We start from the raw sequence: 288,358 nt of genomic DNA, 5'->3' as shown, positions 1-288,358 counted from the left end.
CAGAGTGTAAAGGAGGTAACTGGAGAACTAACTTTCTTAAAATACTTTCAGCCAAAACTCTTCTTTTTAGTTCACATTCATTTCCACTTTTAGCAGTGTTTATATCAGCAATTCTCAAGCCTTTGGAGGTCCCATGGTATAAATCAGTTTGCATTTTTGCTTTCTCCCCTGTCTGACCTGGCTTTCTAGTATCTGCTAAGTCAGTTACCACTCTTCCATCTGTTCTTCAACTTCCAACATTTCATTATAGACATCTTGTCTTCTAATCTCTTTGTCCTCATGTATTTAAAACCTTAAAAAAAAAACTTTATTGTCATTTTATTATAATTTCAGGAGGGAGCAGAGGCTAATGCATGTCCAACTTTCACCATGTTTAAAATTTTAATTTGCATTTTATAATATACTATTATTATACCATTAAAAATTGATACTAAGCTAGTGATGTCTACTTTTTATTGTAAACACTAAATTTTCTAACAACAGAGCATCTTTAAAAAAAAACAAATATAATTGGATAACAGGCAATGTAAAATCACTGTAAAGTAATTTTGTTAAGATATTTAACTCAGCCTCTATCATGGAACTTAGGTAAATTGAGTTTGAAATACCCACTCTAATGAATGTTGAATGCTTGAATCCTAACTTTGGAATCAGTGTACTAATTTTACTTGCTGCTTTGATGTAAACAAAAGACTAAAAAATAAAACCAATATTTGGACATCTGTAAGACCCAAACATCTGGCAGTCACAAATTCTCATTGTATCCTCTATGTCTGAGGCACTTTAATTACTGGATACCCACAACCATATTTCTATAATTACTGTTAAGAGGTTTAAATTTCAAGAAGACATAAAGGTAGTTCTCTTTACAACTAAGAACCATACCTTCTATTTCAACACTGTAATTTCTTTTTCAACACATTAATTTGAGGAAATTTTAGAACAAGTTTTAGAATATCCTGGTTTGAGAAGAATTCCTATAGTTTTTTATATTTCAGTTGAAGGTGACATATGTTAGTGGTCCATGAATATTTACCAGACTATAAGATTTCACTAAACGTCTTGGACATCAAAGAAGCAGCTTTCCCTTGTTAACTGTTATCTGTGCCTTCCAAGCAGCGACCTCTCACTAGCTGGGTCATCAAAACAGCGGGGGTTAGAGAGGAAAAACAGTCTCTGCTTGGCCTGTGAAAGTGCATATCAGGAAGGTCCACTTATGAGAGGTTGGTCGTCAAAACCTAGGGATTTCCTCAGCAGTTCCCTCAACTGGTATTACATTATATTGACTGTTTGTACAACCATAAACATCAGGATTTATAACCAGTGCAAACCAGCACTGATAGAAGTAAAAAGGCAATTTTTATGAAACGTTCTCACATGCCAATGTTAAGATAAGCAAACATTCTTCAAGAGTTTCTTAACAAAAATACATTATATGTGCTAAAATCTGTTGGGCTACTTCTATCCTTATCATTTCAGGGGCATACAAAAATTTCTTGGGAAGAAAATGGCTTGCATAGTTTGGAATCATAGTCCAAAGCCATTTTGATATTCAAATAACTAACTGGTCCCAAGATTCTCCAAGTTACCCTCAGTAGTATTGTAATACCATGGCTCTGGAATCAGAGAACCTGTGTTCAAATCCCAGGCCTGCCTGCTACTAGCTGTACATGTTTGGTGAGGTCAGGTAATCTCTTGTATACAAAATAGGAAAGAGATATTAGTTAGAATTCTTTTGGTTGTAAATTTCAGAGACCCTACTAAAATTGGCTTAAGCCAAAAAGCAAAAAAACAGAAAACAGCAACAACAGCAACAAAAGAACGTGTGGACTAACATAATTTGTTGGCTCTGTTTAACTCTGGGTTGGCTTTATTTTCTGGAATATTCTTCCTATGGAGTAGCAAAGATGGGCCCTTGCCATTTCACGTATACATATCCTCAGTAGTAGAAAACCTAAAAGAAATGGCAAGATGTCTCTCCCTCAAGAGTCACAAGAATCTCCAAAATGAGTTCTGGATGGCTTTTCTTTAGCTCTGTTCCCACCTTTGGGATGATAACTTTGGCTGGTGGGATTAGATACAGATTGGTGGATCTGATCTATGTCACAAGGAGCTGAAGATACAAGTTATAGAACACACTACCAGAATTATTTGGAGGGGTGGTTTCAGATAGAAAAAAGTAAAGGCAATTCAAAAAGCAGCAGATATCCACAACGTGGTCTCCTTCCCTCTATTTTACAAAGTCACCATGACAAATAGATGATATAACTTCAGTAAAGTACCAGACACAGTTTCACAATAATTTCACAATAATTACTGTTGGTAATTATTTTTTAAGAAGCTTACTTACATAAGTAATTCATTAAGGTCCAGACATTTTACCTACTTACCTGAAAGTTAGATTTTTGCCTTTTGCTCAGCAACATCTCAAGCATCTAATCAGAAGCTGTTTGTTTTAATTTCTAAGTATACAATAAACATGATAAGTTGAAGCTAGAACTTTCAAAGAAATCATCAAAAGTTTTTCAGAAACAAAGTCTGAAAATCTTAGCAATCAAAGTACAGATTGCAAGCAATACACTGCAGTACTTAAAAAGTCACCCACTGCCAAAGAACGGAAAATTCTGTCCCCACTTCAGAACAGGAAGATCCATACAAGTATCAACTTTAACCTCCACTTGAAGTGGCTGAGAGAGTAGCCATAAACAGCCAGAGAAATGATTTCAGACTGGGTGCATTATAAAAATGCCTTATGGGCATCCTGACAATGAAATCTAGATGTTAAAATTGCTCTTTCAGCAAATATCTTAGGATCCAAAAATTAGAGACAGTGATATTTTTTCTTAGATCACCATTAGAATTATATGGGGATTTATATACCCACTATTTTAATAGAGATACATATACTTCAGAAGGCTCCTCTTTGCTATGTATAAGATGATGTTGCTGGGCGCGGTGGCTCACGCCTGTAATCCTAGCACTCTGGGAGGCCGAGGTGGGTGGATCGGCTCAAGGTCAGGAGTTCGAGACCAGCCTCAGCAAGAGCGAGACCCCCGTCTCTACTAAAAATAGAAAGAAATTATCTGGCCAACTAAAATATATATACAGAAAAAATTAGCTGGGCATGGTGGCGCATGCTTGTAGTCCCAGCTACTGGGGAGGCTGAAGGCAGTAGGATCGCTTAAGCCCAGGAGTTTGAGGTTGCTGTGAGCTAGGCTGACGCCCCGGCACTCACTCTAGCCAGGGCAACAAAGAGACACTGTGTCTCAAAAAAAAAAAAAAAAAAACAGTCTAAGATGATGTTTATCAAGTAACTGGAATAGAGTGTGTGCTAGGAGATTGTAATATAATTTGGGGGTGGACTTGAGTCCATATTTATCTGTTACAGAGAAGGATGTGGTTAATTATGTCTTAATTGACTTAAGATTGGATTGACTGTGTAAAGCAATCATCTGGGAAGAAATAGGGAAGAGGGGCATTTCTGTTGGAAAGACCATTGGAGCAGAGATTTGGAGGTGGATAATTATACCAAGTGAATACTCAGTAGTTCAGTTTAGCTGAAAAGGAGATGAAGACAATATGGGAAATGTGCATGAAATATCCTCACCAGTATCTGATGAAAGCAATTTATAGAAAATTGGATTCTAATATTTCTGCTTATAGATAAATCAATAACAATTATTTTATAGAGAGGATTCTATAGATCTTTACAACTCCAAGGTAGCTGTAACTCAATGCTGCTTTCAATATACAAAAATGTAAAAATTATTTCACAGTTAAATTCACAGGGATTTCTTTGTCGGTAACTGAATCATTTGCTGGTCATGTTCTTCTACACTTTTTTGCAAAAGAATAGTATAAGTACTGTCTATCACCTGAACTGATTTTTAGAACATGAATTCCATGTCTTCAAAAAAATTTGACTCCATGCTGAAAATTAAACAATGTGGCTTTTTTATTAAAGCAGTTTCTTCCATTCCGCTGGCTTTCTTGCTGCCAGTTTCCAACCCCTTCTTTCAAAGCTGAGAAGGAATCTGCTGTTAGTTTAGTTGTCAACACACATGACTTTGGCAGTTGAGGGGCATGGAGATCATTTCCTAGGCCCAAGATGACCACACTATCTTTCTGGGAAAAGTCTTTTCCTTAGTTACGTAGGACCCTGCCTTGGCTTTGTGTTACTTGTAATCTTGGAAATTTCTTTAAAGTTTTATGGATTATAACACAATAATCTTCTTATGGAGCAGACTCTGTCCTCAGATCTAGTTTAAATCTAGCAATTTTGCATGTGTTTATATAAGGAGGATATTTACTTTGCTGATTTTCTGAGGCTGAATTTTTTAAGCATGATGATATTATTTATGAAACATAAATAGAGCCCTATAACCCCAAGAGCCCCCCCAGGAGTGGAATAAAATTAATATTAAACTGCAACCTGCATCAGCATCCCAAGTGGGGGGGAAACTAAGTACATACATCATCAAGAAAAATTCAGTTCCTGTTATTTAGGTAGCTACATTGAATGATGACTTTCAGAATCACTCATTACTCCTGAAGAGAAGGGAGGTGAAAAATTATATAATAGAAGACAATCACCAGATAACAATCAGCCAACTAATATGGGGAACCCTCCTATTAACTGTTGAAAATATAAATAAACATCTTTCCCTCAAGTAGCTTATAATCTAAATAGAAGCAAAACATATTAAAATATACAAAAACAGTGAAGCATCTTAAAATTGATTACTAACAAAAACTGTTATAAAAACTTATTGTTGAATTTAAAAGGCAGCATATAGAATTTCAAACTGAGTGAAAAGGGGGAAAATTTAATTTGGGCCTTAAAGAATGGGTAGGATTGTGATAGAAAAATGTGTTAAGGTTCGCCGGAGGAAGGAGGAGTGAGTGAGCAAAGATGTGGAACAAGAACAACATTAAAGGAATAGCAATTAGTTAAGCTGGACTGGAATGGAAGGTTTGTGTGAGAAAAGTAGATTAGCTCGAAAGGTTTATAAAAGGTAAATTGCATGAGCCCTCAAATGCAGTATAAAGGAATTTAATCCCAAAGGTGAAGGAGATTAACCTTAAAGAAGATTGATGGATGCAGGGTGAACTGGAAGAGGGAGAGGCAGAAAGCACAGCAAGTATAAGCTAATCTCTGTGTGGCCCTTTCAGATTCATTGCAATTGATAGAGCTCACGGCGGATGGAGCTGGCGTGGTATCAGTGGGAATGCAAAGGAAAGGATGGATTCAGGAGACATGGCCAAGGAATGTCTGATTAAAGGAGAGGATATCAGACTTTCTGCGTCTGGGTGGCTGGAAAGTGGTGATACAGAGCAAACATTGGGACATCAAAGGGACGACTTGCATCAGGGGAAAGAGAATAAGTCTAATTTTAAAAACAAGGTTTAGCACTGATGTCCAGGGAGAAACCTGAAAGCCAGAGCTGAAGAAATATATTTGGTGTCTGCCTTCCGAGAGTTAATAGGTGACTCACCAGCACAAAAAGAGACCCCAGAGGAAGTGTGTATAAGGAAGAAAACTGAACTTCAGGAATGCTCACGTCTCAGGATAGCAAGCTAGAGGAAGAGGAGGCAGCAATGTGAAAAGGAACCAGATGGACAAGAGGTGTAGAAACAGAAACCAGGGCTGAGGGTGTTTTTAGAAGGGCAGAGCTCTCCTTTGGAGCTACCTTGTGCTCAAAGAGGCATTTTCTGCTCACCACTATAGCGTAAGCTTAACGGGAACAAACTCCTGAGAATTTCCTGCAGCCCAACACACTGTTTAACTTTGCAGATTTCATTTACTGTTACGACTGTCTTTAATTTATACCGCAAAATATGCCTCCACAGTAGACTAGCGAAAAATGTTACATGGGCTTCTGTAGCATCAATTTTCTTTAAATGGAGATTAAGGAAGCATTAATCAGTGTTTAAAAGAAAGTGTCCTATTATTAATTTGGAACTATTATATTAACTTGAGTGAGGCCAAAATTTTTCCCAGTGAAAATGAACAAGCACCAACAGCTTCCTAATTGACTAGGCACACTATGGTATTTTAAAATATTCACTGAAAATTTCTTGGGCTTGGAATGGAACTGTTCCGTATCTGTTTCCCTCATATATCCTATAATAATTAAAACTTCAACTCCTCTTTAAGGAATATTTAACACAGTCTTTGTCACATTCTTCAAATAATGAATGTGGCTGCTAAATCAGCCATAGACTCATAAAGCTAAAAGAAATCTCAGGATCATCGAGTCTTAGAATCAGAATAGAGGGTATTACCTAAGCCAGTTTAATCACAGACATATGTTCCAATAGTTTTAAAAATAACTTTAAGTTTCCAATATCTATTGGCTTTGCGATGAGCTGCCAAGTCAGTTATTACCATTTGGGCTCATTCTTTCAATTTCCCTAATAACATACTTTCTATGCTTACAATAAAGGCACTGGGAGGTTTCCTAAAACAATTTTTAAATATTAAATAAATGTATTCATATGTACATAAACCAGCAAGTATAACTATGCCAGTTAGAAATGGATTTTGCTGTAATAACAGAGTCCTAAAAGAATAGCGACTCACACAAGCATTTTCTTTTTCTCATATAAGATGTGGGGATGCAGACAATTAGGGCAGCTCTGATCCCAGGCTTCTTCCATCTTTGGATTCTTTTCATAAGGCCTTCATTTCCAAAGTCTCCTCGTCTTCACAGATGACAGCCTTAAATTACATTTGCCCAGATAAATGTGATTTCTAATATTCCACATTATAAATAACTCTGTAATGAATTCGTTTACATGTACACCTTTGTTTATATCTCCCATTTTTTCTCAGAATAAAGTCCCTGTGCCAAAATGTCATCCTGAAAGGTGTAACAAATTATAACTTTACCAGCAGTGTACGACACTACCCTTTTTGCCTACACATGCCCTTGACGAAATGGAGTGTATCATTCTCTCAATTATTTGATAGGTGAAAATGTTTTCCTGGTAATTTTAATTTATACCTCTCTGGTCATAAATGACCTTGAATAACTTTTGTGAATATTAACTACTTATATTTATTCTCCTGCAGATAGTCCTGATGCTTTGATAATTTGAAGCAGAAATAAGAAAATTACGTGAAAACATTTTGCATATTATAAAATGCCAAATAAATATGAGATGTCATTAGCATCTTATTAATATTAAGAATGTCTTTTCTTTCTACTTTTGAAAATAGTGTTCAGATCAAGTAAAATGTTATATGTGACATTTCTATGAAAACTTAATATACTTGATATGTAGAATGCGTTATTATTTTTGGAGATACTGAAAAGTTGCCTAATTTGTTGATTAATTGACAGATAGAAGATGAGGGAAAGAGATGTATAACATCAGTCTTTCTGTTACCACCTCACACATGTCATATCTCTACATTGACATGGGTCCAAGCATATGGCAAAATTAAGCTTTTCGTCTAAGTTTCCAAAATATGACCATTAACAGGAGGTAAAACAGATTTGAAAAAACTTAATATTTGAAAAAGAAATGGAGCTTCCTAGACTTCTAAGAAAATATCACTAAGGGTTTTAAAACCAACCTCATCTTTTTTTTTTTTTTAAGAGAAAACAAAAGTTATGATACAGGAATTCCCTTAATATACCTTGCCTCTTCTTAAGTTATCTAAGTTTAAACACGTTATTTGTTTTCCTCTTCACTTAGATGTTTCTCTATACATTTCTCTATGTAAACTCGTTCATACCAAGGCTATGACTAATTAGGATGCTTTTGTCCCTGAAATGTATACCTCTAGCTAAATCTTACTACATACCACACAACCCACAATCACTTAAAAAAAAACTAAATTCATCAATATTTTTCTGCAGTTCGGTGTCCTGTAAGCAAACAGATTCTATACCAATACTTTACCAAAAACAGACACCTTTTTTGTGTACTAATCGGCATTTCAAGTGCATATAATTTATGTTAACAGGATATGCAGATTTGGAACTCAAAGTGAAGAGGCAATGGGAATACTATCTTACTCTACCTTATTTCTAAATTTTATATATTCTGATTGTCTTGGTTATTTCAAAGTTGTATGAAGTATATTTGTTTAAATTATATGTGATTTTATCAGAATTTGAATTAATCTATTGGACTTAGGCAATTATTATTTTTATACACAGTTTATTTTCTTACAATAGTTGATTTGTCATGGTTGCTGGTTATCTTGTGGGCTAGGTGAGAAATTAATGAAAAATAAGTTAGAGGGAAAAAGACATTTACTAAACAATCCCAATATTAAATATACTTCGCAGAAAATGAAATGAATAAATATTTCTGGAAATGAATATTCTTACATAAATCATAATTATTTTTCCAGAGAAGAGTCCAACATAATTTAGCCCTTGGCTACTGAAAGTTGTACCTCCCTGTCTTGGAATGATGAGGTATTTCCTAAATGGCTTTAGAACTACAGAATGCAGAGCACAATATCTGCAGTGCAGGGTGGTCCTTTATGCAGTTGAGAAAAATAAGCATAAAGAGTCAAGTGCCATCTATAGTAAATGTTAAGGTATGGTAAGAAAATTTGCAGAGTTGATTGATATGTAACCTTTAGATAATATATTTCTTATGCAAAATAAGTTAAGCCTTTGGGCCTTAATTCTGAAATGATTAAAAACTCCTCACGCAATGTAAATCATGGACTTTAATTCTTACCTCTCATGCCTATCAGTGTTGGCTTTGCCTATAGATTGTCTAGACTCCGGTTCCAACATAGTGACTGAGTGTGGCTGAACATCTGATGCATTAGTTACAATCTTTTCATGCTGAGGATGTGTTATGAGTGCTGCTGTTAACAGCTGTGATTGTTGTTTGTAATTATCTCTATTTTCCTCATAGGTGGTCTCTTTGCTGCTACAGCTTCTAAGCAATCATCTGTAATGTTGACTTCTCTTAAAGCTATGAACTAAAAACTGAACTTCCTCCCACTTTATTCATCTCCATTAGGGAAAAAAAAAATACAAATGCTTAATGACTGCAAATGTCAAATGTATATTCCCTTAGTCTGCTGCCATATGATACATGAAATGGAGAAGTTTGATTATTGCTAGGTGTTTAAATAAAATAAATGTTTGATATTAAACTGAGGAAGGACTAAGGCAAGGATGAAAAGCTATATCTTGACTGGAAATTCTGATTGGTAGTGGCTGCATTTGCTGCTGAGGATTGTGAATCTATATTTAATCCTAGCAGATGGTGGGGTTCAGGACATGCTATCCCAAAATATTGCACCTTGGCATATTGAATATTTTAAGCTGAAGGAATTTGAGAAATGGTATGTGCATGAAGGACTTTCTGACCTTCCCTTTAAGCAGGCCATAAGACCCTCAGGTGGGAGGCACCCTCCCTGTACCTGGAAAAAAGGAGCATCCTTACTTTCAAAGACAAAGGGACATAGACACGAATGTGAACAAACAGGCCTTGCTAAGTTTCCCCTAGTTTATTATTACACTTAGCTCTTATCCCCTTTGTCTTATCATATTTCTCCACAACTCTTCACTACTCTTCAAAACTAGCACAAAAACACCTAGGTTTAACAACTTCTTTGGGTCTTCATTTCCTTACAAAGGCTTCCATGTCACATAAAGCTTACATTAGATAAATGTGTGTACTTTTTTCCTGTTAAACTGTCTTTTGTCACAGGGACCCCAGCCCAGGACTCAGAAGAATAGTAGGTAAAGATTTTTTCTTCCTCTATACAGAGAAGCAGTTAATTATTCACTAGCAATGACTAACCTCAGTGCGTGAGTAGTGATTCAAATCTACCCATTTGGGCAAAGAGATTCTAGACAAATCTGATTGTGAGTAAGAGTATTGTCTGTGTAATAAATTGCTTTTAAAATCCAGCATAATGTATATAAGCGCTGTGGTTTAAATGTGTCCCACAGAAGTTCATGTGTTAGAAACATAATCCTCCATAAAACAATGTTGGGAGGCAGGGCTTAATAAGAGGTGATTGGGTCATGAAGGTGGAGCCCTCATGAATGGATTAACATAATTATTGAGGGATTGGGTTAGTTATCAAAGGAGTGGGATGTTATAAAGCAAGTCTGGCCCCTGGTGCCTTTCTCCTTCCCAGGTGCTCACTTGCCCTTCTGCCCCTCTGCTTTTCTACCATGGGATGAGTAGGCCTGAAGGCCCTGCGTGGAAGCTAGCCCCTTGATATTGAACTCCCCAGCCTCCAGAAGCATGAGCTAAACAAAGTTCTATCATTATAAATTACCCAGTCTGTGCTATTCTGCTATAGCACCAGAAAGTGGATGTGAGCATAAATGAAGAAGGCATAAAAATTCAACACAACTAAATTAAAATCATTTGAGATTCAGGATTCCAAAGGCCTTGGGCCACTCCACTGCAAGGACAACTCTGTCATTTGACCCACCTCAGTGTTAGGTTACCCTGCCATCAACATATTGTTGCATAGACCTCAGGGTGAATCTTTCATGTACCATGCTTGTCAGAGGGGCAGAGAACAGAGATGGACAGAGGTAACAAGATCGTATGATTACATTTGTCTGTTTAAAATGTATATTAGGTAGAATTGGGTCTCAGGAAAGACTTGCTTTTATGATAAAATGTCAACTGGTAGCATGGAGATGAAAAAGGGGCATGTAACCCCCACCTACCTCTACTCACCTGAGATGACCAATATTGTTGGCCAGCTAAATTGGCTTAGATTAGTTCATTAAAGAGGTGGGTAGCTCATCTCCCTACTGTTCTTTTTCCTTATTCTCAGATACATATTATGTGTAATGTTTTGTTGAAAATGATCTTCTCTTCCACAATCCTTCTCTATACTTGTTTCTTGCTATTTTTTCTCCACAACATTTAATGATGCATATTAGTGAAACATAAATTTCAAATGAAGTAATGACAAATTTCCCTATGGTTTTAAACTCATAGGATTTACAATTATTATCTGTGTGAGTGTTCCAATACACTAAGGATACATCTATTATTTTTGAAGGCTAAAAGACCAATACTCTGCTATTTATAGGGTATCTGGGCTGCCTGAGAAAAAATAAAACCAATCTGCTCTGGAGCACAGTTTTGAAAAGCCAACTTTGGGCCACTGCCAACTCACAAACACTGCGGGTCACACAAATAAAAAACCAGTCTTTCTTTTGGTGCTAACATAGTTGTACTAGCAGACCAATAGCTTTGTGGGTAGCAAAATAGAATTTCAAACATTTTGCTTTATTGGTATGACACATGACAAGTACGAATTTTGCATTTTCAAGCCTTGCTTATCATTTATCCAGAAGTATCATTTGTTATTGGGTATTTATCTATGACATACTTAGCTTTACAGCCTTCATTTTGCAATCACTGAGCAGGTTAACAAATCCAGATCCTCTGGCTGAAAAGGTCCAGTTAGGGTAAAGACAAAGTAGCTGGTATCAGGCTAACCCTCCCACAAAACACAATTAAAAACTTTTGGACTCATGCCTTTCTGCCTGGCAGCAGCCGTCAGGTAAGTGCATAACCAGATGGCTGTTCCAAGCACATCCAGGAGCTATGGAGGAAGAAGCTGTCTGATGTAACATGCTTTCTTCTGAGGGTCCACTGCTGGTAGTACTGCAGCTCCCTGTGTTCCTCAGGTTCCCCCTCCCCCGCCACCCACGCACCCGGCCGGCCAAAGCACACACACTGGGATCCTAAACTGGACCTCTTAAACCAGAGGGTCTTGATTTGTTAACCTGCTCAGTGATTGCAAAGTAAAGGCCCAGCAAGGTTATGCCATATATAGGATTCTCGTGGCCATGGTGCAACCTATGGAAAGCCTGTCCATCATGGTATTAACAAGCTAAAGGTTGCTCCGGGTGTTCAGTCCATTGCCGAGGAATGAGCTGGATGCCACTGTGGGAACTCCAAGAGTCCCAAATTCTTATTGGGTTGGTGAAGGTTCCACATACAAATTTTTTGAGGTTATCCTTATTGATCCATTCCATAAAGCTATCAGAAGGAATCCTGACACCCAGTGGATCACCAAACTGCTCCACAAGCACAGGGAGATACGTGGGCTGACATCTGCAGGCCCCAAGAGCTGTGGCCTTGCAAGGGGCCATAAGTTCCACCACACTGTTGGGGGTTCTCTCCATGAAGCTTGGAGAAGGCACAGTACTCTCCAGCTCTACCATTATCGCTAATATAAGTAATGTTTGTAAAATTCATACTTAATGCACAATTTAGCACAGTCAAAAAAAGTCAGACTCATTAAAAAAAAACCAGCTATTTGGAAGTAATAGAGGCAGAAACTGAAGAGGGGAAATGCACTGGGCGGTATCTATATTTATGTGATGTTTCCCTCAGGGAAATGCTCAACAGCATAATGACAGCCAGCTGGAACCAAAGCAGAAAGCTGAAATCTCTTTGGATGAGATGTTAGAGGACAGAGTTTAATTAAAGTTATACTATTTGATATAAATAGTAGGTAAATTATAAGTATTTATATATTAGCCATATTAATTAGAATTATTAATATTTACTATGCAGGAAGATGATCTTTTTATTTTGAACATGTCTTTCCTTTTGAACAATGGAAATACTTAAGAATATTAAATATATTTAATTTATAAATCCAGCTAAATATAGTTGAAGGTGTATGTTAATTAACTAGATTGAAATGGTATCAAATATTGTTCCAAAAGGACTTTAAAATGATGGTTAAAAGTTGCTAGACTTAAAAATTCTAATCATAAGATTTGCAAGCTACAGATAAGAACTCACTGTTAAGGAAGAACTAAGTTTTTGAACTTGTAACTTTAATAAATTGAATTCTAATTACAAAACCCAAAATAAACCCTGGGTTAGTTTATTCTTTGAAAAAAAAAAAAGAAAAGAATTCTCAAGGACATCAAAGATCTTACACTGTCAGGGACAAGAGTGTGACGAATACAAAAGGGGGCAGAGAGGAGGTTCAAAGTTCAAGCAAATGGGCAAGTAGGGGGTCAAAAGGAGCTGAGGAGCCAAAGGGAACAAAGGAGGAAGAAGACAAATATAGCAAACACAGGAAGGATCTTGATGGCCACTGAAGTCAACCTTTGTTTTAACCAGGAAGCTTCAGAGAGAGAGAGAGAGAGAGAGAGAGAGAGAGAGAGACAGAGTGTGTGTGTGTGTGTGTAGAGAGGGAATGAGATTGAGTCATTCTATGTAGATTTATATACTAAGAAAAAAAAAAAAAAAAGAACAGTAGCCAGCCCTCTGTGTGGGATACTGCAATCATACAACTGTAAGGGAAAGTGAGAGGCCACAGGGAAAAACTACATGGGAGCAAATTGCTAAAACCCTACAGACCCATCATCATTCATTCTTAGAAACCAAATATTTCTGTTCAACAGCAGAACAGAGTTTGGACAATAAAATGTACTCCAAAGTGACAAAGTGAATAAAACCAACAAGGAAATCCATGCAATCTATTAGATTACTTTTTCCTTGAGAAACCAGGACTCCCACAGCCAATTTAATGTGCACTTGTACAAATCATCTCACCCCTAGTGAACAGAACAACCTTTATCTTTATCATTTCCAACTTCACTTTTGTCCTAATGTTCCTATGCATAGGAATATACATGGGAACCTATTGTAGTGATGTATATGTTTGTTTAAAAATTCACCTTAAATACTTTATGCAAGGGTAAAATCTACATTTAATATCAAATAATACAGGTAATTGGACAATAGATCATGCCTTAAATTATTTTCATCTCAGGCTTGAAATGTATTTTCTTTACTTTAAAATTTAATTGTTCTCCAAGGTGTATTAGACTTTTCTCACTAACTATGATGGAAACTCAAAGGAGGCAAATTTTGATTTACTTTTCCTGACTCCCTCATACTGTGTGGTAATGCTGGACATTTAAAAAAATTGATTTGTTCAAGTGATAGCGCTTCTGCAGATTCTACTGCAATTGTCATCAAGTAAGCAGGACTTCAGGGCAGGAGTTTCATTCAGGCCCCTCATTATTAACAAAACATCTAATGATGTTAACCAAGGGTTCTCAAACATCTTTTTTTCCTGCACCCTCAGAATATCTAACACATTACAGTCAGTAACAGGGGCTAGTTATGGCTAAACTTGAGCGGGAGGTCAGAAAAGATGAACTTTTAAGAAGTGTGGATGTAATTCTAGTATGAACCTTTACTCCCCATCCTCTTGAGAATAATGTGTATAAATGGTACTGTGGTCTGAATGTGTCCCCCCTCAAGGCAACAGTGTTGGGAAGTGGGAATTTTTGGAAGGTGTTCAGGTCTTGAGGGCTTTGCCCTCATGAATAGATTAATGCCATTATAGCAGGGCTTGACAGAAGGACTTTGGTTTCTTTTTTTACCCTTATGTCCTTCTTCCACGTGAAGGCACAGCATTTCTGCCCCCTGGAGGATACAGCATCAAAGCATCATCTTGGAAGCAGAGAGCAGCCCTCCCCAGAGAGCCAGACCTGCTGGTGCCTTGATCTTGGACTTCCCAGCTTCAAGAACTGTAAGAAATAAATTTCTGTTCTTTATGAATTGCCTAGTCTCAGGTATTTTGTTATAGCAGCACGAAATGGACTAAGACAGAATGGGTACCAGAGGAGTAGGGTGTTGCTATAATAAACACCTAAACATGTGGAAGTAGCTTTGGAACTGCTTAATGGATAGAGGCTGGAACAATTTTGAAGTGAATCCTAGAAAAAGCCTGTATTGCCATGAATGGAACATTAAGGGTAAGTCTGGTGAGGGCTCAGAAGAAGAAAAGAGCTGTAGGGAAAACCTTTCTTCTGAGAGATTAAGTGGTCATGACCTGAATGCTGGTAGAAATATGGGCAATGAAGGTCATGGCCATTCTGATGAGTACTTATTAATAGAAATGATCAAAAAGGTATTGGAAACTGAAGGAAAGGCCATCTGTGTTACAAAGGGGCAAATAACTCACCTGAATTATGTCAATGCCTTAGAACTTTGTGGAAGGCAGAACTTAAGAGTGATGGGGTAGGATATTTGATGGAAGAAACCTCTAAGCAACAAAGAATTCAGGATGCTGTGAGGCTTCTTTTAACTTCTTATAGTAAAATTCAAGAAGAGAGAAATGAGATAAGGATGAAATTTATAATTAAAAGAGAAGCAGAAGATGGAGAATTAGGAAATTCTCAGCCTGGCCATGTAAAGAATAAAAAGTGTATTTAGGAGAGAAAACCAAGGGTATGGCCAAGTGACCATTTGAGAAGGAAGTTAGTCTGGATAGAAGGAAGCCAGGTTCTATTTGTTAAGACAATGGGAGAATGAGCCAAAGGCATTTCAGAAATTTGGGGGACTGCAGTACCCATCTTAGGCCCAGAGTGCCAGGGCCTTAGGGGCAGAATACTTTCAGGAAAAGGCAGAGGGAACCTGGAGGATTTCAGGGCTCACTGCCCAGGGCCACTTCCTGTCTCTGCTCTCTCTGCATTCTGGCACAGCACTCCTTTACCACCCCAGCTGTGGCTCAAGCAGGCACAGGTGCAGCTGGGGCCACTGATCCAAAGGGTGCAAGCAGTAAGCCTTGGTGGCATCCATAGGGTGCTAATTCTACAGGCACGTAGAGAGCAAGAGCTGTGGAGGCATAGATATCTCCACCTAGATTTCATAGAATGTCTCAGATAGCCTTGGAGCCCAGGCAGAGACCTTTCACTGGGATATAGTTGCTGCAGAGAGGCCCCACTAGGGAAATACTTAGTAGAGTTGTGAGGGCAGAGCCACCCCCAAGACCTTAGAACTGTAGAGCTACAAGCGTGCAGCACCAGCCTGGGAGAGCCACGGGCACTCAACTCCAACTCATGGCAGCAGGGGCCCCTGGAGCCTTGAGGACCCAGGCCCTGTCCCCGTGTGTCCAGAAGGTGGGACATGGAGTCAAATAAGATTATTCTCCAGCCTTAGGACACCATGTGGTTTGCTCTGTTGGGTTTTGGACTAGTTTGGAATCTGTTACTCCTTTCTCTTTGCCTATTTCTCTCTTTTGAAATGAAATTATCCATTCTATGCCTGCCTCACCGCTGTATTTCAAAGGCACATAACGTGTTTGATTTTACAAACTCACAGCTGGAGAGAAATTTGCCTCAGAATGAATCGTGTTTTGATTATCACTCATATCTGATTTAGATGAGACTCTGGACTTTAAACTTTGAGTTGATGTTGGAATAAGTTAGCACTTTGGGGGCTACTGGGATGGAATAGATGTATTTTGCATATGAGAAAGGCGTGAATATTGAGGGCTGGGGCAGAACGCTATGGTCTGAATATGTTCCCTAAAATTTGTATGATGGAAACATAATCCTCAGTGCAACAGTGTTGGGAGGTGGGGCCTTTTGGAAGGTGTTTAGGTTTTAAGGGCTGTGGCTTCATGAATAGATTAATGTCATTATATAAGGGATTGACAGAGGGACTTTGGTCCCTTTGTTGACCTTCCACCTCCTGTCATGTGAGGATACAGCACTCCTCCCTTTCAGAGGCTATAGCATCAAGGCACCATCTTGAAAGTGGAGAGCAGCCCTCACCAGAGAGCAGAACCTGCTGGGGCCTTGATCTTGGACTTTCCAGCCTCCAGGAATATATGCAATAAATTTTTATTCTGTATGAATGACCCGTCTCAGGTATTTTTTTGTAGCAGCACAAAATGGACTAAGGCATATGGCAACTTTGTGGAGATGGATGAAAAGTAATTTAGGTAAAGAATTTGCATTTAGGAAACAAAACTTTATAGAAGCACAAAATAATTATATTTCATCATGAATTATTCTTATAACATAGCAAGAACTTGAAATCTTGAACAAGAATGATGGGTTCAAATCTGAGTGCCACCATTTCTGTGGTGTATGGCAGTGAGCAAATTCTTTAAACTCTTGTTTCCATTTCCTCATTCTGTAATACAGGGAGAACAATAATGCCACCAAATGAACAGCTTTGTAATGATTAAATGGGGTTCAATACACAGAAATTGAGATTATGCAGGACAAAAATAATTCACTAAGTGTAACTTGTTATTTTTATAGTGGTTGTTGTTAAAAGAATATGTAGCCCGTTTTTAATTATTTTATGTACTTGAAAGAAATAAAATGCATCTTTTTATAATATACATGTATTAGTCTGCCCAGTGTATTATAACTAAATACTGTAGACAGGGTGTCTTAAACAACAGAAATTTATTTTCTCATAGTTCTGAAGACTTTCCAAGATGAAAGTGCCAGCATGTTGGATTCTCGTGAGGACTTTCTTCCTGGTTTGCAGATGGCTACCTTCTCACTGTCCTTACATGGCCTTTCCTCTGTGCATATGCAGAGAGAGAGAGGGAGGGCGGGAGGGAGAGATGGAGAGAGAGAAAAAGAGTCATCACTTCTTTTTATAAGGTCACCAGTCCTATCATATTAGATTCCTCCCTTATAACCACATTTAACCTCAGTGACCTCCTTAAAGCCTCTGTCTCCCAATATATTCACATTGGGATTTCAACATATGAATTTTGGGGACACACAATCTGGTCCATAACAATATATAATCCAGATACTTAGCATTTTTAATCAGTATCACCACAATATCCTTCCCTACCAATTAGCCCACACTAGTTTAGCTGAATTACTCACTAGAAGAACAATTTAATGGCATTTTGAAAAATTAAATTCCTGATTCCTAACTTCCTCTAAAAATAACATTTTCTAGAAGAACCAAATGAATTGTAACTCCAATCCAGTGTGTTGCCTATATCCTAACAAAGTGCTTTCCATAAGAGGGTGAGATGGGCAGAGATGGGGCAGAGGCAGGGGAGCAGCTCACAGATGCTACGTGATAATTAAATCAGAATTATCATGGGAGTTTTCTCAAAATATACGTGTCTTTCTCACACTGTGCTTTCCAACTCTAAAAAGTAGCTTGTGGGTATCTTTGGGTACTATTTAAAAATCCCCCCAGATTTCTTCCATGCCTTTCCTCTCTTTTCAGAGGAAAATTATACAACTATTTCCCTGCCAGACCTATTGGCTGCCAGAGCAATCAGCTTCCACTTCTCAGTGAATAGCAAGCACAGTTATTTAGAGTTTTCTAGCAATTGAGCCAGACACCTCCTTATTCTCCAAGTCTACGAACCAAATTATTTTGCAAAAGAGAATTTAAAAAAAAATGGATCAGATGGTATCTGATACATTGATGCCATTTAGTTTTAGAAATATTTTTTTTAAAATAACTTTGACTAATTCCATCTTGTGGTTAATATTAGTTTTCCATTACTACTGTAAGGCCTCTTTGCTCCTTTTCAAAGCACATTAAGGAAGTGTAATTCTAGAAAAACAATTTGAATGAAAAGTCCATTGGCCATGTTAACATATCAAAATTACAATTATTCACAAAGAGCAGCAAAAGAGGAAAAAGGCACGGACATAGGAATGTTAATTGGTGCTGAGAGAATAAACTATGCACTGGTCAATATAATAAATGACAAAGTTAACTTTGAGAAAATAGGTGTAAACAACAGCATATATCTACATATAATTAGTGGAGCTGGTTGGTATTGGTTCACAAGAACTGATTACTGAAATTTTAGGATCTCTGCTAGCCAGTTATTAAACCATGGATAGCCTAAAATTAATCAATGTAGAAGTGTTTCACATCAGAGAAATTAGCAAATACTACAAATCGGGACTTTTCCCCAAAGAGCTGGTTGTTAAACGTTTACCAGCACACCACCATATTCAATGCAACTTGCTTATCCACATTTATGGCTTTAACTATAAACAGGATGCTATGTGAATTTTTCCCCGCTTCCTCCTTACTTAGTCACTCCCGGTTTGTTCCAGTTCATCTGTATAGAATTATTTAAATCTTTCTTAAAATGAGGAAAAATATAAATGAAAACTATATTATACTATATTAGCTTGGTAGGTATACTTTCATTTTGAAGAAGCAGTGTATTTCTGTATTCCTCCCATAAAGAGATGTATACATACCATGGAATTTTTATATCTTAAAATCTACATCTATAGCTCCTTTGCCTCAACAAACTTTAATATGTTTGCATGTCCGTGCTGCATATAGTACATAGTATTCTATAAGTCAATGATTCTTAAATGGTAATGGACCTAGGAATTACTCGAATGATTGTAAAAACAGATCCTCAAGTCTTAATCTCAGAGATACTGATGCTGTAAGTCCAGGGTAGAATGCAGGAATCTGACAGTTTAGAGTGTTCCAGGTGATTCTGATGCAAGTGGTTTTCAGCCTACTATGAAGCATTGTCACAAGGTAGTGTACAGGGTGATGGCAGAGTGTCTGCTTTTGATCATCTTACTGAAATTTATTTTGAACCTATCTGCTGTAAGGAGCATTATTTGATCAATCTTTTCAGGTCATGCTTATATCTCAATTTATACCTCTTCCAGGAACACTGATCAAATGAATTCATCCTCCAGTTTGTCGAGATATCTCTATCCCAGAACTTTTTCTCTCTGTAATGTATATTTTACTTGCCAACTAATAGCTGCTAAACAACTGCTGGTTTCCTTGGCAAAGGGTCAAAGTTTTGAGTTTGACTTCTCAGTAGTAGCAGGACTTTGATGGATTGAGAGTTCCCAAGCACAATTTCTGCTTAACATCATAATTCCCAGTTTGCAACCTTTTCTTTGGAGCTGCTCAGAAGTAAAATACCCAACCAGAAATTTAAAGCCTTTTGAATATACTTAGGAGCCTCCTCAAGTCTCATCCAGGGAGTAGAAAAAGAATTTAACCTGTTTACCCTCAACCCTTTATTATCTACGGGGTTAATATTTGCCTAACAACTCTTAAGATAGTGGGTAAATAAGCTAATCTCCTTGCTTATTTGACTTCAGATATCCTACTGGAAGACTGTCTTTTACCAGCACTAGACCAATATTTTTCAGAGATTTGTTTTATATGAATCCTTCATTCAATTAAACTAAGCGATTATATGTACCAGACACTATCCTAGGTGTTTCCAAAAAATTTTTTTGCAAGTGATTTCCAGTTCATATGGTAATATAATATTTTTAAATTTTTATCTTTGTTTTGGCCTATACACGAACCTTCTCTAAACTTAATGCACTCTTCCATTTGTGCCCTAGGGACCTCTTCTCTCAAGCCTGCACAGAGACAGGTAGATGTGAATCACCTACTGCAGAAACATAAGCAAAGCCTGAGAATAGTGCAAGAAAGAGAGAGAGAGACAGGGAGAGAGAAATATTTAGAGGCTTATGGCAGAAGATTTCAATTGGCAGAGTCTATAGAAACAACCAGTTGGGAGGAAGAAATGAAAAATATGGGGAGACACCACATGGAAAGAATATAGTGGAGAATGCACAAGCCCCTGGAGGCTAACTCAGTGTGCAGGCTTTCCCTTTGGAGGAGCACTCGCTTGAATGGCCAGCCAGTTGTCCATGATTTGTGTTGACTCTGGTCTAGACAGCAGAAAGACAGCCCAGAAGGAAACCTAGCTCTCCTGACCCACTTCTCAACCTGCCACCTGTTACCAACCCAGAAGCAAAATAATCAGAATATTTGAAAGCTTCAAGAAAAGAGAGTAAGGGGCTAGTAGATGCTTAGAAAACTTAGAATTAAAGATGACATGAAGAGGATTCCTCACCCTCTGATCAACAATATGAGACTAAAAGTACAGTGCCTTTGTATAAATTGCATAAAAGTGCCTCTCTGAGTTAACAAATGTAAAAAGGTACCAATTCTCAATAGAGAAATTATAGAAAAGTATTTCCTCTGGGCATTTGAATTATAAAAAGTATAAGTCAGAGCAGCACGGGCTGGACTTCAGAGCACAGCCTGCACAACCTCCGTGCTCAGCATACCAGCCACAGCCGGGCTAGACTCAGGCTGAAGTTGGTCGTGTCTTCCCAACTTCCTGAACTACCCTCTGCTTGGCTAACTTTTATCTTTGAAGATTCAGTTCAGGCATTACCTTAACCTTACTCAACTGGGTCAATACTCTGTTACCCAAAAAACCTTTCATGTTTCTGCCCTAATACTAATATAAAACTATTATCTTGAAATGACCTCTTTATTTATCTACTTCTCCCTCTAAACTGTAAGCTCATCAAAGACAGAAATCACATCATGTTGACCTTAGGGTCCCTGCCACCTAGCATAGTGCCTGCTACATAGTAGGATCTTAATAAATGTTTGTTTAACTGTCTATCCCTTGCAAAGCCATGGCATGTTTACAATAGCATTTGCTTCTCTGTTAAACACTTCTAAAGAGAAGAGAAAAGCTAATGGTCCAGATTTTCATAGCATACAGATTCTCCGCTCCACTCAACAGATTCTGTGAAGAGCCCTTTTTTAATTAGACAAGTATAAACGTAGCATTCTAAGTTATTAATGCACACTGCCTCTCATTTAACCTAAGCACATATTCAGGTCGCTTCTTAAAAATAAACTCCTCCAACCTTAATCCATTTTAATAAGTTGTGTGTTTTAATATATTGTTTGGAAATATTATAAAAGGTACTAGCTAAGTAGCTAACAGATTATTTTAACATCTATATTTACAATATACAGGCAGAGTCTCTGACAGTTTTACTCTTAGGTACACAAAATGCCATTGTTACAATCAGTAGGATGGCATTGCAATTATGGTTACAATAATCTGCATATTCCATTTTCAGATTTATCATTTAGAGTACAATAGTCAGTAAATGAAATATTTGATAAAGTCATTATCATTCATTGTTCCCAAAGGATATGTGTTAAGAATTCCTAATGATAGCGTACTGTGAAACTTCAAGATCTGCTAGAGTCTATAAAGCCAGGGATGTGTACAACCTAGGACTGTTCTGACATTTTCATAGTGTTTTCAGTTTTTGTAAGTAGTCATTTACGTCAAAAGGTAATAAAGCATAAAAGCTGTGCTGTGGTGGCAGTGGTTTCATAAAACCGCCTCAACAATGAAATTAGTAATATACTGCATTGTTTGATAGCATATCTTTTTCAGATGTTACCTAAATGCAACTTTTCAAAACCTTGGGGAAAAAGACATTACATTTTAATTTTACGGGTGAACTACAGTAGGTTCCATATACATTAATTGAAATTCCTATGTGCTTGGTCAACATGATAGCCAATGATTACCCAAATTTAGATTTTTTTTAAACTTGTCTTTGTTTTTCCTTCATAAATTGAGGGAATAAAAAGTGAAAAAAGTTAAGTATGGGAACAAAAACTTAGCTATAAGGATGATCATCAGATTATTACTTAAATAGAAAAAGTGAAAAATATCCTACATGTCCTATAATAGGACATAGAGTACATAAATTATGCTAAAGCCATATATGGGATATCCTATGCATTGATAAAGCAAATACATTTATCATCCTAAAGGGATGTAGTTATTTCGTTGCTCAGTTTAAAAGGCCAATTTAAGAATATGTGTATATTATAAACCTTGAAAATAAAAAAATAAAATAGTAATATGCTTAAGAAAAACAGGACAAAGTTGGCTGATAGGAAGTAAGAAAATGTATGTGCACTGACTTCCTAATCTTTTACAGCAGTATTTAACAGAAAATTTTTAAAGTTAAAGTTTTCTGAATGGCATTATTTAAAAGATATTTTACTTCTATTTTAGAAGATGTAGGAAACATTTTTTTAGGAACAAACTGCATAAAATTCGTTTTATTAATCCCACTCTGAAATATTGCTTATTGTTGTACTCAAATCTTTTTATATTGCCTTTTCTTCTGGTACTTTTAATTCAACTCAAGGTAACATCGTACTGATTGATACGCTGATATACAAGCTTTGCCAAAGCATTGGTCATAAAGCAATTAAAGAGACCAAAAGGTAAAATAATTAAATAAATTGACTGTAATAACATGCAAAAATAAACAGAATCTCAAACTGGCCATGAAGAGTTTAACAATGAGATGGGACTTGAAGTCCTGAAAGGTGTATAGTCTGGTTACAGAGAAGTTTGAAGGCTGTTTAATAAAGGGGTGGGGAACCCAGATTAAATAGCTCTGCTAGCAGAAGCCAAATGTTTCAGCCTTTCACTGCAGTAAAAAATGCCTTGATTCATTCAATCTGCTCTGGTATGGGCTGGAGGGATAAAAAAAATAGTCTTCAGAATACCAGTGAGAGAGCAGAGATGAGATGAAGGGAAGGCAAATCTAGGAAATAAACAGATAAATAAATGGACAGAAATCCTGCATCATTTGCAGTTCAAGGAAATGTGAATGAAACAGATTGGCTGAAACTAAGCATTAATGCCCATCTGGAGGGAGGACTATAAATGGAAAGGTAAATTAGGGTTAGATTATAAAAGAAACTAGAAGCTAAGTAGAGTGGTAGACTTAAACAACTATAAATAATCAGTGCTGATTTCTAAGCTAGACTTTGAAAAACTATAAGTGGTGTAAAATAAACTAGAAGTACAAAAGAGAGAGTGGAGAAACAACCTCTCTAAATAGCCTACTATATTCCAAGCACAGTGCTCAATAATTTCTTATTTAATGTTTCTAATAACCTCATGAAGCACATATTATAATTTCCATTTTACAGATGAGGAAATTAGGAATCAGAGATGTTAAGTAACATGCTTGCTCAAGGTAGTGAAGAATGGAGATCATTAAAATGCTGTTTGGGAGGGAGGATTCCTGAATGGTACAGTAAGGACTTTGAAAAATCCGTTTATCCATAAAAGCAATAAAAACACTGAAAAAATAGTCAAAATCAACTTTTTCAGAACTCTGGAAATTAACCAAAGCCTTGCAAGAATTTAAGAAATATGCCTAAATTTTGGTAAGGAGAACAAACTTCTGAAGTATTTTAGCTTGCCCTGTTTTCAACTCTTCCTCTCCAATTTTACAATAGCCGTGAAAAACAGCAGCATTATAATCATGGCTGTTGTGAACAATAGCAACCTCACCACAACTGCAGGAAGCAACCTGGGTTTGGAGCATCTCAAAATTCCCCATCTCTAGAGAATTGTTGCTATTTTCCTTGTCTTCTGGCTCCTCAGAAAATCTCCATTCACAAGGTTTGTCATACTTGCCTTGACTCAAAATTCCCCCAACTGGAAAATCTCTATCCAGAGTCTTTGTCAAAAATAATTAGCCACAATTGCTAATAGGGCAGCATCCTGAAGTGGTGATACCAGCTGGAGAAGAGAAGAAGCAAACCAAAACACTTTAAAGCAGTATCTGGGGAATCATATGTTGAAGGGGGCTTGGAAGACCTCCAACGTATTCTTTGGGCTCTAGACAGCCATGTGCAAGTGCAAAGATGGGTGCATACTGAGGAAACACACAGAAAGGCCCTTATCTCTCATTTATGACTAAACTTGAGGTCCTGAGTAAGAAGGAAGTGAAGACTAAGGCAGAGTTATAATATAAACTGTCAAAGCACTGAAGATGCCCCCCAACACATACAGAGCCCCTCAGCAAATAGTGGAAACTTATTGGTTAAAGGTAATTAAGGAAATTTCTGTATAATCATTAGCTGACCATTAAGCTAACTTGGCAATGACTTCAGTGGCTACAAATGATAGAGAATAGAGAAGAAGTCCAAGAAAACACACAAATAAGAACAAGAACAACAATAAATGGCAGCAACAAAAATCCGTGGGGCTGTGTAGACAATTGGTTTCCAGAGATGCTAAATTATATTGTTTAAAATGCCTATTTGTCAATGAAAATTACAGGACACACAAAGACACAACAAAGTATGGCCCATATATAGGAAAAAGCAGTCAATAGACTGTGCATAGAAAGCATAGATGTTAGGCTCGATAGACAAAGGCTTTAAATCAGCTGTTATAAATATGTACAAAATCCAAAGGAAACCATATCTAAAGAATTGAAAGAAATGTTGAGAGCAATACGTCACAAAATAGAGACTACCACTAAAGGGATAATAATTATTTAAAATAATCCAAAAGAAATTCTCGAGTTGAATAATACAACTACTAAAGTGAAAAATTCACTAGAGGGGCTTAATATTACATTTGAATTGGCAGAAAGAAGAATCAGTGACCTTGAAGATAAGTCAATTGAGATTATTTAGTCTAAGAAACAGAAACAAAAAAAAAATGGAGTCTTAGAAATTTGTGAGACTCATCCAGCACAACAACATATTCATAATGGGAATCCCCCCCACCCCCGCAAAAAAGGACGGAGAGATAGAGGAAGAAAGAATATTTGAAGAAGTAATGGCCAAAAACTTTATGGTCATAAGTTAGATTATAAAACAAATTTGATGAGAAACATTAATCAAAACATCCAAGAAGCTCAAAAACTCTAGAACCTAAACTCAAAAATATCCAAACAACATAGTCAAATTGTCAAAAATCACAGATAAAAGGATACTGAGAGCAATAAGAGGAAAATTAATCATCACCTACAAGGGATCTAAAATAAGTTTAACAACTCTTGTTAAACTTCTTGTCAGAAACTACAGAGATAAGAAGGAAGTGGGATGACATATTCAAAGTGCTAAAAGAAAAAACTGTCAGCCAAGAACTCCATGTCCCTTAAAAGTGACAGAGAAATTAAATATCTCTAAATAATCAAAAACTGAGAGAATTGTCACTAACACAGTTGGCCTACAAGAAATAATAAAGGGAGTGCTTCAAGTTGCAATGAAAGTATACTAGACAGTAACTCAAATCCAAATGAAAAAATAAAGAGAACTGGCAAAGTTAATTACATAGGTAAATATAAAGATAATTGTATTTTTGTCAATACATCTCTGTTTCACTTATCTGGCTTAAAATACAACTGCATAAAGTAATAATTACAAAGCCAGGTGATAAGTTGATAATGCATAAAGATGTATTGATAGGCATATGTTGATAATGCATAAAGATACAATTTGTATAACTATCAAGGCAAAAAAGATTGGAGAGGAAGTGAAGGAAAGTTTTTTTATACTATCAAAATTAAGTTAATATCAATCTAAACTAGATTTTTTAAGTTAAGGTGCTAATTTGTGAATATCTGGGAAATCTAAGAAAATAACTAAAAGAACATGTTTTAAAAATCAACAAGGAAATGAAAATGGTATACTAGAAAATAGCTATTTAACACAAAACAAGGAAGTAATAAAGGAGTAGAACAACAAACAAAAATAAGACACATAGCAAATAACAAAATGGCCAATATAAATCCTACTTTATCAGTAATTACATTGCACATAAATAGATTAAACACTTCAATCAAAAGGCAGAGATCAGAAGAATGGAGAAATGTCCTACCTATATAAAACATCTATAGAAACACACTTTATATTTAAAGACACAAATGGATTGAAGGAAAGAGGAAAGAAAAATATATACCATGCAAATAGAAACAATAAGAGAACTGGGACCTACACATATGGCTCCTCAGATCCCCAAGTGCAGGCCCCGAATCGAATCCAAACTTCACAGAACAAACCCTTTTAATAAAGGCAAAATTTGGATTCAGTCAAAAGGCTGCACTCAAGGATCCAGAAGGCCACATGTGGCCCCAAGGCCAAAGGTTCCCTACCCCCGGATCTGACAAAATAGATTTTAAGATAAAAATTGTTAAAAGAGTCAAGGAAGGACATTTTATAATGCTAAAATTCAATCCATTAAGAACACATAATAATTATATGTATATATGCATATAAAAATATTGTCCCAAAATAAACAGAGCAAAACTGACAGTATTAAAGAAATTCAATAATAATAATTGGAGACTTCAATAAACACTTTTATTGCATAGAATGAAAATCAACAAGGAAGTAAAGAAAACTTTAACAACTGTACGCTAACTAGACCTAACAGAATCTTTAAAATACTTCCCCAAACAACACATTCTTCTCAAGTGCACATGGAACAATCTCGAGGATAGGGCATATGGTGAACCATGAAACAAACCTCAATAAATTTCCTAGGATTGAAATTTTGAAATTATATTTTTTTAACCATACTAGAATTAAATTAGAAATCAATAACAGAATGAAATTTAGGAAATTCACAAATATGTGGAAATTAACAAAACAGTACCAAATAACTAATGAGTCAAAGATGAAATCACAAGAGAAATTTCATAAAAGATGAATAAAAACAAACAAATACTAAAATATATGTGGTGCTGATAAAGCAGTGCTCAGAAGGAAATTTAATGCTGTAAATACCTACATTAAAAAAGAAAAAGATCACCAATAAATAACCTAATCTTTCATCTTAAGAAATTACAAAAAGAAATGTAAACTAAACCCAAACTAAACAGAATAAAATAATAGAGAATAGAAAACATTAAAGAAAATAAAGAAAACCAAATGCTGATTCTTTGAAAAGATCAACAAAATTGATAAAACCTTTAGTTAGAATGACCAATAAGAAAAGAAAGAAGAATCAAATGATTAAAACAGGATGAAAGAGAAGATATCAGTACTAACCTTACATAAATAAAAAGGAATTATAAGGGAACACTGTGAATTACATGCCAAAACATTGGGATAACTTAGTTTAAACAGGTAAATTCCTGAAAGACACAAACTACTGAAACTGATTCAAGAAGAAATAGAAGTGGGTAAAGGACATGAACAGAAACTTTTCAAAAGAAGATAGACTAATGGCCAACAAACATATGAAAAAATGCTCAACATCTCTAATTATCAGGGAAATGCAAATCAAAACCACAATGAGATCTCACTTATCTCCAGTGAGAATGGTCTTTATAAAAAAGTCCCAAAACCATAAATGCTGGTGTGGATGCAGAGAGATAGGAACATTCATACACTGCTGGTGGGACTTCAAACTAATACAACCTCTGTGGAAAGTAACACAGAGATACCTCAAAGAGCTATAAGGAGAACTACCATTTGATCCAGCAATCTCATTCCTGGGCATCTACCCAAAAGAACAAAGGCATTCTATAAAAAAAGACACCTGCATTGGAATGTTTATAGCAGCACAATTCACAATGGCAAAGATGTGGAAACAACCCAAGTGCCCATCAATCCATGAGTAGATTAATAAAATGTGGTATATGTATACCATGGAGTTCTACTCAGCCACAAAAAACAATGGTGATATAGCACCTCTTGTATTATCCTGGATAGAGCTGCAACCCATTCTACTAAGTGAAGTATCACAAGAATGGAAAAACAAGCACCACATGTACTCATCATCAAACTGGTTTTAACTGATCAATACTTAAGTGCACATATAGTAATAACATTCATCGGGTGTTGGTCAGATGGGAGGGGAGGAGGGAATGGGTATATATACACCTAATGGGTGCAGTGTGCACCATCTGGGGGATGGAGATGCTTGAAGCTCTGACTCGGGTGGGGCAAAGGCAATATATGTAACCTAAACATTTGTACCCCCATAATATGCTGAAATAAGAAAAAAAGAAGAAAAAGATCAAAAGTGACCTATAACAAGTAAAGAATTTAAATGGCTAATTTAAAATTATTCCACAAAAAAATTCTAGAACTGAATGGCCCTGCTGTTAAACTCTACTAATCATGTGAAGAGGAATTAATAAAAATTTTTCAAAAACTTCCAAAAAATAGATAGGAGGAAAAACTTCCCAACTCATTCTATGAAGCCAGTATTATTTATCATCATACAAAAACCAAATAAAGACATCATAAGAAAAGAAACTGCAAGACAATATCCATTATAAACATAGACACAAAATTCTCAACATAATACTAGCAAACTGAATCCAACAACATATTCAAGGGATTATATACCATGACCAAGAAGGATTTATCCCAGGAACAAAAGGTAACCTTAACATCACAAAATCAATTACTGCAATACAATGTGTCAATAGATGTAATAACAAAACTACATGATCATTTCAATCAATTCAGAAAAATCATTTGACAAATTCCAACACCCTTTCATGATTAAACACTGAACAAACCAGGAATGGAAGGGAACATTCTTAACCTGTTAAAGGGTATCTACAAAAAAACCCCAAAGCTAACATTATATTTGATGGTGAAAGACTAAAGGGGTTCCCCCTAAGTTCAGGAAGGAAACAAGTTATGTCTACTTTTGTCACTTTCATTTAACACTGTAATGGAGGCTGTAGTCAGGGAAATTAGGCAATAAAAAGAAATAAAATGCATTTAGATTATAAAGGAAAAAGCATAACTATCTCTACTAACAGATGAAATGATCTTGTATTTAAAAGGTAGTTTCCGGGCTCACTCTTGTTAGCATAATACAGTTCCTTGCAGTTATAGGATGAGGTTCCTGTTTCCTTGCCAGCTTCCATCCAGGGTGGTTTCACCTCCCAGAGGCTCCCTCGTTCCTTGCCATGGGGCCCCTTCCATTTTTAAGCCAACAATAGCATATTGAATACTTCTCATGCTTTGGATTTCTTGAGTTCTTCTTCTGTGACAAGGTGAAAAAAATAAAAAAATAAAAAAACCTCTCTGCTTTTAAAAGGGCTCATGTGATTAGGTCAGATCTAACGAAATAATTTCCTTATTTTAAGGTCAACTGATTTGGGACTTCGATTGCATCGGCAAAATCTCTTCACTGTAGTACCTAGATTAGTGTTTGTTTGAATAGCTGGGAGAAGGTACATGCACACCAAAGGCCAGGAACCTGGGGACAGGATATCTTAGAATTTTTCCTGGCACGTTATGCTTTCAACAAACTGGCTAACCTGTTAGAGTATTTGCAAACTGTGTATTTATGAAATTTATCGGCCCAAGAACAAAGAAAACGAATGCCAAACTGCATAGCGGACATGCAAAGATAAAGAGCTGATCATTGCTATCATTTATTGTGTGCCTTGCTAGAGTATAGCATGAGCAGACTATGGTGTGAAGTGGAAGATAACCAGTGAGGCTGCAGAGACAGGGAGAGAACAGACTTTTATGCCATATTAAAGACATTAAGCTTTATTCTACTGGCAATGGGCAGCAGGAAAACAACACAGACAATTTCACTGTACACAGATTACTCTGATGAGAGTAGGGAAGGTGGACTCTGGAGCCGGACTGCCTAGGTTTACGTCTTTCCTCTATTCCTTCCTAGCTCTGTGATCTTTGACAAGTTATTTAACTTTTCTGGGCCTCCATTATCTTATCTGTAAAAAGCAGATAATATGATTACCTATTTTATGGGGTCATTTGGGGATTAAATAAGTTTATATGTAAAGCACTTGGAGACCAGCACAGAACTGCTACTTAAGGGTGGGCCATCATCATCATTACTGAAGGAGTAAGATTGGAGAATAGAGTGCATTTAGAAGGCTACTGAAATAATGAAGACACGATGAAGGCAATGGCAATAAAGACTCAAGCACATAGAACAAATTGAGAAATATTAACAGTAAGTTTAACTGGACTTTGTTTGATATGGGGGATGATGCAAGAGCAGTTGAGAATGATCCCTAGGCTCCCTGGTTTAGGTGAATGGGCAGATGGTGATTCCATAAGCCAAGGCAGAAAAAAAGAGGAAAGTGTTTGTGGTGGGACTGTTTCGGGTGGAGATGTTCCCACATGGACATATGATCAGATATATGTCTGAAAATAAGAGTCTGAAATATGGAAATGCAGATTTAGGAGTGATTGACATATTGATTGTAGATAAATGAGATCATCTAAGAAGACTATATAAAGAGATGGAGCAATGATTAAGGATAGAACCTTAGAAAATATTAAAGGGATGGCAAAAAGGGAAAAACCTTCAAACAGACAAAGAAGCAGTGGTCAGAGATTTATGAGAACAAGGAAAGAATAACCTCATGAAAGCTAAGGTAATAAATCATTTTAAAAACATGGCCCATGGGCAACAGTAGCAAAAAATAGAAAATATGGACTGAATAGTTGGTTTTAGTGCTGACCCTACAGATGTCATCAGTATCCCCGATGAAAACAGTAAAGCGGATGAGGGGGCAGCCAGGGTGCAGTGGTTGACCATTAAAAGGTTATTGCTGAAAGAAAGAAAGAAGGTAAGAAGATTCTAGAGCAAAATCTAAAAACAATGACAGAATTTAAACCAAAGGAAAAAACAGAAAGTTCTGTCCTAATGCGTAAGAAGGCAGTTCAAAAGGTGAGTATTTAATTAGTCTGCCCAGGCTAGCTAGTCTCTTAAGTAAATTATCTAGCATGCAGTACTGCAAATTCTCCACAATTACAGTTCAAAATATTTCTCTAATAAATTAACATTAACTTCATGTGAAACATAAGCTACCTATGTTTCAAATATTCTAGGAGGAAAGCAGGCTCAATCAAATACCATTTTTGTCACAGATCAAAGGTTTCCATTTCCAACATTTTTGTGCCAGTGAGACAGGTGTCTCTTGTTGTACTTGGGAGCCCTCAGGGATTTTACTTCTGTATAATTACCCACAATTTAACACCTAGAAGGTGTAAAACTGGTATCTCCAGATATATCTCAAGAATGTCTGGGTCATCTTTAAGTCCAAGATTATTTCTGCTTGATCACCCTTCAGGGAGAGGGCTGTTCCCCTGAGTAATAACAGCTGACATTTATTGAGCAGTTTGTCAACATGGTATGGGTTATTCTCTCTTCAGCCATTAGTTCATTTAACCCTCACATAACACAGCAGTAAGGAACAATTATTATCTTTCTTGGATGGCAGATAAAATTTCAATTTAGAGAGGTTAAATAACCTACCTAAGGATGCAATTAGGGAAGGGGAGTGCCCAGATTTGGATTTAAATAGTCACAACCTATACACTATGATTTGTTCACTCTGGATTCTCCTCCACATGTACACCATTCATTCATTCAGTGGAGGAAAAGTTTGGTTAAGAAAACAAACAGAGGGTGAGGGTCAAAGGGTACCAAGTTTCAGTTATACAAGATAAATAAATTCTGGAAATCTGCTATACAGCATAGTGCCTATAGCTAACAATATTGTATTGTCTACCTAAAATTTGCTAAAAGGGTAGATTTTAATAAAAATATTAGAAATTGACTCGGGTTCTTAATTATTCAGGAGGCTAAATACTTATGGGAATAACTCACGTCTGTTACTTTCCTTTTTTCCTTCATGATTTTGCCTTCTAGCCACTGCAAAACACATTGTTATCTTTACTAAAGAAAAAACAGAAAATAGAAAATATGAACGCAAAATGAGAAAGTCAGCCTTACATAAAATTATGAAACAGGGAAAATCTATGCCACACCCAGCCCCACTCTCCTTTGCTTCCCAGCTTATGTAAATGTGCAGATGGTAATTCCACAAGCCAAGGAATGCCTTCTTGACAAGGTCTCACTGTTTTGACGGCCTTTGAGTTGCTGAGCAGCTCAACCTCCTCACCCCCACATGTCCAACACTTAGCTGCTCATCAGACTCTGGCCCTGTCATCCTACTCATTCCATAATCAAAACACATAAATAATACATTAAATTTCCATGTTCCATGGGTTCTTCCATGTGTCGGGATTTTTTTTTTTGCTTAAATGTTGCACATATACTCTAATAGCTGATATTGTTTAATCTCTCACCTTCATACCATCCTTACAGGAGTCCCTTCTAATCTTTACCTAAAGCTTAACAGATCTTTCTTAGAGTTTTTAACATTTTTTCTCTCTCAAATTTTCAGGATAAAAAGCTCTGCCTATTCTACCAAATAATAACACATAATATGTCATGCCAGTAATCAAAAGGTTGTCTTTCATATAATAATCTCTAATCACAAATACTGCTCCATAAAGAAAATGGTAAGTCATTTTGTTTTTACAACTACCAGAATAGATAAGTTTAAAGTGGGCTTGCCGGAGTCACCTTTAATAACAACAACAACAAAACAACTATAGTGACAGGGATTTCAAGTGCTGTGGCAGCCAGTGGGAGCTATTTTTGAACAGACACATCTCTTGTAGTCGCTCAAATTATGCCACTGATGCTGCCTCCCACTCTGTTTATAGTAGGATCATCCCAGCTCAAACAAATTTAATATCATTTCTTTTTAATAGATCTGGAAGAACATTTGTGAGGAGAAATGTGTAAATTAGGGTAAGGAAATACTTTTCTCTCAAATGTCAATGCCATTCAAAGATCCAATTAAAGACACCCTGGACATGAAATCCAATTTTAGTTATGGAGTTTTTGCTTTCCTTTGTTTTTCACTTTTAAAATAAAACTTTATTTTGAAAAAAGTTTTACCAAATATCTGTCAAGAACTTATCACACCCCAGACACTAAAGACAAAGCAGTGAGTTAAATGGATTTAGTTTCTGCCCTAGAGTAGCTTAAACTCTACCAAGGAAGACAGATTATCAAACAAATTATAAAAATACAATGTAGAGTTCAGGATATTTAGGGATAAATGACAGAGAAACTGAAGCTATATTTCTTAGGAGGAAAAATTTAGATGTCATTTACTTCCACATATATGACAGTGTCCACAGTTTACCCTTCCTCATAAGGAAAATACCATAGGGGGAAAAAATGGTAATGAAAGAGAAATTAATTGAGAAACTTTTCTGATTCTTATTTATCGGTACCTATACTCTGAATTATTAAAAATAGAATTTGGTAGATAGTAATATTATATATTATAAATATAACAACTCAATCCAGTTTAAAATGTAATTTTATACAGATTGATATTCAAAGACAGCATAAGCAAAATTTTTCAGTATCTTGACAGATCCAGTGGATGATTTTTCCCAAAAGCTATTGCTTAAGTACAAATGAAAACACAAGGCATCCCAGCTCCTTTTGCCTGTGTGCTGGTAAACATTTCTTAGGAGGAGAGAATCAAATGATGTCTGAGAAAAACCAACTGAAGTGTATCTGGCAAGGCAATTAGGATTTTAAAATTACTGCCCTGTTGTAACTTTTCCAAGCATCAGAGATTCAGGGGTATAAACCTTTCCTTGAAAGGACATGTGCTGTCTTGAACAGGAGGCTACAAAGACCTCTATAGAGAATGATTTTACCAATGTATGAAAGCATATATAATACACATATAAACATATATATTTATTCCAATTATTTACATTGTCTCCAATGCATGATAAAGAATAAATAAAGCAAATAACCCCATACTAATTGATGTATATTTTGATACAGGAACACATGCTAGATGACTTAAAGTATCAAGAAGAGATGATTATCATTAATATTTGTTTTATTGATCCAACAATTGAAGCTGCCCAATCTATGATTTGGAGTAAAATGTGCTTTCATTTGGGATGAAAACAACGATAACCAAAACAGCCATCCCATTAAAGCAACAAACATGGATTGTATCAAGTTATTCCCTTTCCTGAAATTAAGTAATGAAAAGAAAGAAAGCACTACCAAGGGCCTATTATTTTTCTTATTCTTTGATAATATCACCATACAAAAAGAGTATAGGCCTGAAAATTAAGTATTTTATCATTTGTTTTCTTCTTTTTTCTCTAAACCCTAAGGAAAAAAAGATCTTTTGACAGCTAGAACTTTGAAGAATCAGTGTGACAGAATATGCTTCAAGCTCAATTATTTTTTAAAAAATGCTGTTGGAAAGACGTCATTTTCATAGTCCATTTTAAAAGGGTGATCACAATATGACTTGCATATTTTACATTGAAATGAAAATAACACCATAAACCTTAAAATCACTTTAAACAATTCATGATTTTAACACCAAAATTATAAAACAGAAAATAATACCACTATGAAAAAAGATCCAAAGAAGGTTAATGATTAAATGTCACTAGTAATGAAGCAGCCTGTGTGATAGTCCACTAAGGAGAAATAAAGGTTTACTTCATCAAAGGGCCAGGAATATACTCCTAATACCCTGGATTGTTTTAGCTCAAAATTGGTATTCATCCCCTTTCTCTCTCCTGAGTTATATAGAAGCTAGGGAATACATTAGAACATATTTTGAACTAAATAACATGTATTAAAAGCTCCCAAATGTGTGCTTTTTTGTGTTTTCTAAGTGGTTGCTAGGATTATAAATGTTCCTTCAGGATGGGATCTCATGGAAACGCACTGTTACCTTCTTAAATTATTTGGTGGCATTAAAAATGGAAACTCAATAAGGTAATGTACACTTTTTGGGTTTTTTTAAATAAAACTCCAGTTGAAGGAGGGAGTTTCTGAACTCTCTGTACACTATTCTAACAATAGTATTCAAATAATAAGAAATACTCAAATAAACACTAGGTCTAATAGCCATAAGAAAATCCACAAAGAAATCAAATCATAATACAAAGTTTCAAATATATTTTTTGCTCTACAAATATTTGTCTATCATTTTAGGAGTCTAGATACACAGGAATGAAGCATAGTGACTGTCTATGAAATTGAGGTACAAAATTCTATTCAGCAGAGACCTATTTATTTAAGAAAGTTCCATGCATAGTAATTTAGGTAATCAAAAAAATGTATTTTAGGAGTTGCCAGAGTCTGGTGAACTGTATTCAATCAACCTGATCCAACTTGATCTACTGCCTCCAAACAACTTAATTAATTCAAAGAGTAAAGAATGCCATTCTCAGACGAAATATAGTAAAGCAGTGTAGATTTTAACATCTAGGTCACAAAACCAAATATACATCTCAGGTTTTTTTAACTCAGGTCTCCAGGAACCCTTGTCAAAAAAAGTTTTTGGTGAAGAAATGCTATGTCCAGAGCTATGACAGAATGAAACAGCACTATAAGGATATAGCAGGAGACCCTGCCAAGGGAGGAAGAGTAAGGTAAGGCAACCAGGACGCAACTACAACAGAGTGGGGTTCTGATAATAACAGGGTATTTAAAATGAAAAAGAGGAGACAGATGTGAGAAACATTTCAGATTTCCTTCTAGAGAGAGAATCCTGACACGGTAATTTCCAAGTAATGGGAAAGAACAAGCATTTCCATGCTGAAGAGAGAAACTATGAGGGAAGAAAGAAGCATTAAAGGCCATAAAATGAGTCAAGCTGGGTCCCAAATCAAAACATATTGTTATTTATTATAAAAGATAAACCTGAAAATCTAACTCAAACTCACTTCCCAATTTCTTCCTGCTAATGTATGTGTATACTCTATGGTTTTAACATGATTCAATTCAACAAACTTTTCTCTAACCCTATATATATGAGACACTGTGCTTGGGGTGGGTTGGCAGACAGCATTGGATTTAAGAATGAATTAGACATGAATAAGCAATGTGCCCACAGTATAATGAGAGAGACAGATATATACCTAACTAATGAATTAAACTAAAACTACTTGCCTTGATAGAGATATAAGGTAATGAACACAGAGATAGAAAAAATTACTTCCCAGCTATATTCTAGAAAAAAAATACTTTAATTATAACTGCACTGTAAATATTCCAAGATGCAGAAACTGGTGACTAGAAAAATTTACAGACCTATAAGGATACGAAAGTAACTTTAGGACAATTCTTTAATCTCACTAGATTCAGTTTACTTAACCAAAAGTAAAGCAGTTAGTTAGATCATTTTAGCTTTTTTTTTTTTTTGAGACAGAGTCTCACTCTGTTGCCCGGGCTAGAGTGAGTGCCATGGCGTCAGCCTAGCTCACAGCAACCTCAAACTCCTAGGCTCAAGTGATCCTCCTACCTCAGCCTCCCGAGTAGCTGGGACTACAGGCATGCGCCACCATGCCCGGCTAATTTTTTTCTATATATATGTTTTTAGCTGTCCAGATAATTTCTTTTTATTTTTAGTAGAGATGGGGTCTCGCTCTTGCTCAGGCTGGTCTCGAACTCCTGATCTCAAACAATCCGCCCGCCTCGGCCTCCTAGAGTGCTAGGATTACAGGTGTGAGCCACCTCGCCCGGCCCATTTTAGCTTATTTTTAATTCTAAAAAATTTACATTTCCGTTTGAGTGTTGTTGGAAGGGAGAGAAGAACTTAGAGTAGAGAACATCAAGAGGGCAAAACTTCACAGAGATCTCAGATTGGAAAGTTACTAACAATTGTTTCCATGCATGAGCTGAGAGACAGTCACTCCAACTTTACATCATTTCACTATGTTTTATTTTCCTAAATTACCTGCTTCTAAACTCAAAAGAGATACAACAGCAGGTATTTGCACCAGCAAGCATTCTCTAATTGATATTTAGGTCAGTATTACAGGAGAATGATTGTGTATTCAGCAATGAGGCTACCAGTAATTAGGCAAAAATGGGGAAATACATCCTTTTTTCTTTTCTTTGGTTGCTGATAGAGCCTTTCATGCCTTAATTTAGCCATACGTTGGAACAACTAGATTGTGGTTAGAAAAGAACCACAGGTTTTCTATTCACAGTAGAATCAATTGGCTGGGCTACTCTGTGAAAGGAAGTGTTCAAGATAAATGTGTGTAAGGTTATTTCTACACGCGCTGTTCAAGGGCTCCTTCCAAATTCCTTCTACTGCATCAGTGCTTAAAATAAAACACAACTGAGCTTTCTAATGACCTTGATGCAAAAAAAAAAAAGAGTATATTATATGTATGTGTAATAGAGATAGAGATAGGTACTTTAGCTATTCTTTTGCAAACTACCTAGTTTCTGTCTAAAACTGGGATTGTAAGGAGAGAATTCTGTATTTATGGGGCTATTAGGACAAATTAGATTTTATGGATAAAGTTTAGTGTAGACTTATGAGTAAAATTTCAAAAGTATTCACGTTTATTCCAAACCATTTAAATCACAGTTTACTAAGAAGCATGTTGTTCTAAGTATTTATGTTAATATTCTCTTCTAGTCTTCTAGTAGAACTGTTTCAAAGCTTAGAACTTTACTAATCTCTCCCTTTCAGAATTCTTCTTCATGGCCTTCTGATACAGTATATCCCTGTCTTTCTCTCTATCTTTCTGACAACTCTAGACTATTTTCTTTCACTTCCAAATAATCAAAGGCCTACACTTCAGGCTTATCCTGAGTAGACTTGCCCTGTGCCAACCTTGATGCATTAGCTAATTCACCCCTTTCACCCCAAGAAGATCTACACATAAATCACTCCAGCCCAATTAGACTTGACAACCTTTTTCTCTGAAGGTTATAAGAAAAAAGAGCAAGAAGAAAATTCAGTGAGGACTACATTTACTGAGAGTTATAATTGGTTTAAATATAAAAGAACTATATAAATACAAGAGAAAAAAATCAGTATTTAAGTGACTGGTATTGTAATTCTAAGACAATAATCCTATTTTGTCACTAAACTAAATTTAGTATCTTAAGAGAGTAAAACATTTTACCTCTGTTGATTAACATTTATACAATCACTCATCAACCAAGCATGGAAGAAAAATATGTATTATGTTTCTTTTAATTCTACAAGATCAATAACAATGATAAAATTATTAATCAACCTTCAATGATTTATTATTTATGCCTTTGGCTATTAGATGCAAAATACTCCAAACTTGTTCATTCGATAATTAGCTATCCTCAATTATTTTTATTTTCTCTCCTGAATATAAAGAATATCATCATCTTCAAAATAGCAATAAACATTTTTTGATCAGCTTCTAACAGCAAGGCTGTGTGCTAGAAACTGAAAAAGGAAAGATAGAATATCTGCACTCAGAAAGTTTATGGTACACCTGATAAAGAATTAAATACATGAAAATATGAATAAAAATACAAGGCAGCATAAAGGCAGCAAATGAGTGCTCTTGTCAGTAATATGTAATTGTGATGGAGGAAGAAGATTCCTAATATTAGGGCAATCAAAGACAGCATGACAAAGTAGATGAGACTGAATCAAGGCCTCCTTGCAAAATGAGTAGAATCTAGATAATAATGAAACACCAATTTATTCAAAAGCAAAGTTAGAGTTTGGGCATTCTGGGCAAAAGAAACACACTGAGAGAACAACAGATTACAAGGAAGGTAATGGATGATGCTGTACAACCAAAACCAATCCAACAGACAAACATGGGGACAAGTAGGCGCTTACTTCTCAGGAGCTGAGGATATTTATCACTTGGTATGAGATTCATCTGGCCTCACTAGCGTCTGGAACAGCTCTGCTCTTAACATTTAAACAATTTATTGCCTAATTATTTAGTTTGCCCTTTTGAAGGGTCTGTCTGCAGGACACTCTCTGAGAATGAGCACAAAAAGTGGGCCCTTGGAAAATCATCCCCCCCATTGCATTAAAAGCAAAATAACCTTTTATCAAATGCTTTGTGGCTACTTAGAATATTGAATTTGTATTTTAATCACCGAGTTCAACAGGAATATAGCCAGTGGGAAGGACTTAATTACACATGATGTCTTTCTCATGGTTATGCTCACAATCCCAAGAGGTGCTTTAATGAAGTTCTGAGCCCTTAGACAGGAAAGGTCAAATGGCTTTCCTCCCCCCTGTACCTTAAACGTGCATGTACCTGCATCTTCATCCTAGCAGATGTTCGACCAGGTATAATATTAGCCTGAGGCAAAAATTCCAGGAAACAAGAGCTCATAGGGAAGCAATTTTCTGGAATTCAGTGGGTAATAGAGCAGCCTCTTTCTGAGTTTGAAGAGGAGATGAATTCAGATAATCTCCTTGTGAATATAAATGTATATTTCATTAGCAGTGTAATAGGCCAGGAGGAATACCATTCTGCTTGAGAATTTATTACATATTAAAGATTCATGATATTTTAGATCGATAATTTTAAATGTTGAAAATGTTCTTGCTATGTTTATACTATCCACATATTCAAATTTATATAATGTAAAACCACCTGAAATTGCTTTTTTGGTAGGTCAAAAAAGGTTGAATTTTCTATTTTATCTGGCTCAACGTAATGACTGCCTTACAATTAGCAAAAGAATATAAAGTTACATTTTTATAACATCATTTGACATATTTTTCATTCTTATAAGTTTTGTATTACACTAAAAAAATCTTTTCAAAATGTGCTGATATATATATATAAAACCATTAGCTCTAAATTTGTGCCTACTTTTCTAGATATAAATCATTTTAAAAATTAATATGGAAGAAAATCTTTGATTTTTCCTGAAACTTAAAAAAACTGGCCTCCCTGCCTCCTCAAATAAAAAACAAATCACACAAAACAAAACAAATTTTAATATGCAATGAAAGATATGAGTATCCATATGAATTACTAATGTTAATAAATGGAATCTTCAAATACAGAATACTTTTTTGACGTGATTGTCTTTGAAAAGATGTTTGGATCCTCTAATTTCTTTTTTACGATTTATACCTTTGTAAAATATTTAAAGTCATGAAAAAATTGTATTTATTTATTTACTTACCTGATTTGATATTTTTTTACCATAGCTTATTATAATGCCTGTGCTCTGATGAAAAATTATGATGGCTAATCAGAGTAATGTATACCTCTATGAAGCACTATTTAGCTGAACATTAATTAACTAAACACAAACATCTTTTAAAAGACCCTTAAGACTAATTCCAACGTAAATTTTAAACAATTAGTAAACCATGTGAACCCAAAAATGAATGGAAATGTACATGATGTCAATTAAATTAAGCCTGAATAATCCTTAAAACATGCACCAGTGACAGGTTAAACACTTGTAATTAAAAAAACTGGGGATCTTTTAACAAACACTAGATCTTTTAACTGGAAGGGGAAGTTGGAAATAGGTATGCAGAAGGAGTGATGACTTGACTCTTGTCAGGAGCAGCAGAGGTAAGTAGCTGTTATTATTTCTGAAAGTTTAGCTGGACGGTTGGGCTTATATCTGAAATTGAACAAAATTCTAGTGTAGCTCACCATGGTGTGGCTAAGTTGCAAAACAGGTTGTCTTGTGTGGTTAATAAACAATTTCTGTAGAGAATACATTAAACTCTCTTAATGCTGTGCTGGAATAAGTATATGGAGCAGACCACAAAATAAGGGAGCAAGAGCCATCCGCAGGACAGCTGATCCGATTTACTCCCCAGGCAACCGCCAGAAATTAGGTTTTTAAGCTGAGGGAACAAGATCAGTATTTAAACTGTCTTTATATGATTTCATAAGGACACACCACCAGCCTCAGCACCTTTATGGCACTTTAATATAAAAATTGTATATTTGTTTTGGTTTTAAGTCTAATTCCTTTATGTTCTCTTAAATACACACAACCCTAAACATTTAGAAGAAACAGCACAAAAACTCTTTTCATAGTTGAAAAGCAGAAATGTATCTTATTTTTATTGGCAGTAAATGTAGGGGCCTACATAACAGCTGTCTCAATAGCCACTAAATTAACGACATAAAATTGCAAAACCTTTAGCCCGTTCCGTGTTTGGAGAAACAGAAAAATATGAAAAGAGGCGCCTTGCCCAGGTTTGGGAATTCCAAAAAAGGTGTTGAATTGCCCGTTGAAGGATTCAGTCTTCATTATTTCATTTCGAATATAACTGTCTTCATTTAGCGAGGGGTTGGTTTGTCTTCGGAATAAAATCTTTCCAAGAGGCACGTGTTAATTTGGCAAAGGCCCAGCGGCGAGGGCGAGCCTGGAGGCAGGAGCCCGCGAGATGCATCATCCAAGAAAGGCGGGAAGAGCCGCCGGCCCCAGCCTTGCCCCGCCCGGTCTCCCTCCCGCCGGCGCCGCGGGGCGGCCGGGCTGCATCTCCAGGACAATAGCGCCGCTCGCCGCCAGCCCCGCGGCCCCGGTGCGCGCCCCTGCCCCGCCGGGCCTCACCAGCTCCCCGGCCTCGCCGGTCCTCCCATCCCCCCCGCACCCGAGCCCCACTGACCGCCCCACCCCCCGGCCCCACCAGCCCCTCTGCCCGCGGGTCCCTCCACCCCACCAGCGCCCCGGCCCGAGCGGTGGCGGCGGACCCGATGAGCCCGCAGTCCCGCCGGTGCCTCCCGGGGCCGCGGGCGAAAAGCGGCAGGGCCGCCTCGATTCCCCGGACGCCCCCGCGCCCCGCGCCTCGCTGGCGGGGCCGCCTGCGTCCCGCCGCCTCCCTGGCCTCGGGCCCCTGGGCTTGTTTGCTTGTCCTCGGTCCCCGGGCCAGCCCCGCTCCCTCCTCCCCGCGGCTTCAACAGCCGTTTGCTTCCTGCGGAGTGTTTCTCTTTTCCCCCTTCCTAGGCTCCATCAAAGGTGGCTCTGTTATTGAAATATGAAGCCATTTCCTCTCCAAAACCCTTGGTTACTCAAGGCGGGAATCAATGGACCTATATACTCTCCCCGGAGTTATAAATAAATGTCTATTTGTTCAGGAGGCGTTTTCCCGCGTGTCCCAGCATCTTCCCCAGTGGTTATTTTAGGGGTGTGTGTGTGTGTGTGTGTGTGTGTGTGTGTGTGTGTGTGAGAGAGAGAGAGAGAGAGAGAGAGAGAGAGGGAGAGAGGGAGAGATGTGTGGTGTGTGCGCGCCCTGTGCCCATCTGGTTCTAATCCTGGGTATGGATCCATATCCCAACCCCACCTATCCCGTCTCCCCCTCGCATTCCTCATTCTATAAATAAACCCAGGTTCTTTGAGCTCTGTCGTCTAGGGATACAATAGCAGTTGTTTGTTAAGGGAGATTTAAGCCCGGTGCGATTTGGGTGGAAGGGCACCTCCAGTTTGGGAAGCTGTATGTGCCCTGCTGTCTATCTAGTGTCCTGGGTCTCCTTGGAAGGGAAGAAGGCGGGAAAGGGAGAACCTCTCCTAGCCTTGGATTTTCCTCTTAAGCAGAGCCTCATAAAACCAGGCAAAAATGGACTGTCCTGGGGAGTTGGCCTCACGTCGCTGCCCCACAGATCATGTCGCAGACCCCTCGTCCCGTCCCCCCTGGACACACCCAGGAGTGGTGAGGGTGCAGGAGGTGTGGTGCGGGTGGGGGCTTGCAGTGGCAGCTGCCGGTGTTCCTGAACCCCAGGGCGGGATACTCACTCACTCGGGGATCTGAGCAGAGGGGAAAGTCATCTAAGAGGCTGCTGTTTTACAAGGTCTGGGCACAGACCTGCCCCTCCCTTCCTCCCTGGAGTTAGCATGAAGTGCACGTTAGGCTGTAATTAGGGGATCTGGGAGGAGAACTTTCCTGGTGACGCTTTGCTTTTCTTCTGCTCTTGGTGAGAAAGTGCCTCCTTCTTCCCAGGACCAGGACCTCTGCCATCCAGCGCCACAAAGAGACATTCTGCACACACACACACACACACACACACACTCGCCCAGAGACAAACTTAAGGTGAGGAGAAAGAGCGCTAGCTTCACTTGATCTCCAGCTTCCAACTTAAGCAGGACTTGAGAGCATCTGAATTTCTGGATTTCAGGACAAGGTAAAACTTCCGTAATTTTCTCCCCTCTTTCTGTCATACCTGGTGCCTTTAAGATTTGATATGCACATATATAATGCCTGTATACATTAAAAAACTTTTCTTATTCTTTTCTTCAGCTTTCATTTGAATTTAACATGACACCTCAACTTTTTTTTAAAGGTTCATATTGTCAGATAAAATATTGTATTGGAATAAACAGACTCAGTCTACAATTGGGGAAAGAATTAACTCCAGTATCCTGACTTTTGCTAACGCTCCTATAAATCTGGTAGGCTCATGGTTTCCAAGTGGTGACTTTTCCATCTGTATTTCAACAAGCATTTTTATGGCACCTGAGATGATAAAAGGATAGTATAAGCTGAAGGAAGAGCTGAGGAATGGGAATGTCCAACCAGATTTATGAGTTTTGTTTTAGGGAATATATAGGTTTATGTGGAAAAGACAGTTACTTTACTCATAGGGAATACCTGTTAGATCAATAATCTTTGAAATGTTACCATTTTTAGGTCCAGGCTTGTCCAGCTAATTATGAAATTAAGATGATAGAATTATGATGCATTTCATAAATAGAATGATGTTGATGGAAAAACTTTAAAGTCATAGTTTAGATTATTTTTAAAAGCTGCTTAAAGGAATTATTTATATAGGTTGAGACTGTTTACAACCGTAAGCAAACCTGAACTCTTTGGGGCTTAGATTAAGTAGTTTTCTTCCATTGAATATGACTGTTGTGTTCAAAATAAGATGGTTTATTAATTTGAAAATAAGTTGTTTTATTTTCGTTTATCACTGGAAAAATACACACAGTGGCCAGGACATTTGGGAATTTTTAGGGTGGAAAGTGTTCCTGTACATGTTCCAGCGTGATGTCATAAAATCAAACATACTTGCTGGCTTCTTGGAAGCTAACGGTTCTTAAGAAATGAAGCCTGTGAATTAATTTCTAAATGAATGTAATACTTATTCATTGCAAAGGTAGTTTCTGTAACCAGTTCTATTTGATTATTTGAGTGTACTAAATTTGCAGTAATTTCATACACATTTCAGTGACTTCAATATTTTAATGGAATCATAAAGTGGAAATATTGTTCTACGAAAAATATATCATAGTAGTTCTCTTTGGAACTTTTAACATGATATGTCTTAATTCTTACATCAGTTCTTAACTTCGATTCCATTTATATATATAAATGAAAGAAACTTTTCCTTCCATTCAGTAATATAGAATGTATACCAATTAACTAGTGACCATTTAAGCTTTAGGCTGTAGTCACTTTTATACTACCTGTTCTTAAAAATTTCAGTATTTCAGCTAAGAGAATGAGTTTTTATATTTTGGTGAACCCTTCACTAAATTGAAACAGCTTAAAAATAAGAAAACTACATAAGAAATAATTTGCTTAAAGCTAATTAAATGAGCAAGAGCAAACCAACAATCTCAATAGACCACTGGTCCAAAGGAGGAATGTACCCAGAGGCCAGTATTCCAAACAGGAGTGCCCTGGTGGGCCTGGGCTTTCTATGGGAAATAAGAAAGGGGCAGACATCGTGTTCTTATAAAGTGAGCCATTTATTTTCAGCAAGGGTCTGTCTCTCAAAGGAATGACTGACACTGTAATTTAGAAGTACTGAAGAGACTTTCACAGAGAAGAATCAATTCATTATATCCCTAGTGGTTTCACTTCCTTTTCCTGCCTTTGGGAACAAGTAACACATCCAGGATAAATACATTCGGAGAACGCAGAAAGATACTTTATGAGTAGACAGTGTACTAAACAATCCTGCCTTTTAGCATTTTGGGTGTGGAACATTGGTATTTTTTCAGCAGTTGAAGAATTCTTTTGAATCTTAAGGTAGCACTGCATTGCATCTTTGTAAAGATGAACAAGAGTTATATTCATAAAATTACTTTCTTTTCATTTCCTTTTGCCCCATGCACATTTTATTTTCCAGATTGCATTTTTAAGATAATAAAAAATTAAAATTCCAACAAAACGCAAGGCAAATTTGAAAATAACTTTTATATAATAGTCTCCTCCTGTTGCTTAAATTAATTTTATGACATCCTACAGCCATTATTAGTAACCTCAGTACTTAGTCTATGTCACTTAAATGTACTTAGCCTGTCATTTAAAGGTAACAAAATGCTGTTAGGGGAAGTAGGGAGGGATACAGACCTGAATATATTTAGGATTTTAATCAACAGCGTTTAAGGAGGATTAGAGGAAACAGCTGGTTAAACAATTATTAGGTGTGGAGAGGAGGAGATGGTATAAATTAATAATGCATCTCTTTATTATTACACTATGAATGGAAAGGTCTGTGGCAGCTAAATGTGTGAAGCATGGTCCCTGTGTGCCACCTAGTGGAGAAGTCAAAGAAGGCTTCTTCACCATTCTCTTAAAATATTGTGAGATTTCATTTGGTTGACATTTCCTGAACACAACATGCCAGACATTGGGGTAGGTGCTCAGAAGGGAAAATAAAGCAAGTGACTTTTATATAATTTAAAAATCAAGGCACGACTTAACAATTTATTAAATTCCCAGTGATTGTATTTAAAATCACTTTACTCTCTATTGGATAATTTACCATCAACTTTCTGCGTCGGTGAGGATATGCCTTAATCATCATAACTCGCTTATATATAGGATTTGTTTTTTACAGACATGCCACAATGTAGTTCAAGGAAAGGTGGGGAGAGTTTGACCATCCTGAATCACTGTTTCTTAAATATAAATAAATTTCTATAAAGTTTATTGTTACTGAGTTTAATTGAGTAAATACTAGCTTAAAAGGTTGGCACACAGACACTAACACATTTTATTACATATTCATATTTAAAATTTATTAAGCAGAAAAGATAGTAGTAAAAATTGCTTTGGGGTAATGAGATAGATTTTATAAAATATTGCCCTCAAACACTAATAACTAGCATGTAAAACTACTTCATCTATACCTGTTGTTTGTATGGAGTTTTGAAGCAGGAACTTTGCTTCTGTTAAGTTGATATAATGGGAAAAAAATCCTAGACAAGAACAATTACATGGAAAACTGCCATTTGAAAAAAGCATTAGGATATCATAGAAGATTAATCCATCTGAGTATTGCACTGAAAGTTTTAAAAAACTTTTCTCTAGGAGATATATGAATTATTGCTCCAATTGGCTCTTTGCAAGATATATGACTTCACGGCAGCGGTGTTCAGCACGTCAGCATTAATCAAGACAAGTTGTGAAATTCAGATACGAAGGTGAAACGCCTCAGTAGAAAAAAAAAATGATGAATTTGTTACTTGCTGAGCTCTAGAGGTGCAATCCACAAATTGAGTTAGGGAATGGAAGTTTCCTGTTCAGAAGACTTTGGTCTTTTGTATGGCAGCAAAACCTAACCAGTGAAAGGAGAGCTGCTTATTAAGTCCTTTCTCATTAATGCCACAAAATTACAGCCTGTATTGATCAGAGGAGGTGGCTGGAATCAACACCATCAATCATGCAAAATAAAGCGGATTATCTTAATCTTTGTTTCCAATAGATCATTATCTACCAGGAAAAAAACCCACATTCTGTTAATAATTTCATCTGATCATCCTTGTGATTTAGAATGAATCACACACTCATTCTAGTGAAAGAGCTAGTGAGAGACTGGCTAATAGCAGAGCCTCTGAAAGTAGAAGTTTAGTCATGGACTGGAAAACTGTGTTACAAGAAATTTTAATGATTTCAGATGACTTAATGATAGCAGACAAGAACAAACTCTACAAGAGAAAAACAGCCAAGCTCTCTGAAACAGTCTGATGCTGCTGGAATCTTGGTTATATTGTTGTAGGTCGACATAATGTCTTCTCACACTGATGAAGATCCAGAAGGAGATGGCTAGTATTAAGAAGCGCTCTTAGTTATCTTTCTCAGATACAGCCAGGATTTTTTTTTAAATATCAAATGTTTGCTGAACTCTTTTGAGAACCTATTCATTCATTGTTTTATAGTTTACCAGGGTGACACCTGAGATGAGAGTATTGCTAGAAGACCAGGAGGCTATTTACAAAACAAAACCAAAAATCCACAGAGTAAAAATAACTTAGAAAACTTACTAAAGTTCAAAGGCTGGTTCTTAGTCTGGTCAAAACAATAGAAATTTCCCCTTCTGTCCAACCTAATAATCCAAAGAGAAGGCAGTTTGTCTTGATTGGTTCTTAAACTTCAATTACTATTAGATCCAATTAAATTAAATAATATTCAAATTATGTTTATGGTAAGTATGAATTTTTCTATACTTTTTGCAAAGTTTTATGAATAACATCTTGGTTTAGTTTCCATCTATACTCTGAATTTTTTTCAACTTCACTCTGTTATTTTGAATTTTGGGGGATCATTTTATTTGATCATTCATTTGTTACTTTGTTCATTCTACAAAAATGTATTTATCACTGGCTATTTGCCAGGCACTGTGCTAGTGCTATGTGCTGGACCCTCCACTTTATACTATCAAAATCCAGTCTAAAAATCATCAGAAAGTCAAAATTAATGATAGTGAATCTAAAATATTGCAAGATCCTGGAGTATACTTTGAGTAATAGAAACAACCCAAAAAGTTCTGGCCTCATAGTCTTAGTATTACGAGAATTTTGAGCTTGCATTTTTAAGAATGATTTTCCCTTGTTTGCTGTCACCTCACTGAGTGGATAAGATCTTTGTTTCTCGGTTGGCCTGAGAAGACAGCTCTGACACTTCAGAGCCCCAGGAGGGGTAGGGTTCCAATAGTATGTCTGCTTGTATGTACAAGAAAAGAAAAAATGCATTTACACACAGTTGTCCACCAGTTTGTAACTAAAATTCTCATTGAGCAAGAATGATTTAGTGCTTACCATTTGCACCAGGCACCATGCTAGGTGTTGCATGGTAATTGGCTCAAGGAGTTCACAAGCTAGTGGAGGAGACAGATGGACACACATCATGAATCACTAGCAAAATTTGCCAGGTAGGTGAAATTTACCTTCCTAACCTCCTGGTCTCTTTCCTTTGCACTTATCCAAACTTTCTACCTCATAAACTGAGACTCTTGCTCTCCACCCTTGCCCCCCAGAGGGTCTGATACTTCTCTGGTTTATTGAGGGTGTCTTGACTACACTTAATTGGCAATGAGGTTTGCTCATGCATTACACCTAAGTGTGAATGAGTTTCACTCATGCATCTACATTTCAATCCTTTTATCTCTTTAAAGTAATTGTTTTGTTTTCTGTAAAAAGAATTTAAAACATCTGGAGGGGGGAGGCTTCCCATCCTGCCACCAAAGGCCGTTATTAAGCCTGATTAGGTCCTCCAAGGTCTTCAATCTCTCACTTATCCCCACTGCCTAAGTGAGAACAGAGGGATTCCCTCGAGGCCTGTTTCCAGAACCTTGGAGGTCCATGGGTCCTGTTAACTACCTGCTCCTTTTAGCTAAACCTGATCAACCTGATCTTCCACCTCCCCGGTACTTTAGCCAGATGGATCGCCCCTCCCTTTGCCCCAAGGGACATCCAAAACCCATCCTGTCTGAACATTCCTGTTCACTTCGCCATAACTCTACATCCTCTCAGCCCATCATTACAGTGCTTCAGTTGTGGCGCCTGAACAGATAGAACATCCATAGTTTCTTATGTTCTACAGTTTTGAGCCCTTATGGCACCCCAAACATCCAGGTCTAGCGAGTGGGACCAGTGAGAATGCTCATATTTGGTCCAAGAACACCTCCAAGTCATGGAGCTGAAACACTATAAATAGGGGAAGCACAGGGATTAGCCATCATGCTGAAAATATAGATCAAAGCCAACATGTTTTAAAAATATGTTCTCAGGTACTCAAGTGCAGTACACTTGGTTTCAGAGAAGTTTCATCTTTGAGGCTCATTATAGATTCTGGAAAACTGAAATGAAAAAGAAAACAGTGCTTTGGCCTTTTAAAAGTCACATTAATCAGAGATGTTTGTTTAAATTTCCTTCTCATTTTATGTTTAATTAACATACAGCACAATGATAGTTATATTTTATTCAGTGTTTCAATTAATTTATGTAAGTTTTTAAAAATTATGCTCCATTAGATTATGCCACCACAGTTTGGTGCTTTTGTGAGATACTATTGGGGTCTTATAACATAAGGATGTGCTCACCACTTTTTAGATTTCTAGGACTGATGACCCTGATTTAGAGAGTTGGTTTCCTTCCCTGTCTTTTCTGCAGCCTAGAGGAGAGGGATGATTCAGCTGCATTATTCACCTGGCTGGGGGATATGAATGCTTGACATTCAGTAGGTGCTCTATAAATGCTTACTGTTGTTGCTGTCAGTGCTCAGTGCAGGGCTGAACATGGGGCTTCAGGGGGCACCTGGCCCGAGTGCATGTATTTCAGATGTCTGAACACCTGACAACCCTAGGCCATTCCCTGGCCCTGTCTGGTTTCCTTATCAATCTTCTTCCTATCCATTGGTGGTGTTAAATTTACAAACTCCTAGGCCGGGCGCAGTGGCTCACGCCTGTAATCCTAGCCCTCTGGGAGGCCGAGGCGGGTGGATCGCTCAAGGTCAGGAGTTCGAGACCAGCCTGAGTGAGACCCCATCTCTACTAAAAATAGAAATAAAAAATTATCTGGCCAACTAAAAATATATATAGAAAAAATTAGCCGGGCATGGTGGCACATGCCTGTAGTCCCAGCTACTTGGGAGGCTGAGGCAGGAGGATCGCTTAAGCCCAGGAGTTTGAGGTTGCTGTGAGCTAGGCTGATGCCATGGCACTCACTCTAGCTCTGGCAACAAAGTGAGACTCTGTCTCAAAAAAAAAAAAAAAAATATATATATATATATTTACAAACTCCTGCCAGATTTCAGTGATAAGCATTTGAGTATAAAATTAATAATGTAAAGAAAATTAATTACTAATTTCAATACATCTCAAAATTTAAAGAAAGCAAGAATGAAAGCAAGAATGGAGGAAGGAAACCAATTTAGAGGCCATTGAAATAGTGTAGGCGCCATCTAATTGGGTGCATTAACTGGATGTGGGAGAAAAGTCTAGGATAGTGTAGATGTCTCAAGAGCTGATGATTATATGAAGAGGGATGCAATTGGCTAAGTAAGATTGGGAATATAGGAAGAATAAAAGTTTCTGGGAAAAAATAATGAGTCTAATTTAGGAAGTACCCAGGGGACACCTGAGAACCCATAGGAGTTGAATGGATCCTATCTTAAGCACAGGGGAAAAAGCAGTCATGGCTGGAAATAGAGATTTTGAAGTCTCTGGCATTAAAATTGTAGTTGAAAATCATGTGGAAGAGAGGAGGAGATCATCTCAGGGAAAAAGAAAGGGTGAAACAGTTGACCAAGAACTGAAAACCAGGGAAAAATTTGTAAGAATGAGTTTTTCCATTATTTATGCATAATTTTGACTTTCGTTTTATCAACTGTAGATTTCCAAGGAGTTGGATAACAGCAATGGTTTATTCATCCTTATATCTCACAATCGTAGTCATTACTTTGCATATTGAAGGTGCCAGACATGTTTGCTGAATTAAATGAAATTAAAATGGTATTTCCGAGCCTTGATGCTCTAAAAGACAGATTTTCATAATGACAACCCTGAGTAAGACCCCAAAATGTCTGAATTGTAGTTGTTTATTCAATTTTGTCCAATACTGAACTAGCTTTAAATATATGTTGTTGCATTTCGTTGTTTAAAAATCAGTAATCAATGTGTGGTGTAGATGGTAATTCACCAGAGTACTTGATTAACCATAGCCCATGTTGTTTAGGTTAACCTATAAATGAGTTCGCCACAGAATGCAGACTAATTCAAGTCCATTTATAATTCCTTTCCTAGTTTCTTAAGTCTGAAAACTTCTAAATCTTAGCTCAGACTTGGAGTCCATAATCCTGAATTTCTCTAGCTTTCCCAGCAACTTTTTTTTTTTTAGGTTTCCCCCACCCCACCCCAATAGGATTGCTAGATGAAATACAATAAATAATTGAATAATTTTTAGTATATGTATGTCCCAAAGAATGGATAGGACATACTTATACAAAGATTCTTGTTTATTTAAACTTTAAATTTATCTGGAAAGTCTATATTTTTTATTGGCTAAATCTGACAACACTACCCCCTTCTTGAAGTTACTGTAACTATAATATGCCAAACAAAGATTTCTTCATGAGATTTCTGAACACTCTACTTCTAAAGGCCAATGAATAAAGTTACAGATTTTATTTTCACTAGTGAAATAAATATATGAAAAAGATGATCTAAATAAAATTGTCTAACTAAAATATACAAATCAAGATGCAAACTTACAGAGCATTTATAACTATGGTGCTATATACCCTATATACTAACTGGTCTAAGAAGGCCATAAATGTATATTAATGATCATGTTTTTTATCTTATCTAAAATATTTTAAAATTATGTTTATATTAGAAAATTAAGCTTTTTACATTTTCCAATTTCAAGTCAACAATAATGATAAAACAAAAATAATTATTTTTAAATGAAGAACCATACATTCAGAAAACCCATGTAATATATAACAGGTGTAAATTCTAACTGCACAATATCGGAAAGGGATCTTTTCCTTTGTTAATTATACTATTAATATATTGTAGTTGTGCTGCCACCTTGTGACACTTTGTGATATTACCCAACACAACTCAATCCATTAACGTGTTCAGATTGACCATTTGGTTAATGATAAAATTATTTTTCAAATGATTAATATTTTTTATTTTGCCCTCAAAGTGGCATATACTTAAATATCAAATACTTTCAAGTATATAATGCAAATATATTCAGATTTTATTTGCAAAATTTATCCTTCTTGAGATAATCACTAAATTATAAGTCATTCAGTACTGTATGTATTTATTAATATGTTTTATGGATAAATTTGGTTGTATATGCATGTGTGTTCAGTTTACTTAACTTTTTAACCTGAATTTCCCATAAACTTAGTGAACTTAACATTTCCAGAATTGAACTTGCTATTTTCCTTCAGCCAAGCCTGGTTCATGTCATCTCTCTATATATGTTAAGACCATATAATTTATTAGTCAAACCAGGACACCTTTGAGAGTGAAGGATGGTGCCTTGCTAATTATAATAGCCAAAAAGGTATAAACAAAGACTGCCCCGAGCAAACTAGTCACTTACGTATAGGTTAAAAATCATCATAATCCCAACAACCCAAAGTAGAAAATTTGGAGTTCTGGACTACTGGTTCGGGGAACTGACCTGGAATCACCATCTCAGATTTCCACATTCCTTCTACCTATTCATTCCCTTTCATCTTCACTTCTTTCTTTGGTGTCCATCTTGCTTGCCAATATTCTCAATGTCTTTGCCCTGCTGTCTGCAAAGGGATCCACCAGACAAAATCTTTTGTCGTGATAAATCTGTCTGCCTGCTTCCTCCACACTTGCTCCAATCTTCTGGGAACTGCTAGGAAAATTTCATGTCACCCTGCAGAATGGGACAACTATACAACTTTATGGTATTTGATGTCAGCTGGATCTTTAATGCTGTATAGCAGTTCCATATTTTTTAAAAGTCCATTGCTTCTCAAACTCCCGGAAACAGATGTCTAAGCCTCCCTAATTCCCACTGAAAATAGAAGCTAACTGTAAGGAACCCTCTCACTGTCCTGCCACCAAAACTAGCCTCTGGCTTGTACCCCCACATAGTCTCTCTTTTTTCTTTTCTGTTAGAACAATATTTTTATAAAAATCTTCTTTGCCTCTAAGGGTCTAAGGCAGTCGTTGCCCCCTGAGCTCTGAATCCCATTTTGTCCTGTCTTCTTAGAGAATTCTCCATTAGGGCTTTTCTCTCTTGTATCTTCAACCTCCCCCACTCTGGTTATTGCTTCCTATTTGCATTTAATCATGGTCAAATCTTTTTTGTCTTAAAAATGCAAGTTTTCCCTGATCTCACATACATTCTATCTATCACTCTTTTCTCCTTCCCATCAAAGCCATAGTTCATGAGCTACCTCTGTTCACTCTCCACCCTTTGACCCCCATCCCCTCCTCAACTCATCCTGATGTGCTTTCTCCCTCAATTACTCCATTGAAATGCTCCTCAGCAGGGTCACCAATCACTCATTTTCAATGTTTTGTTTTTTTTTTTTTAGTGCCATTTAATACAGGTGACCATGTTCCCTTCATAGCAATCTCTAGCCTTGGCTTTGTTTTTGTAGATTTTGTTTTATTTTGTTTTTGAGACAAGGTCTCAGACACTTGCCCAGGCTAGAGTGCAGTGGTGTCATCATAGCTGACTGAAACCTCAATCTCTCAGGCCCAAGTGATCCTCCTGCTTCAGCCTCCTGAGTAGCTGGGACTACAGGCGTGCGACACCACACCTGGCTAATTTTTCTATTTTTTGTAGAGAGGGAGTCTCACTCTTGCTCAGGCTGGTCTCGAACTCCTGGCCTCAAGCAATTCTCCCACCTCAGCCTCCCAAAGTGGTAGGATTATAGGTGTGAGCCACAAGACCTGGCCCTAGCCTTGGCTTTGTGACATCACACTTTCCTAGGTTTCCAGACTTTTTTGGTCACTCCATCTCAGTCTACATTTCAGGCTTCAGAGAAGCTCATCTGCCCCTTAGCGGTCTATATTCTAATAGCTTCTGCCCAGGATGTGTGCCCTCAACTCTCCGTATTCTCTCTGTGCACTTTCATCTACTCCTGTGCATTAAGCTACTCTCAACTATGTGCTGATGCCTGACCTTTATATCTACCCAGAATTTTCTCCTGAGTGCCTAAACCACCTCCGCTAGGAGGTGTCACAAACACCTCAAATTCCACAAGTCCATAATGAATTCTTTTTCTTTCTCCTGAAGTTGAACCTCCCCTAGTTTTATCTGGTTCAGTAAATGACACCATTTTCTGTCTTCTCAGTTTCCAAAAACAGAAACATTGGAGTCATCCTTCGGATTCTATCCCATAAATATCTCTTGAATATATACACCTTTATCCATCTTCATTAGCATAAATCCTACCCCTCATCACTGTCCTCTCTTGCTTGAATTCCTGCAAACCTTACCCATTGGGCTCTGTGTCTCTGGTCTTGTTCCTTCCTAATGCATTCCCTCACACTGGAGCTAGAGTAATCTTTCTAAAGTGTAAACATGAAAATTTTCCACTGCTTAAAACTCTTCAATGTTTTCCCATTGCTGTAAAAATTAGGTGCAAATTATTTAATATGATTTGCAAGGTTCTCAGTGACCTGGTTGTAGCTTACCTTTCCAGCCTCATCTAAAATCACCTAGCATGCCAGCTGACAGGATTAAGTGACCGAAAAAGTCAAGTTAATAAAACAGAAAATAGAAATAGATCAATAGGAGATCTAAATATTATTTATCAGACATAAGCTTTATGTGACTGATGTATTTAAGAAATTAGGTTCAATATAGAGGATTTTAACAAAGAACTGGAAACTATAAAAAACAATTCAAATGGAAATTCTATAACTGAAAAAATATAATGACTAAAATTAAAAACTCAATACATGAGTTTAGAAAAGTGTAGACACATGGAGGAGATGATTAGTTAACTGGGAAATAGGTCAGAAAAATATAAGCATACTAAAACCTGAGAGAAAAATAAAAGTTTCTGGGGTGGGGGTGAGAGAAAAAGATACATGAGATATAGATATTGGCATCTCAGAAGGAGATAAATAATGGCTGGGACTGTCCAACAAGTCACAAATCCAAGAAACACTGCAACACCCCAACAGGATAAATGCCAAAAAATAATAAAACCCACACCTGGGCATGGCATAGGAAAATTGCTGATGGAAACAAAGAGAGAATGTTAAAAGCTTCTGGAAACAAAAGACTTCAGACAGACTAACAAGTAGCAAAATTATCTACTTGGAAAATTTATTCTTCTTTACACTTTATAACATACTAAAAATCAGTGGGTTGGCTTGCCTACATTCTGAGTAACCCTTATCTGTTTGGCCTGCTTTCTCTGAGAGAACCAAGTTGTCAAGCTGAGGGGAATATCAATGTGCCTAGTTCCCTGAAGGTGCTAGACTGAGACAAATTTTAGTGGTGACTCGGTTCCTAAAATCTGTTTTCAGATGCTGTACAGTCTTACTGCTATCTAGGTAAAATTCTGGAAGCAGTTTGAGATGTTCACATCCATCTTAATCACGACATAATGTAATTTTAAATTACAAAGAGGAAATAAATATGATGGTTGAGAGGTTTATCATTTATACAGGATATTTGGCAGTGTTATATGTATTTGTTTAAGTCACTGAAAGGCAGGTCTTGGTAACCAAAGTAAGTGCATATTTATCATGAAGATTCCAATAATTAAAATCTCTCAGAATGTCTGTCTTCTCTTTCCAAACATTCATGAAGTTCTACCCCTCTAATTCTGTGCTCATGCACTTCTCGAGCAGAAATCCCTTATCACTTTATCCTTTCCTCGCCAAACGTGGCTCATGCTAGGACCACTGATATAATAATTCTTTCAGGCAACCTTGCATCGTGCTGCTAGCTGGAATTGATCACATCTTTCTCAGTTCTCTCTTAATACCTTCTTTGTACCACCCTTGCTTCATATACTTTTCTATGTGTGATAGTGTAATCAATTGTTGGACTGTTTCTCAAGGGTCCTTGTTAGTAGTTTGTTTTATCCATCTTTATGTCCTTCAAAATTCTGAGCTGAAAGGTTAGATTTGGAATCATAGATTTCAAAAGATCTAATCTGTTCCAACCTCCCACCCGCTGTAGGAATCCCCATGTAATACAACTGACAGATGTTTGTTGATCTGCTTCAACACCTGCAGTGGCAGAAAGTACCATGTATTTCACAGGGCAATTCATCTCACTTTTAGATGACTTATCAACAAGTTCCTCCTGATCTTGTGCAAAATCAGCTTCTTCACCTTCCATCCACTTGGTCCAGTTCTGCCTTGTGAAGCTACATGGAATAAGTTTAATATCTTTCCCATATTTGGGCCATTTATTTCTAAATGCAAAATGTTATTTTTTTTCTGTAAAATTATGTTATTTTGGGCACATCGTTCTAAACTCTGCAGATGGTTTTATTTCTCCTAGCTTCCAAGCCACATTGCAATTACTCTAGTATTAGTTTTATAGCCCACATACATGCTTTGAGCCTTGAATCTCTAAGACTAAAAAAAAAATCTTACTTATATTAGCATCACTTGAAAGTAAACTTCTTGACTGATAGTGGTGGCAGAATTATAGAAATGAATAAGATAATGTCTTTGTCACTGGAAAGGTCTCCTTTTATTAAACAAATAGCTAGTGCACCAGAGAAATGGAAAATAAATGTCAACGCAGAGTTGAAAATGTTTATTTTGAAAATAGAAAGCATTGATCATCTGCACTCTTTTATTGTGTCCTTATTTTATTATGTATGGTTACTATTTCAAATTAATCTTCAGAGAGCAGAATGAAAAGAGCATCGCACCATCATTCAATATCTGCATTCGTAAACTGATAGGTCATAGCAAAAATTGAAACCCAGCTTGGTCTAATAGTTATTATGAAAGAGGATGCATTAACTGGCCAAAGGCAAAACAAAATAGTTTGAAGTTTTTGAGATCTAAACATTAAAGGAAAATGCCAATTTACTGTAACTGGTATAAAGCAAAGTGTGATCTTAATTCATATACCTATACATTCTTTGCAAATATGCATTCTTCCTTTCTCTACACCCTCCTTGCCTGCACCAGGGTGACACTATCCATGCTGAGGATGACTGGTGAATAATATGTGACTCTTGCATAATATACTATACATTTTGAATGGTGATGGATGTTATTGTGGACCAGTAACTGTCACCTCAAACTGGTGGGTGGGAAGGCAGTCCTTCAGAGATGAGACATGGGCAGTAATTGGGATGCTATGTTTCCCACTTTTTAAAAATCTTAGTTTCTATGCAGTATGGTAGTAGATAAGTGTAGTGTTAAATAAAACATTTGATTGAACGTACCAGAAGGAGGAGTTTGAGTACTGTGCTCCCAACATTAAAGTAGAAGTATAGTTTGCTTCATGCTCCTATCACTATCAATGTTTTAATTGGTTGTTAATTAAGCCTATTACCAGAAACTATGGAACAGGATTAATTTAATATTAAATATATCGTATCAGTTATTTCTTTGTTTACACATTTTGTTTATGTAACAGAATGTTCCAATGAATCACAAATCTGAATTTTGGTGTATGGGTAAATAGGGCAGGAAACTTAAGTTTGAATGGATGATAAAAACATTTTCCAACATCTGTGCCCAGGTACACAATTGGAAAAATATCTAAGCATACATAAAATGCCTTACAGTATATTGACTGTGAAGCTTAGATATTAACATAATTATATTCATGCTCTGGGTTACGTTTAAAAGCTTTGGATTAAAGAAGATCTCTGAGAAGCAGAGCAGCTCTCTACCTAGTCCATGGGATTTGTGCTAGAAGTAAAACAAAGGCATCCTGGGTCCTGATAATTTATGATCTGAACTGCACATTTGCTCTTTAAGGACGCCCAGCTGGAGAAGTATCATTTAGAGTGAGCAATCTCTATGTAAGTTGCTGTAATAAAGTAGTCACTATACAGTTTTAACAAGAATTTTAGACATATCTGATAAAAAATAATCTCCTTAATAGTTGATTGTTGGTAAACTACATTGCACTGAATATTTTACATTTACTTGGCTATTTCATAGTTTTCGAAACCTCTTCATTTTATAGTACACTTTGAAGAACACAATTTACTTTTTATTGACTTAGCATTTGTTTTTCATCGGTGGCCAATAATTTATATACAGCAATGACTTTGATTTTTCATATCTAATATACTACATAAAATTGAAAATTTATTTAACAAGTTTTTTAAAAATTTAAAATAGCATATTCTCTACTAAAAGTATTATATTTCCTCTTAATCAAAAGATGCTTCTCCTTAAATAGAATTGAACATCATGTATAAGTTACTGTGTTAGAAAAGTTTTGGGGAAATCTTTTATATCCATGCTGATGAAGTTCAAATTATTTCAGTCATTTTAGAGCTTGAGCTATGGAGTCAGATAGACTTGGATTTAAATCCAAATTAAGATTTTTACCATGTACCAGTTCTGAACCTTGTGCAAATTACCTAAATCCTGAATTTCATTATTCATTAGAAAACAGATTTATTGATAGTATTTGCCTGATACTGTTTGTAGTTCTGAGAATCTACCAAGATATATGTGTAGGGCACCATGGAAAGTAATGAAAAATCGGTAGCTATTTACATTATTTTCATAAACTACTACCAGGGGAACTACAAGTGAATATTTATATAATAATAATGGCAGAAGAAATCATTGAGAAAATTATTGACAGATTTAGTTACACAAATGTTCACAAATTCTATACCTAAAAAAAAATTCTATAAAGGAAATTTTTTCAACATATGCTGCAAAGAAGTAGTATCCTTAATATACAAAGTGTTCTTAAAAATCAACAGCAGATTTTTGACAAGAGTACCAAAAATATTCAATAGGAAAAGCATATTTTTATTTTTCAATAAATGATACTATGACAACTAGATAGCCACATACATAAAACAAAGTTCAACCCTACCTCACACCATACACAAAAATTAATTCAAAATAGATCAAAGACCTAAATGTGAAAGCTAAAACTATAAAACTTGGAAGAAAACATAGGTGTAAATATTTATGACATTGCATTAGGCAATGGTTTCCTAAATATGATGCTGAAAGCCAACCAACCAAAGAAAAATTGATAAATTATAATAGATTTATCAGTGCTTCAAAGGATAATATCAAGAAAACAAAAGTATATCCCACAGATTGGGAGAAAGTATTTGCAAATCATTTACTAATAAGGGTCTGATATCCAGAATATATGGAGAACTCTTACAAATGGCCAATAAACACATCAAAAGATGCCAAACATCATTAGTCATTAGGTAAATGCATATCAAACCCAAAATGATATATCACTTCACAGCCACTAGGGTGGCTAAAATGAAAAAGGCAAATAATAGCTAATGTTGGTGCGGATGTGGCGAAATCAGAACCCTCATGTATGATTTCGTGAATGTAAAACAGTGCAGTGCATTGGAAAACAGTTTGACAGTTCTTTAAAAGTTCCACATACAGTTACCATATGATCCAGCAGTTCTATTGCTAGGTACACACCCAAAAAAAATTCAAAAAAATATGCACATGATGTTCGTAACAGGATTATTCATTAGAGCCAAAAAGTGGAAATAACCCAATTGTCCATCAAATGATAAATAGGTAAACAAAATATGATAAATATATATACACTGCATTTTTGTTTATATATTGAACAGGCGGAAGGAAGGGATGGGAAGTAAATGGGTACATGGTTTCCTTTAGGGGCGATGAAAATGTTCTGGAATTAGATAGTGGTGATGGTTGCATAACTTTGTGAATATACTTTAAAAACTAAATTGTGGCCGGGCGCGGTGGCTCACGCCTGTAATCCTAGCTCTGGGAGGCCGAGGCGGGTGGATCGCTCGAGGTCAGGAGTTCGAGACCAGCCTGAGCAAGAGTGAGACCCCGTCTCTACTAAAAATAGAAAGAAATTATCTGGCCAACTAAAAATATATATACAAAAAAAAAATTAGCCAGGCATGGTGGCTCATGCCTGTAGTCCCAGCTACTCGGGAGGCTGAGGCAGTAGGATCGCTTAAGCCCAGGAGTCTGAGGTTGCTGTGAGCTAGGCTGATGCCACGGCACTCACTCTAGCCGGGCCAACAAAGTGAGACTCTGTCTCAAAAAATAAAAAAAATAAAAAATAAAAAAATAAAAAAATAAAATAAAAACTAAATTGTATGCTTAAACAAGTGAATTTTGTGGTATGTAAATTACATTAAGTTTTTAATATTGAAAAACTCAATAGCAACTCATGGGAGAAGATTAAACTATGGCAATTTACAAAAGAGTACATTTAAATGGCTGATGAAAATGGGCAAAAATTTTTGATGTTATTTGTAATTAGAGAAAAGAAAATCAATACAAACATTAACTTAGCAACTTTTTGTCTAACAAATTTATACTTTTTAAGGAAATTATACATGTCACATAAGAGTATTTTCTTTATTCAATCTATTGGTAGGAGTAAAAATTGGGAAGCTTTCTGAAGAGGAATTTAGCCATAAGTATCTAATACTTTTCAAAATAGTATATCTGATCTACTAATTTTTGTCTATCTCAATGCAAATGCCACATTCTCTTCATTACTATAACTTTATAAGTCGTAAAGTCAGGTAGCACAGCTCCTCCCACATTGTTCTTCTAAATTGTTTTGACTATCCCAGGTAGTTTATATTTCCGAATGAATGTTAGAATCGCCTTACACATTTCTACAAAAATGTGGGCTAAGATTTTGATTGGAATGTGCTGAATCTATATTGAATCTTCTATTCCATGAACATATGTTGCCATTTATTTAAGTCTCATTTAATTTGCCTGAATGATGTTTTGCAATTTCCAGGCACAAATTTTGCAGATCTATTGGTTATTTCTCCCTAAATATTTTGATGCTATGATAAATGATACCCTTTAAATTTCAATTTCTGATTATTCATGTCCAGTGTATAGAAATAGAATGGATGTTTGCACATGGATCTTATATCCAACATCCTTGCTAAACTCAGCTATATGTTGTAGTAACTTTTTTGTAGATTCCATATGATTTTTCTGTGTAGATAATCATGTGGTCTGTGAATAAAGTATTAATTCTTCCTCTACAATTTGTATGCCTTCTACTTCTTTTTCTTGCTTCAATTCACTCTCTAGAAACCTCCAGTGCAATGTTTAAAGTATATGATAAAAACATGAATGCTTACCCCTTTTCCGATTTTAAGAATAAAGAATTCAGTCTTTTACCATTAAGTGAGGTGTTATCTGTGGGTTGTACATAGATGCCCTTCATCATATTGAGGACGTTCATTTCTGTATCTTGTTTATTGAGAGTTTTTAGTAGGAATGGCTGTTGGATTTTGTCAAATGCTTTTAGTGTACCCACTGAGATGATCTTATTTATATTTTTATGTATCTACATATGTATATTTATGTCCCCATATTATCTACCTGATAATATGAGGAATTACATTGATTTTCTAATGTAAAGTAAACCTTGAATTTCTGAGATAAATCCCATTTTGTATAATTCATTTTATATGTTGTTGGATTAGATTTGCTAAAATTTTGTAGGGAAAATTTTTGCATTTATGTTCATAAAAGGTAATTTATCTGTAATTTACTTTTCTTGTAATGTTTTTGCCTAGTTTTGGTGTTAGACTAATGCAGCCCATAGAATGGATTGGGAAGTATTCAATTCAGTTTTCTCTAAAGGTTTGTATAAAGTTGGTATTATTTCTTCTTTAAATGTTTGGTGGAACTAACGGTGAAGTCACCTGAGCTGGAGTTTTATGTTTGTTCATTTTTGTTGTTTTCCATGGGAATGTTTTTAATTATAAATTCAATTTCCTTAATATTAGTAGATACAATACTATTCATGTTAATTATTTTTTTCTTGTGTGAGCTTTGGCAATTTTTATCTTTTAAGGAATTTGACTATTTCATTTAATTCATTGAATTTATTAGAATAAAGTTTCATAATATTTCCTTATTATCTAGTTTATATCTATAGAATGTTAGAGATATTATCTCTTTCATTCATGATATTGATAATTAACGTCTTTTTTCTTTTATCAGATTAGCCTGAATAGAGGTTTATCAATTGTGTTGATCTTTTCCCAGAACCATCTTTTGTTTTCATTGATTTCTACTCTGATATTACTTTTTTTTCTTCTGTTTACATGGGGTTTCATATACTCTGTTTTTTTTTGTTTGTTTCTTAAGGTAGAATCTGAGGTCACTGATTTGAAATTTTTCTTCTTTTTGAATATGTGTTCAGGGCTATACTTTCTAAACTAAGTACTGTTTCACTGCATCCCAGAAATTTTGATAGGGTAGGTTTTCATTTTCATTCAGTTCAATATTATTTTTAATGATCCTTTTGATTTCTTCTTTGACCATTGGGTTATTTAGAATTTTGTAGTTTAGTTTCCAAACAGATAAAAATATTCCATGCATCTTTTTCTTATTGATTTCTAACAATTCTGTAGTCAGAGAATACATTTTGCATGACTTAAATCTTTTTTACATTTATTGAAAATTGTTTTATGGTAAATGGTTAGTATGCATTTGAAAAGAATGTGTATTTGCTCTTGTTGAGTAAAATGTTCTATAAATATCAGTTAGATGAGGTTGGTTTACAGTATTAAAGTCTTCTATATATTTACCAATTTTGATCCACTTGTTTTATCAATTATTGAAAAGCAATCTTCTAATCTTTTCTTGAAGTTCTATTAGTTTTTGCTTCATGAACTTTGAACGTCTATTATTAGGAGCACACATTTTTAATAATGTGATGTTCCCCCTGGTGATTTGACTACTTCATCATTATGAAATTACCCTCTTTTCCCCTACTGATATTTTCGTTCTGAAATCTACTTTGTTCAATGTGAAGATAGTCTCTCTATTCTTTTTACTGATGTTAGCTTGTTATGTATTTTATCATCATTTGACTTGTTATATATTCACATCTTTTTTATTTAAATTGAGTGTCTCTTAGGAAAGATACAGGTGAATCTTTCTTTTAAATCCAATCTGACAATTTCTGCCTTTCAATTGGGGTTTTGGGATGATTTAAATTTAATATAAATACTGATATTTTCTGAATCTACCATCATGCCAATTTATTTATTTGCATTTTTCTCTTCCCGATTCCCTTCAATCCTCTTTTTCTATCTTCTTTTGGAATGATTTGAGTATTTTTAAAATTCCATTCTATGTCCTTTGTTGACTTATTAGCTATGAGTATTTATTATATAATTTTACTGGTTGTTTTAGAGTTTATAATATACATTTTAACTTATCACAGCCTATTTTCAGGTGATATTGTACTACAGTAGTCCTTCCCTTATTTGTGATCTCACTCTCCTTGGTTTCAGTTACCCCAGGTCAGCTGTGGTCTAAAAATAGGTGTATATAGTACAATAAAATATTTTGAGAGGGAGAAGGGGAGAGACTACATTCATGTAACTTTTATTACAGTATATTGTTATACTTGATCTATTTTATTATTAGTTATTGGTAATTTCTTACTGTGCCTAATTATAAATTAAACTTTATCATAGGCACATATGTATATGAAAAAACATAATATGTATAGCATTGGGTAATATCTGTGGTCCCAGGCTTTCATTGGGGGTCTTGGAACACATCCCCCACAGATAAGGGGGAACTACTCTACTTAATGTAAAGTATAAGAACCTTACAATGATATATTTTTATGATCCCTGGATCTGGTCTTTGTACAAATGTTGTCATGCATTTTATTTTTAAATGTGTTAAAGAAAAAAACCCACCATATTTTGACATTATTTTTGCCCTAAGGTGTCAGTTATCTTTTGAAAACATTTACAAATAATAAAAACATCTTTACTTATTTAGTTAGTATATTCAGTGTTCATCATTCTCTGTGTAGATCCAGATTACCATCTAATACCATTTTTCTTCTGCATGAAGGACTTTCTTAAATATTTATTTTTGTGTAGGCTGTTGATGAATTATTTTAGCTTTGTGTGTCTAACAAAGTCTTCATTATGCCTTTATTTGTGACAGATATTTTTGCAGGGTAAAGAATTCTGGGTTGACAATTATTTTCTTTCAGCGCTTTAAAAATCTTGCTCTACGTTCTTGCTTGCTTTGTTTCAGACAAGAAATCTGCCTTTATCTTTACCTTTATTCTTCTGTGAATAATGTCTTTTTACTTCTGTTTTTCTTTCAGATTTTCTCTATACTACTGGTTTTAAGCAATTTGTTTATTATGTGTCTTGGTTTAATTTTATTCATGTTCCAGATGCTTGGGACTTGTGAAGCTTTTTGGGTCTTTAAATTTACCGTTTTTATCAAATTTGAAATTTTTCAGTCATTACTTCTTCAAATTTTTTTCTGCCCCCCTCCTCTCTCCTTTGCAGATTCCAATTACATATTTATTTGGCCACTTAAGTTGTCCTACATTTTAGTGATGTTCTTTTCCTTTTTATTTTTCAGTCTTCTTTCTCTCTGGTTCATTTTGGACAGTTTTGATTGCAACATCTTCAACTTCACTAACCTTTTATTCTGAATTATTCTGAGTTGTTTAACTTGTCATTAATCTCATTCAGTAAATTGTTCATCTCAGACACTGTCATTTTCATCTCTAAATATTTTATATAGGTCTTTTGTAAATGTCTTTTCCATGCCTCTATTTAACATGTTTAATAATTCTTCTAACTTCTTGAACATTTGGAATATAGACATAATAGCATTTTAATGTTCTTCTCTACTCTTTCTATAATCTGTATCATTTCTGTGTCAGTCCACCAACAATTTTTTTCTCTTTTTCTCTTTTATTTTTTGTATGTTCCTGCTTCTTTTCATGCCTAGTAGCTTTCTGTTGAATGCCATAAATTTTGAATTTTACCTTGTTTAAAGCTGGCTACTTTTTATTTTTTCTACATATTCTATACATTGCTCAGAAATATGGTTAAGTTTGATTCTTTTAGGTCATTATTTCAAGCTTTGTTACATGGTACCAGAGCTACATTTAGTTTAGTTTTACTTGCCCTCCTACCCTTGAGTAAAGATTCTCCTTAAGATTCTAAACCAATTCCCCAGGACTTATGTGGCTTTTCATTCTGCCTGTTGGAAACAGGTACTATTGTCAGTGCTGTGTGAAGGCTAATCCTTTAGGATGATTCTTTCCCTGGACTTGGATAGATTTGTCACACATGTGCACTGATCAGTTCTCAACTGAATATTCCATGGGAAAACTCTCTAAATATCTCAAGTTCTCTCCGTGTGCCACTCTCTCCTCTCCTCACCACTCCTCTACATTATACTGCCTTGTGACCTCTGGCAGCCTTGGATTTGCAGAACTCTTGCCTTCATCTCCTCAACTCATGTTGTCCAGCAGGCTCTGGGTAGGTTCCTTCTTCCTGTACTGTATGGAATTTTTTCATATTACCTAACTTTCTTTAGAAAATAAACTGGGACAATTCTGTGGCTCACTCCATTTGTTTCCTGTTAATCAAAAGTTACTATTTTTTGCCTGAAGTCCAATATCTTGGGTGCTATTTTTTTTCTGTATTTTGTCCATTTTCTTTTTAGTTGTTTTAGAGAGGATGTGGATCCTACCCCCTTACTCCATCCAGATCAGAAGTAGAAGTCCCGGATGGTTTTATATTTTTGCTTTTCTTCATTTTTCTAGTCTCTCTAAAATAATACATACATACGTATAAAACTTGTGATAATAAAAATATGTGATTTATTTTACTAAAATAAACAGGACAGTATTAAAGGACTAGACTTGATAATTAATCATAACAATATGCCTGCTTATCTAATAAATAATTATATAAATAGTTTTCAACTTCTGTATCAACACACAAATTATGTCAGATATTTTTCCCTAAGGAGGAGAAATTCAGGGACACACAAATTTCATAATCTAGGAGATAAAAATGGAAAGACTTCATTTGGAAAGAAAGATATGTGACTCTTTAAAGATATAAAACCCCTATTGATAAAAACTAAAATGTTACAATGAAACCTGTGAAAATAGTATTAACATGGCTTTAAATATAAATTACCACAAATCTTACTTATTCTAGATTCTAACATATTTCTCAAAGATTTTTTCATTACCCAAATCTTACTTATTCTAGATTCCAACGTGTTTCTCAAATATTTTTTTCATAAAACCTTTTAGTCCCCATTTACAGAAGTTTCTTCAATGACCACACAGCTAATGAGAATTCCTTGGCTTAAATGCTCCACTTTGAATAACATCTTACACTTTCCCCAAACTCAAGAATTCATCACAATACTAAAAACCTGTTTCTACATCTGTAACTTTGGCTTTTATGATCTCCTTGGGTGGCTTGTTTTTTTCTTGGAGTTTCCAAACCCCAGATTATGAAACAATCTTTCTGAAAAAGGTATCAGAGATTCTTCTTCTTCTTCTTATTATTATTATTATTTTTTGCTTTGGTTGTTTTAAGGGAGGGGGGAAAGAAAAGTCTGGGGTATTTTCAGAATTTAAGATTGTCCTTTACATTATATCCAGCACAAACAGATATGACAGAGTACTGATGCCAGGAATGTGTTCCATGCAGCCTTTCTATTTAAGTAAGCTGAAGATTGGTTCCTCAATTAGTTGAAACTTCTGGGTGGTCTTTTAAAAAATAGCTCTTTGAAGAAAGTAGTGCACTAACGATACTGTAAATGTAAACCAACATTTGTTCTTTAATTTTGAAGCTTAGAAAGAATGAATAGCAATTCGGTGTTTTTTGTTTGTTCATATAGAATTTCCTGTCTCTGACTTTTAAGAGGGAAAATTCTATATAAATCTAGTGAAAAAAATTTTTAAGTGTATCTATTTGGGTTTAGAATTAGCCAAGTTTATTTAATAAGGGGTATGTGTGTGTGTGTTCATATGCATGCTCAAACTACCTGATTTGTTTACTTTTATATGTAAATAGATGCATATGCATATACTACTTTCTTACTATTATCAGTGTATATAAATTTAAGATAAATAGGAATATGTATTAAATAAAAATCTCTTTCCATGTTTGAGAAAATTGGCCATTACTTAGTCTAGTCTACATATTTGATTTCACTTTCTGCTCTGAAACCACTCCTATATGTTCTCTTGATACTACCATCCCATTGCAGCTACCTTAGGCAAAATACCAAAGTCATTGAAGTTGGTTTTGTGGGCACTCCATACCCTTCTAAAGACTCCTTTTTCCTTTTTACTCTTTTTGTCTGAGCAGTGAAAAAAAATACGTAGTTCAATTGTGAGGCCTTTTATTGCCCTGAAAGTGTCCATTTAGGCAGCTCTACACTCCAGGGAAACATAAGACAAGCTGGCAATATTAGTAATCTTCATGACTCAAATGCCCATAACTGTGATTTTTATTACTACACTGGCCATGTGTATGTAACAGTTTGACAACAAAAACAATTATCACTTCAGTGCTCAGAATGTTCAATTTTGGTCTTAGCTAAATCCACGGACACCTAGCTCTCTGCACCCTACTCTCCCAGATAAGAATAGTCAAATTAATTTTGTCATGAAAAAATAAAATCTCCTGCAAACATGGGCCTAATAATTGGGATTGGTTGGCTGCGAGACTGAGCAAATTTAAATAAGGTAGACTATGTGCCTATTGTGGACTTTGCAAATTCTCTAGGCAAGTTCATTCTAAATGGCATTTTTTGACTGTAAATACAATGCCCATTCGAAGAATTGTACTTAAACCTGAACACAGAACACTGAATTTAAGTTCCCCAGGGTGCTGCTCAGCTTCATCAGATATGGACAAGTAAGTATTGCCATGGCCTTCAGTTTAGTTTTCTTTGCTAATGGCTTTTTTAGAGGAATTATTAGTAGCTATTTCTCACTGTACGTAAGCAGAGGATGATAGAAGCAGTCTTCTTCTTTTGTCTGCCATTGCCTTGAATGCATTATTTTCTAGTGCTATTGTCTCCCCTCTCCTCAGTCTATATTAATGTCTCCCATTTAAATAAGCTTTCCTCAAATACCCATTCTCCAAAGTGGGAAACAAAAAATAGACTCAAATCTGCATTTGGCAAATACCAGCACAGGAAATTTTCCAAAATCGTGAATGCCTACAAAAGGGGTCAACATCCATTTGCTTTTCATGTGCATTTAATTATTGGAGAGAATTTGGTTTGGCAATTATGCTAGTATTTTGAAGCAACTTCATTTTACAATTGAGAACGAGGACTTCTTGGACTGTGCCAGTGAGCTCATGCCAGGCCCATTGTGGATACTGAAAAGTCTAACTTGTGAAGAGAACTAAATAGAGAACGGCAGGAGCTCTGCTGCTGCATAAGGATGCGTGTAGCCTGGTGCCGCACAGGAGGCGGCCAAGGTGGATGATGTGAGTCAGTGATCACTGGGATGACTCCTTAAACAAAATATTTCTCCCGTTGCCTACAATGTTCACTAGGGAAGATGAACCTTTAAATTGAAGGCATTATTAGGGAAGCTAGAGATTATCAGACCATACACAAAAGGAGCATTGGTTTGGTGGGATAAAGTCAGGAAGGAGCTAACACTTGGGTTAGGATAGCAGGTCTGAGGAGAGATCCTGGAAGTGTAGACACATGAGTAGCTCAGATGGACCAGATAACAGTGTTCTAAAGAGAGAAAGAAGAAAGAGATGGATCCAGAAGAAGGAATGGGTGGCTATGAAAGGAAATTTACTTTGTCCCACTTGGCCCATTTTGTGACATAGAAATTCTTGTCTACCCAGTATTTGTACCTTGAAAAAATACAAGAGGGTGAGAAACAGCCTTTTGATGTTTCAGCAGAAGAGCAATAACTGGGAATGTTGTATATAAATGCATTTCCAGAATTTAAATATTATAACACCAAAGAGCAAAAATAAAAGAGGTAATTAATCCTCCTGATGCTTACTTATTTTTCTTTCATACACACACACACACACACACACACACATATATGAAAGATGAAGGAGTAAGATATGTCAAAACCTTAAACTGACAGATACAACTTGCAAAATAATCATGAGGCTATTTTTCCAGCCTATATGCTGGAAGTAATACAATGTAGACACTACTCTGGTCAAGGGAGTTGCATTCTAGTCAGCAAAATTGAGTGTCTAATCATGTTAGTATGACACCAAATGCAACCCATTGAGATTCCATAATGGTAAGAGATGTTTGGGGACATGGATTGCATTTTATATACTTGCTTCTAAAATATTTTTGAATGAATGCTTTGAGTATGACACCAGCAAGTAGCTATTTATGCTGTTTGTGCATACCACTGAACAGAAATTTATGTTCTTGCTGAGAGGGTTATTTTGAAAAGACCTTCCTAAACTATCACTAGAAAATGCAAATTGTGGTCAAGAGGTCTCTAACTGAGGACTATATTATTATCCTCTATAAGAGGAATGGCAGATGCATCCTTAGGCCTTTCACTACATATTGAAAGAATATTTGCCATTTTGTGCAGTTTTTTAAAATTGATTTTGACTACACTAGCATTGAAGTTAATGAGTCACATGAGATCATTTTCATTCCCTTTTTTCCTGTGGATTTTATTTTTTTTTTTTTTTGCTCTGTAACCACCCATTGCTCTTTTTTATACCTGTTTCATTGTACATATTTCATAATTTTTTATATTCCAAAATACCTGTCACCTTAACTTTAGTCAGCTTCACCTATTACCTTCTTTTTTTGTTTGTTTATTTTTAGCAACGGCATTTTTACAGGATAAAATTCTTCCCTTGAATTTCAGGAATGAAAAAAAAACAACACACCCTTCCAGATGTAGAGGAAATAAAACTTATCCTGCTCTTGAACTCCCTGAAATTTAAATGACCTTCCTTTTGTTTTCTGTCACTTTGCACCCCACCTGCTTTACTGTCTACTCCCACACCTTGGCCAGGCATTGAAGATCCAAAGAGCTTTCCTGAATTCACTTGCTGACTTGTCTGCAACATGGCAGGCAGGCTAGGGAAGGGAGTGGGCAGTGAAGGGGGTAGGACATGTGCCCGTGTTTGCATTGCCTTTGATGTAGTGCATTTGTAGTCAGCATTAGCAGAATGAAGAGGTGGTTTGGTTGCCTCTGAATTAGTTGCTAGAAGGTACCATCTGGAGTCCAATGACATTGAGCCTTCTTGCTTTATTGTTGCTATTACTATTGACAACTCAGATAAGAATTAAAGTCTGTGGATTTCACTATCCTTGTCTCTGAGCCAAGCCAAGGGAGGTTTCTATAAGCCTGCCAAGAAAGGACAAGTAGGGTTCAGAAGGTCTCACTAGAAGTTATAATTGACAGGCTGGTCTTGTTCTCTCTTCTACCTTTTCATCACTAGCAACAGCTGTTTCTTTATTGTACCTGTCATAATTTACCCTTTTTAAGACAGAGGTCAGCTAATTATGCAATGAATGGATCAAAGAGCATTATCCTTGAGCAAATTTTAAATTAGCAGGTATGAGGAAGTGAGATAGCTTGGGCTCAAATCTTATACTTCCCTTTCTTTAGTGTTTTTTTTTGTGTGTGGGGGGGAGGCTATTTATTATATTCCTAATTTTTGTTTTGACTGTCATTGGTGGTAGTACAACTTAAAACAATCTCAAGCAAACCAGGGTAGAGAAATGCCATGGGCAATGCTGGTGAAAAATCAATCCCACCCACACTAGGCCTTAGATAGCTTGCACTGTGTTTATTTTCTATCAATGTGAGAATATTCTGTCAACCTGATGGGCTGGGGATTGGCAGTGGAGGTAGAGGAAGTGGGCAGTCAGCAGCAAGAGCCTGTGTAAATGCTCTAACAGCTCATGTGCATTATGTTCTACAAATGGACTTCAAGAACTTGTGTGGATGTACTTGCAGGAAAGTATAGGCAATTATAAGCTCTTGGCCAAAAACGGTCCTTTTCTACCAGAGTAGATTATTTTCTTCAAATAAGCTGCAAAACTTGGAAGATTTGCCCATGGTAGGTTCAGGCTGAGGCACCAACCGGCCAGAAAGGGTCATAACAATCAGCACAAATAACGGAGTAATTGAGTTACTATGGTAACTACTTTAGTTAACTCCAGTTAACTCTAGTTCACCCTCATATCTAGCTGCATTTAGAACTACAGAAATGCCAGTCTCTTGTATTCATTTGTTGAATGCTTTGCTGAAAACTTAGGATTATAAAGACCAATAAAACTAGGAGTATAAAGACTAATAATATATGGCCCTTGTTCTCAGAGAGTTTGTACTTTTGTAATGTTAGCATTGAATCAAACCATTTTAGATGTTTCATTAATAGTTTATTATGATTGTTTTTCACATTTGTATGAAATGTGATGATTTATTCAATAGGTAAGTTGTGGGTATGTTTGTGAGTGCATGTGCAAGGCATGTCTTCTATCTAGAAGGCTGCAGCATATGGTTGTGCGGGTTGTGTACTATACAATGCTGGGGGCTGCATTCATCCTGCAGTGTTCAGTGCAAACCAGCAGAGCCACCCACAGCACCCCTGGGCTTCTGCTTTGTGCCAAAGGACATAGTGATGAACACAGTTTCTCCCTCCTGGAGCTTGCATTCTAATAGTTATACATGCTGGCAATGAGCTGGATTCTGCCATGGAATCCCACAAAATATTCTTGGTATCACTTTAAAGTATGTGGCCTGATAATCTTTTGCTATAACCCAATATGAAAATGTATTAAATTTTTTATGTGTTCCATGATGACATTTATCATTGACTTTATAACAATAACTATGTTAATCTGACCCTAGTAAGGAATGAGAGTCCAATAACTAAACTCCTTACATTTTGAAATCTTTATATTTTACTTCTGTAAAAAATAGGAAATCTTTGAAAAGCGTGTCATGCATGCATCTTCCCTAGTAAACAGAGTATACATGACATGATTGAGAAGATCCCTCTTTGTAGTGTGCTCTGACAGTTATATTTTTAGCATCTTATGAGATATGTAAAGATAAGGTAAGTAACCTGCAGTGGTGGTGGTACTTTGTTTAGAATACCTGCGAGCCTCAGGAAAAGTTCAAATTGGCAAGATGTGCAAGGCCTTCTGTCCCTGCCCTTGACTGCCCATGCAGTCTCACCTCTAGCCAGTCCCTTATGATCAACCTAGTTTCCAGTCACATTGAGCTCCATGCAGTCATACAAGCTGGCCAAGCTCCCTCACAGCCCATTTCCTTTGCAGGTGACATTTTAATAGGTAGCAATATCCCTTTCTCTATCCCTTCTTTGTCTTCCAAGTCCAGTTGAGCAACCATCTTCTTTGTGAAAATATTCTTATCCCTTGCCAAGCTGGGTTAGGTTCTTGCCAAGGCTGCTGCTTTGCACAACTCCAGGGGACACCATTCTCACTGCATGCTGGAGAGATCCTCCTCTTTTTCCAACAGTATTATGAGTATGCCTCTGTACACTTCCCGTCCTGTTCTATTGTACTGCTTCACAGTCTTTCTCGGGGGTTACTGCTTTAGGATGAGAGCTGAACCATATTTCCACTTGCCTGGCATAACGTGGTTGCCCAGTAGATAGTTATTTGAGTGATGGTTTCATATGGCTCAGTACATAATTTAGGAGCCCATGTGATATGTAGTGCTGGGATTCCTCTCTTTGGATCTGCTCAGATTGTTCACTTAGGCTATCTGATGTTTTATTTTTTTCCCTATCGTAATGTCTACACTTCAAGTCATTTCTCCCATTTCCGGTGGCCAGGCTGCTGGTTCCCTTTCTTACATGTCCATTAGCTCCAAAGAGCACTACTCCTTCTCTTTCCTCCTCCTCCCCATCTTCCTCCTCTTCCTCTCTCCATTCCCCCTCTTCTTCTTCTACCTTCTTTTTGTCTTGTTCTTTTATGCTTGCTTCTCAGCAGTAGGCAGTAGGGGCTTTGCTTTTCAAACTATTACCTACCAAGAGCACACTTTTTTAGAAGTCACTTTTTGAATCAGCCATTTTCATTATATTTCCCATGACATTTATATCTTTAGTATTCTCTTAGTATTTGCAGGATTGTGTGCACTAAAACTTGTTTTCAGGTGTGCAGTTATTACCAACCTCTGAAGGTGATGCATGACGGCTAGTATGCGAGATTTTTCTACAATTTTTAGATAACAATTCCTTTTTGAAAAGTTGTGCAGTATTACCATTTCCCTTGCTTTCCAGGTCCTGTATTCTCAGGATTACACTTCATAAATGTACCTGCATACCTGCTAAAGTTAACAAGGTATAAGAGATTGTTCAAAGGTCATTAGTACATAAATAATCCTCAACTGTCATTTCCCATACATTGAGGAGAGTTTGGGTCTTTGATGTAATTAATTGTTCATGGAACTACTGTAGCTTTCTATGAAAATTATGGAACAGAGAAGCTTAGTTCTTTGTGGTCACTCCTTTCCACTTCACTTTGTTGGTATTCACCCAGGAACTCTAGCACTTCTACATGGCTCTCACTTAGCGTGGCCTTCAGACTCTCCATGGTACGTCACAAAACCATGAACAAGTTTGAAATGGAAAAAACCTTTGGGAACTTTGTATCGGTAACTCTAATGGTGGGAATTTGGAGTCAGGCTTAAAGGGAGGGTTTGTGAAAGGGTTGTGGGGCTGGCAATTTTGTAGTAATTAGACCACTGAGGAATCTACCCATTTTACTGTATGTTATAATCATATATGATTGTTTAACACATTAGGCTTCATGGCAAGCCTAATATTTATACAAAAATTTTAAATGCCATTGTTCTTCATAAAAGAAAGCTAAAAATTACATAGATTTTTTTTGAGTCTAGGGTAATCAGTTCTAACTGACTGACTAAGCTTCAGTCCCCATAAAGAAAGTTGGTTAAATGATTTTATTTGTTTTCAGAATGAACAAATTTCTCAGCTAAGGAAGTTGTAAATGAGAATTATTTTGTTTTAAAAGCTTAAAAACCACTTTAAAGATCGCTATAATTTGAAAGCCTATTAAGATGAATTCTTGGGCTGTATCTTGTATCACAAAATCAAATTGGAAACTCAATTTAATGAGCTCAGCTGTCAATATTTGCCAAGTTAATTGGAAAATATTGTATTTTCCCTTTTTGTACTGTATAGACATAGTATTTTTGGCTGGAACAGACTTTGTTGCTTATAAACCAATGAATTGAATTCCGATGAGACTATGTTTTGATGCGAACCAATATTAAACCTGTTTCAAGGCCTTGGAAGATATCTTAAAAGTGATTCCCAGAAGGGATTGAGACTGTATCAAGTGGACAGAAGAGTTTCTACTTCTAAAAATAATAATAATAAGAATAATAGATTTATTTTTATTTTTATTTTTACTATGACAGTATAATTAGATACCTCAGAAAATCAGTGATTACAGAACTTTTAATTGTATGTAGCCAAAAATCATAATTGACAAATACTTTAAATCTTTTTACACTTTCTCAGAATCTGGTCACCATTTAAAATATACGTGAGTCGCCTAATTCTTTGTCAACTCCTTTGTCAACTACTTTAGATGCAGTGGTGAGCTTAGCTTTGGATTCTGCAATATGAGTAAAACTTGTTACTGTCACATCTGTGATGGCAACAAAGCTGTCTTGTAGATGATTTGTGGTTGTATTTTTAGATCCAGTGTTAATGTAACGTTTAACTGACAGCTGTTGGAATTTTGAACTTTTAAAGAGATGCTAAAATTTTAAATGAAATGAATCTTAAAATATTAGCTTGATTAGAAACACTTTCAAAAGTAATTTAGTTGAAAGTGATGTTATGATCAATTCTACCCATATAAACCCTACTTCTAAAAATTTTATTTTAAAAACTTTTGTTTCAAATTATAAAACTTGTAACTAAAAGGTTTGCATTCATTTAGTTGTGTGCATATGGGCTAGATTTTAAACTCATTTTTATGTATGCCTATATTTGAAAGCAGTCCTAAAACCTCAGTTTTATTCATATTTGCACATTATAATATGAGGAAGAGTTATTTCCATGTTTTTAACTTAAAATAGAAGTTGTTTTATTTTATTGGCTTTTGTCCATTTTTTGGATTTGTGTTGGATAGGAAACAATGAGATAACAATTTAAGTTATTAATATTCCCAGAACATTCCTTTAGAATGTTTCAGAAAAAACTATACATCATTGGTTAAAGGGACCTTCTGATCTCTTTATTTTTTTTCAGTTATTTTTCTTTTTTTATGTATTCAGGATATTATAGGGGTACAAACATTTTGGTTACATGTAATGCTATTTGCCCCACCCAAGCCAAGGCTACAAGCGTGTCCCTCCCTGATACAGTGCATTCCACTTCCATTAGTTGTTGGTTTACCTCCCCCCCACCGCCAGCTGGCACCCACTGGGTCTTACTACCATGTGAACACCTTAGTGTTGGTCAGTTAGTACCAATTTGATGGCAAGTACATGTGGTGCATGTTTTTCCATCCTTGTGATACCTCACTTCAAATGATGGGCTCAATCTCTATCCAGGATAATATAAGAGGTGTTAGATCACCATTGTTTTTTGTAGTTGAGTAGTATTCCAATTTTCCCAGCACCATGTATTGAATAAGGATTCTCTTCCCCAGTGTATTTTTTGAGTATTTATTATGATGCCCATATATCATGGCAGCATTTAGAGTATTAAACTACAAAGAAGTTATGAATTAGCCTGAGAAGTGGCCACATTGCTAATTTATATTCCGACAGGTTTGCTCATCTTTTAAGAATTGTTCATGAGATGATTTGATTTTTGATGATTTTCTTTATGTGTAATAATAGAATATGAATGTTTTCTTCTGCAGCCTGTGAAAGATGCATTTTTAATAGCATCATAATGTAATATTTATATTGGTTGTTGTCTAGTTTTTAATGTTCTGTGGTAAAATTATGATGTTAGGGCAGAAAAAAATATGATCAGTTTCCCAGAGATAAACACAGGGAAGATAAGAGGTTTATTTCCTTTTTTTTGAGACAGAGTCTTGCTCTATCACCCCAGCTAGAGTGCATAGCTCACAGCAACCTCAAACTCCTGGGCTCAAGCGATCCTCCTTCTTCAGCCTCCCTGAGTAACTGGGACTACAGGAATGTGCCACCACACTCAGCTAAATTTTTCTACATTTAGTAGAGACAGGGTGTCAAACTCCTGGGCTCAAGCAATCCTCCTGCTTCAGCCTCCCAGAGTGCCAGGATTACAGGCATGAGCCACCACGCCTGGCCTTATTTCCTTTTAATGTCACTGTTGTCATCAATATGTATTGCTTAAGATGTATTTATCAACTTCCTCTACTAACAACTATCTAGTCCAGAAACAGACTATTAATTATGGAAGACATGCCCCTCTGAAAACCTAGAAGACTCATATAGCTAAAAAAATGTTGAGTAGACAATGAGAACACCTGCAGGTAATATTTAGACAGAGCTCACAGAAACATGCTAAAACTGCTGTAGCAACTCCTTACACCCCAGGGCTTGGAGACCATAAATCTTCTTGTCCATTTGTTATACTATTTTGTCCTCCAACAGATTATGAATTATCTACTAGTTAGACCTAGAATATTGGACTATATTGAGAATAAGTCTAGAATTTCCTCTGTGTGACCTGGAAGGAGAGTCTGGCTGACTGCCAAGGTAAATGGCATAGGAAAAAAGACATTTTAAGTACCTAATGTCATAATGAATTGGTGTTTCTGTGTACACGTGCCATCCCACCCCTGTGATGTGGCTACACATGCAAAAGGCACTAAGAACACACAATGATAATAAAGTCCGTTCTTACTTTAGTTAACAATTTGTATTCTTTCCTTCCTGTCATATGACTGGATTTTAACAACTACTTGACCACTAGTATTATCCCACCCATTTGAAAAGATCCCTGGTTGAAGAGGATACAATACCAAAATGGAGAGACATAGTTTACTCTCCCTACTCCTTTCATGGTAGAGAAATGAGTCAAATATATGTAAAAATAAATATATAATACTATCTTTAGTATATCTGTAAATCCCAGCTCCCACCTCAAGATGAACTGGGTCAGACAATAAAATTCCAACTGGAAGCATTGCACAAAAATAAACCTTCAATGAAATGTTAACAACTTTTCAGAATCACTTTAGAAAAAGCTTAGGGTTTCACATAGTTTATAACCTGGGCATCAAAATGATGCTATATGTGCTTCATTCAGTTATTCAGAAACAAGAAAATATTGTCCCTGCACTTATTACTACATATGTGTGTATGTATATATATGTATATATACTGCTTTCCCCGCATACCCTAAATATTCAATAAAAGGCTGTAGACTTGAATACTATAAACACCAAATGCAATGTGTGCTTTCATTCAGATATGCTTTTTATATTTATTTGAGAAAAATCAATAAACAAACAAAACCACTGCAGAACCCATTCAAAAAGCTGGTTTTGAAGAAGTAGAATCCTATCTCAAGGATTATCTAAAGCAGGTTCTGATGAGTCAGTCAGTGAGCAGCTTGAGCGGATGCACTTGGATTAAGTGAAGCATGGCTGAGTTTGTCCTAAACGCTGTCAGGGTTCTCTGGGGGCTAGCACAGAACAGCCAGCCAAAAAGTAAGTAAATTGAATGGCTACTCAAACAAGCATTATTGATATCAAACCTTTAAAAATCCATGAATTTATGTGATGATGAGGACAGTCTTAAAATGCAATATAAGTAGAATGGACGGTCTGATATCTCCAGGAAGGAAAAATTAAATGATAGCAACAAGTAACATAACCCTTGGACATTTGACATCAACTACTTCCATTGATGGATTAAAAACTTGACCCTGAAGCAGTTGAATGACTTCTTTCTGGGTTGCACAACTAGAGGAAGAAATGAAATTAAATTCTCTCTTTCCTTCATTATTTTTCTTTTTTGGGACAGTCCTGTCTCCCAAGCTAGGGTACAGTGGCAGGTACTGTAGCCTTCAAATCCTGGACTCGAGTGATCCTCCCACCTCAGCCTCCTGAGTAACTTTGAGTATAGGCACATGCCATTACATCTACTAATTTTTTTTTTTTTCATGGAGACAGGGTTTCACTATGTTGCTCAGGCTGGTCTCAAACTCCTGACCTCAGGAAATCCTCCCACCTAGGCCTCCCCAAGTCCTGGGATTGCAAGAGTGAGATAGTGTGCCCTGCCTGCCTTTCCTTCATTACACCCATACTATATCTCCCCATCTCCCCAGGATAACCCCAACTTTCATGTTACAGTCCCCCTCATATAGTTACAAATAGTTCTGTTTACTCTGTTCTCTGGTTCAGATGATAAATAATCCTATGACCATGTCAAATATCAAATAATGTAATAAATATAATACAATGTAGGGAAAAGAGCAGAGAAGAAATGATATTAGAATGGATGGGAAAGATTTGGAAGTGATAAATGGAGATAGAAGCATAAAAGTAAAACAAGAGAAAGGATAGAAAGGTAGCGAAAAATTTAGGGAGGAAATAGGCTGATTTCAAAATGTGGGGGAGGAAAAGAGAGAAATACTTCATAGATTTTAAAATGCAGGTTTTGTGAGGATCTGAGGTTCAACCTCCCATGTTTTATTTGCATGGTGCAAATCCGTGGTTCACTGAGATTTCTGAGATCTTTAATTAGGAAAGAAACCACAAGTAAATTGTGGAAACATCCACAACTAAGTGATACTCAATAACGTGGTCATTTTAAAATGATTTGCTCTAAACCTAAGCAGATTCTATGTAAGTGGCTAAGGTGGACTTAGATCTTCCTTTAGCAATAACTTCAGGCATTGATAAGCCTAGTAAATATTAAATTGAAATGTGTGTCTTTTTATTATTCAAATGTGTTGGTATATATTGTTCAAATAAAGAACTAGGAAGCCCACGGATGCCTTGCTCATTTCTGTTTCTGCCCCTGGATCTTTTTCCCCCATACCTTGCCAAACCTTTGCAAGGAAAATTTCCTATTAAGCTATATAACAAATCTTATTCTTAGAGAAGCCATGTTAAAAGGTTCTTGGATCTGATAATTGTAGTTAAGTATTCATATTGTTGTGGCATTTTATTTCCTCAAACTTAGAGACTGTGTGCCAAATAATCACCATTTATTATTTTTTTGCTACTTCTTTATTGCCCTTTCTTTTTTTTTTTTTTTTAAGATAGGGTCTTGCTCTGTCTCCAGTGCTGGAGTGCAGTGGCATGATCTAGCACTGCAACCTCAAATTCCTGGGCTCAAGTAATCCTCCTGACTCAGCCTCCCAAGTAGCCGGGACTATAGGTGCACACCACCATGCCCAGCTAATTTTTCAATTTTTGTAGAGAAGAGGGCTTGCTCTTGCTCAGTCTGGTCTTGAACTCTTGGCGTCAAGTGATCCCTCATCTGCCTCCCGAAGTGCTAGGCATGAGCCACTGTGCCTGGCCTACCTTTGCCTTATTTTTGAGTGGCCATTTCTTCCTCTTTACTTTTCCTCTCTTAATATTCCCTCACACCTTCTTCCTGTTTCCTACTCCACTCCTGCCCACTTTCTCCCCTTTGATAATGAGGCTATAAGTGCAACTGTGTTGGCTTCAGAGAGGAGCATTGGGCCCACAGTGACACTCTAAGGGGACAGCATTGTCAGACCTGCTGAAAGTGTCACAAGTCCAGAGCCAGTCAGTTTCTGAGACTGTTTCAGTAAAATCACACTCATCCCAAACTCACAGAAAATAAACCATGGCAAATAATCCTTTTTTCCCTTCAAATAATCCTTTTAAATGACAAATCTTTTTTTGAATTGTTAACCATTTCTGGATGGGAAACTTTCCAAACTGATTATACCTTTTTGTCTTAATTTTTGTAAACATAGGAGTAACAAGGTTTGTGAAATAAGAAGAAAATATACACCCATATGCCTACTACTTTACGAAAATAACTAATATGTTATATGCATTCTTTTCCAGTTTTAAAGTAGCATTTTTTTATCCAAAACAAACAAACACATGTAAACAGTAGAGAGAGGAAAAATGAACGTATAGGCACAGCATTATTTCCAGAAATTGAGAATTCTCAGAAGCTCTACCTTACACACAGATGAAGAACACCTGGTAATCTTAAAAGCTCAAACCGGAGGTTCTCAAATCTGTGCATCCATCAGAATCGCCCGAGGTGAGTGGGGCTTGTTAAACAGAGAGCTGCGCCCCACCCCAGAGTTTCTGGCTCAGTATAACTGGGATGGGGCCTAAGAATTTGCATTTGTAACAAGTTCCCAGGTGCTGCCACTGCTGGGACTTGACTCCTGAACTCATTCTAAATAGTAGACTTGTAAGAGGATTCACCTTTCTCTGAGGTGGAGATATCTTTGGTTTGCTATTTTTCTTACATTTATCCATAATAATCCATCAAGTTGGATGCCAATTTGATAGCAATACTTTAGTCTTCATAGTTTTTGTACTTTTCCAAAAACACGTTTAAAGCAAGGAGAAGTTGTAGTACTTCTTATATTGTAGGTGAAGAAATGGAGACCTGATGTTACAAGACCTGGAATAGGACTCGCATTGTCTTCCTTCGAGTCCATGACTTTTTCAAGTTTCTCAGGTTGCCAAAGGATCGTGCCAAGGGTAAGAAGCAAGAGCCTGCCTGTGGCCAGATTGGAGGGTCGCCATGAGGAGAAGGTCCATGACAGGACATCCAAGCCAGGGCATCAGGAAGGCTTTCGCAGCTGCTTCAGTAGCTTGTACTTTCGCAGAGCTATGCAATGTGACAGGGAAAAGCTCTGCTCATCTTGAAGTTTATAAAGACTCACCCCCGAGGAAAGGTATTGTTGTATAGTTGGAGAAAGATTTTTTTTTTTTTAATCATGGTTTCTTTCTTGAGCCTTAGGTATTTTCCAAGCCGTTCTGCATTCTGCCTCATTGTATGCAGTATATCTTGGGGCTCAGATAAAAATTTTATTATTAGCCTATTAACGTTAGCAATTGTTCCTCCTCGCATTTAACAATTTATACGCATCACTAGCATGAGTGCATTAGCCATCATTTAGGCCAGTGGTCTGACTTACGGACTAATATCCCTGTAATGCCAGAACCAAAAACACAACCAACCACCACCACCAAGACAGACAAGAAGCCAGCATGAGGGTGCCATTGTATTTTATTTTGCTAAGTAATAATATTTGAAAATCTACGATTTGAAAAGTCTGACATTTACAGGTCTATGAAATAAAGGCCATTCTATTAATAACAGCAAAAAGGTAAAAAAAAAAAGTTACTTCAGAAGAAAGAACTTTTTAAAAAATTTGAATTAATTTAACCCAATGAAAAGCACACTTTAACGGTCTCTATTTTATTTTTTCATTTTAATTTCTAGAAACCTTTGTACTGATTTCCATAATGTCTAAGCCAACTTTCAAATGCTAAATTGAAGCCTGGTTTATTTCATTATATCCTCAATGAGGGAAAAAAGTAATTTTTCCCCCTCGTCCATGTAATAACACATGCAAAGTTTTAAGTGAAGGGTCCGCTCAGTCTTAGCTCTTTAGTACTTTTAACTATTTCTGCCTGGTTGAAACAGCTCATTCTTACGCTCAGCACACAGGCACAGCTGTGGGTGCTGAGCATGCCGTGAGGACAGCGTCCAGAGCTTAGGGGCAAGCATCGCCTGAGCTAAGCCCATAACCCAGCGAGAGGGATGAAGGGAGGCATTTCAGCTTGTGCGAAACTGTAAGAGTTGTAAAACCAGTGAGTAGAGAGCTGACAGCGTTCCTTGGGGCACACAGGACAGCAATAATGGTGCAGTCTCTGGGGTCACATTGCCCAGACTCCCAGCTCCTCACGGTACATGCTGAGTACCTCGCCACTCACTCTAACACTCCATTTCCAGAACTGTAAAATGTGTTTAACAATGTGCTTACCTCAACCGAGTTGTTCTGAGAAATAACAATTCAGTGGGTGAAGCTTCAAGAACAGTGCCTAGCATATGACAGTAGTTCAGGAAATATTACTATGTAGTGTTAGCTCTCAAGGCGTAGAAAATAACATGCATGCCTTTCACTTAGTTTTATTCCCCCATTACCTAATACAGTAATTTTAACACATTTGGTGTTTAAGGAATAGCAGTTGGACACTTTGGTATTAGACTGTTGGTATTAGTATATCTGCACTTTTATCAAACTATTAGACTTTGACATTGGATAGAGTATCTTGCTCCCAAATAGTGGTTCAAGTATTACCAAAGCAGAACTGTAAAATTACATTCCTATCAGCTGCAGCATCATGGCAGCCAGCCTTGGTCGGCTGTGAAGAGACCATCAAGATGTGAGTTGCAGGTGAACTAAGAGAGCTAATTCAGGGGCAGGTCATAGCTGGTTGTGTAAAAATCCCTCGGATTTCCTAAATTTTATCAAAAACTGAAAATATATTCAGATAACCTACCTAAATATTCAGAGGAGACATGATTACAAAATGCAAATAAGTAGGGCTCAGATTCAGTCACTCATATGACCCTCTACTGTGCCTCAGTTGTCCTTCCCTGTGGGGGACTGGCACACAGACCCCTGGCACAGCCCTTTCCCTCGAGGGCCTCAGTGGGGTATGTGGCACCTAGTGTTATACACCTCATTGCTCAGACACCCAGAGATTGTGTCCCTGAAGTTTTCTTTTCTAGTTTTGTGCCCATAGTGAGATCCTTGTTGTGCTGCCAGGGTAGCAAAAATGATTTCCAGTCTGTTCTGTCTGGATCGCAATAACGCCAATGTGGGGTACTCAGAAGTGTTCGCTGATACATGCCTCTATTCCGATCACATCTCACTGCACATGTGGGACATACTTGGCTTTTTCAAAGATGGTGTGTGTTCATCTTTGCGTGTGTGTATCTCTGTATATGTGCGCCCACATGTGAGCCACGAGGCAGCGTTCATGATACCAGGGTGGTATTACAAATGAAGCATGGCAAATCATGTTCAAAAAAGTGCCATCTGACTGACTTCTCATAGGTAAGTCTTGAAAAAAAGTGTTTATGTTCATATATAATATGAGTCAAAGTTCTATCATAGTAGTTTTAAGTTACAGAGCCCGAATTTAAAAGGCAATAAAACCAACAGTTTCCTCATCAGAAAAAAAAAGTGCAACTCAAAGTAGGTACTGCTTTTGCTTAAAGGCAAATCCAGGCTTTGCCATTTACTAGATGTGTGACCTTCAGCAAGATAACTATCCGTATCTGGGGAAATGGAAATATTTGTCTCACATCGTTGTTATAAGGACTGCATGAGTCACTGCATGCAAAATGCTTAGCATAGTACTTGGCAAATAGTAGACACTCAATGAAAAGAAACCGTTGTCATTATTATTATTTATTGCCCCTTCATATACACACACTCAGGATGTTTGCATTTTAAAATTGGGTTGTTGATCAGTCAATACCTTAGCTTATGTAATGAACCCTTAGTGGGTTTTAAATACTATAGTTTTAAATACTATAGTATAGTTTTAAATACTATAGTATGGAACTAAAGGAGATATATATATATATATATGTATATATATATATATATATATATGCTGATATGTAATATATTTTAGGTAAAAATAAATGAACCTAGTGTGTGTGTATATGTATACAACATCCTATAAATTATACTACAGATGACCACACTAATGTGAAAATTAATCTATAAAATTCTCCACCATTGCTCATCCTGACATTCTAGGAAAGAAGGTCTCCTATGTTTAACTGTTGAAACTGATACTTTCTTTATATTCTGCTCTCTACAGCATCCCCTCCTTGTGAGTCCTGTGACAGCAGAGAATGCATTACACCTGTGGTGCTATTTGCCTATTGTTTTATGTTTGTGTACATAATTCTCCCAATGATATTCCACATTCTAAAAGATCATCTTTATTATATTTATTCACCAAAAAAACACAGTTCACTATAATCCTATGGACAAAGGTCATTGACTGCAAGAAAAAGAACATTAAAAAAAATTCCTTAGAGGAACAAGCAAGTGAACTTCTGAAAATAAGATTAGTAAATCAGGTAGAATTTTGAAGGTAACACTCCTAGTTTCCTGGACAAGCAAGCTGCACAATTTGCTTGCTGATCAACAATCTTCTTTCTGTGACAAAATAAAGAAAAAGGAAAGATTTAAAGCAAACAGGAAACACTGAAGCCACTGCCATCACAGCAGTGCAGATTTTTAGAGGGGAAAATGCAGAGACAAGTGTCAGTCCCAGAAGAGATTTGGGGAACTTCAGGGAGTAAGTGCCTTCGGCTCTGGAGGAGAGGCTTGCCTGCGAGGACCTCCAGGAACAGACTCCGAGCTCTTCAATAAGTGTTCCAGGGAGTCAGACTTTCCTGGAAAAAACAAATTAGTCTGAGAAGCCAGTACTGTGCAATTTCAGTTTTAAAAATAGCCAGTATTGTTAAGGCTGCTGTGTGCATGAGAGAAAAAGAAAGTCCTTGTTAATATTTGCTTCAGCTTCTATGTTAAAACAGAGGAGCTACACTGAAATTCATGCCAGGCAAATACTGCAAAGGTTGTAAGGTTTGTATCACTTAGAATTACTTTTGGTCCTTCCGATGACAAACTTTTGTGGGGGAGAGAGGTGGTGTTTCCTTTTGTCAAGTCGGTCTTTGTGTGAAGGACAGGAAAGTGATGGTTCTGCCTCTTTCACTTAGGACCAGAGCTGCGCCTCCCTGTCTATTTCAGCTCTTCATTTGCCTAATTGCCCTGTGAGGCCAGCAGGGACCTTCCCTGCAGCCCTTGCTTTGCTGACTGCTGAGACCCTACCTGGCACTCTAAGTTAGTGCGTCAGCATTTTAGGTTGAAATGAATGAAAAATCAATCAGGATGACTGCAGTGGTAGCATGCACAACTCTATCATAGTTTGTTCATAATTTTCAACTATTCACTATAGACCAAAGCAGTATTTAAGATGGTAAGTGAATCTGTAGCAAATGTGCTGCTTTGCTTAATCGGGCACTTTTTTTTTTTTGTCCTCTTTTCTATTTAGAACAAATTTAACCTGCTTAGGAAGCTACATGAAAAATGAGTGATGATGTCAAGTCTCATACAAATATTCTTTATTTGCCCTGGTTTTAGACTTAGTTCCTAATTAGACTAAGTGATAAATATTCATATATAGATATTTCACATTGCTATTTTATTAACTTATACTCCAAATTCAGAGGCTTAAAATTGTTTAAGAATCTATTTATGTTCTTGCCACATCTCTTTTTTACTTGCTGTAACTCTGTAAATTAAAACTAGAGTGTTTAAAATTTCCAGATTTACAATTCTGCAAAGATAGAGTTAAACACTATTTGGACTCTGGCTACATGAGAGTAACTGGAATTGTTCAAAGCTGCCGTCTTCAGCTCTCAAAGACAGCTACAGTAACTTTCTGAACAGACTGGGTTAAATATTTTTACAGACCCATTCTATGATGATAAGGCGGTAATAAGTTGTGCAGTGCAACACTCCAAAGGGTTCCAAATCTCACAAGCCTCTTTGTATGTGATGCTCTCGCAGTGGAGAAGATTCTTTGGGCTATAAAGATGAAGAGTCTACTTCTTCTGGTGCTGATTTCAATCTGCTGGGCTGATCACCATTCAGACAACCATACTCTGGACCATGACAGAGTTATTCACATCCAAGGTAAGGAAACATAGGTTCTCTTATGAAAGTCAAATTAATTTCAAGTTACTTAGAGTTGAGATGCTGGGTTAGTGTTTCTTAATTTCGGTTCTGCTGCACTGACTTTTTCTTTCTCTTTCTGCTAATTGGTGAACATGCTCCCTGGCTTTTGAATGCTAATGCATTGCAATAGAGTTAAGAATTGGGGACAATTAAAGTGGAATGGCTTAAGAATGTCCAACTGCTATGAGTTCTTACAATAGTTTTTTAGCTTTTTAGTGCAGTTGCCATCTTCACGTAAAATGGAGGGCATAAAGTTCATTTAAATGCAAGGAGGAGGGAAGAAATAGGAAGTAAAAGTTATGATGTAAGGTCATTCTATGAGAGTAACTGTTTAATCATTAAGAGAAACAATATAAATAAAATAAAAATCAAACAAGCTATGGTCTAGGAAAAAGTAGCTTACCCTATTATAGTCTCCTTCAGGAAAGCATTAGTTCCTATAGACCAATACATTGCCCGAGCACATTTCTGTTCAGCTCAGCTGAATCCTAAGCCTGAGAGCTGTAGCACGATTTGAGGCTGCAGTACAATGCAGCTATTTCCTCAGTCCCAGCTTCAGATGAGGGACATCCTGCATTAAGAAAGCTAAGAGACTTATGCAATATGAAAAGACATTTCTAAAGGAGCTATAACCTCTCCCTTGCCCTTGTATGCTGAATAATTAAAATAAGAATTACAGAACTTAATAGTTTAAACATATGATGATATTAATTTTAGATAAACTCAAGTGGGAAACCAGAGGCATTATAAGTTTGCTAAGAGACATAAAACACCAAGTTATATCTTCAAGGTCAAAAGTGTAGTCTCAAAAAACTGCATTCACCGTTGGAAAGTATGACTTGTGAAGGTCAAGTGATAGTATACTATTTTCCTGTATGCGTTATGACTACCAAAATAGAATTCTGAATTTGTCTATGTCTAGCTATATTTTGACACATCTCTTTCAATTTTGTTTGCTTCCAACAGCTTTATTTTTTTCACTGCTGAGCCGTGAAAAGAAATTGTATAATCATAAATTTTTCCTCTGCAAGCTGCTGACTCAGCTGTTTCCCTAATGTATATACTAGAACCAAAGCAATTTCCCAAAGACTCTAAGATATTTGCACATAGCGGTTTCTAATGAGGAATAACATCCTCTTAACTTATAGACACAGAATTCAGTTCAGCCAAAATGGTAACACCAAGTCATTACTAACAATAGCAGTTTTAAATCCAATGTAAAATCAACTTTAGTAGTGTTTTCAAGTTCCTAGTAGACAGATACACGTTATATTATAAATTATGTACAAACCATTTAATTTAAATTGCACCCAGGTATGAAATTATTAGTATGAAATATTTTTAAAATATACTCCTATTTAAAAAATTACTCCTGTCAGGCTCAAGTTATCTCAGCAAGGAAAACTTCTGCTGCTCTCCTCTCCCATTCCTGTGTCTTCTGTGGAAATTTAGTGCAAAGGGATTTCTGACCCAAGATATCAGAACTATTCAGGTTATTTGCATACACTGTCCAGTTTTTTTTTAAGTGCCTTGATAGTCCACTTTATTTTAATTGTAAATTCATATTCTTAGAAAGTGTAGGCTTGCCTTGAAGAGTTGCTAAAGAGCTTTCAAGTAATAGAACTGCAAGGCCGTATTTGGCTTGTGGAAATTAATACTGAGACATGATTTGGGTCATAGGATTATGATGTTATGCCCATAAGCGAAGATTTATTTTAAAATCATTCCAAATACCTGTTCTCATTACTTTTTCCCAATATTTTTTTTCCTTCCTGATAGCATTCAGATTGAATTTTCAAATTCCATAGTCCTTCAAAGAAACGGCTTCCAAGTGGCCTGCCATAATTCCAGCTGAATTTTACAATATACAAATAAACCATACAGCCCAGTAGAGAATAAATAAAGCACATTACTCACTTGCTTCATTACTTACTTGAAATATTACATATTTTCTCATGTTTAAAACTTTTATTTATCAAACATGGCCCAGAGGAATTTAAGGGAGCTAAAGCTTTCTCAAAATTTTATAAGAATTTGCAGTCAAATAATTAAATTAGCAATCTCAATCTCAAGTTCTTAGATTGCACTGATAAGCTGTATGAGCTTCTGTCAGTAACAGAAAATTGTTCAAAGTTCATATTACCATAAGAACACCTTATCTCTCCCATTTTTCATTAAATTTCTATTTTTGTGCTCTAAGTTCTTCAGGCCTAAATAGTAGTGGGAGAATAGTGAACCTCATCCTCAAATTCTCCTTGGCTGCCTTACTACAGATGTTCAACATTTTGATAATACATTCTTGAGTCTCATACATAAGAATTACCTAATTATTTTTCTGAAGTGTTCCTCTCAGTTTTGTTGTGGGAAATTTTATAGAGATATAGGCACAAAAATGTTTAATCTGGATTTTAAAAAGAAGAAAAAGGCAGATGGCCAGTAAAGAAAATGGCAAGCCTAGACCCCTATGCAAAAAGTTTCTAGTGAAAAGCCTTTTTCTGATGATGAAAATGAAAACTCCCCCAGCTTCCCATGGAGAAAGATACAGCTTTAGATAAAATTTCACAGGTATTAGTTGATTTCCTTTAATTTTGTGCTGAATTAATTTGGTTGCACTAGAAAGCAAACTTTACTTGTCCACAAAGTCTACTAAAATATGCAGTAAAATTATTAGCTGGTGTATCATATACTGTCCTCAATATAGGGGAGAGTAATTTTATCAAATACTTCTGCAGAAAGAGAGGCTGCTGTTAATACCATCTCTATAATAATTTCAACTAATGGGTTATATTCCTCAGGTCGTGATGTACCTAGCCAAACAACTTTTAAATCCTTTGAAACTTGAGACCATTAGGAAGAGTTTTATATGGAGCACCAAATCATACAAAAGAGCAATATTTAAAATATTTAGATCAGGTCCAAAAACTCTTCAAACAGACTTTCAAATACCAGTGCAATCTCAGAGACAATAAATGTACCTTTTAAAATGCAACTTTTAAGAAGACATTACAGATAGCAAAGAACATTTTATGACCGTTTTCCAATTAACCCGTTTGCCCATAATGTGAAAAGCAAAACGGTTATATTGAACATGTATCTGCTCAACCTTATCAAGGTCACAGAGTCAGCGCTTCCTGCATCTGGTGTTCAAGTGCAAGTCTTCACATGACAAGTTTGAGTCTTTCCCGTAACACAACATCTAGCTTTGATCTTGGAAAATTTACTTCATCTCACTAAGTCTCAGTTATCCCATCTGTAAAATTTGGCCTAAATCTGTTTATTTGACAGAGCTTTGTAAGAATTAAATGAGATAATATATGAAAATCTCTTAGTACAGTGGCTGGCACACAATAAGCTCCCAATAGTTATCCTGATAGTTGTTATCATTCTATTTATTAATTCCTCACTGTTATGGGAAGCTGATTTTGAAACAGAAAAGGGACCATAAATACTGGTAGAAAAATTTTATGCTTTTCAAAGTGCATTTGTTAACAGAACGATATTGCTATCTCGGTTCTAATGAAGTACACATTTTATGAGTTGCCTTCTTTGCCTTCCTTAATTTCGCAATTTAAAACTTCCCCACTAGTATTAAACATTATCTGCTCACTTTTACTTTCCTTGTAGAAACTGAAGCTTTCCAAACTTAAATAATATTTTACCTTAATATCCTTACTATGTGAACACAGGTAAACTACTTTAAATTTTTGTAAAGAATAGTATCAGGAAATCTCAGAAACAAAAATTGTTCCTTTCTATTTAATAAGTAAAAGTTGTTGTCACGTTTCTCAAAAGACAAAATAATTAGATTGTTTTAAAGAATGAATTACCAGAAGTTCATCTCTGTAAGTAGAAAAAATAATGTATAAATAATGTATATCCAGAACCTCTGGCAGAAATGGACACTCCTCACTCAGCCTCATTGGTTCCTCCTCCCTACGTTTGTCCTGAACACCACCTTCCCTTCTTCAAAGCTGGGTTCTTCTTTCACATACCTTTAGCATTGGCTCTCTCCCTTATCAGACTGTCTGTCAACTTTGAAACTCTAACTATATAGTAGTGGCTGGCACATAGTAGGTGCTTAATGTATGTTTGTTGAATAAGTGAGTGAACAAATGAATGAGTATAATGAGATACTTCCAAATTACAACCATAATAATGAACATTTCTTAAATGTGGTGACATTGCTGGCATTTAGCAGCACATGATACATTGTGTGGGATTAATGAACATGAACTAGAGGACTGTTTTCATTCTGTGATGTTGGCATAAGCTAAATCATAGCTCACAGAGTTTAAAAACTTACAAGGACATTAGTATAGATCGTCTAGACCAATCTCCAAATGTACAAATGAGGAAATCAAGACCCATAGCATTAACATTGCTCATCCCAGGTTACCTGGCTGATGGGGGGCAGTTCTCTTGGCCAATCTCCTTCCCTTCATCAAATCTGGGCTCATTTTTCACTTTTTTAATGAAGTCATCTAGACTACTGCACTCTTCTCCTCTCTGGCACTCTAATCTCTCTCCTCCTTCTTTTCCATTTCTCTGTAACACTGGCTTTATCTCTGCTTATTTTGAGGTAATTGTTTGTCATCCATTTCTGCCACAAGCATATACAACAGCTCCACCAGGGCAAGAATCCTTGTCTCATGCATCCAAGTCACCCAAACCAGCACTTGGCTCATAGTAAGTGATCAATACATGTTTATTGAATCAATCCAAAACCAAAATCCAGTTGTTTTTCCTAATCAAGTTCTGGTCCAGTCTTTCTAAATCTCAGGGAAATTTTTTTCAATTTATATAATGAGAAGAAGCAGATGAGCAAGAGGATTGTGAGTCTGGGTGGCAAAGTTAGGTTGGTTGTGTGCAGGGCTCCCACGCTGCATGCAGCATTTTACACTCCATGAGAAGCCACCCGAGGCAGGATGCAGCGGTCTTCCTCATGTGCATGTGCAGCTTTGAAGAGTATTGGATTTACATTTGGCCAGTGCAGTGCTATCCTGTTGCTTATGCAATAACTGCAGAGTCGGGATCTGGTGGTGCAGACTGGATCAAAACGAGTTGGGTATATTTAATAATGTATGATCACAGACCATCCGCAGAGCCAAATTTTAATGGGAGAACTAGCCAAGTGTTATTCTAGCTTAATTTTTTCTCTTCCACCTAAAACTCATTAGAACTCTCTGAGTCTGTAACAAAAGTTAAATTAATTCACTTTTGTCTTTTTGAGGCAGAGTATGTTATTTGCAGTCACAAATGAAAAATCTATAAAAACAAAGAAAAATATCCAAAAATATTGTCTAAATTAAATTGAGGTAAATATATATATTGTTAACAATTATACCTGGAGATTAATAGCTATGAAATATCAAAAAATTTCATCAAGGAATTACAAAAATTATCATACCATCAGTATTAGATGGCTAATTCTATAATTTCTAATCAGTTTACTGTAGGGCATAAAGCCAAAAATGATAGTAAAAACCTACTACATTAAACACAGGCTTGCCATTTCATCAAACTAATAATATGACCATATTAATATAATAAATGAGCCCCAAAGAAAAGAACAAAAGTATATACATAGGCATATACATAGATAAAAATACTCATGTACTACACATATACATATATACACAATAGAAGACTCATTTATTGAACAAATATGTTGAGCACCACCTATATACAGACATTGGGAATACAAAATGATGAACAAAGCACATGGTCCCTAGCTTCATCAAGCTTAGAGTCTAGTGAGAAACACAGCCATTATTATGAATATAGAGCTATTGATTATGATAATAGAAATATATATTTTCTTGCCAACTTTGCTTCTGTTAATGTGTATAATTGCTAGCCCATGTCCTAGTCTTCTTTGCATTTGTGTATGCTTTTGTGTATCCATTTTGTGTATCCTAAGAAAATGTACTTATTCAGCATTTTTTTTGAACATTGTCATCCTTTGTGTAAAACATTGAGTTATTCTCTATGGAAAGAGACCATCTCCTGAGTGAACTTACTAATAATACCATCAGGGCAACAAACACAAAAGAAAGAATAAAATAAGTGTTAAATAAAGGTGAAAATATATATTAAAAACAGTAACTAGTAACCAAACAAAAGGATCTTACTATTTAGAAATTTCTACCATACTATTAAACTTTTTATTACTTAGTAAAGTTAAATACATCTTGAGAATATTTTTAAACTTGATATTAAATGATCTGGAATGCTGAACTCTATGTTATTCTGTAAATTATCATTAAAAAATACAGTGTTATAATATTTCAGGTATAAAAGCCTATATTTAATAATCTTTTTAAGTAGCAAGAAATTCACACTGTATCGCCATTGATTTCTCTGTTCCACTCTTGGTACTGAAATCCTAAAACTATGTGCAAAGCCAGTGATTATTTAGAAACTCTCCAAATATTAGGAAAAACCCTTTGGTTGCAGCTATGCAAGAACCAATGCTGACTCAGCTAAAGCACTGACCTACAGCTTAATGGCATAATGTTGAAGTCCTTTCAAAATGTTGGTTCTCTGATTTTTTCCAAAGATCAAGAAAGAATAGGCCGGGCGTGGTGGCTCACGCCTGTAATCCTAGCACTCTGGGAGGCCGAGGCGGGCGGATCGCTGGAGCTCAGGAGTTCGAGACCAGCCTGAGCAAGAGCGAGACCCCGTCTCTACTAAAAATAGAAAGAAATTATCTGGCCAACTAAAAATATATAGAGAAAAAATTAGCCAGGCATGGTGGCGCATGCCTTAGTCCCAGCTACTCGGGAGGCTGAGGCAGTAGGATCGCTTAAGCCCAGGAGTTTGAGGTTGCTGTGAGCTAGGCTGACGCCACGGCACTCACTCTAGCCTGGGCAACAGAGTGAGACTCTGTCTCAAAAAAAAAAAAAAAGAAAGAGTAGATTTAGATTTCTTTATTGGTTCAGCACTTTATTTTAAATGTAAAGTGAAAAGTTACCATTTTATGGGAATCTTTTGGAATACAAAATCTATTAAAATGCTAAGAAATTAAAATATTGTATCAAGAGGTTATTAAAATAATAGTATCTAGGGAAAAATGAAATATTTGTTATAAGAATATTCTTATTTCAAAATGAAGATATTGAAAACATAAGAAATCTAATAGTTCTATAAAAATACTTCAGAAATATTTTGTGCACTTTGTATTGCCACAATGTGATAGCACTACATGTATCTGCCCTCAAGAATGATTACTAAGCAGTCAGTACAAATGGTGCCATTTTAAGTTTAGTTTAATTAAACATGTTTGTTACTTGACTTCACTGTTAAGCCAGTGATGAATCTCCACATGTCTAAGCTCTGAGTAGCATGTTTGTACATGTTCAAGGATTGTGCTATGGGGTGTGTTGAACAGAATAAATTAAATAAGAATTCTCCATACCTTTTCCAAACGCTGTCCATTCAAAAGGGAAACAGACATTATGGATTAAAACACACACACACACACACACACACACACATACACATAATCCATCTTGTTTAAAACTGACAAAGTATGTTAGAACAAGAAGCAATTTCTTATAGTCAAGTGTGTAGATTAGGTGAAGGGGTTGGGGAAAAAAGCAGAGTCCTATCTTGTTTCTATAAAGTAATTGAAAGTTTAAAATAAAAACACCACTGAAAACACCCTTGAAATAAGGAGATTTCCACTTCTAGATGATTCTATTTGTAACGGTGCTTGCTTTGCCTGCGTGCTTTGGCTTGTTCCTGACAGCATTGGAAATTATGTTTTTCTATTCTGCTCAGAGTTACTGAAGGGTAAAAAAAAGAGCAGGTAAAAGGAAAGAAATGTAAGTTGAAGGTATGTGTGTGTTACCTTATAAATTATAATATATAGGGCATAAATTTATTCTCTTGTTACATGACTATATCTGTTCAGAATGATTTCATGATCATCTATGACTAATGTTGCTAGCAAAAAATAATGAACACTTTCATAGTAGGCTTTTTGTTCCTGTTTTTTGCTTTCTTTGGCATAGAGAAGTAAATTGTAAAGGTTTAAATTTTCAAGTTTTCTTCCCCAGTATTGCATGGGTTATGAACAATCACTTCTTACTTTCTCTTGAAAAGTGTCATAAATTATGTGGACAGGTTTTAAATCTCTAAGAATCTGGTATGATTATTTTTACACCTTCTCTTTGCTTTGTCTTTTATCACACAGTCATTAACAAAGGGCCTTAATTAGCTTCAAGTACCAAAGAGCTGATTAGATAGTTAATGCTTCATTTAGATGTTTCCATGTAAACAGAATACCTTGTTTTAAAAGATGCATAACGGTTTTTTATAGACTACCCACAGTATATTGAAATCAAAGTGTGCTCCAAAATTAAGGTTCTTGAACTTCAGCCTTTTCTTTTACAACTAATTATGTGGCCCACATATATAATTGGATAAATAAATGAAAACAAATGCATATATAAATAATAAATATGAAGTGTTTTTAAGAGAAACAAGGATGTGAGAGAGAGCACCCAGGGGCAGGGGGATGAACTCCATTGAGGGAGAGCAAGGGAAGGGCTCCTTAAGCAGGAAGATCAAGCTGAGACCTGGATAATGAGCAGAGACAGTCACATCAAAAACCAGAGGCAAAACATTCCAAGTAGATAGTGTGAAAAATACAAACTCTCTGATATGGGAATAAGTATGATGCTTTCCAACCAGAAAGAAGCCCAACGATCTGCAGCCTGGCAGTGGAGAGGGTGTGGTTTAAGATGGGATTGGAAGACTAGGCAGGAGCCAGACTTTTTACGCAGTTCAGAGTATGGGGTTCAGATTTTATTCTAAAATTATTTGAAAATGGTTAAAAGGTTTGAACAAGGGGTAAAAAAATATGATTTAGATTTATAAAACACCATGTGAATAATGGATTATGGTGGACCAAGAGGAAAAGCAAGGCTATCCCTTAGGAGGGTCTTGGGGTAGTTCAGGTAAGAAATCATGGTGGTGTGGACCAGGGTGGTAGCAGTGGAGGTGGATGGGACTACATCAATTTGGAAAAAAAAAAAAAGTAGAGTTAGAAATGGAAGCATTTACTGATAGATTGGATATAGAAACTAAGGGAAATGCGCACACCCAACCTAGCTCCTAGATTTTGGCATGAACCAAAGGATGGTGGATAGATGCATAAACTAAATCGAAGAAGACTGGGAAAACAGGTTTGGCCAAGGGATGGGGGACTCAGGTTACATATTTGACATTCAGCATGGAACCAACAGGTATATCTTAATAGATTTACTAGTTTGGTGCTCAGGAAAAAGTATAATGTGAAAACATTTTGGAATCATTAGCACATACGTGGTATTTTATGGGACTACATGAGTTCACCTGGGGAGGGGGATGTGCAGAAAGAGGGAAGGACATGGCCCTGGTCTAAATTTTGAAGTCCCTCAGCACCAACAGGTGGGATAAAGGAGGGTGCAAAGCCACGTAGTTGCTTTCCAGAGTCTCAATCCTGATCACTAATGTGTGTAAACATTTTTTCCCCATATGTTTCTGAAAACATTTAAATTAGTTGCAAGCATTTAGAGGTAGGAGGTTTTTGTATTAAAATTTGCATTTCTAGCCTCTGTTGAAAAACCTAAAGACCTGCTGTTTTTCAGCCTGGAATCTCATAGAACAACATCAGTGGGAACCTGTATCTGCTGCCCCTTCTGAATGAGGGATGTGCTCCCTGCCACAGGGACAGTCCTTTCCACCGTCTCCTATTCTCATGCCCATGGGGCTCTCTTCACTTCCCTCACCCTCGCCCAGCTGGGCATTTGGGTTTCACTTACCTTTTGTTTTGTTTCAGCATAAACTTAATACCTGACTCATATAGGCCATTGATTCGTGACGGTTTATTAATTAAAGAATGAAATGTCCCTTTTTATTCCTTGTTGCCTCTAGGATTAACTCTGTGACAGTATTATCTTCATGTCTTTTATACTAAGTGAAGACATTAGCCTTATCAATGTACAAAACCAACACTGTCCTTTCTGCAAATTACGAATTACTTGACCTCACACTTCACCACAAAGTGGAAGTGGTCTGAGCGGACACAAGTAGATTTGAGCTCTACTGCTGTACCACATCAAGGCACATTTCCAATAATTAAGGAGTGAGGATAATTACAGCTGAATGAAGAAGAATGACTCATGCTAATGCTTTGGTTTCTCTGTGTCCTTTGAAACAAGCCTCTATTATAGTTAAAATCCTGGAAAGTATGTTTATATTAAGAGTGTCATTCAACATATTAGTAAAATGTTCATATTTTATTTTTTGTGTGTTCCTTAATCTTTCCATAACTAAGATAACCTTTGATTTTTTTCTAAGTCTAAAATAATAAGAATTAAATGCTAGCTCTTTTTTCATAAATCTTTGATAACACAGATAAATTTGGATTCTGAAAAGTATTAACCAGAACAGACAACTCTAAGTTGACAAAGATACTGAGATTTGTTCTACTTCTAGAATAAGCTACCTCAGAAATAACAATGGCAATAATAGTAATGAATCAATATTAACATTTAAAATCATTTACTATGTGTATTTTTCATAATAAAAAGGGCATTACCTGGGTCATTTCATTGAGTCCCCACTGCAACACTGTACAAAGATGGTCAACCTCACTGAAGCTGAGAGAGCTTGAGTAGCTTGCCCCACATCACATTGTTCAGTGTAAGGCTGGGATTAAACTCAGGCAGGCTGGTTCTTGTGCTCCAAACCCATGCACATACCACACAGCTCCATGGAAACCTCTTTAGGATACTCAAAAGGAGTGAGCAATAGGTAAAAATCGTCCCCATTTTATTCCATTAAATTTATATAACTATGTTCCAAAAGAAATCAAAGCGCTATGAAAAAGAACTTTCATCTTGGGCTTCAGAAGAACTTTTCTCACAGGCCACCATGGTGATTCTTAAGAGGAGTAAGAGGAGCAAAGTAGGGGTGGCAGCTGCAAATATACACAATCCACACCTACCCCAAATAAAGACTGTCTGAACCCCCCAAGGAAATGAGGAGGGGGCAGAGAGAAATTGGATGATGACACAGATAGATACAGATACAGAGATAGAGATAGATATAGATAGATAGACATAGATTTAGACTTAGATATAAAGATAGAGGTAGGTTTTTTTTTTTTAGGCTTCTAAGGTGGTGGTGCTGAAATGCAGTCCTGTCTTGTTAAGAATCACTGGATTAGGAGAATCATCAAGAGTTGATGAGATGTGAATTTCTCAAGAATCAATGCTTTCTGGGAACTGTCTTCTGAAAGAGTACAGTAAAGAAGACAGGGTGGAAGAGAGAAGGTGTTTGGCATACCTGGTACACTTTGGACCTTCAGTAAATGTTAGTAAGAGTCAACATTAGCTGGGCACTGTCTGTAGGTCAGGCACTAGGCTAAATTCTCAACGAATATTATCTCATTTAACCCTCACAAGAACCCTGGGATGAGGGTGGCTAAACTCCATTTTACTGATGAGAAAACTGAGGCACAGGAAGGTTCAGTGACACAACCCAGGAGGCATAGTCCATATGCTTAACCACTACCCTATAACTGTTTAGAAAAGAAATGAAATAATTAATGTGGAAAGGCAAAGGGCCGCAAGAGAACTTAGTCAGCAGAACAGAGCTAAACATCCCCCTCACAGTGTACTTCTTCCTACTAGCGAAAGATAAAGAGAACTAAGAAGAAACAATATTGATCAGGATCATAGCAGTTTCAGGTATACAGCTCAGAACAGTGACTTTTAAACTGTGTTCAGCAGACACCTGGAGCCCCTTGGGGCCTCCTGGCATCGTTGTAAGCAGAGGGGCTCAGCTTTAGCAGATTTGTGTGGCAAAGGTTTGTCTAGATATCATCGGGTGCGGGGAGGAGGAATCCCACCATCCCTGAAAAATTTTCTAAAAATATTTCCATAGATAAACTTCCAGACTCCACAATAGTGATAGAATTGATCCTCATTTTTCACTGTGAAACTTGGATATGACAATAACATGGTTCCCATTAGTGATCAGCATTTCCCAAAACAATACTATATTTTGGTCCTGGGCAGTTTCCCACCACAGAATCAATTTAGCTCTAAAAAAGGGAAAAAAGATGCCCTGGTGAATACCTAAGAGGATGCTTCATAGCACATCACATCAGATCATGCAGATCTCAGCAGGAAGGACACATGCCATTTGAATAAATGGTAAAAACACGATTCTAGGCAATTTGGTTTAGCTGTGGATTGATAGAAAAGGGGAAGGCACAAAGATTAAACAGGGGTTGAGAGCAGGTAGCCCCCGGCAGGGGTGGGAGGTGGGCTGGATGGAAGGAGTACGACCTTGTAGCCTGGGAGACCGACAGGAAAGGTCAAAAACAGCACTGATCACTTTAAATCAGAATGGTCTTCACTTACCCTATTTCCAGAACTGGGTTTTTCCTTTGCAGTTCAAAATCAGTATCTTTAGCAGCAGTATCTTTAAGGAATAGGGAAAATGAGATAAAATTTTCATGTTTGAAATACAAGTTTAAAGATAACATTTTTATTAAGAGCAATAGGTCTACTGAGAAAATTGAATCTTTCATTTACAACAATATATTACAATAGTGGCTACCAGCTTCTGTGTATATTTCCAGAGAGACTCTAGACAAAGTGGGGTTTTTTTGTTTATTTGTTGATTGAATCCTATTTACTTTTTAAATTTATTTTTAAACCATTTTTATTTAGTATGTGCAGAGGTGACACATTCGCATGATTCAAAATTTTTTAAATATGGATGAGTACACAGTGAAACTTGTCCCAGGTATTTCCTGACCTCAGCTCTTGACAGGCTACTAAGCTGATCAGTTTCTTGTGAATCCTTTCAGGTATAGTTTATGCAAAGCTACACAAACTTTAGAATTCTCACAAATGGTAAGAAGCACACATACACTTACTCATCTTCGGGTCAAAATTTGAACTACAGATGAAAAAATTCAAGATGATTTCAAACTCACATCGAGTAGGCGAGGGCACAGAGCAAAAGTGAGATCATTTTGCTACTGCGCCCCGTCGGGAATGTCCTTCTAGAGGTTCAAGATTCTTTGCATGCAAGAATAGCTGGGGAAGCAAGCCAAAGTTTTGTCTGTGACAAATTCAAAGTAGTAAGCCCTCTGAAAGGACAGTAAAGGCTGAATGGGGACAGAGAGGGTCAGCAGGGATTGTGGAGGCGGGGGCACCTTTAAAGGTTTCTGATGCCATCTGACTAGACACATCAGAATCGTGACAAAGGATGGACTCTTCTGCCTCCAGGTGAGCAGTTTCGGGGAAAAGTTAGATTTATTCCAGTCTAAAGGAAACAAAATAATTATAAACGGTTAAAGGTAAGGTACTCCTTAATTTTTTTCCTAACTTATGTGTCCTACTCAAATGTAATGTGTAAGGTACGATGAGAGACAGATATCTAAATTACATATTCTACTTAAATACTGTGTCTTTAATGTGTATAACTATTTTTAGAAAGTGTTTTCAATTTAGATCTGTAATATAGTTTGGTGTAAAGCAAGCTCAGGAATCTACGTCTACTGTTATAGCTAAGCACAGGCTGTATGTAGCACTAGTATATTTCAGTAACAGACGCTTATTGCATGCCAGGCACTATGTTGATGCTGGGGAAACAATGTGAACAATACATAGCGATTGTTTTCAATACACTATGGTAAGTACAGTGATAAGGATACAAATCCATCCTGGTTGCTCATCCTCCTGCAGGCTTTGGCTAGCCTAAGGGAAATAACAGCTTTCAAAGTGTTAGTCTTACACATCCAAATCTACCAAAGTGTTAACAAATGTCATGAAATAAGGAAGTATTTTTAAAACTTCGTGTGTTTTTTTTTTTCACATGACTCATTGTGGAGCTGACAATTGAGTCTGTCTATCAGTTTGGGATGTCAGAGAGAAATTAGCTTTCTGTTTGGGGTGATGAAAAAGTTTGAGAAAGAGATAGTGGTAATGACTGTACATCTTGGTGAGAGTAATTAATGACCCTGAATTGTACATTTAAATGTGGCTAAAATGGCAAATTTTTAAATATATATTTTACCACAATAAAAGAAAATTGAATGGTGGTAGTAGAGTTTTTTCTTGGAGGGATGTATTTTCAATATCCTTACTTAGCACCTTATTTTGCCATCTTAAACAGATTCCCTGGTTGTTTTTTCTTTCGTTTGGTATAGAAAATCCAAAAGTCTGGAACATGCTTCCTCTATACACCTGTGAAGAAGGTAGCCAACATGAAGACTAGCTGTCTTGCACAATCCACAATTCAGTTTAAAAAGACATACTTTGCTTCATAGCACCTTCTCCTTTTTCCTGTCACTTAGATTTCTTTGGGTGTTAACTGCCAAGAAAAAAAAAATCAACACTTTCAATAGAACTGAGAACAATAGGCGGTGGTTCAGTACCATATTTGTAAATTGTTTTTCTGCAATTGTTTTTGTCCTACTGTTTAAAAGACTTCATCTAAATTTCATAGCAGCTACAAAGATCAGTTGTTTGTTCACACCATTGCTTTCATTACTTGGTAAAACCAAATGATGTCCCCTGGATTTCACAGCAGAATTTGTAAAATAATAATGAGGCCCCAGTGGTTTCTCAAGTCCCCATTAGTGTTCTCACCAGGCCCTGCTGTTTCCCCTGGAGACAACTCTGAGCTTTGAAGGGCATCAGGTCTTTCAAGTCACTGACGTTGACCCTCACTAATAGATATGGGAAATTTTTGCACTTATAAATTACACTCTTAAAAATTCAGTCCCCCACTGGACATCTTCGATTTCCCTAGTTAGCCATATATTTTCAACATGCAGGCTTATTTAAGGACACAATCACTAAGGTCTTCAATGGTATATTCAATTGTTTATTTGCACCTTTTCACATTAAAAGGAAAAGTAAAAATGAACACTTGTATGCTGCTTAGTTTTATTTATTCTTTTATATTTTTTAAAAAGGAAAACAAGCTATACTTATCCTAATGATCAAGGTTTATTTTTAGCTTTTGCATTTTAATTGCTATGCAATTGCCCTGTCAGTCAAACAATTTTAATTTAAGCATTAATTTCAAACTGATCCAGAATTTTAAATGCAATGATCAGATTCAAGACTCTCCAGGCGAGAGTGTACAAAAGTTTGTAATCGGAGTTCATGGTTCCCTTTTCTGCTGTCTTTCTTTTTCTTTCCCCTGTCCAACTTGGTGTGTTTCCTGGCTGACGCCTGTGATGACAACCTGTGACACAGAGCCTGGTAAGAATCTGAAGCTCAGTGTTCTCATGAGGTAGGCTTGTCAGAGTCCAACCTAAGGTAGAGCCTGCAATGGAGGCCAGAGCTCCCGACTTACTGGAGTGCTAATTTCTCCACATCGTACCTGGTCCGCAACAGGCTACTCTCTTGGGCAATGCCCGGTGCTATGTAATCTGCTGTGTAGAGCTTCTAAAAATGAGCAAACACACAATAACCATTGTTCTCAAGGCCCTGTTGGGGGTTTAGGTTAATGAACATTAATGTGTTATGCATCTTTCCTAGGGTTCTTCAAATTTCATCCAGGGACTTCTGGCATCTATCACCTCAACATCCCCTCTGCCTCCCATAAGAAATAAAAATGGTAGAATTTTATACATTCTGGAAGGCTTGTTAGAAAAATTATTTTTGTGAAATCAGTGGATTTTGGTATCTGCTGATTTTTCAATATTATATCATATAAGTCATCCTCTACTCAACAATGCTGGAGTAAAACAAAAACAAAATCTGAAGTCTACATTTCTAAAGTCTACAAGACAGTTTACAGTTAACTGCAGAAAAAAAAATTAGAAGTCTCAGTCCCTCATACAAGAGTTTTGATCTTTGCTTTAAATTTTTTAGTTTATATGAAATTTATGTAACATTTAGACCTTGTATTCATCCTGGAACAGCTTATAATCATGCTAAACTGCACACATTTCCAAGTCTCCTATATAACACAGGTGGCATTTTGTGTATTTATTTTTCACTCCACGTGGTTCCAAACTTTATAAATGCGTGCCTGTAATCCTAGCACTTTGGGATGCCAAGGCGGGAGGATTGCTTGAGGCCAGAAGTTTGAGACCAGCCTGAGCAAGGGCAAGAAATTAGCTGCTCTGTGGTGGTGTGCACCTGTAGGCTCAGGTACCCAGGAGGCTGAGGCAGGAGGATGGCCTGAGCCCAGGACTTTGAGGTTGCAGTGAGCTATGAGACGCTGTTGCACTCTAGCCCAGGTGACAGAGAGAAACCCTGTCTCAAAAAAAAAAAAAAACTTCATAAGTAAGTGAAACTATGGAAGATTAATATATGCCAAGATTTTGCTCAATATTGAACAGAAATATGTGTAAAATCGATGCAGAAGGAACAGTTAGCTGTTAGTGCACACTTAGTATTAGTCAACCATCGTTCTAAGTGATTTATGTGTATCAGGTTAATTTTATATGGTAGGTATTACTATGCCTAATTGATATATAAGGATATTGGGGCTTAGAGGTTGAACAACTTGCCCAAGCCTACAGAGCTATTAAATTGAGGAGGTAAGGTTGGACCAAAGTCTGTATTACCTTAAAGTCCTTATTCCTAACTACTATGGTATCTTCTATCCCCATGCATTGGGGCATTAATTTTGACTTTAAACTAAATAACTTGAAAAAATCATGAAACTGAGCCCCTCTTGTGGCTATGTGTCATATCTAAACTCATGTCCCAGCATGAGAAGACCCAGCTCACAGGTTTCTCCCCAGAAAATACCAGGTAGGAAATGTTCCCTATGGCTCTCAGGCATTACTGAGCAAACTTAGTCAACAGCACCTTATTCTCCTCTCAGAAAGAAGACACTAGAGATATTTAGGTAGAATTTGGGTGCAGTCATTGGGGATATTTCAGGGGAAAAACTATATATAGGGTAGATTTGGATAGATTTATCTTTTATCTCTTGAGACTCTATGGTCCTAAATAAGAAGATAAAGAGTGGAATATAAAGAAAATGCTTAATGAGCTGGGTTTGTGATTCATTTTAATTAAATACTAAATGGAACCATTATCCTCTCCTTTCATTAACTATTCAAAGCAGAAGCATTGATGGCTTTGTTAAACTTCACAGTTTTTTGAGGATTGGGGATCATTTATAAATGATATGCTCCTTTTAAAATATTATTTCTGATTACTATATGATAAAAACAGAAATGCTGTGTCTATTTTTTGGATACTTTCTATTTTAAAATCAGCATCCTATGTATACTATTAAATAACTAAGTTTTGAGATCAAGGTGAGTAGCTACTCTTCCTGGTGATTTGTACATCTTAAATGACCAAGGGTCATTCAATAGGTTCTGCCTAAGGCAGGAGGGCTGCAGAGCTTCATGAAAGGCAACTTTGGCAGCTTTTAAAAGCCGTGTATGGACAAGGAGGTATATGTGTCCAGGAGTTCTTATATTGCTTTCTCATTTTCAAATCTTGTACATCCTCAAAAGATAGCGTCAAGGTCAAAAGCATAACGTGCAAACCAGAGGGAAATCCCGAGAAAGCCAAGATCTGAAAATAACAGCTGGTGTCTAGAAAACGGCAGCCCCGATGACTTGGCAGACTTGGAATATTGTGGTGCTCTTTGGAAGGCAACAAAGTCCTTGGAGGAGGGAGGAGGAAAATCAAAGGACAAGCAAAGGAAAGGTGGAAGTGATAAGAGAACCACAAAAAAGACATAGCAGAAAGCAAAGGAAGAGGGAGTAGAAGGATATTTAAGGGGATAAAGAAGTAAATAATTATTTGCTTAATCAGAAAATAAGTATAACTTTAGATATGCTTTTCTCATTCAGATTTTGAGGAATATATTTCAAAAGCTTCTGGAGTATGTCAGAAGCATTGCTAAAAATACCTTTCTGATAGCTAGCCTTTGTGTGAAAATGAAATACATATATGTTGCTTGAAATGCTCCAGAGTAGCATAACACAGATGTGTATTTGGCCAGAGCAATACAATGAAAGTGAATTGTGTTCCTTGATACTTTGCCTATAAATATAACACAAAGTTAGTGTATTAGAAAGCCTGGCTGGGGCTGACCTTACCTTGAAATTTTTTGGTTTACATTGATGAAATAGGTGTGGAACTCTTGTCACTTCTCTTGATCTTGTTTCTACATTTTTGATATTTAAATGTAGAAGAAAAATGGAAACAAAAATAAATAGTGTATATTATGAAACCATTGAACTTCAAATGACTATGGGGTCTTATACCCAATATTTCTTACTGATCATAATGTACATTCTTCCTTTCTGGTTTAGAAGACATGACTACCTTGTAGACACCTTCTAGTTATTAGAAGTACCTTCCTCTGTAGTTCAAAAGCAATTGTGTAGAGAAGCTAGTCCCCCAGAGCTAATCACTGTCAGACATCCTGTATGTGTACCACATTTCACTTTACAAAACATGTCTGAAGGCATATCAATGGTTATTATTTTTTTCTTTTTATAGCAGAAAATGGCCCCCGTCTACTCGTGGAAGCAGAACAAGCCAAGGTATTCTCACACAGAGGTGGCAATGTTACACTGCCATGTAAATTTTATCGAGACCCTACAGCCTTTGGCTCAGGAATCCACAAAATCCGAATCAAGTGGACCAAGCTAACTTCGGATTACCTCAAGGAAGTGGATGTTTTTGTTTCCATGGGATACCACAAGAAAACCTATGGAGGCTACCAGGGGAGAGTGTTTCTGAAGGAAGGCAGTGATAACGATGCTTCTCTGGTAATCACAGACCTCACCCTGGAAGATTACGGGAGATACAAGTGTGAGGTGATTGAAGGATTAGAAGATGATACTGTTGTGGTAGCATTAGACTTACAAGGTAGGTATCTCTAAATCATGTTAAACTTAGAAACAATAATTAATCATTTTGTTTTTTTTTTGCATAAGGAGCAATGTCTAGTGGTTACCATAGTAATGAAATGAGAAACCCAAAGTCCATTTCCTAGAGTGTTTTTCTATTCTTTTGTATTTTGCAGTCTGCCTATGATTCCAGCTTTCATATTTAAGATGTATGCACAATGCTTACGCACAGAATTGAAGCTATTTACGACTAGGAGAAACGTGCGGTGGAATTGAATTAACAATTTTCAGAAACTGCCTTATGGCACTCAAGACTTAAATTCCTTTATATGATTATTGAGAAATTCAGATTTGTATGCTTTTTTATTAGGCTTCTAAAATTATCTCAGTTTCAAAATAATGTCAATTTTTGTAAAGGACATCTAACTAAAATATGTGCAGTTGTTTCTGCAGTCAAATGACTGCAGAAATTTAATTGAACAAAAAAGTAACCTCTAGATTTATTTAAATATTCTTGTAAAGAAGTAATTTCTTAATGGTCCAGAGTGTCTTAGACATTGAATACCAAATGGTATTCATTTTGGGGGGGAGTGCTATTTGTTAAATATGTAAAACATTCAGTAAGTTCAAAAATCGACATATATACAAAGCTATACAATATAAAAAGTGTCCTTGCCATGCTGGCATCCCCTCTGCCCATTAGTTTCTTATATAGCCCAAAACATCTCATTTCTCATAAATTTCAGCATTACTTGACACTGAAGGATGAATTTTGGCAGCATTGACAGAATACTTTCCTTCCTTATGTACATAAAACTATAGATACCTTTTTGCTGGAACCTCCTTTTACCTCCTAGGGCAGATTTGTGGGTTTTAGAAAAATATCTGTTGATCCACTAGCATATCACGAAATATTTGACCTTCTGAATTTCATAGAATCCCATCACACATATGGAGATTTATTTGCTTTATACATCTAATAAATTGCACAATGTTATAAAGTACATTTTTGTGACCTTTCCTTGTCTCATAGTTGCAGTTCTGGGCTCCTGATTGCATGCAACCTTGTGCTTTCCATTTTTATTGATTCATAGTAATTCCATAAACATTGGCACTATTCAGGATGGAAGAAGTGGTTGGTTTAGAGAAGACAGTCTGTTATCAAATGCTAATTGAGAACCTTTATCAAAGGAGCATTGGAGGATGGACAGAACTGTGAGCTGGTAGTACCAAGAGGCTTAAGTTAGTCACAGCTCTGCCAGTATCAGTTTTGTGACTGGGGCAGGTAACTTACCCTTGTGAGACTTTGGTTTCCTCATTTATGAAATAAAAGTTTAAGCTATATTACCTACTGTTACTTTTTCTTATAAAACCCTATATTATAAACCACCGTAGTTCCTAAATGTCAGTAATTTGCATGTGGTATTTACTTTCTCCCTACATTTATTTTAAAAGTGAATTTTTAAATGAATAGAAACCAGTATAACTTGCCAGAAGTAGAAGGAAGTCATAAAAATAAATACAATGAAAATAAGATATTTCTAAATTCTAGTTGGATACCACTGCTTGGTAATGGTTTTGAGCACAAAGCCTGCTTTCTCATTGTTTGAAAGGAGATTCAGTACATGCTAGAGGATAATGCATTCTAGGGTTAAACCAAGACTTCCTCCAAGACACAATTGTAGATGCTGAAGGGAAACTGTAAGAAAAGGATTTTTCTTTCCTGGGCCTTGCGCCATCCCAAATCTCCAGATTCTCCATGTTTTGGGAACACTTCCCTACCATGTAACACATACACGTATGAGCCAATAAATGTGGTCCAAGAAACCAATTTAATTGGTAAATATTTTTACAGGTGCTGTTTCATGCCCTGAGATACAAGGAATTTCAAGTCTTTGTTCTTTTCATTCCATAATCTTGCAGCCCATTTAAGATTCTAAGATAATTTAATGAATTAAGGCAGAATTCAGTAAAGTAAGTAGGTACAAACAAATTGCTATAATCATATGCAGTATTTATTTTGCTCATTTTCAGTAATCCGCTTTTATAGATGAAGCTTAGGGAAAACATCTTCTTTAAGATAACATGGCCACGGCCGGGCACGGTGGCTCACGCCTGTAGTACTGGTTTCCTGGGAGGCCGAGGCGGAAGGATAGCTGCAGCTCAGGGATTTGACACCAGCCTGAACACAGTGAGACCCTGTCTCTTTTTTAAAATAAATTAAAAAAAAAAAAAAGATAACATGGACAGCCAGCTCTTTTAAGAGCTGGAGCTGGAATTTGATACCAAAGGCATTGGATGAAGTCTATGCTCTTTTCCACTGTGATCTGGGGGTTTGCAAGAAGGAGAAAATTCTCCTTTGGGAGAAGAAGAGAGGTTTCAAAAAGTTAACGGCATTTAGCAGCTTCAGGCTTCAGAAGATTCTTAATGGCCCCCAAGTTATTTGGGAGATAGCCTAGAAACTGTCCTTTGATCATACTGCATTCATCAGCGTGCTCATGGTAACTGTTCAATTCTCTCCGCACCCCTCACCCCCAACTATGATATTCTCATAGCACCTTATATAGACTTCCATGATAGCTCTAATCACAATTTGTTTTGTAAATATTTGCAAACTTATCTTTCTCCACCTGCTAAACATGATCTACATGAGGGTATTCAAGTGCCAAGAACAAAGTTGATGCTCAATACATAGTTTACAAAGCATTTGAACTTTCAAATACAAGAGTATGCATGCAGTAGGGAGGGGCACAGAAAACATTCTTAAGGAAGAGACACTTGATTCGGACCATGAAAGGCGAACCTTTCAAAGGGGAGAGAGCATGAAAAAGCAGGAGAGAGGGCATCATAGGTAATAGAGAGAAACTTCTCAAAGCAAAAACGTGGACAAGTCCCACCAACAGCGTTCCAGCATGCCTAGTTTCAGTCTCAGCATGCTGACAGAGTGGGATAAAAAAATGTTAACTTGTTATTGTAACTAATTTCAAACATTCAGAAAAAATAGAGGGAATAGTGTAATGACTCTCCATATACCATCTTCCAGCTTCAAAAACTATCATGATATAGCCAGTCTTGTATCTTGCTTTATTTACTCCAACCACCACTGAATAATTTTTAGGAAAAATTGAGATAGGGTATTATTTTATCTAAATATACTCAGTAGAAGATAAGGATTCTTGTTTTAAAACAAAATTACAAAAACAAATTAAGGTAGCCACAAGAATAAAATAAAAACCATAAAAATAAAATCTGAGTAAACTTTATTGATAACCTGAGGACAATTTCCACAGTCTGAGGTAGACAGTCAAGGTGCAGCAGAGAAGCGTTTCAAATCTATGGTAAACCACATATGGTAACATGCACACCTGTGGTTATCATTTATTAGCTCTTGTTCCAGTTTCTGACCTGTTTCATTGTCAATTACATTCTTACATGTACCATCTACCAATCAGACAAGTTTCACTCAGGGTCCCTATCAGTCTTCTAATATGCATCAAAAAGGCCAGGGAAGCATATCATTTTAAATGTCATGATTATGTTGCCTTTCCAACTGTAATTGTGCATTGTCTTTAATTATATTGGTCCCTTAGTACCAGATTAAATGCTATTTTCACCAAAGAATTTTACCAATTAAAAAAAATCGCTCCCTCATGATACATAAATGATGTTGCTTGTCTTGCATTACAAGATTTTATTCTGTTTTGGATTCAAACCACATATTCTGTCAAACTGTGGATTCTTTACAAGAAGCAGCCACACCCACACCTGTATCCTAGTGTACCAAGCACAGTGCCTTGCTCTTAGTCATGACTTAAGAACTGTTTGTAGAATCACATTGACAAAAAAATGTATAAATCTTTACAATGACTGACTTTCATGTGAGTTGGAATTAGCTATGGAAATAGAAAATTTTCATACAGAATCTTGGATTGGCTAAAGCCCTCTGATTGATACCAATTACCCACATTGCTAGAAATAGCACCAAACAAGAAAGAAGCCTTGTACAAATATAACAATAGAGTGTCACTAGAAACTCAGTAAGAGGCTTGGGAGAATTCATCTCAGCAATCAATAAATATATAAATAATGATATGAAAAATGTGATATCTATGCTTCCAATCCTCCATTATATTAGTTTTCCATTGGTGAAAGTGGGACCTAACATATAAAAATATAGTCTGAGAACTTTCAGAAAGAGAAAAATAATTTCATATATATGCATAGCACTGAGAGGCACTATGAGAGGCACTAAGGAAGGTAAAATTATTTATACTACATGGTTTCTGCATTTTTATTATTAAAAATCTTTATGTAGTTACTGAGACTTGCTTTAACTTTTATATGTACCAGGATATGAAAATATTTCATGTCTAACAAATTGATATTTGCCTACAACTAGGATGAATTAGGCTATGCAATCATAAATCTTAAAGAATGCATCCTCCAAATGTATTTCAACAGACTAAACTCCTCAAACCATTTGGTATCATTCTTTTCTGTGTGATGTATCATCCTTACTCATCCCCTTTGTAATAATACAAACCAGCCTTTCAGGGAAAAGTGAAGAGCTTTTGGTTATATTTTGACATGTAAGGGATAAATGAGTCAGATATTTCTTGAAAATAATCATTCATCCTTCTTTCCCACCAATATGAGTTTAACTTTTCTTATATTTGTAACACTGGATGAAAGCAACCATTTCCTCCATAATTCATCTGTAGGAATTGCAAGTTTTTCCACAGAGCCAAGGTTTCTGCAGTTGGATGTTGAAATCTTAACTAGCTAGAAGTATAAGTAAATAAATAAAATACTAACAAACATGAAGTTCCAGAAATGTCCCTGTTTATAAAAAACATCTGATTGTTGAAATGTGTACAATACAATGAAACTTTTAAAACTTTGAAGAAGGCATAGAAACTGATTTTTATTTACTTGGAATATGTTCTTTCCACCACCATCAAACATTAATCAAAATCTGTTAAGTCTTTTGAATTGAAACAACAGTAAATTGACCATTTATAGTTAACAATTGAAAGATGTTGACTTTAAAAAGTGATTGAACTAAATTTCATATAATTTCATTAGGTTCAATGTCAAATAAAAATATATTATACTGGGTTTGAAACTAAATCAGTCATTTTTCAGTAATATTCAGTGGTTACTCAAGGACAAATTACTAAAGAATTTTTTTCCTAATACTTGTAAGAGTCCCCCAAAATAGACTACAGTGAACTTAAACCTGAAAATTTTTCAGAATCTTTAAAACCGTTAGAAATTCAAATATCCTACATTCTCCACTGTGACCATCTTGAGCCATTTGGGAAACGGAAGTCAACCAAAATGGTTTCTTTCTGTCTTCAGGTTGAGATGCTTTGAGATTTCACCTCACTTGAGATCTAGCTGCTGAAAGAATCTCTACTGGATAAATTGGATATTTTCCTTTTCATCAGCATGAAAAGGGGCTGCTGAGGAAAGAGGATAAAGGCATGAGGGGCCAGGGAGCATCGTATTAATAGTAGTTACTTCGCAGAGCTCTCTGGGTTCCTAGCTCGGTCCCTGGGCAAAGCCCTCCTTCGACAGAACCAACTCCAGGCTTTCCCTCCCCCTCACCACAGGAGTTAGTGGCAACCAAGAGAGTCTTTTTCTTCTTTCTTTTGGCCCTGATTCAGCTTATAGATCCCTCAGCCAAGAACCTGAGAAGGCAGAATGAGATCAGGAAGCCTTCTTGGATCTCTGCCTTTTGTGGACGGTGCCAGCTGGACTGCCCTAGAGGGACAAACATGTCCTATAGAGGCCTCAGTGGATGTGACTTGATTCAAGGCTATTGAAATTTCTTCTTGTAGAGTCTTCTAGGACAATTTATGAAAGACAGTATTTCCTGTATACTGGTTATGCTACTGGTGAATTGTATATCATCTTGAATAGGCTCTGCAGGCTCGTAAAATAGCACAGGTGCTATAACCCACCAAATTACTGTGTCAGTGGAACAATTTTTTGCATTCCTCACATGCTAAAATACTAGTTATTTCTAATTATATCAAAGAATGCAAGGAAAGTTCTGAATAATCATTCCAAATTAATTATCTTTTAATAACTATGAGGGAGATACTTTGACACAGTGGTGCTTCTTAAAGTCCAGAAAAGGATACAACTTTGCTCTCTTCTCTGATAATCCTTATCCTTTAAAGGAATTGTGCAGAATGTTGAGACGGCTCAGTTACCTCCAGAATTATGTGACCAAAAGAAATGCTTTGGGAAAGCCATTATATCTTCCTAGGCAAGGTGAAGTGCCAAGTGACACTTTTTACATTTGCTAAAGGATTTTTATCCTCTAAAAGATTTAACTTTAATTCTTTGGTATTAATTAGTCTATCAACAGATGTCTACTCTGTACCTACCTTTTAAAGGACAAGTTTAGGGAAGCTTTTTTTTTCTATTTTTAATAAAAATGTTTTTAAAAAACATTAGTGTCAGTTTGCAATATACAAATATGGATGTTGAAAAATGATAATGGAAATATTTTTAAATGAAAGGCCTTATTTTAGTTGTGCTATTTTGTTTAAGAACAGGAAAAAAATAAGATTAAGGGCTCTATTAACAGTTAAAACAGATAAGAGAGCCATGATGCTTTTTATGAAGTCATGCCTCACTGTGCAGAATTGTCTTATTAAAATGAAATGAATATTTAACCAGGTTTTTGTCAGATATGCAAAAAAATTCACTTTAGAGTGTCTCCAACCAAGAAGCTACCTGAGTGAAAGTCACTTATCTGCAAGTTATTAGGAGCACATGTAAAAAGAAGTATATATCTACATTTGAATCATTTGTTAACGTGTTTCTTTATACATATATGTTTCTTTAAAAGACTATATATTAATAGTACTAATTACATAAAAATAATTACTAAAAAGTTGTGAATTTTGATAAATATCTTCTCTTTAAACACTACATTCCCTACCACTCTTAGTATTCAATTTTGACTATTTCTACATCCTCTACCAACTCTTAGTATTCAATACGGACTTTCCTGTAGGTGAAAAGGGCCCAGTAGTAATTTGCTATAGGGTTGGTAACCAGTAGTGGAAGGTAAATTCTCAGGGAGGGCTATTTGGAAACTATAATCTGGGACAGATCTATTAAGAAAGGGGAATTGCAAGGCTTGAGTTGAGCTCTTAGCAAAATAGGTAAATTGCTGAAGTTATGAAACCAAATAGCTAATTGTGAGATGCTCAGAACAGAGGGGTTGTTTGAAGGGGATAGGGACCATGAGAAACTATTGCTGGGTGACCAAAGACTGCTCTCTTATCTGATAGAGATGCTGTTGTGTTTTTCATCACAAGCGGCGTTTACTCAGAGTTTACTCAGAGTTGTTACTTTTTGTGCCATTAGTGACCCCTTGCCTTCTCCTTCGGACAGGTGTGGTATTCCCTTACTTTCCGCGGCTGGGGCGCTACAATCTCAATTTTCACGAGGCACAGCAGGCCTGTCTGGACCAGGACGCTGTGATCGCCTCCTTTGACCAGCTGTATGACGCCTGGCGGGGCGGGCTGGACTGGTGCAACGCCGGCTGGCTCAGCGATGGCTCTGTGCAATATCCCATCACAAAGCCCAGAGAGCCCTGCGGGGGCCAGAACACAGTGCCCGGCGTCAGGAACTACGGGTTTTGGGATAAAGAGAAAAGCAGATATGATGTCTTCTGTTTTACATCCAACTTCAATGGTAAGATATTAACTGTGCTGCCTTCCTTCCTATCCCAGAGACCAATCCGTCCCATAACACTACACTTGGCTTTTAATCTTATGTACTTAAAAAGATAAAAAAAAAAAAACTTTGGAATATTGCTCTAGTTTAAAATGATATGAAAAGTCCTTGAATGTCATAATTTTTTAAAATTCCACGTAAGTCAAGCAAAACTGCAAATTTCCAGTATTCATAGGCTTTATTGCATCCAATTTTTATCAGGCAATAGTTGAAACTATCACATGGTATGAGGTTTGTTTCCTGTTGCCAAAGATGATGCTGCCACTGTGTGCCCGCCATGGAGTATGGCTCTCTCAGTTGGAGGAAGGGCACCTTCAGTGGTACGCACGCTCTCCCTCTCAATTACAATGCACGCTTATTCACAGTTGATCAGCAAAGCTCAGAACAAAGTGGGGAGTGAGCAAGAAAAATAAATTAGAGCTAACACTGAAGTGGAAGGAAAGGTTTGTGTGCATTCTGTGCAAACAATATCAGTGTCGATGTCTGATTTCATTGTATTCATAAAACTTCCAGCCCTTCTCTTGCCCCTTCCAGGACCAGCTACATAAAATGAAAATGTGGGGCTTCTTGTTCAAAAATGTTAAGAATTTTAAGGTGATGACAGTGGAGCATTAAACCAAACATGGAGTCCTTCTAAGTGTGGGGACATGTGTGACTGCACAGGTCACACATCCATGAAGCAAGCCTTGGCCCTATCATTTTGAATTTTAGGTTGCTGATAATGTGCTTTGCGGAAAATAGAAAGGGATCAAGAGTCAACAAACTTTCTTTGTAAAGGGCCAGATAGTAAATATTTTTGGCTTTGCTGGCCATAAGGTGTCTGTCGCAACTACTCAACAGAGCTTTGTATGCTGCAGCACAAGCAAAGCCATACACAATACTAAACAGATGGGCATGGCTGTGTTCCAGTACAGCTTTATTTGCAAAAACAGGTAGCAGGCCAAATTTGACTCACGTGTTGTAGTTTGCTGGCCTCTGGTATAGATGATAGAACTAACCCTCTAGTTAATGTTCCAATGGCTTCTACCCTTTCTCCAAATCACATCATTTCAGCCTAGAAAGAACTGGTAAACATTAATTTATACTCCATAATATATATTTAATGAGAGGCAGGGGGACATCACATCACAGTCTAATCAGGTAAAAGAGTCTGATTAAAACTAAAACTAAGATGACTGAGAAAATTTTCAGTGTGTATCACTTTGAGTCAGTTGAAGTCATATTTTATACATATTAAAGTAATCTCAGTAAAGTAATTAGCACTATTCAGTAAGTGGTTGAGGCTAACTTGTCTTTCTTATAAAATCAAGAAATGGTTAGGTGTCAGGGCTCCAACAGATGGAAGTTGAAAAAAATCAACAAATTCATCTTTTTTACTAGGGAGCGAACACAGACTAGGTTTAGATTCTGAGTACGTATTATTTGTGGCGAGTGACTTCCTGTATTTTATGCATTTTCATACTGTAGTCTTTGAATGAGAATAATGTCTTATTGATACCTGTAATGAAAAGGACTTGAGGGCTTTTGATTTTTTTTTAAATGGACTTTTATGTCAGGAATGTTTTTTGATCCTTTCACATTCAAATTTTGCTTCTCCAGAAACTTGTGCTGGGCTTCAGTCTTGCTACAGCTAGAATTTAAATAGCTCTTGCTTTTAACATGGAATTCTGTCTTCTCCAGTGCCACAGAAGGGCTCTTGTAGTCACTAATTAGCTAACAGAAACCGCATCTGTCATTTCCCTTTGCTTTTTAAAGCTATAAAAGGGCACGTCTGAACACATATTAAGAAGCAAGGGAAAAACTAATTTAATGGAGAGCGACCTAGGGACACTGCATTTCACTGACAGCCCTACGTTCCAAAAACTCTGCAGACGCCGCTCTATATTCCCCTTCAGTGAGAAACGCTTCCGTTTTCGGCTCCTTCCATCTCTGTGTGGCCGAACCACAGACGGGCCACTGACTCTGTCCCCTTCTCTCCACAGGCCGTTTTTACTATCTGATCCACCCCACCAAACTGACCTACGATGAAGCGGTGCAAGCTTGTCTCAACGATGGTGCTCAGATCGCAAAAGTGGGCCAGATATTTGCTGCCTGGAAACTGCTGGGATATGACCGCTGCGATGCAGGCTGGTTGGCGGACGGCAGCGTCCGCTACCCCATCTCCAGGCCCCGAAGACGCTGCAGCCCTACAGAGGCTGCGGTGCGCTTCGTGGGTTTCCCAGATAAAAAGCATAAGCTGTATGGTGTCTATTGCTTCCGAGCATACAACTGAGTGTGCCCCTAGAGCGCAAGTCAGTTTTAAAGTCATTAAGAACATGTGAAAGGTTTTGTTTTCAATATGAACTCATGCAAGTTACCAAAACTGTGATAACCCTTTTTTACTTACTGTAAAGAGTCATTTTTCATAAAGATCAATTCATTAATTTGTTTTTGTAAAGCTATCATTCGATATATATTATAAATTAATATAATTTTAAGGGAAGCTCTACGTAAGAAGGCTTTAGAGCTAAACCGTTTAAGCTATATCATCCCAACAAAGTATCCTTTCCTGAACGGGGCATGCAATAGCTTGAGGATTGCTAGGATTCAATTGAGGAAAGTAAAGCTACTCAGAGCAGCAGCTTTCACAAGCACAAATTTTACACCTTTGTACAATTTTGAAATGCACTACAATAAACAAATTAAAAACAGTGGATTTGAAATACAGGCTTCTTTACATAAACTGAGAAGTTGTACAAAACTCAGTTTCACAAGGGAACAATCTACACTTTTCTAAAAGTTCATATTTCAAGCCTCCAATAAACAGAATATTTTACTCTTTAAAATCCTGCCTTTTTGATCAAAAAAAATAAAACCAAATTCATATGGATTCCAATGCATAGTAACAAGCACAGTTAAAACTCCTTAATAATGCCATTTATATGAAGTATGAGACTTAAATAAGCAGATAATATTTAACCAATGAAAGACCTACCATGTTATAATTAAAATTACACATGTCTAGGAAGAATTGTTTTATCTTTTGAGTAGCTTTACTGAGTTATATTTAAATTCTAAGGGCCATTTGCTAAGCAGCATTTAGCATCTACTCAGGGCAGTTATATAGATAAACTGCTGGACAGAAAAATGGTAAAATTTAGCAGCTTGATTTTATGTTAGCCTATAAAATGTTATTGTCCTACAAAAATGACTTTAAGCTATTTAATATTTCTTTATTTACATTACATGAAAAAATTACATCATAAAAGGAATGAATAACTATACACTTGCCTCACCAAGAAACAAAGACCCAACTTTGAAAATTCTTAATATTCCTATTTGTACATACACTAGAAAGCCCAACTGGTGCCTGTGTTTGGGGAAAAAGTCGACAGTGTAGTTCTAAACCTTCTCCCAAATAGAAAATATGGTCAGTGGTGTCACTTTCCTTGCTGGTCATCATTAGGCTTAAATGAAATGCTGAAGCTGTCATCATCAAAGCGTTTACACTAAAATCTTCAGGCCTTTAAATGAAAGGTTAAATCCAGCTTCAACAACAACAACAAAAAACTTTCCACGTTAGCAGCTCCAATCTTAAATAAAGTTCTGTTTTCCTATATTTTTATGACTGCTGAGACCCCACAGGGACCAATATTTGTATTCAAATTACATTTCATGATTTCCCATTGTTTCGCAATGAGTTCTAATAAATGGGATTTAGTACAATAACCCAAGTATGACATAGCTGGTATGCTTTCATGAATGTTTTTATGTAGATTTTCCTTCCATGAACATGAGTAAATAAATCTGTTTCCTGAATTGATTGTGGTTGCATTTAAAGCTCTGTAATAATTCTAATAAATTTACTCTATAAATGTAGAGTTATGTGTGTGGAAGGTATAGAACAATTGGAAGTCCATGAAACCATAACCATGTTCGTATATTAGCTAGACAAAATGTTGTAAATAAAAGCAGATCTTTTCTTTCATCAAAAACATACCTGGAAATGTCCAGATGCTTTAATATTAAAAGATGACAATGTATGCATGCACATTTTTTAAGTTAGGTTGGATATGCAAATTGTACAAAACGATAAATCCAAAGAGATTGTGAGTTTAAACTCAAACACTGTTGGTATAAGTAGAACTCACACTTCTAAACTAAAGATACCTGAATGGTCTAGGATAAGATGGTTATATTATTTAAAGAAGGGACTATCTCCAAAGTAATAGTTCTAACACCTCAAATATGGGGGATAGCTCACTGGAGAAAGTCCATACTTGAACTATTATTACCTATGCTACAAGAAATTTGTTGAGAATGTAAGTGGGAACAAATTTCTTTTGAAGCAGGCATATAATTTTCAATTACTATTGCAGAACTCTACCTTTATAATGTTAAGCATAGTAGCATTTCTTAACTTTTGAATACTTATTAGTAAAGGAATTGGTGCTGATTAAAATCTCTGGAATGACTGTTAGCTGATTAAAATCCATACCAATTGCACACCATTTTGCCATTCTTGTAAAAAACAAAAGCAAAAATCTTAACACAATGAATACTGCTGAGCAGAATTTTTATCAACTGACTTTGCCCAAAGGATCAGAATTTCCATGCCCTTTAGACTTCTACTTGAATGAGTCTTTTTAATGTTCTCATTTTGCTGTTTTTCCACCAAATGTCTATTTTCCTACTTCATTCCCTGAGATATCTCACTGAGAATGTCTGAAAAAGAAAGGTCACTGTAGTACAATTCCTATCAGAATATTGGTACAATACTGGCTAATTCATAAATTGCTCCTCAGACTTGGATTCCAAGAGTATCAGAGGGATGAGATGGAAGGCTGAGCTTGGAAAATTTGTTTTGATTATTTTGTTCATAATTAACACTTGTGACCATATAAGGAAGAAAGTATATCTGCAAATTTCACTGATGCCTACATTTGAAAATCCAAACAAAAAAAGCAATTCATATAAAAAGACAGATTAGAAATGAAAACAAGTTGGTCACATTAACACTGGAAGCCATCTTTGAATGATTGCTGCCGTATTTTATCACAGTAATTTTTAGCCAAATATGGTATTTGTAAATTTAAACTTTCTCTCATAAAAAGGGGGCCGGTACCTGTTAAAGTGTTATTTTATGCAATAATATAGTCGCTTATTATTTTGGCAATTAGAAGTAGACTCAAAGGAGATTCCAATTTGGTTGCTGGCAGCCATACTGGGTTTCTTGGTTTTAGTACTCCAAAGAATAGGTGGTCTCGTGGAATAGCTGACCACTAAGGAGGAGAGGACTAAAGGGGAATCACTTATCAGTTTTAGCATAGAGTGCATTAAGGAAGATCAATGGGTAATTGACATAGTTTTATTGAAAAGTTAACTGTATCATAGCTCACTACTGCCAGAGCAGCAATGGGTATACAATGACAGATATGAAAAGTACAAGTCATTAAACCATCTGATTAAAAGAAAATCAGTATTTGAAGGCATTTAATAGATACTGAGTATAAATTTGAGGAGAAGAACAAATTTGTATTACAAAAAAAAATGTTTTCATTTTCTGTAAGATACAATGAACTGGTAAACAAACATTAAAAGTCAATTTTGTGTTATTGCAGTATCTTTTGATTCTTCTGAGTTGTAGAATCTTAGCTATTTTTCTTTGTGTCAAACTCTGTAAATACATTATTTCAAAAAAAGACATTTAATCCATCCTTATTCTGATACATTTGATTGAGTTCAAGTTGTAAACACATAGCAATCTCCATTTCCTAGTATTTTTGCAAAGTTAAAAAAAAAAAGAAAAGCATATCTGTGGTGTCACTAAATTAGCAATAGTATTAATACTATCCCAAAATCTACTAGCTTTTTTCTCTTTGTATACAATTCAAGCATAATTTATTTTGCTGACCAGGTTAACAATCCCAGAAATCTGTGATGTTGTTGATTAGGTTACTATACTTGAAATGCTTTATGACTTAATTATGAGTACTGAATTAAAAGAGAGGTTTTTCTTTTCGTAGTAAAGTCCTTCTTTCTAGCACTTTATGCCCAATAACAAGGAACGTATTTTCTAATATTTCCATCCCTACCTTGAATTTTCAACATGAAAAATAGTTTCTGGGCTTTCCTGGTGTACAGAAATGAATTCTTAGGTGTAAGGATCTATCGCTAGTGCAATGACTTCCCTGGAAACACACCTAAATGAGTGTGAGGCACTGACATTCAAACAAAAAAAGGTACACTGTACTGTGTTTCCTATACTTTTCTGGAATACACTGACTAGCCTTAGAGAAGAAAAAAGTCCAAGGATAATATAAAATTAAATAATCTACTTTGAGTGTTTCAGTTCTCACACAGATGAAAGATATTTTCTCTTTGCCAGCAATTTTTATGTATTATTACAGCAAGTTCATATGTTAATATAAAACCTGCTTGGTACTAATATCAGGAGGTCTCATGGAGTTTTATAATGCTTAAATAAAAACAAGTAAACTGTTCAGATGTGATGTCCTTAGTTCCCTACCAAGTAACAAGGCTTAATATTAAGATTATTCTTGGGCATTATGGACCCTGTCCATGATGGTGAAATATGTAAGGAGAGTAATAAAAGCAAAGGATTATTGGGGAGCACGAAGGAGACAGTGAACTAAGAAAAAATTGACAAATTTCTTACACAAAAAGTGTAAGAAAAGGATATTTCGGTTTCTTGGGTCCTCTATTTAGGATTATCTAGAGACATACCTTAATATGGCTCTGCAGTTTTTGCTTCCAGTAGGTGCTATATTCAGGAAGCTAACACCAGGCCAGAAGCCTCAACCTTAGGGAGAAAATTCACTGCACATGCTTTTTTCTTCCCCCCACTAAGAAGCAAAGTTTATTCATTTTTTTTTCTATATTTCTTTCAGGCCAGTAAAGTTCTGTCACCTCCATTGCCACTCATCATCTGAAACAACTTGGGCCACCCCAGGGTACAATTCCATGTCTTTCGTGAAATCAACCAATTTTCCTTCTCAGTTTGTCTTTGTTACTCTCCTGTCCACCGGGGATTGTTCAGTCTCCTGCCTCAGCTATTAAAAGATGGCTCTTTCATTTAGTTGGTATCCGACAACAGCCTGAGCTCCATTTATTCAGGAGAGTACCCCCAGGGCAGACAGAAAGCTCAGATTCTCCATTACATAACTATGAAACTATTGGCTTTATCAGCAAATGTAAGATTCTTGGATGGCAGTAGAGCTCTAAGAATATTGTATCCCTGCATTTTTCTTTCAAAGCAAAGAGCCCCATCACCAGCTCTTCATCCTTTTTGAAATATCTGGATTTTTGTTTAACAAAATGTTTCTTTCTTTGATTTTAATCAATGAAAATTCCACCTGCCAAAACTCATATACATGTAGAAAGCAGAGAAAGATAAGACACAAGTGAGTTTTGAGATTTTAGATACTATGAAAGGTCCTTCTTTGAAGATGCTGAGAATCGTGCATGTGAATCTAAAAACAGAGCTGTAGAACCACTTATTTATTATTCTAATAAATAAACATATTCTCATGTAATGATTGCTGCAAGCCCAGGGAAGAGATAAATAATGTCCTTGGTGGTTTTTCCTGTGCTTGAGTTCTGCCAAACTGAAAATCATTACTGCATGGGAAGATGCTTCCTCCTGTGATGAGAGCCAAACTTCAAGTGGCTGAGAGGTGAATTCTGCTCTACTAATACAAAGAATGTGTTTAAAAAGCCAACCTTTCAGTTCAGTGTACATGAATATTCAGTAATCTGTTAAAGCGGTCCTACTCAGCATATTGGAATCACCTGGAAAGCTGTAGAAAAACACTGAAGCTTGAGTTCCCTCCAACCCCACAGATTATGGTCAAGGGGGCAACATGGACATCAGGATTTTTAACCCCTGCCTCACCCTAGTGATTCTGATATGTAGCCAGGGTTGAGAACCACTGGCCTTAAACACTTTGGAGGGGGGAACATCAAAACCATTTCATTGATAAATGATTAGATTGATATTTATAGCTCACAATTTAAAATAATTTTTTAAAATTTTATAATTAGTTTGAATTTGATTGAACTTAGAATATTCTTCAAGCATAAGTATTTAATTCCTTTCATTTGCTCTTTGTCTTCTATTCATAGTTCCCATTATATTAGCAACTATGTATCAAATAACTTATTTGTCTCCCCTATTGTTACTCCTATAAAAACTATTTTAAACTGTTTATATATTATTCTGACATCAAACATTTTCCCATCTAAAGTACTGAAATATAAGGGTTACAATAATAATTGTGTAAAATATTTTAGGGATAAGAATTCGAACTCCACATTGAAGTCAATGGCTTCTGAGATTTGCATTATAATCTCAGGGAAAATAGAACTGTATCCACTGTGAGCTTTACATTATAGACATGGGCCCTCAGACAAAAAGGCAAAAGTCAACACAATGCTAACTAGGTAGAGGATTGGATGGGGTGGGGTGGAATAGAGAAGAAGACAAAGAAAAAGAGAGAGAGAGACAAGGAAGAGAGAAGAGAAAGAATTCTACTCTTGTCCTCAGTAAAGATATATAGTTTGATTAAATCAATTTACCAAGAACCAGAGAAAAACTGTCTACTTTTCTAAAACTCTAACTGAACATGTTAAAATAGATAAGTACTATTGTTTTCCAAAATCATATTTATTTTATGGCATCACACATATTAAAAACATGCATTCCTTATTACTTACCAGAAATTCACTCATCACGTGAAAGATACTGGGCTGTTTGTAATCTGAAGATACAGTTCAATGGAGTGATTCAGAGCATAGATACTAGAGCAATAGAACCACAGTTCAAATCTAGCTCTGCCACATATTGACTCTGGGCAAATCATTTAACATTTTTTAGCCTTGGTTTCTCCATCTGAAAGTAGAGATATTAATATTAATAATATAATTAATGCCTGCTTCATGGGGTTATAAAATTTGCATAAGTTAATATATTTTGGTAATAGCTGATACAATTTACTACATTGTGCCAAGTATTTTACATATACAATTTTTTAATCCATTTAACATCCTATAAAATAGGTATTATTACCTCCATTTTTAAAATCAGGAAACGAAGGCCCAGAGAGGTTAAATGGCTTGCCCAAGATCATGTAGCTTCTTGTAAATAGCAAAGTGAAGATTTAAGTCAAGTAGAAGGTTCAAGGAATTGTCCCCTTAACCACTGCACCACATTTAACCACCTGTGGAACCATGGAATAGTTCCAGGCACATCGTGAGCACTCCATTATTGTATTATAGTCTATACATAGATTTGCAAGTCAAATTAAAAAACAGGCATCAATTTTCTCATATGGCAAATGGGATCATAATACTAACAGTAGAAGGTTTTTTGCCTAGTAATTAAATAAGATTATTTGAAAATATAAAGTTCATTATTATTCGTCATTACAACTACCTCAAAATATGTTTATTGATCATTTTGTTACTACTTAAATCATTCATATATCATTATTTAAATTTTTGTTTGCCTATAACCTTGGTTGATAAACTGTTTCCAAAAGTATAGACTATGTAATAACATTTTAGTAGTCCTCCATCCTCACTTCAAAGGCCAACATAGCGCTATAGGTGTAGTTTGAAAATTAATATTTTCTTATCATAAATGCATACATATTCATAGTAAAAAGTATTGGAAAATTCAGATAAGCACAAAAAGAAAATGAAAATCACTCATAACTCATACACCAAGTATCCAGGGGAAAAGAGGCATTTAAATTTTGTTTTATAATATCATATTTGCCACTATGTATGTGAATAGATCATAGTTTTTAATAAAAATTAGATTTTAATACCCACAGGTCAATTAGGAACATCATTTATAGTTTTCTTAATTCATAGTTTTATATGTTTGCATTTTCTGGAATTGACTAATTAATTTAGCAAGTGTTCAATTAAATTAACCTGTGGGTATGATAGAGCTATTGGAGTCTGCTGTAACTCACCCAGATTCAGGTGAGAGACAGGAACAATGCAACTCAATCATAAACTAGCTTGAATGTCAGACTATTCCACCAGGAAGGTGGACTCCTTTGGCCATGGTCTAGATTCCTTGATTCTGTGGCTCTCCCAGAAAGCACAGAGGCACATGCCAAGGGCCCGGCTTTGGCACTAGGTCACTAGGACCTGCCATTTTTTACCTTATCTTTGGAGTACACAAAGAACAGAAATGTGACTAAAGACACAGAGGTTTCCTACCAGCACATTTTCTGTGCAAAAAAGAGAATAAAGTTCTATTTTTTAACCTTCTCCATTGGGAAGAATAGTTCTAAATTCCAAAGAAAAGGACGATAATCAATGATCTCATCAGGTTAAAAAGCATCAATATTAATTAGAAAGGTACCCTAATAATATAACAACACTTAGTTGTCACCAAAAGGTTATAGAAAACTGCCGAAGTATGACAAATACATGGAGAACTGACTTCACTGTAAGGGTCTGGGAAGAAAGTTCAGCCACTGGGATTTTTAAGGTTTGGTAGGAGAGCAGCGTTCAGGATGTACTTTGGAAACCTGGAAACACTTGGGCCAACATGAAGCCTAATAGTGCCTAGAGACTGCTGCGTAATACTCTAGAAAGTCCATGGAAGAATCCTGTCTCTGTGACAACAGCCTACAGAAAGGCCCACATCTTATTAGCATAGAAGCACATTCGGGTGATCCTTTTTCTCACCCATGATAAGGATCATGGCCAACATTCCTATGACAAAAGACAGGTTAGCAAGAGAAAAGCATGACAAATTTACTGAAGGTTTTACTTGACATGGGAGCCTTCAGAAATGAAGACCCAAAGACCAGGGAAAACTGTCTGTCATTATGCATAGGTTTGATAAAGAATGAACAACAGAATAGAAATGTGATTGGACAAAAGGGTATGATCTAATGTAATACACTGGAGCACAGGCACCTGCAAGGCCTGTCTGTTCAGATTCTCCTTGGCCTCTCTGTGTAGCATCCTTCCCCCTGGGTTTGGGGTAGGAGCCCTCTGGAATGAGGGTCTTTACGGGAGAAGAGATAAAGTGATCTTTCTAGGTTTAATGGCTTGCTTTGGGGAAGAGGAGTTCTGGTTTCTATGACTTGCTTCAGGGAAGAAAAAGAGGAAAGAGACAGGACAAGGAGAAGGGCTGAGAGAGACTTTGCATCTCAGGACTTCCAAATTTCCTTTAGTTCCAAGTACTCAGCAGGCCACAGTGACATAGTTTGCTATGTCATTTTCTGAGCCCCAATATTAGCCAAAGCATTGCTTTGCAAGTCAGTTCCTACATGTAATATAAATAATAAAGACCTCCAATCTCATTTGGAATAATGCAAAGATAAGTAAAACAGAAAATATAATTAAAGCTTATTCCTTTAAATATTTAAACAGGTGTAAATATTTAATGGCTCTTTATATAGAGAAGCCTTAAAAACACCAAAATTTACAAGTATGCAGTGTTGATCTGAAGCTCTGAAAGTTATTTCCTTCTAAATGCAAATAATCAGAAATGGTAATTAAAAATATCTGTTGTCTTTATGATCTCAACTATGTGCAATCGATTAATTAACATACCTGGAAAGAAAGGCATCAATGTATTCATGGCAGTTATCCTTGTACTTTCTACCTCCAAAGTTTTCCAAAGCAAACATGTATTACGTAACAATTATTTAACAAATAAATGTGCCGCGATATTAGTACATTCTCATTAGAGCCTCTTTCCAAAAAACAATATTCAGATCTGATGCTATAAACTCTCCCCCACTACATCACTCTCTGTTCCAGTTCTGCCACTGCGAAGCTACCCTGGATGTCACTTGGTGAGGGCCTGAATCATCTTCAGTGTTTCCCAAGTAGTGATATGAGTATTTTGGATAAAATGATTCTTTACCATATAGGACCATCTTAGCTTTCAGGACACTTAATTTCCCTCACTCCTCTAGCTGCTCATTGCCAGTAATTACTTACAATCATCGTAACAACTCAAAACACACCACACATATTTCCTTATATTCCTAATACAGGCAAGAGCATGGTTTTTGAGGATTGTCTGAGTTTTTTATTACAAGGTGATAATTAGATCAGATAGAAGAGAACTAAAGAGGCTCCAGTGGAGCTTTGTTGAGTCTACTGTAAGGTGGTTATAACCCAGTTCCTGCCTGATGTCTCCTAGAGCTGGTTGGGCATGCTCCCTCCTAAACCAGCTACCCCTCTGGAGCTCCATCAAGGTGATCTTCTCCAGGAAATGCCTGAATATTTTAGCTAATTCTAATCTCTTACTTATCTGCAGTCCTTTTAGAGTGCCAGAGATTAGGAGAACAACTAGCTCATCTCAGGGTTTACTGCATTCTGTTAAGATTATTTGCTGATTAAATGTGTTAATGTGTGTAAGTGCTTCTAAGAGTACCTGGCACATAGTAAGTATTCAGTAAATGTTATATTTAGTAGTAATCATCAATCATTATCATCTTCATCATCATCACCCTCATTATTTGTGACTTCCTTTATAATCACAGTATATCAGATAGCAGTTTTATAATCAGCCCAAGCCTGGAAGCTTATAATGATTGCTGTTAAGTCTACTATATAGCATGCACTGCACAAAGCGAAGGTATGCCTTCTTCAATATGGCAATCAACTCAAAACCTAAACAGTTCTCACTCAAGAGTCAAAATTTGAAGCGTTGTTAAGTTGTGCTTGTCTTTCTACTAGACACAATGATCTGTCCCTGTCAATGTATTTTTCAAAAAAGGCTACAAAAATTCTTCACAAATACATGTTTTACAAGCATTTATTGAATTGTAAAACCAAATACAATGTAAATTTCATGTCATACATGTTCATTTGGAAATTTTCTGCATGGGCTAGATTAGTTGAAGTTTCTTAAAAGATCAGTGACCTCACGCCTGTAATCCCAGCACTCTGGGAGGCCAAGGCAGGCGGATTGTTTGAGCTCAGGAGTTCGAGACCAGCCTGAGCAACAATGAGACCCCATCTCTACTAAAAAAAATAGAAAAAAATTAGCTGGACAACTAAAAAAATATATATACAAAAAATTAGCTGGGCATGGTGGCGAATGCCTGTAGTCCCAGCTACTTGGGAGGCTGAGGCAGGAGGATTGCTTGAACCCAGGAGTTTGAGGTTGCTGTGAGCTAGGCTGACACCACGGCACTTATTCTAGCCTGGGTAACACAGTGAGACTCTGTCTCAAAAAAAAAAAAAAAAAGATCAGTGACATTTGAACTGAAAATTTTATTTTTCTGGCTTAGCAAATTCTCCTGTATCAAGTGAAGCTTTTTTTCCATTGATCTAAGATCATCCCTCTAGCATTTAAAATCAGACCATCTCAACTTTGTGTCTTAACCTTGTTCACTGTCAATTGCCTGCTGGAAAAGCTTGAGATATCTTTAAATGGCAATCCTAGAACACAGCATGGGGCCTGTGTTGGTATAGACTGTGGTCCCTTAGTGAACATAAACACAGTTTTGACAACTAATGAGGGAAGGAAAGTTCTTATGACTTTAACAGGATCTAAAATTGGCATTTGTCAGAACTATTATAAGCTGAAGGTCACCTGTGTTCTGACATAGGACTTAATCACTTGTGCTCTGATATACACACATCTCTAACACATAAACCCTGAAAATTTCTTTAGATCAAATATTGCACATAGTTCTCTACTTCCTTCACAATTCCAGCATCACACGCTCTCCTTTATACTGCTCTCTGTAGGTCCTCCATAAAGCTACAGCTTGATAGCTGAAGAGGTGTGTCTGATGTGATAATGAAAATAATTCCACAAATGAAAATTAGATTTGTTATTTTATAGGCTCCAGACTTATCTATAAACACTTTGGGTTTCATTTTAGGAGTTTCCTTTGCATAAGAGCTTAACTGCTAAGTTTTCCTTGCAAACTGGCAAATAACGATCACTCACAACAGAATTTTTTATTTTGATTTTGTTTTTTCTAGTTAAACACATAGCAGAAGACTTTTTGGGTTAATTTAAAATACACTTTACAGGTAGGGTTTAACGTGGGGGAAAGAGTTTTTATTCAATTGTTAACAAATACTTGTATCCTTTTAGTTATCTCTAAAGAAAAGAAAATATGTAACATGAGGTTCAAAATTCATTAGTCCTTCTAAGTATCTGTGCATAGTTTGCCTTACCACTTTTTATGTCCCAATTTAAAAGTCATTCAAGTTCAAATTCCTTTCAGTTGCAAATATGTTCAGGATCCCTGGGGAGTTTGCGACTGAACCAGATGGCTGGCAAACATGCAGAGTTCCAGCTAATCTAACTTTGTTATCTCAAAATAATTGAGTCTCTCCTCTTCATGTAGCCTTCAGTGGAAAGCAAACTGTGTAAGGAGAAAATGTTATTGATGCTTATTCAAGTTTTATTGGGTGATTTAATGTGAATCCATATTGGTAAATACGGAAAGAAATGGGGTCATAAGATAAATTTCCAAGTCCACAAGTTATCCCTAGCATGCTAAATAAATGGTTGTTGAATGGAAATGAGTGTAACTTGTCCCAGTAGAACGAATGAACTGTGAGAGCCACAAATTTTAGAAGAAGACCAACTTCCAGGTTTGACGGAAATGTTTTCTGATCCGTCTAGCCAAGCAATGTTATGTATCTCCCCAATTCTTAAACTATTTTCTGCTAACTCACAAATAACAAACACTATAGATGTTCATGATGCGGCACGATAATATTTTGAAGTATCAATTTATGTCTTTCCTCACAAATAATGAATGGATTTGTACACTCTCATACTGAGGACTTCCTGTCTCTCCCAGTGCTCAAGGGCAGACACAAGTCACAGTGCAGAGCCTAAAAAGTGAAGCTAAGATAGATACTGAACTTTTCAACAGCCCCAGGGCAAACCGGAGGCTGAGAGATTCATTCAGACTGCATGCTTGCACAGGGGGAGTTACTGCTCCCCATAACTAGAAAAATGATGCAGTGGGTGAGAAGATAGAGAAGAGGGGACTCCCATGTGGACAGGAGAGTGGATGAAAGAGAACCAGAAAGGCTCTGCAAGTAGTACTCATCAGTGCCAGGAGTGATTTGGGTGCTGAGTCAGGCAGAATTGATGCCCTGTAAGGACCGCCAACAGCCAGTGTTCAGTTGGTTGCCGATCCATCGATCACCCACCATGGTTTGTATCCTAGGACTCTGTCCAGCCTCTTACCTGACCTATCCAGAGCAAGGAGACTTGTATATATCTTTCGGGACAGGGGAAAAGTCCCTTCTTGGAGCAAGGAGGAACTTTACGGATTGGAATTATGAGGGAGCACACAGCCCCTGGTTTACTCTCTCAGTGTACACATGTACTTAAAAATAAACAAACAAGGCCGGGCGCAGTGGCTCACGCCTGTAATCCTGTCTTTCTCTAATTCATCAATGGCCTTAGTAATAACCATCTCTTTCCATAGCCCTTATAGTTATTATTTCTCCCTGAATCTGAAACACCTAAGGTATTTGACACCCCCCCCCAAAAAACATTGCCTTCACCAAAATCCAATGAGTCTTAAGGATTGCAATTCCACAGTAGGCCTGAGACTATCCATTCTCTACCTCTGAGCAATGATGGTGTTCTCACTGCCTAGAAGTTGATCCAGCTCCAATATCCCACTTTAAAGTCTGCTTCTATGGATTACTCCTGGCACCAACTGTCTAAGACTTGGAAACAGTCTCTAAGATGCAGATTTGTATGCAGGAAGTTTATAGAGCTGTGCTCCTTGGAATAACATTTATGAGGGAGTAATAGAAGTAGAATTGAGCAGAGAGAGAAGTTGAACTTCAAGGCACTTGCACCAGAAGCTTCAGCCAATACCACAGGGACTCTGGAGCTAGAATGAATCTCAGTGTAGTCCCGGATTAAGGGAAGTTGACAACATCTTTGGGTCCCTAAACTGACCAGCCCTTGGATGCAGCATGCTCCAAGGAAAAGTCCCTCTGCAGAGATCAAGTCCTATTAAGAAACTCAGGTGTGAGTTTTCAGCAGCTAACATTCTAGCAGCTGGGAGAATAGGTGTTTCTTTTAAAATCATATAGTTTTCTCCCCGGTTTTAGGGCCATTTGTATAATTCTCATGTTCATCTTTTTGGGTTTTCTTCCTTAAATTTTTATTTTGAAGTAATTATGGATAGCAAGTTGCAAACGTAAATTATAGGAGGCCACAAAGATAGTACTGAGAGGTTTCATGTACCCTTCACCTAGTTTCCCCCAAAGTTTACATCTTATAAAGTCATAATACAATATAGAATTTGGAATTTGACATTGGTACAACCTGTATGCATAGTTCTGTGGCATTTTGTCATATGCGTATATTTGTGTAATGATCACCACAATCAAGATATACAAGATATACAACCTTTTATAGCCTTTATCCCCAATACCATCTCCAGCCTCTCACAACCAGTAATCTGTTTTCCATCTCTATAATTTTGTATTATGGAGGATATTGTATAAATGGAACCACACGTATGAGTCCTTTTTTGTTCAATTTTTTCATGTGGTAAAATGCACATAACATGTGTATTTACCATCTTAACCATTATAAGTGTACCGTTCAGTGGTATGAAATACATTCATAATGTTGTGAAGCCATCACCCCCATCCACCTCCAGAATTATTTTCATCTTGTAAAACTAAAACTCATTACCCATAAAACAATAATTCTCTCTCCCCTCTCTCCCCAGCCCTTAGCAACCACAATTCTACTTTCTGTCTTCATAATTTTAGGTACTCTAAGTACCTCATATAAGTGGAATCATACAGTATTTGTCCTTTTGTGCCTGGTTGTCTTAGTCTCTTTTGTGCTGCTATAACAGAATACCTGAGATTGGGTGATTTATCAGGAACAGAAATTTATTTCACATGGTTCTGGAGGCTAAGAAGTCCAAGGTCAAGGTGCCAGTAGGTTTGGTGTCTGGTGAAGGCCTGGTCTCCACTTCCAAGATGGTACCTTGAACTCTGCATTCTCCAGAGGGGAGGAACGCTATTCTTCACGTGGCAGAAATGCAGAAGGGGACAAACCTATTCCCAAAAGTGCTTTTTATTGTGGCATTAACCGGGTGATTTATCAGGAACAGAAATTTATTTCACATGGTTCTGGAGGCTAAGAGGTCCAAGGTCAAGGTGCCAGTAGGTTTGGTGTCTGGTGAAGGCCTGGTCTCCACTTCCAAGATGGTACCTTGAACTCTGCATTCTCCAGAGGGGAGGAACGCTATTCTTCACGTGGCAGAAATGCAGAAGGGGACAAACCTATTCCCAAAAGTGCTTTTTATTGTGGCATTAACCCACTTATAATGGCTCTATGCTCATGACCTAAACAGCTCTCATTAGGCCCAACCTCCCAACACTGTTGCACTGATGATCAAGCTTCCACCATTTGAGTTTTGAACAGGACAAACACTGAAACCACAGCACTGGCTTATTGCACTTAGCATAATGTCCTCAAGGTTCATCCATGTTCTAGCACATGTCAGAACTTCTTTTCTTCTTAAGGATGAATAATAGTCCATTGTGTGGATATACCACATTTTGCTTACCCATTCATCTATTGATGGGCACTTGGGTTGCTTACACATTTTAGCTATCGTGAATAATGCTCCTATGAACATGAGTGTACAAACATCATTTTGAGACTCTGTTTTCAATTATTTTCTGTATATAACAAGAAGCAGAATTGCCAGGTAATTCTATTTTTAATTTTGGGGGAAATTTCAATACTGTTTTCTATAGCATCTATACCATTTTACCTGCCTACCAACAATGCACAAGGATTTCAACTTCTCCATTTGTTATTTTCTGAGTTTTTTTTTCTTTATACTAACCATCCTAATGAGTATGAGGTGGTATCTCTCCCTTGGTCTTTTAATTACATAAGTTGTCAAAATCTTTTAAATCTTTTTGTCACCATTCTCCTCTCAAGTCACATTTTGTATTTGTCCCTGGGTCTTGCTGGGAACTAACTCTACTTACAGACTTTTGTAAGGGAGAAAAAGTAAGAACTTTTCTCACCCATTGCAAGGTTCGTGGATGAAACTCCTATAACAAAAGATAGATTAAGAAGAGAAGCACATAACAAAATAATTTAACCAAAGTCTAACGTGACACAGGAGCCTTCAAAAACGAAGACCCAAAGACCTAGGGAAAACTGTATTTTTATGCTTAGGTTTGATAAAGAATGAGAATTCATGTTGAAGTGTGATTGGACAAAAAGAAGGTATGGCCTTTAAGTAATAAATTGAGGGGAACTTAGCAAGACCAGTTTGTTCATGTTCTTCTTGGTCTCCAGGTGTAACATTACTTCCCTTTGGGCATAGGGCAGGACACCTGGCAGGAGACAGGGGGTAGGAGAAGGTCAGAAAGATATTTCTGAAGGATTTTCTCAATTTCCTTTAGCTTAAAATGCTCAATATGCTAAGGTGCTATATTTGGGGTACCATCAGGGTTTCCTGCACCCCAACATTGGGAAACAATATAGAAAGTGTGGGCCATGAGAAAGGTCAGCATCCCTGTTGCAGCATAACCATCTCAGATGAGATCGTTTCAGGCTTCCAGGCAAGCAGAACCAGCTTCATCAGTCAAAAAAGCAAGTGCTTGCTCCTACTGGCAAAGGAGGCCCTGCGGGAACTGGGTTTGGGACATTCAGCACCATCCAAGCTGATATAAATGTTCCTTTCCAATCCTCACTATTTTCCTCCTCCTCAGCCACAGAAGAGATCCAGTGAAGCTGTAAATTCAACCTCTCTAATCATCAGCAACTCCCAGGTCTTATTTTAGCTATGACAGCCCTGTGGTTATCAAAGATAAAAAATTATTTTAATCATGATCCTCCAAACATGCCTTAAGCCAAAAATTAAAAAGCCTAGTTTATAAATTTTTTTCTTCGCAGCCCTGCTGAGCACTCAGAAGCAGCCAGCCCTGTATCACCATGCGTCTTATGAGGAATTCTATACCATTACTGCAATAACATCCAAGGAGCCTGCCTGCACCATCACTGTCCCTCAGAAACACAATGCCCAAATGAGGATTTTTGTGACTTCCACGGAGTTAATTTACCTTCATAATTCCTTTTCTAGGTCAAATAGATTTTCAAGAAGCACATTAGGCGTGACAATAAAATACTTTAAATTTTAACAGCTCTTTTTTTATACATTCTCTCCAAAGAAAATCTAAAACTATGCAATTATACAAACAGCTTCATAGAATGTTAACTACCTTAAAGAAAGAAGCAATTTAAGTAAATAATTTCCCTACGAACATTGAAGAGGTATTTAATTTTTCTTACATATATATATTTCTTAAAGTGTTAAGAGTAGGGGTATTTCCTGAAATTACAAACTAAAATCTAAACTTTTAGTATTGTCAACAACCTCATGACAATACAGCCTGCTGCTACAGAAAGAAATGCTGAAGAAATGGGCATAAAGTTAGCAGTAAAAGATACAAAACGAACACATTCAAGCAACTCAAGAAGAGAGAATTTAAAAACTGATATTTACCAAAATGCACTGATTTAATTGCTTTTTAAACTGTGACTGTTTTAATAATTATTATTTGTTGGATTTACTATGCAAAAAGTGTTTAGTCTTTGGATGCTGCACCCCAGCTTCCTAACTGAGCCTTTTGAACTAACACTGACAGAGTCTTTATCTTTAGGAGAAAAACATTTCGAAACAAGCTAGTAGAGTTCTTCTAACACACAGGGCAATAATTTTGCTCATATGAAATTGTGTTGGGGTAATATTTTGAAATGTATAATATCCTATAATTTTATGTGATGAGGTTTGCCCACAATTTAAAATAACTATATTTCTAGATAAGTAATCCCTAGATAAAAGTGTAAGTTGTGATTTCATATTTAAACAAGAAAAACCTTTATAGAAAATTAAATTGCTAACTGGTGAAGTTTATGGACAAAATGTTTTTAGCTAACAAAGTATATATAAGGGATATGTAAAGCTTTAGAAATCAAAGTAGAGCACAAGCGTTCAAAGCTAATTGGTTACGATAAGATGTAGAACTGGACTAATAAATTGTCTTTTAAGTAGCAATCATAACTTGATGTATAAAAGGTAGGATAAAGATACTTTAAACCACCACCATGTAAAATTAACTTTTAAATAGTCCAGACAGGGCTTCAAGTGGATTACCAAAAAAATGAAAATAAAAAGCACAGTTGCAAACAACTTCTAAATATCATTCTTTAATCCTATAAAGAGCCTAGACATGAAAGATACACACACACACACCATTCTGATTAACATTTAACATCATAAAACTGTACTTAAAGAGATAAAGAACAGACGTCAGAATGCTTACACATATTTTTCTTTTGTTATTTGCATATGGCTCCCATGGCCAAAGAAAGTGTCATCTTAGCAATTACACAAAGCCTTGGGGTACACAGCAGACTGCATTGACAGTCTTTGTAAGCTAGAAGGAGATTCGAAGTGTGGCAACAAAACTTAAAAGTGAACCTTAGGAATGCCTATTCCGAAATGTCATCGGCTTCTGTTGTTCAGTCATGCCTCTGCCTGGCTACTTTTGCCTCTCTTCTCCCCGAACCCCTGTTTATTCCTAATACACAGCCACTACGCCATTTCTTTCGCTGAGTGTCTCCATGCTCTCCTCTTTGTCCCCAAGCCATTTCACAAATTATTTCCCTAAATAGAGAAATTTTCCTCTTTAACAGAAATTCCACTGCCAGCAGCTATGATAATTTCTTCAACGCATTATCCAAGCAAAAATCTACAGCCTATACATAGATTTACCTAAATCTATTTAAATCCTCCACACTTGGACTTTAAAGATATCCCTGTTTCTCGAGGAGATAGACTTGGAGACAGGTTCTGCTCAGGTTTTCTTCTGCTGTGACCTAAGTCTGTAACTGTTGGCTTTTCCTCTTCTGGGGCCCGCGCTGGCCTGCACTGAATGAGTCACATCTTTGTGTTAGGGCCTACGTACCAACTATGGAGAAATATCTTTTGGCTGTTATTAACACAATTCAGTTTTTCTGGGAAAAGTCTGTATCTAGAATGTCCAGAGCCCTGCAAAGGCCAGACTCTAAGAGTTTCACTCTCTGCTAATTCCAATCTGCAAATACACTTGCTGGGGATTCCTGGAAGGGTTTTCTCTCTGTGGCTACTGGTCACAATTTCTGCAGACCACTATAGACTTTGCTAGGAGGAAAGCAACTTCCAGGTGGATGATTCCTCAAAAACCTCTTACTATTTCTGATAAATCTGTGATTTCCTGAAAAACACTATCGCATGTCCACCTGTCTGCAAGACCCTGAGGTTTTTTGATTTAAGCCTCTGCACCAGCCACAGGCTTAGACAAAATCCCCAAGGTAGCGATGTAAGAAACAAGGAGTGTGTCATCATGAAAGGTGACTAGCAGAAATTACTTGGTGGGGAAAAAGAGAAAGAAAAACAAAACAAATAAAATACCAGCCTATAAAATGTTTTGTCTTTATCATGAAAAAGAGTTTAGGTAAAACCCATTCTCAGAAGAAAAATCTTCCCATAGTTACTCTGCCCACTAAATTTAATTCAGTTTTATTTTCTCAGCACCTCCTTAAAAATGCTCTATTTCTGCAAACTAAAGCAATGATTCAAATACAGCCCCTTTAACAGTGATAGCCAAATTTAACTGTTCCATTAGCCAATTTTCAGATCCTCGCAGCATTATCCCCAGGTTTTGATATACCTAGTAAATTAAAAGCCCATTTAGTAACTTTGTTTGACAGCTAAACTGCCTCTCTGAAGCCCTAGGCAAAGGATACAAACATCTGGCTCTTTCACAGAGCGCTATAACGTACAAGCAACTTTACAATGTTTAGTTTTACGTTCTTTGGCCTATAGGCTCTGCCATCAGTTCTGTGTTTATCAGTGAAAATAACATTAGCCCTGTTTGTCAAGGCACTAAAGATGTGCTCAGAATAAAGTGCCTACTACCATGCTACCTATTAATATGCAAAGGAATTATGTGAGAGTCATCTTTTCAAAAATAGTCATTTTATATTTGACCTTTACCGGTGAATAATAGGGTTACATTAGGAAGATAATTGCATGACCTAATCCATGGATGCTCTGCATAAAACCAGAGAAGGAATCTTCCGGAGAAAACCAGCCCAAAGAGCCCAGTTTAAATAACAAGCACTGAGAAGTAATTAAGGGTCTATATTCATAATGTTCATAGAATTAAATAATGTATATAACAAATTTGGTTTCTCTCCCCTCTGACAGATTCAAGTCCTTTCTCATGTCTCCAGGAACTGTCCCCCATCTCTAACTTACCCTTGGACCTGCATTTCTAGGCCTCAGATGCTGGACTCCTCGGTTCTCAAATGGTCTGTTCTGCTCACCATCTGCCTTCCCACCTCCCGCAAACTTGGAACTTCTTGGCAACTGAGCAGACTTCTACCTCAAGTACATTTTCTCTGGATAGGCGTGTATGTAAGGATGCACAAGCACAAGATGCACACGCGCACACACAAACACACACCCATATATATTTGCATACATGATTTGACCTGAAACCCCAAGTCATTCAACTGGCATCATTCATCTGACTCCAGTGTACTCTTCCACATCTATCTCACCTCAGGCCCCAGATACACCCAAACTGTTCCCATTTCTGCCAAGAATACTCCTTCCCACCTGTCCTCCCTATAAAACTCCCCTAGGCCTCTCAAGATAGATTTGAATATCACCTCTTTCAAAAGGTTTATCCTACTCCCAGATTTAGTACCAGCTCATCTATTCTTCCCATAACTTTCCATATATTTACCTCTTCCTTGCTGCTATTTGGTTGCTGCTTTTGAACATATCAGCCTTTCTATTATATTATAAACTCCTGGACAGCAGGAGTCACGCCTAATTCTCTCTTGTATCACCATCGCGTCTGCACTGTTTGAAAACACCGTTTGCATTGAAATGCCTATTGTGCAAGCATGAAACTGGAAGATCATTTTCTCATACAGTACTGAAAAAGGAAGAAATATTTCTGCTTTGAAATCTAAAATGTTTATACAGGACTATTAGTGCATAAAGATAATTTAAGTGCAATAAGAGATGCAGGAAGAAAACAGAGATAAGTGGAATTAAGAGTGCAGATGAACCACTGAAGTCCTACAAAGTGTGACTGACTTTGAAGGGGCCTTTGGGATTTTGCTGATAGACAGGATCCTTTTACCGGAAAATGTGTCTGTTTGTGCACATGAACGCATAAACACACACACACATAAACACACACACACATAAACACACTTCTTTAAAATAGTTTTCAAGGGTCTTTTTTCCCTGGAAATTTATCCATGAATTCCAGGTAAAAAGCTTTTGTGTTACTATCCTCAAACAATAAATTAAGAACATGGGACCTTTAAAAATAGTAGAGGCCAGAACCCTGCAACACAGCAAGCAAAGAGCAAGCTTTAGGAGAAAGTGAAAGAAGCCATGGGAAGGACAGACAGTGTCCCCTCGGAGCACTCTGGCTCAAAGGGTTTTTGTCCCAGGGTTTTGTTTACTTGTTTGAATTTTATTTTAAGTTGTGTCTGGCTTATAATTACAACTAGCTATTGAGGTAGTGTGGTTTGCTTGTTATTGTTTCCTTATGAAACAAACAAACAAAAAAATCAACTGATTAAAAGCCTCTACCCCTTTTACCTCTGAAAGTGCAAGAGCTGAGATCTTGAAGAGCAAGCCGTTCTCAGGAGAAATGTCTAAGGTGTGGGAGGGAAAGGAGCAGGAGGAAAAGAGGGCAATGACCTGGAGAGAAAATAGGTGAGATATTAATCTTACTTTCATCACTTGAATACAAATTTGGAGGACATTTGCAATCTTTAAATTCTTTTACTAGAAGGAAGATTGAGTAGAAGCAAGCACACAGGATGGAATATGGAAAAAAGAAACTTAAGCAAATGAAATGCTGAAAAATGTTAAAATTATATGAAAAGCTTAACATGGGAAACTACTATTTAGGGGAAATATGACATGCTAGCAGTTAGAAATAAAAATATGCTGTGTCTGCAGATGACAGAAACCGCTGTAAGGAGTAGAATGCTTTGATTCTAGTCGCTGTAATTGAGCAAGCCCCAGGGTTTCTTCTTGGTCCCATCTAGTTTGCCAGGACACATAATTTTTCCTTGAGACTTCCAAGGATTGTGCTTGATTTTCACCATCAAGCAACATAAACAGTAACAGGACATTATCATTTATTTAGCACTCCCACTGTGCCAAAGGCTGAGTGGAGGGCTTTATACATACATGATTTCACTTAATCCTCACGACCATCCCATGAGACAGGTGCTATTGATACCCTAGTTTGTAGATGAAAAAATGGACATCAAGAAACGTGTTATGTTTCTCAAGCTCAAATAGCCAATGAATGCAAAGATGATTGGATTCCTTCCCTGGATCCTCACTGTCCTAGAAGGCAATTGCAAACCTTAACTAACTGTTTAGCTACTTCAACTGAGACATGGAGTCTGGAGTATAAAGAGATTTTGCTAACACGATGGCAGACAAAGAAATCATTGTACAGCAACCAAAAGAAATTTCAGTGTAACCTTGATTCTTTATTTGAGCATTGCTTCTTAAAATCTCATTTCTCCCCCATCCCTTTCCTTCCCAACCTGCAGCTGCTCTGGTCCTCACTCAACCTAACCACCCTGGAAACCTCTCTCAGTCCTAGCCATCCTCCCCTCTGGCCCCTTTGGTAGGCTGAGCACATGCTGATGCTCAGGTCCACTGCCTCCTCGCACCAGGTACCTTTGGAAAGGTTTGTTGGGCAGATCTAAGTTGATGCTTTCTCCATTAATTAAGTCTCTAGTGATTTAATCATCTCCCCTTCCTGGTGCAGAGAGGGAGATGCTCTTATAAATGGAGATTTCCTTTATAAATGTAAATTTCTCTTATAAAAGTGTAACTTTTCAGATCTACTCCTGTGTCAGCAGTTGATTCTCAAAATAACCAGCTCGAAATATTCTTATACTAAGGAGGCATATTTGGGGTGGCATATTCTGACCTCCTACTGTCGTATTTTGGGGTGGCATGTCCTGAACCCGATCACCAGAAAAAAGTAGAGTTTTGATTTAATACCTATGTGGAAAAACTAAAAGAGAATTGAGTTTGAGGGGATCATAATGACATTGATTTGGGACACTGGTTGAGCTTTAAGGTTGGAAGACTATTACTTCTGTGCTAACCTGCTACTCCTGCATGTAGATGAAGAATTTAATTACTATCATTTATTTGTTTAACTATATATTATCAGTGTCTACTGCGGGCCAGGAACTATAATAAGGATCATACAGGTATGAAAAGGAGGGGCAAAGATCGGCCAGACTTCAGTTTGACACGAAGAACTCATAGTCTGGGAGTAAACAGTATAATACAAGGTGATCGGTGCCATAATTAAGTTATACACTGAGTCAAGCTCTAACAAGGTGGAAGGGAGTACATGTGTGTATGGGGTGTGAGGTGGGAAGGGGGAAGTACTTCTCACAAAAGGAAGGAGTATTTTGTTACTGACATTGATTAGAATTGCAAATGCATGGTGATAATAAAAAGAGGCTGACTTTTGGTCAGTTTCATTACTGATTTTGAATTCTTCATAGACATGATACCCTCCTGTTGCCTGCTCCCAGGGCGGACTGCTCTTTTCCCTTCCCTTACGATCCATCTCCCATCCCCTTTGTATGACACTGATACCAAGTGCTCTATGAGCAGAAGAAGAGATTGACTTTTTCTGAGGAAGCTACAGACAAAATAACAGGGCCAGTGACGTTTAAACTGGATTTTGAAAAAAATTGAGAGTTAACCCCGTTATCTGGAATTATAACATAATAAAAATATTTTATAATATAATGAAATGTACCTGGAATTATAATATTATATATACTTTTATGTGATAATAAAATATATATACTTGTTTTTTTAATCCATTGTTTTGTGTGCAGTAACACTATTCATTTACACTTGTAACCAATATGTTTTCCTTCAGCCATGCCAGCTAAGAAGTACCATTGCTATTCTTTGTTTGTTTGTTTTTAGAGATGAGGGTGTTGCTATGTTGCCCAGGCTGGTCCCAAACTCCTAGGCTCAAGTGATCCTCCTGCCTCAATCTCCCAAGTAGCTGGGACTACGGGTGCATGCCACTGTGCCCAGCCCCACTACTATTCTTGAATACAGTCAGTCAATTATTTTCTCATTCTTGGGAACCCCTGGTTTTGCTCCAAGCGGAGAAAGGAACCTTGAATGCTACTCGTGAGCTTCTGTGTTTCCGTGCATACTGATGCAGGTTGGCTTCTCCAAGAAGCTGACTCTGAGGCTGAGGTGAGTGTGCAGAATGTTTATTAGGCAGCGCCTATGGAAGAGAGGCAGGATTAGCAGAGGAAGAAGTCGAGCTGTGATGCAGGATTTATAAACAACCTGTATTTGTCTATTTGGGCTGTGATAGCAAAGTCTTAGGTTGGGTAATTTATAAATAACAGACATCTATTGCTTACAGTTCTGGAGGCTGGGAAGTCCGAGCTCAAGGTGCCAGCAGATTCAATGTTTAGTGAGGGCTCTCTGCTTCATTGATGGCACCGTCTTGTTGTGTCCTCACATGACAAAGGGCAAACAAGCTGTCTTGGGCCTCTTTATAAAGGGGGAACTAATCCCGTTTATGAGGGTGGAGCTCTTGTGATCTAATCACCTCCCCCAAACCTCAAACCCCTTAATGCTATTACATTGGGAATTAAGTTTCAGCATATAAACTTGGAGGACACAAAAGCTTTCAGATTACAGCACAGCCTCGGCTGATCCCTGGGGCAGTTCTGGAGCTCCAGTGGCTGAAATGTGCTGAAATGACTGAGGCTTTATGTAGCCCTCAGTCACTGGATGTGGGCTGTCCCAGGAAGGGTGTCCTTGGGCAAGCTGGCACCACCTGCAGCACAGTCACTCCCTCAAGGGGATGACAGCTAAAGATCGTGTTCTGAACACTCCCAGCAAGCCTTCCTTGAAGGGCCATTTTTGTCAGTCACATATGTCTTCTGGTCTTGGGGAAACTGCTCTGTTGCTTTGGACACCTATCTAGGTACGCAGTGCCATACTTGCTGTCCAAAGAATGTGTGCACCACCACCTTGCCAACTCCGCTTCCTTCAGAATTCTCTCGTCAAGGGCGGTACTGTCCTCCATCCAGTTCTTTTCATGTTTGTAGGCACCAAGTGGGTGATTATCATGAAGTACAATTTATCCTGGAGTAACAACCCCAAACAGCTCAGTTCCTTTCACCTTTTGCCCCGTCACCATTCTACAGAAAAGAGCCGTTTCCCCTCACTTATCCATATCCTTGACTTCTTCAGCATTTGTTCCCAGTAAAACCAGCAAGTTCTCTGTTTGAGGGCTATTGCTACCTACAGTAATTTGGCCTCATTTAGTTCTAGCATATTCATATATCATTTTATCATTTTTGGCTTCTCATTGACACTAATAAAATGTCCTTTTGCAACAGGTTTTTATATAGGTTTTTAAATGATCGGAGCTAAATGGACAATGATATGGAGGGAGAATGTTGTGTTCACATGGTGTGTTCACTTGGTAGGGTCGGTTATTTTAGGCAGAGAATTCCCCTTTCTGTCCCTCCCCTATCCCCTCCACCCCCGGAACAGGACTGTTTACCAGAAGTATATTGGGCAGGTTTAATTCTATTAGTAACCCTATTAAAATAAAAATATACTTTATAAAACAATCCCAGGTAACCCAAATTTAATCCCAATTTAATATGTATTAATAATCTTCTGGCAAAACTGGTACTTTAGTAAAATTGTTTCCCTAGGAAAAGATTTAATGCTACTTATTACTTAATTTATGATTCTATTTATTTTCAGCTTCTATTTATCTGGAGGGTGTTTTCCTCTACTTTCTTTGATGACTTCTCCATCAGCAGTGGCTGAGAAGTGGATGTAATGAGGATAATCTGTACCGAGGGGCATCTTTGGGCTCTGAGAGCAGGTATTTAAGGATATTAGACACAGGGGTTCTCAGACTCTGTGACTTTAAAGACTAGGAAAATTTGCAAAAATATAACAGAACACCAAAATAGAGTCACCAACTTTTAATTTTTCCAATAAGAATATTAAAAGAAAAACTTTTACCTACTTACATTACCATTTCTTAAAATAAAGGACATTTTAACGTTAACACAAAAAAGAAATAATTTTAAAAGGCCAGTTCTTCAAGGTAAATATCTCTTGCTACAGGAAAACTCATTACATGTCCTTTTGTTTTTTACTTCAGAAAGACCAAGTTTCTTTCTTTTCCTCCACTAATCCCCCTTGGAGGACAAGAACTACTGTTTTTGTTCGCCACTACTTTCCTAGGCCCTAGTGCAGTACCTCGAGTGTAGTAGCTGGGAGTAAATAGTTTTTGAACAATCCCTAAAGACACTGTCATAGATTATCACTGCCAGATCCGTGTGGTAACCAGTAATCAAGATTATATAGATAATCCCTAGTAGGGATTCCACATCCTTTGTTTCAATTACATTATTTTATCTCCCCCTGTCCTGTGTTGCCAGAATTAAAAGTGGAGTTTTCTCAAACAGTTATAAATATGGATAGAGAAAATGTGTAGTCTTTCTGGGCCCTTTCTATAAGGATGGAGCACAGATATCACCAGCCTGTCACTGGTATGACATTGGTTATAACTAACTAATTAACTAAAAGGATTAGAGTCACCGTCTCTTGCAGGAGAAATCACAGGGGGCTGTGAAGAACATTTCCCCGTGTGTGACATCTAGTGGCTCCATATCTGCATGACAACCTCTTAGTCAAAAGAATGAAAATCCAGCCGACATGACAGCTCTGTCTGGGTTTCTCCAACTCCTGAAAACACACTAGAGCACACTTAGAGGAGTTCAGCAATGTTACAGTTTAAGATGCAGGTGCAGATTAAAATATAAGGTGTTTTGCTGTCCACAGAGGATTCATTTGGATACAGGAAAGCACAAAAGCCAAAGTGCACCAAAACTCAAAAATAATGACAATAGGGAAGAATTGAAAACCTAGCTCTCATCACCGGGTTATTCCCTCCTTCACAAAAGGAAAAAAAAATAAGGAATCAGACATCCTACAGGAGCATCTTGCACAGTATTGGGAGACCACATGCAGAGCAGATCTTCAGACTTGGTAGCTGGTGTCTACATGGAGGCTATTTCCTTAGGAAAAAAGCTTGGAAATCAGTTCAGTCTTTAACTATTTCTGTGATGTGTTGACTTAACCAGTTGGTATTTTCTTTATGCTTTTGCAGAGACATTTTGACTTTGTATCTATTATCATCTCATTGAATTTAATCTTTTTTTTTTTTTTTTTTTTTGAGACAGAGTCTCGCTCTGTTGCCCGGGCTAGAGTGAGTGCCATGGCGTCAGCCTAGCTCACAGGAACCTCAGACTCCTGGGCTTAAGCAATCCTACTGCCTCAGCCTCCCGAGTAGCTGGGACTACAGGCATGAGCCACCATGCCCAGCTAATTTTTTCTATATATATTTTTAGTTGTCCAGATAATTTCTTTCTATTTTTAGTAAAGACGGGGTCTCACTCTTGCTCAGGCTGGTCTCGAACTCCTGACCTTGAGCGATCCACCTGCCTCGGCCTCCCAGAGTGCTAGGATTACAAGCGTGAGCCACCGCGCCCAGCTGAATTTAATCTTCATAACTCTAGAAGGTAGGTCTTAATTCCCCCACTTTGGTAAGTGAGAGTGCAAAGGCCCAGGGAGAATAAATATAATCTGCTCTAGTTTTTACAGCTAGAAAACGTCACTGACATCTGATCCCGTGTCTCTTTGTCCTCAAGACTTTATTTTTCTTTCATTTAACATTTATTCAGATACTAGTGTTGATTAATTAAGATTCTTTGTTTTTCCAGCAGTATATTCCACTTTCCTTGCCCTTCTCCTCTATAGCAAATATCCTGGATTTGTTGCCTCAGGAGAGGGATGTGACAAAACAGAAAACTGAAAAAATAGCTAAATATTGGGGGTTTTGTGATTTAAAAGTTTAAGAAAGTTAGAGGATTCAGGGCATAGATAAAGAGTATAGGAAGAGTGCCAAGAAATGGGGTTGAGGGAAATTGGATCTAATTACTTTTTCATGACTGTAGAGGTAGCACAAAGGTGAGAGAAAAGACACAGGTGGGTCTTAAGAAGAGAGGCCCTGCAGCAGAGCTGTCACGACACAGAAATACTCACTGAGGGAATGTTTGTAACACCACAACTAGGTGTATAAGAATGTAAACTGCCTTTCTGACAATCTTGTGCCCTGTGATAGGCTAGAAGCAGCTAGAAACATCCGATTCATAAAAGTCGTGGGGAGAGAAATAAGGGATGTCTCTAGACAACTGAGTTGGACAAATGTCAACACTTTGTCCACTTAGACACCACCTTGAACCTAAACTCAGTTTAAGTGTCTCCGCACCTGGAAGAACTGAAGCATAAATAAACATCATGTTGAATTACAGAAAAATAAAATTATACTTAATAGCCACCTTGTATTAGTTTCCTAGTACTGCCAAAACAACCACAAATTGGGTGGCTTGAAATAGCAGATATTTATTCTCAAGGACCGGAGGCTAGAGGTATGAAACGAAGGTGGCAGCAGGGCCAAACTCTCTCTGAAGGCTCTGGGTGAGAATCCTTCCTTGCCCCTAACTAGCTTCTGGGAGCTGCCAGCAATCCTTAGTGTCCCTTGGCTCACAGCTGCATCACTCCAATCTCTGCCTCTGTCTTCACATGAACTTCCATGAATCTCTTTGTATCCTCTCCTCTTCTCATAAAGATTACAGTCATTGGATTTAGGATCCACTCTAATCCAGTATGACCTGATCTTGATTTGAATACATCTGAAAAGACCCTATTTCCAAATGAAGTCATATTCACTGGTGCCAGGAGTAAGGGTTTAGGCATGTCTTTTTCAGAAACACAATTCAACCCACTACACAACTGAGTCTGCGATCTGGGATTCATACCTGCTGCACACATGAGTTTGGAGAGGAAGAGGGGACGCCACACAAGGTTAAGAGCATTGTTGTCGGAATAACTGGCTCCAGTCAAATTCTAAGTGACTGTTAGACCTTGAGCAAGGCAATTAGCCTCTAAGTGCCTGGGTGCTCTCATCTCTATGGTGACTGGAATGCTGTCTGTGACCCTTTCTAGCACTGACATTTAATGGTTCTATTGGTCGTGGTGGAGGAGTAGATGAATCCCCACCCCACCCCCTAAACACAGTGTGATTTAACAGATATGACAAGATTTTGCAGGTCTAAAAACACTCTACTCTGCCACCTTATGATCCTTCCTTCCTTCCTGGCCTGCTCTCTCACCATTAGGATTAAAAAGGCACTAAATGACAAATTGACAAATATATTGTTTCCTGAATACCACTGCAAGAATAATCTGGATTCTGGATAATAAGCAATTATATTGACAAGAGGATTCAGCTACAAAATAATGAAACTACAGGGAGATCTGCTTTGTGGGAGGTCAAACTGCATGGTTGCCAAGGGAAACTAGGACATGATTCAGAGGAGAAAATGCTAAAGAGGTAACATGGGGCATAGGGTCTGCACGGTTTCTTTGTTATAATTGCAAATACACCCTAGGAAGAAAGCGATGACAGAGACAAGCCAAGAGCCAAGGAACAAAGGCCAGAGGCAAACAGTGAGCTGCTGACGTGGGTTGGACCCCAGCCTGCACCAGGAGGCAACAGAGGTCTCTCACCACAGTAAGGACAATCTCAAGGACACCTACAGCTGAAACTGCAGACGGTTTTCAGAAGCAGAGGTCTGGCTGAAATCTCGGCTGCTTTTCCATGTCTAAAAGCTCTGTTAGTCAGGGTTATCCAGAGTAACAGAACCAACAGAATATATTCAGAGAGAGAGAGAGAGAGAGAGAGAGAGAGAGAGAGATTTATAAGAAACTGGCTCATGGAATTATGGAGGCTGAGAAGTCCCACAATCTGCCATCTGTAAGCTGGAGACATTCCAGTCCAGAGGTCTGAGAACCAAGAGCACTGATGGTGTAAGTCCTAGTCCAAGGGGAGGACTAGGACTTACAGCTCAATCAGTCAGACAAAGAGAGAGAACTCAACTTCTCTCTGCCTTTTGTGTTCTATTGAGGTCCTCAACGGATTGGATGATATCCACCCACACTGGGGAGGACCGTCTGCTTTGTTCAATTCTCCAATTCAGGCAGATGCTAATCTCTTCCAGAAACACCCTCACAAACACATGCAGAAATGATGTTTAACCAGATATCTAATGCCATAGTTTAAATGTTTTTTCCCTTGCAAAACTCATGTGTCGGAAACATAATCTCCAATGCAACAGCGTTGGGAAGTAGGGCCAAATGGGAAGTGTTCTGCCCTCTTGAATGGATTAATGCCACTATAAAAAGGATTTGCAGGAGTGGGCTCTCTCTCTCTCCCTTCTGCTCTTCTGCCATGTAAGGAACAGAGTTCTTCCCCTCCAGAGGATTCGGCATCCAAGGTGCCATCCTGGAAGTGAAGACCAGGCCCTTGACGGATACCAAAAACCGCTGGCACCTTGATTTTCGACTTCTCAGCCTCCAGAACTGTGAAAAATAAATTTCTGTTCTTTATAAATTTCCCAGGGGAAGACGGAAATAAGGGGAGGAAAAAAGAAAAGACTATAAATGTATTTACTACCACTAAACTATACACTTAAAAATGGTAACGATGGTAAACTGTATATGTATATTTTACCTCAATAAAGAAAAATTTAAAAACACAAATTACTCAGTCTCAAGTATTCTGGTATAGCAGCACAAAATGGACTAAGACATCTGGACATCCCATAGCCTGGTCAAGTTGACACACAAAATTAAGCATCACACTCTGCAAGACATAAGCACCCACTGGAGAAAAATGATCAGGATCCCAGGGCAGTGGTTAGAAGCTTTGCAATCTCAAGACAGACAAACTGCCTGGATGCCAAATTTACTAGCTATGTGTCCTCAGGAAAGTTGTTGTCTTCGCTAAGCCTCAGGTAAAATGAAGGTGATTTTTTTTTAACTTCCTATTTGTAGGACTAGTTGTAAGAATTAAATGAGATGATGCAAGTGAAATGCTCCATGGAGTGCCTGGTGCAAGGGAAGTCCCTGTTGCTATTTAATATGTTGTAGATGCAGAGTCACAGTGCTCACCATTTCATAAATGAGGAAAATGAAGATAGAGAAGGTAAGTGACTTGCCCAAGGTCACCCAGTGTCAGTCGGTACTATCCTGTGTCTAGGGATTCTGAAGCAAACTTGCAAAAAAAAAAAAAAAAAAGAGTATTTATTTAGACCATTTCTCTAGAAGCTCATTAGCTAAAACATATTGTTTTTTTAAAAATAAGCATTTAAAATTTTTAAGACATTTAATAGACTAGAGGGCATAATAAATCCAAACTCTCAATTTTTCATGAGTAAAAACAAGCCTGAAATTTCACCCTGCATACCATAAATAGATGGTCCATCCAGCTAGTAGAGTTTCAGTAATTGCAAATGCAGTTTTACAAGATGCTAGCTATTTTCTATAAGACAAGCCTTACAGAGTAGCATACCTCTCTAACTCTCAAATTTCTAAATCTCCTAGAAATCATTTAAAAATTAACCCTAAATAGACAAAGAAACAGTGAAGTCATCAGCCAGCAAACAAGTGGATGTTCATAAAGTTGAAAGTCTGATGAAAAGCTGAGTTACTGAAATCTGGTGTGTTTAAATGAGAGGGAAGAATCAGGGGTTATTTCCAAGTGTCTGGTGAGAGTTGCGGGGAGAAGAATGATGCCCTTTGCTGAGATGAAGAACTTGGGAAGGGGATGGGGGAAGACAGTGTAGAGCACAAAAATAGTTCAGTTTTAGATATGTTAAGTTTGGAAATCCTTGTAAGTCATCCAAGTGAAGATCTCAAGTAGGCAATTAGATAGATCTAAGTTGTGAAGCTCAGAAGTGGGCCCTGGGCTGGAAACATAAATAAGAAAGTTTTCAGCATATTGTGGCAGTGGTAGTCATGACAGGAAGAGAGAAGTTTAGGTCATGAATTCAAATAAGGTCACCTACAGAGGGGTTGTAGGCCAAGGAGAAAAGAGCACATAAGAGCCTTTAGAAGGCCAGCATTAAAGGTTAGGTAAAAGAAAGCTAAGTCAAGAAAGAAGACAGAGAAAGAATGGCCACAGAGGGATAAGGAAAATCAAGTGTGTATGATATGAAAGCCAAAGAAAGAAAGTGGTCAGTTCTGTCAAATGCAGAGTGCAGAATAAGGACTGAAAGAATCTACTGGATTAGCACCATGGAAGTCATTGGTGACTCTATCAAGAGCAGTTTAAATGGAGTAATAGGATGGAAATTATATTACAGTAAGCTTAATAGTAAAAGGGAGTTGGTTCTGGCCATGACAGAGTATCTCATCTTGGATTAATGAGAACTGGGTAAATACAGAAAACAAGTGCGTGCCACTGGAGAGCAAGCAATACAGGGGCTGTCATGCTCGAGAGGAGGAAAGCATAGATGGTGAGCTCCACGTTTCCCTAGCTTTTTCCCTAAGGTACTTGTGCACATTCAAGCATGTAGAAATAGGGCATAAGTAGACAGTCTTGCAGGGATGAGGGGACAGACACTGGAGTTCAGAGTTCAGACTTACAAGGCAGGTTTCTAGAGATTGAGTCAAGCTTAGAAAAGAAGCCCAAGGACAACGCTTAAGCTGCACATGAGTCGACTGAGACTCTGCAAAGCTCAGAGCAGCTGGAAAGCTAAAAGGTTGATCACAGATTTTAGCAGCTTACACTACCGAGAAAACAGAGGTTAGAGTTTAAGCTCCGCCAAAGTAGAGAGATATCAGGGAACATCATAAAATTTCAGTGGAGACCTCAGATGGAGTATGCGCTAGAAGTGGGAGAAGCCCACAAGGACTAAAGGCTGCACATAGGGTCAAATAAGGTGACGTGACAAATTGTATAGTCTATCCCTAACAAAGCCTAAAATCACACCTCAACAAGATCTGTCTACCAGAAGAAAAACTAACTTCTTTGAACAAAATCAATCAGAGACTCTTCTTTTTTCACTCACAATATCCAAACTTATAAGACATGCCAATACCTATGATACATTGGGTTTACTAAAACCTGAGAGAGATGTGATTTAGATATTAGACGAAAATTTGGTAGAATAGTAGAAAAGATTGAGAATTAAGAGGACAATTGGAATATAATAAAAATCAAATGGACACTTCAGAATGGAAAAATACAGCATTTAATATTAACAGGTCATCGGGTAGGTTTTACAGCAGACTAACATAGTATAAGACAGGATTGGTAAACTGGAAGAGAGGTGAATAAGAATATGTAAAAAAGAAGTATAAAGAGAGACAAAAATAGAAGAAACAGAGCAGAAAGTAAGAGACATACAAAGTGTAGTCAAAAGGAATAAATCCATTTAATTAGAGTGCTGGAACAACAGGAGGGAGAGAATAGGACAGAAGAAATATTTAAGGAAAAAATGGCCTAGTCCACAAACTTTTCACCTTTATTTCCAAAGTCATTATTGTATCCAGCAGTGATGATTTTTGCCTCAAGTCTGATATCTGGTAAACATTCTCTTCTATTTTTGAGTGCCTGCTGTGTGCAGTGGGTACATGGAAGAGCTGAGCTGAAAGACAGGTCTGGTCTGTCTGATGCCAGAGTTTAACGACTGCTCTTTCTCCTATACCATGCCCCATCTTCTTACCTATTGGCCCCTGCTCCAGTGCTGTATTCTCTCTGTTTGCTCATCAGAGTCAGCAAACTATGGCTTTGGCCCAAATCCAGCTACCACCTGCTTTTATAAACAAGTTTTACTGGGACCCAGCCATGCATATTTGTTGACATGTTACCTATTGCTGCTTTCATACTACCATGGCAAAGTTGAGTATTTGCCACAGGCACCATAAGGCCAGCAAAGCCAAAGTTATTTACTATCAGCCCTTTCATAGGAAAAAGGTCTTTTGATCCTTGTTCTAATGCATTACACAAAGGAATTTCACTATGGGAATTATGAAGCCAACATTGCCATTAATTTCTTACTCAACTGGTTAAATACTATTAACTTATCACCCCTTAATATAAGGTAAGCGACGATGTGCATGCTCTTGTAACAAAGACAGTGGGACGGTGCTTGGAATCAGAGATGGTGCAGCTTCAGCCGTAATGACCAATGTCCGTAATCAGTTTTAGACCTGTAGAACGGAAGAGGCCCTCAGGATAGAAGGCTTTAAGAATGGGGGGATGATTAGGGTGATGCCATGGCTACCCATGTCGCTCAGAGTAAAACCCAGAGGTCTAGTTCATCACTGTTGCTCTGACTCGTCTCCTCCTACGGCTGCCCTTGCTCGTTCTGCTCTGCACACAAGGGCGTTCTTGCTGCCGTCTGCTGCTTTCAAAGACACTCCCTCCCACCTTAGAGCTTTGCACTGATGCCCTCTCAGCCTTGAACACTATTTCTCCAGGTATCATTTTAGCTAACTAAGCACCTCATTTCTCCTTCAAGTTTCTGATGAAATCTTACTTTTCTTACTTTTTCCTTGAGACTTACCAGATATCACTGATATTGCAGCCATCTTGCCTGTTCCCACTGCCTCTGTATACTTTTTCCAAAGTTGTTATCTCTTTCTTTGTAATATGATTGTTTATTATGTGTACTTTTATTATGTCTCCCCTCCCCACCCCTTCCACTGGGTCATAAGCTTCATGAGGGCAGAAATTAGGAGATTTTTGGTTTTGGTCACTAATGTTTCCAAAATACCTAGAAAAGTAACTGATAAGAATTCCCACTTATTGTATATTTATATATTTGTTGAGTGAATGAGTGTATAGCCACATTTTAAGCCAGTGTCCCAGGAATATTTTAGGGCAATTTAGGCTTGTCATTTTGGGATTGGTTCATATAAACTTGACTGAGAAAATTATTTTTTCTTTCCTCCCTTGTCATAATCCTCCTTTTCTTTCCTATTCAATGAATTACAAGGGCCTCCCAGAGATTTCTGATAAATGAGAAATTCACAAGTCAAGTCTTCTAAGTGATTCAACCAAAATACTTCAGTGAAGCTTTTAATCTAAGTTAGCACCAGTAAGCTGAACACTGATGTCCAGCCATTAGGGTTAGCCTAGTAATGTGGAACAGTAACTTTTAATATTCAATTTACGCTTGAAACTCAAGTATTGCTAAAAAAATTTACTAGTTGCTATTCCCAATTTGCATTAGAACCGGTTGTTCAGTCTAAATTAGTTCTTTCTCTCCCTTCCAGGGTATCATTCTGTTCTTCTTCCCTTATTTCTATAAATATAATAAAAATACACTGAGTGTCCATACTGACTGAATGCAGAAATTGGCACCACATATTAGAATAGTTACCAACACAAAAGTCTTTTTCAAAGTTCTTTATGTGTTTCCCTTTCATGACACAAAGGATTAAATAACAAAGAATTTTCTATGCTATAATAAAATTATCCATTTTCTGCATTTTATCTGATGGAGAAAATTATTTTGTTCTAAATGAAAATAGAAATTACAAGTGCTAGTATATGAATACGTATCTAATTATCCTCTTCTCAGTTTGTAGAAAGGCAATACTAGGATATTTAAGTTGAAATATTCCGCCTAGAAATCATTGTAATAAAAGCCTGATTTTCTATAGAAAGTATTTCTTGTTGTTGTGAACCATATTCCAAATGTCCAAGTATAGATCTATTGAATAATTTTTTACATCAATTCAATTTTAGTATTTAAATATATTCCAAGGGGGAAGGGAAGAGATTATTTCTTACAACAAAAATTTTGTGTTGGCTTTTAGAACAATTAAATTCTTGCAGATTTTACTTACTGTGTTCCTTTTTCTAGCATTCAGATTAGAAAAAACCTATCTGGTAAAGTAAAAAATAAGCAAGAATTGTTCTAAACACCATGTAGAGTAAGGTCACATCTTGGACTCTGGGTCTCCCAGAAGCATCTACTCTCGGATCTGCCCTGGTTGTACCATTTTCTTAAACCAATTAGATCTGAAATAACAAAGATGAGATCTAGGGAAAAAACAAATTCTATGTAGACTCTTCTAAATTTGTATTTGTATATCTTCAATATCATGCATGGCAGCCCAAAATGGTAGGTTATTGACTTAGGTAATTAGTACCTTGAATACAAATGAAGAAAAGACACAATCGTCTACATGAATAGAAATATCCCATTTGTAAGAAGTCCTTACAAAGTATAAACAACCATTTCTAGTCATAAAAATTAGTCTACAGGACTTGTACAGTTCCCACCAGGATAGAATAGTAGGGATGAGATTTATCCTTTTATCTTAAGCAACAATTTTAAAAACAAGACAAAATATATAAAACAATGGTTTTCAGATATGGAAAAGCAGACAACATTGGATAGTGATCCCTGAGAGAGAAGAAAGGAATGAGGCAATGAAAAAGATGCATTTCCATTTGTATAGCTGAAAAGTGGAAATAATTCACAATCTCCAAGCAAATACCTTCAATTGGTTCTTCTTTCATTTTTCAGAATACATAAAAATATCCATTTGTTCAACAAATATGTATTGAGTCTCTCATATGTTACAGTTATAGGCACTCAGGGGCAATAGGGGAAACATAGGAAAACAAGTAAAAAAATAAAATAATTTATATAATTTCAGTTGATACAGAGTATAATATAAAAAATAAAACCGTAAATAATTTATAGTAAATCATTTACATAGTAATACAGTAAATGACTGAGGACAAGGTATGTGCCTGTTTAGAGGCGATGATCACTAAAGTCATTTCTAAGAGGACATTTGAGCAGAGTACTGAAAAATGACAAGTGGAGAGCTAGAGAAAGAACACTGCAGATTACAGCCATAGAAAACATTACGTATAAAGGTCAAGAGGTGGGAATGAGATTTGGATAGAAAAGCACAGTGAGTGAAGGAAACCTGGTAGAAAATGAGTTCAGAATGGCAGGGAAGGGACAGGTCATGGAGGGCCTCGAAGGCCATGGGAAAAGCTCAGTATTTATTCTACGTACATTTGTCTTGAACAGATGAGTAACATTATTAAATTTATTAAAAAAATAATTCATCCTAACTATCGTACAGAAAATGGATGTATTGGGTTAAGAGTGAATACATAGAGAGCAAATAGAAGGCAATTTAGGAGTAGGATGAGAAATGATGGCTGCGTGGACCTGGGTGGAGGCTCTAGATGTGGTGAGAAGCAGTTGGATTGAGGATACATATTCCTGATACAGGATGCATATTCAGGATCCTGATTCAGGATACTGATTCAAGTTTGTATTAAAATATATACTACTGCTATACGCCGAACGTTGTGTAACCATGACCCCCACGTGATGGTATTAGGAAACGAGGCCTTTGGAGATGATTAGGTGATGAGGCGGAGCTCCCATGAATGGGATTAGTGCCCTTACAGAAGAGACCCTTTCCACCATGTGAGAACACGGAGAAGGCACTGTCTATGAACCAGAATAAAGCTCCTCATTAGACACTAAATCTACTGGCACATGGATCTTGGCCATCCCAGCCTCCAGAACTGGGAAAAATAAATTTATGTTGTTTATAAGCCACCCAGTTAGGGTATTTTATTATAGCAACCCAAGCAGACTAAGACACTACATTGCAGAAGCTGTCCCAAGTACTTAACTTGCAACTACTAATTTGATAAAACAACAATCTTATGAGGGAGGGATTGTGATTATTTCCATTTCTCCTCTTCCACAGATGAGGAAAATAAGGCACAGAGTAGTTAAGTAGCTTGTCAGATACAATAAGCTATTAAGAGACAAAGCCCAGATTTGACTCAGCAAGTCTGGCTCTAGAGTTCAAAGCTCTTAACTATTACACTATGCTGTAGACCCTACAGGAACCGCCAATCTCACACCTTAGTTGCATTAGCTTTCTTTTGGTTTCTCAAATGCCATATTCTTTACTCTCTCAGGGCTTTCATATATTGTTTTATTTCCCTGAAATGTGTCCCTCAGCCCAGACTTTACATTTTGCTTCACTGGTTCCTTCTTGATGTTCACACCTCACTTTGGCTTAAATATCATCTCCTCAGGGTGGCCTTTCCACCCCATCTAAAGTAAATACCCTCCCCCCACTGTTATCTTTCTCACAGTACACTGTTTCTGCCTTTATAACATTTTGCCACAATTTATAATATGACATGTATTGTGTTACTACTCATTGAATGTCCTCTGATAATAGGGACAACGTTTGTTTCATTGCTGTATCCTTCAGCACTGAGCACAGGGGCTGGCACATAGCAGTCAGTCAATAAAGGAATGAAAGGAATAGAAAATAGACATCTAGCTTTTGGAACAAACAGGCAATGAGAGGTAGGGAGAAAGAGAATAGTCAATTCTGTAAAAACAGGTTACCCATCACTGAAACGTTCAGAAGAATTGTGTATAGAAAGACAGTCATGTGTTCATTCAGCAATTACCCCTGGGTGCCTGCGAAGGGCTAGGTGCTCTTGTGTTCACGGAAGATGGATGATGCAGTAGAGAACAAACCAGGAAACGCCACCTACCCTCATGGGGCCTACAGTCTAATGGCAGTAGGTAGGTAATAAACAAAATCAATAAGCAAATGATATGCTAAAAGATGAAAAATAAATCAAAGAAGGAAGCCAAGAAGTGTTGAACAAGGAGGTTAGATTTTAAATAGATGTTCAAGGAAGCCCTCACTGAGAAAGTAGCATTTGAGTAAAGATCTGAAGGAGGTGAGCAAATAAGCCAAGCAGATATCTGGAAGATGAGTGATCCAGGCAGACCAAAAAGTGAATGCAAAGTTCTGAGGTGGGACTAGGCCTGGTGTGCTGACAGCAAGGAGACAGGTGGGGCCAGAGCAGAGTGGGTGTAGGGAGAGCAGCAGTGGAAGGAATCAGAGAGGTCCTAAGGAACCTGGTGGCATAGAGACCTCACACAAATGGGATCCACTGTGGCTTTTACTCTGAGAGAGACGAGCACCCACTAGAGGCTAGTCAACAGTGAGTGACATGCTCCGACTCAGGTGTTTTTATTTATTTATTTTTTTTGGTAGCTTTAGTGGTTTTTGTTTTTTTTTTTAATTTCAAAATATTAAGGGAGTACACATGTTTTTAGTTACATGGATCACTTTTGTAATGCTTGAGTCACGGCTACAGGTGTGCCCATCACCCAGATATGTTCATTTGTACACATTAGGTAAGTTTTTGCCCCTCTCTTCCTCCCCTCTCTCCCCTGCTTGATTTCCACTGAGTCTTACTGCCCTCTATGCACATGTGCTCATGGGTTAGCTCCAATTTAATATGAGTACATGTGGTGTTTGTTTTTCCATTCTTGAGATATTTCACATAGGAGAATGGTCTCCAGTTGCATGCAAATTGTTGCACAAGGCTGACTTAGGTTTTAATGGGCTCAATCTAGCTGCTCTGATAAGATTAAACTGAAGTGGGGCAAGGATGGACGCATGAGTCCAGGAAGTAGGCTACTGCTTAATCCAGGCATAAGATAAATTGTGGCTTGGACCAGGATGGCAGCAGTGGAGGTGCTGAGACAGGGAAGACACGGGATGGAGGGAGCAGGAGGAAAGATTAGGAGTTTGTAGTTGGATGTGTTACATTGAGATGCCTATTAACATTCAAGTGGAGTTGTAGGGTAGGCAATTGCCTGTATTTGGAGTTCAATAGAGAGGTCTAGGCTGAGTCATAAACACATTTAAGGCATTTACAGCCACAATACTGTATAATATCAACAAGGAAGAAAGTATAAATAGAAAATATGTGGCAGAACCAGCAAGGGAGATGACTAAGGAGTAGAAGAAAACCCAGGAGAATGTGCTTACTGGAAGCCAAGTGGAGAAAATGTTTACAGGAGGAGTTTAAATGAATGATCACCTGGGTGGAATACCATCGGGTATAAAGCGCAGTCCATGTGTCCTCCTTGGCCAGGGAACCTTTGGAAAACCTTGTCTTTATCAGTTTATCTTTTTTCTTTTTGAAGACTGGACTAAGAAGATAATTTATATTTTTTCAATAGTCAATAAGAAGGACCGGGGTTAGGAAAATCTGTATTTTCTCTCTATACCACACATAAATCCTTGCACCTACAGAAAGTTTATTTTCATTGCAAAGATAAATAGCCTTAGAGATTGTTGCTCTTGCAGAAAACTAAGTACTGGAGGTTATAGTTCTAAAGCTCCCACAGGATTTTTAATGGGCAAGGGTTTTAATTTTGCTTCCAATGCCCCAGGTTGCAGGTAAGGTGACAGAGGAAGTTAGCACTGCTATTTTCATAGCAGTGTGGCATATTTGTACTGGAGAATGTGTACTACAGAATTCTGGATCTTTTCTACAAATCACAGAGGTATGTTTATCAACAGCTACTACTTCAACCATACTTTTGGAAATCTGCACATTTTTTCTGGTCTTGTACAAGATAATAGCATCATAAGGGATGCTACCGCAGGATCCCAAGCTTCAGATGGACAGTTTCAGAATCAAAAACCAGGAAGGAAATATATATAATCTTTACATTAGATATTTATATACTTATGTAATATATAATGTATTATATTATAATGTAATATATTATACATTATTTATATTGTATATATTTATACAATGTGGGTATTTATAAAATATTGGTGACAAGCACCCCATTGTTCTAATGAGAATTTTTTCCATTTAGAAACAATTTAATGATCAAATTTTATATAATAATAACATTCTATTTAGAACTAAAATGTGATTTCATACTCTTTTAAAAGAGTCACCATTTCCACTGTGGTTTCTGTTGGCAACCTCAGAATATTAATTCAGTAAAGAAGATTAAATATTAATACAAGTGTGGGATATATCATTTTCTTCCTTTCTTAGATTTAGAATTTCCATTCTGCTTTTCATCCTGAGTACATGAGGCAAATGTACATGGACCAAATAAAATTAGGCATATTAGCTTCTCATATTTAATACCAAATTACAATAATTTTTGCAGGCTAGCTTGAAATGAGCTTTTTTGAATCCATGTTAATTATCTGTGGTTTCAATTTTAATATTAACCACCAACTGCTAGAGCTGACTTCAATCAGTTCCATTTGTGTTTTAAATAATTAGTGTTTAATAATGTATTATGCATCACAGATATTCATAGAGAACCCAAGTTTCAATTACCTGTCACTTCACATTACAGGCTCCCAGTAATTAGCTTCTGCCACATAATCCATAATGGAGCAGACCCAAGTTAATAGAAAGTAGGAGAAAAACTATATAGCCAGTTTGGCATGAGTTAGATTTCAAAATTTGTGTACCTTTTAATATATTTCTCTACAGGAATTAAATAATTGTCTAGTTAACCTTTCTGTGTCTCCCTCGTTTGTAATAAGAGAGATAATGGAGATAGTACCTACCTCACAGGGATTATTCATTTACCTGTCAAGATAAAGGCATATAGTTTGGGTGTTAGGATTTTGTCAGTGATCTGCTTTAAAATACCTTTAATACAGTCAAGAATTATTTCTAAAAGCAGGGACAACTAGTATATAGCATTATATTTAGAACAAAATCTAAAGCCTTCATGTGATCTGTGAGGCCTTATATCAATGGTTCTCAAACCTGACTGCACCTTAGAATCACCCATCTGTGAGAGACAGGGATGGAGCCGGTAAAGGGGAGTGGGAGGGCTGGAGGTATTGAACATCGGTATGCTGGATAAGTTTGCTAGGTGCGGCCAGGTTTGAGAATCAGTGGCCTGCATGGTCATGCCCAGACCTACATCAGCTGCAAATATACTAGAAATTATCAAACCCAACCCTAGACCTATTGAATCAGAAATTCTGGGAGCCAGGTATGATCATCTGGGTTTTTTTTTTTTTTTTGAGACAGAGTCTCACTCTGTTGCCCGGGCTAGAGTGAGTGCCATGGCGTCAGCCTAGCTCACAGCAACCTCAAACTCCTGGGCTCAAGCGACCCTCCTGCCTCAGCCTCCTGAGTAGCTGGGACTACAGGCATGCGCCACCATGCCCAGCTAATTTTTTCTATATATATATATATTTTTTAGTTGACCAGATAATTTCTTTCTATTTTTAGTAGAGACGGGGTCTCGCTCTTGGTCAGGTTGATCAACTCCTGACCTCGAGCGATCCACCCGCCTCGGCCTCCCAGAGTGCTAGGATTACAGGCGTGAGCCACCGCGCCCGGCCTGGGTTTTAATAAGCATCCCGGGAGATGTCGATGCCCACTACAGTGGGAGAAACAGTGCTCCAAGGCTTTGCTAGCATCGCCTGGGAGCTTGTTAGACATGCGGAGCCTCAGAACCCCACCCCAGACCTTCTGAATCAGAATCTGTGTTTGAACAACATCCCCAGGTGATTAGTAAAAGTACATTAGTGTTTGAGAAGCATTTCTCTAAGACAGTGGTTCTCGACTTGGGCTGCAAATTGGAAGCACTTAGGGAGCTGTAAATAATCGAGATGCCTGGTGAGCTGAGCAGGTGGCTCCCGAATCGCCCCATTTGAATACAGAGAGCTCTGCTTTCATCAGTTCCATAGTGTGCTCAGAACAAACTTTCACGCCAGCTCCCACGGTGGCCGCTGGTTCTTCCTACTGATGCCCTGGCTTGTCCCCTAAGCCCTCGCTGTGCCAGCGCCACTCAATTTCCTGTGACCCTCGCCTTCCAACCGTGGATCACATTTTGTGCCTTTCATTCTAAAGCATAGATAGGGCTCGGTTTCAGCCTCTAATAAAATAGTTCCTTCAGCTTCTGCCCTAAGTGGTAGATGCACATGGGTTAGGTCCCTGTTCTCTCACCTCTTCACCAAGTGGGGAAGAAAAGGAAAAAGGACAATCCTTTTTCTTTAGCTTTCAGCTAAACAAAAGAGCCCCGTAGAAATGTATTCATAAAAAATGACTCCTAAGAATCATCTCTTCACAGGTTCTCAGATGGCACCAAATCCTAACAGCCAGCTTAAGTCCAGTTAGGAGCCAGCTACACTATGTAAGAAAACAGAGTCTGAGAGGGGCGGAGTGTCAAGAATCACCTTAGCTAGTAGATGGAGGTGTTGGGGCCTGATCCTACACTTTCTGGTTGCAGGCGGATCTGCTTTCTGTCACACCTGCTCTGTCTTCATTGCCCGTGGTCTGACAATCGTGCCTCTGCTCAATGCTCTCTCCACAAGGGCAACTCAGAATCGTCCACGGGTGTTCAGGACACGTAAAGGGGCTTTCCTGTCTACGTTGAGCATAAGTACACAGTTCCTGACTCCCACACTAGAAACTGAGAAGCACAAGAACAGAAAGTTCAACTAAAATGTTGTTTAGTACCATGTCGGTACACTGTAAGTCTACTTATAAGACGGCAGAAGACATAACTTTGAAAGACATATTTGAGGCAATATTTTTAAGAAGAGGATCTTTATTTGACACAGAATTATTACAAACCACTTGCTGCTTGAATTCAAATCTTCCTTCCTACCCCCATTTATTCACAATCTGAACTCACAGGCTATTTCTAGTTTCCAGCAAAGCTTGCTTTACTTTGAAGTGTCTTAAATCCTGAAACAGATGATATATTTTCAGTGTGTCAAGATAGGCATTAGATGTTATCAGATCATTTCTGGACAGTTGAAAACTTTCATGTTTCAGAAGCAATTGCTAAAAATCAAGAGTGTCTTGTTGTATCGCATCAGTATAATAAAGTCCAAAATAAATCTGAGAAATAAAATAGAATAATTCCTGAACTGTAGTTCATGCTTAAAAACATTTGTTGAATGAGTGAAAAACTGAATGCAAAAAGGAATGACTTTATGCTCTTACATTTATAGCCTAATTATAAACAGATTTCTAAGGGTTATGAAAGCTTAGAGCACATTGCCATACTTTTTTCTGCTACATTTTCTTTGAAAGCAAAAATTGAATTTTTTTTGAAAAATTCACATATCAGCTTGAGCAACATAGTGAGACCCTGTCTCTGCAAAAACTAAAAAAAAAAATTAACCAGGCATGGCAGTGCATGCCTGCAGTCCTAACTATTCAGGAGGCCGAGGTTGGAGGATGACTTGAGCCCAGGAGTTCAAGGCTGCAGTGAGCTATGATGGTGCCACTGCATTTCAGCCTGGGTGACAGAACTAGATCCTATCTCTAAGAAAAAAAAAATTCACATGCGCACATACTTATTCACATAAGTATATTCACATACTGTATTTGCAAATTTACACAATCATTTCTTGATCTCCAGGATCACATTAAATGGCTGCATGGAGAGTTGACCACATCTTGCTAAAAACCAACTTCCAATTCTGTTCTAATGGCAAATATTTACTTTGGCAAAATAGGCAACAGTCAAAGTCACAACATAGTGGACATCCAGCATGAAATAATTCTAATATTCACTCTGACTCTGCAGGCTTAAATAGACATAAATTGTACGTGTAATTTTCTAAACATTTACATGAGACTCTAGAAATCCCAATAACTTCTGTAAATCTCATTTGCTAAAACCATTCAATCACTATTTAGGTGGCAGACAACTGTGGATGGCATATTTCTGGAGCAGAGTGGTGAGAACAAATGGCCTAACATTCTCCTTTTCTTTACTCCTCAGCTTCTGATGCTGCTGGTTAATAGAACAGCTCAACAAATGATGTAACAGGTCCTCGACGGCACCTGTCTTAAGGAGGTAGGGATTTCTGACTTAGTTCCAGTATAACGTTATTAACATCATCCCATTGACCTCAGTTTCCACAGGCTCCCCCCGCCCGCCCGACCTTAGGAGTAATAATCAAATTTGTTAATGAGCTCCAGAGTCAGACCTTCTAGGTGTACATCCTAGATTTACCTCCCATGCACTAAGTCACTTTGGGCAGTCAGCAGAATCACTCTGTGCCTCTGTTTCCTCGTCAGTCAATAAGAATGACAATGAAATTGATGTGAATAGCAAGTGAGGTGATTTAGTCTTTCATTTCACAGATATTTATTGCGTGCCTGCCACACGCCAGGCGCTCTTGCAGGTGTTAGGAACATGGTGATGAACAAGACAGAGGAAGCCCTGTGCTCACAGAGCTTATGTTCTCGTGAAAAGAAACAGATGGCAATATGCTTAGGGGAGTGACTGGCACCTAATAAATAGTACCTTCCACACATAGTTATTGAGCACTTTGGAGCCATGTGGGTTAAAAATAGTGATCTGAAGCAAATATTCTCTTGAACATTTACTTCTGTACTTGTTCTTTTCTGTATTTTCCAATAAGTTTACAATGAACACGTATTGGGTAATAAATTAACAATAATGACAACAAAAGAGCAATGGTATAATTTAACACATATCTAAAGTGCTTTCATGGTGTCTAATGGAGAGAGTTATGATTTAGGTAATGGTTTAATAAATATTAATTGCCATGATGTTTTCAGCCTAGATGCGTATTTTCCAGTTTTAGCACAATGGAGCATTCTTTCTCAGTTATTTCAGCATCTCTCATCTTTTGAATCTCCTTCTTTATGGATAAACAAGACTATTATTTTTGTGTTCTCAAATCTTCATTTAATTAAAAACAATGCCAAATTTCTTTCATCCTTATACAATTAGAAAGTCCCAAGCCCCTTACTGACATTTGTCCTATGGGAGAGAGTTTCCAATATTTCTTGGTTTTCCATGTAAACCATCTTGTGTTTTGGCATGAATGCTTTGTAGCATTTCTATTTTCCTCAATTCTGTGTGCTAAATGTTATAGTTAATATTATTCCTTTTTTTACTTTCATAATCAGAGCATTATTATATCCCAATGCCTGGTTTTAATGACATATTTTGGCTCAAGCTAGATTAGTATAGCCTCTAAATGCCCTGCAAAGTCTTCTTCTTTTTTAAATCTTTTTCCAAAATGACGATATTGTTGTATTGCTCTCAATTCTTCTGGAATTACTTTGCTAATTTTCTTCTATTTATTTTGCAGGGTTATTTTTTTCTTTGCTTATTATGTTCATTTTAAAATCCCCAAATTACTCTTTTTAAACTACATATCATTATACAAAAATGAAAGCATGTGTTAACTTACTTCATATTTTAAGGAGAAGAAGCTCAAAGTCAAAAGTCAAAGTACTGCCACGTAGTGAGCAATGAAGATACTGCTTATTAGAAAGCCTGTGTAATACAGATGTTCCCAAATTTAGTTTTAAGAAGTTGCATTTCCCGTTAGTGCTAAACTACATCCCCAAGACCACATGATAATTGCCAAAAATTCAAAAATTTTATCAAACTCCTTTCACTTAATATTCCTTGCATATCTCCTTAAAGAATATAGCCGTGTTCCATAAATCCACCTTGCACGTCACTCTGCCTGACGGCCTTCCCAGGAGGAGGACTTCATTTTTCCTTGTCTTATTAACACTGCTGTGTTACTAACTACCACACCCAAATGAAGGCACGGGCCATCTCTTAATTCTGAAAACCATAGTTAATGCTTAAAACTATCCTGAAGACTTGAGGAAACATAAAGAATTTTTAACACAGCTAAGCAACTCTTAAACCTGTGCACTTCATTGGACTACTTTCAGAATTTATAAGCCCCTGCACGGAACTGTAGCACAGGTTTCTCTTGATTTCAACACATCTGCCATCATATTGCTGGAATCAGCTTCCATCTTCAACACAGACAGGCTCTGCGAAGAATTTTTCACTCCCTGGAATCAAGATCCCAGAGAAAATAAACAGAATAGGTATTAAAGTAAAAGTTTAATCTGAAAGATACAACATTTTGAATGACAAGAAAACAATATCTACTGTTTAATGCAGAGCAGGTCAGTTCTTCCTTTTACCGATTCATTAGAAAGCATAAGCTTGGTCTTAAACTTTGTAAATTAAAGCACCTCCCCCCGCAACCCCCCAAATGGTTTCTGCAAAAACAAAAGAAAAAAATCTCTTCTCCAAAAGATAAAGGCATACCTCTATCAAGAGAAACAAAATCTGTTGGCAGGTTTATGTGTAGCTGAGGCAGAAAAATGGCTGGCAGTTGCAACAATCACATATTCAATGTTTAATGGTTATAAAATAGAGACTAAATATATAACCTCATACACACAATAAGACGCTATGGAAGAAACCCAAGGGAAACCAGTGTGGAGGCTTCCAGACTATAATGTAGCATGCCTATCTTATGATTGATATGAACGGGGTTACTTCCATAATTTCCCTGAAGAAATGCCATGAAGAACACATTCTCAGCCAGGAATCCAACAGGAAACCAATGACACAATCATATTGGATAAGTCAAAGAGACTTTAGTAAAGGGACTGTTTACAAAGGTGAGCGGTGTTAGGAAATCACAGTTCATAGCGCAGTATCCCTGGGGCAATAACAGCGGAAAGCTCTTGCTAGCCCAGTCCTGAAAGGTAAAGGTGAAAGAGAAGCAGTGGAACCAGGAGCCCAAGAGGGCTATGTGGAGAATGCTACCTAGGAGGAGCTAGTGACTTTACTTATCCATTGCAACCCTGCAGGATTGGGAGAAGCCAAGGGGACACAAACACACAATGATATCACTGTCGTCTCTTGCTCTGATTTTCTACAATGTTCCCCAGGGCTTAACCTGATAGGAGCAGTCTATACTGTCAGTCTCTTGGAGCACAGAGAAAGGGAAAGGTGGAAAGTGTATCTGGAAGAGCAAATTTATGTCCCACTGAGTCAAATAGGGTTTCTGGTCTTTCATCTCTGCCTTCTGCACAACTGCTACAGGCAGAGTCTAACTTTTAATCAGAGACTGAACAGGAAACCAAACTGATCTAATTAAAAGAAAACACTAAAACCTAAATGTGATGGTTGTTCTAGTTAAGATTTCTCAATCAATACCTGGAATAGAATAGTTTGAGTTTTTACTTTCCAAAGCGTTTTGCAGAATATTAGATCACACAGGTAAGTAAGGTCTATGCATATGAAATCAGATTCTATTTTGTAGACATTAGGCTCTGAAGAATTTTATGCTGGGAAATGCCAAGCTCTGATTTGCACATTTTAAAGAATACTCCACAATAGTCTGAAAGATAATTTGGAAAGTGGTACATCTAGAGATAGTAAGGCTGTATGAGATATTGAGGACATTTGGGATAGAGAGAAGAGAATGGATGTGAGAAACTTTTGGGGGTAAAATTAATAGAATTTGGTGATTAATTAAATATGGGCATTAAATTAAGAGCTGGAACAACTCTTAGGTTATTAGTTTAAAAAAAGTGTAGACAGTTGGTGAGAGGGGTGGATCTGAAGGGGTTCAATCTGAAGGTTAGAGTTTGATGTGCCTATGGAATCCAACCATCTGGACATGGACTAACCATAATGTAGGGAGTAGTTAAAGCCATGGTTATGAATGAAACCAGGCAGAGATGGAGAGCAGAATAAGGACATGGTCAAGAATGAAGGCTTTAACAACAATAATGTTTTGAGAAATCAGATTTCTTTCTACTTTAATGCCATTGATAATCTTTTCCATCAGGCTGTAAGCTTGCTAGGGACAGAGACTTGGCTAGGCTTGTATATAACAATACCCCCTATTTCTAGCACAGTGCCATAATGGGATACGTACTCAATATGTATTATTTAATGAATAGAATTTAATTTGGCTAATGAACGTGGGAGATGGTGATCTGATCTAGGAACTGAAGTAATTCAGAGATCAATTCACCCCAAAGGATTCTTCCTCCTTGACTGACCTCTTTTATGTTTCACCACCGAATTTATGGTTCCTTTTCCTGGCTGGGTCTTGCTGGGAAGTTACAATGTATCTTCTTTGCTTCTATTTCTTGGGTTTTAAACCCAGGAATTAAATGCATCTTAATTTCTGCATTTAAAACTTTGTTTTAGATCTTTAAGAAATGAGTATTTTAACCATGACGCTTTATTCAGTTTTCACTGTAAAGAAAGCCTTTCTGATTTTTTTCTTGTAAAACCAGAGGCCCATTCAAAGGTTGGAAAGTAACCACCACCATACTGATAGAACACATGCTCACAAAATATGGACAGATGATATACTAAAAATTGTAAAGTACTTTAAGGACTCTCTATCTTAAAGCAGTGTTCTTCAAACCAGGGCTGTCTACCCCGGGAGAGTCCCCAGACTCTCTAAGGGGTACATGGGCATGCAAAGGGAAGCAATTTCCAGAACTTTAACTTCCATCTGGACATTTTCCTAAAACTCATCTCCCTAAGAAGGTGTCTATGATGGAGGCTGCTGGTTCTACTTTTGCATCTCCTTTATCCCTTTATACCAGTTCTCATAAACTTTAGAATGCATCAGAATCATCTGGAGTGCTTGCAAAAACCCAGATTGCTGTCCTCACTCCCACAATCTCTCATTCAGTAGGGTTGTGTCTGAGGATTTGAATTTCTTACAAGTTCTTAGGTGCTATCATGCTGTTGTCCCAGGGAACAGATTTTGAGAACCAAAACTTTAGAAAATTGCCTTTTTTTGACTTTATTATTTAAAAAAACCTATCACATGAAACACACCTCTTATCTATTCTGAGTCTTAGGATATAGGACTGTGGAATGCAAAAACTCTGAACAAACAAATGACAATTCAAAATGAATGATTCTGATGACATTGTGACAAATTCTTTTTCAAATCAAGGGTTTATAGAAAAAAATTAAGGAAGATTTCATTGAGATGTCAGCTGAGAGGCAATTGGAAATAACTTTTGGTAGACTGCTGTGATTTTTGGCATATAACTCAGAAAGAGCTTAAAAAGTTGGGCAACATTGCATAATAAAACTCTAATTTCCATCTACTTATTTATGTAAGCAAATTTTCTCAGTGTTTAAATTTATAAAAACAAAATAGGAGTAGAATGTGCTAAACCATGCCACATTCTAGTTTTAAGTAATATTTCCCACTGGAAACGTGAATTGGAAAAAACAGCCTGAATCATCTCACTGAGATATATTTATAATAAAATTTCACAATTTGCATAATTATCTTTCAGATTTTTTAAAAGCTTTATATTGTTTTGACCAATTGTATATCAATAAATTATAATGATAATCCAGGAAATTTTTAACTTTTATAGCATTATGTTCACAAGAAAAAATTAATTTTCAAATTTTAAGTATAAATTGCAATGCATTGAAATTTCAGTGTCTGAAGGCTTAATCAATAGAAGACTTTCAAGTATATAAATTTATACTACTTTAATAAAATTCCATGGTGGGAATTGAAATGAAAAAGAGTCCAAAGAAAAGAAAAATATAACATTTCTGATTCTTAAAAATGACTTTTTTTCAAGTATTTTTAAAAGGATAATGGTAGGTATCAAACCCCTATGATATTTAGATTCCACTGAACATATTTGTAAGAGTGATGTTATATGTTTTAGAATGACACTATTTAAAATATGCCCCAAATAATATCCTCTATAATTGTCTAACTTTATGATGAAAAAGCTTTTTGTTAACACCTTAAAATGTGAAAGGTACATAGTTTTAAAATTTTATTTTAGAGTAAATACTATCAAAAATCATTTAAGACTTACTGCTTAAGGCAATAAACTCTTAATCTTCAGCAGGGACCATTTGATGAGCTCAGACTAAACTGAATTAAATTCTAATTAAAACCCAGACTTTCCTTATTCTGTAAACACCTCAACAAAACCATTCTTGTTCTATTTTGGCATTTGCTCTTCCTTGTCCAGCTGGGATCTAAGCATACAAAATGAGTAATAATGGGAAATGATTATATTAATACAATCTTGAATGACTCATGCAAAGACCTCTATAAACTTTCTGTTTAGATTTGTTTTAGAAAAGGATCCTTTGGGTGAATTCTTATTTGTTTAGCAAATGCGAATTACAGCACAATAAAAAGAAAGATGAACAAAGTGCTAACACATCACTGCAGGCCTATTTCTTCAAAAACCATTCCACTGCCCTTCTAACATTAGGGAAACAAAACTAAACACATTAAAAATGTTGTAGTCATCACTGAGTCTTTAGCCACTTGATAATAACATCTTTTGCCTTTATCTAGAATATATTTTCTCTCATAGGATTTTTTTCTTGGAGAATAGTCATGCACAAAGTGAACTCTGAACTTTTTGACAACCTATTTCATATTTTTCTGTTTACTGCCAAATTCTGTAAGTTTATTGTATATGGTATGATTTTTAGGCAAATAGCTCATGGTTGACCCAGTTTACTATCACATTAAAATGATGCATCCCTCCCTCTACAATCTCTCTTACCTCTTTTGCGTTGTGGCTACCCTGGAAGACTATCTCTTCTTAAATAGCCTCCAATAGCAGGGGCACATTCTTCTCCCTGATATGCCATTTAACCTTTAAAAATGGACAGAGAACCACCTCCGGTGACTTTGAATGGTGCAAGTCTCCTTAAACTTCTCACTCTGCCCCAGTATTCTGTATGCCTCACAGGTTCCATTATTTGTACCTAGATCAATCAATAAATGTTTATAAATCTAATAAGGGAATATATGCACAATTAATGCAAATTCTTATATATTCCCTTGGATCATTTCTATTTAAAGTCCTATGTAAAAGGTAGACAGAGTACACACTAAAAGGACAAGCTCAGAAAGGAAAAGAATCTCTTCTTTCCTACAACTATTAATGTCCCACTCTTTGCATATTTTTGACATTCCAAGAAAGAACTTCAAAACAATTTTCAACTCACTTTTGACTTTTATGGTATATTCTATACAGTTGTAAGCACATAATGGATTTATTCTTCCAGATTATCAATAAAGATATTAAATAGAATGAGCTCTAAGTTAATTCCCATGGGATGCAGCCAGTGTAAAAACTTTAATGTGGACAGAGACCTATCTAGCTCATTCACTGCTGAATCTTCAGGGCCTATTACAGTGCCTAGAACATGTAAATATTTAATAATTAGTGAATGAATGAAAAATAAAGGAATGGGTGGATATCTGAATGGATGAGAACCTTATATTTTTGACATTTTCTGATAATTATTTAGATATGACCATCTAGCCAGTAAATTAACCTCCTAAATGTATAACAATCAAGAACATAATATTTTACATTTTTCCTTGAGAATATCATACAGGCCATAGCAATTATCTGCTTCCACACTACCTGTGTGACTTTGGACAAATAACTCGAGCTCTCTATGCCTGATTCCTCATCAGTCATGCACCTCATTAGGTACCTCTTTCATTTGCTTTTTGTGAGATAAGCATGTAAAACCCTTGGCCTGGTTCATAAGACACATTCTGTAATGTGAGCTATCACTTTTCCTATTGCAGATTTCTTTCATATCTGAGCCTAATGCATACTATTTAGATTAAATCATCACTATATCAATATTTGCAGGTAGGTGTATAATCGTTTCCTTGCTAGCCCGAAAGTCACTTCATCCAAGCCAGCAGCTTGCTCTCCATAATGGAACCAGAAGGTAAAAATGTTGATGCACATCAGGGTTTAAAGTTGTAAATAACCAGACCAGTCACAGTATAGTAAAAGAAGGATTTTAGGTTTCTTTGGTGAAACAAAAGCAGATATAAAAAGTTACAAAGATTTTAGATTTTCATTCACAAAAAAAAGGTCATTCACATTTTACACTATACACGTTATAATATAAATACAGGAAAGTATTATGTGCATTGTAATGAGAAAAGAAAAATAAAAACCTAATAGGTCAACACAGTGTTACTCTGTGCTCTAGAACACCTAAAGGTGGATTACATTTAATGCGACAACCAAGGGAACTTGCTTAAAGACGCTGTGTATGATTATAGCTACAGTTGCTCCTTCTGAGCTAAAGGAGGTTTTGTGAAAAAGAATCACTGTTGGGGCAACCCCTGCCCGTCCTTTTCTATTTTTCTATTTGCACTTTATTTATCATCTAGTCTTCTCAAAGCTGATCTATCTGAAATTTGGGAAAGAGTTTTTCTTTCCATTACAGGTTTTTCTTTAAACATTAAATTAAGTGGATAATGATTCAAAGTCATCTTCAGCAGTCACTTTACTCAAATAAAGGGGAGAAAATGGAGTGGGAAGAGATGGGGAGAAATGCCAACACGTACATTCCACCTAACAGGAAGAAATGCCCACACTATTTCTATATATATGCTCCTTGCTTAGGATGGGCAAACACCATTAGCTGAAAGCTATACACTTTTCCACTCTTTTCATAATAAACACTTGATGCATTCTATCCATCACATTATTTAATCAGGGACAAAGTACCTATATTATATGGTTCCAAACTGTGTGAGGAAAGTATAAAGGCTAACACTGAAAAATAACTACCATACTATGTCAATTTTCAGGTCTTGGGGAAAATAACATCCAATAAATTAAATCAGTATGGCTTACTTCATTTATTTATGTATGCTTCACAGCTGCAGCATTCATACATGAACATTCAAAACTTTATAAAAGATTAAAATGGTTATATATACAAAATTTCTTTCTTTTTTTTTTCTTTTTGCATGTGTGTTGTTTTAACAATCCCCCACCCTCCAGAACCCTAGGTCTATATCCATTTGAAATGCGTTGATCTGTAACCTTAGGAGTTAGTGTTATGAAAGCCATTAAAAAGTAGACCTGGTTGAGTTAATAATTAGCACTTTGACCCCTAAAAAATGCTCCTGGTTATAGAAAAGTCCTCCATTCAGGCCTTTCTTGTAAGTGAAGAAAAAGAAATGCAGCAAAGAAGAGTTCCACATTGGAGTCCTAGTTCCATCGGGATCCCATTAGGCAGGCTTCGGCGTCACATGGAAGCAAACTGCACCTATGGCTGAGACCGGTGCAATGACCTACAAGATTCTGTGTTTGCTAGCTGTCCAGGAAAAGCCATCCTCAGTCTTGCTGGCAGTCAAAGGGCAAGTGGAACCATTTCCAGCCTAAACAAACTACAGAAAAGCAGCCAAACCAATGATTAAAGACCTCTGAGGCTCCATAATCATTATTAAATATGCCCGAACTCATTGTGACTTTTTATTTTATATACAGGATTAAAATCAACATTAAATCATCTTATTTACATGGCCATGGGTGCTGAAATTGAGCATTTTAAATAGTACAGTAGGCTGGTATACATTATGAAATGGTCTGCACCAGTGGCAAATAGAAAACTAAAAAAATTAGATAGGCTGGAAATGGTTGCTTTCTGCCCTCATTTTCTTTCATTTTGCTTGCTTTCTTTTTTAATGCCAATACTTTCATTTAAAATGTTTTGGGAGCACAGCAACCCAAAATGACTGGACGGTGATCCAAAACTCCAAACCAATTGATAATGCTTCTCGAGGTGGTAGGAAAGGCACAGGGAGTTAGGACTTTGGCTGAAATGATGAACACACACGTTCGCCATTTTAGGGATCAGCGCCTCGACTCCTGCCATCTCCGGATCCAACGATGTTCATGTTTTGATGTATTTGATGAATTGTCCTTTTCTGATGAGGAATTTTTAAAGTATTTCTTAGAATAAGTCCTTTGGTATGCAGATGCTACATGAAAGGAAAGAAAGAAGGAAAGAAAGAAAGAAAACACAACAATATTACTTGCTCCATACCCTAAACTACTGATACCACAGCCGTAAAATGAGGGTGTCTAGTAGTTGTTATGGCATGGTTGTCCATTCTTTCTAAAGGACCACTTACGGTTCATGCAGGTAATTTTAGGCATAGCCCATCTTCCATTTCCTAGGCACCGGATAGTTGGAAGGTGGCGTTGAATGAAACCATCTTTGCAGTGATATCTAATCAAGGAGTTGATTTCATAACGAGGTTTCATCTTTCCAAAGGTCTTGGCATTTTCTACAACAGGGGGCTGGCCACAAGCAACTAAAGAAAAGCACATTGGGTTATTTTCAAATAATGTAAGTATTTCAACTGGTATGAATCTCTTATTTTTCTCTTTCTCTCTTAATAATACCAACGAAGCACCTTCATTAAAAACAATCATTCAGAATTAAGAAGTTGAAATTTTTCAAGCAAAAATTAAATGTTGAACCTTTTGGGCTTCGTTTGAATCTCAGATTATGTCATCTTGAATTGTGTTTTATTAAAAATCCATGGGGCTAAATGGTTATATATTCACCTATCCATCTGGAACGGCCATTTTTCTAAAAAAAATTCTGAATTAAAAAGCATCTATCTCATGTCAGTAAGTGGCCTGTTGGTATTGTCTTCATCACCATCCCTAAGTTTTTATCACCCACCTTCACTTGAGACAATAATAGATTTGTAACAATTCACTATTATCATTACCTCCCCGAAAAAATTTACAATCTATAATAACATGATAATTTTGAAATATGGACATATATTCCTAAATATAAATAAAATATCTTCTGGTTCCATTTATGTTTATATACTATTTTCTGTCTACTACATTGAGATGGGGGGAAAGAGGGTATAATATTCATGCCTCAGTTCTGTAATTACCATAAGAAATATAAATTTAAACTCTTGAGAAGGGTAAATGAGGGTAAACCTTGGAATTCTTAACCATCATTTTAAATTTACAAAGAAAAATTCTAAATATCAACAAACTTAGCAATAGTAGAAATAATAAAAAAGAAGTAAAAGTGAAAGAAACCTCTTGATTTGAAATTCAAGAAGTGAAAACTGATTCAATTGAATTTGAGTAATTTATAGTTTTAGTAAATATTAATATACTTATTTTAAATTAGATACCTTTACAAATCAATTTCATTAAATTATTTTTTTCTATATATCACTAATAAAAATTTAATTTAAATATAATTTTCCCTAAATGGAATTTCCTATCCATAGTTTTCTTTAAGAATTCTGACACCATAGGCTCACAAAAACATGTCATATTCTCTCATGAAATAATATAAATCTTCAATGGGAGAATGATTACCAGAAACTTTGGTACTAAGATATTTGAATGTCAACATCCTATTATTAAAAGTTTACAACCGTTATTTACATATTCACAGGGATGTTTACAACTATATTTTTGTGCAATAACATATTTGGGTTTAACTTAAATATTTTAAATATTTCATTCCTTTAATTTACTTCTGCTTCACCCCAAATTGGATACCTGTACACTTCTCTTATTGTAATATGGAATGCCTACACTAGGGTCCAGATACTAGCAAGTATCAAAAAGAAGGAGACCAACTTTTTAACAGAAGGTTAAAAATGATTAATTAGATAATTTATTATACTTGATTTTGTGCTATGCTGACAAATTAGAAGTTGTTTTTGTAATTGTGAAGAGAAAATTATATAGATTTCTTCTAAAATTATTCATATATGGAGACTTACTAAAAAGCTGAAATAATTAAGTGAATGTGGTATTAGCAAGGATAGGAAAATAGAGCAGAAAGAGATCCACACATATATGCTCGATATTTGACAGAAGCAACATGGCAGAGCAGGGGGAAAATGTTGTCTTTTCACTTGGATGATTGGATATTCATACAAAAAATGTATTTGGTTCTGTACCTCAGAGAATACATCAAAAATAAATTCTAGATGGTTGAAATATATAAATGCAAAAGGCAAAACTATAAAATATTTAGAAAACAATATAGAATATCTTTATGACTTTAGGGTAGGTAAAGATTTCTTAAGACACAAAAAGGTTTAGACCATAAAGGAAAATTCAATACAATTAAGAATTCTGTTCATCAAAACCTGGGAGAAGATACTTGCACTTTATAAAATTATTAAGGGATTAGTAACCAAAATGTAAAAGGAACTCTTACAAATCAATATGTAAAAGATAAACAACCAATTTTCAAAAATAACCAAAAGATATGAACAGAAACTTTACAAAAGAAGAGCTACAAAGGACATTAAGTACATGAAAAGATATTCAGGGAGAAGTATCAAAAATGCAAATTAAATAACAAAAGATAACATTTTATACCCACCAGATTGGCAAAAATTTCAAAGTCCAATAATATCAAATGTTGGAGGAGATGTGGAGTAACAGGATCTATCACACATTGCTGGTGGGAGTGCAAATTGGTACAACCACTTTGGAAAATAATTTGGCATTTTTTTAGTAAATTTGATGGTACATATATCCTATGACTCAGCAACTTTACTCGTGGAAAATACACCTTACAGAAACTCAACAAAAGTCCACCAAGAACAAGTTCAAGAATGTTCATAGAAACATTGTTTGTAATAGCAAAAACACTGAATATAATTCAAATGTCCACTGACAGGAAAATTGATAAATAAAATGTATGGTCATAAATGGAATGCTATATACAACAACGAAAACAAAGAACATGCAGCTACATGCATCGACATGAAGACATCTCACAAACACAATGCTGAACAAAAAAAAAAAAGATGCAGAATATATACAGTATGATTCCACTTACATAAAGTTAAAAAATGTACAAAACTAAACAATCTGTTATTTAGGAATACAAGCATATATAATAATATTAAAGAGAAAAGCAAGGGAATAAATCATTATATCTGGTGGAGTTAGGAAGTAAATGGATGGGATTGGGAGGAACCCACAGGATACTCCAAAGGTGTATTAATAGTGTCTATCCATGTATGCTTTTTTAAAAAAATAACACTTTTGTATATAATACTCCACAAGTACTTAATTGTTAATTAAAAGTAGAACTATTTAGATCTGTTGGTTTTAAATATCTGAAAGGAGAAAAGAATATCTTTTACAAAAGTCTATAAACATTTATAAAATTCTCCAGAGAACTGATTAGCAAAGAATTGATTGCTCACAAATAAAAATCAGCCAGTAGGGAGATAAAACATAAAAATAGGTTTTTTTCTTCTTCTTTAATGAGGTAGGCCAACGTTTTTTGTAAAACTTGTTTCCCGCTGGGAAATGTAAACAATGCTGTTTTTGTGAATCTTTTTTTGGTGAAAGGGCAATGGTTCTTAACCCGAGACAATTTTGCCCCTTCTTCCCCCAACCTCCCACCACCTTCCTGGAAACATTTGGCAATGTCTAGGGACATTTTTGCTTGTCACAATGCAGCGGGGTTGTGAAGTGGGAATGGTGTTACTGGCATTCAGTACATAGAGGGCAGGCATGATGTCAAACATGCTACAACGCACAGGACAGCCTCCCACAATAAAGAATCATCCAAACCAAAATGTCAACAGTGCTGCTGTTGAGAAACTCTGCTATAAGAAAAAATAACATAGGAAATATATGAATGTTTAGATCACAAAATGAAAAGCATGAATCCAGGGATCATTTGGAGGTCTAAGAAAGCAAACATGACATTTGGATAAAGACAAACAGCTTATTAAAGACTTTTTACACTGGTAAAAGAAAAATAGCAAATGCTTGATTTGCTATTTTTATGAGTTCCATCACAGAAGTGCTGAAGTAAGGCACACAGTCAGGAAAGCTTCTCATGTGGAAAGGATATTGAGAATAAATTCTACCCTGGATGAGAAAATAGCAGAGTAATGTAGTCACTGCTAACAGTTGAGTTTCGTGTGAGACTACGGCTTTGTGTATCTTAGTATTCTCTTTCTTCTAAGAAAATTTCTCATTATTGGTGTTTAAGTATTCCTAAAATATTTATAGAGCATATACTTTTAGTTTGTTATTTTTTTATTCAAAGACAAATAACTAAGATAGGTTATATTTAACACTTGTACTTTGTACTTTTACTTGAGGTAGATAAAAGTATGAGTCTAGGGACTGAATATTCATGCTTTAACACCATTATCAATTGCAAACAGGTTAAAAAATTTTTACAGAATTTCTATATGTTTAGAGAATAAGTCTATACACAGCATGTATCAGAAATTCAAACATATTAGCCAATGATGAACACAACATATTTTTAAAAATTAGCTTTTTATATGTTTTCTGTTGAATATTAACTAAACAATTCTCATGTAATTTACATTATAAATGTTTTTATTTTATCATATCTTATAGATATTCAACTGCAGAAGTAGGGATGGCATTTACATTCTATGGCTTTTAAGCATAAAATAAGCTTCTAAGGGAATGATTAAAAAACTGCAATGCCTACAGAGACCTGGCAGTTAACAAAAACCAGTGCTGATCATAATCCCAAAAGACACATTCTTGAATGCCATAATCCCAAATGTTGAAATTCCAAAAGATCAAAATCCCTAATGTCTAAAACCCCAAAATCTTAATCTCAAAAGACTGAAATCTCAGATGTTGGAATCCTGAAAATGAAATTCTAGGGAAGGGATTACTGAGTTTTCAGTTGTGCGTAGGGTAGTCACATCATGTTAGTTGTATCATGTTAGGTGGAATTATTACCTATCTCAGTTTTTGATTGATGTTGTCAAAAGACTTCTGTTGTGAGTCACAGTATTTCAGATGACCGGTTTATAAAACTGGGTGCACACAATTACCAACCATAGTGATATGCATTTATACATTTCACTTTTTGACCTATTTCTTTATAAATATAGTTTGCCTACTCATAACTGTTATACCCAGGCAACTGTCATTAGTATACTTGAGTGTTTATGCTTGCAAAAATATGAATGTTACTATTACCTATTTTGTTGTGTAAAATGGCCTATGAAGTGTTCTGTCATGTTTTTATATGTTTTTCCAATAAATTCCCTTTTTAAAAGATAAATAAATGTCTTTTAAAGAATTTTTAAAAATTATTTTTTCCAGAATTACATCTTGAGGATTTTGATCTTTTAGGATTTCTACATTCGTGATTATGTATGCAGATAGTGTCTTTCAGGATTATGGCCCAAACTCACAAAAACGGGGCAAGGAATGAATGAGGATGGCATGCATCGGACATGGCAGGGGAAGGGCAGTGGTTCTCCACTGACAAACTTGAACATGGGCTAAATGGAACCAGCTCTTCTTATTTTCTTTTTTAAATCCAGACTATTTTTTTGTATATCCCAATTTTTAACTGTGGACAACTAATTTTTTTAAAAATGTTCTCCTCATCAAAATAAAAAAAAGTCTATAGGCCCTTGGGCTGGCAATTGTTTTTCTTAAAGATATTCAGTATTCCTACATTAACACCACACTGTTATCTTAAGTACCTGAAGTCTAAGGTGAGAATATTACTGAAAACAAACTTCAATTGTATCGAAAGAGTGAAATATTCCAGAGTAACAAGAGATGACATATATGATGTATTCAGTTTGTGTCTCAAAGAATGAAGCTTATTCTTCTTGAATTCTCTTGATAATTGAAATGCAAATTAAGTATACATTATTAATGGGCTAATCATTACCTGTTCCTTTCTTGCAGGTATAGGTGAGATGGTAATTGCAGGGAACGTCATTCCACTGGCCGTTCTCATGCCAGATGATTACAACACAGTCTTCTCCAGCAGAAAAGAAGCTGTCTGGCTGGTTGGGCCTCCAGTTCTCATATTGCTGTAAAAATGGAGGGAGAAGGTAACTACTCTCTAGTCAAGGAGTAACATAAGAGCAACGGTGGCATTATATCACAATATAATTGGAATGGGCTCAACAATTCCTATTGGATCACATAGCTGAAATTATTTTGGTGGTCAAGAAAAAGACTGTTAAACTCTGAGTGGAAAATATATGTGTCTCTAAGTCTTTATTCAACAAATATCTATTCTTTGGCAATGAGATATCACTGAGAAATTTTGGTCTAGTTATTCTAGATTTCTCAATGTATAATCAACCCTCAATTTAAGAAATTTCATCATGTTATTATTAACAATTCAATATAAAATTAATGGAAGTACAACTAGAAAAAAATTCGTAATCTCATCACTAATCTATCATGTTGTCACATAGCCCTTATACACACATATAATTTTATATAGTTGTGATTATAGTGCAACAGAATTTTCAGCTTTTCTTATCTTTACCACTATAAAGTACTTTTCTTTGTCTTATTTAATGGGATTGTTTCTAATACAAATTCACTTATTGGGTTAGAAAATTGAGATATTTGCAATATTTATTTTTTTATTTATCTGATATACCTATGTCATTTTATATACAATCTTTCAGAGATATTTTGTTTTAGATGTGATTCTTATATGCCCATACAGTTGAGTTTTGCTTTATGATCTAATATGAAAGTTGTTTTCTTTTAATGGGAAAATTTATCACATTTATGCAAATTGATATAAAAGATATGCTTTCAAAATATATCTTTACTATAAATATATGGGATTTGGGGGGTAATATGTTTTAAGATAATTGAAAAGGATTTGATGAGTTGGATGTTTTTCTGCCAGTTATCTCTCTATGTATATTACCCACTCCAAGCAAAGATATATAACTGGAAATATCTTTTGCCTTCCATCAGAGCAGTACGTGTCATTTATTTAGCATCTATAATGGATGAATCTCTCCTCTAGATACATGATATATATCATCTCATACAACAAGCCAGCATGATTAGGAATAATTTGGACCTTAGAGATGAAGCACCCAGGACTCTCGGGTTTAAGTTCATTTCTTTGTTACTTCAAATGTTGCCTCCATGGCAACCAATACTTACATGAACACACATCCCCTGTGCCTCGGCAAGAGTAACAAACTTTAATGAGAAGAAAATAATATTGGACTATAAGTAAGAAACCGGTTTCCTAGTTTGGGTCCTCCTAACTAGAATGTGATATAAGTTTTTTCAGTGTCTTTCTGGCTCAACTTGAGTTTCACTCCCCCACTAGGCTTTGCTACTCTCATGCTCCATCACACCAAGCACTGACAAGACTAGTGACAGCAAACTTCCTTAAAATGGTGGAAATGCAGATTAAGATTCATGGGACAATGGCTAATATGACTATCTTTTCTGGGCCTACAGATCTAATAGTCTTTCCTTGAATTAAACTTAAAGTCCATGGTTTAAAACAATGAGTTAAGAGATTTTATTTGGTAAAGATAAAGTCAGAGAAGAAAGAATTCTATATAACAATTAAGGCAATTGTTCTCATTTCAGAACATGCAAAAAACTGGTCCTACTATGCGCTTGCTTCCAACAGTGCCATGGCTACTTTTATGTCTTTTAAAATATATACTATTTCTGACCCATTTTGTTTTTTAATTACCAAATTACTAGACTTAGCTATTTGCAGTGTTTTCAATACCAAATGTTTATTTTTGTGTTTTTAACCTTTAATACTTGGTACAATAAAACCTTCTGAGAGGTAACCCATTAATCTATGAAATGGAATTTTGTATACCAATAAACTCTAGTTTAAAGAACAAAAAAACAATAGTATAACATACTAGAGAATGTCTGTAAGGTCTTCTCAGAAAAAAAGTGGTTTTAAAAACTTTTAAATATGGTAAAAACTTAGATCTTTGATAAATAATCTGATCTGTGAAAAGACCCAAAGTTTGAAAACTTTCTACTTTCCCTTCAGTCTTTTTGCTTTAAAGTCCTTATCAATCAGGCCAAAAATAAGATAGGAGACAAGAGATCCCTGCAATGGGAAGTCTTTGAAGAGTGGTGAAATTGCAAAGAACCAAGGGAAGCTTAAGGAAGTTTTTCCGCCAAAATACAAAATGAAGGATGTTTTTATTTCTCCGGCAAAAACCTAATCCAGAAATGACACAGATGTAAATCTAACTCTAGTAGCCTGAATGGCACGACTGAGTTACCCCTAGATGGTGCTGGGAAGAGTGCTCAGGGGACCACATTCACTAGAGCGTTCTGTCTGATAGGTCTCCTGCAGCCAGAAACTAACACTTGCTCTGAACTGACTTTCTAATTGTTTCACTATCTTCCCTTTTTTTGTTTACTTCCCTTCCCTTATCATCCCTCACCCTCCACCCAACAAGCCCTTTTTTTTTTATTTGCTCCTCTCCTTTAACAGATAAAGCAGAGATATAAAAGTCATGTTCTGCCTGTTGTTTTTAACAGATGAATTAAAGTAGGATAAAAATAAAAAAACAAGAGAATAGGAATTCATTAAAACTAACAAAAACCTACATCTAATACTTTCTATAGTCAAATATTCCAGAGTTCTTCAAATATGAAATTTCCATTTCGGAGTCCGTACTTTCTAATTTACTTTCTAACTAGCCTCTTAGAGGAAACCAAAAATGTTCTCAAAGGTGGAAAAATTTCCAACATCCCAATTGTATGTGTAAACTGTGCAACACTCTTTCATTCTTTGTCCGTAGTCATGCTGTCCATCTCCCTTCCTTGATTGACTTTTCTTTATAACACTTAGGACATTCTAACATCCTATATGATTTACTTACGTGTTGTATTTTTTCTCCCTAGTAGAATGTAAGCTCATAGAGGACAGGATTTGGGAGTTGTTTTGTTCATTACTGTATCCTCAGTGCCAGGAACCATGTCTGGCACATATTGATGTCATTTAACAAATACTTTGATATTTAGAAATAACATAGTGTGTTTCATTCTTCCCAACCCACACCTATCCCTAATGAAAAATGTTGCTTGCTGCTAGCAAATAAGTGAGACAAGCAATTATAGAGCCAGTGGAAGTAAATAACCTTTCTGGAAAATGGTTGGCAATGCGTATCAAGAGGCTCAAAAACTTCCTACCCATGGACCTCAATAATCCACTTCTAAAATTCTATCCTAAAAAATAATCAGAGATGTGAACATTTTATGTAAAATACTACTTACACTAGCAGTAAATAGAAACAATCTGTAGAATGAACATATGTTCAATAAATTATGATAAAGCCAGACAAATGAAATCAAACATTCTGTCTTTGAAGAATATATAAGGAAATGGGAAATAGTAAAAGAGGTGTTAAATTAAAATATATAATGATCCAAATTTTACACATACTCTTAGATACAGCTATGTGTGTGGGTATGTGAGTGTTTGTATAAAAGACCAAAAGCAAATGCAGTATATCTTACAGCGTTTATATCTGAGTGATGAGACTGAGCCATAATATTTTATTTACATATTCTCACATATTTTCCAAGTTCTCTAGAGTGAATGTACATTATTTTTCTAAACGCTAAAAATGAACATTATAAAATGATCTATGTATGCATTTATCAGTAAGGATTCACAGATTTCTTAGCTAACCTTTTGTTAAACTAAGCTTAACAAAACATTTCAAGTTACCAAAGTCACTTGACTGCCATGTATTTTGGAACTGACGTCTCCTCCTGACCTGAACGATAACCATCTCATTTTCACACTGAAATGAGATTTGGATCCCATGCCACTAAAGTAGTTCTCAGCGCTTAAACTGCCCAGACTAGGACCTCTGGTAAAAGATTTAATTGTCTTTGGTGAGAATTATATTTGGCTTGCGGCAATGATTTAAAACGTGTGCTCTTGTTGTTGCTTGGCAGAGCTGTGGCTTAATGGTGCAGGACCAAATTTTAGCTCTGTGGTTTTTACAAGAATGTCTGATACCCACAGGCATGTCACACTATGACCTCATATCTGATAGCTCCATTGTGCAGATTTATCTTGGCTAGGATGCTTTCTTTTCGCTCCATGTTATTGCCAAACTGACTTAGCAAAGAAAACTCCAGAGTTTTCTGAACAACTTTCTTTGTTTCCTCCTGAAATCTTTACAGCCTTATTTAATCTTACAGGGAGAAGGAGTATAAAAAATAAATCTTTGACTTTAGGTTCAGTAATGTCCTTTTTTTCCCACTAACGTTAAATGCTAAGAAGAAATCTCTCCTCAGGGAATCAATTCTGTGTTATAAGAATATAATAGATCCTCTTTCACAATACAGTGTCTCAAACATACAGAAATATAAATTCTTGGAATGAACAAAGAAAAACTCACCACTTCCCATGTGGATTTTTTTTTCTCCTCACTTAGAATTATAAGCAAACATCCTGGGTGACCTATCTCGGATGAACCCTCTTCTAGGGCTGGATGGGCAAACTAAGAATTATTCCAAAAAGCCCTCAAGGCTTAGGGAATTCATTTTAACCCCTTAGACACAAATAAATGCTGGTCATGCCTCTGCATGTTTGTGCATCAGAGATTCAAATTCCCTGTTCCAAACCAAGAACTCTTATTGGCTCCCCAGGGACAAGAATTAAATCACTACAACACTTGAAAGAGAACCCAAAAATCACTTTGCATTTTCACTCTCTCCTGATGGCAGAGAAAATGATGACATAAAACTCAAATAGTTGATGAAGAGGAAAGCCAATCCAGATGTAAAATTTTCTTGCATTTCATTAAGAGATAATCATTTTATACCTAGTAGGAAACTGCTTAATGCTGTATATTGTATGATAAAAATTATTTTTAGAGTGCCAATTCAATGACTAGCTCTTGTATCTATAAAAACGTGCCAAAAAAGACAACCATTTCAGTTAAATTGGATTCAGTCACTTTTCAGTTATTGTTTTCTCTTTCTTTTTCCCCCAATTGAGTTTAAGCAAATCAGCTGCCAACATAATAAAATGATTCAAAAAAATAAAAAACCCTGGATAAAACTCAACAGCTAGTAAATACAGTTCTCTTGCATGAAAATTGTCTCCACAATCCAGAGAACTCAATGTGAACCAATCCTAACATTGTGGGGGGAAAAGAGCAGACTAAAGTTATTCCTCAAAGTCTTTCAAACTATAAATACTTAGATTATTTTGTCCCAAATAATCTGTACTTTGGTGTCAAAAATTTATTTCTCTCTCACATTAACACAAAAGAGAAGGAAGTGCGCATGACTTCCTTGCCTGCCAACATCCTTTACTCTCAGAAAGCGACCTCAATTCCACAAATCTGAGAGTGATTTGACTAATTTTTCTCACTCAGACTGGCTGGAGAGCTATCTATCTATTTCTCTCCTTCCCTGCTCTTTGCAAGTCTCCAACTTCATTCAATCAACATAAGCAGGGGGAAAAAAATCGTAAAAAAGCCACAAAACTCTCTATGTTCACCTCCCAAGGAAAACTCTCTTCTGGGTTCTTCTACTATGTAGAAAGAGAAGATACAAAATAGATCGGTCCTAATATTTGCCTCAGTTGCTAGGATTTTACTAAGCATGTGACTACACGCATTAGGTTTACACTGCCTTTGAAAAATCATCTCCATTCACATTTAACTTTCAGGTTCACAATATCATACAATTCATACTAGAATTTCTAAACTACTCAAGGCTGCAGAAACTGAATTAACAGAGAATGTTATTCCTGCTTAGATTTGGGTGGAGTTCTGGGAATGTGAGGTTTTGAAACACAAAATACAATATGACCACTAGGTGGTGATATATCTCCATCCTCATATTATGAAAAAACCTACATCACTTAACAAAATGGAACTTTGAATACTACCCCCAAATTATGATTATTTACTTCATGTGGCAAAAAAGATTAAAGGATTGCCTGTGACATGTCATCCCAATTTTTTGAGGGAAAATATGAAGACCGGCCTCAGCTAAACAGTATTTTCCAATCTGATTGCATTTAATTTTGTCATAGGCAACTGTAGCTATAATTTAAATTTTCTGTCTGACTAAAATGTTCATCTACAATAGTTTATTATTTTCCATTTTCCTTTTAAAATTATCAGATGATTTACATCAATGGTAAAATTGTATCAGAAACAAAGTCAAATCTGTAACATCAACCTAAATTCCTTAGAACAGGTCAGATCATAGATAAACACCTATGCACAAAAATGAAATGCCTGCAGTGTGAATCACAGTTAGCTTGTTTTTAGGCAAAAACCTATCTAGTTTAGCTATGAAAACATGACACCTGCACTAAAGCTGACTTCTTTGTGTGCAAACTCCTTTCATCCCCTGGGGCCCACATTGCCACCTCCTAGAGCTACAGAATTAAATCCAAATGCAGTTGGTGCCAAGGGCGAACAGATAATCACCAAAGTATAAAAGCAAGTTCCAAATAGAAAACACTTTCCCTGGGTGCCTGTTTGAGACATGCAAGAAGAAACTATCTTTCACTAAATAACAAACTCAGAATAACCCCACTGTGGGTTAGCCCCAGCCTTTCAGAACACAGGTCAAACGATTATCTGAAAAGAGGCTATGAGGCTACTTATTACAGAAATCAAAACATTTGGTAACTTTAAAATGACTTTTTTATCCCTAGATGGCTGTATTATACAATAGGCATTTGTTTGCAGTCTGTGGTCGGGGGTACATTTGGCTTTGTTTTACTTAACTTGTTCAGGGCAAATGACTTCCCTGCAAGGTAGAAGATACACCCTTTTCTGATTCTTGTACTCGCCTAAGATTACTCTGGTCTGGGTCCTTATTTATTTATGTTTTAAGGTATGTTATGGTTTTGCTGTTGTCTTTTAGTTGAACAGGGTAATTCACTGACCGACAACTGAAAAGAAAAGAGCAGCTTTGTTTTAAAGGAGAAAGAGACGTTTGTTTTGGTGTCACTACCCTATGCTGGCAGCCTGGAGTTGGATCCTACCAACATGAATATGCTGAAGGGAAGAAAAACTAACTTGGGGTCTCCTGATAGTTGTTAAAGTGGCAATATGCCCATTATTTTCCGAGCTGGCAAACCTCTGTGCAGGAGAGACAATCTGGCCCGTTCTTGAGAACAGCACTAATCTTGTGTAATAGCGTGAGCTCACTGCCCTACAAAGCAGTAATTATCAACAGCATTTTCAGAAGGATGTGAGTTACTCCCACAGAGACCACTGTGAGACAGGGGGCCTCAAGCAGAGCGCCACAAAGCAACTTGCGTTTAATCCATACAATGAATGGTGCCAGTGGGCTCCTTCACCCTAAGCTTGTTTGCACAGGTCTTTAGTCATGAAGTGCTAACGATCCAAAATGCAAGGAGAAATTGCCAAAACCCATTCAATTTTTTTTGTTTGTTTGGTGGGGGGCACTTTTCCAGAGTTATGCATTGCCTTAAACTAATTAGTATCTGCATGTGATTTTCAAGTTTCATAGAACAATGTTGGAAAAGCATCTGTGAGAAGGAACTACTGCATCAATAAGTTTTCTTCCTTTTTTTTTAGGATAATCTTGTCACTTATGAAATGATTTTTCAGAGATGGGTAAATATTGTTCTTCCAGCTGTTCCGCCCTTCACTAGCTATCTGAACTCAAATAAAGGCAAGGCAAGAGAGGGCTTTATGTTCTAGAACTACTCTATGGTTCATAATATTTTGCAGGTCGAATCAGAAGAACCAGTTTTTGATTCCAAATCAAATTAAACTGCAACACAAGTAAAAATTTTCATTATGAACTCAGTGGTCTTTTGCAGAAAGGAATCTGAGACTTCTTCCATTCATAAATAACGCGTTAAAGGGTTAGGAAAGAGCATATGTTTTCCTTGGCTTTTAGGTTAATATAATAAAACCTGTGAAGTTTAACATAATTAAATTAATGTTGATATGCAGTGTGACTTGTTCACAGAGCACTGGCATTTGACTTAGAGCTAATGCTACACCACAGCTGACACATACCCATCGGCAAATATTTTACAGAAATTCTAAGATTTTCAGGTAGAAAAAGGCAAACTTAAGTTTTTGATACGGGGAGTTTTTGTTTTGCATTGTTTTCTGCAATCCTTTCAAATGAGCAGAAACCTACAAAAAAAAAAAAAGCTTAGAAAGCACTGAATTAGTTAATACTCCTGAGTCTCTTGTCAATGTCCAAGACATCTGGGAGAGGAAGGAGGATAGGAACCTTTGTGTTTATAAAATGGTAATAACAATACATTCCTGCAGAAAAAGAATAATGGTTTATGGCCTGCAATTTGCTACTCCTTTTCTCTGTCCCTTTTAAGTGTCTCTTCCTGGATTAAGGGCCATTTCTTTATAGTTTCTACCTTTTTCAAAGCTGGTTTTTCTCACAATACTTTGCTTGACAGACTCATGTGTTTATTTATGAAAAAAAAGGGGGATCTCTCTGGATTTAAAGGCAAATCCACACCCATCTGGCCATTCTCTAGCATCAACTCTAATCAACTGGTGAAGGAGAGTGAGTGGGTGTCGGAAGTTCTAGGTGTGCCAACTTGCCAACGCTGGACTGCGCTTATCAAAATGAAAAAAAGAAAAGCAAAATGTAGTTATCTTTCAGATAATATTTTAAGTAGCATTTTTTAAGTAAAAAGTTTCATTGTACAAGTAATTTTACTAATTATACTATCGATTTTTTTGCAGTCTCTATCATAACTATGAAGGGGCAAGATGAGCAATCAGAGCTAGAAAATAAGACATTTATGGATCTGTGATTTAGTAACTTGTCCTAGAACCTCTTGACTAGATCAGGCAAATGCAAAAGAAGAAGTCTGCTTTCTCCCAACAGTAAATCGGAGAGTGAAAAGCAGGAAGTTGTGGCTACTTCCCAGGAAGTAGGGACACCAGCAGCCTTGTGGGGGATCAACATTGAGTACTGACAAAGTAGAGAGGATAGAAGTAAATAATGTGAAGGAGATGTAGAAAATGTGTTTTTTTATGTTCAGGCATAAAGTCAGGGCTTTTTTGCAGAACAGATCAAACCTTCCAAAAGCTCCTATTTAAAAAGGGGAACTGGATCGTCAGTTCTATTCAGTCCTCAACCTCTAGACGTCGCCATCTAAGGTGATATTTCCTTTGAAGAAACTGTGTCCGGTCCACTGAAGCCTCCAGTGCCCAGTGCTAAGGACTCAGCTTTGATGGTGCTGGGAGGAACTGAAGGTAGGAGAGAAAGGACCAACACAGACCCTAGAGAATCCCCTCATGAGAATCTTATTTCAGGGGGTCAAAGAGACGGAGGGAGCAAGGTGAGAACAGATTTAAAACTCTGAAACCTGGCCAGGCATGGTGGCTCACGCCTGTAATCCTAGCACTCTGGGAGGCAGAGGTGGGAAGATCACTCGAGGTCAGGAGTTTGAGACCAGCCTGAGCAAGAGTGAGACACCCCCCCCCCCCCGTCTCTACTAAAAATAGAAAGAAATTATCTGGACAACCAAAAACATATATAGAAAAAATTAGCCAGGCATGGTGGCACATGCCTGTAGTCCCAGCTACTCGGGAGGCTGAGGCAGAAGGATCGCTTGAGCCCAGGAGTTTGAGGTTGCTGTGAGCTAGGCTGACGCCCTGGAACTCTAGCCTGGGCAACAAAGTGAGACTCTGTCCCAAACAAACAAACAAACAAAAAAACTCTGAAACCCACAGTTTGATTTTAACCACTTGTTGGGGAAGTGGATTATACAAAGTAGTATGATTAAGGCCTCTAGGGGTTTCTGATATTTCCTTAATTGTGCTGTCCCAGGGACATACGATAGTCTTTAGTTGAAAGGAAAGTTGTGAATATTATTTTGCCAGAAATAGATAGAGAAATACAAATGATTCCATGATGTTCCCTAGTGCCTGGCTTCCTCTGTGCTTGCATGAACAGCCTCAGGTAGTGGATGAGTACATGAAGCTCCACCCAACCTCAGGCAACCAAGTCATCTTTGGCCAAGCAATCTATGAAAAACGCAATGAGCTGGTAACATTCAGGAGCGATATTTCCTTTTGCTTGTTTCACTACATTTTAGATATAAATAATAAGGTTTTTAAAAGTCATTTTGCTTCAGAAAGTATATTGACTGAATATGTACCTATCTTGAAAAAAAATCCTCCTTCAAAGTTCTGAGTAATTGTTGGTTTCCTAAAGCTTCATGGAAAACCTGCCCTGGTATAACTCACACATGCAGGCGTGGCAGTTTGCTTTCCATTTTCTATTTTTAATTTCCAAAGTTTATTACAAAGGTGTTCCTAGGACAACCATGGACAAAATTATCATCATTTCCAGTAGAAACACTTGTTTTCCTTTGGGTTAATACCTTTTGTAAGATGCATTACATTCAACTACATACTTCTATTTTTGAGGAACATTTTTTTCACAGTATCTAAAAACCCACCTATTATGTTTTGATGTTTTTCACAATGGTACAACTTTAAATATAATCCTTAATTTAGATAAACAAGAAATGTCACAGAAAGATACGCCACTTTAGGATTCAAAAGATAGAATTGGCTGAGCAATGTACACATATTGATTATCACTTGTTAGTTAAAAAAACATTAAGTATCTATTTTTTGTCATCTACTATGCTAGGTGCTAAAAAAAATAGGGATGAAAGTTAGTCTTGTCTCAGAAGGCTCAGTATCAGAAAGTCAACCCTACAGGAGTCCATGCTAGGATAGTAAGAGGACAAAAGAGCTGTGGCAGCACCTAAGAGGAGCTCTTAGTCACACACAGCAAGGAAGGCTTCTTGGAAGAAGGAGACTTACTTGAATGTTTATGAAATGAAATTAGAACAAGAGGTTGTCACCTCATGCTAAGCACTAGGGCAAGTATAAGCAAAGCCCCCCCCCCCCCCCCCCGGGAGTGAGGTGTCATGGCTTATTCCAGGAACTGTATTTGGAGATGCTATATAGCTCAGGAAGTGGCAGGTTGAGTTGGTGGGCTTTTTAACTCACCATGCCAATAATGAGAATTTTATACTGAAGGCAATGGGCAGACATTGAAGAATTTTAAGAAGGGAGTAACCAGAGTTCATAGCCAGGGGAGGAAAAGGTCATTAGCACTGGAAAACAGATCTGAGGGAAAACACTTCTGACTAGTCATTCATTGAACAATGGGTTAAAGAAAGAACTTAAAAGTCAGCTAATAGTATAGAAGCTAGATAAGAAAAGTTTGTTTAAGTTCACCAGCTTTAATGTGTATTTAACTTGGATGGTTTAACTTAGTGTCTTTGAAGACATTACTTGGGTGACAAGTGAAGCAATTCATTACTGAAGTTATTTGCCAGGGTTTCTAATAGAGCACTAGGTGCATTTTGCTGTTAGAGAACAATAGTCTAGTTAAAGAATAACTGGTTAGAAGAAAGCAAAGTGACAAAGTGAAAACTGAAATACGTAAGAGAAAATAAGTTTAATATAAACCACAAGGGTAAGGCTAGAACCAATTTTATTCATGAATGTAATTTTGTGAAATTTATTGGGCCAATACCCCAAATAAAGAATGAAAAAAGTTTTTTAAATATAACAGAAACAAGAATTTGGAATTTTATCAATGCTAGCAACATCCTGTTATAGAGGCCAATAATGTGGAATGAATCAATCAGAATTAAAAGAATAAGGGCAATTTAGATGACTTGGCCAAACATCATTCATTCAGTATAAGTATATAATTGAATTACTCTAGGTATAAAGCATAATCATATTAAATATAATTATACTGTAAGTTTATTGGATGCTAAGTTTAATTGTTTCAATAAAAGAAATCATTGAAATTGAGACCTAATATAAACTTATTTGTTTTTACTGGATTAAAAGATTGAATATCAAAAGACAGTATAAGGTAAATATCAAAGGATTTTTTTTTTGTTTTAATACTGCTCTACCTCCCAAGATGGATAAGCTCTAATAAACCTTTCAAACAAAACATGTGGGGAGAGAGCGTGCAGAAGAGGAGAGAAATCACTCTAAAACATAAACAAAGTCCTTAAAATTGCACACAGTCAAGTTAACACCATTTCCAAGTATAAGCAGATACTGCTCTCCCGGATGAAGACTTTACTGTTAGGGATATTTTCAAAAGTAAAAAACTTGGAGTAAACAGCGAAACAAAGGAGAGCTATGTGATTCAAAGGCCTGCACACATATGGAACCCGTTAAGGGGATGGTGGCTGCAGAAACAACTACAAACGAGTTTAAGAGACACCTAGGCTGTCTCGGAAAGGAAGGGGATGGAGGGAAGGGTGGTTACACCAGCAGGAAAGTGGGCTAGAGATCAGTCGAATGGGAGGGAAACAGGCTGTAGGGCAGATGGTCTGTTCTGTTCCAAAATGTTCAAAGTTAAGGGACACTCCTTCGCACACTTTTATTTGACACAAAGAGTGAATTAACAAGAAACCAAAGGTCTGTCAGAGTTTTTTTTCCGGATTTGTTTGTGTCATTTCTTTGAGAGATTTTGCTTATTGACACATTTCAATTGCTGCCTTCTTCAAACTGGGGCCCTCACATAGGTTGTACTCCATAATTCTTAGGTTTCAATTAAAAGTGTGAATTAATTAAGAGTAAAGTTCTTGTTTAAGTTGCACGGTTATCTATGTTAGGTTATGTTACCTTCCTCTGGAAATTTCGCAAGAAAATTTCAGAGGAAGATCAATATTTCTCTTTCGACCAAGTGCAATGCTCACTAATTTACCAATTTAGGACCAGTCTGGACTATGGAAATGGTAATTATTTTTTCACAGTATTTATGTGTCTATATTAAAAATTAATTGACACATGCAAAAACAATGGTTGAGTTGCCTTGCTTTGGCATAGATGAATAATTACATCTGATGAGTCAAGTTCACCCGTATGGCACCTGGCAGGGAAGATAAATTCCCAGAGATATTTTACAGACCCCACATAGCGGCCAGATATAAGCCAATATTAAGTATTTTTTAACCAAACTCACAGGACTAAGGGATAAGGCTTTATCCTAGACATCATGAGAACTAAAAAGCCTGGAAAAGAACCACCTCTTTGAAGAGGTGAACAGCTAATGGAGAGACCAGAATAAACATCCATTAATGTACACATGCTAGGAATAAAAACATACACATTAATTCCATATAACCAATGACAGATTGGGACTTGGCTCAGTCAGGAAGGTGTGTAGGAAAAACAGATTTTTCACATGTTGCACCTGGCCAAATGCAGCTATTCTAGGCTTGGGGCTGGAACATACAAGAACACAGCCAGAGGTACGCTTTGAGATAAATCGTGACCTGGCTGTACAAGGCATAGTACCAGCCAGAACTGGCCACCTGAGTCCTGGGCATTATACCTTCTGTACTACAGATGGGAGCTCATAAACACCTGCACGTTTCGCAAGGTTATACAGAAGGGAAATCTGTGGGAGGCAGACTTAATAGTGGGTATTCTAGAAACCCAATTTATTCCACAACAATGAAATATGCATTCAACAAGGGAAAACTCACCGAATGCCTATACTACATAACATACATTAACAAAATTGTAAAAACGGTTTTAACTATCTGTAATATATAGGAAGAATCCTTTTCATTATATGTTCACTTACAAATTAAACTAATAGAAACAAAATTGTCTATCTTCAATTAATATTAATATATAAAGACTCACACCGCACCTACCACTATTAATCTAACTGACCACTATTATCCCCCTTAGGTACAGCAAAATAAAACACAGATGCAACAATTGCAGACCCACATCCAGATAGGATAATTAGAAGAAAATAAGACTATCGATTCTGAGGTTGTGGTTCCTATATCTTAGTGAGAACAATCTATTTTCCCTATTTTTTGTACATCTTGCCAAAGAACCTACTTATGAACTCGAATAATGAATATTGCTGATTAAACATAAATAGTGATGACAGACAGAGAGAAAGCCAGGCTTTATTTTGGGTTGCTCACAGCAAAAATATAAGGGATACTTTTTTTTAAAGTCAAAGAGGTACCCGCCAGAAGAAACTCTGGCTTTGGAGACAGGCCTGAGTTTAAACACCGGCTTCACCACTTAATAGCTTTGTGACTCTGAGCAAATAGTTCAACTGACTGACCTTCCCTTTCTTTACCAGAAACCTAATAACTCTCTTAAAAGTTATTATAGGGAATAAACATGCAAGTGCTTAATATAGTGATTGACACAGAGAGAAATTGAGTGGTGTGTCCATAGGAGCACAGAGAAGTTTCCCTGGACAGAGTAGAATTTCCAAAAGCAGGGATTACACTTTGGCCTTTATTCTAGAATGACCCTTGTATTTTGCCCAACTCATTAAATCCAGACGAGTGGCAGGTAATGAATGAAATTGAAGTTACCCAAGTAATTCACACATGAAAAGAGCTTTAAAATTATTTTCAATTTTTACTCTTTGATCTAATTTAGAATTTAATTTATACTTACCGTCTAGCCCTGTGGATCCTAACTTTGTCTGCATTTCAGAATCACCTTGGAACGCTTAGAAAATACAGGTGCTGGTGGTTTAGCTATAATGAACCTGGGCTGAGGCCTGGGTGCCACTTTTTCAATTATGTTCTCCAGGTGATTCTAATGCACAGCCAGCACTGAGTACCACTAGAACAGACAATTACACTTGACCTATTTTTAAAGAATTAGATTCATTTGTGTTTACTAGTAGTAACTCAAAACAGCTTCACCCATTCTGATAAAGAACCTATTGCAGCTTACTCAAAGTTGTGCCAGCATTTCCAAGTCACTTCTTTCTTTAAGTAGAAAAATAATCAAATGTATAATTAGTTGGCAGAGATTCACAAGATCATAAATCAACAATCTTCTTTAAGATAAAAAAAAGGAGCACTTTTGCTTGGATAAAAATGAGCCATGCCCTATAGCAGATTTCCAGTGTAATCATGTAAGAGAGAAAGGTACTTTTAAAAAAATTTTTTCTCCTGACTTTTATTTCTTTTTGTTCTGAAGCTATAAACAGCAAATATAACCATCTGAAAGACAGACCTGAGGCAATTCTGCTGATTGTCTGATTTTCTCATTCATTGGAAATGTGGTGTACTCCTGTTTTAAAGAGAGCCACAGCTATCAGAGAGAGTGCTGGATGTTGGATCAGTCAGCTTGGAATTCTTTTTTAACTTTTCCTTGTTCCACTGAGTGACCCTGGGCAAGTCACTTAACTTGTCTCCAGCCCGTGCACCCTCTGTAACATGCAATCACCACACAGTACCAGGTTCCTAGAACTCACATCATGTTCAGAAGCATCTTACCAGTGTGCTGCCATCAGTCCAACGGAAGTCATGCTCAAACATCTTGTCATTGAGGCCTATCCACTGATAATCATGACCCACACCTAAAGATGGGAAAAAACACAAATATTTGTACTACTTTTCCCATATATGGATGAAAATATATCAAAGAAAATTATTTTCAGAGTGAATCATGCATCTTCTTTTCTGGCTGGATTTTTTTTTTTGGATGCTCAAAAAAATCTCTCCTAATTTGTCTTTTGTTATTCTGCCCAATGTGCTTGAAACTAAAAAGCTAATTTGCAAACATTGTGAAACATTAAAATATCAGATATAGACAACAATTTCCCTAGCAGTTTCCTATAATTAAATACTTTTTCATCCTTATGAGAGAGATTTTCCATTCTCCATTTACTTTTTTTGTTAAGAGATGACATTGGCAAAAATTCAGTGACCCAATAAAATGTGCCAGATCTTCCCCATGCTACCCTCATTTTGGAAGCCACATGTTTCTTCTCAAAACATTTTAAAAAGTGAACACCTAGTCCAGACAGACAGTTCTGCAAAATTATCTTCAAACATTTTTTATTTTACTATGAGATGAGTCACTGGCAAGAATATCATGCGATAAAGTTAAATGAACCTCAACCCAGATTATAAATTAACAATTAAACTTCTAAAAGACAGTACATATTTAACAGGACATCAAATGATGCTTCAGGAGCAACAAATTTCTACATGTTACTACATAAATACTAGTTCCCCTCCTTTTTGCTGTAGCTTAAGGAATTATTAAACAACTCTGGTATTAAGTTTCATTAGCTTTCAGTCTCCACCTAGTCATGTTCTTAGTATTTAGCTCACTTTCTATGGTCTAAAATAATTAGAAACTTAAATGAGAGCCAATATGCCCAGAGGGTAAGATTAAAGGATGCTATTCATTCAATTTTAATTTGCAGGATAAAAATAACTTGAAAGCAACTTTAACTTTAGACAACACATGCAAATATCAAAATTTTACCATAGCTATGGTAAAAATTATATTGAATCCCAAGAAATGGTTGTTTTTGAAAGTCAAAAATGCTCAAATAGCAATTTCTTATGATTCAAGCATGCTGTTTCACCAATTACTGCTGGCAGACTAAACAATGCTTTCCTATATTATAGATGAATGTTTTTCAAAGTGGGGGATTCACATAGGTAAGATGATTTTAAGTAGATCATAGATGAGGGATTTAATAAATTGAATCAGCACTGAGAAAGTGATGAACATGAGTGATGTTTCAGGAAACCCGTGTCTATGTGGTACATACGATTCACAAACATTTGTTCTTCGTGAGACAGGATGCTTGTGAGATGGGCGCCCTGCAGACGACATTCCCGTTCAGCTGCATCCCATGTGCGTCGATGGGCGAAGTATTTGTAGCACTGCCCTTGGAATTTGTGCCAGCCATAGTCACACGTCTCAGTGTCTGGGAAGAAACAAGGCAGGAGCTTGTTAAAGTCACGTACGTCATTCAACTTGGCTTCCCAGTCCGAGCGTTAATAGGATACCCAAGCCAATATCTATGCAATGTCCCTGAAGTAACTGATTCATAAAACTTGGTCACAATGACAAAGAAATGATTTTCAAGCCCAACTGATTCGTGTGAAATGGGTGGCTGTACATCTTGGGACTGAAAAAGGCAGTATCTAACAGCAACTTCCTTGATTAAAGCCAGAGAAAACTGGAAGAGGGGCCTGCCAAAACTTCTCAAGCTGCAGTGTCTGTTGACTTACTTGTGAAGCAACTGGGGCTAATTCCTTAACAACACAGCTTTCCTGAGAGAATCATTCAAGTGATAAGATAAGAATTTGGCTAATAGGATTATGAATGCTCTATTTGCATAACAACTTTGAAGGTTTTAGAGGTAGTCCTTTCCCACTTCCCAAAGAGAGATCTGGGAGGTCCCCAGCTCTTGTCAAGTAAGATTTACAAAGAGAAAAAAAAATCCTTCGTGAATAGATACCTTCTGGGATATAGCTAGAACTGTACGCCTGCTTTCCAAAAAGAGGGGGAAAATAGGTAACTCCCAGTGCAAATGAAATAACCTAAGTTATTTAATTTACCACCTTTCTATTCCACCCAGCCATATATGTATATGTTTATGTGTGCACACATGTGTATGTGTGTGTATGTTTCTTTTTCTCTTTTGCAATAAGCACACCATAACTGGTATTCCAGTGGGATGAAAACATTGTTCAAACATATCTAAATTTTACATTGGAAGTAAGCTTCAGCTCCCCTTCCTAGATTGCCAGTTTTGGTGTATTTTCAAAAGAAAGTAGCCTTGCTCATAGTACTGTACGGTGCTCATTGGCAATCCTCCCTCAGACTCACTCATCTATAGGTGGGGTTACACCATATGTTAAATAATGATCAGTAAAAATAATTCTATCACAAGATATATCTCACAAATATATTGAAGTAGTTACAAGAAAAAAACAAATGAAACTGCAAAGTCTATAGAATTTCAGGCACCAAGAAAATCTTCCAGGTTACCTAATAAGTACCCCCCTTTCCTAATTTTACTGATTGATGAAAAAAACACAACCTTACTAGATTTTTAAAAAATGCATGCTTTATAGGTTAGATTTGGTGGCCAAATTAAAACTCAAATCGTCTCCTCTCACTCCTTTTACTTCTTTTCCTGTAATTGTGGGAAAGTACACATTCTGAGAGATTTAATTTTTTTCCTGGCTGCAGTGATTTAGACCATAATCATGCAACAGATGCAGTTTATCTCGGAGAGCTGTCTTTATTTCAGTTTAGTCTATCAGGTCTGTTGTTTAGTTTCAGCCAGCTGACTAATTGTTACGAATGATGTGCACTGGAAGTTTCAAGTTTTATTAAAGCATTAGAGACCACCAAATCTCACAGGAAAGGACTCAAGACACAGCTAGACAGTTTGGTACAAAAGTAGCACTTTAGTGCCCCCAAAATGAAGCAAATTTTGGCTACTTGGATATAGGATTTTTCCTTTTAGGAAGCTCACTTGGAAAAAATTAGAAATCGGGTTAGAAGGGTGGTGAGGACACAGATCTTCATGTATGAGGGGGTTAGTTTATAGGGGAGGAGAATTGGAAAAATTTTTAGAACACTCTTATTGCCACAGTCAATAATATAATATTGTGGTAGCATAGCTTTCTTTAACTTTGGACATTATTATTTATTTTAAGACACACAGTATAAACTTCTAGAGGTTCCTAACTTCTTGAGTAATACATCAGAAAAAAATTTTTCTATACTCTCTTTCTTAACCGCTTTGAACCCAAATGGTTTTAGTTTGGTTTTCCTTTTAGTCTTTTGTCTTTAAAATAGGTTTTTATTAAGTATTTAAACAAGAAAACCCAGATAATCATAAAATTTAGAAGCATGACCACATCATTGCTACAATGCCTTTCTCAGTTAGCAGGTGCATATACTCATATTAGAGCACAGGTCTAAAAATAGGGGCAGTTTCTGTTAAAACCAAGCTGGGAGAATTTATTTATTTGTACTAACTAAATTATAGCTTTCCAGTGATTATAAATATATGTGCAAATACCACATCAAGTGGCTTTTTATATGTAAAAAAGCCAAATATCCACACTCATGACACTTAATTTTTATTCATGAATTCAACAAATATGTAATGAAGAATCACATGTCAAACAGCATCTCCCAGGATCCGATTCTGATAGAAGATATCAGAAATACTCTATTTATTTTTCCAAACTTACCTAAATATAATGTGAAACTCATTTCATTTATTAAAAGGCAACTCTTTTAGATGATATTTTCTTAAAAATCATTCAACATATGGAAAGGTATCTTATGCTTTAAAACTACTGTAGTGAGTAGGTTCCAATGCAAAGTCCCTGATTTGCAGTGTGCACAACTCCTGTTCATGACCATAGCAGATGAAACTACCACTCTTAAACAATTTCACTAAAATCCTATTCTCTTTATGTTGTACAGGTAATGTCAACACCTCTGATATAAAACTGATATGTCTTAAGAAATTGTCCACCCTTCCACACTTTTCACTGGCAATGTGTAGCATTGACTTTGGGGCAGTCTGTACATACAGAACTGTCTCTCTCCTGTTCCAATAGCCCTTTCTAGATTTTATATCTGTTAACATTCCCTGAAATGTGTCCCCTATTTCAGAGTTACTGAGATTTGGGAAGTTGCTAGTGCAGAGAACAGAAAAGGTCAGCTGAAGAAACAATGATACAACCATCACCTAACTTTGGACAGAAAACTGGTTAGACAACAATGCTACTGTTAATGAAGAAAACATTTTTCTTAAGCAACCTGAAAAGAAGAGAAAAAAGTCTTTTAGTATCCTAGCAATAAATCACAGGAACACAGCTGCACTGGGTAAACAGACCGGGATAGATGTTTCTCAGCAAATAATGTGGATGAAAGTTAAACTTGCTTGAAAATAAAATAGAATGTACCTAAAAGTTAGGTGGTACCAGAAATGAAAGAAACAAGTTAAAATTTTTGCTTTTCAATATGCTGCTTTTTAAAAGAGAAGAAAAAGTAATTGGTCCCAAAGTCCCTTCTAAAAATATGTTATCAATCAATCCATCATATATACATATAAATAAAATATTTATCTTTGAGGGTTACTTTAGAAGCATGAAGACATTGAGATAAACTTGGGTTTTAGAGTTAAGCCGCTTAGGTTCACTTTTCCCACTCTGTGATGCAGCTGTGTTACCTCGAACACATCACTCTTCATCTCTGAGCCTTAATTTCTAGCCTATTTAATGCACAGGAATACTGTGCCAACCAAATGAGATAATGTACCTGGACACATTTGTTAAACTATAAAGTATTAAACAAATAGTATTTTTTAGTCTCTTTTTAATCTCTGCCAAGAGTTATGCTAAGTCACCAAGATCGGGAAGTTTGTTTCGTTCACAGCTCTATCTCCAGTGCCCAGAAAAGTGTCTGGAAGAAAGTAGGTGCTCAATAAATACATGTTGAACAAATGATTGTTTTGAATCACCCCCCTGTACTTGGAACTAAGGGAAGGCAGAAACATTTTAAGATATTGGCATGTTTCAAGTGTCTCACCCTTTTGTTTTCTTCAACAAATGATGTCTTTCTTACTATATTACTTTAAGAAGAGGATCTTGCTTGGTCTATTTTCATATTTAAAATCTAAAACAGACTCACCCTATGCAATTCAAAGAAAAAAGAAAAATACAACACCTAAAAATGTAGCCATCACCCATCCACTTGCAATAGCAATTCAATATATGCCCCTTTTAACTTTCTTTTCATGGTAGTGACATCCAGATTAACTCCACAAAGCAGAATGTGGGGCCAGACCAATGTATCTGAGTATCTAATGCATTTTCATTTTGTCTGGTGGGATAGAAGTTTGGCACTGAGCACTTTTATCAAAGCCAAACCACTGTGTGACTTTAAGTAGAGGAAATCGACATTCCAAAGCTGAGTGTGCTGAGCATGCAATCTGTTTCTGATTGATGGACTAAGAAATGTTACCATTAACCACCTAAAATACACTCTCAGGTTGGCCATAAAATGCAAATTACAGGGATCATGAGATTCAAGCCATCATGAACATAGGCTTTTCTTTCATTCAGAAAAAGTAGATACTTCTTTAGTAGGAAAATTTTCTGGTGAGTAGATTCATAACATCTTTTACATAGCATGTGCCACACCACGGCTAATGTATCCTAACAACCATATCAACTCATTCTCCAGATATGATTGACTATGAAAAATAAGCCCATTGAGTCTCAAGTGCTTAGGAGGGGAAAGTAAAGACAACTAACATTGAATTCAATACCCCTTGGTACACAAGCCACACTGAGGTCAATTTCTAGTTTGTCCCGAGGAAGACTATATACGACAATATTCCTTTTGTTGACTAGATGTCTTTAAATTCAGCTCAGTGTGCCAGTCTGCAATTCCAATCTATTAGCAACATAACCACAGTTAAGTCAACACTATTTTTCAAATGTTTCAAGCTATCCATGGATAAGGAAACCTAATATAGTTAGGTAACCTGTGAATTTCCTCTATAGGAAAGAACATGTGGGAAGTCCAAACTTGCTAAAAACATCAGTAATATCCATCATACAAACATTGCAATAGCTCTTACCTTGTTCACAAAGTGCACCAACATAGCTTGGAAGGCAGAGGCATCTGAATGTGTTAAAACCATCAATGCACGTGGCTCCATTCCGACAGGGATTAGAGTGACATTCATCAAAATCTGAAACAAAATTGTAAAAGCCCACAAAAATACTTTCAAAAATAATTCAAAAAATTCGATTTAGTGTGAGGTTACCAGATATGATATGCGATGGCCAGTTAAATTTGAATTTTAGATTTTAAAATGTCTAATTTTTTTAGCATAAGTATGTCCCATGCTATATTTAGGGCAAACTTATACTAAAAAAAAGTATTTCTTATTTATCTGAAATTCAAATGTAACTAGCCATCCTGTATTTTTATTTGCTAAAGCTGGTAACTCTCAGAAGAATTCAAAGATATTCAGAGTAGGGTCATTGTCGCCATTGCTACTAGATGAATCACGTGAGCCCTAAAAGTGATGAAGAATCCCCCAAGCCTCCCACCTCCAATCCTGGCTCATGCTCTGATTGTCCATATGTGAAATACTCAAAATACCTAACTGGCCTCACTGTTGCTGGGCCCTTTCATCTCCAACATATCTTTCACTCTGCTGTCATCTTTTTTAGACACAGTCATGACAATTTTACTCTTTTGTTTCCAAACATTCCATGGATCCCAATACCCAAGGCAGTGGTCTTCAAAGTGTGGTCCCTGGACCAGCAGCATCAGCATTGCCTAAGAATGCTCAAAATCCACATTTCCAGTCCTACCCTAGGCCTACTGAATGAGATACTCTGGGGTGGGGACAACAATCTGGGTTTTCCCAAGCCCTCTAGACAATTCTGATGCATGCTACAGTCTCAGATGCACTTGACCAGAGTATGAAGGAAAACTATTCAGTACACTGACTTCAGGACCTTCTCACACTGTCAGGACCTTTTAGACCCAGCCTGCTTTCTGGAATTCTCTCCCAATAAGTCTCCCTTCTCCAAACTCATAAGTAGGCGGACTTGGATACTTGCAGTCACTCAACCGCATTCTGTACTTTGTGGTTTCTGTGCTTTTGTTTGTTGTGTTCATGTCTCCCTCCAGCATCTCTCAAACCCTCCTCAACTTTAAGACACACATCAAACGTATCTTTCTACACACACCTCCATGATCTCCTCTGATGAAATTCATGACTTTATTCCCATAGCATCTTACAATTGCACTAAAAATTTAATTAATGTTTATATTAAATGAAAAGAACATTTAAAAAAATGAATATACAAAGCTAGTTAAATTTCCAAGAGTCATATAACGTACGCTTACCTAAAGAAACGGTCTTAGCAATGGTGTTATACAAAAATAATACCAAACACTTTCATGGTGCTTGCTAAGTGCCAGACACTATTTTAAGAGCTTCACATATATTAACCCATTAAATTATTTTAACTGATTTTAATATAAAACAGACTGGGGGCCCAATAGATGCCTTTACACATATAAATTTGATATTTAAGATGTAATTATTCCTTAAATGTTATCGATTGCTATCTTTATACTCCCAATAATTAGCATACAAGTAGAGCTCACTAACTCTGTTGAATTTTTTTAAAGACAAGTATTCTTTTAATTTGAATGTTGGGATTTTATCCTAATATTTCTGTGTAATTTAAAGTGTTATTGGTGGGCTCTCTTTGCTTAATCACTGTAAGCAAACCTTCAGGATACCTCTAAAGGGAACACCTGAACAATATCTTCCATCATTCTTTTCTCAGAGGTGAGGTCTATATTTAGCCAAATCAAAACTAGGGCTTTTTTTACTTTATAGAAAAGGATGCCTAGGTAAGAATATAGGAGTAAAAGGAACTGATTTAGTAAAGAATCAATTATATTCTTTGGAACCAAAAGAGAGGAGGGGCACAGCAATCGCACAACTCCTTGAGATGGAGACAGGTTGGGTTGGCTGCTGAGAGAGTCAGAGAAGGATCCTTCCCATTCCACATCAGAGAAAGTTAGCCCCAAGCGTTAAGAACTAAACTCCCTAATTTTTACCTTTTTCCTAATTTTTAAATATACCTTTCTAAAATATTTGTATACTTAAATTGATTATTATTGATATGCAAATGTTGGGGATAGATTAACACCTTTTGTTAATATTTATGCATCTTTACATTTGTAAAGTCTACCTATAATAACCACAAAAAGACAAAGCTGACCTCAGTAAGCCTCACTGAGTCTTGGGTACATTAACAAAATTCAGTAAACATCTGTCCCCATTTTTCAGACCCTAATGAATTACTCTCAGATTTTAATTTCATTTAACATATAATTTATCTACACATGGGTTTCTCTGAAATCTCTGATTGATCCAACAACATAATTTCTCCCCCAATATATCTTCTATAGACAAAATGCATTCTTTCAGTCAAGAACATCTTACCGAGCTGGGCGCGGTGGCTCACGCCTGTAATCCTAGCACTCTGGGAGGCCGAGGCGGGCGGATCGCTGGAGCTCAGGAGTTTGAGACCAGCCTGAGCAAGAGCGAGACCCCGTCTCTACTAAAAATAGAAATAAATTATCTGGCCAACTAAAAATATATAGAGAAAAAATTAGCCGGGCATGGTGGCGCATGCCTGTAGTCCCAGCTACTCGGGAGGCTGAGGCAGTAGGATCGCTTAACAGGAGTTTGAGGTTGCTGTGAGCTAGGCTGATGCCACGGCACTCACTCTAGCCTGGGCAACAGAGCGAGACTCTGTCTCAAAAAAAAAAAAAAAAAGAACATCTTACCAAGTTCACACCGGTCTCCACTGTATCCTGGGACACAGGTACATACATACGAAGTTTCAGTAGGGTAACAGGTGCCTCCATGAAGGCACGGGTTCGTTTTGCAACGATCAAGTCCTACCAGTTCAGGAAAGTAAGAAAAGTAATTAGCCTCTACGGTTTCAGTATATTTTAGCATAAAATGCCACATATTGCTATCACAATATAAGCTTTACCATAGCAATTTACTACATATAATAATTAATATTAACTTTACTCTCTGGAGTGTTTCTTGGCATTATAACTAATTGTTACAAATTGCATCTATTCATTTCTGGGATTCAATTAAGATTATTCTTTAATGACATTTTTTGTACTGTATCTGGCAACTATTATATTCTACTGCAGATTTAGTTGGCATGATAATGGCAATTGATTTTAGTCAAAAATGATTACACATATGTGCACAGTGAATGGAAAATGTATTCTTTTAAACGGGGTTAGTTCATGTGAAATGACTGGATACACAGAACATGCATTCTTTTTAGCAGGTTGGCTTGTTATCATCATTGGAATTATTATTGCCTTTTACCACTTAATGCTCAGAAACTGTTTTTCTTCGAAAGTGTGCACTGAAGTCTCTTCTGCTACATTAATATGCTTTTTCCAAAAACACGTTCCAAATGTACTCCTTTAAACTATACTTGAAGAAAAGCAACACATGGATTAAACTCTACTGTATAAAAACAAACCCCAGTACAAAAACCTCACCTAAAATGAAGCCCCAAGTTTTTATTACAATTTTCTTCTTAAAACACAAATAAAAGCAACATTCCTAGGAGATAAATGTCAAGGCCAAAGACAAATTTATGAGGACAAACAGTTTAAAATATATTTTCTAAATGCAAGTACTTTTATACCATTTGAAACATATATTTTATATTGTAGTATTGCTTGGATGACTATTTTCATTCATAGTTTGTATTTATTCTTTGCATATTATTTCAGAATTGCTTAAGTTTCAAAATGTTCAAGGATCCAAATAAGAGTTGAAATTTTTACAAAATAATTGAAATAAAATAGATTATATGTGGGATACAACCATATTATTAAGATCTTAAATTCTGAAACCCTGAAATAATTGCACATGACAGTAAGATGTCTAACATTAACTTAAGGAGTATTAGGATAAACAAGGTGCTGCTATAGATGATAAATGAGCCTTTCTCACAAGGGAAAATCAAACTCAAACTTTCTGAGTGTTAAGTAAATTCTGGACAACTAGAAAACTTGATAGATACACATCCTCATGTTTGAGGTTCATATTAAAGTGAGGTTAATTCTGATGCGTACACCAACTTCTCCAAAAAACTACCCCAATTTATCTAGGACACTTTCTCCCACAGTTCCAAAAATATTTGAAGTCTCCCTAGCAATGTTAGCTTTCTGAATTTGCAAGTACACTGCCCAATGACAAGGCTGCAGTCAACAACCAACATATCTACATGTTGCCCTCTGTGTAGAATCAAAATGAGACTTATATGAAAGTGCTTTGCAAGACTACGATGCGCCACACAAAGGTGAAGTACTGTTATCGTTCCCACCAGACACTAGACACCATGCTGAGACCTTGAGACAAGGACTTAGTGAGTGGATCTTTCAGTGAACTTGAAGTCATTCCAATTAGGAGAAAAGTTTTGTTTATTTTATGAATTTTATTCGTCCTCAAACAGTTAGTACTAACCTCTGAAAGTTGAATCTGCAACACATAGACCAGGTAATCCCATATGAGCTGCTGTTTACTGAATTAAGCTAAAGTGACAATTTGTTTTGTAATGAAGACGCAAACTCCAATTTGTGGTAAATATTCTGGACTGGACAACTGGTACACATTTCTCACTCCTTTGTCAAACTTAATTTTCTCTATATGTACATAGTTATTACCAATTATTTCTATATCATATTTTCAAAAGCCTGAAGTATATTTCAACTGAATTACAAAACAATAAACATTGGCCAGATTACTAGGTTATTGTTCACAGATTAAATAGGGAATGACAACAAAAAAATCCAACGTCAGCCACCTTTGATCAATTTTATTCACAAAATATTTCAAGCCGTTTATAAAAAGTTGCACTTTCTGACTATTTTACTCTTTCTGAAGCACATCAACACAAAGCATTCATGGCACAAAAGATAGTATTGATATGATCAGAAGAACAGGTTTAACAATAGCCATGATATAAAACATATTAATTAAAATAAAACATTTTTAATCAAGACAGCCGTTAGAGGACTGATTTTTTTCCGCAGCTAGCAGCTAGGTGGTGATGTCTTTCACTGACATTGTTATTTAAATAATAACATCGCAAGAAAACTCTATTAAAGCCAACTTCTCAACATTCTCAGGCTAGACTAAGAGTAAAATAAATTCTGTTTTATCAGAATGTGAGCTGATCTGGGTTCAAATCCCACTTTTGCCAGGATGTGGCTATGCAAACTTGGGTCAGTTATTGAACCTCTCTGAATCTCCATGTCTTACCCTTTCATATAGGGCCAATAGTATATGCTTTTTAGCCTTTTTGTGAAGATCAAATGAGATGGTCTACATGAAGCAGTATCAAATTCATGCTTTCTGTACATTCAATAAATAAATAAATAAATAACTTCTCTCAACAAGCAGTATGCAAATATAATAAGTGAATACCCACTATGGCTAGGCACTGTATTAGAAGCATTATGTAGACTGTCTTAAGCAAGGAAATTACATAAAAGTATGAATGGATAATCGATATTGTACAAACTGTGAAATATTTATTAGAGCTATTTATTATTCTTAAATGTTAAAGGCCTGACAGATTTTGATATTGCCACAATAGCACCCATCAATGGGAGAGTTTTTAAAAAATAGGACATTTTTTTCCTGTTTTTAAAATAAAGACGTATAACTATGAGACTTATGACAAAGCAATACTCTAGTTGTAAGTAAAAACAAATCAAATTTGTATACCATTAACAATTGCAATTTTTCTGTGTTCCAATTGTATGTTATTACCTAAACCCAGAAAAATATAAAGTATTTTTGTATATACCCTAAAGCTCAGAAATAATCTATACCTACTTTCATTTGATTTCATGATGGACTCAATGCTGTGTCCTGGCCTGCTGGTATGTGACCAATATAAAAATCTCCATTCATTTAACATCACAATAAAAATTATATACATATATATGTTAGGACCAAGGGACTGTTTCCAGATTTGGAAACAGATTTATCAATGTTGTGGACTTACCTGGTAAATAGATTGCTGTGCCTTCCACTGACTCTTCATTAATGCCAATCAGGAAATCAGTTTCATTAGAAGTTTCCAGATGGGAAAATGGTGGTGTTGCAAGCTCAGTATTTAATTCCACGGTGCTTACTGTTGCCTGATTATTGGAATCAAGAATTCTCGCCGATACTTGCTGATCTGCTGATGCTGCCGTGGAATCCTCCACTCTGATAAAAGCTGTTTGTGTTTCAGGGTAGATTTCCAGAAAAGAAGAAGGAATGGCAGGCTCTTCAGAAGTCTCTGGGCTGGGCTGAGGCACCACACCTGCCTCAACCCCATAAGGAGCAGAAGCAGAAGTAGCATGTGGCCACCGTGTAGCACCTTCTATGTTAATTTCATTGCCAGCTGTAATAACAGTTCCAGCCCCAGCTGTTGGTATTTTAACAGTGGGAACCACCATGATTGTTTCTCCAGAAAGTTGACCATTGGTTTTGTTTTGGAAATCTTGTAGAATCTCAGTTCCTTCTTCAGCAAATAATTCTGTGGGAGAAGCTTCCGTTTCTTTTAATAATTTAGGTTTACTTTCATCTTCTGAAGGTGCTAATTTTGTGTCAGGAGATAAGGACGGAGGCTCAGTTATGTGAAAGTATTCTTCACTTGATGGTTTGAAAGTTGCTTCAATATTTGCATGAATTTCCTTAAAAGAATACTCTGGGGACATCTGAGATGAGCCAGCATCTATACTTGGCAGAGTACTTGGCTGGGGTACCTCTGTGTGTTCAGAGGCTCCACTGCCTATGTAGGTAGTGAGTGGAGATGATGGTGTCTGAGAAGACAACTTTGCAAATGCTGACACTGCTGAGGTTGTATCAATATAATATGGGGAACTGGATCCTTCCATCACATTAGGTGCTTCTGTCAGACTCTGAGCCACAAGGTGGACAGTACTGATACTTACATAGGGAGTATGATCTATCAATGTCTCCTCAGCTCCTGAAGAGAATTCTGGCTGAAAAGAAGGACCTGCATATTTCTTTTCTTCATACTCCTCCTTTGTCCTTTCCAAATGGCCTAATGTTGATATTATTTCACTTTGGTCTGCAATAGCTTGACCATCAGACAAAGTGCTTGATTCAAAGATGTCATCCAGGGCTTTTGCTTCAATTTTTGGTTCTTCAATCTCTGGATTCTCTGTGGCAGACTTACTAGGAATGGGCAGGGATGTTGCTGTGGGAAGTAAAATATCTAATTCTGCTTCCCTGCTAGGAACAGGGATCCCAGTTGTGAAGTTAAAGCCCATGTGATCTAATTGGCTTCTATCTTCAGAAGTCATTGATTCATTATGTGTTGCCTGAGTGTAGCTGGCCAGAAGAGGATCACCAGAGCCCTCAAATGTTTCCTCAGATAAAGAAAGGTTAATAGCTGCCCCATACTTCTCTAGAACTTGAGTGCTTTCATCATTACCGCCATGTGATCCTGATGATATCTCTGGATCTATGTCTGTGTGCATCCCAAGGATGTCTTCATATACAGGTTTAGTGTGATCAATATCTATGATAGTATTTTTATCTGATGTCAGCACAGGTAGAGTTTCAAGGACGGTTCTCTCTGTAATTGTCAATATTAAATCCTTGTCCTCTTTGTCCAGATCTATAATAATATTTTCAGTGGGTTTTCTTCTGCTGGGTTTTAAGGTAGAATCCTCAAGTCCCTTGAAATGGTCCTGAACAATACCTGTGATAGCATCTGTGGACCTCTCATATGACATTGTATTTGACAGTGTGCTAATTGGATCAGGGGAGCTTTCATTCTGCTCTGAATGAAGACGCACAACCACTGGAACTGTTGGGAATTCATCAGCAGTAACAGCTTTAGCACTTGGAACCTCAGGATGTTTTTCCAGGGATCTGTCAGAAATAAATGTGGTGCTTCCTTGTCTGGTTGCCTGAGTAGTTCCAGAAGTGTGAACTGAATCAACAATAGCCAATTCTCCAGATCCTTCTCCAGAATGTTCATAAAATAAGTCAGTTGGCTTTGGAGCTGAAGTAACAAATTCTTTGGCCATGTCAAGACCATAAGTTCTATTCAGAAAAACAGTGGAAGAGGTTGCTGTTTCTTTAGTTTCTGCTGTTGAAGAATTCTTGTTAGAGTCTTGTTCAGTTATAGTTTGTGGTCTACTAGTCCAGTTTTCTTCTGCCCACCTGAGAGTCTGATTTTGAGGACGTTCAGTGTCTATAGAGAAAGGGAGAGGTGTCACAGTGGGTCTTTCTGCTCCAGTGTCACTTGAAATCTCTATTAAGGTTGTGCTGGATATTGCCTCACTACTTTCAGAGCTGTTATCTGTTTTGAAAATGAGTGGTTTAACTTCATTTGCCACATTTTCCATTCTCTCATAATCTCCAGTTTTATCACTTAAACTGCTTGTTTCTAAATTTTCCACTTGAGAAGTCTGGGGATATAATGTGTTAATGATTTGTTCCATTTCAGTAAAATTCACTGACACTGTAGGTAGAGTAGGCAAAACGTCTTCTCCTGATCCCAGTCCAGAGAATAAGAGGTCAGTATACGACTCTTTAATTGTTGGTCTCATACCTTTTGGAAAGAGTTTTATACTTTCTTCCTCTTTGATTGATGAATCAGTGACTATACTTTCAGCTGATAGAGACTCAGTCACTAAGGCAGTAGCTAAGGAAAAATGTGGTGTTCCAGTAGCTTCAGGGAGAGAAGTATATGATTCCAAGCCTTTTGCATCTGGATCTGGAGTAGACATGTTAACTAAGGAAATGCCTTCCTCCTTCATTTCCTTATCAGTACTGTAAGTTTCCTTTGTTGTTAGTATAGAATAATCTGTGGTTTGGTGTTCAGTTTCAGTAAACGTCTGTGAGTCAAAAATTGTTTGCTCTGGTGCAAGAGAGCTTTGAGGGGATTCAAAAGACTTTTCTTCTTGAATCTTTCCCTCTGATGCTGTTTCACTTTCAATTTCTTGTCTTACAGTGTTGACTTCTTGCCTTGACCATAATTTGAGTGGCTCCATAGTTTGAGGAAAGTTCATTGAAATTGTGTCATTGACCTTTACTTCCCCCTTTTCTATTGGAACCACAGTACTTTCAGCTTCTACTGTTGGCAAAATGGTGGATCTTTTATCAGCTTCATTGATAGCATCCACTTCTCCCAATGCTTGGTCAATAAATGGGGAATCTGTACCAGAAAACTCCACAGCACTGGGGACCATTGGGCCAACAGAGCTGCCTACTGTGACCAGTTGCTCTCCTGAACCCTCAGCTGAGGCTATGAACTCTTCCCAAGGGAAGGCTGAAGTGCTGATCAAGGTGCTACTGGGTCCCTCCGAGTCAGAGGTGCCACTGACATGAACTGAAGTAGGTATCACAGATGGTGAAATCTGGGCATCCCTAAATACTGCATCCCCAGAGCCTTCCATTATCACTATTTCTTCTTTTGTGATGGGATAAGATACTGTTGAGTATTCCCTAAAGTCACCGCTGAAATCTTCCCCCAGAGGAAAACCTATAGAAAAGCCCCTTATTTCTGCCCCATGATTTGGTTTTCCTGATACCTCTGAAACCAAATTTTCCTTGGATGTTTGACTTATAATTTCATCAACTTCTCTGTCTATTACAGTACTCAAAACTAGTCGTGTTGGCTCAGAGGAGAATGTTTTTTCCACACTGGGAGACAAAGTGCCAGCTGTTTCCTTTTTGGTTGGAATTTCAGACTCTATATTTAATGAAAATGAAGAAAGAGTGGTGGTTTCTGGAACAGCAGCAGCTTCTCCAGAGCCCTGCTCCATAAAGAGAGAGACAGGGCTAGCTGGGAGAGTGGTCAGCCCCTCCTGTACCCCAGGTTGGCTGCTACTGCTGTGCTCCATGGTCTGTGCCCCCAAATCTTCTAAAACATTTCCTTCTGTAAAGACAGGGGTAGAACTTGTCATTGCTCTTTCAGACTGCATGGGTGTTGTCAAGGACATAAAAGTCTTCCAGGTAGCTGAATCACTAGATGTAGCTACATCAAAACTTTCTAATTCAGAGGATAAAATGAATTGATCTGATCCCTGTGTAGGTGAATGTACCTCAGCTGCAGAAGCTGTACCTGTAGGTCCTTCTTCCTCCTCTTTTCTTTCCTTTCCCTCAAAAGATGTACTGAAAACCCACTTGGAAGTGTCTGATTCACTTACAAGATTGGTAGGCGCCACTTCTGCAGAAGGTTGTTCAGAAACTGAATAAATGGTAGTCGCAGGAATCTCAAAAGGGTTTTCTGTGATAACAACCTTGCTGGTATCTAAAGCAATGATTGTATCTGTAGTATTTCTCTGTGATAAGTCTGTTACCATGGTGAACATTTTATCTTTATATTCTTCTACTTCTCCAGAGCCTTCTGGAATTGGAACTGAAGAACTTTCTGAGATCTCTACGATTTGTCTAGGGGTTATTTCTATCCAGCTTTCATGGGTAGATAATGGGTCATTAGGCTGTGGATTTCCTAGTAGGGTAACTGATTCTTCCTCTGAAACGTGTGCTGACATAGAACTTGGAACTATAGTGGAAGTATCCATGATAGAAGTACTTTTTTCTGCCACTTCACCAAATGTTACATCTGTGGCCCCTGAAAATACTATTTTCTGAGATTCTTGGTCAAAGGTAGCCTCTCCTGAAGACTCTTCAGGAAACAAAGGGACAGCTTCAGTATGCTCATGCACCTGATTGCCAAGTTCAGGACCTCTCTCTGTGACTAATTCTACCCCCTCTGTTGCTTCTGCCTCATGGAATGGGGCTGTGGGGGAAACAACAGGCTCACCACCTGAAAAACGTTCTGATGTTTCGGGGTAAGTCTCAGGCTTCCACGTAATTTCGAGAGATTCAGTTGTTTCTTTAGAATCACTAGGTTGCACAGCAGTAGACAATTCTGTTTTGACTATTATAAACTGATTGGTTTCACTTTCAGAGCTGTCTGAGAAATTTTGAGAAGGTGCAACACTTTCAAACTGGCCACGCCTAGCTTCTGCAGCTTCTGGGTCCTTGGGCACAGTGGTAATGAGATGCTTCCCATTGATGTACTGCACGGAGGGGGTGGTCGTGACGTCAGTAGCATTTGCACACTCTTCATCATCTTCTTCATCTTCTTCACTGTGGTATATATTTATTTCAATTATATCAGGTAAGCCAGGTAAAATTTCATCAATTAGATCGTGCACTGGATCTGTTTCTTCACTACAAGGTTCATCTTCTTTAGATTCTGAATCTATTGGATGACCAATTACACTCAAATCACTCATTCGACCTGAAAAAAACAGAGTTTTCACAATACTTAAATGGAAGATTTGACAGTGCATGACAGAAGAAATCGATAGCAAGGCTGGTCACACTCACACACACAAAGAAGGATGCAAATCTTTTCACAGTAAGTGCAATCACCCTTCTACACATGGTTCTCAGTCTTCAAGTTTGTGGCTTTTACATTAACAATAAGAAAAACAAATCCGATTTAAGATTATAGAAACAGGTTATGAAAACTCTTTAACATATTTAAGAAAACCACAAGGCCCTTAAAGTGAAGCAAGGAATCACATAGACATTGTAATCTTCAAACGCAGAAATTCAACTTTGTATGAACTGCAAAAAAATAAAAAATTAGGACCATTTCATATAGAACAGATTTAAAAATGAAAACTCAAGACCATTTCATATAGAATCAATTACTTTTTCTATATGTTCTATATGAATACTTTTTTCTGTATGTTCTATATGAATATAGAAAAAGTAATTGATTATTGTCCTTTATGTGAGGGAATAGACACCTTCTATTCAAAAAGAAAATGAGAAGAGACTCCTTCTGCTCTCTTTATAATCTGTCCTAGAGAAGACGGTTTTATAGAAAAGTAAGAGAGGTTTATTTACAGCCTTTCACAACACAATGACAGCCTCTACCTACTGTACATCCCATACACAAGAGCAGGAAGCCCTGCATGGGAGAACTCTGGTGGGGACAGCTCACCGAAAGGACCACGGAGAGGCTTCCACACCTTTATACCTTTATCCTTCCTGGGATGCAACCTGGATTAGGTCAATTTTAGTTCCTGTTATTAAGATTTTCTCCAAAGTAAGTGCAAAAGTCACATATAAATATTCTTTCTAGCATATTTCAAATAGCATATATCATCACAACATTCCCTAGGTTGTAAATTGCCATACGGCACCGAACACTAAGCCCAGTTGACTTTTCTGCTAACAGAAATACATCAGCAAAACTTTGTCTCAGGCAGTAGGAAAGAGAAAGTTCTGAGGCTTCACCTCCATCGTGGTGGCACTCAACTGTCCTAGGAAACGGTCGTGCCACTACAGCTGCTCTACTTCCAGTGACAGGCAGTGCAAAAAGGTGCCTGTGGATGCGCTGACCCATACAGAAGGCGAAGGATTACACAACGCCTCACCATCTTGCCCAAAGACATAATATTGCAGAATTAATTTTCAGACTAGCCACAATTCATGCCACACATTCATAGGCAGACCCTGAGAAGTGTACAGGAGAAACAATTCTGACGGAGCCAAGCCTGCCCCACAAGCTCCCCCATCATCTGTAGGGGGAGAAATCAGCTTTCTCCTAGATTGTTCATGTTGCAAGAAGCCACTCCCTTCCTCGTATGGAGATATCAACATCTAGCATTTACTGTTGAATCAGAAACGAAAAAATCCCATTGAGGAAGAATCAGTATCGTTTGTATTCTAGTTTATTATGCGTCAACATAAATATGGAAGTATATAAACTATCAATACAAAGTCTACAGAAGCTCCTTAATTGTTTTTAGATTTAAGAAACCAGACCACAAGATTTGATGTAATCAGAAGACATATACTATACATTTATACCATTGGTTCTAACAAAAACAAGAAAGAAAACTCTTCTTTGTATCCCACCATATCCTCACTAAATTATCTCACTAAAATACTTTTGTGTAGGGCTGAGTTATTCTTACCTTATGTCCTTCCTACTGAACTTTTACACATTACAGTTCACTTCTTACATCTCCATTCCATTCAACCCCATACATTCAGCTTTTCAACTATGTAAGCTAAGGTATGTGAGTATTCAAATGAATGAGAAAATATTTCTATTATACAGAGAAGTGAGATCAATATTATATAACTTTATGTAACTCTAGTGTATCATATAAACATAAAATAATTACACATTATTTCTGGCACAGCTTTGGCAACTATTACCAATTGCCAGGTTCAAGGAAATGATTAAATGCCTTGCCTTTTAAAAATAATTAAAAAGAATGTTTGTTCACTATTAGGTCACTAAAGTTGTTACTCTGACCTTACAGTGCCCATGATGTATATGTTTTAAAAGGGGACACAATAAAATCTTCAGATAATAACATCCTCTTAATACAGTTTTCATTGAAGGTAGGTTTTGTGCTACGAAAAAAGAATGTGAAAATATTTAAAGCTATATGAGAGAATACATCAAATGCCTTTAAACAAATGAATCTCTTGAAATATCATATCAATAATGTTACCTAACCACCAATTCAAGTAGCCTCTCAGTGCTAATACTATTTGAGTGATTCAAAATTAGTTAAATTAAGCCCGACTCAGTTCAACTACTCTGTACAACTGCATGGAATTTAACTGGAGTTTCAAAAATGTACCTGTCTTAAACTGCTCATACTATCATTTTATATGCAACCCTTTTATTTAGTTAGGCTTAAATAAAACTAGAATTCACTATTAAGAAATATTACAAACAAGTTCACTAAATTCCTGTATTTAGTGCATAGTATCTTTCATTAAAATATATAAAAATATTTAAATAAGAAACGTGTCAGTATCAAGCATATAAAGAATCCCTACCAGATTTTGTAACTTTTTATAAATAATGGAGTAAAAACTAGCCATTCAGCTACAATTCTCCAGATAAACAAAAGGGTAAATAAGAAAATAAATGCTCAGTATTATGTATTTATGAACTCCTGGCCAAGAATAGGGTAAAAACACTCATTGTTATTATATATTTGTCTGGGCTTCTAGATAAATTCCTTACTTTAAAAAAATAAGACTGATATAAATATATTCCATGATCTTCTTAGTGAGTAATTACACATGGAGGTTCTGTCAAGTATAATGTTGGTAGCTCTAAAAATGTGGGGTAGAGAAAAGCAGAGAGAGAAGAGACTAAGGTATGCGGATGCCTCACATGTCAACATGGCAAGAAACTCACAGGTAGTCATGAATATACACTGAAATATTTTTTCTGGGAAAAAAATACAGAACAACTCTAATTGTAAATTAGCAATTAATATAATTTAGTTAACAATCAACTCATATTAAGTCTACTTAATTCTATTTAATTAAAGACCATAAGACTATATCATTCACTTAATAGTCTCTGATTTTAGCTCCAATGAACCAAGTATAATATTCTTTTAGTCTGTATTCCACTTGGATGACAAACTTTAACACTTCCTATTGCTCATAAATCTTTGAGGACTTCCTTAGCATTTTAGATCATCATATCAGAATATTTCACCAAAATAGGCAACTGTTAGATGCAGTATATTCCATTTTCTAACCTAAATAAATATTAAGAGATTTCAATCACAACAACAAAAAACATAGCAGAGACAGAAACTTTGCATACGTTTCCCAAACACAGCACTGCTTCATACTGACTTGTGCACACAAAATTAAATTTACTTCCACAACCACGCAATCCACCCTAACTATACTATCTCTCCAGGAGCCAAATGATTATGCAAAATTTACTGAGTACCTATTATGTATCAGATCCTGGGGCAGACACTCACAAACCAACTTTATAGAGACCTAAGTATACCTTCCAGTCTCTCCCTGCACCTCTCCCTCTCTCTCTGAAACAAATGTTCTTGCTAATAAATTAGAAAACTGGCTTTACTAAACTCTTTTCTTCCTATTTTAAAGGGAATGTACATATTTCACATGTACCAAGCATAGAATTTAGAACTAGGATTCCTTCCTCCACCCACCTCCCAAGTATCTGATCTAGCTTGCCTTCAGAATGGTAGAAAACAAAGGCATATTAAGCAGTTCCATCCTATGTTTCTCATTGTATCAGGAAGCCAGCAATGACCAAATAACTACGAGCACATCATAATAAATTGATAGACAAGAAAATTTATATATATGTAAATAAGATAACATACTCATTTGATAAGTATTATAAAAATTTTCTTTTTTTAAAACAAATTTTATTGTGTATATTTGAGGTTCACAACATGATGTTATAGAACCATATAGATGGTAAAATGGTTACTATAGTGAAGCAAATTAACATATTATGTCTTTTTTGTTATAAGAGCAGCTGAAATGTACTTATTTAACAAAAATCCCTAATATAATGCAATTTTATTAACTATAGCCCTCATGTTATACATTAGATCTCTTGAAAAAATTTCTACTAAACTGGAATTCTCAAATAACACAAAGATGGAAAATGAGAGTTGAAATCATTTTGTTTTCTTTTTATGAAATAAATAGTCTCACAATTAAGCAACTAACATTATTGTTTAAATAAGTTGTGTCACCTTCCAAATGGTTTCATTGGATTTCTTAATATGGGTTTGAGGGAGGGAGAAATGCTAATTACCTAGGGCTTTGAAGTTAAATTTTTCTGCCAACAGATTCTCTGCATATCAATCTACATTTTATTCTGTTAGTATAGCTTGCTTATTCCCATAGTTTTAACATTTCATGGTTGGAGAACAGATGGGAGTGTGAAACTTATCTACTATATATAGATAGGTAAATTCTTTCCTGCCAGGTCACTCTAATTCCTGTCACTAACCCCTTACATCTCACCAAATTCTACTTGCTCCCTTTTGTTTATTCACCCTCTGAAATTACCTCTTCATCTTCCTTTCCTGTCTCCACCCCCACCCACCACATACATTATTAGAGAATTACAACAGCTATAATTATTGCAAATCAAAAAAGTTCCTTTGTAACGTGGGGGGACACCTGTGCAATTGTGAAAGAAGGTATCTCATTCCGAAATGATGATCTGCTGTAGTGGGAACAGAATAACCAAACAGACTCATCGACATTCCAAGATCTTAGATGAACCAGTCCTTATAAAAGACTGCTCTATTCTAGAATTTTACACTAAGGGTAATATAACTTTTATTTGGATTTCAAGAGTCAAACCACAGAACTATACCGAGTGTATGTATAATCTTTTCTATGTTTATATGAATGTATTTTAACAGCTTGACTTGAATATACCAGTACCCTGGTTAATAGGTTTTTTTAATGGCATTTCACACAAAGCTTTATTGCTAGCTGACCTCAAATTATTCACCAAGTATTTTTAAGTACTTCATGGCAAAGTTTTGTAGACACAGCACAAGTCTTCCAGTCATACTGTTACCAGACACAAAACATAGTTGCTAAGATGCATAGGCAGCTGCTTAAAGTTCATGTTCTCTTTAGGGAATTTTACAATTTAAGCTTAAGAGCTTTTAATTAAATGTAAATGTATACCAATCTATTCAGCAGAGATATATTAGGATCACATTTCTTTATTAAAATAGATTTTATTTTAATGTGTAACAAAAAGGGTTTTGTTTCCTTATTTTAAAAACACAATAAATAGACAGCCATACTGAAGTGCTTGAGAAATACTTGTAGAATTTAAAGCTTGAAATTTTTTAAGATGTTTAAGCTTTCTGACATATACCTATAGATCCAATTATCAGAAAGAAACAAATGTTTCAATTTCATTCACCTTCAGTATGTTATTAATTAAAATAAAATGCTAACTGGCACCTTAAGAAGTGAAGAAAACCACCTAACATGAATTTGGACCAGATTGTCTTAGACATCCCAACATTTTCAAAATTTGATACACTAAAAATGGTGCCAACTCAGTATGTTTAAAAAAATTGACATTAGTAATCAAGGTACAAACACCCTCCCAAAATCTTCTCAGGTGTTTTTGCATCCTTAATTACTTCAATGATTGAATATTAGAAGATATTTATATTAATACTCAATCTTCCTGGAGATCAGAGAGATTACACTAAAGATTGGAAGATCAATATTAGGTTCTGTGACCCACATCTCCCTATGAGCTCTGCTAGTTCAGGTTCATTTGGTGCACAACTCAGGCATGTTAGCGTACCCTGACAGCCTTCCCATGCTGAGCAAGGAGCCCAATTGTATCTCAATTCATGAATTTTACATCCAGAAAGGGTAATATACATATATTAACAATATAAGTGTTTCTGATAGCCTCACTTTTAAGAGGAAGACATATTATGGGAATGATAAATGGGAATCATCTCTTTGCCCAACTTCAGATAATCCTCAAATAATGCTGTTCCTTCAAGTGGAAAGAATTTGTTTAGAGACAGTCACCTGCTAAGTGCGCTTAAGGAAATATCATTGAGTGTGGGCTCTTCTTGCTTATAGAAAAGGCCCAAGGGACTTCATAACTTCCAGTTTTTAAAGAGTAAGAGCTTTCCTGGAGAGCATAATCAAGTAATTTGGGGACCTTTGAGCATTTCTGAACAGCTATATGAAAGAGAAGTAAGCCAGTAGCTTTCTGAATGTTTCCTTCAAAGATGAAAAATAGAGCAAACCAACAAAAAACAACCATAGGCAGTATTTTTATTGTCTTTTTCACTTTAGTTCTCTGACATTGTCAAATTCTTTGCTAGATAGATGATCGAGGATAGATAGATGGATAGATAGATATTAACCAGATATTCCAACATCAGAAAAAGGCTTGGGACAGAATCAAGGATTTAAAAATAAGTGAAAGCTTTGACTAAAGTAAAAACAAAGGCCCTCATAAATAAATATATTTTGTTCCTGTTTATCCCCTAAAATTTTGGCTACTAAACTAAACTTTACTAAGCACCATTTAATTTTTAATTATGCCACTCCTTTGTTGAAAAGTTAGGGGTCATTTCCTGTCATCTCTTGCACCTGGACTCTTCAACAGGGTGTTCAAATTATCTGGTCCCACATCCCTCCCCTTCCTTCAGTTCTATGATGTCATTCTCTGCATCTCTGCTTTGGAGCCCAGCAGCTCTCTGTCCTTTCCTCATTCCCACCTCAGAATTGTTCAAGACCATTCCCACACGCCCCGTTTGGAATGCTTCCTAAATTCTCCTTTGAACTATACCCATCTAGTTGTGAATGATCCAGCTGAAGTTCTCAGTCCTCCAATACGGCTTTTCTAAAACTCCTCCACCCAAACAGGCCGTGGCTTTGATTTGTATGTCATGGGACTTAGGTCAAATGATTTCTTCTTTATAAATTTCCTAGCTGTTTTTCATTTTTTTCAAATGTCACCTCCCTCTCTAAATTCTCTTTTCCAAAATTAAACTGAAGGGATCCTTTAAATACATAACTCAATATTTATGCACTGGTCGATATCCTGGTGTCCTTGAGACCACTGCACACAGTGGCAGCATGGGTGGTCAGCCAACTGTGCCTGGTTTGGGCAGCTCTAGGTCCTCTCAGGCAAACAGAGTGGATGCTGAATGAGGTGATGCATGCCCAGAGATCCCTCTGAGATCAGTTCTGACACTTTGCATGCTAAAGATGTTTCCTAATGCATTTCATATATGCCTCTAAATTCTCTTTTCATAAAACAACTAGCCTTTATTGTGCACTCTCTTGTGTGCTAATATTTCAAGTTACCTTCCCAACTAAGCTATAAATTCCCAGATAAGCTATAAATTGTATTATAAATTATAATTATAAAAATTATAAATTATATTATTTTCTTTTCTCCAGCCGTACAGTAGCTTGATTGAATGACTTTATTTCAGCAAACCTCCAAACCACGTTCTGGGCATGAACATGAGAAGATGAGCAGAAAATGTTTTATCTACAGAAAGTAAAGATGGGCTGCCCAATAAAGCAGAGACAGGTAAGCTTTCAACATAGTGAAAATGATTATTATACTATATTCCAATATACTCTCCAGAAATATACATTAGCATATTTATTTCCTTTTCCTTTTCTCATCTTAGTAAAACCAAACCCTTCAGAAGCCTACTCTATGCAACATATGGCCAAAGTAACTCCACTGCCCTGTGAGACACTGGGAAGACTGAGCTATAAAGTGAAAACATGAAGTCCCAAAACGCTACTCAAGGCACTCACTGTGTGCTGATTATCAACATGCGCAAGCAAGTTTGGGTGTAATGCAGGGACGCCATATATCAAATTTTCATAGACATAGATGCTGAAATACAATTAAACTTTTCCTCTCACTCCAGACATTCTTTCTTTCTAATTTAAAATCCCCTACTCAGACTTTAAGTTATTTGTGGAGAAACACTCGATACATTACCCCATCATTCTAACAGGTATTTATTTAGATGGTTCACATAATTTATTTTCCTCTGAAAGAACGAATCACCCTTTTTGAGAATAATTATAACTTTCTTCTTTCAATAGATGTGTGTTTCCCTCCTGATTCATACTCAAAAAGTCTAAACACTGGCACTCTCTCTCTAAGAAACATCACTTTTTAATGCAATAAAATAAGTTCTCATATGTCCACATGATGCCCTAGGATAAAAGAATATTTTATATTTTATATCACTTCAATTATGTTGTAAAAAATGCAAAATACTTCAATACAAAAGAAAAAATATATGACAGATTTTACTGAAACCTATCACCATTCCCCCACCTCTCCCACCCACACTGCCCAGAGCCCCATTCTTGGAATTGTTCTATTAATAAAGCCACTTAATAACCAACTATTTTTGTACTCGAAAAACTGGCCTCACTGAAAAGTAATGTTATAAATTTTCTAAAGTGACAAAAATAGGCAATGTCTTCTTAAAAGAATAAAATTTTCAGCTTTACCTCATTAAAATGGAACTCAGAGAGCATTTCTTTTTCCTTTTCTTTTATCCCTATTTCTCCTCTCACCATGCACGTCTCTCCCGTTAGCTACACCCCTCCCCCCAGAAAAAAAAGTTCTGAACACTGTCTGGACCTGTGAATACATTTTTTATTCATTGCACAAATGAATGATCTAAGAGCTATTAAGAAAGAAGAATGTAATCCCTGTGTAGAGAACTGGGGGTTTCCTTGACAACAACAAAAAGACAGCAGGGAATGTCCGTGTGTTCTATGAATATGCAAGAGGCTGAGCCCAATACCTGGGGAAATTTATGAAGACTGTGTAAAATAATTTTTTCGGAGAAAATTAAATTGGTAATTATCAAAATCAGAAGGCTAATTTTCACACATGAGAAAGAGCAGAAAGCTAATAAACTCTACTCTTAGGTCCTTTAGAATCAATACTATATTTAAATTTTACGTAAGGGCTGCAGCTGCTTCTGATTAGCAGCCAAAATGGCATCACCCTAAAAACACAACCAATATAGGATTAAAATTTTAACACGTTCTTTCAGTCAAGCAGATACTAAAGGGCAATTATATTTGGCTCTGTGAAGAATAAATCATCTCCAATTTTAAGATAATTTGACTTCGACCTATTTACTACAAACCAATCTATATTTTTCTAAATTTAGAAGTTTGAAATGAAATAATTCCTAAAGCTGAGATGGAATTAGTCTATACTAAGTAGTTCCCATGTGCCAGGCACTGTGCTCGGTCACTCAAAGAGTATTATATGTGTGACAGTGACTGGCATATGGTAAGCACTCAAAGAGATCCCCTTCCTCTTTAAGCAATCTGGTGAGGTAGTAGTATTATTATATATTTTTAATGTTATACAACTTAGGCCTATAGAGGTTAAGTAATTTATTTAAGACCAAACAGATCGCAAATACAGTCGTCCCTCAGTAGCCACAGGGGATTGGTTCTAGGATCCCCCCAGGATATCAAAATTCACTGATGCTCAAGTTCCTCATAGAATAGCATAATATTACATACAACCCACATATACATATACTTTAAATCATCTTTAAGTCACCTAAAAACCAAATACAATGCAAATGCTATATAAATAGTTACGCTGTGTTGGTTTTTTTATTTGTATTATTTTTTATTGTTGTATTGTTAATTTTTAATGTGTTTTTTTCCCAAAATATTTGCCATCCACATTTGATTGAATCGGAGGATACAGAACCCATGGATTGAGAGGGCCAACCATAACAATGTTGACAAAGAATCCAGGTCTCTTTCCAGAACTCTTTGTACCATATCAATTGCCTCTTCCAGGTATCCTATATGAAGCGAACTAACTACTTCTCTAAGTTCATTCAGAATATCACAGACAGAGCGTACTTCAAACAATCCAGTTCTAGTGTAGTTGGTACATTGTAAATTATTTCACTGTTGAATAAATGAGAAAAACATATATGTATATTATGTATATAGACATGTGAGAATGAATATATACACACATATTCTTTGTTTCATAACCCCTGAGGTTTGAAAAAAGAGTATAGGTCACAGTTTAGGAAATATCCTTCTATATGATAATAGCCTTATATCCAAATAGCAAAAAAATTCTGACAGGGAAATTAAGAAATTGATGGGTCCACATGGCAGATAAGCAAAGGAGAGACTGACTCCAGATTCCCCAACTTAAAGCACCTTCCCTGTAATCATACTGATTCAATATTCATTTTATTTAAAATGTCATTAGCCTTTAAATCACATTTTAGAATGTGTAGCCACTCTTTAAAAGTTTTATGCCTTCTAACTTTATATGTATGTAATTCTGAACTATGATACTTAATTGGAATATATTTCGAAAAGTTAAACATGCTTAACCCACAGAACATGCTGTGTTTATCAAAATGTATGAATCACTGAAGCACAGAAAAGTGTGAGAACACTCCTTCCTGAGGAAGCTGACTGAATTATCTCTAATTTCCATGATCCTCTGCAGGTTTCTGGGCAAATCCTAAGAAGGCATTCAGCTTCTGAAGCAGGCAATGCCCTCTCTGTGATCTCAACCCTATTTTTAAAAATTGTTGTGCTTGAGGCTCCTTAGCCCCACTGGTGAGCCTAGGTTGGAAAGCAATTGGCTAGTAATCGGCTTCTAGTAATTTTCTTTTACTCTATCCCTCAAACAGAGACTGTCTTAAGTCTCTTCCTTCTCATGAAATATTCTATAACTTCCTGCCTTTATTGATGCCTTCCTTTGCTGACCTCATCTGTCATTCACAGTCTGCCATACTACATTACCTAATGTGTAATTATATGTTTTAATACCACAATTGCATTTGATTGTGTTAACATTGGCTCCCCAATATGCATTTAAAAGCTTCGGGAGCAGGGTCTATGGTTTATGTATCTTTCGTGCCTCTCTTTAATGTCTGTCAAAGGACTAGGCATGTTGTAGATTTACTTGAAGGTAATTCTTGATTGACTGTGCTCTGCTTAGAAGGGTGTGGGCATCTCTCTGAAGGTAATTGCCAATAACAGATAAGTGGTATTTGTCTTTAGATAATGCCCCTACTTTAGTAGCAGTTTTGGTAATGACAAATTGTAACTGCAAGTTACTTTTGCCATTTTCTGAAAGAATGGGCATTGGTTCATTTTAGGAAGAAGATAAAGTTCCTTTTGGCTATTTATGGAACATCTTTTATTATTAAACCTCAACCTTTGAAGAAAATACTTTCAATTTCTTAAATTTTCCCTCGAGGTTAGTGGGTTGATAACACTATTCAAAGAACATTTTTAAAAGGTGAGATTCTATATGTGCATGTCTATATGTCCATATGTGCATCTTTCACTTAGGACTTTTTAAAAAGGTAATCTTTGGTCTGTAGTACAAAGTTAAGCTCACTAATAATTCAGAAACATTAAGGTCAATTTTTTTCTTCATTCTACAGAAGAGAAGGAAAGATAAACATTCTCTTCCCTTTCCATTATTTGACTAATAGAAGAGGAACTCAATCCTTTTCTAGACTTTAGGAAGCCAATGAGGAATGGGAGAAGTCATCCTAAATCCCTGCAGAAAAAATTATGCTTCTCTGGCAGTGAGCCACAGCTGGAGATCATGAAAAGGAGCCACCCATGTGTGTAGGCACCAGCCCTATCCACTTTTAGGGATGTGCTCCAAAATTTGGCAGGAAAGAAGCAGCCCAGAACCCCAGAATAGCACGCTACCAGTTTCAGAATGCTATTCTCTTGCCAGGGCAGCTATATGAACTGTATGAATAACATTTCATGTCCCCCATATTAGCAGCAGCCACATTTAAATCATATACTCTTAACAAGCCAATAGAATGCCAGTGAAAAACCAGTTTTTCCAGAGTTGATGCTCTTTCAGGAATTGATGAACAGGGTGGCACCTGAGCCAACAGGGACGGGTTATGGTTCCTCAGAGTTCATCAGGGGACAGAATCACTTCACTGCAAAAATGCTCCAAAGAGAGCCAAAGCTGTTAGACCATTAGACCCAAGGCCATGAATATCAGACTTGGTGTGACTTCATTTGCACATCTCCTTTCCCTAGTTGTCTTACAAATTATTTTTGAGGTTTACATGTGGTAATATATAGAAAAAGGGGTCTGACAGTGTGAGCTGCATGATAATTTAGTTTTGCACATACATGTTGACACTTTGAAATGCCACTATATGTTATCTTGATGACACCTAAGCACTGATAAGATCGAAATTACATTTACTTCATTTGTTTTATTCAGCACCATGCACAGAGCTATTCAAAGGTAAATATTAATAAATGTGTATCATTATAGTGAGATAAAGGTACTGATAATTGGACCAATTTTAAAACCATTTCTACTTTAAAAAATTAATTCATTTAGGAAAGAGTAACTGTTTTTGCTTTATTTTGAACTATCTAGATGATAGCATTCTCCTCCTAGCTGTGTTCTGAGACCCATGTTATTGTAGAAACCACCACAGGAGATGGGGAGAACATCCCAAGAGAGAAAGGTTCCATTGCCCTCAGACATTAACCAACACAGTCACCCTTTTGTCTATTCAAGATACGGAGGCCCTCAATAAGATTTTGTCTGAAAAGAGAATCTATCCTACAATAAAAAATCTGAAAGTAATTTTTCTATATAATCACAAAATTCTATAAAAATGAAAAGCATGTGATTTTTAAAAATTGAGACTATCTTGTATAAACATTATCTTTTACAAGTGATGACTGTGTAATCAATGATATCAATATTAGTATTTGCCCAGATATCTCCTGCTCTCAGAGCTAATGTCCCTTGTTCTTACTCACGCCATAACACCATAATATTCAGAAAATCAGCCTTTATCTTTATGTGTGTTTCTTTTATGTACAAACAAAAGTGCCGAAGAGATTAATTTGATGGGAGTTATTTCTGAATGATGTAACCAATAAGGTTATGATGATTCTAATGATTGGTTACAACATAATCAATGATCCTTAATAAGGATACTGAGCAAAATGAATTCTAATTTAGAGACCAAAAATTATCTTTCTCAAAATCTGATTAATCTTTAATAGCATTAGATTAATAATTTTATTAATAAATTAATATGTATATCCGTTTAGTTTAATATTGGCCTTACTCTTAGATTGGATATAAATTGGGTGAATATAAATTATAAATCAGTAAAAAAAAACACCTAACAAGACAATATCAAGCAGGTCTGACCCATAGTAAGTAGAATATACGAATTTGTTTATAGAAAACTAATAGGCTATCCATTTTAAGGTAACAGCTATGGGTATTTGTGTCATAACACTGGTATTTAATATCTATACATTTCCAAATTATTCTTTGATTTAAAGATACTGGTATGTCAGTTTCTAAAAACATTTGCAGTTTTGTTCCACTAAGTTGTAACATTTCAGATGATTTAGAGGAGTGCTCTTTTAAAAAAAAATCTAGAATTGAAGAAAGCCTTCCTGTGCCTTCAAACCCTATAGCCTTCACATATGTTCACAAAGAAAACCTTTCAATAATTTTTCAAACTGCAGGTGTGCAAATTACTCCTGAAATAGACAGGAGTCAAGTTTTCAGTATCCCCTGAACCACTGTTAAGCACACCCCATAGCATTTTTCAGCTCATAAAATTTTTATGAGCTGAAAAGTTCCTTCAGATTTTTTTAACTGCTAACTACAGTTGCCCTCTAGCAACAGCACCCTAAGTTGCTATTAAGATCCATTTGAGCAAATATAACATAAGTGTGCCCTGAGTAGCATGTTTTGTTTTATAGTAGTAAAAAAAAAAATCAAGATTTATATGACTTGCTGAGTGCAGCAAAAAATTATGAATGCCTTGGTTTAGGGTAGCATGGGTGGTATTTTTGCTGGATACATGGTATATGTAAAAGTTGATTCTATTCTTATGAATAAATTTATACAAGTTCACACATGCACCAAAGATTTTCCAGTCTGGAAAATGTGTCTTGATACATAAAAAGGTTGGTTCTCTTGGCACATATGTACTTTTCCTTATTAAGGTATACACCTGCCTTAGAACTCATTAATTGAACATCTGCTTTAGGATTTTCCCTTGCCAAAGTTCAAAATGTTGGAAAATTAAATTTCTCACAGAAAACAAAACTAGTATAAGTAAGCATTTGGATCTGAGTAAACCTCATTGTCTTATGAAGACAATAAACAATGCTTTTAGTTTTAAGGAGAATGGCATATATAGAACACATGAAAATAAAGATAATAGGTGGGTAGGTAGATAGAGGTAAGTAGATGGATAATTACTCCATAGATACACCCCCTCCACCATACACACACATATACAACCACACACCGGAATTCTGCCTGAAGGAGGTAATCAAGTATTCTGCAGAATTTTCTAACCTATTGTTATTTCACAAAACAAATTTAGTTTGAAGGTGGCACATGGTCCCATGTTTTAGAAGTGGTAGAAAGAAGAGAAAACACCTGTTTAGGTCTCCCAGGTCTAGCTGAATTAAGTCCACAACTCACATATAAATATACATCTTTGTACAAATTGTTTCAGGGTTAGGTTATTCCGACCCCCCATTTCAAATAAAAAGTAGTTCTTTTTTTGGTGATGACTGCCAGTTCTCCCAGAGAGATCAAGTTTCACTTTTTCCATTTTGTACTTTGATCATCCTAACTTTAACTCACAGTTTCCCACTTAGAAGAATTTTTAAATGCAGAACTAAATTTTCATTGTGTCTTATATTATTTAACTCAACTCAATATTTATACTAACAACAGAGTAATATAAATTGGAAAAAATTTCTGCATAGTCATTCAAGTATTTTTAAAAATTATTAAATTAAGCATTGGTATTAATTGACTTTATATCAATACTTTTTTTTCCCCTCACAGTTATACCTTCCTGTATCTTTTCCAACCCTACTAACAGCAATCCTCATTTCTGCTTCTTGGCAACTCACCTCATCTTTTCTACTCCAGTTCCAAGAGGTGGAAAAGGAATGTAGAATTGAGGAAATATATTATGGTTTCCAAGAAACAGCATCATTAGCAAGAAAATCACGCTCAAATCTGGCCTCTTTCAACTGTACTGGGAAGTAGAGATTAACTTTACTACTCTGTGGGTGTGTTTTCTTCTCTGCTATTCACTGCCAAGCAAAAGATTTCACACTGAGAAAATTCTGGATAGTAGAAACATATAGAAGCCATGAAGTTACCACCTACAGCACTGGTTACAAACTAACTTGACAATAAAGCTACCTGTTTGTTTCCAACAGGTGCACTCCTGGGCACTTTAATACAGGTCGTATCACTCTTCAGAAAAATGATGACCTCAGGGGAATATTCCAGCAATAAGAGAGAAACCCTGAGAAAATGACATTCTTCTAGTCTGGCTTCCTAGAGCCAGGTCAAGGAATAATGAATATTTATTCATTTAAATCTTTTATTAAAACTAGAATACAGGACCTTACTAAAATCAATTATCTTAACTTCTAAATTAAGAGACAAACAAATCTGAACTGATCTATTGAACTATGTGCTATGTATTCTCAATTCAATTGACCAAATTCAAAAGATGATGTGGTCTCACCTTTAAATAGGAATAAGGCATGTTTGATAATGATAACTGCAAGTATTAATCAAAGTAAAGAAACAGCTTCTAGGAATTCTGCCAGAGAGCTAAATAAAATATTTGAGGGGAATAGAAGTCATCACAAATACTCCTAGCAGTGAAACAATTAAATCATAAAATAAACAACGCCACAGCCTAGTGTTTTAGGAAACAAAGGTAACACATATCCATCTTCTGAAATATTTGATACAATGAATTATAGCATTACTTGCAACTGAGGTAGACTGAATTTGTTCGAAATAGTTAAAGCCACACTAAAATATCCAAAAACTACAATTTAAAAATATGTTGAATTTACATTAAAGTAACATTTAAACTATGGACCTATTACCCACCCCACAAACCGTATTCATATGATAAACCTATAAAATCCTGGAACAAAAAAAACCAAAGTAAACCTTTAGATGCCTTTCTGTCAACCCTAGGGATATTCAAAATGGTTTTAGCTGTCCACGTTGTAAGTACTCAAGGTTAATAGTTAAAGACCAATGGAATGTTAGCACAGTCTAGTGCTACACTTGAGTAGTAATGTATGGAAAGACACTGAAATTAAAACACTTTGTTCTGCATGTTCTGAAGTGATGTAACAGCGATGAATTGGTTATATTAGATGACAAAGCAGGGCTTCTTACCACTTTTAAAATAAAATCGTTATCTAACATTCTTCCAAATTGTTTAACATATTCTTCCAATTCTTGTACAAATATATGAAGCTACAACATGTATTTTTCACACTCCAGTTATCTTTTAATGGCAGCATTTGGTATGTTGATTTTTTATTCCCCAAGAGCACTTTTCAAGATAAAATGCTGATTGCTTTCTATGGTATGTCTAGAAAGCAAAGACTTACCTGTCTTGTTTTCTCTGACCTCAATAATATAAACATTTATGTCAGGGTGGAATTTTGTCCCCGCTGGGGGTTGTGGAGTGGAGAGTGCTTGAGGTCCGACAGCCTCTTGGCCTTCCACAGTGGTTGGTCGTGTTGGCTGAGTAGCAGAAGGAGTACTTGAAGTCGTGAAATACTCTCTATCAATATCGGTTTCCGTTTCCTTAGGTATAATATCATCCAGGGTAGTGGGAGGGACACGAGATGTTGATTCACCAATGATTACCATGTCACTGGTTGTTTCTTCACCAGGTTCCCTGTCAATGAGAGGTGGTTTCCTGGTGGATGCTGAAGACGGCTTGAATGCTGAAGTTGTGTGAAGTTTGTCTACTGCACCCAACACACTGGTGATATCACTTGGACCTGTGGCTTTAATTGTTGAAAATTTGGGGAGTTCCGTGGCTTTGGGCTTTTCAAATAATTCTGAGCCTAAATCAACATACACTAGGGATGTTTTCTCTCTTTTCTCAGTAGTGGTTTCCTCCATAAGCTGGGTAGGACTCAAAGGTGTTATAAATTCTGTTGGACTACTGCCTTCTGTTTCATATCTTTGTTCGAGCTCTGGACTTAAAGATACTTTTGGCCCAAAGCTTGGTGTTAGTGTTACCATTTCATCCGTTTTCACTTTGTGCTCAGTTATAGCACCAAGTGGATATGACATACTGTGGTCAATTTTTCCAACTGGAGTTGTTTCTAAAACTGGGACTCTCTCAGAACCTGTCATCAATCTATCTTCAGAGACTGTATATGCTGATCCATCACCCTCTTGTTCATCCAGTGGTGTTGTTGCCTCCTTGGGCATGCCAGCCGTAGAACTGAGAGCAGGAGGTGGTTTCTCTGCAGTCTCTTCCTTCCAAGGGAATTCTTCCTGAGTTGTTGCCTGTGTGGTTTCTGTTGTTGTTATAATTTCATGAGAAACAGTTGCTTCAAGGTGAGTCTGATCAATGACACGTACGTCTTGAGAAGGTTCACCTAGAACTTCCCCTTCTGATGGAACAGACGGTACTAACACTCCCCATTCTGTCTTGGGAATTACAGAAAGAGGAAAGGTATGAGAAGAGTCTACATAAGTAGTAGGCTCCTGGGTACTACTATAATTAACAAATGCCAATCCTTCTACCTCTGAAGTGTGTGCAAATTTGGGAACAGTAGATACTGGCTTAGAGATGTCCACATCTTCTCCTTCACCCAAAGCACTTCCTTCCATGGTTGCATAAACAACTTGGCCTTCTGTGCTTGTGATAGGTGGAAGACTTTCTTCAGTTGCAGGATATCTCAAAGTTGACTTTTCTGCAATCCCAATTGATGTAGTTGGGCGAAATCTGATTGTGAATTTCCCATGATCTATTAAGTCTTCGTCAGTAATCTCCTCCAATTGCTTTCGAGCAATATCTGGAATAAGAGTAAATTCATCTCCTCCAGCTTCAGTGAAACTTGGGATTTCTTTATCCTTTCCATTCACTCCGGTAGTGATGAGAAAAGCAGGGGGCAGTTCTGGAGAGCCTGAATGTTCTATAGACTCTAAAGGCTTTGATGTTATATTATCTTCATCCAATGACCATTTTGATACAGTGACCACCTCAACATCTAAAGTACTGGGGGTCAAATGCACTGTTGTAATATCTTCACTATACTTGGTAATATCTTCATAGCCATCTGCTTCTAACCCACCTGGAGTTGTCATTTCCACAGAAGACTCTGTAAAATGAATTTGCTCTGAGGAAGATGTAGAGAGCTTCATTCCAGAGAAGGGTTCTTCTTCTGTTTTTCCCATAAATGGATCTTTAGTGATTTTTTCTTGTATTTCATCCTCTGTATAAGTATCTGTTCTCATCTCTGGTATTAGAGTTTTTGTTCTTTCTCTTCCTTGTGTCATTTCTGTTTGTGGAGAGGGATAAATAACTGTGGATATTCCCTCTACTAATATTTTATCACCAGAATAAGGAAACAATTCTACTTCTGTATGACGCTGTGATGGAAAAGGTGTACTAGACAGATACTGGCCAAAAAAATCTTCAGTTATCCTACCATTAGTTTGTCTCCCTTCCCAGCTGTCCAGGGATGATCCATTGTCAGGCATAGTTAAAGGTGAAACAGTTGTGGATGCCGAGACTGACTCTGAGTCCTCCAGTTGAGCATGAGTTGTGTCTTCAGAAGTCTTTGACACTGTAACGACTTCAGGTATTTTGCTAAAGACCAAGGTGGTCTGACCAGATCTAACTGTAAGTGTTCTGTCTTCATCATCATCTTCTGCCAAGGTGAATCCATAGGGACTTGTAGTCACCAATTCAGAAATAGTGCTTACTGTTTCCTTTTCAGTTTTTGATTCTAGGGTCATTCTTGTGGATACAAATGGTGTTTCAGTTACAGAGAATTCCTTGGAAGGAATATGCTTTGAGATTTCCATAGATGTTACCAAGGGACCCACTTCTATTTGTTCAATCTGTGTAACTGATTCTTGGGTTTGTGTATCTTCCGTGACACCATCCCATGAATCAGTAGCATGATGGGAGATGACAGTTGTACTTTGGAGCACTTCTTCCTTAATTTCTGATATGTCTGGCTTTCCAAGTGGTCCTGAAGCAGAAGGTGAGTAGTAGTCCATATCCCAAAGCTTCTTGGTACTCCCAGCTGGTGTGGGTGATTCAGTGGCTAAGCTGTCTGTGACAGCCTGAGGTTGGACTGTGCCTTTCTGTTCAAAATTGACTATACTTCCCACAGGAGGGAACTTTGTTGTAATGACAGGTAATTCGTTGACTAAAGGAATGATTGGTGTAGTTCTATTGGGTACCATTTGTGGTTCTTTGGACAATCTGTGTGATGCAGTTTCTGCGAGGATATTCAATTCAATCGTTGTAGCCTCTGATATATTCTGTTTAGCTAGAAAAATAATTTCAAACAGTTGATTAGACAAGTCACTAGTAAAAAGTTGTATGCCAGTGTTTGTTAAGTGTTGCTATGTATTTTGCGGTGACACAAGAGTGTTTTCTGGTGGAGAGGAGTCTAAAAACTACACTTCAATTAACCCAAAGATAGAAAATTGAACACTTAATAGTCACAGATTGATCAGTTGTTTTATATTGCAAAGGTTATCACTGCTTTTACCTATAGGTATGAATGCCTGTTCTTAGTTAAGGAAAATGAATATTATACAATATAGATGCAGAGTTTGGATATAATAGATAGTTTATTTATCAGAAACTACAACAGCAACTTAAAACCTAGTAGGAGAACTTCACACTATTGTTCTGGAGGTTTCTGTACCCTTCCTTGAGCTATCTGCACACAATGCCTCCTTCTCAAGCTGCTGCATAGTATCTCAGGGGAGTGGGTGTGTTTCAGATTGCAAAACAACAAAAAAGCCACATCAAATATAACTGAGTTATGTATAAACCATTACATTGTCCATAATGTGGAGACTTTCATAAAAACAGGATATTAAAACTTTTTAATACCACCCTTCACTTGATTGCAGGTGTTGAACATTTGTCTTCATATTCCTTTCAACTCTGTAGAGTAGATGTGATTCTAATAAATTATAAAATGTGTCTGGCAGAAGCTGGTAGGCATTTACTGTAGTTGTACATTTTGTTCTATGTCCTACACACTGTGTTTGTGCTTCCTAAGGGTCTTGGTTCCAGGCTTACTTTAGCATGAAACACAACCATAGAACAGGAAGTAAAGTACCCACATAATGTATTTTAGGTCTATAATTACAAATCACTGGAAACAACCCTGAGCATCAGAAAGAATAGGCTCAGGCAATATAAAGTAACCTGTCATCATAAAATACATTATAATGTCTCCAGATTTACAGAGAATGGCCTGGACTGTTTAAAGAAATTTAAATTGTGTATAAATTTGACAGTGTTGTAAACAAGATTCCTTCTCAACAGGGAAAATGCAGTAGCCTAGTGTACAAAAATTGTGTTTAAAAAAACAATAGTATTTTTGAAAATGAAAAACTAGTTGCTACTGAACTCAGAAGGAACTGTTCTGAGGAAACCAGTAGTTGTTGTTTTCCTACATCCCATATGACTTAAAGCTAACTGTATGGGCAATGCCTGTTCTTCCTGATAAGAATTGTAAACATCTACAGTATATATAGTATCTTGCTTCTGACTTTTAATAACCCAAAACAGGAGCCCTTAAAAAACAAAATTGGGTACTTTTTAGCTCCATCTGCTCTGTCAAAACTTAATCATAAAATGATGTGATTTTGTTTTAAATCAGACTATGGCTGTAATAAGTTCCTTATTTTTTGTCTGGCATGAGCTGTTATTAGCTGTGGTCGTTCCCCAGGCCATTTTAAAGCCCAGCTTCATCGATTTTATAATTTACATTATGGTACATTTAAATATCCTTTAAAGCCTGTCACTATTTACCCTTTTATATTAAAACTAAACTAAAAAGAGTTAAAATCTCTAAAAACATGTTAAATAACCTTGCCCTCCCTTTTTGTAAGAAAAGCTTTTTCTGCATTCATTTCCTGAAAGAAGCATTGGTCTATTTTGATTGACATGAACAACTTAAAGACCCAAAATATGGTTGACCGGTTTTCTTTTAATTCAATTCTCTATCCTCTGAAATTCCATAACCGTTACCTCATTTAACTGCCAAATTTCATGTTTGTCTTATAACTGCATTCTTTGGGGAAATAGTAAAAAATATGTACAGAAAAAGTTCCCATGGAAACATAATATAAACACTTAGCAAACTGCATATTAGAGAAAATTTAATCATATTATTATTAATAACAACAAAAAGGTTAATTTTACTTTTTCCCTCTGAGTATTTCCATGGCTGATGAAATTAACTTAAAAAGAGGTGCCATTGCATTAGGGCCAAACAAAGGGCCTGGGAATCAGGTCTTTCCGTGTTCCAACTCAAGCTCTTTGCTAGCAGCTCTCTACAATGCTATGAAAACATGTCTGTGTTTTAAAAATGGACTCAGGTTTTACAAACTAAATAACTGTATCTCATTGTCAGTTATTACAGTTTGCTGTTGCCTTCCACAGTAAAGTGATAGCAATATGTCTCAGAGAATCTGCCCTACAAAGCCGGAATTTATGTGACTTTGTTTTCAACAACAAGCGTTTTCAATACTTTTAGAGCCCTGTTAAAAAAAGTCTGCTTATAGTTAAGTTAATTAATTCGACTACTTGGAATGGAAAACCTCAGACTTCCTTTTGCGTTTGAGTGGCTTTTTCCTCAACTGAACAGCTGATTTCGATCACAACTCAGTGTATCTGATCATCTGTGCCATTTGTTTCAGCCATTCCAAAAAAGGAAGTAACTTTTAAAAGCACAAATATCTAGAAAAAGATATCTCTTAAGAATAAATGCTACTGTGTTAATGAAGACTATTATTAAGATAGAGGTAAAAACACAACTCGAGATCATTTTAAAAGTGTCCTTCTAGAAGGTGCATTCACATGGAGAAGTTATGGTCTTGGAAAACTACCAGTGTTCCTTCAACTTCATTACTGAGGAAGCCAACAAAAATCAGCATGCATCTTTTCCCACAAAGGTTCCTTTCCACCCTTTGCAGCTGTCTGCCCCACAGATGTTTTACATCACTGTACTTATGGCATTTTTGTCCTATGGACTATCTTCTCTGCGCTTCTGTTACGAGACATGAGGCAGATTTTCCTAATAAAATATAAAACCCCTATTAGCAGTATGACAGTCAATTTAACTCATACCCATACTGTCTACATTACAGAGAAGTAACTAATTTTAACTTAGCTCTTCTATATTAAATTTATTATACATAACTATGTGTAAGCATGGGAAGAAGTCACACACAGAGTGAATATTCAATAGGTTGAATCTGGGTCATGGTTGCGGAAAGTGTGATGATTGGAAAGGAAGGATGGAATTAGACTTCAAACTACCTTTTAAGAGTTTTATGAGTGATTGAATGCTAACTGATTCAAATTCAAGAAACAGGAAACATTTTTAAAATACCAATTAGAGAAGAATTCATTTTGGCACCCATGGTCAGATTAGGAACTAGGGCACAAAAAAAAAAGATAAAGAACTGACCAGGGTTTAGAAAGGCAGGCCAATTTTTAAAATGAACAAATGTACAAGATAGCATAGGAAGTGGTGAGAACTAAGCCGTCTCTAGACCACTATTACGAGATCCAAACATAATCAGAGGGACATGAAAAATAATGAAGGATCAAAGCAAGATCACATCAATGATTAAAGATTCAGAGATTGAAATTTCAAAACAAGAAAATGTTGTTTCTGTTGGAGAGAGACTAAGGTACAACTAAACAATTGTGTTCAACAACAGAAATGGCCACTATTTAGATTTTGGTCTCCAACTTAAAAAGGAAACAAGGGTTCAAACCCTAATGCAATGGACTTAATTAGAAAAATTATTTGACAGTGATAGTCATAGGATATTAGAATGGGTTTTCTAGGAAACATGCTCTCTCTCCTAGAAATCATTAATAACATTAAATGAGAGATTATCATACATCTTGAATGGTTTTGATTCACTTAAATTTAGGAATATAATATGGGTTGATCTTTCACAGCCTTGTATAACTCTCTAAGTTCCACAGAACTTTCTTAATTCTTAGGTCAAAGAAAAATAAAAAGTTCACAAATAGTTTAATAATCAGGGGAAAATACAAAGGAAAACTTTATTTGACAAAGACATTAATTTACCTGGTTTTCAAATCTATTTGATGAGAATGTAGTCTAATTATATTATTAGTCATTGTTAATATTTTATTCAGTGACTTTATAAGAAAAAGGGAATTATAGCAAGGTAAAGTTTGTCATTGTTTATTCACCAAGTGGCTTAAAAAACACTTTCTACATTTGATAAAAGCAAACAAGAAAAATATATTTCTACATTCCTCTACTCAGCCAGCTGCCTGTACATCTCTGAAATCATCTTTGGAATTGTAGCCGAGGCCACAATTTTTATAAACTTTAACCTGCAGAATTTCATCATTACTTGACTATGTGGGAAAAGTGGACATCAGTCATTTTGGAAATATTTAAAAATCTTTCAAAATATATATTAAAAGAATTCTTGAAGAATGAATTCAAATTTTGGGAAAGCTGTAGGCATTGTGTATGGTTTAAGGAAGGCTTTTATGCTACGGCTAAACTTTCTTAACCTCGTGTGTACTGAATGAATTCTGAATACATTAAGTTCTTAGGTAGGAAAGAAAGAAACAAGAATCTCACTAGCTTAAGTGGGGGAAAAAACCAAAATATGACTCCATTATATTTCCAAGTTATATACATTTAAATGAATTAGAGAGAAAATATGGATCTAAACCTTCAAATATTTTTGAGATTTTATGTATGTTTTTAGTAGGTGGTTATTCTATTTGAGTCTATGTACCTCATTATTTCATACATTCATGTGAATTCTTCAATTAAATAAATAATTTAAAACACATCAGAATGAGTTTTTTTTAATAATAGTCTTTGTGGCTATAGACAGGCTTTGATTTATAATAAATTTTACCCTCATAGAGAAAAAAGTGTCACTTGAAATTTTTCTACTGCCAGTTTTATAAAGCACAGGAAAATATAATCAAGTAAGGTAGTCAGGCTGGAAAATTCTACTCCTTCCCTAACGTAACCTCTCCAGCCCCTTCCCCCCCAGATACCAATCTGATTTTGCTCCTTAATCACATCAGTCACTTAATGTAAAACTGATTTTAGAGCCTGAACTACTTGAAAGTCACTGTTGTGAGAATGTGGCTTAAAAGAGTGCACATCTGTCTACTCTTAGAGATAAAGTTTTTGTTATTGTTGTTTGTTTTCCTGAAAATGATTAAGGAAGGCTTTTTCTGTTGTTTCAGGGCTTGAGAACAAAAGCTGGTGTTTTCTAGGGTTTTTTCAGGAATCGGCCAGCTTGTATGAAGCTAATACACAACACATGGCTTTAACACTCAGAAAGTTGAGTCTCAGGGAGGAGATCCAAGCAGAGGCATCTTAGCTGGGACACAGAAATATGTGAAATGAAGCCTGTCAGCTGCGCTGGCATCTATTGTGCTGACTACTTAGATATCACAGCTCTGTGTCTTTTTTGTTAATGAAAAATACCTGTGCATTTCAATTTAGAAATCAATTATGTAATCGACTAGGATATTTTCTACTCGTTTTAGTTACATATTGCTATAATAAGAACCATAGAAAGTCAAAATATTCACTATATTTCAATGGAACATGACTCTATCTTTGACATACTCAAGATCACCCAAAATTCTGGGAGAGCTTTGTTTAGCTAGCACAATACATGCTCTACAGTAAATATTACAGTGAGACTCTAGATTACTTGCTTGTTTAAGCATTCTATAATTATGATACTACAGCATGTGACTATTATTGCTAAAACAATTTAAGGACATCTGAAAAATTAAAGGAAGTATATCACAATGTTGAGAAATGTTACTTAAAGCCAATTTTAAGTAGTAAACTTAATTGAAGATAGTTTATGTTATACATTGCAAACAGCATATTGTACTTTGATATGCTACTATACAATTAATCATTAGCAGGCACATATTTCCATTTCTTGAAAAAAATGAGATGAATGAAGATTTTTATTGATAGCATGGTTCATTTTTAAGTATGAATTGAATATTATGACTATCCGTGTCAGCTCCAAGTACTCACCTGAAATTAGTCAAATTAAAATTCTCCACCACTTCAAGGAAAGAGTGATACCAAACAAAGATAAAAGAAGCAGAAATTAAGGATTTAACTCAGCCACAATTGGCCTCAGCGTTATAGCACCAACAATCGAATTGCATTTAAGGACTGCAATTAATATAAAATAACTAGTCAGAAATATGTTCTGTGGCTCAGGGCACAACAGGGCACAGTTAAGACCTTAACCCCATATGTCTTCATCCCCTCTAAAAATCCATTTGTCAAACTTCATCTTGTTCCAACCGTATCGCTGCTGTTCGGTGTGCTTGCTTTTGAAAATCACTGAACTGTTGCCATTCCATGTACACACTGCAAGACATGGAATCCATTCCAACGGCTAGTTGAACATCAGTGCATGCCTTCGAAGTATTTTTTTTTTAATCTGTAATTTTTAAAAAGGTATCAAACACTTACGTTTAAAGCAGTAGGCATCAAATCTGCTATCAGGGGGAGGGAAGCCTGTCTGGTTCTCAAAACGGTACAGGGTTCTCACCCCAAGCAGACCACCTCCACACTGGGCCCTGGCCACAGTCACAGGGTGGCGCACGCTGGCGTCCGACAGCCACCCGTAATCACACTGGTCAAAGCCATTCCTCCACGCCGCCTGGAGTTCCCCCACCGTCGCCAGCCTGGCGTCCTGGTTTTCACACTGTTCTTCAGCTTCCTCAAAGGTGAATTTACTGGGAGCAGTGATATGGAACACCTCACCTAGAAAAAGAAGGGGGGGAAAAGTTGTAAGTTTTGCTATTCATTCTTTTCTTGTTTTGATACATATGGGCAGGTTGAGGGGAAACGTGTAAGACTTTTTTCATTGCAAGGTAGCAGCTTCTGATACTTTAAAGCAGAAAACATAATGGTTACTTAATTTTGTTATAATTATTAATATATAATAAATAATACACACCAGAAAAAAGTTTCATTCTATGTGTGCATAAGTGTGTGTGTGTGTGTGTGTGTGTGTGTGTGTGTGTGTGTGTATTCCCACAGGCCATAGAAGCAGTCATTTGATAATAAAGCTTTACAATAAATTCTTTAAAATGAACACATCTAATCCAAAGTGATTCTTTGGATTATTACCCAGGCAATGAGTTTCTCCTATGAAAAAGTCTGTGATGTACTTATTAACATTGTACGCTGGAAGCGAGAAGCTGTATTGAACTGCCACCAAGGTCATTCACTTTGTTTATCCTGAAATCAAATAGTGATTCTCTGACTCTCCTTCTCATATATCACTACCAACAAAATGGATTAAAACTCCCATTCAATCAAACAAATAAATAAGAAAACCTCCAGAAGTCCGAAGACAGGAAGGGGTGGGAGCAGTATGGAATGCGATTTCCTGCCTTCCTGTCCCAGGCACAGGGCTGCCATGATGGCTGTGCAGGTTGTGGTTTGAACAAGAGCACAGGGCCCAGGTGTACGGGGCCCACGTCAGTTCCCGGTCAGTCAGCCAAAGGGACCCTTTGGAGGAAGCCTTGTTTTCCTAGTTGCTTTGCCCAGAGAGGATACCTTCTGGAATCAGTTTGCCCAGAGGGGGTACTTTTTTTCTCACAGGGATACCATAAATGCTACCAGGGGCTCTAACTAGATTCAGGAAACTTTTATATTTGCAGACTGATTAACAAGGAAAGGCTGGACATTGACTTAGTGCATCACCAGGTCCAATTAGCAGAGGGTGTATTCATTATCATTCAATATGTTACAATAAAATACTGTGGAAACGTCAGAATTGGTGAAATTTGAATTTTACTTCGATAACTAACAACAATTTGGCAAAACAAATTCAATTTAAATTAAATGATGCTTTTCACATCAAGTGGCTAAAAGACGGGGCAGAATTAGAGAATACCTAAGCAGATACAGCAGGCAGGAGGAGGAATGAAAAATGAGCTACAGAAGAAGCTAAAACACTGACAGCCCCTTACTGCAGCAGCTGCAGACCCTGTTTCCATTTCACTGAGGCTGATCTCTGAATCTATGATATGTTAGACAACTGGACGCAGAGAGCTCTCATGATTTCGATCTTCACCTGACTAAATCCAAATGTAACAAGCAATTGTTTAAAGTGAATAGCACCATTTACTCTCTCTGAGTGTGTGACAGCTTTATAAAACAAGAAAAATTTGGAAAACATGGCCAATGCACATACTTTTCTCACTCTCTATCTAAAATTGCTACTGAGGAAACTGGGCCAAATTTCAATAACAGCTATTTGAAGAACACGAAGAAAAATTCCTTTTACCTGATTGAAAGCAGTGGTATAGGTGAGAACAGATTTTTATCCTTAATTATCTAGTCTGGCAAATGACAGTAATCTCAAATCAAAAAACACACTATAAGAACAAGTTTCCCCTTCCTACACCCATAATGTCTCCCTTTCTAATAAATTTTAAAAGCATAAGGGTTACAGTACCAGTTACATAGTATGGATTTAATAATATTTGTTAAATGAATGGCATTTCAAGTTCTTGTTAAGAAACGAGGTACTCTGGGAGGCCGAGGCGGGCAGATCGCTCGAGGTCAGGAGTTTGAGACCAACCTGAGCAAGAGCAAGACCCCGTCTCTACTAAAAATAGCAAGAAAATTATATGGACAACTAAAAATATATACAGAAAAAATTAGCCGGGCATGGTGGCGCATGCCTGTAGTCCCAGCTACTTGGGAGGCTGAGGCAGGAGGATCGCTTAAGCCCAGGAGTTTGAGGTTGCTGTGAGCTAGGCTGACGTCACAGCACTCACTCTAGCCCGGGCAACAGAGTGAGACTCTGTCTTAAAAAAAAAAAAAAGCATATTGAAAGGGACATTACCATTGGGTTTCTTATAACTCAGATGGAAAAAAGGAAGATTTAATAGGAATCAATTGAGTTTACTTTAAGGTGAGGATTGAAAGAATTCATCTGTTAAGATAACGTGTGGTCAGTCATCATCTGTGGCATAATTATTGTTTTACTTCAAAATAACAAGAAAAAGAAAAGAAAAACATTTATTTTAATTCTGTTCCAAAAAATAATTACCTAAGCCTTCTAAATCATAATTGTTTAGTATGAACATTATCTTGCTCACCTCAAAAACCTAATGTAGTGAAGCATCTATACTCTAGAACTATCTTAGTATGTCTTTAATCTCTTATAAGTAACATTCAATCTATACCAAATGTGATAAGTTAAATGTCCAAACTTCTGTCCTTTCTTTGTGTCAACCCCCTATTATTAAAGCCAGGACATCTGTATGTAGATTTGTTTCATAGAATAGTTTGGAAAACACTGTTCTAAAGACATGTGTGTTTCAATCAAGAACATGAATCTCAATTGATTTACAACAAACATAACTTACTATTAAGTTTCTGGTATGTGTCAACCTGCTCAAGATACAAGCAGAGTGAGTGGGCCAGGTCACCAGACAGAATCAAGGTGGGAAAGTCCAAAGCAAAGTAAATATGAAGCCAATTGCCTCCCAGTGTTGTGCAAGTGGGCAAAAGGGGGATAGGACAGACCAGGGAACTCTGATGAAGTGTCTAAGGCATGAATTTTAAGTTGAACATGGAAAGAGTTCATTTCTGATTAATAAAAAGAAGCTCATTTTGCAAAAAGTAAGCCAAGGTACAGCAGATTAAAGCAGCAGGCTTTCTCATCAATGATAATTTCCAGGAGTAAGTCTTTCAAACCCATATCCCACAGAAAAATGTGCATTTTAGGTTAACAATGACCACTCTTACACTGAGAAAAGCAGTCAAGATGTTAACATTTTCAATGTTTCTATTGATCGACTTTCAATTTTTAAATCTGTAGTCAGAAATTTTTTTACAAGTCAAACAATATGTTTTAAACCATAGCACAGTGGCATGAAATTGGACAGAAATTAAGTCTGAGCCAGTAACAGTATATAAATCCAGGCTTGGTCCAAAAATGAATGGTTATATAGACAAAGATAAAATCTAGAGTATACAGGCAAAACCAAATTATAACCCAAAAGAATAGACAAAAGGGAAAGCCATTGATCACAGCAAACATGGGAAATCAGGCAAAGCACCTGGGTACATTTGCTTAGTTGCTTCTCTCAATATGATTGAATTGGCCCAGCTGTGTAAGATCCTAGCCTGAGGGTATCTTTTAGGCACCTTTTTGTCTCTGATGGGAATAATAAAATTTCCTTCTGAGTTAGTACTGTCTTTAGAGTTAGAGGGGTGATGCACAACCTTCTGTGAGAAAAAATGCCTATTTTATTAGCATAAGACAAGGTTGTGTTCTGTCACTACTCCTGGATACTTGGACCTGAACAATTTCATGTATTTTTAGATTTACTGGATAGTTGCCCTCCTGGAAAACAAGCATCTTTTTTATAATTTGACAAGAAGTCTACTATCGAGTTCCAGGAGTAACCTCATCAAAGACTACATTGATAGGACACTTATCAAAGTTGTAACTAGAACAGAGATTTGGAACATGTTTCAAAATGTTATCTACCTATGAAAGAATATTTCATTGTTGTCTAATTAAAGACAGCAAATAAAATGTCAGGAAATATACAAAATATCTTTTATATATGCAAAATGATGCATTGTTTAAGATGTCAAGTTGTTACAAGAACTCATCATGGTGTATACATATACATTCAGATTTGTGTACACATAAAATATAATGCAGAAAAGAGAATTTCATACACAGGATAATTGGTACATTCATATGAAAAACAGATATGTAGTATCTTAAGCTATATTTTTCCAAAATTTCAAGTTAAATGCTTGTGGCTTTGAATTATTCCTGTTGTTTCAACTTTCCAGGGATGCCCTAGAAGAAACTGGGAGACATTGCTGGTGAGACTTTAATATCCAGTGACATTCTACAAACTAAATTTGTCTTAATCATGGAAATTAACATCAGAAATATGGGAAAAGATACTTTAATTTGACCACTAGCTGCTACAAGACTCCCTGGAAAGTGGACCATGCCTATCCTTTTTCCATACTTCTGATTGCTACATGGAAAAGCTGGTTCTTGGCAGACTCAAACATGACACATACTGAAATGGCAAGCAATGATGAAAACAATTCAAAACATTAAAAATGACCTACAGTGTTCATAAGCTAGAGTTTATACCCAGGAGTCACTAGGCATAATTATTAAAGAGGTTGAGTCTGGAGCAAACCTAGGATAGGATGTTTTTCTCTCGCTGACAATTCTTTTCAATCACCAAGGTAAAAGGAGCAATTGATCATAGATAATTATACAGTTCTAGTCTAGACTGCAGCTGATGGGATGCTCTCATGGTAGCCAAAGCTGAGATTCTCATCACAATTTTCTAGCTGAGTATGTTTTCTGGGTGGTGTGATAAATGTTTATGTTTCTTCTGTTCATTTGTGCTCACAATCCTACTATACTGAACTGTTAGGTCTGAAATCAGTTCTTATAAACTAATTGTGATTTACTTTGTCCATTTGGGAACAGAACTTCCCGTTGTTTTTTATATTCACTATGAAAGTTCAAGATTTGTAAATATTTTCACAATTCCTTCCTATTTGGGTCAAATGGTATGTAAGTAATAAATGTATGCAAAAGTAGATGGGATGAGTGAGTTGGAAGCGGTTACATGAAATGAGCTTCTAAATACTCATAGGATAAAACCACTTCCAGAACATATTAAATATCAAGGTGATAACAATTCAACATAATTATTAGCTTTGAAGTGTTGGACTTTTAAGTTTTTTCAAAGAAGGATTCTTGTCTCTCTCTCTCTCTCATTTTTTCCTGTATCTATGTACACAAGATCAAAGCAACAAAGACTAATGCTTATTATTCATTGGATCATGAAATTCATCAGCTATACATGTTTGGTTAACAGCTGACATACACTGCTATCTAACCTTTTGAGGGCCAATATTTGCAGATAATTTAAAAACATGTCAATTTCATCTAAGATTTGATCCTTTAACCTGCACAAAGACCAATCTTCTATTAACAATGAAAGGAAAACTCTAGGGCTGCCAAAATAACTTCATTTTAGAACCCAAAGTTAGCATTAGGCTGGCAATGTTTTGATTTTGGTAGTAATGAGACTAGAAAGGGAGGTAGGCACCTTCCAGATTTCTCACTTGTACTATGCTGAAGTAAAGCATAATGTGGCTTAAAGCACAAACTTCAGGTTATGAAATTTTTAACCTCTAATTAACCGTTAAGAGTATTACCATTAGTTTTCTGTGATAGTTAACATTCTCTAAATCAGATTACATTCATTTGAAAATGAATCTGCATATGTGTGAATGTGTTACTACACACAGGATCTCACATGTGTCAATTTAAAGAGTTTAAGGATCCAAGAAGCCCCCACTAAAATTTAAACATCTTTCGATGGTTTTCAGGATGTCTAAACTCATTCTTTCCCATTGACAGAGCAGATCTTAATTAGAGTGAGAAAGAGGCTCTATAAAATTTCTGGGTTTCTAAGTCTTCAAAATATACAAGAGATTGAACATGTTATTTGGTTTGACAGGCATAGTCTGACCTCAGGTCAACACAGGAGGATCAGCCTGGTTTGGGTTTTTCTGGCTTTTCACAGCTGGGAGGTAAATGGTGACTATATTTCCAAAGAAACTCTTTTGATTCGGAGCTCCAGGAGATCTTGACATCAAAACCTTAAAGCAAATGACTGTCACATGCTTCAAAGGGTTTATGTCAAGACAGTTCTACTTATATAAAATGAAAGAGGCTATATATAAAAAAATCCTAAGGAATCCACTAAAAAATGATTAGAACAAAAAAACAAGTTCAGCAAGGTTGCAGGGTATAAAACCAGTATCTAAAAAATCAACTGTATTTCTGTACACTTGCAATAAATGACCAGAAAAAGGAAATAAGAAAATTCCATTTAAGTTTGCATAAAAAAAATAAGATACTTAGGACTAAATTTAGCAGAAGAATGGCAAAACTACAAAACATTGTTGAATGAAATGAAAGAATATTAAAAATAAAAACCCAGAAAGACATTCCAGATTCATAGATCACAAAACTTGATATTAAGATGGCAACATACCCCAAATTGATCTCAACATTCAGTGCAATCTTTGTAAAAACCTAGCTGGCTTCTTTGTACAAAATGATAAGCTGATTCTAAAATTTATATAGGAACTCAAAAAACCCAAAATAGCTAAAATAATTTTGAAAAAGAGGACACATTTGGAGGTCTCACACTTTCCAACTTCAAAATTTACTACAGACAATCATAATAAAGACAGTGTGGTTCTGGAATAAAGATAGACATATAGATTAATGGAATAGAATTGAGAGTCCAGAAATAAACTCATCAATCTAGGGTCAATTGATTTTCAACAGGGTGCCAAGTCCATTAAACAAAGAAAGAATTGTCTTTTCAATAAATGGTGCTCATATGAATAGATATCCACATGCAAAAGAATTAATTTGTATCCCTACCTCACACTACATAAAAAAGTAACTCAAAATGAATAAAAATAAAAGTAAAAGAGTTAAAACTTATAAGCTCTTATAATAAAACATGGAGATAAATCTTCATGACTGAAGATTTGGCAATATTTTCTTAGATATGACACCAAAAGCACAAACAAAAACAAAAATAAAGACAAACAGGACTGCATAAAAATCAAAAACTTTGAATTATGTGCTTCAAGTGGCTCTATCAAGAAAGTAAAAATATAATTCACAGAATGGGAGAAAAATATTTGCAAATCATACATCTGAAAAGGCACTTGAATCTAGAATATATACAAAGCTCTCACAACTCAATAATAAAAAGACAACCCAATTAAAAATGAACAAAGGTTCTGAATAGACATTTCTCCAAAGAAGATATATAAATGACCAACAAGCACATAAAAAGATGCTGAACATCATTAGCCATCAGAGAAAGACAAATTAAAACCACAGAGATATGACTTTAGTCCCATTAGGATGGTTATACAAAAGGTGAGATAACAGCAAGTGCTGACAAAGAAGGTTTAGGAATCAGGACTCTACTATACTGCTGATGAGAGTGTAAAATGGTGCAGCCACATTGAAAAACACCCTATAATGTCTTGCAAAGTTAAAAATAAAGTTAGAATTTGACCCAGAAATTTCAATCATTGCAATTCAATCAGTAATGCAATCGTTACTCAAGAATTGTATTTTTATGTGAGAAATCAGATTTGGGAGAGTTTTGAGGGCACTTTATATCCTCTTGGCTTGGAAGACTGCCTGCTGCTCTGCTGGGGAATCTTTGGTGGCCCTGGGAGTGTACTGAAGTGGAAGGAAGAAAGACATATACAATCACTTAAGATCTGTGTGTCTCAGTTTTCTTATACGCAGAAGTAAGAGTTTTATAAAAGTACCTGACAAGCTTTTTATAAGACTTAAATAATAATGCAACCATACAATAAATAGTCTCCTCCCTTATTCTACTAATGAGGCTACGTCATAGTCCATCTACTAAAGTCCTGTACCGAATGAGGACATCTTCTTCCAAGGGTGCTGCCAGCATGCCGTGCCGACCATTCACCCTGTAAACAGAAGCAACTCCAAGCAAGGTGTGTTAATCTCCAAAGCCTACACAAGAAACCACAGCTACAACCATGATATATGATTCTGTGAGTCCTACAGAGAATACCTAAAAAGTTTTCAGCATCTTCTAGCACCAACCTTAACTAATGTGAAGAGATTCTGATACAGAATCAATATTTCAATCATCTGCTGAACCACAGAATGCAGAAAGCAATTCCAGATGATATGGGCTTTCTAAGCGAATAAGCCCAATAAGGACACAAATCACCAATTCTTAACCCCCATCAGTGAAGTATTCTATAGATTACATATTGTAAATTCTATTAAAATTTGATACCAGGAAGCAGTAGAAGAAAATACCTAATAATTGGTGAATAGGTACAAGGGAACCAATCCCAGAGAAGGCATTTTGCTGGGAAGATGGGGTCAGAAGGCAAGAAAGGGAAATTACTGTGAGAGACCAGAAAGGAGTATCTCTGGGAAGGAATTATTTTTAAGAGACACGAAAGGAAATAGAAAAGAAATTCAAAGAGAAAAATTAGCCTCATGGTGATTCAATAATGACAAAAAAAAAAAAATCCTTAGTGAACTTTAACAAAGCCAAGCATTTTTTTAAATGTTACAGAAATGGAGAGCTGGTGGTGGAAGGCAGTTTCCAAAAGAGACAAAGGTTGGAGAAATACTGTAATTACCACCAAGTATTTCTTGGGTAACTATTATGTTTCCGTGACAGGAACAGGCCCTTATTTGCGGTTGGGTGAGAGGTAGGTGTTTACGGTCTTATCTCTCCTAGTAGTTCACAATAACCTTGCAGAAATAAAACTAATAGATAGCATTTTATATATGATGAACACAAAAAGCAACCAGAAAACAATTAAACACCAAAATACACAGAACTAACTCTAGGTAAAGTAGGAGTTCAGAGTCAAGAAATCTCCGTGTAAGCTGGAATAGCCAGAGAAGGAATCCTGAAAGCAGTAAGTTTTCGAGCACAGGAAAAATCAGAATGCTGGAAAGACTAAGGGCATATGCTCCCTGAGAGGCACAGAGCAGAGCACAGGCGGGAGTGCGCACAGGGTCCGTGGAGGGCCGGGCACATGCGTGTGTGGTCATGTTGGAGAGTGAGGGAAATGAGGTGGAATAGGTTGCAGTAGACCAGGTTTTAGGGGCTTTGAAGACCAGGCAGAGTATGCGCTTGTGGCTGAAGCCAGCAAAACAATCCAACGCACAATGCTGAATAGGTGAGTTACATGGCAATGCGTTTAAGTGCTTTGATGGTCCTAAAACAGGTCCCTTGAAAAACTGTTAAAGACATGGGGGCTATTCGTGAGAATTAAACGAGATGAAATACGAAAATGTTCACAAACTAGAAATATGAGTATGGAATTCAGAAGAGAGTTCCGGAGCTAGACATGCGAAAGTAGAAACTGACACTTTCATTTTCCATGTATTTCTTCTTTCTGGGTTCTTTTGTGCCCCATTCATCCCATAAGACACTTGGCTTACAGTTTACATGCACGTGAACAAAAACAAAATTAAATAAAATTATAAGGAAATTAAAGCAATGAAAAATTGGGAAGCAGGCAGAATACTGATAAGGGCTGGAGATGTGTGAAGCTAATACCAAGAAGCAAGTGTAAGGCACAGTGAGTAGGGTGGGCACTTGGAGTTTGGACAGTAATTCATTCATTCATTTATTCAACTCCGGCTATGGAGCACCTACTATGTACAAGGTCATACTGGGGATACAAAAATGAATTTGTATAGTTCCTTCTCTCCCAGAATCCACAGTCTAGTAGAACAGAGGGAAGTGTAACCAGATATTTGCAGGAAGGTAATTATTGTCATATATTCAAAGGTTCAGAGATGGTTAAGGTGTGAAAGATCGAGGACTTAGGGAGGGAATATGAGATGAGAGAGTCTACAGGACAGGCCTGTCGGAGTGCTGGGGAGCTTGTGTAAAAGCCAGGGAATTGGAATGGTCGGGTGGTAGTTATCCCAGGTGAAGTCAAAGCCAAAAAGCAAGGCCACGTGGAAAATATAGGCCTTAGGATGATAGGATGTAGGTACCCAAAGTTGCCCAAGTCAGAGGGGCAAGGAGCTCCTGGACCAATCATTTGTCAGATCTGGGGACAAGACTGGAAGTACTGACTCATTGCAAGGGAACTAAATGGGTCAACCATGAAAGAAGGCAGCCTGACTTCATCTGCTACCCTCTCATTTATCTGCAGGGAGAATTAAATGCCTATAAGACAGAAAGTTTTCGTACATGTACCTGCAACCATAATGAAACCAAATAGTCAATCGATTGATTTCATTGAAAAAGAATTGAAGATTCCTAGAAAGTTTGAGTGGTTTTTTGGCTGAAATATTTACATTATACTCATTTTTTTCCCAACACACTCTTATCTATCTTATTTACAAACTATTGCTTGCTGTAGATATAGCTGGACACACATACTCCCAAAGAAACTGCCATTTTTCAGCATAGAAATGCAGTAACTCACAAAGCATTTTTGAAAGTGGCAAAGTGGACACATTTGATTTAGGAAGATAATGTTCTAATCAGAGAATAAACTTATTTCAAACAATTGAGGAGGGACAGTATAGGAATTCTATTTTGCCACAGTGTTATTTTTAATTATTCAATAATGTTCAAGCATGTTGCTATTTATCACATTCAAAATGACCCTTCTTCACAAAGTGGCCCATTTCCAGACCTTCTCTGTATCCTTCAAAGTACTGTGACTCAAACAGACTTTTGATACAGCATTGTACTTGTAGTTTTTCAGATCAATTCTATTTTGAAGAAACCTCTAGAGAAGAAATTTTACAGCCTCTCAGTATCCTTTCTACATTTAACAATATTCATTGTCAGAAATTTTTTCTTATATTGAACTCAATTTAGACTTGCAATTTCAACTCCTTTCTTCTTGTTATGAATTCATTGGAAATAAAACACCTCTCATAAGCTATATAACAAGAGCCTTTATTTATTAAGCACTTACTTTGTGCCACACACTGTGATAAAAGCTTTACATATTATTTCATTCAATCTTTATACCATAATGGAAAGGTAAGTATTTTTATTGTTTCCATTTCAGAGAAGAAATTGAAGCTTAGAGAAGTAAAGCCTTGCCTGGGATCTCACAACTAGCAAATGGCAGAACTGGGACTCAGCTGAAGTCTTTCTTACTCTTAATTATGAGGAAATTAACTGCCTCCCAAGGCCTCTCTCAGCCTTGTCTTTACCCTTCCTAAATAATTCCAATTTTTTACCTAATTTTCTAAATCACTTAATCACCTCGATCTTACTTTCAAACCCTCTCAACATTTTCCAAATCTACTTTACCAGGAAACAAAGATGAAATTTCCTAATAAGCATTATTTTATGGGTCTAATTTCTAGATTCCTATTTTAAAATCTTCATTCCATTAATTTCTTAATAACAGTGCTATATTACTGAATCATGTCTAATAAGCTTTCATACCTTCTAGACCATTTCTAAGAACACAAGGTGATACTGAAATGCTTACTAGCGAATATAGCTAAGGTAATTGCTCTTTTATACCTACTGTTATTTTTTTAAATAGAATTGAATATTCTATTGAATATTCATTGAATATGCATAACTGTTACAATTGCACTACAGAAAAGAACCAGTTTCATTTTTTCCTCCAAACCCAGCAGGATGTAACTTAGTATAATTATTTAAATTTTGTAGAAAAATACATATGTCAAAATAAATATGACATCATAAAACAACAAAGGAGAAAAAAACAGAAGGTCGACACTGTCAACTAAATATCTTTCACAATCAATAATTAAATTAAAACAGAAAATTAATTGCCTTTTTGAACAAGGTTTCATTATATACTTAATGGATTTTTTTCATTAGATCATCTGGAATATATGACTTCTGACCTAAATAATTGCACCTTGGCTCATAAATCCTGTGTATATATTCCGTCATGTGCATTCTAAGTACCTCACCTCAATATCTCTACTTTTCACTGCTCCCATCATTTCTCATACACACACACTTGGCTCCCCAAAAATACAATAAAATAAAAGTAGGAATTATTACACTCATGAATATGGCAAAGTCTCTTAGGAAAAATCTTGGTTCATCTTCAAATAATCTTTTATCAATGCAGCAATTGAAATACCAGATATATTAATAATTTTATGTAGTCAACTTTCCAAAAGAATTTTTATCAATTCACAGATTAGCCAATGGTCTTTACTTCAAAGAGAAGACATATACTTCAGTAAAGAAATGAGAGAAACTTTACAAGAACAATCTTATGATCATTCTCTCACATCATCAGCCATGAAAGTTCTCTTTAACCCCCATCCCACTTCAATTTCAAGTCAAGACAGAAAAGAGCAGTGTCCAAAGATTTGCTAATTATTCCAAGGGCCAAGAAACACAGAGTAAAAAATTTCAAGAACAATATCATTGTAAACATGCTGCATATTCTCCAAATTGTCAAGTTTCCTCTATGAAACAAATAAAAGCCTTGTTACTTTGCAGACACAAATTTCAGCCAGTGCTTGAATTAGTATTTGTACTGATTCCTTTTATCTTTCTCTTCCAACTTTTACATTCTAAAACTAAAAATCTCAAATTCTATTGTCTTGGTATAAATACCCGAACTAAAGTTATGCTGTATTCCACACTACAAGTTTTCAGTCATCAAATATGTGGAACATTTATCCCAAGGAATTTTATAAAATCCAGTTGAGTTACAACGGGACAAAAACATATAACATTTGCCTTGGACATGACTATACTTATGGAAGTAGGAAAGGACTTCTACAAGAATAATAAATCCTTCCTTATTGTGGACCACGCACATATCATCAAATGATAGAGCCCAATCTCCAAACACTGATTAGGACACTCTGAGCAGACTAAGGGGCCAGCTCTCAATGGCGGTTATTTATTCAATTCATAGAATCATGGAATCACAAAATTTTAATGTTGAAAGGAACCATAAAAATCATCTGTTCTAATCTCCTCATTTTACACAAGAAAATTGTCATTCTTTTCATGTGTATCCAGCCAAAATTAAAAGTATAATTCAATTTAATACTACTATTTATACATTTAGGCTTCTAAGATTCCTGTTAATACAAATGAAAATCCATTTCAAAAATCACAGAAACTTCTATTCCATGCGCCTTTATAATATAACTGCGTTGTGCCCTTTAGATACTGTTGGCATTATTGAACTCAAACTTGTTTTTAAGAATCTCTAAATCAGGCAGAAGAGAAATGACAGTGCCAAAAAACCAGTCAGACTCTAAGTAAGTTAAAAGCAAGGGCTACATCTTGACTGGCTGCTGATCCCTTATGATAGCAGAGTACCTATCACACAGTAGGTACTTTTTAAGGAGTTTAGTGCGATGATTGGTGGAATGAATGAATGACTGCTCTGAACTCAGGTGTAACAAAGTAAACAGGAAGAGAAAGTTAAAAATCCCTGCTGGGCTAGTTTACAGAGCTATTTAGTTGAACTTTGGGATGTTTATCAGTACTTGGATTCACAGTGGTTTGTCATCACAGGAGTTTTACCTGAAGTTCTCACCAGAATAGGTACCACCCTTACAGCTTTCTATTCTTAATGCTCTAAAAGTGTATTGGAAACAGTCCAAGAGCAGCATGACTATAAGAAAACCTGCCATTAACTAAAGACATTTCTAACCTGCATAACCATTTACACACTCCTCCTTCTCTTTCCACTTTAATTTAAGCTTATTTTACCACAAAATCATACGGTCGTTTAAACAAAATGCTGTTGTTTGGGGTCCAAACAAGCATGAAGACGTGCTCTATTCCAATGCACTTCTAGTCTTTCCTCAATTTTCTTACTTCAAATGAAGCTATAGAAGCTTAAACATCTTACCATCCAGATGATCCACGTAACAATACACATCATAAGTTTCCCGAGGAGAACGGAATCCATAGGTCCTGACTCCTTCCTTCCCCATCATATCTCCATAACAGCCTTCTCGGGGAGCCCGAATGGGATATCTAAGGAAATAAATGGCTAATAAGTGACACTTTCTTCTCACTCCCAAATTAATAAGTTAAAGCCTATGGCCCCCAGACCTCTCACCTAACAGTCTGATCAGACAGCCAGCCTGCATCACACTGCTCAAACCCATCTTCATAGGCGGCAAAGAGCTGTTCCGGGGTTGCTATAACTGCCCCAACGTCCAAACAAGCCTTCTGAGCCATCTCAAAATTCAGGGTGTACCTGCTGGTTGCTGCCCTATAGTGAAACACAACTCCTGCAAAGACAACAGCAAATAATTATGAGCACATTCAAATCTCCCACTGTGCAGTGCAAAATTTCTCATTGGAGTAATGTGTCAAATTAATTAGTAACATGGTAATGACATCAGGATAATTATTTTTACTTTCTGTAGCATTATGCAAACTCATGTTGATTTGAGGATCTTCAAAAACGCCATTCATCTAGGTGTCCCCTTCTGCTCCATTAGAAGGTTTCCTAGCCAGGGATTTTCTGTTAACATGTAAACAATCCAAGAAAGAGATTTAAATTGCTAAATCCCAAGTGATGGACAGTTGTCCTAATTACAGGCAGTATTCAGGCTATCATGGAAACAACAGGTACCTAAAGGGAGTAGGCTCTGCTGAGGATATTAATACAAAGAATTAAGCAGGCCCAAAGATCAACTTCTGCTTCATAACTTTACCCAGGACCAACCCAATAGACCAGTCTCATGAAAATATTCACTAGCATCATATCTCAATATAAAACATTGAGATATTTATTTTCAGAGACAATATACCAGGGTGGAAAAGAGACTGGACAAATATGAGTAAGAAGCTTTTTTCCAATCCCAAATTTGTTCTTACTTATATACAAGTCAAGCTCTCTGAGCCTTAATTTCCTCCTCTGTGAAGTAAAACTAATATTGCTTATGTTATTTTATTGATGTGAAGTTCAATTTAGGTAAAGGATTTTAAAATGCTAGGTAGGCTACCATGTATTGCCTGTATGTTTATCATATTCACTACCTGACCAGAGTAACTTAGGGTCTCTGCTATGACAGATAAAATGTATAATTTTTACACAAAGAAAGCCTGAAATAAAATTCTCCAGACTCCCCTGGTAGAAGCTCCTAACACTTTCCTCAAATTCCATTCTGTTGTATTTTAGGGGTTGTATAAACTAGTGGTTTTGAACTGTGTTCTAGGGCTCAAGGAATTGTCAAAGGGATGAGAAAAGAGCAACTGAGGGGGTAGAGCTTTGGATTCTCTTTTCTCATTTCAACAAGAATGTCTCCATTTTTAGCTGGAGTAAATATGGTGACTCATTTCTACAAGACACCAAAGTGGGTCAAACTAATGTGCCAGGGAAGTCACTGAAAAATAGAAATTGAGGCAGCTGTGTCTTACAAATGAGATTTCATTAAGAGTCATATCATTTAAGAACACTTTTTTTTTCTGTTATTTGGAATAAATTGTGGTTTCCAAGATATGTGCCACTCTCCTTTTACACCTAGTAATTTCCTGGGATTGACGGTAGTCTATCTTCCACAGCCTGACTTCTAGCTGTGAGACTGTCTCCCAAGTGTCCATCCTTAGATTGTCTCTGTCTTCTAAGGCAAGTGTGTTCCAGTAAAGTAACCTTAGGGGAACAGACCAGCCATCTCATAGATAAGTACCTCTGATCAGTGCCAACACAAAAAACCTGCATAGGCACTGAGTAGATGCAATGACAACCAACATTCATTTTCCCGTTCTGCCCTTTCATGACTCCAATATAAGTCTTTCAAAAATAAAATAAAATAAAATAAAATAAAATAAAATAAAATAAAATGAAATGAAATGAAATGAAATGAAATGTCAGTTTGTACCTTCTATATAACCTCTCTAAAATTGCCCAGAAGTATATACTGTGCTGTCCGGTAAGTATGAGAGATAGCTTAAAATGATCGCTAAGGCTTAAAGAAGAATTTCAGTGGTTTTAGATTAGTTTTATGTTGATCAAAGCTTCAAATAGTCTTCTTGGTAATTAAAAATCTTCCATGTGCATGGAAGATTGGCAGTAAGGAGGCACAAAGGGGCCTCCTTGACCAAGGCAGGGAACTTCAATCTATGTAAGTATCTGCGATTGCTGGAATAATTTGAAGACCCCATGGAGCTAAGGAGATTAAGTGGAGGATTTTCATTGTTTCAGAGGGGCAAGGGGCAAATCCATTGCTAATTCTTTAATGATGAAAAATTGTAAGAAGTTTTTAAACTCCTTTGGGGATTTAAAAAAAAGTGATATATAAACAAAAGAGAGGGAGAAAGAGAAATCACAGTAGTACCATCAGAGGCTAACTAAAATAAATGATAAGGTTAGAAGATCCCAGGATATTTAGTGGATGCCTGGACAACATAAAAATAGATTTATAGAAGGGAGCAATAGCACATGAATGTAAAAGTGTGTTCAGAAAGTGAATTTGTTGCATCTGAAATTCAAAGTATTTCCTTTTGGCTACACAAGAAAGAGTTTTAATAAAACCCTTTATATAGTCTTCTGAAAGGTAAATATTTTATAGGGAAATGGAGAGTTGGAAGAAAATCTGTTCCATCATGTCTGAGTATTAGAATTTTGCTTAATAACTTGCCAAAATATTATGCTTCCAAGAGCTACGGCATTATGTGTGTACCCAATTAAAGCAATTTTTCTTTGCTTTGTCTCCTAACTTAAATTCAAATGACATAAACCACCACTGAAAGGAGGGTAAAACTAAAATGTCTCATTGCAAGACTTAATGGATAACAACTAGTATATTACCCTTAAAACACTTTATGAAGTTCTTGTTTTAATCCAATTCAAATATTTATTGAGTCTTAGCCTTTTTAATACACTGCGATCTGTACCATGGTTTTTATTAAGTACAGTATTTCTTCAACGTAAGTTAAGATAGAATTTATATTTCTGAAAAGCAAACTCAAAGATTTTAATAATCATACTGAGAGAGTGAGAAAAAAGGGAAAAAGTCTTTTCGTGTATATATGTATATGTGTGTATGTATGTATATATGTGTATATGCATATATTTCTATATGTGCATACACACGTGAAAAAATTAAAAACAAACTCTATATCAGCCTTTACAGTCTTGAAAAGTAATCATTGATAGGTCTCAACACTGAGTAATGGTCATTGAACTACGTACCATGTGTTGAGGTATTCATTATTTTCAGTATACTCTACATTACTACCTGGAATAAATGAAGTTGGCAAAAAGTCACCTGTCTTGACCTCTGAAGAAATAACAGTTCATCTTCGGTGAGAGGCATAGACTATTGGATTGATGAGTATTTTTTTCCACTTGTCCAACCCACAAACAACGGTTACTTTTGAGTACCAATTCACACTTCTGAACCCGTTATATCATACCACCTTCTCGCGGATTCTAAAAGCCTTACCATCCACGGCCAGGGACACCGAGTCCTGCGTGTCTTCAATCCCGTACATGACGTCGCAGCGGTACAGGCCCGCGTCACTGGCACGCAGCTTGACCATGGTGAGGGAGGCATCACCCACATCCTCGGGGTGCGTGGGGACGGACACTCTCCCTTTGTAGCCCTGACCAACCTTAATATTCCCATTTTGGGCCACAAGGACAGTCGTCTCCTTTAAATCCTTTCCATTTTTGTCCACTTCAATCTTAGACCATTTGATTCGGAGAAATTCACTGGTGTTGTAACTGGGTGGCAAAGTAGGCATGGTTGAAAAATGACAAGGCAGGCTGACTTTCCCGGAGAGGGCGCCCTTAACAGGCGGGCTTTTTTCCACTTTGACTGGAGGAAAGAGAAAATAGCAGATTAATAGTCCTAAAAAACCCAAACTGAGTCTATTAAATATGTGTATGAGTGAGAAACCCTTATAATGGTTTGGTCACATCTTCAACATGTGAAATCATTAGAATGATTCTATATAAAGAGACTAGCATACAATTTCAGTGACGTTTTATAACAAAAACAAGGATTAATAAGGCTCATTTTTACGTACTGAAATATGGCATTCATTTTAAAATATTTGTAACTTAGTCTTTAACATGAACAAAATAAGCAACAAAAGACAAGTACAAGAAGAAACGCAACCAAGGGCAAAAGACGAAGATGGGCTAAAATCAGCAGCAAAGGTTTAAAAGACTGGGCCAATGTTAGGAAGAGCATTTGAAAGGTGAAAATTATGTCTACAAGTCAGAAGACAAAAATTTTTTTAAAGATAACTGCCATATTACCTTAGAGGAAATGAAAATAAAATGCAAAGGGGAAGTGAGAATTTTAATAAAGTACTTTACAGGACTGGCACAAGGGAAAGTCTAACATTTGAAGGACCCTCTTAGGTCCCGTGTTTGAACCAAAGGCTTTCATCATAATGACAAATCCAGCTGCAATCACTTTGCAGTGAAACATTACCTCTCAATTATATGCTGAGGGGAAAGTTGGCTTCTGTTCATCTAACCCTCCTAAAATATTTACCTGCAGAATGTCTTTCTGTTTAAGCTTTTAACCTTTTAATGATAAAGAATACATTGACTACAATTTAACACCACTACATGTGAAAGAAAATGTTCTTTTCACTCTTACAGGAATCCATCTGCCTCCCCAACCCCACCTCCCTACTTTCCAGACTCTGTTATTAGGCTAGACAATGTGTTAGTAATAAAAGAAATTGTTGTTAATGCACAAGCAACACTTACATCATGAGAATACGGTTAACAAGTTAATAGTAGCCTCTAAGTGAAGTGAAATAATGATTTTTAATTAACAAAATGGTGTGTATCTAACACTTACCGTGTTAGTGGTCAGAGGTATTGGTAACATATATCTCAGTATGGACATGCATCAGAAATGACATAGATATCAATGCAATATGGAAATAGATATCTTTATCAATGATACAGATATAGATAACATCGGAATAAGTCATTTTGAAAACTGTAGGAAAATATTATGGAGACAGTATACTCTTTAGAAAAAAAATCTCTATTGCTAAAGATTGAAATTTTAACTTAAAAAGGATGGGCCTATAAAATCTTTTATATGATATAAACAATCTAAAATAATACAGTATTCTATTTAGTGTACTTACTATAGAAATCACTAATCTATTTCAAATTTATGGTTATTGCTGTCATGTATTTGTGTATCATTTTATTAATCTACTTACAGCTTGTCCAAAACAGATTTAAGGGACTTAATACAATTAAATAAAAATAAATTGAAGTCTGTATTAGCTGCACTAAATTCATCTTTAAAATGTTACTAAGACTATTAGAATTTTGGAATATAATAGCAAGGGAATAATTCCATTTTTTAATGGCCTCCTTGGCTTATAAAGTCAATTCTCTAACTTCATGCTCACCCTTTGAGTAAAACTGGTCCAATTCCTTACTCAGGATGCTCCACTGAAAGGAAACAACAAGCTCCCAGCTGGCTGGTGACAGACCTGAACCAGAACACATGTCTCCTGACACCTAATCAACGAATTATTTAGCTTTGGTGTTCTTCCTCTGCCCCTAAATTAAGTTGCAAAAGTCTTCATTTTAGTTCCCATTCAGAGTCTACTCTAGACCCATCCTATTTCTATAACTCATTAATCACATCTGAGCTGAAACCTTTTAGTAATTTTATGATCTTTTTAATAAATACAAAAAGTTTGCAGGGGACTCCCTGAAAGTAACCCCTACCTGTTTCATATTCTTTTAATTTGGATTCAATTAGGGAGATGATGACAACACAAAGATATCTGGATTTTTTTTTTTTTGCCAAGGGTATGGGTTTAATCACACAAAGCATGAGAATTTTGTAATCCAAAAATCTCCAAATTTACATTGATCATATGTTCTAGAAAATTTCATCTTCCTTACTGAAGAATTATTTAGACAATTAACTCTGCCACAAATAAAATGTTGCTCTTTAATGAAAAACTATACATTTTTATCAACTTCAATTATGTTTTAAATTATGAAACACATTATAATCTCCTTAAAATTAGTTTAGGATAAATTACTTTAATTTCTTTAATATATATTAACAAATTACAGTTCTTTTCACAATTTTAAGTGTATAGGGGCAGACATGAAATTCAGCCTAATCTATCCAAGAGATAGAAACTAAATTTCTGAAACTTAGACCATTGCTAAATAACTGCTACAATGAAATGATACATTGAACAAAATAATGTCAAATGGCAATTTCCCAAGGGCTATTTATTGTTCTGGGTGTTTATAGGTATAAGAAAATTAAAAGCTTTGATTGGATATAAATATATATTCATGTAGAACCCAGTCTTAATAACAGGATTAACAAAGAGCTGTGTGGTCACATCTTTTGTGTATCAAATCTTGGGTCTTAATGTACTCGGTCACAAAAACTAAGTTCACTAAATCTAAATATTTTAACAAAGAAATTTAGTAGTTCAGAGTACAATGTTTATAGATTACACATGCTTTAAAAAAAAATCTGCTACCTACAAGAACTTGTTTGAATCTCTGACAATGTAAGTAATGAAAATGAATCCTAACAAAAAGTTCAGTCTTCCCACCAGATGGTTTATAGTCTAAATGAGTATAGTACAGGAGAAAGTTCTAAATAATGAATGACCAATTACTCCTCATTCTCTGTCAGTAGATTCTGCAGAATAAGGATGACGTAAATCCCATCTGCACAATTTGACCAAACACACACACATAGACTTCAGCCACATAAATGTGAGATTGAAAATATGGGAATTTATTACTCAAATGATAAATATCATCATCTAGTTCATTCATTTACTCATGACTGTACATGACTCCATTTTATACTAGTAGAGGATTATCAAAATAACTAGGTCAATTCTAGATAATCAATGATTAGGATAGTTTATAACCTAATACAATAGGTATCATTAAAGCCAAGAACTCTTTGTGTGTTCAAATAAAGCCTGTAACAGTAGACAAGATGTTCATTTATGTTAGTCATTGACTTCTTAAATGCCTGGGAATAAACAGAGAAAACCTTAAAATAAAATTACTTGTGTTGACTCAATATGTTACTGTTGTATATCTTTCTGTGAACCTTGCAGATCTGTTTTATGTGGATCTTATGTTTTCTACTTTTGCCTCTCGTATGAAAAAATAAAATTCTCCTAAAATTAGCCCCAAATTAATTACCTTTCAATGGTGATCATGGATTTAAAAAGAATTGATACAGACATGTAGAAATTACTCAGTATTACACTGTACATTGTTTTATTTTGTTTAGTTTTTCATTGTGTGAATTCTTTCTTTGTCCTAAGTGGAAAATCTATACTTGAGTGGAAGGATGGTTGCCTACTGCTTTTTCTGCAATTCCCTTCCTATGCTGACTACCCAAACCAACTCCTCTTTCCATGTTCTTTTCTACACACTCCCTCTTCCCTGGGCACTGTTGTCCTTATCTCTCTGGGATCTTCGCCTTCACTTTCTGAAAACTTTGAGGAAGACAGCTTTTGGGCTATGATCTGATTGGTGGAGCCTAGACTCTGACAGCCATCTGAGTTGTTCACTGTGGCGTTCATTCATGTATTTATTCATTCATTCAGTCAACACATAAAATGATTAAGTGCTGGCAGCGTGCCAGGCACTGTGCTAGAAGATGAAAGGCCCTTTTGCAGCATACAGTCTACTTGGGAAGAAAAACAAAGAATAACGTATCATAAGAACATAGTAATATGTGCTGTAATAGCTGTATCAGCACAGGGGACAAAGGGAACAAGGAAGAGGGGCTTTTAAAGTAGCTAGAAAGGGGAATGAGGAGGCCGGGAAGGAAAGACAGCTATCCCAGGAGTCAACTCACCCTTGATTCCCCTCAGGCCCTCAGGTATCCAATCCGTTAGTGGTTCGAATCCACCATCCCCACTGCCAGTGCCTGATAGAAGCTGCCCCATTTCATGCACAGGCTACTGCAATAAGCTTCTAATTGATATCCTTGCTGCTACTCTTGCTCTCCTACAATCAAATCTTCATAGAGCAGCTTAAATAGAATTTTTAAAAATTCATCAACTTATATCTTTCACTTGTTGAAACCCATCAGTGCTTCCTCCTGCACTTGAAATAAAATCTAGTCTTTTCCAAAGCCTCCTGTGCCCTATGTAGATAAGAAATGTAACATGGTGGTAAAGAGCACACACTCCTGGGACTGCCTTGGTTCATCCCCTAGCTCTGCTACTTACTGGATGTAGGACTTTGAGCAAGCTACCCAGCCTCTTGGTGCCTCAGTTTCCTCTGTACAATACATGGGTAACAGATGTTTCAATGAGTTAGAGTTAAGCACTTAACACAGTTCCTGGTTCGCAGGGAGTCCTGTCCAAGTGTTAGGTGTTGTTATTATTTGGATGAACTGGTTTCTGCTTCCCTCTCTGTCCATATGACAGGTCCATAATGACCTTTCTGCTGCTCAAACACACTGTGGCTCGATCTTGGCTAGCTGGCTCTTCCTCATCATTCACATCTCAGTTTAGATGTTACTTTCTCAAAGATGTCTTACCAACTTCCCCCAACCCAGGTCACTTTCTAGGATGTTACTCGGCTTTATGTCCATCAATCTGAAAGCCCCTCTATTGTCTGTTTACTTGTTTATTTCCTGTTTCTTATAATCAGGGGATTGAGTTTAATGAAACTAGGACAATGTATGACTCATCCACTGGTATACCCCTGGATACACAGAATAATATTTGATGCAAAGCATAAATATTAATAATTTGAATGGTGAATAAATGAATGGGTGGATGGGAAAATGGATGGAGGGATAAATGAATAGATGAATGATAGATGAAGTGATACTTAAACTTTGAGTCTCAAAGAGTGAATTGAAGTAGAATTTTAGAAAATAATAGAAGTGCCAAGCTAGAGGAATCCATGTGGAAACCATTATTTCAGAGAGTCTGAAGCACAATGAGAGTGTGAGGAAGAGATGGAATCTGAGTCTCAGGAGTGCACTGGACAGAAGTAGATCAGTGAAACTCCAGGAGAGCACCTTTCTTCAAATTCTTTAGCATCTCCTTGAATATATTAAATAATGAACTTGGAATTCTAGAAACCTCATGAGGTGGGTGTAAAATTTAAGCTGGGAAAAACAGGGCATGTGCATGCCCCATTACTTTTTATAAGAAGCAAAGAAAAGAAGGGGGGGGCAAAAACTTGGCTGTCAACTTTATCTTCTTGACTGTTTTCAAACTCTGGGTTTTTAGCAAGATTTCTTTTTTGTATAAGAAAGTCTTTGAGAAATACTATTAAAGAAGTTGAAAATTTAAAATGTGCCCAATGCCATATATGAGCCTTTTTGCACAGCTGAAAGTAACCTGGGAAGTAACTGAAAGCCCACTTGCATCTTTAGCAACCTGCTCATTATTTTGTTTTGATTTATCCATTTAAAACTACTGTTTCAGCCTAATAATATTTTATCTAATAGTTTTCAACACTGAATGGATAAAAAAATATCAATCTTTTGTCCTAGCGATTCCATATTGTCATTCCATCCTCTGGTACTTAAATTTTTTATTTAAATTAACACCAAAGAAATTGTTACCACACTCACCTTTATGTAGTGCATGGGTTGCTATTAAGGTTGAGCACATCCATAAGATGCTCTTTATATTTATCAACATCTTGTCCTAGAAATGAAGAGCAACACAAAATAATAAATCACAAGCATTCAGGTTTGTGGCAGGCCATACATCACATGCTATGCGTGCACTGTATATACTAAGAATACAAGAAGCAGCTCCTCTTGGATTGTAAACACAGGAGGGAACTTGTAACAGGAGAAGTTGTCTCAACACTGTAATTATTAGCTTGAATCTTGCCCAATGCAGAAGTTACCAAAATAATTCCAGAACCCAATTTAGGGACGTATAACAACGGGGATGTGTGTGACAACCACAACTGAGTAGGCCATAAGAAGAACAATAGAGACCACAGCCTAAGTAACCTGTGGCTAGGAACTGGCACAAAGAGGAAGGGGTGACCACAAAGTCTATTTAGAAACAGAAAGCTGACTGCAGATGGAGCAAGAGAAGATGGGGAGCAATAGAGAGGGATATTGAAGGAAAGAAATCTGCATCAACTCTGACGGGAGAAGGAACCCGTTGGTGGTTAACGCACATGGTATCAAAACAAAATAAGGACCTCAGCAGGCTTTTTAAAGCACAGACTACGTTTGGTTTCTAGCTGGCTGAACAAACAAATGTATTATAAGGAGCTGTTAATTACAAAAGTGACTGGTGCTTGCCATGAGTTTTAAAGCAGTTCCAACAGTTCTAAAGTCTCAGGAGGAAAGAATGAAAGAAAATAGCCTGTACTGAGAGCCAAGAAACTCTGCTCTGGCTTGCCATTAACCTGTTGCATGACTTTGAGGAAGACATCAAACAATCTGGTTTTCAGAATGGTCCCTTCCAGTTCCAATTTCTATGAAGCTATAAATATGAGGAAGATAAGTACCAGTGTTGAGGATCATCTAGAAATCAAAGAGCCAACACTTAGAAGAATGACAGAAGAGCATTTGGTACCCACAGTCGTGCCTTCCCAGTGACATTTAGTACTATTCTATAATAGCCATTCTTGGTTAGCTTCCCAGAAGTTGTTCCTCTTTCTCCTTTCTAACAAAACTCTGGCTCCATCCTCATGACTACCATCCTTCACACAGCCTTGTAGTTTAGAGATCAAACCCCAGCCCAAGAGGAATATCCTGATGACCTAAGTCAATTATAGTGGTCCCATTCCCTTTGCCAATGATTGATTTTGGAATGGCATATCATACAATCTTGGCCAATGATATGTGAGGGGATTTCTGCTCCTAGGGAGTACTCCTGTCTAAACCTCATTTTCTGTAGCTATTTAGTACTGAAAATTAGTACTTAATTATTGAAGTGATTGTGAGAAGTTACAAAATAATGTATGTAAAATATAGCTCAGTGATACAATATTTATTATGGAAATCACTAATTCAAGTTTTCTACAGATGTTATCATCCTGGATTCATTTCACTAATTGTAAAAAGAAAAGTAGTTGAAGCTCTTGGATTTGAGAATTACAACCTCGGTTGCCGCTATAGTAGCTATGTACAACTTCATGCTTATAATAAATTGCCCTATAACTTATTGCTCTGTACACTGAATCATGATTTGTAAATATGTTTTATCGCCTCTCTAGAATAGTAGGCTATGGAAGGCAGCATTAGTATCTTATTCAACTTATTCACAATATTTCTACAGTGCCAGGCTCAGAGTAGACCCTTGAAGAATGTTCATAGACCAAATGCATGACCAATGCTTCCATTTCCTATTCAGAAACACACTTTGAAGTGATGTGCTAACAATCCCTTATGAATATGAGCAAGTAGGGCTAATTAGCACCTAAAATACTTTGAATTGATCCAGTTGAATATTTACCATGACCCAATAATATCTGATGTTTGTCAATATCTAGAGTGTCAAATCTCACAACAAAACCAAAGAAGAAGGTATGATCCTGACCCAGGAATGGGTCTTCTGCATCCAAATTTCCTACCCAAGACAGATTCTCGAAAACCTAACTCTTTGTGCCACACTTAATCCTTAATGCCTTTTGGGTGTGGGAGGGGAATGATCCTTCATCTATATAGGTATAATAAGTACACTCATATGCCCTAAGACTAGGCTAGAAAAGAAAGCCAATGCATTAAAAATACAAAGGAGAGATCAGACAAGTTTTAAATACATTTGAATAAGTTGTATAAATATATTTGAATAAGTTACTCCAAGTTAAAAATTAGTGTTTACATTAAATCTCAGATCTCTAACTTCTTTTGAAAAATCAGAAGATCTAGCAATGCTAAGTCCATATTCCAGGTGGTCGATCATAAGCACTAACCTAGCAGCAGCCTCTCCCTTTGGGTCTGTGTGCCCAAGGTCATTACTGCCCCCACTTAGCCTCTTATCCATTTCCATTCATTCTGGCCCCTGTAGGCACCTGAGTTTCCAACCTTTGAATTAATGGATGATCATTTATCTCTTTAGTAAATATCTCAGAGGGCTTTTACCGACCTTAGCTGCCTCAGAACTACATTTCCATTGCCTCTTCCTCAGAGTCCATGGCATTCATTCCACTTCTGCAATTTTCTTGAAGCTATGTTCATATCCTTGGTCATTAAGGCACACTGTTTACCTTCTGTGCTTGATCTTAAGTGGGAAATTTTCTTTGTTTGTTTTTAGTACCACTCCAACCCCCATTTCCATTCTTCTGCTTTTCTGTGTCTGTCTTGTAAGCACAGTCTGTTAGTGATAACAAGTCTGTCTACATGGAAAGGCCGGGAGATAGGAGAGCCAGTGTCTAGATTTAGCTTTCCACTATAGTGAAGTCAATGAGAAGAGGACAAAGTCATTGAACAATCAAGGTACAACTGACTGAGAATGTTTAATTGCCTGGGAGGCACAACTGACAAGGTCAACAGAGCTAGCCATGAGAAATGTCTGCAGAGAGGATAAGGTCCACACCAGGGACAGACTGTCTCAGAGAGGGTGCCAAGGTTCTATTAAATAGATATCTAGTATTCTCCCTTGATCTTGGGGAAGCCCGGCTGAGTGAGGCATGACTTAAGGATGAAGACACAGTGGTTTTGTCTGCCATTCTGCTAGTTAGTTACCCAAGACAACTCACTGTCTGGGGTACCTCAGCCATAAAGTGTACGGAATGAGCGTCTCCTATCACATTGCTCCTTGGTTCTTTGTCACAGGAAGAACTGATGTAATGCAGAGAGAAATCATGTGGTTTAGATATGAAAGTTCACAGGAGCAATGGAATCGTGTTAATTTATCACTAACCTGCAACAGGATTCCTGAACGTGGACTTGGCTAAGCTTTTTCACGTTGTTGCCCCTTAGCACTCTGTTCTCTGCCTGGTGAACTCCTTTCTTGTTACTCTATCTAAAACCTACAGTACTCTATCTCCTTCATCCTGCTCTACTTATATCATAGCACACATCTCCATTTTACATATGTGTTTGGTAATTGCCTTTCTCGACCCACCATAATAGAAGCTCTAGGAGATCAGTCTTTGATGTTTTGTTCACTCCCTTATCCATAATGCCTAGGACACTCAGTAAATACTTACTAAAAGAATGAATATATACCCATTTTTACAGAATTAGATGCATACTATGTACAGTTTTGTACATTACTTTCTTCACTTAAAATACAATATATTTTAGAGAATGTTCCAAATCAGCAAATGATATATTTCTATGTTATTTTTAAAAGCTGCATGGCTTTCCATTAGATGAATGTAGCAACTTTTATTTATCCACTTCCCTATGATGAGCCTTTCCAGTGTTTCTAAATTTTTCTATTAGAATCAGTGTTGCAAAGGATATCCTTATCCATTTGTCTTGGGTGACATTTATACCAATATCCATACGATGGTGTCTAGAAGTGGAATTCCTGGGTCAAAGTATATCTGCATTTTCTAAAAAGTTTTCATAGTGAACTTAAAAAATGTGATTGCCAAATTATTTTCCAAAGAAGAGGAACCTATTTACATTCCTATAATAATTTATGACACACCTGGTTTCTCCACAACCTGGCCAACACAAATGCTCATCCAATTTTTTTATCTTTACTGCTCTGACTGATGAAAAAATAGTGTAGTATATCATTGGTGTTTTAATTACTATTTCTTTAATTATGAATGAAGCTGAGCAATTTTTCATATAGTTAAAGAAATTATGTCTCTTTCTGACACTCCCTGTATGTAACTTTTGCCCATTTTTTGATAGATGTGATCTTTCTTCTAGTTATTTATAAAAGTTTGTGATATATCAAGAGTTATTAGCTCTTTGTCTTTCATATGTTGTGATGTTTTCCAATTGTGTTGTTTTTGTGTAATTTAATTGTTATTTAGTCAGACTTATCAATAGTTTCCAGTGTGGCTTCTGGGTTTTATGTTTTGCTTAGAACAGGTTTCTCTACACCTAGCTCATTTTTTAAAATCCCACGATCTCCTCTTCTCATTTTAAAAAAAATGCCATCCCTACATTTCATATTTGATTCATCTTAAATTTCTTTTAAGATGAGAATGAGGTAGAGATTGATTCTTAATCTCAGTGAACCCATCAATTTTTGTTTTCCACTGAATGTCCACATTCATTTGAGTTAATTTCTGTAATCTGTCTTCTGATCAATGAAAATAGACAATTTTTAAAACAACACGCCCCTCTCTGACCCATTTTATAGATTTAGGAGGAAATAAATGGTTTGGGTAATGCATTATTATTAAAATTATAGAATTAAATCAATATGAATCCCATAGGCTTAATATATTAACATCAGTTTTTTGTAGAGTTTTCTATTTTTTTGAAGCCTTTTCATAGGTATTTACTCTTTTGATCTTTATAACTGTAGATTCATTTAATAGATTATGACACTAAAGGTCCAGAAATTGTACCTAAAGACTTGGTTTTCTCAGCTGGTGAGTCAAACCCAAACTTTCTGATTTCAAGTCTAATGCTCATTTCACTATACCTCAGGTAATATCAAATCAGTAATTTAATAATAAAAAGATACTTTATGAAATATATGTTCATTTTAAAATATGTAAACTTATTTTACAGACATAAACTCCTTTCAAAATTCTTAGAAGAATGAGGTAGGATGTATGTAAATGCAGAAACAAGTATAAATTAAATATTGATCAACATATGTACCCTTTTATAGATGACAGATCTATCCAGAGAAGTTTCAGGAAACGTAACTGACAATAGCAAATTAGACAAGGATTCTTTCTACTGACCACTGAAATACAGCCACCTCTGGCACATTCAAGGCTAAGAACTTAGCAGGGTCTAAAAACCCTGGGGATACATACACACACACACACACACACACACACAGAGATAGATACTATTATATATATATACAATATACATATTTGTATATGTACATATGTATAAATTACCAAGTCTAGGCAACAAGAGGAAACTGGCAAAAATTCACTAATTGAAATGGAACTTGGCCCAGACATTTATCTTTACTATTCCTTGTTCTGATTCCAAATCAGAGAGAGTACATGCTTTGTGTTTTCTGGTAAAGTACAGACCTATGCAACAATCAGCATATTTTCTAAGAACAGAGCAAGTAACCCCTAACAATGAGTGTTTGTCAGTCCTAACTGGTTTCTATAGGTGGGTGGTGCAAAATAGCCTACTACAGTCATTCATTCTTTCCCTCAAAAGAATCATGTGTCTTAAGAAGTTCTGCTCCATCACAGGGCAATATCCCATTTTAAATGCAGTGTCTGCAGAAGTAAAATCAACAAAAATGTTTAAATCCCACCAGGAAAGGAGAGCTTAGTTATATGACTTTGGGAGACACAGTTAGTTGATCTTTGAGCTTTCAAAAGCTCTGTTACTCAATTAAGTGACCAATCATTAACCACAAAGTATTTAGGCATAATAATGTAAGAAAAGAGAGAACAATGGATGTGTCTTTAACAGTAATCATATTCAGCTTTGAGTTAACTTTTTAGATCCTCTCCAAACAATTTACGAGTGTACAGACACAGGTATTCTTCAAACGTAATTTTTAAAAGCAGGAAATACGATTTTAAAAGAACTTTAATTTTTTTTTATCTACCAAGAAAAACAAAACTTTGAAGGCTTACATAAATCCTAAGGGATTGTCTTGAATCTCATCCTCTTTCCACCACCCACAAGAAGATTAAGGACTGTGGACTTCCTGCTGGAGGAAGTAATTGCTCAATCACTTTGGAATCCATTGGAACTCTTTGCAGTATTAATGGGGACAGGCATATACAATTATAAAATATTCCTTTCTTTACTTAGAACTCAGAACTAGAAGTCAGGCTCTTTGACATCTTCTCCTTGTCACACTGCTCTTACACTTTCAAGGTACCTATTCCCCAAACTGGGAACCACTTCTATCTCAGAAGACTAATTGTTTCTTCCCATTTTTATATTACACTCACAATATCCTGTTTGGGGATTTTATATGAATATTTTCACAATGGGTTTGGCACAATTACCAAGAAGTACTTAAAACAATTTAGGTCACAGCTTTTAGAAGAACACAAAAAGAAAAGTGGACCAATTAGCTACGGAATCTGAGGTGACAGGAGAGATCATCAAAACCCAGTTCTCCCAAGATAAAGCAAAGTAGGAGAATTTAAAATGCAGTTCTAAGGAGCTGCGTCTGGTCAGCTCCATGTTTCCCCAGCTCTCTCACTCAGTCATTTCATAAATAAGTGCTGAGCTCCCACTACAGGGCCGGAGAGTCCAGCTAGGTCTCCTGATTGACGCACAGGGACCTCAGAGTTACACCCTCAGCTCTTTCATGTTTGCTCTCACGGAATATTAGTCCTCTCGAATGGCAATCTTTTGCCATTCTAGACGAGCTCTTTATGACAGTCTGGAACGTGATTAACCTTGTAATTGACTAAAAATGGTCTGCAGACCGACCTCAATGTATTTTAAAGTCAATATATGGAGCACAGTTTAAACTCGTCTCATTTTTCTGCCAAAAAAAAAAAAAAAAAGTTTGCTTAGAGTAAAAATTTACCTTCCCCCTGCCTCGAGGCAAAAACCCTCTACCCCTCCTACCACTCCAAAGAAGCAAGAAAGAATCAAATAGCCTTTTAATAAGCGTGTTTAGCGCCGTCTGGCTAGAAGTCGGGTCTGCTCCAGCTGCAGCCGAGCCCTGGCGCAGGGTGCACGGCCGCGGGGCAGCCCAGCCAAGCCCGGGCCCCGCCTCCGCGCCCCGCCCCCACCGGCGTGGGCGGGTGGGGACCCCGGCTGGGTGGCTGTCTCCCGGCCTAGGAAGTCACACCCGTCTCGGGCGGGGAGCTGAAGCTCCAACCCACGTGGCGGCTGGTGAGCCCTGGCGCTGCGGGGAGCGGCGGCGCGTTCGGTCCCCCGGCGCGGGCTGCCCCCAGCCCCATCCCCAGTAGGCGGGGCTGGACCACCTCCGCTCGTCTAGCTCCTGCCCCTCTTCCGTCCCGGCACGTCGCTCCAATCGCGTTTGTTATGGCTTGTGGGAGTAAAAAGAATGTCTGAAAACGATTCGCGCAATTCAGACCCAAATCCCGACATGAACCCTTCGGGTCCCTCCCGGCTGTTCGCGTGCATCTGCTCCACCTCCGTTTCTTCCTTCCCTTCCCTCCACTGTCCTCTTCCCTTCCACGCCCCTTCCTTCCTTTTTCCTCTCAGCGCCCGCCTTCATCCCCCCTTTCCACTTTCGACGGGCGTCCTGAAGTTGGGGAAGTTTCAGCTTTGGATTCGGAGCCCTTCTTTTGCAATGTCCTGGGGCGGGGCCCTAGCATTGGCTTCACGCGGTCCTAGCCCTTGAAAGCAAGCCATCTTTGTACCGTCTCTCTTAGGGACGCCCAAGATCGCGTGTTCGGACCTCCAGAACCTGGAGCTGCCCCTGGCCATGCGCGTTCGCCCACTGAGCTGGAGACTCGACCCGGAACGCCGCGTGCATTCCAGCGGACTCGCCAGGAGGCGCCTCTGCGCTTTGCGCAGACAAGGTTCCTTTCTTTCCAGGTTCTGCAAACCCTTAGATCTACGTCGCAGATTCTGCAGTGGAAAACTAACGACAAAAGGGGAAGCTAGGGCCTTCCGTTCTTGAACGTAAGGTTGTGAAAGCGGCTCGTTTTTCTCCACCTGTGCTGACTTTCTCCATTAGGGGGCACCCACAGCCGCCACAAAACTCCGTGTTCCTAGACATCTAGGTTCTGCAAGCCCGGAGCGCCCAGCTGGGGGCAGCTCCGAAGGAGCGCACCGCCTCCTCGCTCCTCCCTCCGCACCCGCCTCCGAGGACCCGGTAGGCAGGGATTTCACACTAGCCATTCATTTGTCAGCCGTGGGGGAGGGGACGCCAGAGCGAGAGAGAGCAGAGGCCGGGAGAGGGGAAGGGAGACAGAGAAGATGGAGAGAGAGGGAGACACAAAGATGAGACACGGGACACAGATGGAGAGACTGTCTTTCTGCCGCGGGGTGCGCGCGCGGCGGGACAGCTCTCCAGGCACCGCGTAGATTTCTTTCCCTTCTCGCGGCATCTCTCGGGGACATGTGGGACTTGCTGGGGCGCGGCTGAATCCGAAAGCAAATAGTTTAGGTTTTGACACTGTTTTCCTGTCCTGCTCTCCGCTGCCTAACACCCTGACCGCTCCACGCCCAGTGACACGGAGAGCGAGGCAGTACAACCCGGATGCCTCGGTCCGCACGCACCAGGGATGTCGCTCTGCAGCGCCCACGCCTCCGCAGGGCGGTGGGACGCTCCAGCCGAGGGCGTCCCCCGGGGCTCCCGGCACACGCTCTCCGCAGCCACTAGACCCGCCAGTGAAGTTGCTCAACTAGAGGCGAGGACTGGGAGGGAGTGGGGATGTGGAACGAAACGGAGGACTGCTGCAGTCCGGCAGACAGGGCTGCACCCAGAGGCCCCGGATTCGGGTCCCCGTGCCACCTTTGTCTGCAGTGCGCTCTGAGTGCTGGTTTGCTTGTTGAGACAGGAGCTACAGCCCCCCATTTCGCTCTACATGGTGAGAAAAAAATTCTTGCACATCCCTGTTGGTTCAGGACAAGCTTTTCCCGCCCAGGCGCCTCCCAGACCTCCGCGGGGCTCCAACAACCCCACCCCCATCCCCTACTCCTTCCCTGCTGGCCCCTGCGCACCGCGCACAGGACAAAAGAACCCGGGGGCACCGGGAGAGCGCCGCGACAGTCCCCCAGTCGTCAAACAGACACTGCCTGGGGACTCTGCACCTCCCCCAGCCCAACCTCCCCTCCCAGACCGCCTGTGGTCTGAGGGGGTCAGGTCGGTGCAGGTCCCAGGCTGCCGGGGGCCGGGTCGCACTGTCAGGAGCTGCCCGGGAGCGGCTTTCCAGGAACACCAGGCACTGACCACACACCAGGGACTGGGAAACCAGGTGGCCTGCACCCAGGCGGCTTCGGGGACTTGTTTGCGAGCAAGTCTTACTAGTCCCCATTCAAACTTTTGCCTCGAGCAGGTTAACAACAACAACAAAAAATCAAGGTGCTGCAGGTCCCTCCCTCCTCTCCAGCTCAAGACCCCACTTTTCTAGCATTTCTCTACAATTCCCTTCCTTCCCTTCTCCCAGTTCCGTTAGTCCTCCTACCCCCACCCCACCCCGAGCTTCTTTTGTCTGGATCTTTTTCAGCACTAAGATCCCTCTATAGTCATCTCCCCAAAAGCCCTGTTGAAAGTTACCTGCATTTTTAAAGTGCATACATTTTCTTAACTTCGCCTTACATCTAGTTCTATTTGCCTTAATTAAAGCGTGCTACCAATTGCAATGTACTTCTTTTTTCTAAGCTCGCGTTTCTTCTGTAAGTTTCTTTTTTTTTTTTTTAAAGGGGGGAACAAAAGAAACGTGATTACCTTGGAAGGCGGCTTATTGCAGTTTGGGGAAAAATTTCACCGCAGCGCTGCGCGAATGGGCTCGGCGTTGCCCAGGCGGGTCACATAGGAAGCGCGGTGGCCTGGGGAAGGGCGCGGAGGGTGCGGGACGGTGCTGGAGGATGCGGGAGGATGCGGGGCTGGCCGCCGATCCCGGTCCCAGCTCTGTCCACAACACCTACTGTTCGCGGCTGTGGCACCCGCGCGCCTGGAGTTCTTCCCCAGAAAGGCTCGGGGCAGCTCGCCTGCAAGTTCAAATGCGGGTTGTGACACCCATCATCATTATATCACTGTACCGTCAGCGCCGAGGAGGAGACTCAGAGAGGAGAAGGAGGAGGGAGAGGAGGAGGGTTCATTCACAGGCTCCAGAAGCGCTCCGCAGCTTCAGCCACTCCTCAGAGCCCAGGCTTGGAACGCGGGCGGAGGGGCGGAAAGGCAGCTCCCCTCGCCTGCGGTAGGGACCGCCTGCCTCCCTCCCCAGGCACTCCCACCTCTCGGCGTTTCTTCCCGACAAGAAGTACCAATCGGCTTGGGGACAGCAGCGCTCCCCATTCAACAGCTCCCTCGGTAACATCGCGCTGTGCTCACGGAAACCACTGCCCTCCCACCCCCTCCCCGCCCCCCTTCCCCGCCCCCCGCGCGGCCGGTGCTGGGTTAGGGGAAAGGAGCCCCCAGGCTCTTGCGGGGCAGGCCGGCGTGTAGACAATTGAAAGCGGTCAGTCCTTCTTGGGAGCACGGAAAACTCTGTAAAATCAGCAAAGAACTTGGATACAGCGTGTTTACGCGCCCACAGAGCTTGCTTGTCCCATCTGAGGGGAAGTGTCAGGCTCAGAGCTCCTGCCAACCTGAAAGAGAAACTGAGAAAACCAGATCCTTCTGAGACCTGGAGGGAAAGTGTAAGAATGCCCCACTGCCCTCCCAGGGAACTGCCCAATGGGGAGCCCGGCGTCATGGCACAACTCACAAAGACCCTGGTAATAAAGGGCTGGACAGGAAATTCCCCCAGGCAAATCCCTTGTTGGATTCAAATTGAACCCTCTTCCTCTGCCACAAATCTCTCTCCACATAAGTCTAGGTTCTTCGTTCTTCCTTTTCCTCAGTCTTTCAATGTGTCCCTCGTAGTAGAATATTTAATAATTTTTCTAAGCAATAGAGACTCCTTGAATGCATCAATCACCTTCCATGTTGTCAGGAAATGAGGCCATAATCTTTCATGCCTTTATGCAATTTTTTTGGTCAGGCCCACCCCACTATGTAAACAGCATCAACACATGGAAGAGTCCCCTGCATTGTGTGACAAAAGATTTCCAATAGGACCTTACAGAGCAAAGGGTCAACTAGTTGACACAAAGGATTTCTGCCCCTTAGAAAAGAGGGACTTTGGATTTTTTTGTTCTTTGAAGTCAAGTATGACTTTATACACTGGAAACAAAATAAATCCAAGGTGCAGGTCAGTATAACACTGGAGATACTAGAATGGATGGCAAACTTTTCTTTCTACACAAGTATGGAAGTATCTCCATAATTCTCTCTGAAGGCTCTACTTAGAATATTATATCAAACACTGGTCCTCAGAACAATAGTGATTAAAGAAGAAAGTCAATTTTCACCCTGAATTTCTTTGATTACTTTGACTTAAACTCACACTTTAAAACTTTTAGTAACCTAAACTCCTGTGCATGCATATTGAAAAGGTTTCTTTTTTTATAAGTTTCTTTTGTAAGTTGCATGCATTTGGCCATGATCATAGATTTTTAAATGATAAGCTGGTAGAAGGGTTGTCAGGACAATTTCAATTCTCAAAATGTGCATCTTTGATTTCTTTTGTTATTTATCAGTGTGCTACAGCGAGTGACATAACTATTAATTATATCATTTGGAAATAAGTATTTTGCTCATTTTTGCAGGGAATTGTTTATTCTTAGTACAGTTATTTGTTATACCACCATTCGTAACATTGAAATTCTATTCCATTAAATGTTTACAATAACAGAGTCATAGAACAAAATCAAATTTCAACCTTCACATTTAACATAAAAGCAAACTAAGAGCTAGAAAGTGACTTCCCAAAGTCACACAGTTAATAGCAGACCTATTACCTGAACACAGCTCTTGACTTCTGGCTCAGTGGTCTTTTCAGTATTTCTCATAGCAACTTTATATTCAAGATGACTTCATTCAGAAAGGGAGAAAAATAAAATCAAATGAGTCTTCGTTGAAATTTATACTCCAGGCATTAGGGTAGACTTTCCTCTGAAACACTTCAAGATATGAATTACTATTCTCATTCTTAAATTTGAGAGAACCTAGTTGAGTTTCAAACAGTTTAAGTGACTTGCCCAAGGCCATTTTGTAAGTGACAGATCTGCCAGTCTGAAAAGCTTATTCTTCTATCACCCTTCACCTTAGTGAAGTGTAACATTTCCACAAAGGAGAACTAGAACAGAAACAAAAACTAATAGGAAATTAATATCCATTTTCAGGAAAATGATAGTTAACATGCACCATAAATAATGCCATCTGTGTGCATAATGGCACATAATTGAAAGTTATAGGTTAGATACTCTTTACATCCTGAAATGTTTTCATTTAGCTTGCTAAATTTGTTTCTCTAGTCCTCCAGTGTTTTTAGTTCCTTGTAATGTCTGTAGACATTACAGCCCTTGACCAAGTAGTTCTACAGGGCAAAGGCACTTTCTCAGGCAGACTTAAGGCATCAGAATGCGAACAACCTTGAAAAGCTTTATTACTGCATGCCTTTTCTCTTCTTTGACTTGTAACATTATTATTCAGAAAATTAAACACTTCTCCAGGCTGTCAAATAGCTAAAATGAAATGATACCCCCTGAATATCTGCTTTCTATCTCTAGGGCAGATTTTCCCCTCTAGCTGTCTATAATAGAGAAGGAATAAAAAGAAAAAGGAAAACATACCAGGTATATTCAGGATAGAGTCTATAGCTGTATTATTTCTATTAACTCTCCTTAAGGTCTTACTTTCCCTCCCCCCCCTTCATTCCTTCCTTCTTTCTTTCTTTGCTTCTTTCTTTCCTTCTTTCTTCTTTCTTTCTTCAAGAGAATAAGAGAGCATTTATTTCTAATTCCCCAATATCTGACAAAACTATCAGAAGTTTTTGAATGTGAAAATATATTTTTATAGCCTTTATAACTAAAACTATATTTGTCCATCATATTCAGTCTGAATCAAAGCATAATTAAAATCTTAGTCTGTGAGTCCTCCTTTAATCATGTCCTTGTATTGGGGATATACTTTATGTAAACTCCAAGATCCTAGGTTAGCTAAGGCAAGATCTTCATTCATAGTCCTGGTTACTAAACACACCATAAGCCAGAAGTTATTCGCTTTGCCTCCTTGCTTTAATATTTTCTTTAGGAAGTTGGCTGAGCTTAGGGGCAGCAAGCCAATGACTTGGAGTAGAAAGGTATAGATGGCAGATGAGTCTCCAGGGAATTTTATTATCTTCATTTAACCCTCCTTCTGAGGTTCTTTAGGATCACATTTCAGTCTTCTCTTTTTTTAATTGATCAGGTAAAGTGTTCTTAGACATGGCATTATCTGTTGCTGCTGTAAGGATGACAAGATTCCAGTCCCATTCAAATTCAGAAAACAAAGAGTTCATGTTTCAATTCCTGATCTGGCTGATCCTAGGCACAATGAAGCAAAGTATCCTCTTTGGATGGTAAACAAATGCTACAGATTAAAAATGCACCTTTATTGACTTTCACAGACCCTAGAAAAAGGAAACTAACCCTGTAATATTGTGTCAAAAATTAAAAAAAAAAAACACTACAGATTAGAGCCAGATATTCTATCCAACACTTTAAACCCTCTTTGGTTTTCTAGGAAATGCAGAAGTAATATAAGGTCTTCTTTAAAAAATAAAAAGGAATCTTGGAAAAGGCAAAGTGATGGTGACAATTTCATTGTGCTTTAACCTGAAGTATGTAAATTACTCAGATAAATTAAATACAGACAAATATCCTTAGAAAACCATGAGAAATTAGATTTTCCCCAGAAATCAGATACTGAGCCTTTCCTCTCCAACTCGCAAGTCAAAATGTTACAGTAAATGTTTCTTTCAATAAAATAGTTTTCTCCTTTGCTGTAAGTGTCCTGTTCATGGTTAGGCAGATTTCTCCAGAACATAACTGGAAGACCATCTACATCACGACAGAACTATGTAAGCCAAAGCCAAGTTCCAACATGGAGTGATGGGAGAGGCTGGGCTGCTGAGAGGAGATGACTTCATTAGGGAGAAGAGAGGCTTTCTGAGTCGGTCCACATGGCAGCCAAATGGCTCAGCACATCTGCACTCATCCTGGGAGAATGCCTGAAGCAGAGCATCAAAAACACTACCGTTTTTATAAAGAAAAGAATCAGGCACAAAAAAAGTAGTCCAACTAAATTGAATCAAAGATAGTATCAACCTTACTCCCCTCCTTAGTCACTTTCTCAAGGTCTTTTCCTTCCTTCCTTCCTTCCTCAAAGCCTAAAAAAATATATAGGTCATTTTTAATAAAGCATTTGTCTGACTGGAGCAAGACAAACTGAAGGGTCTGGTTTCTGAACACAAGGAAGCGGTAGAGATCTTAGAATCTATGAGGCAGGGCAGAACACAACACAGAAGTTTTCTTAAGAGGCAAAATTTTTGTGGTTGCTGTTTATTTTCAGAGGCTACTAGTCTCCACTTATTTAACTAGACTACAGTGGGACCCAGAGACAAGGAGCTTAATGAAAGCTGCTGCCCCGATGGTGCAAAGAGACACCATGACATCATTGATGTCTTTGTGGTGAGCAAAGGTAAAAGGTAAGACAGAAAACAAAGCAACTTCTAGTGAGAAGAACAGAGAACTCTAGAGTGGGTATCAGATCAGCATATAGAACTAACAAGCAGGAATTCCATTTTTATTCTATCAGTAAAAACAATTATAGGACTAGTTCTTGTTCCAAAATACAAGAAACCATATTTTAGCCCTAGGCATCAAAGGAGGTCAAATATTTGTTGTAATTATTCAAGAAAAAAGAAGAAGAAAATATCTATAAGATTTGGCAAATACTTATCACAAACATAATGCTTTCAATTTCTATTTTTATATTCTCTGTTCAATTCAACAAAATTTATTCAGCACTTTTTATGTGCATTGTTTCAGACATTAGGCATTTAGGCATTATTAAAAAAGGTAAGAATTGCTTCCCATCTTTAAGGAATTTATAATTTTTGTAGAAAAAAATGGATTCATTAGAGTAGCCAAGTTTATAATTTAACTACATAATAACTAATGAACTTAGAGGAAAAAATAAATACATTTTTTGTTTCCATTGGCTGGTTCAGTCAGCTATGTTTTAAAAAACATGCAATTGACTACAAGTGGATCAAAGGAGAAAGACAACTCAGTAAGACTATCTGCTTTACTGGAAAATCTCTTCAACGCATATATACTATTAACATTGAATCCCAGGCATTAACTTTATCGCATGTGATGAAATCGTGTTTCTTATTTTCAAGTTTCTGAAAGTCTGCCAGAGTTGATAAATCAAACATTTGTACTATGTGTGTGTTGGGGGGGGGGGGGAGGTGAATGGTGAAGAAAAGCATTAAATGTCATCCTAACAAGAAAAGAAGGTCAGGGAAATTAATCACTCTCAGGGTACTAGGATCTGTGACTACTAAGCACAGATATCAAGTGTAGGCACTAGAAAACAAGAGAAAAGAATAATGTTCTAAAAATGCTTCTTCATCTAAGTTATCATAAAGTTAAAATATTGTGATTTTAGATATAATACCCAATTTGTACACTTCCCTCAAAAATGTAGGTGAGAATGTGTAATGGCCCTTCCTGTCCCCCATTTCCACAACTCCTTTGGGAGCTTTTGTGTCCTTTTCTCTTGGGTCCAGCTCCCTGTGATTGCCTCCTCCTTCTCGTATCATCTCACAAGATAACTGAGTTTGAATTTCCATGGCAGCAAACCCTAGACAAGGATTCCAATGCAAGTAATTTATTTGGGAAGTGAGCTCAACAAACATCTATAGGCAAGTGGGCAATGAGGCAGGGAAGAGACGGAGGCTAGTGGAGGGTGCATTTCAAGCAGATTGCTCTGTAGGCAGCTAGAGATTATCCCCACTGGGGATGCTTAGGAAGAGTGTGGAACAAACACGCACATCAGCACTATCCCATCTGAGGGGCGAGGGAGCTCAAGTGTGTATAGACTTGGTGGTGGAGGGCTTCTCCAAGTAGTGTTAATCCTCTGCCTTTTCTGCCATGTGTGCAGGCAGACTGTCCACAAGCTTTTTTGGGGAAAGCTCTAGGCTAAAAGATGTAGGGGTCATGATTAGAAGCTGGGCTAGCACGCACAGAAATGATAAGGCTGAGGGGCTATGGGTGGAGTACCAATCACAGCTACTGTAATTTCCAATATTCTCATCACTGCCACTACTGGGTAGGGTTGCAGGACTGGCAATAACATGTTTTCTACCTTGGTTGGGACAGGATAAGGGAGCAAATCTTAGGACATTGGGAAGAAGGATGAATCTTATCTTTCCATAAGCTCCTTCCTCTCAGCTCACCTTCCCCCCACGTCAGGGTCATCCCTACTGCTACCTTTCACACATCCAGTGCTGCCTCACTAGCAAAATCCCCAGCCTGAGTCTCAGTGCTGTTTCTTCCTCCTAGAGACCTGGTTTGATTCCCTCGAATCTCAGCTCCTGGGAAGAACCAGCCAGATGAGGTCTGAAAGCTGTTGTCCTGAGAATCATAAATAAATCTTAAACACATCTTAAACTCCTGGTAGTTAAGGTCCAGAAGTGCTGTAAATTTACCTACTGTAAAGTCCTCCTACTTTAGACATGTAGTCATTGAACTAGAAGCTTCCCTGAAAGCAGGGTCTTTATATGTTATTTTCACACTATGCATATAGTTCCTTAGCACAGTTCCCTGGCCCATAGTAGGTTCTCTCTCTCTCTCTTTCTCTTCCTCCCTCCCTCTAGCTCTCTTTCTCCACATCATAGATGTGGAATGACTACATCAGTTGAAGGTGATCTATGTCCCGAGAACTTTGTTAGAGGGTAGAGACGAAAATAAGAATGAAACATACTCTCTTCCCTGAGAAACACTGCAAACTCGATTGCCTTACTGAGGCCATGAGGCTAACATAAAAGAGTGATGTAGTCAGAGAAATAAATAAAAAAGAAGAGTGAGGAGTGTGTTAAACCAGAGGGCTCATTAGAGAGCTCATTGCTACTTATTTCCAGAAAATTGTTATGTGGGGCACTTGACCCAACTCTTAAAAAGTTAAATAGGCCAAACAAAACTGGCCTGTGGGATAATCCCCATCTGAGGGATGCCAGACTGTAATCCTAAATGTAAATGATCAAAGGGAAGGATGATGGGAAAGGGCAGAGATGGGACACATTTTACTCCCTTGGTCCACTCTCTCCTCTTTTTCTTCTTCTTCTTTTTTTCCCCCCTTATCAGTAAACAGCCTTATGAATCCCCAAGAGGCTGATGTGTTCTGCAGAGCCTTAGGAAGGGGAAGAAGCAAGGACAGGGAAAGTTCAAGAAAGAAAGGGGACCAATACATGAAGATTTCTGAAGAAACAAGGAAGGCTGAGACCAAAATGCAGAAGGCAGACAAGATGCCCAGCTCTACCCAGCTTCTTCTCTTCGGGCTACCTGTCCCCACCATGTGCCACCAGCAGCCTGTTTTAGGGACCAAAAAATTCCCTTTTCCCCTTGCAGTTGAGGGAGCCAAATCCCTAGAAACCCAAGTGGTGACTGAGGTTATATTTTCCTAAGGGTGTCTTTAGCATAATACTGTTAATTTTGTATTCCTCACATGCATTCTTAACCAATAGGCTTCACAGGATTTTATATCTTGAGACAATGTATTCTGAGATCTAAAAGAACAGTTTTCCACTGCTTGTAAAGACAGACTGGCACATTAAGCTATAAACAAAATAGGAAAGAATACCTACACACTGTGGCAGAGACAATTACCTTTTTGGAGGGGGGGTAGGGAGAAGTGGGGAAGCTGGTTTCAAGAATGCACGAACCTGAGGAATAAGCCAGAAACTTGATTATCATTGGGAATTGTTTGCTAAGATGACCCAGAGATGCCTAATCAAGACTGAAGGTATATATGACAATTGGAAGAACTGAGGAGAAGACAGTGTTAACTTGGGAACAGATGCATAGACGATGTTTGGAAAACAGGAAGAGGAAGTAGGAAAAAACAAAGGTGGGTAAAAAATTAGATTGCTTGAAACCATACCTACTAAATTGGAATTTCTGTGAGTAAAGCCCAGAATGTGCAACATAAATGAGTACACTGGTACATTCTCATGTACATTAAGTTTGTCAACCAAATGACTAGCTTCTCCTAGAAGTGAATTGCCTTGTATTTTTGTTGCAGCTTTTGCTGGGAGATTTTTGCTGTAACAAGTATGGCATCTGAATGAAGTATAGCACTTGAGAAATGGTTTGAATTACAAAAAAAAAAAAAAAAAGAAACCCAATTCTCTTCTCAATGTTAATAAAGACAGCTCAGTAGAAGATGTTATTTTTCTGCTTTTTTTTATTAGTGTGCTCAATGATAAAAATAAATAAATTTAAAAGTAGTAACAGGAAAATCAAGTAAAATTTCAGCCATTGATGGTAGAAATTTTCATTGTCTTCTTTACCATCAACAAAAATAAAGACAGCATGGCTCCCTGAAAAGTGTTTAGAACTTGGGGAATCTATATTCTACCTGCTTCTGTGCCACTAACCAGTGGGATGGGATTTCATCTTCCACATCTCAACTCCAGCTATTCCTTCCACAGTGTTTTATACTTGTACAAAAAAGTTTAGGAGTGGAAATTGTCAATTTCAACTGCACAACAATGAATATTAAGATTTGAGGGTTTCACGTTGAAGGTCTTTTACTCTTGGATTTGTAATGTCTTTATATTTGTGTAGGATGTTACTATTTTACAAAAAAAAATCACTTAATCCTTTAACTATCTCTATGTAGTCTATGTGGAAGATATTACTTCCCCTCTGGCAGAGACTTCTAGTTGCTTCTACAACTAGTTGTTCCCCAATAGGTCACCCTTTTTTAACATCATGCTAGGATCATAGCTACTAGGAAAAAAAAATTCCAAATTCCCTCTCAATCAGCCAGGATCACATGACTAAATTCTGGCTAATGTGACAGGAGGGGAGGTGATGTGAGCCACTTACAGAGCAGTCGTCCCCAATGTTGGATTCTCATGGGGAGCCCGCAACATAGATCCCTCGCATGCACAGTTTGCAGTGGAGTTCGGGCTCCCATGAGGGTCTGATGTAGCAGCTGATCTAATGGGGGTGGGACTCCAGCGATGGGGAGTGGCTGTGGTTGCAGGGCTGCAGGTGGGGCTTCACTGGCCAGCCCGCTGCTCACCTCTCTGCAACCCAGTTCCCTGCGGGTGGCCAACCAGTGTCAGGGCTTGGGGACCACAGTTCTAAAGGATGTCCTTAAAGGATGGCAACATGGTCCCCTGTCCCCCTTTATGCACACTATTGTCTGAAATGCAGATGTGGAAGTTAGTTGTCTTGGATCTTCTGTGTGAAAACAATATGGTAGGATTGGCAGAGAAGCAAAAGAGAAGGAGCCTGGGTCCCTGACATTGTGATCTGCCATCCAGACTCATCTGTTTACATTCAATTACTCAATCATTCCATGAGAGAGAAGGAAACTTACAGCTTGTTAAGTCACTCTAATTTTGAACCTTGTTTCCAAAGGCTAAAACTATACCCTAACCAACAAAGTTGAGCTGCCACGTGCAGTTGTGTATGCAGTTCTCATATTGCACAGTGTGCAACCTCTATGCTATACATGGCAGCCCTGACTACAGTCCCATCTCTCAGATGAGGACAGGAAGTCTCAAGGAAATTAGGCCACACACTTAGTAAACCCTGGATTCAAGGCCTTGCAAGGATTATGGAACCTAAAGAGAAAAAATACCGGTTGCATTATAAAATGAAATACAATAATATTTCAACCTTCTTAGGCAAAAGAAAAAAACACCTTAAGTATTAGAATCAATATTTATTAGAAATGAAAGTAAGAAATTTAGACCAAAATAGAACTGGAGACACTTCTCATGCTGAATGTTGTTTAACATGCTCTGGGCAATAGGATATCGCCTTAAATCTGATAGCTAAAGCAAAGGCTGAGCACAGGGGCAGTTATAAGGCCTTATGTGTGGGTCTATCATTTGTATGCATTAGGATGGAAATTGAGCATCCATATTTTACTTGCATGTACCAGTAAAGTGATTGCACTTCCCAAGATCCCTTTGTACTCATAATTACTTGATTTGTGAACCAAATGTGTGGTTTGAGGGTGGAAATAGGTATACAGTAACTCCATTTGGGAGGTCCAATTTTGACATAAATGACTGGAGACTTTTTTATAAAGATAGACTAAATATCAGATTCAAATTAAATTTATTTAAAGCATTTGATATTTGGGGATCCATTTATTTGAAGGGTCCAATTTTATTTTCTGTACTTAAAATTGCACTTTTATTGGGAGATATAGTTAAGTAGTAATTTATAGCTTAAGAAAACAAGTACAAAGTACAGTTTTTATCAGTAAGGTATATCATATGAACCCTGCAGCCTTAAGAAAAATAGTGTCAATTTTTTATATTTAAAGAAATTATAACAAAATCCTGAATTTATCTTCCAGTTGCTCTAAAACACATGCATATAATATTAGCAATTGTGAAATTGGATTTTGACTCCACAGACCTAAGAAATACTTTTCTAAAAACACCCTGCGATTCACAGTTTAATTCATGAAAGCTTTCCCCTACCTTGAAAAGTCAGTATCATTTCCCTTTGTGCAAGTATGTCCCACAGGAAATGAAATAGTCTTAATAATAAACATTCTTCATTGATTCAGTTTTTCTACCCATAGCTAGTGCTGTATCATTAAAAACAAAAGACTACTATAGTACTATATCATGTGTTGTGATTAGTAGAGGTGGCTCCAACTATTTTCATACTGTTTGGATATTAGCTTTGCATATGCAAGGCTGAGATGGTCTCTAGTTCTTCCCAGAGCTAGAAAGGAAGCAGGAAGACTTATGTCCTAAGGTAAAGACCCCTCTGGATGCTGGGCTCACTTTGGAGCAGTACTGTCAGCTCTCTTCAAATAATGGCTTTAGAATAACATTAACCTGAAATGCTGGGTAGGTTCACACATAAAAGCTTGCAGCCAGTAGTAGTTTCAAATTAAATAGGTCAACTACCATTAGGTTTCCAAAAGGATGCTCTAGTTGTGCTAAGTAAATACACAGGCTGGCATTAATTTCTACCTCCTGTTTTGGTGGCACATCTAATCATCACATTATCTCCCTGGTATCGAAACTGAAATATTTTCTTTCCAGGGTAGTGTTTGTACAAAAGATACAAAACGTTACAATCTCAGATGAGCTCTTAATCTGTCTCACTCATTCTCCAAATATGGTTATGATAGTAATTGAAAATAATAATGGCAATAATATTGTTGAGCATCCAATACAGACCAAATGTAATCTTCATGATAATCTTGAAAAATAGATATTATTATCCTACCTTTATAGAAGAGAAACTAAAGTTCAGAGAGAAAGGAAACTACCTCAAGCAGCTAAGACTGATTCCCACTGCTATTTCCGTGTACCATATACTGTACATGTCTATATATAGTCATAGATTTCCATGATTTCTGTAGGAGATAAGAGAAAAGGGGTGAGGAGGCCAGAGAGAGCCGGAGTGAGAATACAGCAAGCAAGCTCGTATTTATCTTATGAAAGTATGATAGTGTGGATTTATTGTGATATATTTTGTTCTTCTCAGACCTGACATGCCCTCTGGTTCAAGCATAACTTATCTAGGAAAAGGTTGCAACTGAATTTCCAAAGAGTAAGTATATTGCAACTTTCCCAGGGAGTTGTTACTATTTCTATAGGGTCCCACTTATATATTTTTTTCATCACTAAGCTGAAGCTGAACAGAACACAAGCTGCTCTGCTCCTACTCCTCTTAAAATAGGGGAGGGGGAGTGTGTTGCAAAATTACTTATCACATTTAAGTGGCCTCAGACTGAGTTAAGTGCTCTGTAAATCCTTACCATCCTGGACATTCTGATAAACTCAGTTCTGGGGACTTAGTATTTTGATTTTGATAATTTGGCTTCTATGTCATTCAGGGTTACGTAAGAAAATGGAAAAATCAACTGGTGTTTTGTTCCATTGCTCTTACTCAATTAAATGGTTCTTTTTACCCTTTTTTCCCTCTTTTTTCTCTCTACCATGCTTTAAAGTAATACAACATGATAGCTTCAGCCTTGATATTAGTCCTCACAGATAGAAATGTTCTTGAAATAAGCTCAGTAGGACTTTTTGTAATAACTCTATCCGTGTTTTCAGACTCCTATCAGTCCCTGAGGTAGTCATAATAAACATGAACTGAAGCTTCAAATCTTCAGGAAATTCTAGCCTTTAAAACAAACAAACAAACAAACAAAAAAGACTACCTTTGGAGGTTTCTCCAAAGTTAATGCAATGTTTACAAATTGGGTCAATAATCTATAAAAGTCAAACCACGGATTGTTTAAGAAGATAACTAAGAAGTCTCTGTTTATATGGTACTAAAAATTATAGACTTAAAATTTCCCAACGAAAGTAAGACAGATTTCATAACAATAGGACTCTTTAAGGGGAAAATGAACAAAGTTTTGGTATTTCTAGTGCTCCAGTTTCATAAAGAGAAAGGGGACATAGAAAAATAGTTTTATGACGTTTTCATACATGTGTAAAGTTTGTATAGCATATTTCATAGCATCTGTTTATTTATTAAAATAGCTTGTTACCCTGTAAAATTTAGCTTACCACTGAAAGTTTAGTCCAGACCCAAATTATTTTCATTTTACTGATACACCACTTAGAGATACCAAGCACTTAGAATCCTAGGTCACACGTTGTGACCTGAAGTGTGTGTTGCAGCTAATCTCACCAAGTTCATCTATTTTTGTTACTTCATGGCCACAAAACACAATGGATTTTATGTTTAAACATTTCTGGAAATTAGAATAGCCTAATGAACTCCTACTGAACACTTTTCACTTTCCAGAAATTTCCAACTCAAATATTGGTGATTCTTCTTATAACACATTAACTTAAAAGTTCATTTCCCAGTGGTTTCTACCTTTGAAAACATTTTGCTTCTTTAGAGCATCTTGCTTGCCTTTGTATATGTTGTTTCTATAAACTATAACTTTTTTCTCTGCTCCTCACCTTTGTCTACCTGGGAAAAAAAAATTCTGGACCTGAATTAAGCTTATACTACTCCATGAAGTTTTTCTGAAGCCTCCCAGAAGAAGAAGTAGATACTGTAATTTGTATGTCTTTCCATTATCACATTACTCCATTTATCCCAGTATACTACAATATAGATTACATGAGACTAACAGCAAAAGCAAGGGTCATGGTTTTTTTTTTTCATACTTGTAGCACAAGCTTCTGGAACAATGCTTGACACACAGATATCCTCAAAAAGTGGTAAAAAATGAATTATGAGAAAAAAACATATTTTTTGTATTTCAGAAATACTTTTGATTCCTTCTCAGCCCTCAAAATGAAATCAAAATGATTAGCACAGCAATTTTCTCCTCATTGAAAAATTATTCCTGGATACATAAAGTTTGAAGTAGCAGCAAACTGCCTGGGTTCAAAATGTGGCTTCACCATTTTCCTAGCTGACTACATTTGGAACGTTATTTAATTCTATTCTCTCCCCCAAAAGAAGGCTTCAGTATACTCAGTTGTCAAATAGGGATTGTAATACTACCTACCTCATACAGTTGTTGTGAAGATTGAAAGAAACAATGTACACAGAGGACTTTGCCCAAGGCCCAGCACATGGAAACAGCTCCCATAAATGACCAATTATGAGCCTTCTCATCTATGTTTATTTTTAAAAGCTGAGAAAAAAAATCCCAATTTGTGGCTTCTTTTTTTTTTAAAAAAATAGCTTTATGAATATATACATATTATCATCTAATTAAAGATTAATATATTATAATTACTAATAAAATAAGTACATCCAGTGTCGATGTGTCCAGAGTTTTCTGGAGATGGATGGTGGTGATGGTTGCACAAAAACATGAATGTACTTAATGCTACCAAACTACACACTTAAAAAGGGCTAAAATGGTAAATGTATATGTATATTTTATCACAATATTAAAAATATTTTAGATGACATATACTAAGCTTCACATATTAAAAGTGTACATCTTTGACAACTCTTGACACATGTATATACTCGTGACACCATGACCACAGTAAAAATAACGAACATGTCTATCACTCCCAAAAGATGTATTGTGTCTCTTTGTAATCACTCCCACCCAACACCCCTGGCCCACCCTCAGGCACCCACTGATCTTTCTGTCACTATAGATTAGTACAAGTTTTCTATAATCTTATAGAAATGGAATCAGTATGTACTCTTTTTCTTCCTCCTTTCTTTAAGATTTATCCATGCTATTGTGTCAACAAATCATTCTCTTTTATTACTGAATAGTATTCCATTGTATGGATTATATCAATGTGTTTAATCTATTCACTTATTAATGGACATTTGGGTTGTTTCCAGTTTTTTGGCCATTGAAAATAAGGATGCTGTGAACATTCACGTGTAAGTCTTTCTATGGACATATGCTTTCACTCTCCTGAGTAAATAACTAGGAGTGGGATAGCTGGATCTTAGCGCAGGTGTATATTTAACTGTTTAAGAAACTGTTAAACTGTTTTCCAAAGTCATTTTTCTCTTTACAGGACTATCAGCAGAGTATGAAAGTTTGTTCCTCGACATCTTAGACACTTGGCACCATGGCCTGGAAACCCTCTCAAGGCAGTGCACTGGGAAAATGATCAGGCTCAGCTTGTTTATTTCCTGCCCATCACTGTCCTTTTCTTGCCTAAAATCTAGTTACTTGAAAGCCATCATTTAATATACTTTGTCCAGTGTTTTAGTTGTTCTGCCAGGAGAATAAATCTAGGCCCTTTTATTCCATCTTCGTCAGAATTGTGTCTTCCAGGTCCTCATTCTTATGATATCAATAGTTTAAGTTAGTAAGTAAACCAAGAAAGCTGTGATTATTAGCCAAAATTGCAGTCATGCTTCATGCTTTCCAATATTTCAGTTTATAATGGGCACCAAATACTTTATTGCTTATAATGTCAAATGTATTTGAACATTGGATCTTTATCATAAAGAATGTTGAACAAAAGCAAATACAACCTCTCATGTATTAATTTGGGGGGAAAAGGAGGCAAGGGGGAATATATCACTCTTCCCTGGCTGGTCAGTGGATTTTGCGTTATTTGCATTAGCACCAGAGATGACACTGGAATACAGAGTTGCTCAGCGCTGAGCCCAGTAAATAGTAAGAACTTACTGAATGAAAGTTGTTGTTGATTCAGTTTGGGTAGCCTATTAGAAACCCAATTACACATCAGCTGAGCTGCAAGGGATACTTAATAAGGAATTTTCACTTTATTCGACTCTAAGTCTGATGTGGTTCATCAAGCAACTTGCTCATTAAGTAAGGTTTATAAAGAACTGGACACTCTGGTGGTTGATTAACAGACACCATCCTATGTTTTGTAACTTTTCTGGTGTCAACAGGGTGCCTCATCTGTTAAGAGCATATTTCCTGACTTTGGGTAGTTAGTATAAGTTAATGTAGCCCTCCAACAACCCCAAAGAAAAATCATCCCCTGAGACTTTTTTAGACTCTGATCTAAACCATTGGCTATCATTTTCTGGGAAGTCAGAGGAGAGCTCATGGGCTTATAGCTCTGAGTATTCTAATTAGTGTACATTTTAATATGCATTTTCCCAGGATTTTCCTTCTATCTTTACATTCCTTCAGATGAAAGCCAATTCAGATGAGAAAATGATTCTAGCCTTTAGGTGAAACAATTGACGCACACACATCTGAAGTAGTGGGGGTGGAAAACAGCAAACCTTCCAGGGGAAGTGAAATGGTTCCCAGGAGGTTGACCAATCTCTGGGTGAGCCCCTCCCAGGTGGTGAGTGTCCTGAGGCAAAGAGGATGCCTTCACTACAAGGTATTCTTTGTAACAAATCTCTCTAAATCAGATTCGGAAGGATTGGGAAGTGAAATATACCCTTACTGGGTATGAAAGACCTGTAAATAAATGTGCCACTTTCAAGAGCTTTAAACATTAACTTTCTCAATGTCGAAGGCCCTAAGGCAAGCCAAAACAAAAGCATTAGTAAAATGTGAAGAGTGAGGGAGAAGAGAAAGCTCAAGTTGTGATGGCCAAAGCCTTTACAAAATATAAGATCAATGCTTTATCATACATGATTGAAAAATCAATTTTAACACCAAAGTATCTCTGGTGTTAATAACTTGAATCAAAATTCAAGTGGAGCGTAATCAAGTTATTCAGAAAAAAAAACTTGAATCGAAAATACAAATCAATTCACAGAATGTAAACTAAAGCTAAATGAATAGAAATACCTTATTAGCTCACTTAGGTATTCCAGGTTGAAATAATACGAGGTGTTTAGCGCCTCCTCATTCTTTTACTTCTCAGGTTATAATGCTGGCTGGATGGCTGGGTGGATGGATGGGTGGATGAAGTCAAGATAGAGAAAATATATCTCCTCTACACACAGTAGATGGGATTCTCTAAACTTTTTTCTTAAGATTGCTTTATCAAGTTGAAATTAATCTAATCACTTATAAGTGAGAACACGTGGCATTTGTTTTTCCATTCCTGAGATAGTTCACTTAGGATAATGGTCTCCAGTTATATCCAAGTTGCTGTACAAGACATTATTTCATTCCTTTTTATGGCTGAGTAGTACACCCTGGTATATATACACCACATTTTCTTTATCCATTCATCAGTTGATAAGCAGTTAGGTTGATTCCATATATTTGCAACTGTGAATTGTGCTGCAATAAACATTTGGGTGCAGGTGGCTTTTTGATATAGTGACTTCTTTTCATTTGGATAGATATGTCTACTTTTCATTTTTTGAGGAATCTCCGTACTGTTTTCCATAGAGATTGTACTAATTTACATTCCTCCCAACAGTATATAAGCATTCCCTTTTCACCACATCCATGCCAACATCTATTTTTTTTTTTTACTTATTCATAATGGTCATTCTGACAGGGGTAAGTTGGTATATCATTGTGATTTTAATTTGCATTTCCCTGATGATCAGTGCAAAAGAAGATAAACAAATGGCCAAGAAATATGTTTTTTTAATTTGTTACTTTTCTACTCTAAAAACAGTATCATTTAAAGAAAATCGTTTTCTAAAAACCAAAAAACAAAAAAAAATTGAGGAATCTATGATAGACATTTTAACAATTGATAAAGTATATATTAATAATAACAACATGACTTTGAACAATTTTAAATGGTTTTATATTTTGTTAACCACAGTGATTTCATATACATATATATGCAAACCCAAATAACCAGTGAGACTATATTAGTTTACTGGATACCTTTAGATATCTTTGTAATCCTCAAATTGGTTACAATTATTATATGCGGTACCTGACAAGTCAGGAAATATAAGATAAATTTATTTTTAAGCAATCTAATATTTCTGTTTTCAAATGATACACTCAATATTTTTTCTTCAACCTCTAGACAACTTTTCAGGTATAGCATTTCTAAATTTAAACCATGGGTCCAGTAGCTAACCTATAAAAGAAATATACTATTTTCTCTATATTTCTAGACTCAAGGATACCGAAAGATCTTTCAAAATCTTTCTAAACACATATACATATATATATAATAATGCCACCCAAGGTTTTATTTTGTTTAACCTAGCATTTCCCAAACTTAATTTCTTGATGGTAAGTTCCCTGAGGGCATGGACGGTGTATCCTTAGCATCTGTCTAAGTATCTGGCACATATGGGTACTCAATAAATGTCAGTTGAATGAATGAATGAATGAAGTTTGAGAAACCAACAATTAAATCTGTTTGGTGTTCAACATAAAAGATATTCATAAAAATGTGATTTCAAGTAAAATTTGTTTTGACACCTGAAACAACAGAATATTATAAATATCCTTTTAAGCCTCCCAAACCTAGTATAAGTCTCACTTTCTCTAAGACTCTTTCCCTTATTATTCTAGTTGTCATTAATCTTCTCCTCTGAAAATCTGTGGGATTTTTAGTCTCTCCCACATAAGTTACACTAAATTATATACTGTCTTGTATAATTTACTACAGCACATTTAATTTATGACTATTCAGCTTCTGGCTATGCACATTTCTTGTGAATTATAACTATAATAACAAGCACACAGCATGGAAATAATCCTCCCATTGTTAATAATTATTGTATTGATTAATAATTGTATGGCCATTTATATTAATAAGGTTCATTTAAAACTAGTATCTCATTTGTTTTCATAATAAGTGAACAGTGGATGTTGGGGCAATTATCTCCGTTTTGTAGATGGAGAAATTAAGAACCAAAGGGTAACATTCCAGTAACTAGATATTTATTATATTATAGACCAAACCACAGCATTTATGATGTCCAAAGCCCATTCACTTGCTTCCCAGCCTGCTGTCTGCCTTGCTCCAGGTAAGCTTTGTTCTGGGGTTCAGAACCCATCCAGTTCTCCAGTCTGCCTGCCCTGCATGACTTCTATTTCAGATGCTCGTTTCTAGACAGTCAGCGGTTCAAGAAGCTGAAAGGAGAGAAAGAAAGAATGGGGAAATAGAAACTCAAGGGAAGTAGAGAAAAGTAGAAGATGGTTAAGAAGTAGAGACCCAGACTGGTGGGCTCTAGGCCTCTCTGGCCAGCAGATATATATGGTTTGGCCACCACAGAACATTTTTTTAAAAAAGTGAATTCATTGCCAAATTATAGAATGGCAAGTGCTAGCTATATTTCTGGCTTTTCTTGAAAATATGAGACAAGTGGCAACATTAGGCTCAAATTTTTGCATGGCAACAATTGGTTACATCTGAGTAGCGGCTGCCTCCCTTAAGTCAAGGGTACATGCATGCAAGGGTACTGTAGTCCCAGCCCTCTTTCTTATTTAATTCCAGGTTAGCTTTAAGCTTCCAGCCTCTTCAGGGACTTGTGGCTATTTCTTCTGCATAGAGAAATAAAATGGGCTTCATTTTATGGCAGTCTCTGACCTTCTATAGATATCTTCAGCTTTAACAGATTTATTTTAGTTATGCACAGTCTGATCAGAGGTCTACCTAATGTCAAACTCTTAGCTGAATAAATTCATTCGCTGACCAAATACTGATTGAGTGCTTACCATGTACCTGGCATTGTTTGAGAATCAATCTCATTATTTCAAAATTATATCTCAAATTTTACCCTAATATTTCTATTAAAGGGAAAAACAATAATTGCAAACAATTGATATTTGATCAAGAGTCAGTCTTATGACTAAGATACAAGTGCTTTTAATTATGCACATTCAGGATGAAATTTCAACAATGTATGACTTTGGTTTTGGTCATCAAATCCAAGCATAGCTTTAAGGATTCCAAAATGATTAAGTAACACTGTAGGAGATTGCTCAAAAGGATTGATTTAAATATCTTAAAGATTTATGATCCTGTTTTCTCCATTGTGTTACATATAAGAAAAACAACACAATTTTTAAAATAGATTAGCCTCAAGAATCCAGACAGCTTTGGTTTGAAGGTAACAGATAACCCAAAGCTTATTCCTAAATGCTTTTACTTGTTACCCAGAACTTTAAATAACAATACACATGGATATGTTTTCTAAATTTTAGCATCATCCTCAGACATCTCTTCAAAATGCTATTACAATCCCCATAGAAACTCTACTGATTTTCATTAATCCTATATGGTTATATCTCTAATTTCTGATTCATTACAATAAAGGTAAGTCAGGAATTATGGTAAGTAAAATGAGACCATCAGAAAATTTTTATGTGATTGGCTACCACACGCTATGGTGTGAATGTTTATGTTCCTCCAAAATTTATTTGTTGGCTCTGCCCTCATGAATGGGATTAGCAACCTTATATTAATAAAAGGGCTGGAGGAAGGGAGGTAGGCCCTTCCGCCTTTCCACCATGTGAGGACACAGCGCTCATCCCTCCAGAGGATGTAGCACAAGGCACAGAGATAAGCCCTGAACAGACACTCAACCTGCTGGCACTTTCTTCTTGGACTTTCAGCCTCCAGAACTATGAGAGACAGATTTCTGTTGCTTATAAATTCCCCAGTCTATGGTGTTTGGTTACAGCATTAGGAACAGACGAAGACACCATGTATATTAGTATCCTGTGGCTGCCATAACAAATTACTACAAACTTGGTGGTTTAAACAACAAAAATTTATTTTCTCACCACTATGGACTAGAGGCCTAAAATCGAGATGTTGGCAGGGTCACTCTCCCTCCAAAAGCTCTAGGGGAGAATCCTTTCTTGCCTCTTTCAGCTTCAGGTGGCTCCAGGGGTCCCTTGGTTTGTGGCTGACTCATTCTAATATTTGCTTCTGTCTTCACATGGCTGCCTCTGTGTCTATGTCTTCTCTTCTCTCTTAAAGGGACTCTGGTCATAGGATTTAGATTCCACCTGTGTAAACTAGGGTGATCTCATCTTAAGATGCTTAACTTAATTAGATCTGCAAAAACCCTTTCTTTCAAATAAGGTCATATTCCCAGGTTCCAAGGGTTAATACATGGACATATGTTTTTTGTTGGGCCACCGTTCAATCAACTACACTGTTTCTCTGTTGGACTTCCTGATATACCTGTCAAAAACATTTATACCATATAGGTATACTATTTACACTTAATTCAACATGGTGGTTATGATTAATTCTATAAAAGGTTTCCCATCAAGTGCTTGGTCAACAACACAAGCCTCAATTCTGCCATTATTTCTATAGAAAAATTAGATTTGATTTATGGCATGCCTGCTTATCTGTTTCCCATGAATATTTAAATGTCAGTCTTGCCATTCAAATAATATTATAATCTTTCAGAATCGAAAAATTGCACATTATCTTCATTTTTATTTTGTACTCAGCACCTAAGATAGCTAATACATATAGATAAATATTTATTGCATGTTTATTTATTGATACAGTGATTTTGAAATTGGTGTTTGTCTATGGTTTCTGTAGGGCTTTTGCTAAGGGATGAAATGTATTGAAGAAACAAGGAAAGCTTTTGCATAACAGTGTATTTTCCTTTGGTGGCAAGCAGGGGTGAGGATTGGGAGGTGAGGGGTGAAGGGATGACAAAAGTAACTCTAGGGTTGTAATTTCTTCATGTTTTGCCTGAGTTTTTTCTTTTTGGCTCTTTGGATTGACCATCCTCTTCTACAAGGCGTAAGTAAGAAGTGCAAGCCTACAAAACCTGTTTAAGATCACAGAGACAAGAATATTACTTAGAAATCTTGACAGAATTCTTTGAGTGCTTTAGTTAGGACTAAGGCTCTATAGAATTGCCACTGGGAGATGTGTCTATAAAATTTGGGGAGATTGTATTAATACCTTAATTAGAACTGTTCCCAATGAATTTTTTTGTAAAGAAGGAAGGAAGAGAGGGAGGGAAACAACTTTAATTTGAAGAGATATTAGGATCAATAAAATAATTATTTTTAGGTTCAAAAAACTTCCAAAGTTTTTTGATACATAGTAGGAGATGTCAGAGAAAGAGAAATTAAACAAAAGTCTGTAGTAAAGTGAAGAAATTTTAGCTTAGATTGGTGGTTGTAAGGAAATAGAAATTAAAATATCACAATGT

The 288,358-nt window shown here is 36.9% G+C and overlaps 3 protein-coding genes and 1 pseudogene across 4 annotated transcripts; 2 read left to right on the top strand and 2 right to left on the bottom strand.

The window, feature by feature from the left end:
* The first annotated feature begins 5,257 nt into the window (after positions 1-5,257).
* On the top strand, positions 5,258-12,200 carry LOC123648165 (annotated as a pseudogene).
* Positions 12,201-42,889: 30,689 nt separating this feature from the next.
* HAPLN1 (hyaluronan and proteoglycan link protein 1) lies at positions 42,890-114,943 on the top strand. The gene is made up of 5 exons (XM_045565945.1): positions 42,890-43,164; positions 85,320-85,445; positions 103,991-104,362; positions 111,760-112,062; positions 114,087-114,943. Exons 2-5 carry the CDS (start codon positions 85,346-85,348, stop codon positions 114,374-114,376), a joined length of 1,065 nt encoding a protein of 354 aa, XP_045421901.1. The 5' UTR covers positions 42,890-43,164; positions 85,320-85,345; the 3' UTR covers positions 114,377-114,943.
* A 51,705-nt stretch (positions 114,944-166,648) lies between these two features.
* Positions 166,649-266,770, bottom strand: VCAN (versican). Of its 2 annotated transcripts, XM_045566277.1 has the most exons (15): positions 266,484-266,504; positions 256,634-256,709; positions 250,490-250,864; positions 247,153-247,327; positions 246,940-247,067; positions 232,936-233,229; positions 223,792-226,707; positions 201,947-207,220; positions 198,678-198,791; positions 195,931-196,044; positions 191,077-191,235; positions 189,785-189,867; positions 174,377-174,521; positions 168,801-168,983; positions 166,649-168,647 (listed from the first exon to the last, which is right to left on the bottom strand). In XM_045566277.1, exons 2-15 carry the CDS (start codon positions 256,701-256,703, stop codon positions 168,520-168,522), a joined length of 10,158 nt encoding a protein of 3,385 aa, XP_045422233.1. In that variant the 5' UTR covers positions 256,704-256,709; positions 266,484-266,504; the 3' UTR covers positions 166,649-168,519. The 2 variants fall into 2 exon arrangements, with proteins under 2 accessions (XP_045422233.1, XP_045422232.1); XM_045566276.1 differs by lacking the exon at positions 223,792-226,707 and having other exon boundaries at positions 266,484-266,770.
* LOC123648164 lies at positions 263,896-265,140 on the bottom strand. Its single transcript, XM_045565880.1, has 3 exons — positions 265,043-265,140; positions 264,448-264,758; positions 263,896-264,110 (listed from the first exon to the last, which is right to left on the bottom strand). The coding sequence occupies exons 1-3, from the start codon at positions 265,138-265,140 to the stop codon at positions 263,896-263,898; spliced, it is 624 nt and encodes a 207-aa protein (XP_045421836.1).
* Positions 266,771-288,358: the final 21,588 nt, after the last annotated feature.

This window comes from Lemur catta, chromosome 12 (assembly GCF_020740605.2).
Source record: "Lemur catta isolate mLemCat1 chromosome 12, mLemCat1.pri, whole genome shotgun sequence".
Taxonomy (NCBI): domain Eukaryota; kingdom Metazoa; phylum Chordata; class Mammalia; order Primates; family Lemuridae; genus Lemur; species Lemur catta.
The sequence above is the reverse complement of the archived record's forward strand: the minus strand, read 5'-3'. Positions and strand labels throughout refer to the sequence as shown.

What these genes read in the sequence shown, in the direction of transcription:
- LOC123648164 (XM_045565880.1), bottom strand. Translation starts at nt 265,140, where the DNA reads ATGCCGCGAGAAGGGAAAGAAATCTACGCGGTGCCTGGAGAGCTGTCC. An exon ending in AGTCTCTCCATCTGTGTCCC is followed by an intron (nt 264,759 to 265,042) that starts GTGTCTCATCTT and finishes CCCCTAATGGAG; the next exon opens with AAAGTCAGCACAGGTGGAGA. An exon ending in GGGCGTCCCTAAGAGAGACG is followed by an intron (nt 264,111 to 264,447) that starts GTACAAAGATGG and finishes TACTCCCACAAG; the next exon opens with CCATAACAAACGCGATTGGA.
- HAPLN1 (XM_045565945.1), top strand. Translation starts at nt 85,346, where the DNA reads ATGAAGAGTCTACTTCTTCTGGTGCTGATTTCAATCTGCTGGGCTGAT. An exon ending in CAGAGTTATTCACATCCAAG is followed by an intron (nt 85,446 to 103,990) that starts GTAAGGAAACAT and finishes TTCTTTTTATAG; the next exon opens with CAGAAAATGGCCCCCGTCTA. An exon ending in GGTAGCATTAGACTTACAAG is followed by an intron (nt 104,363 to 111,759) that starts GTAGGTATCTCT and finishes TCCTTCGGACAG; the next exon opens with GTGTGGTATTCCCTTACTTT.
- VCAN (XM_045566277.1), bottom strand. Translation starts at nt 256,703, where the DNA reads ATGTTGATAAATATAAAGAGCATCTTATGGATGTGCTCAACCTTAATA. An exon ending in CACAGCAATCTATTTACCAG is followed by an intron (nt 198,792 to 201,946) that starts GTAAGTCCACAA and finishes CTGAACTGGTAG; the next exon opens with GACTTGATCGTTGCAAAACG. An exon ending in TACCTGCAAGAAAGGAACAG is followed by an intron (nt 168,984 to 174,376) that starts GTAATGATTAGC and finishes GCTTTTCTTTAG; the next exon opens with TTGCTTGTGGCCAGCCCCCT.